At 39.1% G+C, this 273311-nt stretch overlaps 9 protein-coding genes across 16 annotated transcripts; 5 read left to right on the forward strand and 4 right to left on the reverse strand.

Moving 5' to 3' along the window:
- Positions 1-4332: 4332 nt before the first annotated feature.
- Positions 4333-8490, reverse strand: LOC113112116 (uncharacterized). Of its 2 annotated transcripts, none has more exons than XM_026277561.1 (5): positions 8332-8490; positions 5218-5268; positions 4915-5129; positions 4736-4775; positions 4333-4533 (listed from the first exon to the last, which is right to left on the reverse strand). In XM_026277561.1, exons 1-5 carry the CDS (start codon positions 8354-8356, stop codon positions 4373-4375), a joined length of 492 nt encoding a protein of 163 aa, XP_026133346.1. In that variant the 5' UTR covers positions 8357-8490; the 3' UTR covers positions 4333-4372. The 2 variants fall into 2 exon arrangements, with proteins under 2 accessions (XP_026133346.1, XP_026133345.1); XM_026277560.1 differs by having other exon boundaries at positions 4616-4775.
- Positions 8491-57884: 49394 nt separating this feature from the next.
- Positions 57885-68479, forward strand: atp2a1l (ATPase sarcoplasmic/endoplasmic reticulum Ca2+ transporting 1, like). Of its 2 annotated transcripts, XM_026277563.1 has the most exons (24): positions 57885-58172; positions 58990-59007; positions 59139-59221; positions 60518-60622; positions 60743-60881; positions 61108-61188; positions 61410-61495; positions 61782-62079; positions 62277-62443; positions 62893-62981; positions 63085-63187; positions 63281-63412; positions 63508-63624; positions 63851-64069; positions 64548-64659; positions 64755-64978; positions 65078-65298; positions 65394-65596; positions 65687-65772; positions 65883-66016; positions 66715-66832; positions 66919-67036; positions 67360-67403; positions 68268-68479. In XM_026277563.1, the coding sequence occupies exons 1-23, from the start codon at positions 58055-58057 to the stop codon at positions 67362-67364; spliced, it is 2976 nt and encodes a 991-aa protein (XP_026133348.1). In that variant the 5' UTR covers positions 57885-58054; the 3' UTR covers positions 67365-67403; positions 68268-68479. The 2 variants fall into 2 exon arrangements, with proteins under 2 accessions (XP_026133348.1, XP_026133347.1); XM_026277562.1 differs by lacking the exon at positions 67360-67403.
- Positions 68480-75336: 6857 nt separating this feature from the next.
- On the forward strand, positions 75337-81447 carry irf9 (interferon regulatory factor 9). Its single transcript, XM_026277564.1, has 10 exons — positions 75337-75400; positions 76152-76208; positions 76570-76692; positions 77185-77365; positions 78086-78231; positions 78460-78544; positions 78666-78716; positions 78808-79212; positions 80379-80491; positions 80865-81447. The coding sequence occupies exons 2-10, from the start codon at positions 76152-76154 to the stop codon at positions 81000-81002; spliced, it is 1299 nt and encodes a 432-aa protein (XP_026133349.1). The 5' UTR covers positions 75337-75400; the 3' UTR covers positions 81003-81447.
- Positions 81448-82856: 1409 nt separating this feature from the next.
- Positions 82857-87503, reverse strand: emc9 (ER membrane protein complex subunit 9). The gene is made up of 6 exons (XM_026277565.1): positions 87291-87503; positions 84966-85160; positions 84149-84225; positions 83984-84053; positions 83785-83879; positions 82857-83712 (listed from the first exon to the last, which is right to left on the reverse strand). The coding sequence occupies exons 2-6, from the start codon at positions 85158-85160 to the stop codon at positions 83532-83534; spliced, it is 618 nt and encodes a 205-aa protein (XP_026133350.1). The 5' UTR covers positions 87291-87503; the 3' UTR covers positions 82857-83531.
- A 3895-nt stretch (positions 87504-91398) lies between these two features.
- LOC113112121 (proteasome activator complex subunit 2-like) lies at positions 91399-96019 on the forward strand. The gene is made up of 11 exons (XM_026277566.1): positions 91399-91653; positions 91983-92015; positions 92110-92172; positions 92752-92838; positions 93013-93058; positions 93747-93844; positions 93936-94004; positions 94124-94191; positions 94315-94369; positions 95410-95496; positions 95653-96019. Exons 1-11 carry the CDS (start codon positions 91606-91608, stop codon positions 95731-95733), a joined length of 735 nt encoding a protein of 244 aa, XP_026133351.1. The 5' UTR covers positions 91399-91605; the 3' UTR covers positions 95734-96019.
- Positions 96020-96091: 72 nt separating this feature from the next.
- Positions 96092-101118, reverse strand: LOC113112122 (U6 snRNA-associated Sm-like protein LSm5). The gene is made up of 5 exons (XM_026277567.1): positions 100993-101118; positions 99383-99478; positions 99153-99180; positions 97033-97105; positions 96092-96331 (listed from the first exon to the last, which is right to left on the reverse strand). The coding sequence occupies exons 1-5, from the start codon at positions 101036-101038 to the stop codon at positions 96299-96301; spliced, it is 276 nt and encodes a 91-aa protein (XP_026133352.1). The 5' UTR covers positions 101039-101118; the 3' UTR covers positions 96092-96298.
- A 1347-nt stretch (positions 101119-102465) lies between these two features.
- LOC113112123 (ribonuclease 3-like) lies at positions 102466-130134 on the forward strand. Of its 2 annotated transcripts, XM_026277570.1 has the most exons (32): positions 102466-102596; positions 103282-104018; positions 105260-105566; positions 105753-105894; positions 109538-109698; positions 110635-110715; positions 111874-111960; positions 112079-112165; positions 112859-112930; positions 113241-113322; positions 113406-113477; positions 113637-113806; positions 114028-114152; positions 114450-114549; positions 114798-114905; positions 115391-115498; positions 116173-116311; positions 116398-116458; positions 116651-116710; positions 116839-116938; positions 117195-117297; positions 120362-120432; positions 121058-121102; positions 122042-122199; positions 122493-122598; positions 123280-123421; positions 123722-123804; positions 124540-124643; positions 125594-125686; positions 126319-126365; positions 126555-126711; positions 128728-130134. In XM_026277570.1, exons 2-31 carry the CDS (start codon positions 103282-103284, stop codon positions 126668-126670), a joined length of 3867 nt encoding a protein of 1288 aa, XP_026133355.1. In that variant the 5' UTR covers positions 102466-102596; the 3' UTR covers positions 126671-126711; positions 128728-130134. The 2 variants fall into 2 exon arrangements, with proteins under 2 accessions (XP_026133355.1, XP_026133354.1); XM_026277569.1 differs by lacking the exon at positions 128728-130134 and having other exon boundaries at positions 126555-126874.
- Positions 130135-138714: 8580 nt separating this feature from the next.
- LOC113112124 (potassium voltage-gated channel subfamily H member 4-like) lies at positions 138715-182949 on the forward strand. 2 transcript variants are annotated; one of them, XM_026277571.1, is made up of 16 exons: positions 138715-139260; positions 142023-142256; positions 145728-145859; positions 146308-146438; positions 149728-149968; positions 150134-150291; positions 150619-150826; positions 159053-159247; positions 163303-163502; positions 173374-173623; positions 174465-174679; positions 174782-175191; positions 178129-178235; positions 178322-178398; positions 178939-179200; positions 179296-182949. In XM_026277571.1, the coding sequence occupies exons 1-16, from the start codon at positions 139185-139187 to the stop codon at positions 179979-179981; spliced, it is 3582 nt and encodes a 1193-aa protein (XP_026133356.1). In that variant the 5' UTR covers positions 138715-139184; the 3' UTR covers positions 179982-182949. The 2 variants fall into 2 exon arrangements, with proteins under 2 accessions (XP_026133356.1, XP_026133357.1); XM_026277572.1 differs by having other exon boundaries at positions 138716-139260; positions 174785-175191.
- Positions 182950-211691: 28742 nt separating this feature from the next.
- On the reverse strand, positions 211692-249104 carry LOC113112125 (signal transducer and activator of transcription 5B-like). Of its 4 annotated transcripts, none has more exons than XM_026277573.1 (19): positions 248644-249104; positions 237561-237696; positions 237299-237455; positions 234567-234656; positions 234302-234476; positions 232910-233040; positions 232601-232752; positions 231239-231394; positions 230966-231145; positions 227480-227570; positions 227034-227156; positions 226829-226921; positions 226245-226451; positions 225689-225783; positions 225476-225618; positions 224164-224319; positions 223580-223637; positions 216297-216401; positions 211692-213297 (listed from the first exon to the last, which is right to left on the reverse strand). In XM_026277573.1, exons 1-19 carry the CDS (start codon positions 248693-248695, stop codon positions 213174-213176), a joined length of 2424 nt encoding a protein of 807 aa, XP_026133358.1. In that variant the 5' UTR covers positions 248696-249104; the 3' UTR covers positions 211692-213173. The 4 variants fall into 4 exon arrangements, with proteins under 4 accessions (XP_026133358.1, XP_026133359.1, XP_026133360.1 ...); XM_026277574.1 differs by having other exon boundaries at positions 227480-227567; positions 248644-249100; XM_026277575.1 differs by lacking the exon at positions 248644-249104 and adding an exon at positions 246532-246668.
- Positions 249105-273311: the final 24207 nt, after the last annotated feature.

A 273311-nucleotide genomic window follows, 5' to 3' on the forward strand; every position in this document is an offset into this window, starting at 1 on the left:
CGGACCGTCAGTAAGGTGGTCACTATGAAAATAGGACCAACCAAAAACATAACAGGTCCAGGATAGGAGACTGTTATGTGAGAAACTTTCCACCTAACCACGATTAGGTGGAGCGCTGGTGGCTACAGGGGAATTAGGCAGGGGAGAAATGAAACAGAATTTAAAAACATCCAAAGAGGAAGTGACGAACTCCTAGGTATCGCTCTGATCCGGACGAGAACACTGCCCCGTCTGAATCACATCCCTCAGACCCTGTTTACCTCTTCGTGACCCGCGATTCCTCTTGCCCCTGCCCTCAGGCGGGGGAGGAGCGCGAGCCGCGACACTAGCCTTCTGCGCCCGTCTTCGATCCTCAGATCGAGATGGGCCAGGACCCCTTTGTTTTTCGGGCTCTGCTGCTGCGTATGATTTACCATCTAAGCGGGATGTATCCTGGAAGGGCTTAGATGGCAAATAGGGAGATTTTAGAGAGGATGTTCCCCCCTGAGAGATAGCAAGCCAGCATCTCTTCTACAGGGGGCATCCTCTCATATCCATCCTCGTGCATGCCATCGATATCAGCATAACTCGTATGCTGAAACCGATGGATGCGAGAGAAAAACGGCGTCTTCCATTCCTTTTCGACTTCTGCATGTAAGTCAGGCAAGAATGGGAGGCTCACCTGGGCTGGCAGCTATGGTCAGAAAAATAACACTCACCTTTCAGTTACCTTTCTGGCACACGTCCATGGCAAGTTTATTTATTTTAATTTTATTTAATTTATTTATTTTTATTTTGCCGCGGCGTGATCCATAACCTCTAACAGCTCCCCATACGCAGAGCAGGAGAAATGAGCGGCTCAGCCTCAGCTTCTTCACCACTCTCAAATATCTCCTGCTCTTTCTGGGTAGAACCCAGCAGAGCACTAACTTCAGTGTCAGAAAGGGTTAATGACAACGCATCTTCCTCTCGAATTTCGCTCTCGTTTGCCGCCGGAGAGTGTGAGAGGAAAAGTCCCTCTCTAAACTCCTCAGCGAGATCCACCTGTGATCCCCACGAGCTCATTCTCCTCCGTGCCTCGGCAACGGCGGGTCCTGAGCCGCGAGATCCAGATGACAAACGAGAGCGGAGCTTTTCCACAGAAAAACGCTCGCAGTGCGCGCAGATTGCCCCCTCAAGGACATCGCGCGCGTGCTCTTCGCCCAAACAAGAGACGCAAAGACTGTGTGTGTCATCAGGTGTCAAATAACGCTGACATGGATGCACACACTGTTTAAACGCCTTGCTAGTGGATGCCATGATAACGATAATAGATCGCTCTTACCATTCTGGTCGTTTCTCAGATGCACGCTTCAAACAAAACAGTCAATGAAGACGAAGAAGACAAGTGACGGGTCCTACGGGCGCGTATTTATAGTCGCGCCGCTAGCGACGTCAGAGGCTGTCGCCGGCCAACACATTGGCGTTTTTCAAAGTATGCTTCAGACACGGGTCACGACGAGGTGTTCCCCATAGTGTCCCTTCAGAGGACGCAGTTCGAAGTTCCCTTGACAGGGAACTGTGTGTTTTGCGTCTGCACTAGCTTGTGGGTGTCTCTGTTTATTGTCATCAGCAACAACTGTCACTCATTACTCATCCATTATATATTGGCTTGTCTCACGTCTTGTGTTTGTGAGATCATTGTTTAATGTTGTTACCCTGTTCATCAGCTTTAGTGTTGTCTGCGTTGGATGTCTGTGTTTTCCCCAGAACCTCATCCACTCTCCGCACATCCACTCAGCCACGGACACTTACCTTCGGCTTGACTCCCCGCAGTTCCTGCGCCATCCTCTTCTGCTGCCTACTCACCGTCATCATCCGGATTCCTCACCTCCTCACCACCACCACGGAGTTTCGTCTTCTCAGCCTCATTGTTTATTTGTGTCTCTATATTCATATCATCTCATTAAAACTGTAAACTCTCATCTGCTTCCTGACTTTCCTTTTATCCACCGTCACATGTACCCTCCACAAATGTTTTTTTAAACCTCCAATTGTCTTGAAAATGCAAAACATTCTAGGTGTAAACATGGAAAGGAAGTTGCATTAACTGACCAATGGCAAGTTCTGTAGTGCTTGAAAATTAGGTCTTGGTGAGGTGATGAAAACTTGCAGAAGCGGCACTGCATGGACTTCTTCTAAACCTGCAAAATAAATAAATGACAAAGCTGAAAGATGATACTTTTGCATAAAAAAGGCTTTCTAAAGATAGAGCTAAATGGGGAAAAGTTGTCAGGCAGTCTGTACAGCAACTAATGGAAAATATAGCAAACTGTGGACTGTGTGACCAGCATGCTGGTGATATTTAAGTCCACACTGCTGAAAGGGCAAAAGACCCAGAGTAATATTGATCGATTACTGTTAGATCTTAAAAAAAATAATAATTAGATGTAAAATTATATAAAATAAAATTTGTTCAAGTTTGTAGAGATTTTCTGAGGGAGGGGTTTGGCAAAACTGGTTCCCAGACTAATGCCCAGATCACACATACTCCATTTGCAGTGCATATGTTAACCGGTTAGAGCTTTCACACTGCAAGTGGATGCGGTCCGGCAGTGTGTTCCAGGTGTTGTGTTCCACATTGTTCGCATTAAAATAAACGTGTATTGACGTGAAAATCTAGTAATTTCACCACAGATGCACATAATTTAAAGTCTACTCTGTTGCAAAGTCAACACATGACTGTTTTCCTTGGATAAAGCAAGGAAAACGACACTATACTTGGCATTTTGGTTAAAAAAAAAAAAAGTGACATAATGATTAGCACTCATCCTTTCTTGGAGGTGGAAAAATGAATTTCTTTATGACCTGCAGGATTTCTTGTAAAAAAAGATTTTAAAACAAAAGAAAAGATGAGAATCGGCTGTTTTTGTCAAGCCTGTTGTAAGTTTAAATTTAAAATATATCTCATTTCTAATAAATCTAGTAATTTCACCACATATGCATTTAATTTGAATACCATGTATAACTCTCCTCTGTTCCAAAGTCATGTACACAATATGGCATATCTCAATGGGATGCAAGCGGCGCAAGTGATCTTTCGTGCGTATCTCTATGCCATATCGTGTAATTTGACCTCACTTACCAGAAGTGATGGTGTCGGGACCGTTGATTTGAGGTAAAATGTGATATAAATACTGTCACTGACACATTGATGTCTGACACGAAATGATCGGTTTGTGTGAGAAACCCAACAGTATTTAATTATTAATTAACAGATTGCTATTAATAAACAGTGATTTAATTAACATTACTAATTCTGAGCTTTATAGCTTGCCATACATGTACTGCAACACGCACATAAGCACTGCAGACGGAGTATGTGTCAAACGGGTGTAACACAAAATGGCCAACCACTTTGTAAATTATGTAGCCTGAATTACAGTGTCACAAATTTTAGAAGCGTCTCATGGCAGCTCTCAATAAAGCAATTTAACACAATTTAAATATCACAAGAGCTAAGGGTATTTGACACGAATATGGTATGAACAAATATGCAATAAAAACTTTAAAATACTCACTGTGAAAGTCGTAACGTTAGTCGTTCCGTTGAGTCAGACCTAGGATATTTGGCTACATTGAGAGAAAAAAAAAAAAGTTATAGCAGAAACATATAACTAATAGCTAGTGTCTCATACATTTATCATAATCACAATATAGTTTGATAAAATTATTTAGTTCAATAATTAGTAAATGAGATATTAGTATTGGGCTAAATTAGTTTATAAAAGGCTATCATGAAACCAAGGCGTGAATTCAATGTTATTTTGCAAAATACAATGTTATGTAGGCTAAGGAAAATATTGTAGCGCACAGACTCTTCATAGTTGTGAAATTGCTGTTTGTTTTGCCCCGGCAGTGATGGGGTTAACAAAGTAAGTTCGGAGCATAGATCAGAGGGCCGGGACAGTGTTCATCTCACAGACTGTCTTCGTTCTGATTAAAAGTTCGGAAATAGAGCTTCCCTTGTCTGTCATTTTTCAGACATTACAATATACTATGTCCTCAAGTAAAACATTCGGAGAGTCGTTAATGTGTTTAACCTTACCCAATGTGAGTGTAATGGCCGTGGTAGTGTAACATTAATGCCCATGTTTTACGGTTTTATGCTGAAACATTGAGACCTGCACTCGGTTTGACGTATACAAGACTTAATAAATTCATATTTCAGTACTCACCATAACTTAAATGTGTGCTCATACTGTGGTCACTGTGTGCTCATACTGTGAGATCACCATATAACACCACTATGCAATAATTCTGTTAGTTCACTGATATCTAAAATGATTCAGTTAACTCAAACTTTTACACCCACATTCTTTATTTCCATCAATCAAAACAATCAAACAAAAAGTCAGATTTTTCCTTTATTTGGTTTCCTTTTCAGCCTGGTGTTGGCGTTGGACAAAAAAATTTCTACTTGGCGAATACATTCCGCGTCTGGTGTTGTTCTGGTGGTTACTTTTAGCTTCTTCACCTCTATTTCATTTTGTTTGTGAAAAGACCTGACACATTCTAAAAACACAAAGAGCAAGGTGTTAACATTACAATTTCTATAGCAGCATCCAGATGCACAAACCAAAACTTAAACACTTATTTTTCAAACATGTCAGGAGCACAGGTGGCAACACCTTCTTCCCATCTTTCCCCGTTCTGTTATACAGACAGAGAACATTGTCTGACGCTATGCTTTTTAAAGCCTGTCTCACCATCTCACCTATATTGGAGCTGCCGTGAGTATGGATGAGATAGTGTACCTGACAAAAACATACATAATATTGTCATGATTAAAATATACCAGGCTTCAACATTTCTTTTACATGGTATCTGCTGCAAAAAAATAAAACAGTGGCTTTGTTGTAAAAATATATGCAAAATTTATATAGTAGTACTAACATAAAGCTCTCGATAATTTTTGTCTTCTTCAAGCCTCTGACAGAAGGCTTCAAACATTTCAAAGCTGGAGCACTGTTGTTGTTTAAAAAGTTCCTCATGGGCATCTTCTTCTGCCCGCTTCATGAGAACAGACTTAACTTTGGCCAAGTCATTCATGATGACAGCTTGTCTCTGTTCCAGCATTTGAATTTGTTGGAGTATCTTAGTATTCAGATCTGAAAAATTTTAAAGTTAGATTGTTATATAGCAAAGGATGTTTTATGTCTGTATAAATAAATAATGTCTAATTGATATATCACATACCAAACAATTTCTCCATGGTGACTTTGCATTTTGTTTCCTTTGGTTCCTTCCCTGTTATCAAAATTACATACATAGGTGGTTCACTTTAATTGTGGGGACATTTGGTACAATGTAAAAAAAAAAAAAAAAACACACACGCACACACACACGCGCGCACACACACACACACACACACACACACACACACACATTATTCATAGTCTTTGGATCAAAATATCAGGATATCATGCAATAAAAAAGGCAAAAACCCTGCCTTATACTGACTTACTTGACTAACTAATCAAACTGAATGCATGAGCGGTATAAGCGCTACCGCATTGTATTCATCTTTATCAATCAATGACAAAGGTATCATGATTGCTTTATGTCTCAGTTGAGTGGTGTCAGTATGTAACATTTTAGTGTGATTCCGAAATCCTTTGAATATGCCAATTATTCTGGAGTCACATGGCTTAGTGTACAAAGGTTCCATTCTGCAAAAAACCTCACAAAAAATCTGATTTTCTTGAACTCCATGTATAAGGCAGTAGCTATCATTGGTCATTCTGTAACATTCTTTTGTCTTTGGCGTACCAGAGGTAACATTTGATTTCTTAGAACTTGATATTGCTTGCCTCTCTGCCAATCTGTTAGCTACTTGAATCAGTGGATCACTTGAACCGCGGATAAACCTCTTGATTTGACCCATATTGTTCTCAAACTTGTACGCTGAACAATAGTGTAATGATCTGTTGTAAATTGCAACATCAGTGAGATGTAGCAAGCAATGCACATTATATGAGATGAAACTCATGCTATACAGGCTGTTACCTTTTTCAACAAAATATGTTAACAGCTCATCTGCATAATCACGATGCTCCATTAGGTTTTCACTGTACAAGATGCGCATTCCAATACTAAGTGAAAGGACGTGAATATACTTCTCCTTATCGAGAACATATTTCAAAATCACTGGTCCAGTATAAAGCAAAAATGTTCGGAATTCAGTTGCTTTCCAGTGCTTCAGTTCATCTAACCCCCTGGGTTTCCTATTGAATTCAGGAGGTATGTGATGTCGGACAGCTTAATGAAAATAAGTAATGGTGCTAAGATATCCAGCTGATAATCTATGGGCCAAAGGTCCTTCTTTCCACAGCATCAACATTCGCTTAGTCACTCCTAGATCTACACAATGCATGGGATCTATTGGGAACTGCCTGATCATATCAATGTCCAGATTCAAAAGAATGCTATCTGTTTTGTGATGTTCAGGATTTGTCTTCTGTCTAAATGACTCATTGGTTCTGAGATTTTCTTTATACAAAAAAAGCATTTTGCTCTCATGAACTCCCTTTACATCACAAAAGTCACAGCCATAGCGGCCATTAAACTGAACTATTCCTTTGATGAGGGCTCGTGCTGGTGCATCACATATGATGTTTTTGAGGACAATTCTCTTCCCTTTAAAGCCTGTTTCCATCAGTTCTTGCAGCTCCTCCATAAAATCCCTCAAAAACTCCAAATCACTTGGTTTCTTTGCTCCAGAAAACAGAGCAACAACGAAAGGACTGTTTTTCACTTCATCAACGTTGATGACAGCACACTGAAGTGGCCACATTGTGAGGTTTTTGGACTTGAAAATGGGTAGGCCATCAGTATTCAAAGAAATCTCAAAGTGGTCGTATTTTGAAGTGTCTTGCTCAGACAGAGTATGTGTAAGACCTTCCTTTAATCCAAAATATGTGTTATTTGCCACCTATCAAAAACAAGATTTTACAGTTCAGTGAAATTTCTGAATAATATTGCCAAATGAGTGCATGGACATTTTCAAAGTTAAAATGTACCTGATTTTTCTGTTATTCTCAAACTGCAAGAACGAGGTGTTTTCAATAGTGTTCGTCCGTCTGCTGGAACATCAATGTCATGTTCCTTCAAAATCTTAAGCAAATGAGTGAGAGAGGTCATGGAGATGTTGAATTTTATTGCCCACTCAGACAGCTTTTTCTCCAGAGACAAAGCTAGCTCTGAGTTACTTTCACTGGTAACATCCATGGAATCATTTAGTCTATCAATTTCATACCATAGCACTTGATCTTGCATATTAATTATGGTATTCTGTTGTGATTCTGAATCATACTGTTCTTGCAAGTCTTCATTTTGATGCTGCTCCACAACATTCAGCATATTTCCTGAGTCGTCTGATGAGTAGTCTGATTCAAGTTCTCTGGAGGAGTGTTCACTATCAGAAGTGTTTTCTGAACAGCCAAAATGATCTTTTTTGATTTTCTACGAGCTTTTTGTTGCTGTCTTTTCAATGCCTTAATTTTTGTTTCCAAATCCTAACAGGCCAAAAAGAACTTCTGTATTAGTAAAACATTATATGAAACACATAAATCTTTTACAATTTTTTTTAGTTTGAGAAAACAACCTTAGCCACTTTCACTGATTACTGTATTTGATAATTGTTTAAGAAGTCTTCTTTGGACAATTGTTGTGTATCCTAAAGAAAGTGTGTATCATAAAGTACTTTAAACTACACTTTTGTAGATCTACACTTTACATTCTTAATGATGTAGTGTTGCATCTGATGTCTGGGTAAAGTTGCTTGTTATGTTAATAAGAGGATGAATGTCAGTCACTTTGAGTTTTGGTAAATGGGAAGTGACGTTGAAGCTTTTAACATAAAACAGCTACAGTTCTGCAGATAGAAGTTGTTGTTAAAAAACTAGTCATATAGCGTGGTGAAATAAGGCTTTTTATCTTTAATATGAGTGTCTAAGAGTAGGCGTACTTCATCTTTTTATCCAAAGAGCAATGATAGTTTACGCTATTCCACCAGTGCAGCATTCTTGCTTACTGTTGTTTTACAGTGCTTGTTAATTATTGAAATATAAGTATAAATAAAAAAGAATTAATATATTGAAATATAAAGTTAGTAATGTTGTAATGATCTGACATAACAGGCCTAACAATTCACAAATACTGATATGCAAACTAGCTGCAGCTAGCAATTTTGGTGTGATTACTGAAGGTAAAATGGCTGGTGCACATGTAGCATGTGTGAGTAGTACTCTGCTAAAAAAAAAAAGACCAGACCACATTGCACATCTAAAAGTATGTAAATAGGCCACTCACCATTTCTGTGGTGTAACAATACCATGCACAACTTTTTCTTCTTCTTTACATGTTTTATGGTGGTTGGAAGACCAGCTTAGATGGTGCATTTACCACCACCAACTGGACCGGAGTGTGAAGCATTCACAATGAGCTCACGCTTTACACACATGCTGAGGATCACAGTATGAGGATCAGATGAACTCGCCTTGAGCTCACGCTTTACACACATGCTGTGGATCACAGTATGAGGATCAGATGAACTCACCTTGAGCTCACGCTTTACACACATGCTGAGGATCACAGTATGAGGATCAGATGAACTCACCTTGAGCTCACGCTTTACACACATGCTGAGGATCACAGTATGAGGATCAGATTAACTCACGTTGAGCTCACGCTTTACACACATGCTGAGGATCACAGTATGAGGATCAGATGAACTCACGTTGAGCTCACTCTTTACACACATGCTGAGGATCACAGTATGAGGATCAGATGAACTCACCTTGAGCTCACGCTTTACACACATGCTGAGGATCACAGTATGAGGATCAGATGAACTCACCTTGAGCTCACGCTTTACACACATGCTGAGGATCACAGTATGAGGATCAGATGAACTCACCTTGAGCTCACGCTTTACACACATGCTGAGGATCACAGTATGAGGATCAGATGAACTCACGTTGAGCTCACGCTTTACACACATGCTGAGGATCACAGTATGAGGATCAGATGAACTCACGTTGAGCTCACGCTTTACACACATGCTGAGGATCACAGTATGAGGATCAGATGAACTCACCTTGAGCTCACGCTTTACACACATGCTGAGGATCACAGTATGACGCTTTACACACATGCTGAGGATCACAGTATGAGGATCAGATGAACTCACGTTGAGCTCACGCTTTACACAAATGCTGAGGATCACAGTATGAGGATCAGATGAACTCACCTTGAGCTCACGCTTTACACACATGCTGAGGATCACAGTATGAGGATTGTGTGATGTCACTGTTATCATCGCATGATCTCACGTGTTGACTGGGACGCAATTGATTCTGATTGTGTTTGCGCTGGAGAGCATCAAAAGTTTGTTTACAACGTGTTTTTGTAGCCCTGGAGCCCGTTCTTCGTACGTCGCTAGCTCTGTTAGCTGGATTTGATTGTTGATGATTTGATCTTGGATTGGTTGGTTCCTTCGAAGCTCCTGAAGTTGTTGTCATAGCAACCGGTCCATAAACTTAATCTGCTCGGGAGCAGCTTATTTCATGTAAACATGATTCGATCGCATCTTTGTAAGCAGAATTGATACTTAAAATCTGTCCGCTACCACTGCTACTTTATTAGAAGAGCACCCCACTGATCCAGGGACAATAATTTACAATAACAATAATTGAAAAATTATTATAAAGTTGTGTATTCATCATCTACAACACTATAGACACAGCCAGGTTTACTTGTTGAAAAATGTATTTGTGATGAAATATTTACTTTATAAATGTAAATTGTTGTATTACATGCTGTACAGTTATTCTGAGCACTGCATTCATTTGAGTGCTGAAAGATATTATGGGAGTGTCTTGATGGAGTGCAGGAGATGCAGATAACATGATCTTGACCCTTATTATGTATTAATTATGTATACAGTAACTGTGGAATCATACAGTATTTATTGGTGTCAATCCCTGTTTTTCAGTGCTGAAGCAGATTAATCTGCATGTCCAAAATCAGTCAGGACCACTCCTAGCAGTGGATGTGGAGAACAACATTGACTTACGCTGGAGGGCTCACGGTGTTCCTCTGGGCACTCGAAAAACAGCATTTGCCAATCTGCACTATATCAGTAATGAGATCAATGACCTGGCTGGAGGACCCCAAACGGTCATTATATTCAATCTGGGGCCTCATTTCACCACCTACCCTCTGGATTTCTTCACCCAGAGAGTGTTGAGGATCCGCAAAGCTGTTCTAGCACTGTTACAGCGCGCACCTGAAACTATGGTTATAATCAAGACTGTCAACACTGGCAATAAGGTAAGCTTACATGGTATCAAGTGTCCACATCTGAGGATGTCACACTGTGATGCCAAGTTTAGGGTTGATGTTGGGTTTCTCTGTCTTTCTAATAGGATATTTTCGGCAGTGACTGGTATTCTCTTCAGTTGGACAGAATTCTGCGGTGAGCATTTCAGGATGTTGGTGTTTATATTCTGGATGTGTGGCAAATGACAGCCTGTCACTACAGCAATGAAGACGGCCATCCAAGCCCTGTCATCATCAAAAATGAGATCGACATTTTACTATCTTTTATTTGCCCCGAATGAATTTAAATACAATTTTACTACATTTGAAAATCCAGGTAATGTATAGGAAAACTTGAAATACTGTGTGACAGTGTTTAAAAGTGTTGGCAAAGTTAATTATCTAAATATGCTCCATGTGTGCTGTCCTGGATGATTATCTTAACATCCTCTTCCTGATCTTTATTAATAGAACAACTTTAAACTTTAACTGCAGCTGAGTAATGACATTTATATAGAAGCCTCTTTCTGCCACATAAAAATGCTAAATTATAACAAAGTTAATCATGATCATAATCATAATCATAATCATGAAGTTAAAAGTCAAAGTAATGACATACTAGGTCGATATTAGCTATAACCTGGAATTTGGTGTGCTATTGGTGTTATTTACTTGCATGTCAATTTCTATTAAACCCAAGAAGTTGTGCAGACTTCAATAATAAAAAACATCACAACTGGCCGCTTTGAACATTTCATCTTGCAGATTCATTGCATGCTGCTCAGGCCTCAGCTGGTGCAATGCACCACCAATTTTGTGGTTACCACTTTGCTGAAGATAATAGCTTGTGCTGATTTTGTGAGTAGTTGCTGCATGCAGGAATGTTCTCTGATTGGACCAATGATCATACACAGATTCTGTAAATGATGCGTCTCTTTCTATAACTTGCAAATTTAATGAATCGGTAAGACTTGACATTAGCACACTTCTTATTCAATGAGAGAAACAGTGTTTTGTTTCCTGTAGCCACCCACATTCTACCCAATACAGATATACAGAAAAATGTGTTGCTCAGAAAAGAAATCAAGCCACCGGCCCAAAAAAGCAGAATCAAGCAGCCTGGTCTAAGGTTTAATACGTCAAGTCACCTTTATTTATATAGCTCTTTAAACAAAATACCTTGTGTCAAAGTAACTGAACAACATTCATTAGGAAAACGGTGTGTCAATAATGCAAAATGACAGTTCAAGGCAGTTCATCATTGAATTCAGTGATGTCATCTCTGTTCAGTTTAAATGGTGTGTCCAACTAAGCAAGCCAGAGGCGACAGCGGCAAAGAACCAAAACTCCTTTGATGACAGAGTGGAGAAAAAAAACCTTGGGAGAAACCAGGCTCAGATGGGGGGGGGGGGGGGGGTCAGTTATCCTCTGACCAGACAAAACAATCAGTTTAATTCTAGGCTGCAGCAAAGTCAGATTGTGCAGAAGAATCATCTGTTTCCTGTGGTCTTGTCCTGGTGGTCATCTGAGACAAGGTCTTTACAGGGGATCTGTATCTGGGGCTCTAGTTGTCCTGGTCTCTACTGTCTTTCAGGGCTGTAGAGGTCCTTTCTACGTGCTGATCCACCATCTGGTCTGGATACGTACTGGATCCGGGTGAATGCAGTGACCCTTTGATCTGGATAAAGACTGGATCTGGTGGCTTCGGTGACCTCGGAATAAAAGAGAAACAGACTAATATTAGCATAGATGCCATTCTTCTAATGATGTAGGAAGTACATCGGGTGTTATGGGAAGTGTTCCCGGTTCACCTAATTAATGCACCCTAAATATTCTTTAACGGATTTGGATATTTGAAGCATATTAGTATGTTATGTGTAAGCCAGGTTAAAGAGATGGGTCTTTAATCTATATTTAAACTGCAAGAGTGTGTCTGCCTCCCGAACAATGTTAGGTAGATTATTCCAGAGTTTAGGTGCCAAATAGGAAGAGGATAGGCCGCCCACAGTTGATTTTGATATTCTAGGTATTATCAAATTGCCTGAATTTTGAACACAGCAAAAGTGGAGGATTATAATGTAACAGTAGCTCATTCAAATGTTGGGGTGATAAACCATTCAGGACTTTATAAGTAATAAGCAATATTTTAAAATCTATAAAATGTTTGATAGGGAGCCAGTGCAGTGTTGACAGGATCGAGCTAATATGGTCATACTTACTGGTTCTAGTAAGAACTCTTGCTGCTGCATTTTGGACTAGCTTTAGTTTGTTTACTAAGCATGCAGAACAACCACCAATTAACAGGTCCTATAATTAACACCTCTGTTTTTTTTCAGAATTTAGCAGTAAGAAATTACTCGTCATCCAGTTTTTTTTTTTATATCGACTATACATTCCATTAGTTTTTTAAATTGGTGTGTTTCACCCGGCCGCAAAGAAATATAGACCTGAGTATCATCAGCATAACAGTGAAAGCTAACACCATGTTTCTTGATGATATCTCCCAAGGGTATCATATAAAGTGTGAAGAGTAGCGGTCCTAGTACTGAGCCTTGAGGTACTCCATACTGCACTGCATACTGATCGATATGATACCTCTTCATTCACTGCTATGAATTGATGGCGGTCATATAAGTACGACTTAAACCATGCTAATGCGCTTCAATGAATGCCGATAAAGTGTTCAAGTCTATTCAAAAGAATGTTGTGATCAATAGTGTCTAACACTGCACTAAGATCCAACAGAACTAATAGAGAGATACAACCATGATCAGATGATAAGAGCAGATAATTTGTAACTCTATAGAGAGCAGTCTCAGTACTATGATTCTGTCTAAATCCTGACTAGAAATCATCACAGATACCATTTATCTCTAAGAAGGAATATAATTGTGAGGATACTACTTTTTCTAGTATCTGTCAAGGGGTGCGTACTGGACAGAGGACTCAGATGCAGAGTTAGAAAAGGAGAATCTTTATTCTCGCCACAAAACACAAAATAACATAAACAATAACGAAAAGATCTGGCGCACACAGATCTCCGAGCTGGCCGGCACACTGCGGACCACTCGCGCTGCCGGATCTCCGAATTACGAATCCTTTGGCACAAGAACAGAAGGTGAGGCTGATACTGAGTAACATGGGCAAAGACAAAACAATCTACTCACGACCACAGACAGAAAAGCAGAGACATATAAAGGGAGTGGGGGAATGAGCGACAGGTGGGGAGAATCAGCTCGTGATCTGCACAACCCTGCCATGATTAGCGCTGATTGCCCAGACCACGAGCTACTGAACGGACAGGACAACACAGACCACAGGGGAAGCTGAGACGGCACCCTGCACCGTGACAGTACCCCCCACCTCAGGGACGCCTCCTGGCGTCCCCGGAGGACTCACTATGACGCTGATGAAATTGATCAATGAGAGCGCGATCCAGAATATCGCGAGCCGGAACCCAGCATCTCTCCTCCGGACCATAACCCTCCCAGTCTACCAGATACTGATGACCTCTACCCCTACGCCGAACATCAATGAGCCGCCGTACAGTATAGGCAGGCGACCCCTCGATGAGCCTAGGAGGCAGAGGGGCAGAGGTCAGGGGCTGAAGGGGGGTGCGAAAGGTGGGTTTAATATTAGAAACGTGGAAAACCGGGTGGATCCTTCTAAACTGAGTGGGTAATTTGAGCCGAACTGACACCGGACTAAGCACCTGGGCTTTGATAAATGGTCCAACAAATTTGGGTCCCAGTTTACCTGAGGGCAGTCTGAAGTTAATTTCCTTAGTAGACAACCAGACTCTCTGACCACACACGTAAAGTGGGGGCTTAGTACGGTGACGGTCCGCTGATGCCTTGTTCCTCTCGCCAGTCCGAGTGAGGGCTTCTCTGGCGATCCTCCAAGTACGGAGGCATCTCTGAATAAATGCATGCGCGGAGGGAACAACGGCATCGGATTCTTGAGAGGGGAATAGAGGTGGCTGGTAGCCTAAACAGCACTGGAAGGGAGACAAACCCGTAGATGAGACCGGGAGGGAGTTATGCGCATACTCTACCATGGTCAACCTGGAACTCCAAGATGACGGTTCAGCAGACGCCACACAGCGCAGGACTCTCTCCAAATCTTGGTTTGCACGCTCGGCCTGACCATTAATCTGCGGGTGATAACCGGAAGATAGGCTCGCAGTCGCCCCCAGCTGTCGACAGAACTCTGTCCAAAACCTAGACACAAACTGGGGACCTCTGTCAGAAACCACGTTCCATGGCCATGAATACGGAAAACGTGATCTAAGACCGTAGTTGCTGTCTCTCTCGCTGACGGCAATTTGGGGAGGGGAATAAAATGGACCGCCTTTGAGAACCTGTCCACCACAGTGAGAACCACCGTCTTGCCCCTAGATGGAGGCAAGCCAGTCACAAAGTCCATCGCTATGTGTGACCAGGGCTGCGAAGGGACCGACAACGGCTGAAGTAGCCCTGCAGGGGGTTGATTGGATCCCTTACCCGAAGCACAAATCGGACAGGCCGACACAAACCGTCGAGCATCCTGAGCCACAGACGGCCACCAAAAACGCTGCTTGATTAACCTACAAGTACGAATCGCTCCAGGGTGGCAAGCTATACTAGAAGAGTGGCCCCACTGAAGTACGCTAGTTCGGACTGACAAAGAGCAGACCCTCTGGGCATCCAGTGGAAACAGAAGCATGGCGTTGTGCCGCGCGGACCTTGGACTCCACCCCCCAGGTGACCACAGCCACAACCCGTTCGGGATGCAAAATGGCCACCGGGAGGGTGGGACTAGCCTCAGCCTCAAAAACCTGCGACAGCGCGTCAGGTTTACCATTCTTAGAGCCTGGGCGATAAGAAACGGTAAACCTGAAACGTCCGAAAAATAATGCCCAGCGAGCCTGCCTAGAATTTATTCTCCTGGTGGTGCGAATGTACTCAAGATTCTTATGATCAGTCCAAACGATAAACGGAAATCGCGCTCCCTCTAACCAGTGACGCCACTCCTCCAGGGCCAGCTTGACAGCTAGTAACTCCCTATTCCCAATGTCATAGTTCCATTCCGCGGGGGTTAAACGATGAGAAAAAAAGCCGCAGGGATGTATTCTCTCGTCTGAAGTTGATCTTTGAGACAAAACTGCCCCCACCCCCACCTCCAACGCATCCACCTCCACAATGAACTGACGAGATGGGTCAGGGGTCGTTAAAATGGGGGCTGAAACAAATCGACACTTAAGGTTCTCAAACGCAGCTTGGGCCTGCGACGACCAACAGAATTGTCTCTTTGTGGAGGTGAGATCAGTCAGAGGAAGGGCGATTTGGCTAAAATTCCGAATGAACCGCCTGTAAAAATTGGCAAACCCCAGAAAGTGCTGGACCGCTCTACGACAATCTGGGGGGGGGGCAATCAGCAACTGCCTTTACCTTGGCGAGATCCATTCGGATACCTTCAGACGAGAGAATAAAACCCAGGAATGGAACCGACTGTGCGTGAAACTCACACTTCTCCAACTTAACAAATAAACGATTCTTAAATGCAGAGCATGAATTCTGAGTATGGGTCACCATACTTGGCTGTATGTCATGTCACTTACACTTTCACTTAGAAAATCACAGGTAGGTGCCATGCAATAAATTCAGTTGATTTTAAGTAAGATTTTAGTTTTAATTTAAATGCGTCAATAGGTGAGCACATTCTTATGTCTTCTGTTAGAGTGTTCCAGTGAATAATAGCTTTCACTGAGAAAGATGATAACCCAAAGGCAGAATGTCGAAAAGGAACCTCACAATCACTAGTAGACACTGTTGGGAAATTTGATTTAATTTTGCCCCAACAATTTGGTGTCAAAACGTGGGATTCCTTGGATATGTCTTCTGGACCTATGAGCGGATGGTGACTGGCCAATCCTGAACAACAGAAGTTCACCCCTAACCCCAATTAGATTTGAGGGAGAAAGGGATCGACCGCCGAAGCCCAGAGGGGACACCACTGGAATCAGAAAAGAACCTGGGTGGCAACAGGACTCTCAGGTAAGAGACAGATCATAATCTTCTAAAATTTGGGTTTTTAGAAATTAGAATCAGAATTTAACTAGGAATAGAGGAATCATAGCAGTGGGTCCTTCTCTGTGTGAAACACAATCAAGATTCCAGGGGAATAGGATTGTGAGGATATTACGGCACAGTTAATACATTTCTAGTGGGGAATTGAAACTGGTGCAACTGGCATGATCGGAAATTGAGTTAGAAATTGAGATCGAGACGATCCAGATATTTCAAAGCAATAAGTTGAGATCACGCGCAAGTCGTTAACACATTTCTAAGAGGGGAAGTGAGACTGTGTGGGTTAGTTCGAGCGCAGGGAGCGCTCTGCCTCTCTGGCTTAGGCAGAAAAGTTTGATCTGTTAGAGATGTCTGACAGATTATAGGCGCGCCAAAAAGGTATCCACAGAGAAGGAAACAGCAAATATGGGATAAGCAAATAAGTCTTAGAGCAAGCTTGTTGAATATGATACACCGGTATATTGGAAAATAAAAGAGGTTTATGGCCAGAAATGCATGCAAGATATGGGGAAATTAATTAAACAACATGGTTTTCCAAAAGAGGGAACGTTGTGTGTTAAGATATTAAAAGCTGTAAAAAAATCAGTAGAAGAGGGAAGCGAGAGACAAAAAGGGTGTTGTGTGAAACATATGTGTGAGAAATGTGAGCAAACTGTGAATTATTTGATAGAGGAAGCAGATAACAGAGAAAGAAGAGCGATGCAAATGGAATTAGCAGGTGGAAAAGAGGAAAAGAAAACTGAAAGATGTGAAGAAAATGTAATTGCCTCACATAGACCTATTAACCACTCTGATGTTTGTGTTTCTAAACATGTACCACCGCCCTATCCTATCTGCAAGCCATGAAAATGGACCCTGACCTCGACTGCTCTCCACCAAAAAGACCAACAGCCCCATGGCCAGAACCAGAAAGGAGACAAGAAACAGAAGAAGATCCAGACATTATTCCTGAAACCCCCGACGAAGAAATTGAAGAGGATATAGTGCGCGGAGCACTCCTGACAGAGAAAAGAAAGACAAGACAAACAGCGGAAGAAGAAAATGTGAGTATAAAAGCTCAAATGATTGAAGTTTCAGGTCCTGACGGGCCTATTGTGTTCTTTAGACCGTGGAATGTGACTGATATGAAAGAAGCAATGGCTCACTTGCCGAACCCTGACGAAGCAGGTGATAAATTTTCCAACAAATTAGTCACCTTCTGCCAAGAATTCAGCCCTACCGTGCACAAACTGAGAAGGCTGCTGGCAGTGAAACTGGGGTCTATGAGCTGGCATAAAGGGAGTGGAAAGCTGCAGAAAGAAGACTGTCTGAGAGGCTGCTGGCATTAGTACAAGCCGCGTCTAAGCCCGGGGGCTATTCTGCTCAGTGAAACCAGCAACTGAAAGGGGGAAGATGGAAAAGACAAGGAGGAAGATATTCGAATGAGACTGAAAGAAATTCAGAGAGATGGGTTTGTTGGATCTGTGGGACTAACGAACATGCGACATACAAGTGCACCAGATGCAAACAAAAAGGACGGTCACTGGGCGAAAGATTGCCCAGAGAACCGGCAAAATCAAGGAGCAGACTTAAGCAAGTGAGACGGAGAGCAGAGAGAAGGGGTCCAGGGTGAGCAGCCAACAGCCACAAGTCAGGGAAGTGAAAACTTTCAAACCACACACACACATACACTGATTTACTTTCTGCTCTATGCAATGAAGAAAAAGCTTGCTTTCCTTTGTGTTTGTCTGATTCTGTTGATTGACATCCTAATAAATGTACAATAATTTATAAAAGTGAAGCCTTTATGAAAGTGCCTAAATATCCTATGCTGGTAGAGGGGATATTGATTGAGCTATACGACTATGTGTCTTATAATGCCAACCACAATTAACAGGCGAAATTAATGAGTCAATTTCTGCATCAGGGCACATAATTTGTGAAAGAGTCACAGTGCCTCTGAATTGTGAAACAGAAGGGGGTGAGGTGCTGAGAAATGCTTTTCTTTACACTTCAGCATGTCCAGTGCCTTTGATGGGGAGAGATTTATTGTGCAAACTAAATTGACACTGGTTGCAGACTGCAGGTTGGGGTGTCCGAGTGGCAGAGAAAGAGCAGGTTTGCTGTCTGCAAGCAGAACCAAAATGGGCATATGAATGGCACATCATAAATTCTGATTGGGCTGAAACCATGTGTGAACTGACAAAAAAATCGAACCAAACCATTTGAAAGAGAAATTATGTTGCCTGACAAACTGCACTGCATGTCACATATTGTAGTAGAACGAGATGACCGGTATGAAAAAGAGTGGCTTGAGGGAGAAAAAGAAGAAACTTCGCGTTTTGAGAAAATGTTTTGGACAGAAAATATGTGTGCAGTTTCAGCTTCTCTGACAGAAAAATTGGGTGGATTATGGTCAGTGTACACATCGATAGGTATGGCACTACTTCCCAAATAAACCTCGAAATGCTGAAGAGCTAGAAGCAAAGCAAGGGCCTCTTTTTCAATTGTGCTGTAGCATTGCTGGCATTTTGAGAACTTTTTGGAGAAGTAGCAGATAGGGTGGTCAATTCCATGGGAGTCCTCCTGCAGCAGAACTCCCCCAGCACCAGTACCACTGGCATCCACTTGGAGTTTGAAAGGCAGATCAAAGTTAGGGGCAGACAACACTGGGGCATAGCAAAGAAGATCTTTTGCGGCCTTAAAAGCATGAACTCAGGGTTCCACTTAAAACTCTTTGTAGTACTGAGAAGGTCTGTGAGGGGTGACAACAGTGGAGAAATTACAACAAAATCCCAGAGAGTACCCACTCATACCCAAGAATCGGTGTAACTCACGCTTGTTACGGGGTGTAGGAAACTCAAGTATGGCAGCAACCTTGGCCTCAACTGGCTTGACACAACCCTGGCCAACTTGTTTCCCCAGATAAGTTACCACAGCTTTTCCTATCTCACACTTGTCAAGAAATGAAGGTTAAGGAGGCAGCCGCCAGGCGACTGAATACTAACTTCAAAGTTTTGACGTGATCTTCCCAAGTTTTTGAATAGATGACTAAGTAATTGAAGTACGCATCACAATTTGGCACTACTGTCAAAACCACCTGCATAAGGTGCTGAAAGGTGGCAGGGGCGTTTCTCATGCCGAAAGCTAACCTGTTCAGGGGTGACAAATGCAGAGATCTCAGATGCCCTTGAAGTTAGGGGGACTTGCCAATAACCCTTTAACAGGTCTAATTTAGTGACAAACCTAGCAGAGCCTACCCTATCAACACAGTCTTCCAGTCTAGGCAGAGGGAAAGAGTCAGGTTTCGTTAACGAGTTAACCTTACGAGAGTCGGTACAGAAACGATAAGAGCCGTCGGATTTGGGCACTAACAAACAGGGCGAACTCCATGGACTTTGACTATGCACTGCTATTCTATGCTGCAGCATGTACTCCACCTCAGATCTCATTATGTCACGCTTTTTAGGGTTTACTCTATAAGGATGTTGCTTAACTGGAAGAGATTCACACACAATATCATGTTTTAACATGGTTGTTCTACCGGGAACGTCAGAAAAGATTGAAGGATAGTCCTGAACCATTCAAATAATCTGCTCACTCTGTTCTTTTGTCAGGTGTACAAGAAAGCTCTGCAGGTTACTCAATATGGCAGAGTTTTGAAGCCATTTAGCTACAACTTGCACGTCCTTCCCAACAGGTTCATCCTCTGGAATCACACCAGCAGTAGCAACAGCCACAGATGGAACAAGGGAAGAAACACAGTTCTCACCATGCACAATAAACTGCTTCAACATATTTATATGGCATACACGGGTCTTTCGCCTGCAATCAGGAGTGTGAATGACATAATTGGTGACACTGAGCTTCTCTTTGACTTCATAAGGACCCGAGAATTTAGCTTGGAACACAGAACCCGGATCAGGCAAGAGAACAAGAACACTATCACCCGGTTGAAAACTACGACTCATGCTTCTCTTATCGTAGCGGGTCTTCATTTTTGACTGAGCTGTAACCAAGTGTTCTCGAGCAAGTTCACAAGCCTTATGCAATCGCTCACGAACAGTGCTGACATAGTCAAGTACAGTCACAGGAGAGGAGGCTTTAGGTAATAATTGCTCACTTAGCAACTTCAAAGGACCACGGACAGTGTGCCCAAAAACAAGGTCAGCGGGGCTAAACCCAATACTCTCTTGCTCTGTGTAGCGGGTAGGGCGTAGGCAGCGGGAATTGCGCCTTGATTGAATCAGGTGGTGGGCGTTTGGCGTTGCACCTTTAAATGTAGCAAGCTGGCGGTTTCTCTGATTAGTGTTTTACTATAGATTCTTGGTTCCTTGGACTCTTGGTTGGTTGTACGAGTTGATCTCGACTTGGTGTTTGTGGGTTATTCAGTGCCGTGGTTACATCTAGCTCCGTCTTCACGAGCCCTCACCGGCTACGGATTGTGTCTGCGCGTTTCAATGAAAATTCACTGATTTAGAGTATGACCACTACAAGTTTGCAGAGTGCTGTTTGTTGTGCTGAGAATATTGGCCTGGGAATGTATGAGTAAAAACCAGACGGAATAAGGCGATTGCTACAGTATTACAACTAAACAAGCTCTTGGTTCGACGCTGCGGTCTGTGTCCATACAGGAGGACCGTCATATGCCATCTTGGCCACTGTTTTTCCTGTGCCCTGTTTTTAGTATTCAGTTGTGTGTGTGTGTGTGTGTGGGAGGAAGGCCCACTGTGTTGCTCATTAGTCTTCATCTGTGTGCGTTGCTGTATGTTTTATGTTTGTATCTTGGGCCATTGGGTTGGTGCAATATCCTGGGACGGGGAATAACAATTTTGTTGTGTGGTCACTGGTTTGCTGAGTGTAAATTTATTTTGTTTTCTGTGCATATGATTTGTGATGTGCCTTATTTATTCTGTATTTGCTGATTGAGTTTTGCTGATTTTTGTTATACACATTTTGATTTTGCACTTTGTTGTCCCTGTCCCTGAATTTGTTGACCAGAGGCCTAATGTTTGTTATTTTAAGTGTGTCTAACTGGAGAAAAATAAAATAAACTGTTTCTATTTTTATAATACTCCAGTCCCTCTCTCTCCTTTCATTTCCCTTTATTGGGATAGCCTGCTTGTGAATATATAAAATTTAGATTGTTGGTTGACTGGTTTGACAAGGCCCCCTAGGGGTTACATTTGGCGTAGTCGGCAGGGTGCGATTGGGACTGGTGTAATTTGTTGTTGTTGTTTTTTTTGTGTGTATGTATTGAGTGCGGGTAGAGTACAGGAAAAGCAGTGGTTGAGGACTGGGCCTGGACGGCAGTTCTGCAAGTGACCAGTGGTTTGTATATATTTAAAAAAAAAAAAAAAAAAAACTTTCTCTCTTCTTCCCTTCTGGCTTTGTTCGGTTCGAAATGTCCCAGGATTTGGAGGAACGGGTCGGGCAGCTAATGGAGCAGATTAAACAGTTGCAGGTTGACAATGAAAGGCTACGTCAGGGAAGTGTAGCATCTGCTGGGGCTGTAGAACAGGGAGAGCAGAGTCAGCAAGAGTCAAATCGCCAAGAGCCAAATACTCAGGAGCCAGGGTCTTCCGGATTAAGATATGTGTATGTTCCTAGAGAACGTAAATATCCTAGGTTCTCTGGTAGTTCAGAGTTCAGAGTGTCTGCGCATTTCAATGAAAATTCACTGATTTAGAGTATGACCACTACAAGTTTGCAGAGTGCTGTTTGTTGTGCTGAGAATATTGGCCTGGGAATGTATGAGTAAAAACCAGACGGAATAAGGCGATTGCTACAGTATTACAACTAAACAAGCTCTTGGTTCGACGCTGCGGTCTGTGTCCATACAGGAGGACCGTCATATGCCATCTTGGCTACTGTTTTTCCTGTGCCCTGTTTTTAGTATTCAGTTGTGTGTGTGTGTGTGTGTGTGTGTGGGAGGAAGGCCCACTGTGTTGCTCATTAGTCTTCATCTGTGTGCGTTGCTGTATGTTTTATGTTTGTATCTTGGGCCATTGGGTTGGTGCAATATCCTGGGACGGGGAATAACAATTTTGTTGTGTGGTCACTGGTTTGCTGAGTGTAAATTTATTTTGTTTTCTGTGCATATGATTTGTGATGTGCCTTATTTATTCTGTATTTGCTGATTGAGTTTTGCTGATTTTTGTTATACACATTTTGATTTTGCACTTTGTTGTCCCTGTCCCTGAATTTGTTGACCAGAGGCCTAATGTTTGTTATTTTAAGTTTGTCTAACTGGAGAAAAATAAAATAAACTGTTTCTATTTTTATAATACTCCAGTCCCTCTCTCTCCTTTCATTTCCCTTTATTGGGATAGCCTGCTTGTGAATATATAAAATTTAGATTGTTGGTTGACTGGTTTGACAAGGCCCCCTAGGGGTTACATTTGGCGTAGTCGGCAGGGTGCGATTGGGACTGGTGTAATTTGTTGTTGTTGTTTTTTTTGTGTGTATGTATTGAGTGCGGGTAGAGTACAGGAAAAGCAGTGGTTGAGGACTGGGCCTGGACGGCAGTTCTGCAAGTGACCAGTGGTTTGTATATATTTTAAAAAAAAAAAAAAAACTTTCTCTCTTCTTCCCTTCTGGCTTTGTTCGGTTCGAAATGTCCCAGGATTTGGAGGAACGGGTCGGGCAGCTAATGGAGCAGATTAAACAGTTGCAGGTTGACAATGAAAGGCTACGTCAGGGAAGTGTAGCATCTGCTGGGGCTGTAGAACAGGGAGAGCAGAGTCAGCAAGAGTCAAATCGCCAAGAGCCAAATACTCAGGAGCCAGGGTCTTCCGGATTAAGATATGTGTATGTTCCTAGAGAACGTAAATATCCTAGGTTCTCTGGTAGTTCAGAGTCTCCTCCGGTGGAGGAATGGATTGAAGAGTCTTATATTGACGCTCAACAAAATTTTTTCCAATGTCGTCAACGGGAGGGAGAAACGTTGCGTGAATTTTCACACTCATTAATGTCACTTATGGAAGTCTCACAACGTAAAAATACAACTGCAATTGCTAAACCTGATTGTGTTCTCCGTGATCAATTTGTAGAAAACTTTAGAGACAAAATTCTGCGTAGAGAATTAAAACAATACATCCGCCTTAATCCTGATTCCTCCTTTTTGGATTTGCGTCGTGAGGCATTTCGCTGGGCCGATGATGGTGAGGGGCCCCGTCCTGTTCGTGCAAGGGCTTTTTCGTGTGACGCTAGTTCAAGGGTGGTGGGAGCACAGCAGGCAGAAGCTCAGGTTGTTGTAGCACAACAAAGTAATGAATTGACCGAGCTGAAAGACTGTTTGCGTAGGCAGCAGGCCCAATTAGATACTATTCTTAAACATCTGTCCTCTGGCTCAGGGCCATCCAATCTACCAAATAGGCAGACCAATCATCAGAGGCGGTTTCGTTTTGATGTGGATGGCAGACCTATTTGTCTGCGTTGTGAGCAAGTAGGCCATATGGCTAGGGATTGTCCGGTTGGCTCCCGGCAGACACAGCGTGTGGGGGTTGGGCCTAGGCTGCCCATTGGGAATGGGAGGGATGACTCTTCCAGCAGGCAACAGGGAAACTAGCACCCTCTAGTGCATGGAGCCAAGCACTGGAAGGGGGTTTGATGGGCTCAGACTCGTTTATGTCTTTTTTGTCCTGTCCTTCTGCATTGGTGGGCAAGTGTCCAGTGGCAGATGTTCAGATGGGCGGTGTAACTGTTACTTGTCTTATAGATACCGGTTCTATGGTATCTACTATCACGGAGTCCTTCTTTAATGACCATTTTCGAGTTTTGGGGTGTGATCAGTTACGTTCTTGTGGTTGGTTACAGTTAAAAGCAGCCAATGGCCTGGATATCCCATATCGAGGATATTTAGAATTGGATGTAGAAGTCTTAGGAAAAGTTCTTCCTTCCATAGGCGTCTTGGTGGTTCAAGATCCACCGGACTCCAGACTTAAGACAAACAAGGACTCTGACCCAGGATTGATCGGGATGAATGTCCTCCGTTGCTGCCTGCAAGATTTTTTTTGCCAAGACGGTGCAAGTTTGTTTACTTCCGGGTTAACAGTCCCAGCCATTTGGGAACATGCCTTAGTAGCGTGTCAATGCTTCGAGGACTTTTCTACGTCTGGGGTTCTAGGCAGGGTTTTGACTGCCCCTGGGTCCTCTATCTGTGTTCCAGCTGGATCTTTAAAGTTTGTGTCAGCCACCTGTAGGCAGGGGCTTGGCCCATTGATTTCTTCTGTACTGTTAGAACCAGCAGGGACAGGGTGGCAGTTGCCACCAGACTTAATTGTTCCAATCTCCTTGCTCCCCATTGGAAATGGTACCGTACAAGTGCTAGTTGTTAACGTGGGCCAGGTAGATCGGTGGATAAAACCACGTACCCTGTTGGGGGAAATGTATTTGATCACTGCACATTCCGCTAGTAAATACATCTGCTTCCAGGAAGAAAATGGCACCCAAGGCCCTGTCGCGTTTATTCGGTCAATGGAGGCTGCTACAACTCCCTCGCTGGGGTTTGCGGACCTTTCTTGGCCTAATTTAACTGAGTCCGAGCAATGGGAAGCAAAGTCTTTACTTCAGAAGTATAGTGACACTTTTAGGCTGTACTGACTTGATTGAGCATGAGATTCCTTTGACTGACGACATTCCGGTGCGGCAGCGCTATAGACGACTTCCACCATCCCAGTATGATGTAGTGAAGACTCATATATCCAGGAGCTGTTAGATCAGGGAGTGGTAAAACCAAGCTGTAGTCCTTATTCCTCACCCATCGTGGTGGTGGAGAAAAAAGATGGATCTATTCGTCTTTGTGTTGACTATAGACAACTAAACGCAAAGACCAGGAAAGATGCCTTTCCTTTGCCGAGAATTGAGGAATCTTTGGATGCTAGGTGCGTCTCTCTTCTCCACTCTTGACCTTGCGAGTGGTTATAATCAAGTGTCAGTTGCTGAAAGGGATCGGGCTAAAATCGCTTTTTGCACGCCCTTTGGCCTGTTTGAGTTCCAGAGGATGCCATATGGGTTGTGCAACGCACCCGGGCCTTTTCAGCGGCTGATGGAAAGAATATTTGGGGACCAGTGTTTCCATTCCCTTCTCTTGTACTTAGATGATGTGGTCGTTTTTTCATCCACGTTCAAACAACATCTGGAACGTTTGGAGTCAGTATTTAGTCGTCTACGCAAGCACGGTCTTAAGCTTAAACTAAAGAAGTGTCATTTTTTTCAGCCTGAAGTAAAGTTCTTGGGCCATGTTGTTTCAGCCTCTGGGGTTTCTACAGACCCTGACAAGATCAGCGCAGTTAGGGATTGGAGCACTCCATCTACAGTCGCAGAGTTGCGATCGTTCCTTGGGTTTGCATCGTATTATCGGCGTTTTGTGCAGGGGTTTGCGAGGTATGTGGCTCCTCTACATAAATTGGTGGCAAAGCTCCAGCCACACCCTAACAGAAATAGGATGGGATGTAATGCCAATTTGCGGGACCATTGGGACTGGGGTTGTGATCAAGCGTTCAATACTTTGAGGGACAAATTGATAAGCGCACCAGTTTTGGGTTACGCCGACTTTAGTAAACCATTCGTCCTCGAGGTAGATGCTAGTGGGCTGGGGCTTGGTGCCGTTTTATCTCAAGAAAAGGACGGAGGACCTCGGCGTCCAGTCGCGTATGCAAGCAGGGGCTTGCGACCAACTGAGCTAAACATGGATAACTACTCAGCCATGAAACTTGAACTGTTGGCACTTAAGTGGGCAGTAACAGACAAGTTTCGGGATTATCTGCTCGGTACCAAATTTACTGTTCTGACCGATAATAATCTGCTCTTTTACTTACGGACAGCTAAGTTAGGAGCTGTAGAGCAACGTTGGGCTGCGCAACTAGCTCTTTTTGATTTCACCATCGAGTACCGTCCTGGCGTATGTAACAAGAATGCGGACGCATTATCCCGCTTGCCGGCACCACCAGTCTCAGTCTCTATGGATGAGATTACCTCGGGGATCTTTGTGCCGGCCGAAATTAAGAGTGTGGTCGTGTCCCCTTCTGTTGAAATACAGACCATAGATGCATGCCCTACAAGAACTAGGGCAAATCTCCAACTTTTGCAGGCTGAGGATCCTGTTTTGAAGGCCTTCCTTGTATATTGGAAGAGGGGTAGTCCTCCTACAGCCTCAGAGAGGTCTACTGAGTCCCCTGCTGTTGTGGAGCTTGTCCGTCAATGGGCAGACTTAGTAGTCTATGAGGGGGTCCTATACAGGAAGACACATGTCCCTGGCAGTACTGAAAAGGTCTTGCAGCTACTGCTGCCCCAGGCTCTTCAGACAGAAGTGCTCACAGCCTTGCATGATGATCATGGCCACCAGGGGGTAGATCGAACAGTTAGTCTTGTCCGCCAGCGATGTTATTGGCCCTTTATGCGGAAGGATGTCGACCGGTGGTGCCGTGAATGTCGGCGGTGTGTGGTGGCCAAGGCAACTCAGCCAAAACTGAGGACCTTTATGGGTAGTCTGTTGGCATCAAGTCCTCTAGAAATTGTAGCCATTGACTTTTCCATATTGGAAAAATCTAGTGATGGGAAAGAGAATCTTTTGGTGGTTACTGATGTGTTCTCTAAATTTGCACAGGCATATCCTACAGCAGACCAGAAGTCGTCAACGGTAGCTCGAGTCTTGACAGAGCAGTGGTTTTACACTTATGGTGTTCCACTACGTATCCATACTGATCAAGGGCGAAATTTTGAAGGTGAGCTGTTCCAACAATTGTGCAGAGTGTATGGAATTCGTAAATCTCGCACTAGCCCATATCATCCAGAAGGCAATGGACAATGTGAGCGATTTAATCGCACATTGCATGACTTGCTTCGTACACTACCTCCTGAAAAGAAGAGACGGTGGCCGTACCATCTACCACAGGTTTTGTTTGCTTATAACACCACAGTCCATCAGTCTACGGGGTTTTCTCCGTATGAACTGATGTTTGGGCATAAGCCCACTCTTCCACTTGATTCCTTGTTGGGCACAATTGATATTCCATCAGACTCTACTACTGCCGAGTGGGTTCAAGAACACCAGAAGCATCTCTCAGCAATCTATAGCCAGGCCCGGGCTCATTTGGAGGCAGCCGCTCAACAACGAGCAAAGAATCATTTGGCTCCTTTGCCACTCCTGCCCCCTGGTACACTGGTGTATCGTCGCAGTCACCCCCATGGACGGCACAAGATTAGTGATCATTGGGAAAATGTGGTGTATGAGATTGTGAGGTGCCTTGATGAGGTTGGTACACTTTATAAAATTAGGCCAAGAGATCAGTTAGGTCCCGAGAAGAATATCAATCGGAAAGAACTGCGCCCCCTCCCAACTGACCCAGGTTTACCACATCTTGTATATGGGGGTGAGATGCTTAATGTAAGCATGCCAAATTTCATAGGGGATGATGTTGATGGCAGTATGGATGAAGGTGATGATTTTGGAGTATTGGTGGCAATTGATGCACCTCCTGTAAGAGGATCAATACCTTCCATGGAGTTAGGAGTGTCGCAGCCTCTAGCTCTTGAACAGCAGGGGCTGAGCACACCTCAACATTTAATACGTGACTCCTTGGGTGTTGAAGGGGAAGTATCAACATCTGGTAAAAACCTTGTTTCAAGGAGAACTGTTAGAACAAATGCAGGCCACCATCCCAATCCTCACAACCTCCCATGCACGACTGTCAGAAGACCACCTGTGGCCTTGGCAGAAAGCGCTTTGACTATCTCCTCCCATAGCACTGGTTTTAGGCCTTGGGTTTGACCCTTGCCCTAGCCACCGGGACGGTGACATTTAAGGGTGGGTGAATGTAGCGGGTAGGGCGTAGGCAGCGGGAATTGCGCCTTGATTGAATCAGGTGGTGGGCGTTTGGCGTTGCACCTTTAAATGTAGCAAGCTGGCGGTTTCTCTGATTAGTGTTTTACTATAGATTCTCGGTTCCTTGGACTCTTGGTTGGTTGTACGAGTTGATCTCGACTTGGTGTTTGTGGGTTATTCAGTGCCGTGGTTACATCTAGCTCCGTCTTCACGAGCCCTCACCGGCTACGGATTGTGTCTGCGTGTTTCAATGAAAATTTGCTGATTTAGAGTATGACCACTACAAGTTTGCCGAGTGCTGTTTGTTGTGCTGAGAATATTGGCCTGGGAATGTATGAGTAAAAACCAGACGGAATAAGGCGATTGCTACAGTATTACAACTAAACAAGCTCTTGGTTCGACGCTGCGGTCTGTGTCCATACAGGAGGACCGTCATATGCCATCTTGGCCACTGTTTTTCCTGTGCCCTGTTTTTAGTATTCAGTTGTGTGTGTGTGTGTGTGTGTGTGTGTGTGTGTGTGTGTGTGTGTGTGTGTGTGTGTGTGTGTGTGGGAGGAAGGCCCACTGTGTTGCTCATTAGTCTTCATCTGTGTGCGTTGCTGTATGTTTTATGTTTGTATCTTGGGCCATTGGGTTGGTGCAATATCCTGGGACAGGGAATAACAATTTTGTTGTGTGGTCACTGGTTTGCTGAGTGTAAATTTATTTTGTTTTCTGTGCATATGATTTGTGATGTGCCTTATTTATTCTGTATTTGCTGATTGAGTTTTGCTGATTTTTGTTATACACATTTTGATTTTGCACTTTGTTGTCCCTGTCCCTGAATTTGTTGACCAGAGGCCTAATGTTTGTTATTTTAAGTGTGTCTAACTGGAGAAAAATAAAATAAACTGTTTCTATTTTTATAATACTCCAGTCCCTCTCTCTCCTTTTATTTCCCTTTATTGGGATAGCCTGCTTGTGAATATATAAAATTTAGATTGTTGGTTGACTGGTTTGACAAGGCCCCCTAGGGGTTACACTTCACGGTAGAGGTCTTCACAGTGCACCCGAGACCCGTCGACCCCGGATGCGACCCGGGACCCGTATGGGTTCGGGTCTATATTTTAAATCATCAGCCGGGTCCGGGTCGGGTCCGAATCTATTACCTCGGGTCCCGGGTCTGTTTAACATTGTGTGTAATACCCGTGCGATCGCCAATCGGAGTCATCTGACTCGAAGAACATCCGGCCGTGATCAAAGACTGCTTGTGTTTTTTGTAACTTGCAACTTGTAAAATTAGGAAAAGAAAAGAGTGAGCCAAAAAAAAGTAATCTCTCTCTCTCTCTCTTGCTCGCACACTCAGAGTTAATATACAAGTGCACGCACGGTATTAATGCTTGCAGACTTGACACACTCATATTTAATATATTTCAAATCAGCAACACAATCTGAGGTGAACTGTCACATGAATGTTTTCTATTACGCTCAAATTGCGTTAAAGCATTTTAGGTTGATACAGCTAGCACGCATGTGCAGTCTCAAGCGCATTTCATGTTTCTATGGCAACCAGTGAGGGACACTTCGACTGCCAAACCGCGTTTTACATTTTCTCCCATTTTTATAATATTATAAATGAACCGTTTAATCTTAAAGTTTTAGTGGTTCAGATTCAGACTCGATGCTGAGCAGAGAGCACAGACAGAGATCAGATGATAGTAAATAAATAATGTCAGCGGCCATGGCATTGCACGAGCGATTGTTATTATAGTTATATAAAAGGCAAACAGTGTAAGTTATTATGCGAATTAACTCGAGTCAGAATGTACATGTGCACAGTAGCATTTGTCATCCGTCACCGTGACATCAAGTGGACTTTTGAAGCTGAAATGAGTGGATTCAGCTTGGACTTGGAATAACGAGAGGAATAACATGAATAACTTTCTTGTCGGAGGATTGTAATGCATCACAGGCAGTCGGGTACAAGGAAGAGAGACTACGGCTCTTTAAATTAGGTAAGACAAAAAGCTATATTCTTCGCAACAGGTTTATTGACTTGTAATAGCAATTTAAGGTGGAATATGTGAACGTCGGGTCCAGTCGGGTCTGTGTCTTCCCGGCGGGTTCGGGTCCAGATTTCAAATAATATACGGGTCCGGGTCGGGTCCGGGTAGACATTTCTCGGATCTACACGGGTCCGGGTCCAGCTTTTGAAATATTAGACGGGTCCGGGTCGGTTCGGTGTAGTACATTACGGGTCTCTGTCGGGTTCGGGCACGAATTTTTGGACCCGTGAAGACCTCTACTTCACGGACAGCAAACAGAAGGTATGGAAGACCCTCAGCCCAATCCTTCCCACTGGCTAAGAGCGCAACATGGATTTAAGGGTTTGATGAAATCTTTCAAGTGCGCCCTGTGACTCAGGGTGGTACGCACTTGAGAGCTGATGTTTAATCCCTAATTCAGTAAGGGTCTAAGTGAATGCCTTTGATGTAAAGTTAGACCCTTGCTCAGTTTGCACAACACGAGGCAAACCAAAGGTAGTGCAGAACTTCACCTCTTTAATTACCACTTGGGCTCTAATCGAACGTAAAGGTATCGCTTCTGGGAAACGTGTTGCAGTACACAGGATTGTCAAAATGTATTCGTGTTCTGACTTGGATTTTGGTACAGGACCACAATCGACAAGGAGTCGCTCAAAAGGTTCTCTCATAACCGGTATCGGCTGCAAAGGGGCAACTGGTATATTTGTATTGGGCTTCCCAGCCAATTGGCATACAGGACACGATCTACAAAAGTTAGACGTATCTGATTTTAATCCAGGCCAATAAAAGTACCGGGAAACTCGACAAAAGGTTTTTGTGACACCCAAATGCCCTGATAGCACATGTTCATGACCCAGTTTTAAAACCTGCTCTCGGTAATCAGCTGGCAATACAGTTTGGTTTGATTCTTGTGAATCCTCGTGAGCTTCATGCCTCCACTTACGCATGAGCACTTTATCTTCAAAGAAATAAGCTACCTTAGCATTAGACACTTGGCTCAGGGGGACAGCAGCTTCAATGCATTTCACCAATGAAAGGTCTAACTTCTGTGCAACAGCCAATTGTTCCCTACCAACTTTTAAAGGAACTATAACTGCGTTCTCTGTAATAGGGCAAACTTCTGCCTCTACTACCTTCTTATCCTCCACAAGTTCATCATGCGCCACCAAAAACGATTCAGAGAGATCCACCACATCTCTGAATTTAGCAGACTGGGCACGTGTCACAACGCATGCAGGGAAAGCTGCAGGAAATTGATGGGCTAGGTCAGGTTGATCACACAATTTAGGAGTATGGACCACAATTGGTCGGGGAAAAACTTAGCCCCCAGCAAGGTCATTTCCGAGAATCACACCCACTCCCTCGACAGGTAACTGAGAACGTACACCAAGTTTTACAGTACCCGTTACAAGGTCTGATTTCAAGTAGACATTGTGAATTTATACACTGCATTCCAATTCCACGTATAAGCACGTCTGTTCCAGAATATGTCTCGGTAGACCGGGGCAATAATTGTTCTAAGATTAACGACTGAACTGACCCAGTGTCTCGCAAAATGGTGACAGGTTTACACTCCGCGGCATCGAAAAGGTTTGGAAATTTCTGCTCATTCTGAGGATAATGGGCAGCAAATCAACGACAGGTGATCCCAATCACCAGCATGAGCATGGTGGCAGTAGACATGAGGAGAAACAAAAAAAAAAAAAAACACACCACAAAGCACATTAAATGATCACAAATAAAATACGTCTTAGGACGCAACACATTATGGTTAATAAATGCTCTAGTAGTTGATTGTTTCCAACAGCGCCGACTAGTGATTGAAGTAATTGATCAATCGACTACTTGACTAGTCTATTCAAGCCCTAGCGAGCACAAGGATCTGGTGCTCAGACACCTAGCCCGTCTGGGTCTTCGGGTCAACTGGCAAAAGAGCAAACTCTCCCCTGTGCAGAGGATCACTTTTCTTGGTATGGAAATAGACTCGGCCACCATGTTTGCACAGCTTGGCCTTTTCTGCACAGCAGGACCTGGTTCCCCATACTTGTACTCCCTGGCCAATTCCTCTGAGGAAAGACCATCTTTCTCAGAGACAGGGCACCTGCATCCTGATCTTTGGAACCTACATGTGTGGGTTCTGGATGGGTCACGGAAAGTGTAGGTACCTTGCCACCTCAGGTGATAGTGTCCACCAGACACGCCTATGCTTTAAATTGGAACCTCTTCACCACTTTGTGTTCTTCACGTTGTGAGGACCCCTGCAGATGCCCAAACGGGTCAGTGCTTTCCTTTCTTCAGGAAGGGTTGAAACGAAGGATATCTCCTTCCACCCTGAAGGTCTATGTGGCCGCCATCTCGGCTCCCCATGACCCTATTGATGTTAAGTCTCTTGGGAAGCATGAGCTGATCATCGGGTTCTTGAGAGGGGCCAGGAGGCTCAATCCACCTCAACCTCAGCAAGTTCCCTTTTGGGACCTCGCAGTGGTTTTATCGGCACTGCAGAAGGACCTGCTTCGAACACTTGCTCTCAGTAGAGCTAAAGTTTCTATTATTGAAAACTGCGCTCCTGATGGCTTTGGCTTCGGTGAAGAGGGTTGGGGACCTGCAGGCATTTTCAGTTGACGAAGCATGCCTGGAATTCGGGTTGGCCAACTCTCACGTTATCTTGAGACTCCGGCCTGGGTATGTGCCTAAAGTTCCCACCACTTCTTTTAGAGATCAGGGTGTGAACTTGCGAGTGTTGTGCCTGGAGGAGGCAGGCCCAGCCATGGTGCTGCGCTGTCCAGTACAAGCGCTCAGCACTTACGTGCACAGAACTCGGTGCCTTAGGACCTCAGAACAGCTCTTTGTTTGTTACAGAGGCCAGCAGAAGGGAAAGCCTGTCTCCAAGCAGATGTTATCCCACTGGATAGTGGATGCTATTGTCCTGGCTTATCAGGCTCAAGACTTGCCATGCCATGCTCATTGTCAATCTGCTTGCTGCGCCATTCCACTCCACAGACTGGATGCGTGGGCTATTCCCCTCAGAACCCTGAGTTCCTCCAAAACTGTTGATGTCCAGCATTTGCATGCATGCCCTTCGATCATTGCTGTGTGGGACTAGGTGCCTCCATGTGTTGTGATTCCCCAATGCCGCACTGTCAAGGTGCACGGACATCTCTCAGACAAAGGGTTAACCTGAGGATGTTTCCGTTTCATGTCTATTTATAACCTGCAGGTGCACGTAATCAATTACATTTTCACCAAGGTTATTTAAGCCAATTCTTGGCGTGTTTGACATGCATGCTACGCAAACAGTCGAACAAAGAATGTTCTCATTAGCGCTATTGAGAGCAGCATCTCGTTCCCACTTTTTCAGGGAACAGGGTTACAGTCAAGTAACCCTGATGATTTTCAGGTCCTTTTAGGGTGATGAAAAAGTTGAGTGAAACAAACTATTTGATTTGCATGCCTGAACGACGGTGGAAGTCACGGATGGTTCATGTTAACATGTTGAAGCAAGACGAGTCTGCCCTTGTTGTCAAGCCGAGTGCCGCTGTTGTGTCGGTGGGAGCAAATGAGGTTGAACAGGATTTTTCTGTACCTTGTGGTTATCTGTCGGATTCTGTGATTTTGAATGAGTTGGGATCTCACTTAAGTTATTTAGCTCCAAATCAAAGGAAGGATGTCGTCGAGCTGATTTAAAGTCATCACTCACTCTTTTGTGACATTTCATCTCATACTACAGTGCTTCAGCATGACATTGATGTCGGGAATGTGCTGCTCATAAAACAGCACCCCTTTCGGCTTAATCCAAGAAAGCGTGAGTTAATGAAAGGTGAGGTTGAGTATTTATGTCAGAATAACTTTCCGAGTCCCAGTCAGAGTGCGTGGAGTTTGCCTTGTTTGTTGGTTCCCAAGGCTGATTTATCGGTTTGGTTCTGCACTGACTATCGCAAAGTCAATGCAGCAACTAAACCTGACTCTTTCCCGCTTCCACGTATGGAAGACTGTATAGATCGAGTTGGTCCTGCAAAGTTTGTCACAAAATTAGGTCTTCTTAAGGGGTTCTGGCAAGTTCCTCTTACTCCTCAGGCCTCGGAGATTTCAGCGTTTGTAACCCCTGATGACTTTATGCAGTACTCTGTTATGGCATTCGGAATGTGTAACGTGCCTTCAACATTTCAACGATAAATGTGTATTGTACTAGGTAGAGTTCAGAAGTGTGAGGCTTATCTGGACTATGTGGTAATATATTCTTCAAGTTGGGAAGAACATTTAAGTTCTTTATGTGAAGTACTTCCATGTTTTTATGACGCATCCTTAACTTTGAACCTAGCCAAATGTGAGTTTGCCAAGGCAACAGTGGTTTACTTGGGGAAAAGAGTGGGTCAAGGTCAGGTATGTTCGATTGATGCAAAGATTGCATCTATCATGGAGTTTCCAATACCTGTGAATAAAAGGGAACTGCGTCGATTTTTGGGAATGGTAGGAAACTACAGGGGGTTCTGTCATAATTTTGCCAGTGTTGTATCCCCATTAACCGATCTTCTCAAGTCAGCTCGAGTTTTCGTATAGTCTCCTGTTTGTGCTCAGGCTTTTCGAGCAGCTAAGGATTTGCTGTGTCATGCTCCTGTTTTGGGAGCCCCAGAGTTTGCACGTTCTTTCAAGTTGGAAGTGGATGCTTCTGGTACTGGAGCTGGTGCGGTGTTACTTCAAGAGAGTGAGTTTGAGATTGATCACCCAGTTTGTTACCTTGCAGTCAAGGCAGATATAGTACCATCGAAAAAGAGGCTCTTGCGTTGCTATTAGCGTTGCAATATTTCAAGGTGTATTTAGGTGGAAGTTCATTTCCAATTGTGGTGTATACCGACCACAACCCACTTTTGTTGGCTCGGATGTCTAATTCGAATCAACGTTTAATGCACTGGGCATTAATAATTCAAGATTTTAGAGTTTTGGATATCCGAAATAAAAAAGGCTCGCAGAATATTGTCGCGGATGCGCTGTCTCGAGTTGATGGTGCTGAAGTGTAAAATAATTGCAGTAGAGCAGTGTAGTAGATACAAAATTCCTGTTAGCATCTTTTTGGTGGGGAGGTGTTACATGGGAATGTGGTATTTTGTGTGGTTCATGGGGAAGAACTCCAGGGAGTCTGTTGATTGACTCCCTGTTTATTGTTATGAATGGGTTTTCTTTGAAATACTCTTTGAATAGAGATTTGACCTTCATTCGTAACAATATACAGTACAGACCAAAAGTTTGGACACACCTTCTCATTCAAACAGTTTTCTTTATTTTCATTACTATGAAAATTGTAGATTCACACTGAAGGCATCAAAACTAAGAATTAACACGTGTGGAATTATATACATAACAAAAAAGTGTGAAACAACTGAAAATATTTCATATTCTAGGTTCTTCAAAGTAGCCACCTTTTGCTTTGATTACAGCTTTGCACACTCTTGGCATTCTCTTGATGAGCTTCAAGAGGTAGTCACCTGAAATGGTCTTCCAATAGTCTTGAAGGAGTTCCCTGAGAGATGCTTAGCACTTGTTGGCCCTTTGGCCTTCTGTCTGCGGTCCAGCTTACCCCTAATCCATCTCGATTGGGTTCAGGTCCGGTGACTGTGGAGGCCAGGTCATCTGGCACAGCACCCCATTACTCTCCTTCTTGGTCAAATAGCCCTTGATGCCTTCAGTGTGACTCTACAATTTTCATAGTCATGAAAATAAAGAAAACTCTTTGATTGAGAAGGTGTGTCCAAACTTTTGGTTTTTATATATATATATATATATATATATATATATATATATATATATATATACATTGCAACATTTTAAACAAAAAACTCACAAAAAAAAACTTTTTGACACTGTCATAACTATGTCAAGTCACTTTTATTTATATATATTATATATATTATAAACAAAAAGGATTGCATCAAAGCAACTGAACAACATTAATTAGGAAAACAGTGTGTCAATAATGCAAAATGACAGTTAAAGGCAGTTCATCATTGAGTTCAGTGATGTCATCATCTCAGTTCAGTTTAAAAAGTACCTGTTCCATCATTTGGAATCAAGTCAACGATATCGCTGTAAATGAAGTATCTCCATCTAAGCAAGCCAGAGGCGACAACGGCAAGGAACCAAAACTCCATCTGTGACAGAATGGAGAAAAAACCTTGGGAGAAACCAGGCTCAGTTGGGAGTCAGTTCTCCTCTGACCAGAAAAAACCAGCAATTCAATTCCAGACTGCAGCAAAGTCAGATTGTGCAGAAGAATCATCTGTTTCCTGTGGTCTTTTCCTGGTGGTTGTCTGAGACCAGGTCTTTACAGGGGATCTGTATCTGGGGCTCTAGTTGTCCTGGTATCCGCTGTCTTTCAGGGATGTAGAGGTCCTTTCTAGGTGCTGATCCACCATCAGGTCTGGATATGTACTGGATCCGGGTGACTGCAGTGACCCTCTGATCTGGATACAGACTGAATCTGGTGGCTACGGTGACCTCGGAATAAGAGAGAAACAGACTAATATTAACGTAGATGCCATTCTTCTAATGATGTAGCAAGTACATCGGGTGTTATGGGAAGTGTTCCCAGTTCCGGTTTACCTAATTAATGCTGCCTGAAAATTCTTTAACAGATTTGGATATTAAAAGCATATTAGTATGTTATGTGTAAGCCAGGTTAAAGAGATGGGTCTTTAATCTAGATTTAAACTGCAAGAGTGTGAAAAATATGACTTATTACTTATAAAGCCCTAAATGGTTTAGCACCTCAGTATTTCAATGAGCTCCTTTTACATTATAATCCTCTACGTCCGCTACATTCTCAAAACTCAGGCAATTTGATAATACCTAAAAATATAAAAATCAACTGCGGGCGGCAAATCTGCATCCCAAACAATGTTAGGTGGGTTATTCCAGAGTTTAGGCGCCAAATAAGAAAAGTATTTGTTTGTTTTGAGAATGTAGCGGACGTAGAGGATTATAATGTAAAAGGAGCTCATTGAAATACTGAGGTGCTAAACCATTTAAGGCTTTATAAGTAATAAGTCATATTTTAAGATCTATACAATGTTTGATAGGGAGCCAGTGCAGCATTGACAGGACCGGGCTAATATGGTCATACTTCCTGGTTCTAGTTAGAACTCTTGCTGCTGCATTTTGGACTAGCTGTAGTTTGTTTACTAAGCATGCGGAACAACCACCCAATAAAGCATTACAATAATCTAACCTTGAGGTCATAAATACATGGATTAACATTTCTGCATTTGACATTGTGAGCATAGGCCGTAATTTAGATATATTTTTGAGATGGAAAAATGCAGTTTTACAAGTGCTGGAAATGCTAGGAAATATTCTGATATTGCAAATAGCACACCTAGGTTCCTAACTGATGACGAAGAATTGACAGAGTAGCCATCAAGTCTTAGACAGTGTTCTAGGTTATTACATGCAGAGTTTTTAGGTCCTATAATTAACACCTCTGTCTTTTCATAATTTAGCAGTAAGAAATTACTCGTCATCCAGTTTTTTATATCGATTATGCATGCCATTAGTTTTTCATTAGTTTTTTGTTTCTCCGGGCTGCGAAGAAATATAAAGCTAAGTATCATCAGCATAACAGTGAAAGCTAGCACCATGTTTCCTGGTGATCTCTCCCAAGGGTAACATATAAAGCTTGAAGAGTAGCGGTCCTAGTACTGAGCCTTGAGGTACTCCATACTGCACTTGTGATCGATATGATACCTCTTCATTCACTGCTACGAATTGATGGCGGTCATATAAGTACAATTTAAACCATGCTAATGCACTTCCATTAATGCCAACAAAGTGTTCAAGTCTATGCAAAGGAATGTTGTGGTCAATTGTGTCAAAAGCAGCACTAAGATAGATTTAATTGAGAGATACAACCACGATCAGATGATAAGAGCAGGTCATTTGTAACTCTAAGGAGAGCAGTCTCAGTACTATGATACGGTCTAAATCCTGACTGGAAATCCTCACATATACCATTTTTCTCTAAGAAGGAATATAATTATGAGGAAACCACCTTTTCTAGTATCTTTTCTAGAAAGGGAAATTCGAGATGGTTTATAATTAACTAGGTTTATGGTTTATAATTAACTATTAACTTATTTGGGTCAAGTTGTGGTTTTTGGATGAGAGGCTTAATAATAGCCAGTTTGAAGGTTTTGGGGACATATCCTAATGACAATGAGGAATTAATAATAGTCATAAGAGGATCTATGACTTCTGGAAGCACCTCTTTTAGGAGCTTAGATGGTATAGGGTCTAACATACAGTACATGTTGTTTGTTTAGATGATTTAACAAGTTTATACAGTATTGTTCAAAATAATAGCAGTACAATGTGACTAACCAGAATAATCAAGGTTTTTAGTATATTTGTTATTGCTACGTGGCAAACAAGTTACCAGTAGGTTCAGTAGATTGTCAGAAAACAAACAAGACCCAGCATTCATGATATGCATGCTCTTAAGGCTGTGCAATTGGGCAATTAGTTGAAAGGGGTGTGTTCAAAAAAATAGCAGTGTCTACCTTTGACTGTACAAACTCAAAACTATTTTGTACAAACATTTTTTTTTTTCTGGGATTTAGCAATCCTGTGAATCACTAAACTAATATTTAGTTGTATGACCACAGTTTTTTAAAACTGCTTGACATCTGTGTGGCATGGAGTCAACCAACTTGTGGCACCTCTCAGCTGTTATTCCACTCCATGATTATTTAACAACATTCCACAATTCATTCACATTTCTTGGTTTTGCTTCAGAAACAGCATTTTTTGATATCACCCCACAAGTTCTCAATTGGATTAAGGTCTGGAGATTGGGCTGGCCACTCCATAACATTAATTTTGACTTTGCCCGTTTACTAGTGTGTTTTGGGTCATTGTCTTGTTGAAACAACCATTTCAAGGGCATGTCCTCTTCAGCATAGGGCAACATGACCTCTTCAAGTATTTTAACATATGCAAACTGATCCATGATCCCTGGTATGCGATAAATAGGCCCAACACCATAGTAGGAGAAACATGCCCATATCATGATGCTTGCACCTCCATGCTTCACTGTCTTCACTGTGTACTGTGGCTTGAATTCAGAGTTTGGGGGTCGTCTCACAAACTGCCTGTGGCCCTTGGACCCAAAAAGAACAATTTTACTCTCATCAGTCCACAAAATGTTCCTCCATTTCTCTTTAGGCCAGTTGATGTGTTCTTTGGCAAATTGTAACCTCTTCTGCACATGCCTTTTTTTTAACAGAGGGACTTTGCGGGGGATTCTTGAAAATAGATTAGCTTCACACAGACGTCTTCTAACTGTCACAGTACTTACAGGTAACTCCAGACTGTCTTTGATCATCCTGGAGGTGATCATTGGCTGAGCCTTTGCCATTCTGGTTATTCTTCTATCCATTTTGATGGTTGTCTTCCGTTTTCTTCCACGTCTCTCTGGTTTTGCTCTCCATTTTAAGGCATTGGAGATCATTTTAGCTGAACAGCCTATCATTTTTTGCACCTCTTTATAGGTTTTCCCCTCTCTAATCAACTTTTTAATCAAAGTACGCTGTTCTTCTGAACAATGTCTTTAACGACCCATTTTCCTCAGCTTTCAAATGCATGTTCAACAAGTGTTGGCTTCATCCTTAAATAGGGGCCACCTGATTCACACCTGTTTCTTCACAAAATTGATGACCTCAGTGATTGAATGCCACACTGCTATTTTTTTGAACACACCCCTTTCAACTAATTCAACTAATTGCCCAATTGCACAGCCTTAAGAGCGTGCATATCATGAATGCTGGGTCTCATTTGTTTTCTGAGAATCTACTGAACCTACTGGTAACTTGTTTGCCACGTGGCAATAAAAAAATATACGAAAAACCTTGATTATTCTGGTTAGTCACATTGTACTGCTATTATTTTGAACAATACTGTACAATTCTTCCTCTCCTATGGTAGAGAATGAGTGGAACCGTTCCTCAGGGGGTCTATAGTGCACTGTCTGGTGAGATACTGTAGCCGACGGCTGAATGATTACAATTTTATCTTTAATAGTATGGATTTTAGAAGTAAAGTAGTTCATAAAGTCATTACTGCTGTGATGTTGGGAAATGTCAACACTTGTTGAGGGTTTATTTTTCGTTAATTTACCAACTGTATTGAGTAAATACCTGGGGTTATGTTTGTTTTCTTCTAAAAGAGAAGAAAAGTAATCGGATCTAGCAGTTTTTAATGCTTTTCTGTAGGATAGGTTACTTTCCAGCCAAGCAATACGAAATACATCTAGTTTTGTTTTCCTCCAACTGCTCTCCATTTTTCGGGCTGCTCTCTTTAGGGTGCGAGTGTGCTCATTATACCATGGTGTCATACTGGTTTCCTTAACATTCCTTAAGCGTAAAGGAGCAACTGTATTTAAAATGCTAGAAAAGAGAGTGTCCATAGTTTCTGTTACATCCTGTTCTGTAAGTTTTTCTGAGGTTTTGGATATGCTAAGGAATTTAGATACATCAGGAAGATAACTTAAAAAGCAGTCTTTTGTGGTAGAAGTGATGGTTCTTCCATACATGTAACAAGAAGTAGAATTTACAATTGTGGCTATATGAAGTTTGCACAAAACTAAATAATGATCTGAGATATCATCACTTGGCTGCATAATTTCAACACTATCAACATCAATTCCATGTGACAGTATTAAATCTAGAGTATGATTTCGACAATGAGTAGGTCCTGAAATGTTTTGTCTAACCCCAATAGAGTTCAGAATGTCTATAAATGCTGATCCCAATGCATCATTTCCATTATCAACATGGATATTAAAATCATCAACAATTAAAACTTTATTTGCAGTCAGAGCTAACTCGGATGTAAAATCACCAAACTCTTTAATAAAGTCTGTATGGTGCCCTGGTGGCCTGTATACAGTAGCCAGTAAAAAACATAACAGGGGATTTATCATTAACATTTGTTTCTCTGGATAATGTTATAAACGAGTTATACTTGAAGCCTGCCCTTTGAGAAATCCTGAAAACATTGTTATAAATTGCAGCAACACCTTCCCCTTTTAGCCAGGTTTCTGTCAAAGAGAGAACATCTAGATTATGATCAGTGATCATATTAACCACCTACAACTCCTGCCAGCACCGAGACTCAAATCGGCGACCTTCTGGTAACTAGTCCGGCTCTCTAACCATTAGGCCACAGCTGCCCCCAAAAAACAGATGGATTCAAATGGTATTTTAAGTTAGGTACTGCACTATATATATATATATATATATATATATATATATATATATATATATATATATATATATATATATATATATATATATATATATATAGTTCAGTACCTAACTTAAAATCCCAGTTGCAAGTTTCGTACAGTACTCTCAAAGTACTCAGGGAGGCAGCACCTTCATAGTATCACTTTACTATGAAATGGCATTTCATTTTATTCAACAAAAATAATATGATTGGCTTTTCTTCTGAGAATGCTTCAAGTGCATTGTTAATATCTTGTTCTCTCTGACTAATTTGGCCATGGTTCAACAGTTCCAAAATTACATGTTTGAAAAATAATGCATACCATTTTAGGTGTCATGGGTCATGCTTTTCAGATAATAAAACTATTTGAACTCCAAGGTAAATGGCAGCAGCATCAGTCCCGTGTCAGCTCCTCACTAATGAGGCTGTCATGCTGCCGAAATTGGTTCATATCCATTCAGGGAGAGTTTTGCTGTAGGACCATGATGTACTGGTTGGGATGCTCTATTATGTGGTAAGAGCTGGGGCTTTAATTGCCCATGACAGAGACACCTCAAGAGGACCTGGCCTGCGATGGTCATGCAAGAAAAAATACCATTTTTTTAAGATGTTTAGATGGAAGTGATTTCTCAATGGAAGATTTAGCTTAGTCTGTATGTCTATTGAAATATTTGTACTCTGTCATACTACTCTGGCCTATATATGGCATGCTGGCATATGGAAAACCCCCGCAGCCCTTGCGGGGCGTGGGGACCCCTCCTTTTTGGTGGGCCAGAATGCAGAACATTCCTAAAGGCATTCACAAATCAAACAGAACCTGTTTTTGCTTTGAAAAATGCAAGATGCGGTGGTGGACAATGGAATCTGGGATTTGTTCATTCTCTTTAATTATGTTTTATTAACAAAGTTCGGGATGAGCACATTCAGAGAATTAACCTAATTAACACGAAAGGAGCACAATCAGTAATCAACCCAATTAACAAGATGAGAGGTGTGTATGTATGTAGACACAGTAGACTTGCCTTACTTCTTAACACTTTTCCCAGCATCCCTCCGCCACCCCTTCTCCACACTTGCAACTATTTCTGTCCTAAACTGAATATGGGTGGGGGGGGGGTATTCTGGGTTCAGGCCAAAATTTTGAGCTAGGAGCCCTCCCCTTGGACAGCAGGCCAAATGCAGATACCCTTACCCTGTTTATTATATTTAAGTGTGAACTCGTGAACTTTTTTTTAATTGAAAAAAGTAAAAAGAAAAAATTTCCAAAGTTTTCACTGACTAACATAAATGTATTTTGTAAATATTAACAAAAAGTGAAAATGTTATAGAATATCAACGTTAAACTGTTTTGAAACCGTTCACTGTAAACCTGCCAATTGGTAATAGGTCAAGATATCATGTTTGGGTTTAAAAAGGAGCATCTCGGTCTTTGCAAGCAAAGCTGGATCATGGCTCATCACTTTGTGCCAAATTTCACGACAGAAGGGTCAAACAAATCAAAAATCGCATTTCACAATAATATTGTGAAACATAATATTGTCAAACATAATATTGTGAAAAGATTCAGGGAATCCATGTAAATCACACTACATGTAGGGCTAGACAGTAAACCTGAGCTTGACCTTTGAGGCCTCAGATGGTTTTGTTTAAGAAACCCTCATGCTGCGGTGTTAAATAAAGCCACATAGGCTCAGGAGTACTCTAGAAAACCACTGTCATTTACCACAGTCTGCTGCTGCATCAAGAAATTCAACTTGAATATCTGTTTCTCTAGGAAAGAGCTATACCAGACATCCCAAGTCTCCCGGATGTTCCGGGAGTCTCCCGCATATTAAAAGCAGCTCCCTGAGACCCGCAAATTAGTTAAAATCTCCCGGAATCTAGACCGAGCGAGCGAAAGTGCGCATGCGAAACAGATACTGTGTTTCAAACCGTGTAGCGCGCGCACGGCAGAGAGGGAGAAGGAGCGAGAGACCGTGTGTGTGTGTGTGTGTGTGCTAACGTGCGTGTGTGCGAAGTGCATGTCAGACAGAGAGCATCCTGATTGGTCTGTTTCTGCAAATCAACCAATCAATTGTCAGTGTTGGCGGGCTTTTATCTCTGCTCCCGAACAAAATTCATCAGTTATGTCTCTCTAGAAACAGGAGCACCATGGCAGAGGGAAAGTGCCAAAAAAAAAAAAAAGTATAGGACATTTTACGGCAGACTACATGAAGTGTACCCCTGTTTTATAGATGTAAAACATAATGACAGTCTTGCTCAAGCATTGCCCATGGCAGGTTAAATGATTGCAAAAGGCATGTTGAGGTGAGCTGAGAAGTTTCATTTCATCTGCATATTATTCAGGCTAGTTGCCAAGGCTACATGAAAACAACAAACTCTTTAGACCTGTTTAAAGTTGCAATGGAAAATAAATAAAAGCAGTTTACATAAATTGTATAAGCAGATTATATAAATAGTAAAAGTAATCTACATATTTAAACATAATTAACGAATAATTACATAGGCCTATAGCTTATAGAAATAATATTTTATGCTATATCTTTTAGGGACCACAACATGTTAGGGAGGCTAAGCGCAGGGAAGTGTTCCCATTCAGATAGGCATAGTCTCACTGAGAAGGTGACTACAGCTGAGATGTATTTCCTTCCTTTTTTTGGGGGGGGTCTTCGGGGTACCTCCCTGAAATGACTTTTTGCAGGTTGGGATGTCTGCTATACATTAATTATATGCAGTGATGCTGCTGGGTTCTCTGGGCCAGAGCTTATCTCAGAGAGTCAAAAAGATATGTGCTGTACTCAGATAAGGGACCATCCAGACTTTCATTAGCAACAGAAGCCAAGGCTAACGTCTGTCATGGGATTGGTGCAGCAGAGCAAACAACATGGGTAACTGGAATATGTGTGAAGGTACCATAGACATGGATGCATATACTGGGATTGTAAAGAGACATACTGCCATCAAAATTATGTATTTCATGGGAAGTCCATGGTTATTTCAAGATAATGCCAAGTCTCATTCTGCATGTGCTACAACAGTGTTGTTTCATTGACAGTGAATGCTAGACTGGCCAGCATTTCTGACTCCTATCTAAAATGTATGGCTCATGAAAAGGAGAATCAGACAACGACATCTGAGCAATCACAGATTGCTGAGCATCTGAAGTCTTGTATCACACGAGATTAGATAAAAAATGTGCTTGCAAGACAATTAGTATCCTCAATTCCTAAAAAAATTAACATTGTAATTAAAAGGACCATTGATATGACAGTATTAAACATGCCTCTGTCCCTACATTTTTGGATTGTGTTGCAGCAATCAAAATAAAAAAGAAATTAATATTTTCAAAATACATTTACGTTTTTCAGTGAAAACTTGTGAAATATTTTTATTATTGTATTTTTGTCAATTAAATAAAAGTTAAAGAGAATATGCAAATTTAATTGCATTTTACAAAATGTCCCAACTTCTCTGGAACTGGGGTTGTACATGGTTTTTGTCAAAACAGCCACTCGGACATATATTTATCTGTCTTTGCTTAATAAGAAAGAGAACTCATCTGATATACGCTTGATGTATGAGCTGCATCTTTCTGTATACGCATCTTTCTGCTTTAAACTGAAAAGACGTAAAATCACATGAACTTTCTTGCCAGATTTTTCTAGCTGATTATAGTTTTAGGGGCTGAGATGACAGAAAAGTGGGACGAAGCCCACCTAAAAATAGTGTAGGACCACCCCCGAAGAAAAATATCAAATGCATCAATGCAATGGAAATTCACCACATTGATTTCTGTTAATTCTGTTATGTAAATGGGGAAGACGGACTGGCAGCAGGTGCACAATACATTTTCATACATGACATCACTGCTGGTAGGAGGGGCCCCATCTCGTTCTTTGTAAGGGGCCTCAGGGATGTGAGGTTCGTCACTGCACGTTGAACATCTTTGCGGTGAATATCACAGCCACCTAAAGGCTTTCCTCACATTGGATGCCTTCCAACCAGCAGCATCCTCCTGCCATCTTTTTGCTGAAAGAATATTTCCGGCAGCAAATACGGTCCACTAAAGCATAATTAGAACTGGTTTATGAATTTAATTGTGTACACTGATTGACTCTATTTCACAAACTCTCCAGCACTCTGTTCTAATCTGTGCCATAATCAACACGACAAATCACTTTCAGCAACTGTAAACACTGCTAATAACACTATTCTCCCTACTAGGTACAAAGTGAGCACAAATTATATCGTTTGTCAAGAAAGATGCAGCAAGAATGCTGCTTGTCAGCGACTCTGTACTACATGTAAAGACGATTAATTTGTATCAATTTATTGTTATGTGGAGGGGTTGGGATGAACTCAGATGCAGACAGGATGTACCAAACACAGGATTTGTTAAATACAAAAGGGGAAAGCAACAACTAGGGCTGAGACTAAATGATTTAACAAGACTTGGTCAACACGATAAACAAAGACTCTTAACACAAAAACACTAACTTCAGATACACAAACACAGGACTCACAACGTCTTCTTGGATACAGAAACATATAGAGACACTCACGATATGGTAAACAATCACAGTGTGGAACAATGAACCGACCAAAGACAGAGCACACTAGGGGATCTAAATAGGAGAACTAATTAAGACACAACAGGTGGCACAGATACGGCAATCGCGACAAGACTAGGATTACAAGAGGGCGGGGCAAGGGAACGAGACAACACAAGCACATGGCCCAAAGACAAGGCCATGTGCTTGTACACAAAACACGGGTCTGTCATGATCCTGCCTCAAGACTAGAGAAAAGTCAGGACATGAAGGCAGAATCATGACATTTATATCCAAATCAGTGATTAAATAATAATAATAATAATAATAAGAGCCTAATAATAAAATAAATATAGTATAAAATATGGGCACACTTGGGTAAATTGGGACGTATTTTGCAGCTAAGATATCTTTGAAAATATCACAACCTGAACTAACCCCATATTTCTTTGCAGAAATGCACGTGTCACATTTAAGGATTTTTGCTTTTGTTAGAAACACTTGAAAGCCAGAGCTACATTTTGTGTCTCAGTTTCAATACAAGTTGTACAAATTCTAAACAAAATGCAAACATCATCACACTGCTTATACTGCTGTACACAGGAAGCAACTTTGTTCATTTAAATCAACTTTGCTTCTGTCATTACTGTTTAAAACATTCACAATAGTTTATATTTAATGTTACTACTTTCTTTACTCTTCATGTTTTGTGGATCATAAGACGTCCAAAGTGCTTGTACCCTACTGTATCATTATAAGTTGTATTAGTATTAATAGTAGTATTATGCCTTAAAACTGTTTGGGCATCCAGAGAACATACATACAGAGACCCCAAACAATAGGATGGTCCCAAATACCCTTCTCCCTTCACAGCCATACACTCACTATTTTACACTAGGTGGTGCTATTATAACACTTGGTCTTGCCCAACCTCTTTATCCAGATTTTTTTGCCCTTAACTCTCTTTCAAGCCTTAAAATATGCATGTGACCCTGGACCACAAAACCAGTCATAAGTAGCATTTTTGTGTCTTGGTTTGGGTATGGATCAAAATTATAAATTTTTCTTCTGTGACAAAAATCATTAGGATATTAAGTAAAGATCATGTTCCATGAAGATATTTTGTAAATTTCCTGCTATGTATAAATCAAAAACTAAATGTAATATGCATTGCAAGAACTTTATTTGGACAACTTTAAAGATGATATTCTCTTTTATTTATTATTAATATATATATATATATATATATATATATATATATATATATATATATATATATATATATATATATATATATATATATTTCTTTTTGTACCCTCAGATTGCACATTTTCAAACAGTTGCACATATTGTCGTGTCCTAACAAACCGTACATCGATGGAAATGTATTTATTCAGCTTTCAGATGATGTATAAATCTTAGTTTAAACTGTTGCAGTGGGTTGATTTTCTTTCATATGTTTGAAATATTGCATAAATTACATTTGACTGAAATGCTTATTGAAACATTACCATAAAACTGTGGTAGGCTAGATGATACGTTTTGTGAAGGATTGAAGCATTTTAGCTGTTTATGATCAATCTGCAAAATGGCTACTGTAAAATATGTACTCATGGTATGGAAATGACATTTTGAGTTTTGATATGGAATGTGGCGCTACTTTGGGATGCTCCTTTAACCCCCCTCAAACTCAACACCCTATACCCCTCACGCCCCGTCTGCGTCCTTCCCCCACTGTCCTCTTTTTTGAAAACTAAAATATGGTCACCCTTCTCTCACTGAAGATGTCAGTCACTTCAGTTGAATGTCACCTCACTGAGTTGATGCAATGATACAACATGAGTAAATTGTTACTTTTCATGAATATGTACTTGTGACATCTACTATTGTAATCATGGTTAGTTTCCTGGTGAACTGAGGTATTCCTGTTAAGAACAAAATACACCAAACTGAAATACATTTATCCTATGCAGACTGTATGTGCAATCTGTGCATTTATCCAAAACTCATGAATGTGATTCTGGCAACTTTTTATGATGTTATACATATTGTGGCAGTTAATAAATTAAATGTCCACTTAGTGGTGCTACAAAATTCACTGCATTTGAAAATAACATACTACCTACATTAAAACAAAACAAATGCAGAAATGAGATAAAACGCATTTGCTGAAGCAGCCTTGCTATTTTAACTTGCCTGTACAAGTCTTTGACCTCTTTTATCTTGACTCATGTTTCACTGGACTCGTACAAAAAGCAATCCACATCTCATGTGCAATGCTATACCATTTGAGTAACCATGCAAGTTTGCTATGTCAGAAAAGCAATACATGTGATGATGTGATGTTACGTACCCATCAAATTTTTTTAGTTCAAATAGACTAATATCAGTGCTTTGAGGCCATAATATAGTATTGCGCAAATATCCATGCATTTATTAATTGATAATCTGCCCCTCCTGTAATCATAATTAAATAAAAGTTGTTGGGGTTTTACTGACACAAAAGTTTTATTTTGGTTGGAATCTGCAGTGAACGTATTTGGAGTTTTGCAAAAATGTAATTAAAAAACTTTTTTAAACAATGAGTTTTGATTGCATTTTTCAGACAAGGTCACTTATTTTTTGTTAGTGATGACTAGAAACACAATTTTGTAATGTTTGTGCATCATTTAAGCTTATAGATTCATATTCCATTCCCATTAACGTTACTGTGTGACATTAATTTTTTTTTTTTTTTTTTTTTTTTTTTGTTCAGAAACTCAATGAATTCTTCAAATGCAGCATGTACAAAGCAGAAAATATTAAATGAGGCAAACTTATTTGCTTTTTTTTTTTTTTTTTTTTTGCTTAATAAAAGAGGTGTTTGTTTAATTCCAACAGTGCTTTGGTGCTGTAATGTGGGATTAACCCTACAAAATCAGGGTCATAACCCTGGGATAAAAGCATTGGTAAGACCCTTTCATAATGATATGTGTGAAACATAGTTTTACCTATAGTTAAAACAAATTTTAAAAGCCCCTAACCCAGGGTTAAGTGCAGTGTGAAAAGTCCTTTAGAGTCTTATATGTGTCTGCTTTCTATGATGTAAGAGAGACACGCTCTCGATGATTATAGCAAAGCTGGCGGGTGTGTAGTTTTCCTACGAGAACCCAGTGACATTTAACTCAATATCTCACAGGACAGACTATCCTCTTCCATGTCCAGCATTCATAGCACTGGGGATTAGCTGTAACCTATCCTTCAATCTTACGCTACTCTTTAACACTTACATGAACAGAGTACATCTTATTCTTTATGTATTCTAATATATATATATATATTTTTTTTTTTTTGACTAGTTAAAACACACACATAGTAAAATATAACCTACTCATCTTAAAAAGTATTATGAACTTTTATTTAAAGAATCAAACATTGACACTTTGTTTCTGTCTACCTGAGATGATCTTGTTATTTTACCAATTGCAAAATATAATCTCTCTCTCTCTCTCCCTTCTTTCTACCTTATTTGGTTTGGGGTGTAACATGACCTGGACATGTTCTGGAAAGGCTTCTAAATAATTCATTGAATTCTTATTGCATGAGGACACCTCTTGTCTTGTTTCACCTTCTACAACTTGACACAGACACATTTAGAGTTGCTTAAGCTGGTGTTCCCCGTTTCTGCTGACTTAGAACAGCTGAACTACACATGTATGTTCTGTCAGGACACAGAGCTATGCTCTCGTATTTATCAAACATGACCAGTTTTACATTTGTAGACATTGTTGTAACTTGTATCTGACATATCCACAGGATTATTATATAATTAGTGGTACTGTAAAGGCTGTGGATCAAGGGAACTCCTAGAATAGTAAAATTAATGGCTATTTGTGTGTTTACAATGTAGAATCTGTTCACTTTTACTTGTTTTATTTTTAGCTATGTTCAGAAATAAAATAAAAATTACAACAATAACCATTTCAAACATTTTAATTCATTAAGTGCCGGATATCATCACAGAAAATACATAAGATTATTTACTACTTTCAGTTTAATTTCAGAACTGAATGCAGTCATTTGTCACACTGAAAATGAGAGGTGAAGTTGAGTGCACTGCATTGTGGGATGCGGTATTAAGTATGCGGTATTAAGTTTTGTTGGATAGCTGGATAGGAAGTTGTATACCTCGATAGAGAATGGTCCATGCAAGGAAGCAGTTTTCTGTTTATTTAACTAATATAGGTTTCTTTTGTGATTTGGTGAACACTTTACCATGGATCTTATGTCATAGGAGACTGTTGCATTCCAGCTTTCTGTAGATTATTTATTTATTTAAAGTGTGCACCAGTTGGTGCAGTTGTTCATGCGTGCCTCCCACTAAAGGCCATATTACAAGTTTCATGTTTATGCATGTGAGAGGAACTCGAGGCTCTTGTCTGGTTGGGTGAAAGTAATCTGTTAAACCATGCTTAGTATAGCCTTTCCTTGCTTTCACATCAAAGTACAGAAGACTTCAAATATATCAAATAACTTGCAGGTCATGGCATTTGTATTCATGTTCTTGATTTTGTTGCTTGCTTAAATATGAATTAGCCATGGTATGGTGTCCGGATATGATTGTCCTTCACATTCTCAAAATTCTGAAAAATTATGTTGAAACGTTTTTTATCGAAATCCTAAATATATATTTGTCTTTGCCAAACTTAGCTCTAGACCACCAAAGAGTAATATGCATATTTTTAATGCATTAAATTGCTTTAAGTTTATAGTTGACCTAATTAAACTGTTCATTTAAGTACTTTCTCTCCTAGACGACATCTGAAAGTGTTCTTAATATGTAAAAATGTTTGTGTGCACAAGATTTGGCCTAAAAAACATTGGCCAAATCTTTCAAATATATTGGACTGTATCTATTGAATGAACAAAAAGCTCCCTGAAGAGCAGAACTCAGTCCAGGACTTGCACAGATGATCTGAAGCTGGAGTAGAGACAGGAAATAACACTCTGGCAAGCGTAACAGCCAAAATTAACTGGCACAAGATCATCACAGACAGGCTGAACAGAAGTAGAAATCAAGAGTCAGATGAAGCAGACATGTAAAGTAACTAGACAGATAACAGGTCAAAAAGGGAGTGGGGTTCAGATGCATTGGGGAACAAAATGTTACATAAAAACCACAAGCACAAACCAACACAGATAAGAGAGAAGTGCACATGGCAAAGAAAAACAAATAAGCCATATGCTTAAACTGAAAAAAGGTGACAAACAAGTTAACAGAAAGGAACCAATGCACTCACAACAAGGAGCATGAGTGCCGGATCCAGCAACAGGTCCTCAACTATAACAGAAGTGCTAAGATCCAGATCCCATGTTCCGAACACGACTGAAAAAAAGCAATTCCAAAGAAACTGAGCCAGATGCTATGTTCTCCCACAGAGAGAGAAAGAAACAAAACAAGATTCCCAACAGAACCAAGAGGAGAACACATGGCAAGGCAAAAAAAAGTCCTTCGTCCTTCCTTTGAGGTTTGTTGTAAAGCTAGACGAAGGGCCAGTTTCTTCTGTCACACGCAGCCAAGAAGAGTGAGGAGGATCCAGAGTTAAATTACCATATCAAAAGGGTAATAACTAAAATATAATCACATGAGACAGAGCACACATGGATATTCAATGGAGACAGAAAGCAAGAAGCAGACAGGTGAGGTAACAAACAATCAGGTAAATATAGGATCTGGTTTCAAAAACAATAGCAGACAGATAGACCACATCACACACAGAAGCAAACCAAAGCATAGGGACTGATAAAAGAGCACATGGCACAGAAACTTAATATGACAAGAACAAGATGCTCAACATAGCCAGCAGAAGTGCAAATGTGCCGTGTGTGCATCATACATGGGAGGTCCACTAATAATGTTTCATGAATGAATTTACGTATATAATCTTCAAGCGGCTGAGGTAAGTGTGTTTGGCCTGCTTTCTGAAAGGAGGGTAGAGCAAAATTCCTAAAATGGGTACAGGCAACCCTGCTCCTGGTTCTCCTCCTGCAGACTTCAGTTTCTACCCTGTTCCAAACACCTGTTATTTATTTTCAAGTTAACCTGAACACCTTGATTAGCTAGCTGAATCAGCTCACACTTATCAGCTTATATACTACAGTAAATTGAAAGATTAAGATGACTCACTCATGAACTTATGTTTAGAATGCCTTTTAAAAAAACATCTGAGGATGCGAAATGCACATCATGAAGTTAAGTCTTAAAGAGAAATGTACAGAGCTGATGTTCTTGTTCTTGATGTTCTATGTTCTTGTCTCCCGAGACTTCCTCTTACCTTCTCATTCCTGTTTCATCCGGTTCCCTCTTTTGTTTGGTTTGTCATCCTGGACTGTTTATTTTGTATTTACCCTTTTTGTTAATTAAAGACTACCTGCAATTGGATCTACCCTCTCCTTGTGTTTTTCCTAAACCCAACCATCACAAAAATCATGTATGGTGAAATTTCTACAAAATTATATTATGTGGCTTCTAGCACGTTTCGCAACATTTTCAAGGTGAAATGTCCAGTAAGTGGCGCTTTCAGTTTTATCCAAAACAGATGAATGTGAATCTGCCAATGTTTTAGAGCTAAAATCATATTTGCATATAATGTAGCATCTATGCTAAACTAATCTAAACCTAACTGAAAGATTTCTGAGATATGCTTATACAATGTTAACTTGCTTCTACAAGTAATTTAGCTATTTTATTATGACTTGTGTCTCAACACATCGGAAAGTAGCAGTCAGACTGTAAATTAATTGACAATTGAATCAGCTGTTTCCAAAAAACAGTGTACTTGGACAAGCAGCTTTTATTACATGTTTATAGGAAAGGTATGCTCCTCCTTTGGAAAGGCTACAGAAAAGTGGTGCGTTTCCCAATAGCTTTAGCCAACTATGGTCACAAATTCCATTGAACTTTGTTAGTAACAACAGAACTTGTGACCATAGTTTAGTTGTTTTTGAGAAATGCACCCCAGATAGTCATCAAGTCGGTACGAACATATAAAGAGGGCAACTCCGAGCTATATAGAACTAAATGTTGGAGCTGGATTGGAACTAATGTCTGCAGGATGTAAGCTCTCTAGGAGCAGGGTGGAGATCAATGATGTAGTTTTAAAGAGACATACTTACGTTATGTGGTATAGCAGTTTGATCAACTGAGATGCATTCATTGAAATTCCCCCACACTTCTCCTTTTTGCTATGTGAAAAAGCATCCCCCTTTTTTAGCTGGAATCTGTATTTTTTTCCATCCTTTTCTCACTCCAAGGCTATATTCCAGTATGTCTGTCATAAACATATATCAAATATTATGCAAGCTCACTCCCGATCATAACCAACAAAAGAGCAATAATATGCAAGTAAAATGACAAGTCTCAGTTAGCCTAATGCAGTACACAAAGCAAATACAGTGCCCTCCACTAATACTGGCACCCTTGGTAAATATGAGTAAAGGTGGATGTGAAAATAAATCTGCATTGTTATCCTTTTGCTCTTACATTCAAAAAACCTCAAAAAATTCTAATTTTTCAGTAAAATAAAACAATTGAAAGAGGGGAGAAAATCTCACAATGAAATAACTGGGTATGTAATTTCAAATGCGAAATGGGAATATATGTATATATGGGTAGTTGACAAACGGGCAATAAAAAATGTTTCTTGCAAGACCTTTTGGAAAAAGAGTGAAGTATGATCTTTCAGGAAATATAAAGGGTCACTATCTTAATCAATTCTTTCACTGCTTTTTAAAACATCTTTACTGAACTGTACCATAAATTTGTCCTATGGTGTATGTCGTGATCAGGTTACTGAACTTCTGTTAATTCACCACCAGAGGTCATCATCCACAACACAGGCTCTCACACTACACAGTACACCCTGGACTACATTTCCCATGCTCCATTGCACTTATCTCATTCACCTGATAACAATCACACCATGCAACTGAGACCAATCACAGACACACATCGCACAATCATCAGACACGCTTTATAAGCATTGGACTTCCCCTCACACACTGCTGAGTACTGTTCTGCACATATCCCTCTCCTAGTAATAGCTGCAATACCAAGCCATTCCATGTTTGTTTCCATAACCTTGTTTTAGTTTATACTTTTCATAGTCTTGTTTCAGTTTCTAGTTTTAATAGTCCTGTTTCAGTTTCTAGTTTTCATAGTCTTACCTTAGTTTATAATTTTCATGGTCTAGTATTTTTTTTCTGCCTTGCCCTGTTTCTCATGTTTTGACCCTTTGCTCTGAATTCTGGATTACTCCTCTTGGTTAGCCCTCTGGATATTGTTCGTTCATCGAAAAACCCACACTTGCCCTAGGAATATTCTTTGTCTTTCCCTCTATATACCTGTTTGCCAGTTCAGTTCAGTCCGGCGCTGTTCGCCCATGGGCATGCTGGTCTAAAAAAGAGGTGTGTTCAAGCACACTGCTGGCGCAATGCTATTTTAAGAAGCTGAAAATGGACTGCGCCATAGACCAACTCAAACCTTGTCTAAAGTCTGGCGCAATGTTTTTTTTCTTTGTTATTTAAAGAGCGTGTTAGTATAGGTGGGTCCCCAACGTGCGTACACGCTGCATATTAAACACAGGGATGCACAGCAGCACACAAACATGCCAAATATATATATAAATGCCTACATGTCATAATGGATAGTTATCTCATGTATCAGCAGCTCCGTTTCATTTCAGAGACGTGTTCTGTCTTTGCGCTTGCCAAATTCCACCATGTAAATAGCAAGTCCATCAAGGCACGAGTGCAACTGGCTCTTAAAGGAAAAGTAAGATGAGATTCTGATTGGTTTATTGCACATTATGCACAAAAAACACCCATTACTCATCAAGAGAATAGAGCATCACAGTCCCTCCCACAGCCGGTGCCGGAAGTAAAAATTCAATACAATTTCTGCATTGACAGTTGGGGTATAAGCCATAAAAACGTAACCACACATGGTAGACTTAAAACCAGCTACGGCTGTACTAAGCGATAGTATATGCTCATATAAACACCAAACGTTCATGGGGCACTAACCTTGTTTTGAGATAAATGCATTTTATTCGCGATGTCTTGGATAAGTACTTCATTACCCACAATCCCAAAATCCCACAGTGATGCATCTGATTGGTGGAACTCGTGTAACCGTCTGGTTAAACCCTGATAAGGTCTGTGAAGACTGAAGATCATTAATAAAAAAATAAAATAAAATAAAAACCTGTGTTGCGTTTTTGCATGGTAGACTTATCACTGCCATGATGGCTTTTTTCAAGGAGGAAAACAAAAGTGTTCAAAGGGGTAAAAAACCACTTCAGATCGGGTCATGTAGTTGAGTGTAGCATGTCCGAGGGTCAGCTTGTGGGTTTTGTAACGGCCAGCATGAGGGACAAGACCTACAAAGTTTTGGTGAGTTTTGCAGGTGGGTTGGTATTGTTAGTTAGCATTATCGTCCACTTTAGCTAGGCTACTGTAGCCTTTATATGATATGAGTCATATCAAGCATTTTATGATGGCACTGTCAAAACAATATTTAGCCTAGGCATACCTTTTTGTGCATTTACTGAACATTTGTGTAATAATTCATGGCAACAACACGTGTTGATGACTGAGCGATGATTGCAGTCAGGTACAAAGCACTGCACCATGTTGCTGACGTTATCGTTAACCGCTTTAACACACGCACACAATATAAAATACACTATAATAAATATAAAATTCAATACACATCACCTATATAAAACTATTTATTTACACGATTAATACTGAAAGAACTGCTATTAACTGCACATTCCAATAAAATTAACTAGAGGAAAAAGTTTATCAGATTTGGAAGTCTCTCAAAAGGCTCGTTCGCAGTTGTGGCTTCAGTCGAATCAGTGAGGCGCGGTGGTTTATGGGATGAGTAGTTCCTTTGCTCGAAATGAAAATATGTACACAGTCTTGTACCTTTGACTTTTTTGGGATTTTCTCTTCATTTGTTGATATGTTGTATGCTTATGAGTTCAGCCGTAGCTGGTTATCCTCAGACATGCTCTAAAACTCTTTAGATACGGATATTTCCAAAAGTCAATGGGAGAAATGAATGGGAAATTTACTTCCGGCACTAAAGCTCTCTCGGACTGTGATGCTCTATAGGGACAACCCATTTAGACCATGCACCCGGGCGCGCCAACCATTTTCCCATTATTAAAATAGCAAAAGTGGATTTGGACACACCCTGAGTGCACCTGCGCTGAGCGCTTTACACTTTGTGTTTAGTTGTCAAAATAGGGCCAGAAATGTATCACGTTCCTAAGCTTTCAGAAATATATAGATGAAAAAGAATTTATTGCCATTTACTAACATTGACACTTATAAAATTATGCCGGAGGTGTTTATTAACATTTTTATGCTTTTCTTTTTTTTTATATATATAAGTTTTAATTTATTGATCCATGCTTGAGACAGTCACACCACAGGACAATTTTGAGATTTGACAAAAAAAGAGAAAAAAGAACAATAAATAACACTGCAGCTTTTATAACATCAGGTACTTGTAGGACAAATAAATGTTTAACAATTTACCTCATACTAAATAACGACAATATTAATTATATACAATTTTATCTTGTGATACTGTGAAAATGCCATGTCATATCAACAACCCATACACACACACACACACTCACACATATATATATATATATATATATATATATATATATATATATATATAATAGAAAGAAGACTAGATAGAATGGAGAAAGCCAGATTAAGACTCCTTTTTTATAAAAAAGAAAATACAAGCATTTAGAAAACGCATAGAAAGTCCAAGTGTTTTTTTAAAGAAAGAAAAAAAATAGATAAAAAAGAATTAGAATAAAGAGTGCTAAAGTTAGACAGTCAAAAGATTCCTTCACTTTCATGTAAAGCGCTTTGAGTACCCAGATGGTTGAGCCATTTCTTGAAGATTACTTGGGACTCAGCTGCTTGAATTGAGTTGGGCAGGTCATTCGACCAGGAGGGAACAGTTACTGTAAAAGTCTGTGAAAGTGATTTTGTGCCTCTTTGAGATGGTATCCCAATCTCATGAGAAACATAATTATTTTATGATGTGGCAATAACTCTCAGTGGTGCATAACCAGATTGCAAGAAAACAAATGAGACTATTTATGAATTTATATAAATTATATGAATTCGTCAAACGTGGTTGCAAGTTGATACAAGAGTTTGTTCGACATGAAATACTGTAAATATGTTCTCAGTAGTTAGCCATGGATACTTGGCTTAAATACCTAATGATGCGCTTTACCATTAGTTTTCTAATCAGATCTTAATGCTAAGACAGATCTTATAAGAATCATAGGAAATCATTGTGTTCTTATTCAAGCTAAACCAATGTGTGGATGTCAGTGTGACACTTTAAGCCTCCCATGTAACCACACTCCTCTAATGCTTGTTCAAAATTAACCTTCCAGCACTCCTCTAACTACCCCCTCCCATCAGAGGCCACTTGGCCCATCACTCACTCTAGCTCTCTCACCTTCTCCACTCTCCCATATTCCACTGACCATGCATGTTCCAAAAACAGATCAACTTTTCATTTCAGTGCTTCCCCCTACGTACACTACTGCCTCATGCTCCTTGCCCACCAAGTTACCCCCCACATCCTCAAATCTGAGAGGCCGAATATGTTCAACCCCTAGACTATAACTCGACCCTGCAGAGCCATATGCAACTGATTGGAATTTTGGGGTGTGGTGATGGGCAACTTTGACCAATAGGGCCGCTGGCAGCAGTATAAAGCACTGCACATGTGTGAATTTATTCGCTCTTTCTGTCAGTCCATCAGGAGGGGGTCCAAGTAAAGGGGGGCAGATTCTGTAGAACAGAGAGCAACAAGAGCAATAGCTACAATCATTAGAAGGCACGGAAAGACCGGTTTAACTAAGCTTTTGCCACACCTGAAGATCCTTCACCCCTGACAGGATGGAGGACGCCCACACCAAGGCCCCGGCTGAATGCCTGGCCTACTTCTCAGTTAATGAAACCACAGGTCTTACCCCGGATCAGGTCAAGAAAAACCTGGCTAAATACGGCTACAATGGTGAGATTCACAAGATGTCTTGAAGACGCATGCAGGGTTTAATAGAAAGACAACCAAACACTCTAACTGGTGGTCATATCTCTTTTTAGGAAGGCACAGAGATAGGATTACAATAGTGCTTTTGGTTCAGCTTTTAAATTGTGAAAACAGTAGATGCAATTGAATAGATTTGAATTTAATTTTCAGTGGCATTTTAAGTGCAGCTGGGATTGAAAATATACTTTGGTGGAGGGGGAGAAGGGAAGAAAGACAGGTGATGGCACAGCAGCTTTGCTTGGTTATTTGAGAGGTCTTATTAGATTAGTAGAATTTCAGGCAGATGGGGGAATGAGATTCTTAGGTTCAGGCTGAAGTTGGCCTGGGTGATTAGATAAATTACTGGCATTACCAAGTAATGATGTACAAAACCGGCCCTGTTGCACACAGAGAACTTATCATGCACAAGTCTTTAAAAATCTATTGTAATGATTCCAAGTGTTGGAAAACTTTCCTGAATATTGAAGCTAGGACTGTACATGTCTGTGATGATTGACAACAGTTCATATTTTATAAATGTTCATTCAAAATTGATAGATACAGTGCAAAACATCTGTAAAGATGTTTCTGTGTGAGACTGAACATGTTCTTTTTCACTAATACACTCTGTAAGTCATCTGCATGTGTCATATAAAAATCAGCTTTAAATGTTATAGCCTAATAACACAAAGAAAGATTGGCCAGTGTATTGTTGTCATGCTGTCTTGAGTTCTGGTCAGTTGTTCATTTTCTTTCTTTCTTTTTGTTTTTCTCTTGTCTCTGTCTATACTTTGTTTCTCAGAGCTGCCAGCTGAGGAGGGTAAGTACACACATAAAGCAAAAAAAAGTGACATCATGAGAAATAAATCAAGTCCATATTTGTCAGCCCATAGTACATCAATGGAATCTTAAAATCTAGTAAGGATTGAACTAAATTCCCATTCCTTTTAGGAAAATCCATCTGGGAGCTGATCATTGAGCAGTTTGAAGATCTGTTGGTCAGAATTTTGCTGCTTGCTGCCTGCATCTCTTTCGTAAGTTACTGACAAGTGGACAGTTCCCAGAAAAGCAGCAAATATACAAGCAACCACAGAGAAAATCAATACCCATGTTTTTTTTTTTTACTGAGCATGAAGTGAATATTCTAAAACGATTGGACGTAAATCATATACAGAATCATATATTCTTTTTAGAACAAACGAGTTCTCTAAATCAAGACCTTATGTATGTACAAAACATATCAAACTCTTTGCTTCATGTGATTTAATCAGATCTGTCAGCATATAGATACAACATGTATTTTAAACACACCCTTTAAACTTTAGTGGTGTGTTTTGTGTACAGCTGTTGTGACAGTATCCTGCACTTCATGCTGTTACATACAACATGACCATCTATGGTGTCATGCTGCAAGGTACACATGCTAATTGGCCATTTATTTAAGCATTAAGGTTATGTGCAAAAGTCTAAATGGTACTGAGAGCTGTACAGCATCAGTATTATTATATGCTGGCAGTATTACCTAGTGCAATGTAGAATCAAATAGTAGAGATGAAGATTAATGTATTGGGCCAGGGAGCCAAATGGTGTCATTTATCTCACAGCTTTCTAAGCAGGAAAGACTCCGTAAGGTGGATACTTGGGGGGTTCGGCGGGTATTAGGAGTTTAGAAGTGTACATGGGGGGTATTCATGTCTGCCCTCCTCCACACTCTGCGTCAACCAGCTGTTCCAATATCCTTAGAAGGAAAATATTAAGGGGCTCAGAAGACGTGTGGGGGAGAAGGGGTTATTTTAAGAAGGACTCAAGTTGAAGAAAGAAACACAATCCTTTTGAAATGTCAGGAGACATACATGAGAGAAAGCACAGTGAGAGTAGCTACAACAACAGGTCTGTTGTGCAACAATATTGTGAAATAATGTTTTGACTGTTTCTTATGTATGCATGCACTACACAAGAGAAGAAATTTAGCAACCAGACCAATAGTATCATGCGTTTTCAGAATTAATATTTACTGGTGGGTCCAGTAAGCCACTGATCAATAAATAATAATAAAATCTAAAGTACTTGGAAAATATCTTTAACTTCTCTAAAAGCTTTATATTAATGGTGTAATATCCTATAGATATCACTACATTTTGTAAGATTTAACTTCAGATTACTTTGTGTTTCCTCTCATAAAACACTTTTGTGTATGATAAAATTATTTAGCAAAACCGTATACTGAAATCTGTCTTGACTTTTTAATATCTTTCATGAATGATATAAGTCTTATCTGGTCAGCATGTACCTTGTGCTGGTTTTTAATGTCTCTCTCTGTGTGTTTTTAGGTCCTGGCCTGGTTTGAGGAGGGTGAAGAGACCGTTACTGCCTTTGTTGAGCCTTTTGTCATTTTGCTCATTCTCATTGCCAATGCCGTCGTCGGTGTGTGGCAGGTAATACACCAAATACACAGATAAATGTAGACTTTTCTGATTTCATAATGGAAATTAAGTTTATGCATAACTCACTTGCGTCTATTATCTAAGCCAAGCAAATGTCTTTGTGTCATTCAGGAGCGTAATGCTGAGAGCGCCATTGAGGCTCTGAAGGAGTATGAGCCTGAGATGGGTAAGGTCTACCGCTCTGACAGAAAGAGCGTCCAGATGATCAAGGCTAGAGAGATTGTCCCCGGTGACATTGTGGAGGTGTCTGGTACGTCTTTTACACAAGCACTTGTTTCACAGTCTCTTAGAAATATTTATTATTTAATTAGTAAATGTTGTATTCAGTGCACAGTTTGCAGATATTTCTATATATATATAATTTTTTTCAGATGTCCTATAGGTCTGTTTTTTGTTCATGTTCTTTTTGTTGTAGCACTGGTCATGAATCACTATTTTTTTGCTACACTATTAACTAATTCTTTCCTCTTCAATAGTTGGTGATAAAGTTCCTGCTGACATCAGGATTACTGCTATTCGTTCTACCACCCTTCGTGTTGACCAGTCCATCCTGACTGGTTAGTGCTTTTAACAGTGTCAACCTCTACTCTGTACTCTAACAATGATCATTAAAATAAGTCCATTGGTATCAAATTAGTTAGAACATTAAAACTATACAAATACTGCAAACACAACAAGTGGTTTCTTTTGAATTAATCATTTGTAAAGCAGCATCACTCTCTTCTCCTTTGTATATTTTATTGTAATTGTATATAAATATGGTTAACTCTTTGTACAGGTGAGTCCGTCAGTGTGATCAAGCACACAGAGCCTGTCCCCGACCCTAGAGCTGTCAATCAGGACAAAAAGAACATGCTTTTCTCTGTGAGTTTTTATCCACACACACACATCTCCAAATACTAATCAATTGGTTTCTATTCATACCTCAATACACTCAAGTTTCTGGAAAAAAAATTCTTATGAGATAAGGATAGCTCTAGCCTTAACTCAACTCCTAACATGGTAACTGCGATTCTTCCTTGTAAAATGGGTTTTTGGTACTAGAACAACAAACATAATCCCCAACTCGAGCCTGATCATTAAGTCTTCATGGTAGAAAAAAAGAATTGTTCCAAGAACAAGTAGTTTAAGTTTCTTTTCCCACCTATAGGGCACAAACATTGCTGCAGGCAAGGCTATTGGAGTTGCTGTCGCTACTGGTGTAGCCACTGAGATTGGTAAGATCCGTGACCAGATGGCTGCCACAGAGCAGGAGAAGACCCCTCTGCAGCAGAAACTGGACGAGTTTGGTGAGCAGCTCTCTAAGGTTATCTCTCTGATCTGCGTCGCTGTCTGGATGATCAACATCGGCCACTTTAATGACCCCGTCCATGGTGGATCCTGGATCCGTGGCGCTGTCTACTACTTCAAGATCGCTGTTGCTCTGGCTGTAGCTGCCATCCCTGAGGGTGAGCATGATAACATGTGCAACACATCTCCCAACATTAATTATATACACACAACATTATGTCCAGGACAGGGTTAAAACTTTGACCTTTAGTCTAGACTTGACATACAGCATTGTTAATGTACTGTATCTAAACCTTTTGAGATTATCAATATTATTAAAAGATATTAATCCAACCATAAACTGTACTCTCTTCAGGTCTGCCTGCTGTCATCACTACCTGTCTGGCTCTTGGTACCAGACGTATGGCCAAGAAAAATGCCATTGTCCGTTCACTGCCCTCTGTGGAGACCCTGGGCTGTACTTCTGTCATCTGCTCTGACAAGACTGGTACCCTGACCACCAATCAGATGTGTGTGACCAAAGTAGGTGTTCAGCTATCTTTATATACAAATCAACTATAAAATAATGAAGCTATTGCTAATACTGATATACTATAATCCTGAAGGTGAAGTGTGTAATTATTTCACTGTTGAAACAACTGTAAGCTGACTTTCAAATTACACTTTCAAAACAATGCTAAGATCATATCCTTTAAGCTTTTTCAAGGCTGAAATGGCAACCTCTGGATCAACAAAGTTTTGGATTTGGGGGAAAGACCATTTATTTATTTATTTATTTTTTCTGACAAAAATGTCAGATTGGAAATGGAAGTAGGTGTGTTTGGGGATTAATTATTTGGGTGCTGCAAGTGGTACTGAAATTACACACTTTACCTTTGAACATGAGTTCAAAGTCTTGTGCATGTATACATTTATATTAATAATGGGATATTTTTACTTGCACACTTAGATGAAATTGTGTATTATTACAGATGTTCGTCATTGATAGAGTCGATGGTGATCACGTTGAACTTGACTGCTTTGACATCTCTGGCTCCAAGTACACACCTGAGGGTGAGGTGTAAGTACACAATTAAACACTTCCCTTTAACTGCTCCTTTTTATCACCAGGCTATCAGCATGTCAAAGTCACAAATGTAATCTGAGTGTCATATTTCTCGTAGCACAAAGGCGGGTGCTCGTGTCGACTGTGGTCAGTATGATGGTTTAGTTGAGTTGGCCACCATCTGCGCCCTCTGCAATGATTCCTCCCTTGACTATAATGAGGTGAGAGCTACGTGTTCTTTTATTCTTCATTCTACTGTTCCCTTTTCTATATCTGTCTGAAGACAAAGCCTGTCATCTACCTCTGTGTTACAGTCCAAGAAGATCTATGAGAAGGTCGGTGAGGCCACTGAAACCGCTTTGTGCTGCTTGGTTGAGAAGATGAATGTTTTTAAGACCAATGTCCACAGCCTGTCCAAGATTGAGAGAGCAAATGCCTGCTGTAGCGTAAGTAAAGATGTAAACCTTTTTGAAACATCAGTAATGTAGCTTGGCGCTGATAGCTCTGTAACTCAATTTGTTTCCATTTTTATCCTGTGTAGGTCGTGAAGCAGCTGATGAAGAAGAACTTCACTCTGGAGTTCTCCCGTGACAGGAAATCCATGTCTGTGTTCTGTACCCCTACCAAGGGTGATGCAGGCAGCAAAATGTTTGTGAAGGTATGTGTCCCACTCAAAAACATTGCCATGGTTTCTTGGAACTTCCTTGCAAATAACATGGTATATAAAAGTATATGTTATCTAGTGCATCACTGTACTATAGTGCAATCATAATATTATTTGTAAGGATTTAAGAAGTAAATGATCACAAAAAAATGTTTTAATTGATGGGAATGTTTAACAAAATAATAGATGCATTTCATGACTCCTCATTTTGTTAATATAGGGCGCTCCAGAGGGTGTGATTGACAGGTGTTCCTATGTACGTGTCGGTTCTACTCGGGTACCCCTGACTAACGTTGTGAAAGATAAGATCATGTCCGTCATCAAAGAATGGGGTACTGGACGTGACACTCTCCGTTGCCTGGCACTTGCCACCCGAGACAATCCCCTGAAGGTTGAAGAAATGAACCTTGAGGACTCTACTAAATTTGCTGACTATGAGGTGATTATGAAAAACGCAACACCATAATGAATTTAATCTATTAATTCTCCCATGTCTGGCTGGTAAGGCTTATTGCCCACATGTATTACCACTTAAACCAGCATCCAAAGCGTGGATGTGGCAAGGATGTGGCTGGTCAGCTTTTCCTCTTGTTGAATATATTTGTTGAATATAATTGTAGCCTACTATTCACAGGCTGTTTAAGACAATGTTAAGACTAGATGGCAAATGCTGGGTTAAATGCTACACTCCAACCTACAGTGGTTCACCTGCACTATTCCCTTGTGTCTAGAGTAAAGAAAATGCTGTACTCGCTAAAAGCATAGACTGTATCCAAACATTCACAATCATAATATCAGTATGGATAATATTATTAGCAATCTTCAGCAACGATATCCTCCTCTTATGGTGGTATAGCATGGATAATAAATGTAAGCTACATAAAATCGTTGTCTTATTACTTTTCTGTCTTGTTCAGACTGACTTGACCTTCGTTGGCTGTGTCGGTATGTTGGATCCCCCCCGTAAAGAGGTTACTGGCTCCATTGAACTGTGCAGGGCAGCTGGCATTCGTGTTATCATGATCACAGGTATGCTTTTTATCCATCCTTTCATCAGTCATCTTCCTCAACCTTTTAATCTTTTACTGTTGCAAGACCTGACACCTGTCCACCAAAACCCTCAGGTGACAACAAGGGCACTGCTGTGGCCATCTGCCGTCGTATTGGCATCTTTTCTGAGGATGAGGATGTAACTGGCAAGGCTTACACCGGCCGAGAGTTTGATGACCTGCCCCGTAGTGAACAGAGCGAAGCTGTCTGCAAGGCATGCTGCTTTGCCCGTGTCGAGCCCTCCCACAAGTCTAAGATTGTTGAGTTCCTGCAGGGCTACGATGAGATTACTGCTATGGTGAGATATAAGTACACTTTACAAGCCAGCTTCCACAACACCATATCACATGAAACCCTTCCTGAAGATGATATAGTAATGCTGTTATATTTCCGTCAGACTGGTGATGGTGTCAATGATGCCCCTGCCTTGAAGAAGGCGGAAATTGGCATTGCCATGGGCTCTGGCACTGCCGTTGCCAAGTCAGCCTCTGAGATGGTCCTGGCCGATGACAACTTCTCTTCTATTGTGGCTGCCGTTGAGGAAGGCAGAGCCATTTACAACAACATGAAGCAGTTTATCCGTTACCTGATTTCTTCCAATGTTGGGGAGGTCGTCTGGTGAGAATCCATGGCCTTGTTTAATGCATGTTTAATGTACTCATATACAGTATGCCCACGCTTGATAATTCTTCTCGTCTCTTCCTTTCTCATAGTATTTTCCTGACTGCTGCTCTCGGTCTGCCTGAGGCTCTGATCCCAGTCCAGCTGCTCTGGGTGAACTTGGTGACTGATGGTCTCCCCGCCACTGCCCTGGGCTTCAACCCCCCTGATCTTGATATCATGGGCAAGCCTCCCCGCTCTGCCAAAGAGCCCCTGATCTCTGGCTGGCTGTTCTTCAGATACATGGCCATTGGTGGTGGGTATTCTTGTTACTTCTGTAGGATGTCAGCTACTCAAGTTCTCTATGTGAGTTTTCTTGTTGGCCTAATGAACTGACTGCCTTCAGGTTATGTGGGTGCTGCTACTGTTGGTGCCGCTGCTTACTGGTTCCTGTATGATGAGGAGGGTCCTCAGATCACCTACCACCAGCTGGTGAGTGATTTCTCCATCATATTATCACTTATTATTGTATTTATCACACATGGAAAGAAAGTTCCTTTGACACATCTGTTCACACCTGCTAAATTCTCTTCCTTCTGTAGTCTCACTTCATGCAGTGCCATGAGGAGAATGAGGACTTCACTGGCATTGAGTGTGAAGTGTTTGAGGCTGCTACACCCATGACCATGGCCCTGTCTGTCCTGGTCACAATTGAGATGTTCAACGCTCTCAACAGGTTACATCTTAGATCTGCAGTTTTATTACATCAAACATGTTTATTTTTTTTCTTGAAGTTGCAGCTCTTCTAACTCAACAGCTTTATTCCAAAATTTAGTGAACCCCCTTGCTAATCTAAAGTCTAAGGCAGTATGTTAACCAAAATCTTATTTATAGTAACTGTAACTGAGTTGTAAAGTTCTTCACTGACAGCGACTTTCTTAACAGTAACCTATATGAATCACTAAAAGAGTAACTTTTGGAGTTGAATCTTTTTTTATATATATATATATATTTCCGTGAAAGATACAATGCATCACAGCATTAGAATTTGCCAGAAAAAAATAATGCGTCTTAAAACAGTGTCCTAAACAACGCCCATTTTTAAAGCCACCACAACACAGCATCTACAAAATGGCAATTTAATTTCTTAACATGTATCTATGTTGTACATTTGGCTCTAAGTGTATTTAATGTGTGTATTTACTGGATAAACTAAAATAATTTTCTCAAAAAAAAATCAATTAAATTTTTAAAATACTTTAAAATTTAAATATGATTCCAAGTGACCAGAGGGGACTCGTGATTGACAGGTATAATTGAGGCCAGTGATGCCATACAATACTGTCAGGTTATGCAACTGAGCTAATTTGACCCTGTGACTGATAATAAGGACTATAATGGTTTTTCTCTGTGTTTCTATCTATTTCTCAATAGCTTGTCTGAGAATCAGTCTCTGTTGCGCATGCCTCCATGGAGCAATTGCTGGCTAGTGGCTGCCATGACCCTCTCCATGTCCCTCCACTTCATGATCATCTATGTGGACCCCTTGCCCGTACGTCTCTGATCTTTATTTGATCCTGTTCTTTATATTTTACTATATCTCTTACACTGGCCACAACTTTCCTTTCCCTATTACAGATGGTTTTCAAGCTAACTCACTTGAACGTGGAACAGTGGATAGTGGTACTGAAGCTTTCTTTCCCTGTTATCCTCATTGATGAGGTGCTGAAGTTTGTTGCCCGCAACTACCTGGAGCGTAAGTTCTCAAACATATGTAAATATGCATGTATTCACATAATTATAAAATAACATGCATTTAAATAATAAAAATATTTTACATGTCAAACTACATTCAGACTTGTACTCTATTAAAAACTTACTGATTTGTTTCTATTACAGAAACTTAATATAATAAACTTACAATTTTTTATTTATTATATATTAATTGCATTTAATATTTTCCTCATATAACTTGTTTGCACTAAAAAGTTATTTTTAATTCCACACTCTTTCTTCCTTTCTCTTATCTCTCACACTCATTTCATTTATTTCACACTAACCTACTATATTCATTTCTAGCCTAAACAGTCCTCACCTCCCAGTTTTCAAGTAACAGAAGCAAGGTATTCAATAATAGCCGTGCTGTACCTGTCTTTATGGATGTCTCTATCCTTTTGCATGTTTACTGGTTTGGCTGGTGTTGCTTTGAGGGAACATGTGGTCTTAAACTTGTCTGTGATTCAACCATGCATGCATGGAATTCCAGTGAAATTTATGCTGAACTTTCCACTTGTCTTCCCTTGTATTGTCAGTCTAGAAAAAAAACCTGGCTTATGTCTACTAATGGGGAGATTTTAATTTATATGATATAAACTAACTTTTTGCTAAAGTGCATGGAAAATATTTATTACACAATGTGCAACCCTTAGCATAACCCTAAAATCTGATTAACTGAGAGGAATGTTGTTCCAGAACCATTGAGGATGATCCAGTAATGTCCTGTTTCGGTAAATCATGTTCCAAGAACATGTTCTGCTTGTGTAAATCAAGTTAAATGCAAATATATTATTTTCTTGAAGTTTCAAGATACAGTGTTGTGAATTAATACTTTAGTTTATATAACAATACTATGTACTTTAATTTTAAAAATGTAGATGTTAAGATCCAATAAATATGAAATGGTTACTTAACAAACAGATGCAATTGTGGCCATAACATTTTTTAAAGACAACTTTTACTTTTAAAAAAAGCACTTGCTTTTTTTTATATATTATTGTTTACAATGCAAAAATAATATGATGCTTTGCTAAATTTTGAAATATTGTATAGTGATCTGTGTATTTAGATACGTATCCTGTTGTGAGGTAGTAGACGATACCCAGCCCTGCTGATACCCTAAACAGGGTTTCAAAAAATCATGTTTAGTGTTGCTTAGCATTTGCTCAGAGTTCTTATGTTTATCAAATTTCATTTTTTGTGATTTCCAGCTAAAGCTTGAAATGCAGAGACAACAACGTGGGAGTAAAGAAAACAGGAGATAAAGAAGAAGAGAACAGCAAGAATAAATAAGGAAGAAAAGGGGAAGAGAGTATTTACATCCACTGAGAAAGAAGCTCTCATGAGCCCATCTGCAGAATGGAGAGCACAAATCTTTGGGAAAAAAGCACATAAAAATAAAAAAAAAATAAATACAAAGTTTGACAGAGATGAATATATAAGTCAGCCCTTCCTAATTAGTGTTGGAATGCTAAATTGTTTTGTTCTTAAATGGACTAATAAGTGTATTAAACATTTTTTGTTAAAACTATACCATTTTACAGTCTCCATTTTATTTGTCTTTATTCAAATTCTACATATACAGTACATACATGCACAGTTTTGTTTTTAATTCCATCCCTTAATAACCTCCTAGAAGCATTTCCAAATTAACTCAATTAAAGTAATTGAATTTAATTTAATATTTGGCATGAATTATCTTCATGGAAGACACAGTTGTTTACACACAAATGGATTTACATGCCTTTGCTTCATTGGTGAATTGAAGGCATTGCATTTAAAAAAACTAATCACTTTACACATTAACCTGGTAACTTGCATCCTACTTTTGGACGCAAGAAGTGGGATAATAAAATTAAAATGGACGTAGTTTATGAAACCATTGCATTAGCATAAAACACACTACGTATTTTGCATATTGCATATTTTCCATTGTATTATAGTACAAGACACAAAATGACAAATCACTACTTTTCACTTTTCACACAGTTTAAACTATAAAATGTTAATTCAAAATGTTCATCTCCCTTTTATACTGTGATTAACTATCATCAATTTTTCACACATGCACATTGTCAAAGCACCTTTATTAATATAGCGCTTTTACGGATTGTGTCAAATCCACCAGAAGTCATCAGTGCAGTTAAGACACCAGACAGTGTGAAATCACTGAGATTTTGGCTATATGAATATGAAGCATTTCTTTATGTGCGCTGGTTACATGGGTACCTGTTTTCACTCGCACACCCTGGGGCTATTGGGGGGCTGTATAATTGGGATTGGAACTGAGGGTCTTAGAATTAAACCCTTAGGGTAGAGGTCTCAAATTAAGTTTCTTGAGGGCCACATACTGTACCTCTGCAGAGTTTCACTCCAACCAGCTCCAACTCACACCTTCTAGTAAACTTCTAGTGATCCTGAAGAACTTTATTAGCTGGATTAGGTGTTTTAGAGCTAAACTGTGCAGAGCTGTGGCCCTCCACGAACTGAGTTTGAGACCAATGTCTTGGGGACTGGACTGGAGGGTGCCTTATTGCAATCAACAATTTTTAAGTTACTCCAAACAACATGTATACAAAGATAAACTTTTCTAAGGCCTAGGCCTAAATCTAAAATATAAGAAATAGAAATAGAAAGTGAATTCATGTTCTCATTAATAGGCTTCTCCAACTTTTTACCATCTCTTTGACTTTTCCAGCATTTTGTGATTATATATCACATACCTTTAAAAGAACGGTCTCAGGTTACGTATGTAACCATAGTTCCCTGGGTAGGGAACGAGACACTGCACTTTGGGGAACACCTCGTCGTGACCCGTGTCTGAAGCATACAATGAAAAAACACCAACTTGTTGGCCGGCGACTGCCTCCGAAGTCACTACCAGCGTGACTAAAAATCAACAATGGGAGAGCACGTCATTATCTTCTTCGTCTGAAGCTTGCGTCCGAAGCATGGCAGAGAGCTAGAGGACGCAGTGTCTCGTTCCCTACTCAGGGAACTATGGTTACATACGTAACCTGAGACCGTTCCCTTTCGAGGGAACCTCGAACTGCGTCCTCTAGGGGGCGCTTTGGGGAACAGTATACCCACGCCGCCATGCTGAGGGGAATGCAGGCCAGAATCATGGCGAGCACTAAGTACCAACTCTACCATTTCCATGGGAGTTGCCCCTGGGCTGTCTGTGACAGTACCCCTTACAGCCAAAAGGCCTAAGCTACATACCCAACTTAATTGTTAGGGCCTCGGCCCAGGGTAGAGCTGAAGGCTTGGAATCAGGAAAGATTCCTTTAAAGGGATACGGCTAAGAACGTAGCATTTGTACCAAGTCTTGCCTGTCACACAGGGGCTACCACTAGCTTACGCATAAGCTTGCTGAAAGAGCTGTCTCAACAGTTGTCTAGTGGCAACACCCTGTTTAGATAGGTATCCAAGGATACATACTGTAGGTGGAGTGGCGCCCAAGATGAACGGGGCTTTTACCAACTCAAGAAAGGACACTAAGCAACCGCGCGAAGCCCTCACCATATAGGATTTTAGAAAGAATGCAGAATACTAGCGTGCAAACTTACCACAGTGTGGATTTCAAAAAGTGTGCAAAGACTACACGTGCACACTTACCATAGCATGGATTTCCAAATACTGTTCTAAGGAGGGGCTCTCGTGGCACTTCGATAGAGCAGCTCATAGATGGAATGTTACATCTCAAAACAGTAAGATTGAGAGTCATCAACTGGATCTATGGAAACAATACTGGAGCACTCTGGGGAAAAAACAGAGAACTCCGTCTCATACGAGAGGAGAACTCCGAGCTCAGAGTAGCGCAATCATAGGCGACCCTATTTTGGAAAAAGGGGAGCGCTGCTAAATTACCACGAGAATCACCCAAATAGCCCCTCATGTTGAGGGAAGCGATGCTTGAGGTGTATAAACAAATACACACTGGCTGAATGGAGCCCAAGGAACCAAGGTCTAATCATCTCAAGAAAGGGAACGAAGCAGAGCGCGTAACCCTTATCCTACAAGATTTCAGAAAGTTTGCAGAGTCTTGCGTGCAAACTTACCACTTTTAGGATTTTTAGAAAGTGCGCAAAGTGTTCACATACACACTGACCACCATGTGGTTTTGAGAAAGTACACAAAGCTGAGCGTGTGTACTTAAAGGTTCCTAAGCATCGCAGAAGTGCTGAATCTCACGGGAGAGGCAAGCTCAATTTTACAAACCTCAGGTGAGGGGAGCTCACCTGAGTCAACATATACAAGAAGACTTCTGTAACTGCCACCTCCACTTCCCAGTAGATGCAACAGCACCCTTAAGACATCCATGAAATTCCCTGCAGTGCTGTGCCAGGCCTGATGATTAAGGAGGCTCCCTCAGAAACCTGTGATCTCAGCCGCCTAATACCGGAACATGAAACCAGATGGCTGCTGCTGGCGAATGTTTAGTAAACACTGTAACTGAGCACTGCAAAGCAAACTCACAGAGCGTATTAGTAGACATGTAACCACCAGCAATTAAATAAAAATAAGTATATACAGAGAGGGTTACATGTACTCACCCACCCTCCTATGCCGAAGCCCCGCTCAAGGGGCACCTCCATTTAGTCTGGACCTTCAGTCAGGTTGGTTGCTATGGACATAGAACCATAAAAAAACATTATAGTTCCAGCATAGGAGACTGTTATGCGAGAGGTTTCTACCTAACCTCGATCAGGTGCCGAGCTGGTGGTTACAGGGGAATTAGGAAGGGGAGGATAAAAGCAGAAGTTAACCCTCTGAAGTCAATTAACGCATATACGCGTTATTAGGCTATTTTCTCCAGACTCCAGAGGGTTAAAAATCCCCAAAGGGAACGAGTAGATACCTCGGTATCACTCTGATTCGGACGAGAACGCTGCCTCGTCTAGATCATACCCCTTAGGTTCTGCTTACCTCCTCGTGACCCACGATTCCTCTAACCCTTGCCCGCAGGTGGGGGAGGAGCACGAGTTGCGACACTAGCCTTCTGTGCCCATCTTTGATCCTCAGATCGAGACAGGCCAGGACCCCTATGTTGTTTGGGCTCAGACCTGGACATTCCTACCGATGTCTGTTCGTCCACAGATGTCTCTCCGCTGCCACCATGTCCGCCATAGTCCTGCCCATGGCGGAGGTGGCCTGCTTGGTAGCACGGAGAGAGATCCGTGGTGCGGTGCATCTCAGCTACCTGATCAGAAAAGCCCCTGCCTCTATCCAGGTCTCTTAGCAGATCAGTCTGATATGCTTGAAGCACCAGCATCGTGTGTAATAAAGCGACAGCCTGACCTGCTACTGCGTATGCCTTGCCATTTAAGCTAGATGATTTTCTGAAGGGGTTTAGATGGCAAGGAGGGAGATTAAGAGAGGAGGTTTCCCCTGCAGAAAGAAAAAAATTTCACAGATACATTTTTTTAAATTATTTATAAAATTTTTAGCTCTTTCTACAGGGGGCATTCCCTCCTAGCCGCTTCCGCGGATCACCTCGATAATCTGCCAAAATCGATGGATGCGAGAAGAAAACGGCATCTTTCATTTCTTTTTAATCTCTGTATGGAGATCATGCACAAATGAAAGGCTCATCTGAGCTGGAGGGCTATGGTCAAAAGGTAATTTTCATTCAATAACCTCCAACAGCTCTACATAAGCAGGGCAGGAGAATTGAGAAGGCTCAGCCCCAGCTTCTTCACCATCCTCAAATATCTCCTGCTTTTCCTGGGTAAAACCCATCAGAGCACTAACCTCAGTATGAGAAAGTGTTAAAGATATAACATCATCCTCCCAAGGCTCTCTCTCGTCTGCTGCCCCCCCCCCCCCCCCCATCCCCTTTTTTTACGATCGCGAAAGGGAAAGTCCCTCTTTTGTGAAAGTGGGGGTGAATGGGATAAATATCTGCCTCAAGTGGAACTGGCATATAACTCCAGTATTCATTCGGGGTTCTCTCCTTTCTTTCTTGCACATGGCAGAGAACCACGGCTACCTGCAGATATCCTTCTGAACTATAGTCCTGCTGTCACTTCCTATACACCAGGCACCCCTGCAGGCTATGCTCATGATGTGACTATGCGTTTGTCTTACCCTTTCAAAGATGCTGCTGTGCGGTCCAGACTACTACCAATGCAAAGACTGAATGTCCAAATCCATCTGCTTTGTTGACTGAACCTGAAAGTGTGCCAGTGTTTTCCGGCCTCTATGGCCCCTGAGAGGGCTTGTTATAACAAAAGAAAAAAATACTAATATTACAACTTCTGAGTTGCAAATTTTAAATTTACACTCATTTAAAACTGAGAAATGCATGAGACATTAATCTAAATGTAAATGTTGAGTCCACATACACCATACAGTTATTTACAATCAAGCATAAATATAAGCACAAACACTGTTTTTGTACACTTTTGTGTTATCAGTGTACAAAAACACAAAGGTTATGTATGATACACAGAAGTTCATTACATTTTCTTAATTGTAGTTTCAGCACTACTACAACACATTTCACATTACACTTTAAACAACACTTCACACACATACACAGCTGAAAGGTTAGAAATCCATATTATATAAATGATTTCATATAGATACATAGATTCAGATACAGAAAATTCATAAATAGACCAACTGCACTTTTAATTATTTATTGTTGTCTTCTTCTGTTACCTCATGAAGCTTTAAAATTTGGTCTTTTTTTCTTCTTTTTTTTTCAGGATAAAAAAGCAAACACATGGTCTTAAAAAATATTATGAAAAACACTGAGTGCTTCAAATTGTGATTCTGGAGTTTGAGGAAAAGAGAGGAAGTAGATAGCGATGATGACTTGCAAGAGCATCTCAGTTGTTTGAGAGTGTGAGCGAGAGCTGTCTCATGTCTTGCGTCATCGAGTCTTATTTTAGAAACGCAGCCATTACATTCCAAAGTAAGAATTAAACTATAGTTTTTATGCCTCACAGTCGATACTGGCTACATTGCACTTTGCTTAGACACACATTTACAATGTTCTGTAAGCACTTCCCGTCGGGGTAATACCTGTCACCATTTTGAAGTGCGTTCCACTTCAAAGTGTATGAGGGAGATTTATTTGGAGAGACCATTGACCCCTTTATTTTGACCAAGGGAGCGATTCTACTTATAAAACTCAGGTAAGTCCAACAACATAGTTGTGATGTGACAGACATCCTAACTAGGACACAGCCTTCGAAATGAGACACAGCTACAGTGTTTTCGCCATCTTCACCAGCCTGAGAAGAGAATCTTTTGGTTCCAAAAGTGTGATGAAAACTAACAACTGTATCCCACACACAAACAGGTTTTGTTAAAAACCAAGAGAACAAAGAACACATAGCTTGGTAAACCACAATAGATGAGGGCCAAAAACTGTAAACTTTTTTTACAATTGTAAAAATGCAGAGAAGTTTCCTGTAAGGGGTAAGTTTAGGCGTAGGGCAATAGAATATACACTTTGTATAATATAAAAACCACTACTTCTATGGAATGTCCCCATTAAGATGTGTGTGTGTGTGTGTGTGTGTGTGTGCACGTGCAGTATGATGACACTATTATTGTAAAAATGTAAACAAAAAAATATCAAAACTGTATCAAGTATACAAATAGTGTTTCAGTCCAGACTTTTTTTTTTTTTTTTTTTAACTTTTATTTTAACTTATTTTTTCTACTACATACTGTGGACAATGCATCACATTTCGCAAGAGTATGAACACATTTCCACAGCCTATCAGGGGATGTTTGGCTTCTGGAGGCTTAAAGGGAGCTCCGTATATCACGTGATTTCTGGGAAGCAGCTCTTTTGATGAAATGGTTGAAACCGGCAGAAGGGAAATTGGCTGGAGGAAGGTAGCAAAGTGGGAGGGGTTTATTGTTCTGTTTATCATTACTTGTATTTACGATGGCTCAGTTAAGATGTCACATAACACATAATCATGTTGTAGTAAATAATAAACATTATCAGTTGAAAGTGGAGTAGTTAACGCGGTGGACTGTAAGAAACGTCAGGTGGTACTTAAGATTTGTGGTCCTAATATGTGTCAATTTTTTTTTTTCATAAAATTATTTTTCTGTAAATGTTGCCAATGTTTGTATAGAATTAATTGGATTTGTGCTTATATATTGACATATTTCTTAAATAATTTCATAACAAAAAATATGCTATATTTTCCAAAGAAAATTAGCGCTGTGATCCGCCGAGCGCCCCCTCCAGATGTGAAGGGTATTTATATATTGAACAGCTTCATGGTCGCTCCACTGCTTTGCTTTCAGGAGTTTATTGTGAACGGACTTGTGTTCTTCACAGCGGCTGACAGTGCACAGGATCGAAACTAAGGTAATCGAAACTACAAACAAACTACATTAGGATTTTCACAAAATGTAATCCAAATTGAATCCAGATCTATTTAAACACACATCAATTATTCTACATTGGTTTGAAGAGAAGGATTTTAGAAAAAAATCGCAGAAATTATTTAATTCCTTGTTTTTTACTGTTGGGTTTTCACTCTTACGAGTTTTTAGGACGTTAACTTAAATAACTGACGATTGTTTGAAGTGGATCATTAATTGTAAGATTTACAAAACGTACTGTGACGGTTCTTTGGTATAATGTTAGATATACGATGGTAGTAAATTATTTACAAATCACTTCCTATAATACACGGAGGGCGCAGCCAATTTAGGGCACTGCCAAGGGGCACAGGGAGGCGATTTCTTTCGTGGGTGATAACCACAATAAATGAAAATATTTAAGAATCTTCTAGAGTCAAAATAATATTTAATAATCTGTGCGTAATTACAATTGAGAATTGTTTTTGTTAAGTGCTTGCTTACATCGTACTATACTGACCCAGTTGTTCCTGTAAGGCTAAAAATCTTGGAACCACATAAAAAATAGATAACAAAATATCACAAATATCAACAAAATATCGATATTAGAGTATGTATTAATTTTAAATTAAAATACATAAAAACATGGTACTTTTTATTAGTGAATTTGTAACAATTACTCACTTCCATGAACTGTCAATGTATGATAGGCTACGACTGACTTTAATCTGCAGCTGAAAATCTATGTTTTTCAGATGGCATCTGGAAGAATTCGTTCCACACGTCGCCTGCGTTCCTGGATAGTGGAACAGGTGTGTGTGTGTGTGTGTGTGCAGTGTGTTGAGAATTTCAGAAGATCTGAATTTAGGCCCAAAGACTTTCTTAATCTGAAGGAGGTAGATAGATTATGCTCTCTCAGTGTTGGATATAGGCATCCTTTACGGATTAATGTTGTACTAGATGCACTCCCCGTCCAAAAAATCATGATTGGATGAGTGAGCTGACGCTTTTCTTGTAAAACACTCATGTTTTGAGACATTCACTTTCTCTGCTGCAGTTTGATCTCTTTCAAATATTTTATCTTATAACAATCTCTAGTGCTTCCTGTTATGCTTTTGTGTGTTGCTGATGACTTTTGGTTTGTTTCACTATTGTGTGTGCTTTGGGATGTAGGTGAACAGTGAGAAGTATCTTGGCCTAGTGTGGGACAACCCTGAGAAAACCATGTTTCGTATCCCATGGAAACATGCAGGAAAACAAGATTTCCGTACTGATGAGGATGCAGCTATATTCAAGGTCCAAATGTGTCAATATCTTCCTCTCTGTGTCCTTGTTTCTTACTTTTTTTACACAATGAACAACTACCCAAGTGTGAGTGGTACCTAATGCAGTGGTTCCCAACCCTGGTCCTGGAGGCACCCCGACACTGCACACTCTGCATGTCTGATTTCTCTGACAGGACAGTTTCAGGTCTTGGAGTCTCTACTAAGGAGATGATGACCTGAATCAGGTGTGTTTGATTAAGGAGACATGCAAAACGTGCAGTGTTGGGGTGCCTCAAGGACCAGTGTTAGGAACCACTGACCTAGTGCACAACAATTAGTGCAGTCCTCTGCAAACTCAAGCTACTGTATGATCTGTAGACTTCTATTGATGATAAATAATTTACACATTTATGATCAGAAAAAAAAAAAATAAAAATTCATCTGTAATTTACTTATTTTAAACATGCAAGCCATTTGAAAATTGTTGATTACAATTTCCAATGATTTTTTTTTTTCATTTAAGGCTTGGGCAGAGTTTAAAGGGAAGCTTGTGGAGAATGGAAATTCAGACCCTGCATCCTGGAAAACTCGCCTTCGCTGTGCCCTCAACAAAAGTCCAGAGTTTTGTGAGGTCACTGAAAGGTCACAGCTGGACATCTCAGAACCCTACAAGGTGTATCGCCTCGTACCACTAGAAGAACAAGGTAACCAAGCAGGGATGTGAAAAAAATATATGGATATTAGCAAGGTATCCAACTTTCAGAAATTGTTACACAAGCAGAGTCTTATCTTAAATCTTCTATCTTTAAGCATTTGTACTTTGCATAGAAAAAAAACCCTCATACTGGGTTTTCCCCTTCAGAGTGTGCACAAAATTTAAATGATTAAAGCAATCATTTAAAAAATACAGGCAACAGTTTATTAGATTGTTTTTTTAGCATGAACCTCATAGCTCGAAGAAAAGGTAATATAAAACAATAAGAGTAAAACTGATCTTTTTGGATTATCAGAACCCTTAAAAACTGTCCGATTCAGTCCATGTCATCAATATCTAGCCTGGCAACCCTGATATAGTCAATACAACACATGACTATTAACCACCTAACTATAAATGTGTAAAATGCCTGACTAATTGACTAGTCAAAAATAGTGAAGTTGGCTAACTAATTTGTAAGGTCTTTCTGGAATCTGTTGTTTGTTCTTTTCATTCTGTAAGTCGCTGCCTAAAGAAGTAATACTAACTATTTTATTGACTGATTGATTGAATGCAGAAATAGTATTCTAAAACATTAATTTAACAAACACACCTGATTATAAAAATTATGAAATTGTGCTTTTTATTACCAGCTAAATGTCTGTAATAACTGCAATGAATATGTAAAATAATAACTTTTTGCAATTAGTAAATTTTTCTCTCACAATAGGAATGGTGAAAGTGAAAAAAGAGAATGGAGGAAAGCAAGTGAGGAGCAGGAGAAGGAAACACAGTGAATCCGAGCCAGATGAGGAGCAGATTGCATGCCAGAAAATAATCAAAGAGGAGGTTATTGTGCCCCAGTCCATCAACATGGTAAAAAATCTAGGACATTGTAACTAATCATTGAGGAGCTATGCTGTTCATACTGTAATTAAATTGCAGTTTGCTGCATGCATGTAAATAGTGAAAGCCTGTGTTTCAAAAACCTTATGTAAACACTGAGTCACGAACATGCATTAAGAGACATTTGCATTCTACAGCTTGGTTTTGCAGTGTAAAGTACTGTATGAGTCTACAATTAACTGGGCACTATTTTGACAGAGTGCACAGGAAATCATCCCACACACAGGAAGAGAAATCCTACTCCAAGCAGAGGTGGAGACAAACCCCTTGAAGACTGACAACAGTAATGATCTAATTCTATTTCTGAATTTTTCACTGATGTGCAACTTGCATGGCTCTTTAGTGTTTAATGCTGATAATGCAGTGTGGGTGAATGATTTATTATCGTTCTTCTCTTTCTTGAGACACTGAAGATATCCAAGTAAACTTCACCATTGAAGCAGTCGACAAGAGAGGTGATTAAAAATAACATTTATTGATAAGAAGAAAAAACTCCAAACTCTTGCCAAACGGTTTCTTAAACCTCTAGTATTATTGTTCTTTCAGTGCTGCATTCTTTCCACATAACCGTGCACTACATTGGGCAGGAGGTCCTGCGGCGAGAAATAATGGGTAGCGATGTTCGGATCGCTTACCTGCCTCCTTCACCTGTCCCTCCGTCTCCACTGCCTCTAAACGGCACTGGCTTCCATCGAATCCCACTCCCAGACCCCCCATCAGACATGAGCTCCAACCCCAGCCTCGCCCCACGTTTGACCGCTCTTAACAAATTGCTGCCCTTCATGGAGAGTGGAATAGTCCTGACCTCGACAGGAGGAGGCATCTATGCCAAGCGCTTCTGTCAGGGGCGGGTGTTCTGGAAAGGACCACATAACACCACCACAGGACCCTGTAAAATGGAGAGAGCAAGCGAGCCCACCCAGCTGTTCAGCAAGGATATATTCAAACGGGGTAAGTGTTTCACAAGCATAGTTTTTCCACTGAATAAATAAAACGCTCCTTATAGTTCTTTGGCTTAAATGTTCATTTAAAAACGGATTAGTAACAAAATACCAGAAATATCTTGAAACTTGTTGAATCCATATGATTTGAGCTAATAAGACAGGATGGTATATCCTTAATGAAACATTTAGCTGTGCTATAATTGGGGGCACAAATGTAATAATAGGTCCTAAATAGTGGTTGACCAATATGTCTGCATTTTTTTAATTCTCATCATCGACTGATGCATTTTTCTGTTTGGCTATTGTGCCAGAAGAGGAACTTTTATTTTGACAACGATGAGAATGCACCCATTCTCCATCTTCATCACTTTACTATCGCTGTTTAACAGTTAATTGCCTAATAGATTATGACACAGAACTGTTAAACAAAGAACTGTATATAAAAAGTATAATGGAATTTGCTATTATACTTCTATTATTAATAATAATAGAAAGGCAAACGTTATAATATTTAATTATCTAGAGTCAACATTCAGCAAAAGTGCAGTTCTATCATTTAATCAAACCTTTGAATATCTAATAAACATTCAATTGCACAAACCTTGCAAAAGTCGGCAAATGCAGCTGTGAGATGCTCTGAAGTGAACATTTGTAGATCGTATAAAAATGTATGTACCGCGTGTGTAACGTTCAGTCCATGTAAATTGGATGCTGTCTGAGTGCACTATTGATTACAGCGATAAATTCCTTTTTATTAATATTTTTAACAATATCTTTATATGTTTAAGAGTACTATAGTACAATTACAGAGTCAAGAAGTTTTTACAAATTGTACAGGTTTAATTTTTTATTAAGTTCAAATTATTTTTAAATAATAAATGTTAATTATTTATTTTTAATTTAGTAAATCTAATGTAAAATTAGTACAAATATATTTTCAGAAACTATATATTTATATTTTTATATATATATTTGTTTTTGCTATCTACATTATAGTGTAATATCATATGTATTTGGCTTTATTTCATTTTATTTTATTTCATATCAGTCAAATCTTGAACATCGAAAACCTCTATCAATCAGCCACTAATCCTAAACGTATTGAAGAGTTTGGTTTCACAACAAAATTTATTTCAATAATTTTTATGGTGTTTATAATTCTGTTCCTTTCAGAGTTGGACGCTTTCCGCAATGGAGGAAAACAACCTCAAAGTGAGATCACGCTGTGTTTTGGAGAAGAGCTGGATGATGGAGATAACATCAATGATAAACACATCATCATTAAGGTACAGACCTGATGTCAATGCAGCAATTAATTTAGTATATGGATCAAATACTATGCTACATTTGTGCGATAAGTGGATTTGCTACTTTAGCAGTTGTGAATTGTTAATCCAACCATTTTTCATCCTTATGTCATTTCAAACACAAAAGATGTTTTGCATAATGTCAAAAATTTAAAATACAGGTGAAGTTGGAACAACAAAAGAGTTTTTGTTATCCTATTCACACTAGTACATAAGAAAACTTACCACCTTGACACTTGGATCTTGCATATTTCAGAACTTTGAGATACGACAAACAAAAAACAGTTACATTTCCACGAGAAACACATTGTTTTTGGGTGAACTTTTCTTATGATTTTTTTTTTTTCTCCAGATCTCTATCCCCTGGGTTGAGTCGCAGATAGAAGAGGTCAAGACCTTCAGAGACTCAATTGCAATTCTCAAAAGTCTGGCCAGCCAGTCTCCTACAGGCGAAGTGACGCTAAACATTGTTGAAGTATTGCAGCAGTAACAAACCTCTAAGATAACACTTACTGCATTCTTAATGTTAAGGATCAAAATAAAGAAAAACAACTATATATGGCATGACTTGAGACAACTTGTATAAGCACTTTCTTGTAGGTAGTGGAAATAAATATAGTAATTATTAGATGCTTCAAATGCTTAAAATATGTAGCCATATAGTAGTTAAATCCATATATTTATAAGTAATATAAAATGTCTTTAGTCAATATAGTTTTGTTTGTTAAATATTTTGTCATTTTTACAAGTATGCATTTATCATCTGCCGTTGTGGAGTGAGAGTAAAGATGTTCAAAATCATTAAATGCATTAATAACGATGTACATGGTTAACTGCAAGAGGATTGTTAAATCACGCTGTACGTTTTCATCCAACGCTAATGTTTCACTGAATGTTATCACTTGTTTTATAAATAAATGTATCAAAGACAATAATCACTTGCCTTGTTCTCTGTTGTTGGCCGTCTCAGTCGAAATGAGAGATACCAGGAATGTCACTTTTCTTGGATTTTATCCAAGAAAAGTGCAGGTATCCATATCAGGTATCCATATCTGGGGTGTAACATGGCAGGATGATCACAATCATATGCATCTGTGCAGGCTCACAGAAAATCATCTGTGTGACAGTAGATGGCGCTATAGAGACCGGCAATGGTGAGATATTTTGAAGGCCAAAAGCTGGAAAGGAGAATTTTAGCGGTTCCAGCTTCATAGTTCTGAAGTCAGTGGATGTTTTTGAATGTTTTTTTTTTTTTTTTTTTTTTTTTTTGGCTACATGGCTGGAATAAGATTTTTGGTTGACTCAAATTTTAATATATGGCAAAAAAATATATGAATAATAATAATAATAATAATATATATAATTCCCAGTTATTAAATAATTCTTCCATGTTTCATGCAAAAAGGCAATTGATAACAACTGGTTAAATGGGACTAGAGTTAGTTGGGACATTTAAACAGCATCATGCCAAATGGAAAAAAATATTAATCTACTCATAAATAATACAGTGTTCCTGTAGCTCAAGTGGTAGAGCATTACGTTAGCAGCACAAGGTTGTCAGTTTGATTCCCAGGGAACACATATACAATAAAAAATATTAGCCTGAATGCACTGTAAGTCGCATTGGATAAAAGCATCTGCTAAATGCATAAATTTAATTTACTCACTAGTCCACTTTTACTGCCTTATGGCACATATAAATGTGCACTTGCAAACTTTTCCATCTCAAAAGGTAAACTTCTTTTTTTTTTAAATAAAGACAGAGGTCTAATGATGGTGACACTGAATTATTATTATTTTTTATTAGGCCCTTGATCTAATCTTCACCAGATTTCCTGCATAGCTGGCAACAAGTTATCAAATATTTTTTTATTTGTCCAAGCGGTGTAAATTGACTTGAAGCTCCCGACTTCAGTGTACAAACTTGACATACATAGACCACAGGACAACACTTCAAGTTGCATCAGAAATGCACCTATAGAGCCTTATAATAATGTCATAATGTTTGTGATTTAATGCCCCCTCTGGAGCGTAACTGTGAAATTATTGATCTGAGAATTTTATTTATTTATTATTATTTACTTTTATTTATTTTTCATTTTAATTTTAAGGCAACAGGTTTCCTCAATCTTTTTAAATTAAGTCAACTTGTCACTTACTTGAATCAACCCAATCTGTATCTCAAAGAGCTAATTTTTTCTCCCTTGAGGGGAACTGTGAGAAGGGTCGCCACACAAATGTTGTTGAATTAAACTGGGGGGGGGGGGGGTGAAAGAATGTAATTTAAATATTGCCAGTTGACTTTCATTGCATGGACCAAACAATAAATAAAAAAACAAGCACATTTTTTCTAAATATTTACTTTTATGTTCCACAGAAAAAAGCTAGTCATACAGGTTAGCTAACAAATGTCAGCAGTGCTGCAGTGGGGGGAAAAAGGCATCAAAACAAATAAAAGCTCCAGACAGACCTGAAGAGCCACATCTTGCAGGACACACCTCACATGAATCATACACACACTACTCTGAGCACTGATTTGATCTGTTTGCCGGAAGGAATCATCTATATTATTAAAGACTTCTAACCTCCATATAGTTAAAGCTAAATACTAGACTACTTCACGACAACATAAAATAAAATCTATTTTCTTCACTTTTTTTTGTCCTGACAGCACCTCAGGAACCATACATAGTGTTCTTACAGATTATTAGATAGATATAGATCTTAGAAAGCAAACCAATTAATAGCTTATTATTAAATTATTAAAATGTAACAGGCGATCAAAGTTATCAAAGTAAGAAGAAGTATGCTGCTTGTATTTGAGTCGACCTCAATGTAATTTTGTTTATTTTTAGGGTCAGCACCAAATCATACCACACAAAAGAAAATGTTTCTTTTTGCATATCTGAGGACATCATTTAAATCATATAAATTTGTCAAAATAAAATAATGTGTTAAAAACACAATTAGAGGGGAAAGCTATGAAAACTATGATGTGAGAAAAATTTTGTCTATACAGTTAAACATTTCCATTGGCTGGAGAAATCAGTTCCATGATCTTGGCATTGAGTTTCTGATTGGTCCAATCTTTTGTGATGTCATCCAAATGGCTGTCAAAGTCCACCAATAGCGTCTGATCACCAGAGCTGAACAGCTGATTAACTATGGAACAGGTTTCTTCCCACTGTCGAAGCATTATTCTAAGGAATACACATGTCATTAACTGCACTTGTAGCATTATAATCCACACATTTTTTGGAGATTTGACTTACGTGTGTTTGTCTTTGAGGGTCCAGCGGGCATCTTTACGCTCATACATCACAATCGGAGGAACACGGCAGCCTGGATACATCTTTTCTCCATCAATCTGAGGCAGTGGTAAAAAAATTTTACCCATTAAAAAAAAAAAAAAAAAAAAAAAAAAAAAACTTTTCCAATAAATTTTGCAGCAAGTGACATTTTCTAAATTACCATAAGCAAAACAGCATTGTTACACTGCTCAAAGATCTTCTCTGCAATCTTCAACGCACATGGTGTAGGGCTGAAAAAAAAAAAAAAAAAAAAAAGAGTAAGAGAAAAGTAAAATGCAGAGGAAAATAAGGAATTCGGGTAAAATGAAAAAAGATGGAGGAGTACCTGCTGTCTGAGACGCAAGCATTGGCTTGATAATATCCCACAATCCTTTGCTGCGTTTGTGAACACCAAACGTCGACCTACAACAGGAAATATTGACATATACTATAAAAACATCATTTAAATTTAATCATTTTTACATGTAATCATTTAGCAGATTTTTTTTTATTTAACATCTGAATGCTTATAACCATTTTGCACGACTTACAATTACTGTGCGAGAAAAACGTTGCCAACCTTCACACAGTATGTAAACTGTCCAACCAGAGAAGAGAATAAACTTGATTTAAATGTATGCAAACAAAGAATGCATATGGTTCGATGGTTCATATGATTAAGAATAGCTGGAACCCATTCTCTTGAAGATTCAATACACTTCAAACAATTAATCAATCTCAAATGTGGTTGCTTGTCAAAATGTTGAGACATTTATTAAATGGACCAAATAAGAAAAGAATGAAATATTTTTTGTGTGTTTCCAAAATAAAAGTCATACATAGAAGATCCTAAGTGTGAGTAAATTATGACAGACATCATTTTTGGGTGACCTTCCCCTTCAAGGGATATAGTCACCAAAGCAAAATAATTTTAGTTGAAAGAAATCCAAAATGTTTCACCTATTCTCACTGAACAATTATTAATTCACAACCTTTTTAAATCTTAAAGCTAATGATGTTTTTATACACATTCATTATGTTTGTAGTTCTGCAATGAAAAATCATATCAGAGATAAAAATAACAATTGTAATAACTGGATGGAAGTTAAGTGCAGTGACATCACAATTTTCCTACTTCTCATCTTCATTAAAGGTGCACTCACCTGTGTAAGTGCGAGCTGTGTGACTGGAGCCAGAGACAAGTGGGAGTGGAGCAATGGCACACAATCTGTGATACAAACAGCTGCCCCCGCTGGACTGGAGGACAGCAGCAGGCCATTCACACTGCTGCGAGGATGCTGACTTGCATGTAGGAACATTTTGGCATAAGCCAGACAGGACAACTCCACCTCACCCATCTGAAAAAAATCCCATTGGCGGGAAAAAAAGAGGCCTTAATTTTATAAAGTCATAACTAAGCCTTGCAAGGAGGTGTCAACAATTCAGGTTAAGTAATATTTTTTTGTAAACATAGACTTTAAATGCTGTGTTAAAAACAATCCAACTTGGGATATTTGGCAACCCAGCGATGGGTAAATATTGGACAGAACACATGCTGGGTTATATTGACATAGCTGGTTGGTTTAATTGTATTTACCCAACATGCTGGGTTGTTTTAAGACAATTATTGTTTAAAATTTATTATATTGCTAGTTTAAAATGGGCAGTAAAAAAATAAAAAATAAAAAAATAAAAAAAATCAGAATAACAAGAGGCAACAGCAAAAATCAAAAGATAAACATTTATTTTCAAGCAAGAACACCCATGGACAAAATATAAGACAAATTGGATTTACTTTAGTGAATACAGCATAGTTTAAAATACTACATATATTTAAACTCATTTAACAAGCATTTTAGAAATACAAATGTAACATTTAAACTAGCATTTTAATTTCTAAGTTTATTCAACAAGTCTCTGTAATAACTAGTTCTCGTGCTGGTGTATCGCCAAAATCTGAGCCGGCGATGGACTGCTGTTCACCAGGGAACTGCGAACCTCAGACTGCCGACTCGTGTTTCATTCATAGCTGAAAGATGCCATGACTGCCTCCATAACCTGCCCATAAACAAACGGCACTGAGATTAGAGAACATATTTAAACATCAAATAAATTAAATTCAATGCTATAACGAATAAAATCAGTTTATGTTATGCAAGTCAAAAGGAGTTTCCATTATGCAAAGTGACCGATGTTGACACAGCCGGCATCTCATTCTTCTGTTGCACTGCATAAAATATTATAATTCACAGCACAGTAAACACTTTTTAATAAAATGTATACAAACCTTTGTTTCACTGAAGAAGTGCACCAAATCACTGAGAACCGCTCTCTCCTGTAGTGTGGATGAAAAAGCCCACGCTCTGACTGTAACTCAGCAGCTGGGTTGTTTTGTCAGAGACAGGCTTGACCCAGCAGTTGGGTAGAAAAAAATAACCCAGCATCTTAGTTACAGAAAAACTACCCTGGGTAAAAAAATATGAAAAATAACCCAATAATATAACCCAAGCTGAACACATCGTATTTTTAGAGTGTAGCCTTTTGCTTATAACAGTGATATAAGAATGTCTTTATGGACCTGGTACAGATGAATCCACTGATTAATATTTTTTCTCTGTTCATGTGTTTAATGATTATAAATATGGCAGATTCCAGATGAGCAGAAAATGTCACATGGCATGAAACAGATAAATTAATAGTCCACATGATTATATATTAATAATTATTTAAAATTCAGTATGTTCCTTACACAATGTTTGCATGTTATCTCTGCATTGATATTGGTTTTCTGCAGTAAATCCATCCAGTGTAACACCAAAATCCGATGACATAAAGGATAGATGAAACTGAATGTGTGTAATGTGTGTTAGCCCTGTGATGGACGGGCCATCTGTCCAGGGTGTTTCCCTGCCTTCAGCAAGAGATGCCCCAGCATCCCTGCTACCCAACACTGGACAAGCAGTGTGTTTGGAAGATGGGTGAAATGATGCAAAATGACCAAACATGCTTAGTCCAAGCTAATTAAAACAAACTGCCCACTGAATCAATCCAGGAAGGTGCCTTAAGTTTCTAGATTTTGATACTACAATCCTGAAAATCTATGCCAGCAAAGGAATTACCTGCTTATGAAAGTAGAAACCGTTTAAACACTTCTAGTATGTGAAAGGATACTATGTTTGACGTTCACTCAGGTTGGTAACGTTACTTAAAATTTCAAAAGCATTTATATCATCTGAATATAGCATTTAATTCAAACAAGCGTTGCAAATTAGCATATCTGCCACTAAAGTTTACAGGGCTTCCAGCTTGATTTCAACCAAGTATTTCCAGACTATGAAGAAACGTGAGGACGGGATTAAATTCGCTTGATGTGACTATAAACGATTGAGTGATAACTGACGTAAGCAGTTGTAATGGACACCATGAATCGTTGATCATAGGCGCTTTATTCGTCACGTCCAAAGAGATCCATAGTAGAATACACTTACCGTTGGTTGTTTTTCCTTTTCGGTAGTAAATATGAAATCCCGATAATTAAATCAAACACATTAAAACACGAATATCTGACCGTTTACTTCATAAGAACACGAAGAGAACGGACATTAGTATAACGACAGCGTCCTTTTCTTCGTGACGCCAGTGCCCTTGTATATGTCGCACGCTACTGCCGCATGGCGGTCCTTAGTGGAACACATCCTTCTTCTTCTTTGGTTTTTAACGGCGGCTGGCAACCAGCATAGTAAGGTGCACTACCGCCACCTTCTGCTCCGAAGTGTGGAACAAAGTTACATTCTACTTATTCATCCAAGGCTTTAAACTGCAACTCAATAAATTGCAACAAAAACTGGTGCAATCAGTTTAGGTATGTATATATTCTGTAGAAGGCGTATAGGACCAAGAAATGTTCATCGAACATTGAGAGTTTTGATTGACTTTACCTGCCTGTAAGCATATGTATTTACATACCTCAGCGTACCCTGTTTGTGCAGACATACAGTACAGACCAAAAGTTTGGACACACATTCAAAGAGTTTTCTTTATTTTCATGACTATGAAAATTTTCGATTCACACTGAAGGCATCAAAACTATGAATTAACACATGTGGAATTATATACATAACAAAAAAGTGTGAAACAACTGAAAATATGTCATATTCTTGGTTCTTCAAAGTAGCCACCTTTTGCTTTGATTACTGCTTTGCACACTCTTGGCACTCTCTTGATGAGCTTCAAGAGGTAGTCACCTGAAATGGTCTTCCAACAGTCTTGAAGGAGTTCCCCGAGAGATGCTAAACACTTGTTGGCCCTTTTGCCTTCTGTCTGCGGTCCAGCTTACTCCTAAACCATCTCGATTGGGTTCAGGTTCTGTGGAGGCCAGGTCATCTGACGCAGCACCCCGACACTCTCCTTCTTGGTCAAATAGCCCTTGATGCCTTCAGTGTGACTCTACAATTTTCATAGTCATGAAAATAAAGAAAACTCTTTGAATGAGAAGGTGTGTCCAAACTTTTGGTCTGTACTGTCTGTAAGTCATCAGCACGTTCACATATGCCGTGCAGAAAGAGCGAGAATGGCAAAAATCAACAAACTGACCTTCCTTCTTAGTATTATAGTACTTTTACTAACTATACTATAAAGTTTTCTCACTGTTAATAACACAAGATGTATTGTAGTAATGTTGTCTCTGGTCGTCTGGTGTGTGTGTGTGCATTCATGCGTGGGGGCGTGGCTTTGGACAGCGATTGAGGGAGGATGGGACATTCGCTTTCAGTGCTATCAGACTAAAGTTAGCATTTTCCAAGATCTCCTACTGCACCTTTAAAGTCTTATGTCTAAAAACGTTGCAAATTTGAAGCTGATTGTAAAAAAATTATGTTTCTGTAAAATTTTATTCAAGGCATTATATCACAAACAGCCACCGGGTGCCATCCAAACAAACTGAATTTTTATACATTTTCTGTCAGAAATTTCTAGATTTTTCTGCCTATATTACATCTATCACAAAATAACATTATGGAGAGTACCACAACACATGCAAATGCTTCCCTCTGCATGTAAACAAGATGCTGTGCATGTGTTCTACGTTGGCAGCACCATGCACATTCGTTGTTTAATTGCAGAGATACTCTCGATAATGGTGGAAGACATGGTTTGGAAGAGAAGAAATGTTGAACTAGATTAAAAAAATTTCGTCAAGACAAACTTTAGGTTGGCTTGAGAAAGCCTAGCTTGAAAGTTTAAAGCAGTTGTAAATACCTGAAGTTTGAAAATGTATATAGATGTTGATAGCATGTCTAGCATGATTAGCCTATTACTAAAATATTGCTGGCATGGTTAGAATGTTACTAGCAAATTGTTAGCATTTATTAGAAAGAGAATAGCATATTATTAGCATGGCTAGCATTTAACTAGCATGATTAGCAATTGACTAGCATGTTCTAGCCTGATTACCATGTTTTTAACATGTTACTAGCATGATTAGCAAGAGAATAGCATATTATTAGCATGGCTAGCATGTTGCTAGTGTGAATAGCAAGTGACTAGCATGATGCTAGCATGTTGGTAGCATGATTAGATAGTGATTACCGTATTTGCTAGCATGATTACCAAATGACTAGCATGTTGTTGACATGACTAGCAAGTGACTAACATGTCGCTAGCATGATAAGCAAGTTACTAGTATGTCTCAAGCATGATTAGCAAGTGACTATAATGTTGCTTACATGATCAGCAAGTGACTAGCATGTTGCAAGCATGATTAGCAAGTGACTAGCATGTCGGTAACATGACTAGCAAGAGACTAGCATGTCTTGCAATTAAACTTCTTGTTTAATTTGCAAACTCCCTTAATAATCATTAAAAGCTGTCACTCTTAGTTCATTGTGATCTCACAAAAAATATATATATATTATAATCAACAAAGCTCTGCACAATAAATATTTTATTTCCACTCTGTCTACACTTTGTTTGTTATAACATTAGAAACCTTTGATGTTCTTTCATCGCAAACACAAATATGCTGATCGGGTTTGTCGTACAGGTGCTCCTAAATATTTTTTCATAGTCAAACACAGTAGTTTCCAGTCGTAAATGCGACTGAAATGGTCGCACTGTAGAACCCTGTACTAGTAGGCTATGTCACTCACTAACATGAATAGCAAGTCACTACTAGTATGTCACTATGATAAGCAAGTTACTGGCATGTCACTAGCATGTTGCTAGCATGATTAGCAAGTTTCTAGCATGTCGCTAGCATGATTAGCAAGTTACTAGCATGTCACTAACATGTTGCTACCATAATAAGCGAGTTAAATGTTGCTATTATGACTAGCAAGCAACTAGCATGTCACTAGCATGATTGTTAAGTTACTTGCATGTTGCTAGCACGATTAACAAGTTACTATCATGTTGTTAGCATTTTTCTATCATGATTAGCATGTAACTAGCATGTTGTTAGCATGATTAGCATAGTACTAGCAAGTTACTGTTTCTAGCATGATTAGCATATTGCTAGGATAGATAGATAGATAGATAGATAGATAGATAGATAGATAGATAGATAGATAGATAGATAGATAGATAGATAGATAGATAGATAGATAGATAGATAGATAGATAGATAGATAGATAGATGAGTTTGAATGGATTAGAAATAGTACATAAACTTGATTGAGCCTTGCTGGATTCTGGGAGTTTAGATTTGAATTTTGACAGTTGGATCTTGAATAGTCTTGGCTCATCTGAACATCCTGTCAATGTAAGTCTATGGGACTTTATGATATTTAATCTTCAGTTTTATGAAAACTAACCAATGTAAATTGGATCAGTCTGAAAAGAGATCAGATACCAATAGATAGAGCCACCTAATAAAGCCATTATTTTTGTTTTCTTTGCACACAAAATGTATTCTTGTAGCTTCAGTTGAACCACCGATGTCACATGGACTTTATCGATGTCCTTTCTGGGCCTAGGAACATGGGTTTTGGAATGGCATGCGGGTGAGTAATTAATTGGAGGTAAACTATCCCTTTAAGAAATAGTCCGCTGAAAATGTATTCTCCATCACTCCATCTTATGTAACGTTGGAACTTGGATGAGTTTCTTTCATCATCAACGAAGAGGCATTACTTGCTCACCATCCACCAAATGCATCAGAAGGCATCAATGCAACAGTCAAACAACTAGTATTACAGTATCTGTATGTATTATTACAAAACAGATTTTCACTCCACAAGACTGAACTAGAATCATGTCGATGACTTGTGTGGACCTCTTGACGGCACCCATTCAACTGCAGAGAGTCATTTGATGAACAAGCGAGGTAACGTGCTAAAGTTCTCCAAATCTGTTTCGTGAAAGAAACAAATTCATACACAATTTGGATGTCCAATTTTGAGCAAATATTAATTTAGGGGGAAGTTGGAGAGCTATTTTCTTTAATTCCATCCAGTGCTAATATATGGCGGACTGCGCCCTCTATTGTTGCGACTTGTCTATTGCCACCGTCAGTGTTTAAATGGTATGTCCACATATTTCCATTGCAGAAAATAAAAGCTTTTCATATAATAAAAGAAGAAAGAGAAAATTGATTGTGTGAAGGAGAAATGTGTCTGAAGCGGCGAATGAATGGGTAATGTGGAAAGATCTAAAAACATTAAAGCAATCATTGGATCTTTTCGTAGATTGTGGGCGTCATCAAGAAATCGAAAGTATCGCTAAGTGAAAGCTAGCGCTCGAGGCACCTGAACGTCTGCCGCTCACAGTACTGCGATCTCTTTGTCTGAAATTAACGAGCATTTCATTATGTCCAAAACTAATTTACTGAAGATAAACTCTGATAATGCAGTGAGGGTAAGTTAATCTCTATAGAATTGATACTGTTTTCACTCTCAACAGAGTGCAGCTAAAGTAAACGCGTTTACGACTGTTGACAATATGGCTTCCCAATGAAGTTTTAAAGGGCGTGTGTTGTTTGTTTGGTACTTATGGAACATAAAACACTGCTGGCGATCTCTGCTTATATGTAAAAAATTAATAAGGAGTTAAAAAATCCCGAGTCACGCATCCTCATTCACGAATGTTGAAAGTGAAAGTAACGTAATCATGGAAGGCGCGATCATTTGCATGTACAAAGATGGTGTTTTAATTGTAATTGTAATATTTGTATTACCTTCATCCAGATAGAAAACTACCGCAAGTCACTATATAAGCAGGTATGAATTAAATTGAAATAATACACACACAGGCTAAATTTGAGATAGTTGCATTGGTTGGTGGTGGTGTTGACAATATTCATTGCGTTGACAGGCAGAACAGCTGTTCTCCGATCACATACCTCTGAAGATCTCACAGCTTGACAACCTGCTGAAGGTACCTTTGTTCATTTGGCATATCCAAAGTGACCACTACATTTGGGGATTCATGCATGTGTGTCTTTGGGAAATTTACTTGTGGCCTTGTTTCTGCTGCCCATGTTACCATTTGTGACTCATGAACATAAAGCCAGTCATGAGGGTAATTTCTTTGAAACTGAGATTTATACACTACCTGAAAGCTGATTAATAGGATTTCCATTGATGTATGGTTTGTTAGGGTAGGACAATATTTGACCGAGATATTTGAAAATCTGGAAACTGAGGGTGCACAAAAATCTAAATGGAAAATCACCTTCAAAGTTGTCCAAATGAAGTTTTTTGCAATGCACAATACTCATCAAAAATTAGGTTTCAATACATTTACGGTAGGAATGTCTAAAACATGGGACATGATCTTTACTTAATATCCTAATGAATTTTGGCATAAAAAAATAGTTGATTTTGACCCATACAATATATTGTTGTCAAATATAGTGTGCTACTTATGACTGGTTTTGTGGTCCAAGGTCAAATTTGACCAATACCTCGACTTCAGTGACAACTGAATTTAAATACTTTTCTTTTATGGTTTTAGGGGGATGACTTAAGTATCACTGACCTCTCATCTCTCCATGCACCCCTTGACATTCCCATTCCTGACCCCCCTGCTCCAGAAGATGAGGTTGACATCCAGCTTGTGATTCAAAATGATGTTTTTTTTAAATTAATTGGGGGGATAGGGGTATAATATATATATATATATATATATATATATATATATATATATATATATATATATATATATATATATATATATATATATATATTTAAGACATTTATTTAAATATTTTAACAGGAGATGGAGACAGATAAAAATGAAGATGATGAGAAAAAGAAGAAAGGTAATTTCACACACACACACACACATGCACATACACACTCTTTGGGTTTCCATGCTTTATGGGTAAATTCCATAGACATAATGATTTTCATACTGTAAAAACAGTATTTTCTATCCCCTTGCCCTACCCCTCACACAAAAACAATTCTGTATGATTTACAATATAAGCTGTTTTCCTCATGGGGATTTCCTCCTGCAATCACGATGAATGACAAAATGAAATTGTATTTATGAATGGGAAATTTGGAAAGATGATACAAATAACTGACAATTGAGAAACGCATGTTTATCGGAAGCATTGCGTAAACACTGATCTATAGCTAATATTGAATAGTGGTGGTTCTCATCTTTTTTTAACTCCAAGGTTTCCAATTGTCCACAACAATATTTGAAGGGCCTTTATCCCTATTTTTGTTTTCAATACGTTTTAATCTGTGAGTACGTCTAGTTTCTGTAAATGTAAAATGTAACTAAAATAATTATGAAATTAAAACAGGAGCTGAATGTTCTTCAGGCTAAATTGTTATGAACAGATTAAATGAAGGTGAATGTTTACTAGAGTGATATATAGACGAAATCTGGATAAAAGTGCTTTAAAGTTGCAAATTTAAACCAAACCATAACTGTGATACATTGTTGTTATATGGAATATTGCATATTTTTGTAATTTTACATTTTTCTTGTGTCAGCTCCCAAGTGTGGCTTCATCAAAGGAAATGAGAGGATTGTGAAGTTGCTGGATATTGTAAAACCAGAGATAATGGCTTTGAAGGAGACCTGCATCACTGTAAGTGAGCAAAATTAACTCATAGATTCGGTTTCAGCATTTTCTCAGATATACAGTAGTGGCAGCATTTTTATTTATTTATTTATTTCAGGTTTCTTGCTGGATTTATCATCTAATTCCAAAAATAGAGGACGGAAATGATTTTGGAGTTGCAATTCAGGTTATTAAACCTTAAAAGGCTCAGATTGTTTCTAAATGCATGCTTTATACCACATAATGTTTTTGATTCTGAATCTCAAAGATAAGCAGGAGTTAACATGACTGATATTGATATTTTAGGAAAAGATCCTTGAGAGAATTACTGCTGTGAAGACCAAGGTGGAGGGTTTTCAGACCAACATTAACAAGTATTACAAACTATTGTAGTGCATTGATTATGTTTACTGGAGATTGTAAAATTGCAATATATTTTACACTCCCCACATTTATTAATTTTGTCATGTTAGTAATGAAGGTGTGTTTATTTGCAGGTACTTCTCAGAGAGAGGTGATGCAGTGGCAAAAGCTTCCAAAGACACACACGTGGTGAGTGTGACCTGTCAAATCAACATTACTTTTTTGTACAGCTGCAGTTATTAAACAGGGGTTTCAATACCATGTTCTTGGTTTTTGCCATTCAACCCTTTGATTCATGAGTTTAGAGGTCATTTGAGTACTCTGAGCAAACACAAAAGTTGTGTATTCTGTTTCTGTAGCCCTCAACAATGAAACTGAGTATTTCAGAAATTACAATTTTGTGAGAATATGTGATCTTCAGGTGTAATAAACATCCCCACCTTTTTAAGAATACGAACAGGCAAGTTCAAAGCAATTAAATCCATTTAATGATTAATTTCATATTATTCATTTTTATTTTATTTGCATTTTTCACTACAAATACTAGAAAACTGTTACATAATTTGCATATGTAAGTGTTTGGAGGTAAATCACCAGATTTACACAATGACCCTGTCACTTCAGAAAGATTACAGTATAGTTTCAATGAAAGCAGTAAGCTGCTTCGCATTCTGTCTAAAAATGCCCACTAGAGGTTATAAATTCACTGTAAACCACGGCTTCATAGAGCTTATTGCTTTTATAAAATGGTTATTATGTAGCAAGGTTTCACAAAATAAAACAAAGCAAATAAAATGTAATGATATTAATAAAAACATTATTATTCCACCAAACAATGTATTTCCTCAGAAAGGGTTGTGGTTTCAACCATAGATATGTATAGAGGCTCCATTCGACGGCTCCAGACACATAGATGCAGCCGCAATCTTGGAATGTTCGATTTGACAACATTCACTATACTTTAGTTACTCACAGAGCCGTTGAGCCTTTCTGTGTAGGACTGTGTTTTCTTTAGAATATTCAGTGATCACTATGGTGAATGACGGCAGATTTACCATTACAATATGGTGGACGGCTTACATATATATATATATATATATATATATATATATATATATATATATATATATATATATATATATATATATATACACACACACACATATATGTTGTATAAATACATATAAATACACTTTCTGTGTTACAATAAACATTTGTTCTTTTGGCAGATGGATTATCGCTCTCTGGTGCACGAGAAGGATGAAGCGGCATATTCTGAGATTAGAGTGATTATGCTTGATATACGTGGTTTTTATGTGAGTTTCTTACATTATTCATTCAGCAAACAGCTTCTAAATAAAAAATGCTACCACATAAGCGAGTCATCCTGGGGAAATGGCCTTTACAAACGAATTATGATAATTGTGGACACAACTGTATGGCTGTAGATTCAGATGTCTGTTGTTTCTCAGGCTGAACTCTATGATGTCATCAGCAAGAACCTGGAGAAAGTGACGAATCCTAAAGGAGAAGAGAAGCCCTCCATGTACTGAGACAGATGCTTACTGGGACCAGTGCAGTTCTACAGCTAGACCTGTTTTCAGAATTTCTAATTTCTTCAGATGATTTCTGACACTCTACAGATACATCTTTTAAATAGTTTGTTAGTAAGCTTGTTAAATCAGTCATAAACCTACAGTGTGTTGTGGTACAAATTATGAGTTCATGTAAATCTACATGGACATTTATTTCAACATATACAAAATAAATCAGGAAAATTCACAAATGTGACGCATTCTTAATGCAAAAAACCACATTAAAACCATAAATAATGACTTCACAAATTGTCCTCATTTTCTTCATTCACACTTCAGGAATTATAACATACAACTGAATTCCAACTCAGCCCAATTCATTTGATCTGTTTTATTGTAACAAGCAATATTTTTTTACAAAAACGTTTTGGATCACTTAAAGAACAGAAATAACTAATGTGGAAAAACTCCCCTTATAAAATGAAAATGAATGTTTGAAAACAATAAGTGATCAATTTTCAGGTTTCTTTCATGAAACGGGAACATAAATCTATATATTTTTTTGGAAGGTGCTACATATTTCTCAAACTTCTGGTCCTTCTCCTCCTGGAATCAACTGGAAAACAACAGAAACACATGATTTCAATACATTTGATAAAGTAATACGTAATTTTAATTAGTATTCATCAATTAAAGCAATTACAGTTTGGTGTTTTGGTAATGTTTGAAAATGAAATTACAGTTTGGTGTTTTGGTAATGTTTGAAATTGATTAATATAGGCTGGCATGTTAGGGCTGTTTAGGCACGTTTTTAGATCTGTGGGCTTCCTGCTAGTTTCCTGGTTTTACATTTTAAGAGTCTCTGCATTACAGAAGAACAGAAAAACTTTTTTTTTTTTCAAGTTTTAGTAAAATCCTGAAAATAAAACAGATACAGCTTTCTGTACAGTGTTCCTCACTGTAGCTCAATTGGTAGAGCACTGCGCTATGAAGTGCAATGTGTTGGGTTTGAATCCCCGGGAACACATGATATGTAAAAATTGATAGTCTGAATGCACTGTAAGTCGCTTTGGATAAAAGCGTCTGCTAAATGCATAAATTTAATTTACATTTTTCTATAAGACCCACTTTACTGAATCCTAACAGTTAAGTTGGTAGATGTAGTGCATTGTGGCTTTCACTAAACACTGGCTACAAAACACAAACGTACATAAACTTACATTACTCATATTCATACACTAAACAAATCTAAAAGTAAATGTTTCATTAAGTGTGATTTATAGTTGATTGTTAAGTGATGAACTCAATTGATCATACCATTGTGATGTTATTGCCATTGAGTAGAATTTGATCCAGTTTTGTGATTCTTCTTCCTTCTGGAGTGATTTCACTGTGACACAAAATTAACTCTTGTTATGGCTCAGTGATATCTGAGATGAAGCATCATCGAGTAAATGAAATGTACTCTCACATTCATATTGAAATCTAATTGTAACATGTTTTTCCAAAAATATTTTAACATATTCCAATTTGAAAAAAGATATAAAACATTTTCCTTACACCATACACGTTAAACATTATTATATTATCAATTCATACAAAATTTAAACTCTAATAATTAAAGTCCCCATGGGGTTACTCAATTTGACCTGGAATAAAAATCTGTGTGTTGGTTTCCCCAGAAGTGGTGCTTTTGCTTTTTTGAGCACATCAAATGGAAAGGCTGCTTATTCACCATTTTTTTTTTTATACTTATGCAATATAAATGAACACCTGGAAACTTGACAGGACACATGGATGCCATTTCATGGGCCACATTAAGCTGCATTTGCTTTTTATTTCAAATGTTCAATTATTTTCTGCTTTTAGAACACTACATGTTTTAAGTAAATAAAAAATAGACATTGTAAATATAGCTAGAACACCATGGTGTCTGGATCCCAGTAAAAAAAAAACACACACAAAGCCTATAAGAGTATTGATACATATTCACATATCCCATATACAACCCCTGTCAAAAAGTATGGAATCACCCCTCTCAGAAGATGTTCATTCAAATGTTTAATTGTGTAGAGAAAAAACCAAGCACATATATGCCACAAAACAATTTTCACTCAACAAAACAATATTCTGGCTGTATAAAACACTTAAAAAAACAACAAAGAAAGATAACTATAGTCAATTACAAGTGTTTTTACAGATTAAACAGAGGAAAAAAATATGGAATCACACAAATCTGAGGAAAATTATATGGAATCACCATGCACTTTGCATTTCTAAAACAAACACCTGTATCTGATTACAACTGCTAATTAGTCTGCAGTTAAAAAAAAGAGTGCTTGCACACATTAGTGATGTGTTGAACCAAGATGATTGACATAACTCATGGCTCCAACATGAGAGATGTCAGTTGAAACAAAGGAGAGGATTATCAAACTTCTCAAAGAAGGTAAATCTTGCAAAAGATGTTGGTTGTTCCCAGTCAGCTGTGTCTAAAATCTGGACCAAGTACAAATCAAATTGAAAGGTTGTAAAAGGGAAGCGTACTGGTAGACCAAGAAAGACATCAAAGCGCCAAGACAGAAAACTTAAAGCAATATGCCTTGAAAACAGAAAATGCACAACAAAACAAATGAGGAACAAATGGGCAGAAAGTGGAGTTCATGTCTGTGACCGGACTTTAAGAAATTGCCTACAAGAAATGGGATTTACATACAGAAAAGCCAAACGAAAACCATAATTAACATCTAAACAGAAAAAAAAAAACAAGGTTTCAGTGGGCTAAAGAAAGACAATCTTGGACTGTGGATGACTGGATGAGAGTTATATTCAGTGATGAATCACGAATCTGACTGGGCAGGGTGATGATCTGTGGTGTAAATGAAAGAAAATGGTCCATGACAAGGCTCCAACCTGCAAAGCTGATCTGGCAACTGCAATAAGACAAAGCTGGAGACAGATTGATGAAGTATACTGTTTGTCATTAGTTAAATCCATGCCTCAGAGAATTCAAGCTGTTATAAAAGCCAGAGGTGGTGCAACAAAGTACTAGTAGTGTTTTTCTTTGGTGATTCCATATAATTTTCCTCAGATTTGTGTGATTCCATATTTTTTTCCTCTGTTTGATCTGTAAAAACACTTGTAATTGACTATAGTTATCTTTCTTTGTTGTTTTTTTAAGTGTTTTATACAGCCAGAATATTGTTTTGTTGAGTGAAAATTGTTTTGTGGCATATATGTGCTTGGTTTTTTCTCTACACAATTAAACATTTGAATGAACATCTTCTGAGAGGGGGGATTCCATACTTTTTGCCAGGGGTTGTATATTTAATCACAGGTTTGAGGAGCAAGTAAAGTCAAAGCAGATAGATACATACATCAGGTAAAGATAATAAAGAAATGAAGAAGAACATTTATAGGTAGAAACATATACTTACAACTCTGTCACATCCTCAAGAACCATGTCTGATTAAAAGTCAAGAAAATGTAATGTAATGCACATTCTCTTTCTTTACATCATGTGAAATAAAACTTTATCTAGAGGAGTGAATGTATAACTGTGTCATCGTCTCTGTACTTGTATTTTGTAAAATGACACTGAATCTGTTCCTAAAGCATTAACCATCACAAATCTCTTCCAGTGTTTTTCCAGCACATAAAAGGATACTGACAAAGTCATCAAATCCAAGCAGAGTTCCCACAATCTCTTTATCATTCTTCATGACGATGTGAATTCGTGAACCGATGCATTTATCCACCAGCTCTGAAAGACATAACACATAAAAAAAAACTGAAGCTGTTCATCTCTGCAGTATACATGGTGTGAAGACATTGTTAAATCTACTAACCTAAATGTTTCAAAGCAGATTACAGAATACATAAAAAGACATGCAGTATTTATTTTTATTTTTTTTACATATTTCAAGGTAGATCATGTTGTTACAACTTAAACTTGCCAGATAGCTAAATGTCAAATGAATATTAAGATTTAGATATACTTTAAACTCTCAAAGTCAAAGAACAAACATGTGAGACAATTTAAAACTAAATCTGGTCAAAAGTTCTATTGGAGCATGTTTCAGTCGTTTGAAAAAGGAACATTCCAGGAAACTGTTTCACCACTTAAGTCTGTAACTGGTCCATGATGATGATTATGTGGCAGCTGGGTGTGATTTGAGGATATACCTTCTTTGAAGTAAAATAACTTCAATTTAATTTTTTTATAATTATTCCGTGAAGGTCAAAACATGAAAACGTGAATACACTGGACAGTTGCATTCAATAAAGTTGTATTTATAATTGATGTTCTGATTTCTTTATTCAGAATTCCTGAATGCCATTCATCAGGTATAGTGAAGTTATTATTTATTTATTTTTTTTACCCCTGACTGAAGAACAAAACAGAACTTGCATGAGTATGTCAAGTTTTATCTTTGTTGTAGTAATCACGCTCAACGTACTCTAGTGTACATGTAAAAACTTAAGTATACTTTAGATTTTTAGGGCTCCAGTTGGGAAAGATCCTGTGTCAGACATTTGACCCCTGCACTTAAGTATGAAACATAAAACGTAAGTAGGCTAAACAAACCAAAATAAGTAACACTTAATACAAAATTTTTAAAAAATGTTTAATTTCATTGACTTAGGTAACTTAAGTAGCTATATTTGAAGGTTAAGGGATTCACTTTATCTATAAGCTGTTTCCATCTTTACAATGATTGAAATACAGCATGTAAAATTAAATTAACTTGCAAAATAATTACCATACAGAATTTAATTCGACACCCCGCTTGCAACATCCAAACTCAACAATTTTATCATCTAGAATTCTGGGGTTTCCACTTTTAAAAAAACTTGGTCATTCGTGTGTTTGTAACTCATAATTACGACATTTCTGACTATAACTGAGGATGAAATAAATTAGTAAACTAATGAAGCTATGGGAATGAAAACAGAATTGAATAGGGGTGAATTCAATACATATGCTCACTTTGTAACAGAATTCACACATACTGACTACAGTGAGGGATTTCCACTTATATCTTGAATCACTTATTTAAAACCCATTTAATACACTATTAAAACATATGTAAGATGTAAGTTATATTAATATATTTAATTTACACGTGTTTCCAATAAACTATATACAAATAAATAAAACATACTGAGATTTGAATGCGACTCAGTGGGAACTGGGAACTCTATGCCCTCATTACAACAACTACAAATGTTTAATTGGTAAAATAAATAACCCATTAAAACCATAGTCACACATACCGAGAGGTAAAAGCTGCGAAGGATTCGTTGCCGCGGTTGCCGCCATTTTGATAACAGACCTTAGTAATCGGCCACTGAGAATAAAAAAAATACAGACATAAGAAATCGATATTTGCAGCCATCGATGTCTTTGTAAACACAAGGGGGTGCAGCTGCTCTTCCGTTCGTTCAGTAGTAGAGTAGACAGACATGAGCAAACTTTTTCTTGTAAATCCTGACCAAGTTATGAATATTATCTGTGATAAAATTACTTGTATCCATTAAGCTACCTTCAGTTCTTTAACAATAATACATTGAATTTGTACTAAAAAATAATTTCCCACTGAGGAACTTTTTAAGTGATTTTAAAACATTTACAGATTTGCATTTTGTTACAATACAACCTGTCTGATTCTAATTATTATTTGCATGCATTGTTACCCTTTTTGTAAGTATTTGTCATAGTGTTACTTTGTCTTGTGTTTTCACCTGTATAAACTTTCATGGTTCAGCTACCAAACTTGTATTCTCACATTTTTGCTTTTTGATTGATAAGGCTACTACTCCACAAATTAGACATTGTGGACGAACATATATACTAAATGAAAACATGCAGGTCTAATGTAATCTGTGACTTTTTCATGAACTATAATGTGCAAGGTGTATTCAAGATTACTGAGTGCCTAGGTTTTTACTCCAATCAAATGCCCTTTTGTCTCCCACCAAGAGCAAGAGAATGTCTCATATCTTGACTGGAGATGCTGTTCATTTTTGTAAAGATGGTCAATATCAAAATATATGTTCTTTATTGTAATACGGAAATGCTAATGCCATATGATTTCACACAGCAGGAACCTTCTAATGATATGATATTGAAAATACTTTAGACACTAAAAATATTGGAAATTTTGAAGATGTTTGTTATAAATACAACTACATCTTTAGACCTTTTTATTTAAATCTGGATAGATTTAAGTTTATTAAGCTTTTACAATCAAAACAAGTTGGATTGTGCATTTGGATTGTGCACTATTTATAGGTTACTAATCAAATGTGAGTAAATGATTATGTCTGTCTTGCAGATTGCTCATAGTCTGTTGATTCTCTTTCAAACATCTTAAATCCTGAGAACTTGTTCACCATGTTTTATGTCAGATCTAGGGCTATTATCGATAAACGAATAAAAAATAGAGAAAACATAGGCTATGGATAGAGGAGTAATATTTAAGCCAGATACAATGGTTTGAAGTTAAAAAATATCTTAATTATTCATTTAATTACAAACAAGTTTGATGTAAACATAGAACATTTTTAAACATTTACTAGAAGACGAAGTAGCTGAACTTTTGCATGGCCTCTCTCTCTCCACACTCCACCTCAGTTGGTGGCAGTGATGCACCTACAGAACAAGAAGTCTATTTCTGCAAGTATAATTTCTCGCGTTCTCATTGGGTACATGTCACGCAGCTTCATTCTGATTGGCTGCAGCACACACTGTGTCGTGAACGAGCTGAACCTCTGCAACATGAACTGAGCATTTTTATCGCAGTAAACATAAAACATAATAAACAGCGTAACTGTTTTTTTTCTCTTTAGCCCCCAAGAGTTAGCAAAGCCTTCTACAGGTAAGTTGTATTCTTCAGGAATAAAATGTTTGACTTTATAATTAAGTCTTGTTTTGTCTAATGCTGAAACTGTGTATTGAATATCAATGAATATCAACGAAGCAGCCTTGCAAGTCCAGTTGTTTACATTTTTGTATGCCATGTCAAAATTTTTACTGACTGACTTACACCACAAAGGCTCCTGTGTTTATGTCCAGTTATGTAATTTAAATGACAATGAAAGAACCTATTCATTAAAATTAAAGTGAAATTGCTTAACCTATATATGGGAGCCTGAGAAAAAATGTTCATTTTTGAGAAGAAAATGTAAAATGGCACTTAGAGGCTATAATATATATATATATATATATATATATATATATATATATATATATATATATATATATATATATATATATATATATATATATATTACAGCAAAACATGGCTATACTCTAAGTTAACCAATGAGTGTGATGGAACTAGTAGTAACTAATAGTAAGATGACTGCAAATTTATTGAAAGGAAGTAAACAGACAGCAATAAAATAAATATTAGAATTAAGATGTGTTTCTTTAGTTCTGACTGAGTGTTGTAAGTGTTTCAGTCACATTGGTGTCTTTATATGATCCAAGTTGTACAAAATCTTTATAAGAAAATCTCTGACTATATCCACATCTTTCTCACATCTATGTCTTCTTTACAGATGTCTTTCCACGCTGGCCGTGGATGCCCGAGGGGAAGAGCAGCCGCTCCGGGTCCAATGTATCGGCCTGCTCCTCCACAGTATCACTACGACCCTCCGGCTGCTCCAGGTCCTATCTATAACCCTCAAGGCAGCAGTAGCTACATGCCACCTCATCCTGACTTCATGCCATTCCATTTCCCTGCACCCTCACAGGGCTCTAATGCTCTGCCCCAATGCCCCGTACGCCCACCGGTCTTCACAGAGCCGCCCCCTTTTCCTCCACCTGCTCTTCAACACTCGGACAGCTCCGCCCCAGTGCCTGTTCAGAGCTCTTACCCTTACATGATGCCCACCGTCACCCCACCACCTCTTCCACCTGTGCCACCCTCAGTTCCACCTTCCATGCCCTATCCACCATCATATCCCATGAGCTACCCTCCACAGCCACACCTCCCTCCTCCACCGAGCTTCAATCCAGCTTACGTGCAGCCCGGAGGATCCTTCAAACCTGATCGCTCCCGCCCGCCTCTGCAATACAAGTCGGACACCTGTTCCCGCTCCCCAGAAAGACCCCGTCACCATGATGAGCATCGGCACAGAGGGCACAGCTATGGAGGATATGGAGGTCGGCATAACCGAGAGTTTGGAGGAGACAAACGGGACAGAGGGTGCAGTTCAGAGCGCAGGCGCTCAGACAGCCCACGGTATAAAGCAGACTATGACAGAGGGCACGTACCATCAAGACACCGCAGCAGGTAACACACTTTACTGCTTTTTCTGTTATCAAAAAAATTATTAGACCTCTGTGGGGACCGGGTTATTATAAGTCATCTTAACATTATCGAAGTGGCTTCTGACACCACATTTATACCCCAAAAACATGTTTAATGCTGCAGCGAAGTGTCACAAAATATTTTTTTTCTTTCCTAAAAACTAAAAATAATTTTAGCATTTGTACACAATGCTGCACTTGAGCAGCACTCTAAATGTAAATCATCTGAGTACAAACTAATATTAATGAAACAAAATGCTACTTATAATGATTTAATTCACTTTTTTTCATTGTGCGAGTGGTGACATTAAATGTGTTGCTCTGGGACAGTTGTGTCACTCAAAGATCCAGTTTTCAAGAAAAGCTTTACCATGCAACACAACTAATTTATCTGTCTTGATGAAACTATAAATTATAGTTTCATCTGTCCTGATGAAACTGTAAAGTTGCTTTGCAATGATTTGTATCATAAAAAGCGCTTTACAAATAAACTTTAATTGAATTGAATTATAACACACAGCACCGTTGAATAATAATACAGGAACAAGAATATAGCATTTAAATGCTGTGCAATTAAGTAGAATTTGCACAAAAAAAAAATAGATTGTAATAAAGTAGTAATGTGTTTCATTAGTAAAAAAAACAATTAAACAGCATGCATTTAAAATAGCAAGATTTAATGCACAGATCTCTTCTGGCAACAGTTGATCGTAGCAATCATAATTTTAATTATAATGATTGACTTATATTCAATCCCACATTTAAATGTGATTGACTCTTTCAAAATTTGTGTTCATTTTGCAGAAAGAAAAATAACATTTTATTCACAGTATGAATAGGTTGTATACAGACAGCTTAGCAAAGAGTTTATCCTTTTATAATTAATCACTGAATCTGATATGACTTCAAAGGATAGTTAACCCCAAAATTAAGTATTTTATCATTTACTCACCCTCATATTGTTCCAAACCTGAGCTTCTTTCTTTTCTTGAGTTCAAAAGAAGATATTTTGAAGAATGTTGGTAACCAAACCACTGATGTCCATAGAAATTACCCTCAAGACTGACTATTACCAAGCAACAAAATTTTACTTCATTTATGTGTGATTTCAGTGAAGTTGTTTAAACCTCTCCAAACACATGGCATTTATAGACTTTTATAGAGTTCAGTAAGCTTTTTTCTGGGTTGCCTGTTACAGCGTATAATATTGCCTCCATCCCCCAGAGAACGCTATCGGCATAGAGATGAGCCAGGTTCACCCACCTCAGACAGACACAGGAAACACATCCGCAGTCGTTCAGGCAGTCGAGAGAGAAAGCGCCGACGTGTGGAGGAGGAGAAAGAGAGGAGAACAGACAGCACCTCAAGCAGTCGAGAGAGATCGGTGAACTACAGCAGGATTAGAGATGTAGAGGAGACATCCACTGACCGACATGAGGAGGAGAAAGGAGAGGAGGAGTTACTCAAACCTGCCTGGATCCGCTGTACGCATGCTGAGAACTACTACTCCAATGATCCAATGGACCAAGTGGTAACTACAGCAGTCAACACAAACTGCAGACAAGCAGATAGTCCTGGAATTTTTACCAATTTACCACAAAATTATACTCCCATTTAAAATGTAGTTTTGTACTAAATATTTTGAAGGTGTCATGTCCAATCATATCATATACTCGGGAGCAGTTTCTCACCTTCCATGTGTTTTATTCATCTTTAGGGTGATTCTACAGTCGTGGGAACCAGTAAGTTGAGAGATTTGTATGAGCGCTTTGAGGAAGAGCTTGGTCAGAGGCAGGAGCGAGCCAAATCCAGTAGACCTAATTGGGAACCACCCAAGACCAAACTGGACCAGGATGAAGGTATTGTGTATTTTACCATTTCAAATATGAACAGTGTATTTTATAATATTCCATAAAAGTTGCAACATTATGAACATGTTACAACATTCAGTGATTTCATTAAACTCTGTATGTGTCTTATCTCTTTGCAATGACAAAACTGCTTGTGTTTTTCGAAAGTACAAAATATGGCTCAAAAGTCAATTTTTAAATGTAACTATTTAATGCCAAATATTTGTTACCTGTCTGTGGGCAAGACAGGGTTAAAGGACGAGAGCACACCTGCTCATGTTAGTTCTGTGTAGAAATTAAAATGAAATAAATAAATCATTCTTTGTTTACACGGAGAAATAAATAAAAATCAGTAAATGTTTAAGGCAGTCCGCAGTGTCTTACAATTACAAGGGAGTTGCAATATTCTAGATGCATGTATGCAGTTTCTCTAATGATATTTTATTGTTGGGTTGAAATCTGCAGTATTGTAGAAGTTAAGGGGTAAAGACATGACCAGGGGCCCGTTTCAATAAGGAGGTTAAACAAACTCTGCGTTGAAACTTAAACTCTGATTTGACTTACCCTGAGATGTGAAGTTTTCGGTTTCAGAACAGCTAAATTGTGTTAATTCAATCCACTCTAAGTAGGTTAACATTTGAGTTTAGTGCGTGCACTGCGACTATGAGAAGTCATGATCAATGGAGCTCTGAAGTTATGATTCACCATGGCAACAGCACCCAAAGAGTCAATGTGTCATTTTAATTCTTAATCACTGTTATAATATCAGAGGTGAATACTGTAAATCAATTAACTAATATTCATTTTTATGGTATCCCATGGCAATAAATAAATAAATAAATAAAACTAAATAAGGGGGGGGAAGAAGAGTAGCATCTAAAAATGAATTATAAAAAAATTATCAATCAAGGTAAAGCTTTAAGCATGAAAGTTTAATGGGTGTAGGATACATGACTTTACAAACATTTGACATTAAATGTCATTCAGTGTCTATTTCAAATGTGCAGCAGCTTTTTCTAACCTACAGGTGCTGGTCATATAATTAGAATACCATCAAAAAGCTGATATTTCACTAATTCCATTCAAAAAGTGAAACTTGTATATTATATTCATTTATTACACACAGACTGATATATTTAAAATGTTTATTTCTTTAAATTTTGATTATGATAACTGACAACTAGGGAAAATCCCAAATTCAGTATCTTAGAAAAATAGAATAATGTGAAAAGGTTCAATATTGAAGACACATGGTGCCACACTCTAATCAAATTAACAACTGACTTGTACTCAGCTCGCAAAATGGGGGGAGAACATGCACCAGCACCACTGAGAGATGAAGAGGAGATGGTCAAGTAGAAGAATTTTAAAATTCAAAAGGAAAAATATTAACTGTTACTTTTTTTATATTTGTAGAAAACCAAAATGACCAAATAAATTGGGAATAATTTTTGTTCATCTAACAGCTGTGGTGGTGGCTATGGCATGGATCTTGTACTACCTCTCCATCTGGCAATTTTCGATTCCTTAGGGTAATCTGTTTCATTTTCGGAAAGTGCGAAGGTGGAATATGCGTGTCATCAATGCATCCAACCACACTGTAAATTATTGGGTTACTTCCCAATACGTCGCAGCAAGATGTTATCAAGGGAACATAATTTATCAGATTAGACACGTTTAAAGGGGGGGTGAAATGCTATTTCATGCATACTGAGTTTTTTTACACTGTTAAAGAGTTGGATTCCCATGCTAAACATGGACAAAGTTTCAAAAATTAAGTTGTACGTTTGAAGGAGTATTTTTGTTACCAAAATACTCCTTCCGGTTTGTCACAAGTTTCGGAAAGTTTTTTTCGAGTATGGCTCTGTGTGACGTTAGATGGAGCGGAATTTCCTTATATGGGGACTTCTGCCGGAAGAGCGCGCGCTCCAGTATAGCGAGGCTGAGCAGCACAGACATTTCACTGATCAGAGCGATTCACTGATCAGAGCGCGAGCGTCGCGAAAAGTCACAAAAGAAGTGTGTTTTTGGTTGCCAGGGCAAGACAACCCTGCACAGATTACAAAAAAAAAAACAGCATTAAGGGACCAGTGGATGGAGTTTATTTTTACAGAGCATCAACGGAGTTGTGCAAGTGTTTTTGTTTGTTCCCTGCATTTCGAAGATGCTTGTTCACAATGCCCAGTTTGACGACGGATTTGCGTATAGTTTATTTCTTAAGGATGATGCAATCCCAAGGAAAAAGGGTCACGATAGTGTGTTGGAACCGCAGGCGGTGAGTAAAACTGCTTCAAATATCTCTGCCTCCTTGTTAGTGAGTCCCCTCCCATGCCAGAGACCCGGGTTCAAGCCCCGCTCGGAGCGAGTCGTTGCTGCTGCTGCTTTCGTTCAGTTTCAGCCTCTGGATCTGATTCTGGATCATAAATAAACGGCTGAATCTGACTGTAAGCCATGGTTTGTTTTGGATGATGGGTTTTCCCTCACGGTAATGTCAGAGCCTTTAATATGTTTTTCAACGGCTCTGGGTAATGTCACAGCTTCCACATGCTCTCAACGCAAAAGCCTACTCGCGCTCGTGATTCTTTAGCTCCGCCCACACGCCACGCCTCCAGACGGTCGTGTTTTTCCGGGAAAAATCGGTACAGACTATCTTTCTCTTATGAATATAATAAAACTAAAGACTTTTTGGATTTATGAAGGATGCAGTACTACTCTAAATGTACTCAAGATTAACAGGATATTGAGTGAAAACGAGCATTTCACCCCCCCTTTAAATCGATTTCTACAACACTGACCTACAGTCCAGTGAAACTCATCTTTGACGATTTTTACCAATGAAAAAATTCTCAGGAAGCCTTACTAATGTGCTCTGCATCTCAGATGTTTTAAATAAAACTACCATTTAAAATGCTACCACTCAAATAGATAGCCTATGCATGTGAATATGGCAGAAAAAAAAAAAAATGGCAACGAATATATGCAGCCTCCTCGTCTACAGGATCCTGTATAAAATGAGATGGCATTTTTGTTACTTAGAATTTTTGTCTTGTTTCCAGCCAAAATATCAAAATATTATTAAACCGAGATGCATTTTCTACAGGAAACAAGACTAAATACCTTAAATAATTCTTCATCTTTAGAAATTGCATCTTGACGTAAGAATTTTTAGAGGAAATAAGACAAAAATATTCAGCAAGAAAAGTGATTTTGCAGTGTGAATGAATGAATGAGGGATTTAAACACTGAGTTCGAAAATCACTTTAAATAGAGGGAAGGAGACTATAAGGAACTCTGGGTTTACTAACCTGCCCCTGACCAAGTTAGGTTGGTAACTGACTCTGAGTATCTTTTTCAGAAACGGCTTGACTTAACCTACATTCTCGGGTTTGACAAACCTCCCATTCTGAAACGGAAGGAGTTTCTGTCTTTTCAGGTTTAACATACTCAGAAATTTCACTTAACCTCCTTTCTGAAATGGGCCCCAGGGGCCTGACAGCAGTTTTAAGTTTACGTTAAAAGTGTGGAAAGTTGATGTTCCTTTGATTATTTTTTTTTTATTTCAGAGCACAGGAATAAGTAAATACACAATTAGTGTTAGCTATGTCACTCAGCCATAACTCTAAAAGAAAGATAAATTTGTTGTGTTGTGCAGATGAGAGCTCGAGCGAATCAGAATGTGATTCAGATGGAGGCGGTAGCAGTTGCTCAAGCAGTTCTGACTCTGAGGTGTTTGATGTCATTGCTGAGATCAAGAGAAAGAAAGCTCACCCTGACCGCCTCCATGAGGAGCTGTGGTACAATGACCCTGGACAGGTGCACTTCACCATTTTGCCAATGGGGACAATAATGTTAAAGCTGCAGTAGGTAACTTTTGTAAAAATATATTTTTTACATATTTGTTAAACCTGTCATTATGTCCTGACAGTAGAATATGAGACAGATAATCTGTGAAAAAAATCAAGCTCCTCTGGCTCCTCCCAGTGGTCCTATTGCCATTTGCAGTTACTGCTCCCGGTAAGAAAACAACCAATCAGAGCTGCGGTCCATAACTTTGTTTGTGTTCAAAATGTAAAACAATGTATATAATAAGCGTTTACACCATGAATCCATTTTCCTAACCGTGTTTTTAGCTTGTCCTGAACTGATCACTAGGGTACATCTTTAATAAGTGTTTATATTCGGACTATTTTAGATTGCTTCGGGGTACCGCGGCTGAGTAACCCAGTACCTTTGTGATTCTTCATAGACATAAACAGAGAGAAGTAGTTCCGGCTACGATGTTCTTCCCCAAGACGCAAGCAGTTCTGTTTATTAACCGCTAGAGCGTCAAAAGTTACCAACTGCAGCTTTAAAAGGTCTGTGGTAATAAAGGGATAGATCACCCAAAAATGATCTCATGACTCATAAGACTAATTTGATTAGTCTTCAGAACTCAGATTTAGAGATTTTTCTTTAGGTTTCTGTCCCTTGAGTGAAAGTTCAAGTAACCAAAACTTAAATATCCAAGTGGGTTATAAAGGCATTGTAAAACAAATCCAAATGAACTGAGTGGTTTAATTAAGCTTGTGACAAGACATACAATTACCGGTACTTTTACTTGCATATGGTTATCGTATAACATAATTTTTATCTCTTTATAAGACTTGGATTTAAGTTTTATGTTTGGAATGTGAAGGTAAGTAAGTGATGACAGATTTGTCTTTTTTTTTTTTTTTGTGGCTCACAGTTATTCTTGTGTTTAAAACTCAGATGAATGATGGACCGTTATGCAAGTGCAGTGCCAAAGCCAGGCGAACTGGAATCCGACACAGTATTTATCCAGGTGAACAGGTATAAGTGCATTCATTCAATCACTTAATCTGTTTTAGAACCATATTTAGGGCACAGACCACTAAGGCTGTTCTTTTTGGCATGTTTTTTCATTATTATTATTATTATTATTTGTTTGTGTGTTTGGCCCATTTTTGAGGGCCAAAACGTATGATACTTTGCAGAGATACAAGACCTTATTGTAAAGTCTTATAAAGTTTTATATATTGTTCTCTTTAGGTGTGTGTGTGTGTGTGTGTGTGAGAGAGAGAGGGAGAGGGAGAGAGAAATAGTCTATTTTAAAATAAATGCATTAACTGTCAAGCATTACAGTATTTATTAATGGTTGTTGATGTTAATCAAAATGTTAATGTATATTCACATTGCATTACACAATTAAGTATAAACCTCTCATAGCAGCCCATTAAAAGGTTAGTTAATCCAAAATTAAAATGAGTCCATACATTACTCACCCTCAAGGCACCCTAGGTGTATATGACTTTCTTCTTTCAGACGAATCCAGTCAGAGTTATATAAAAAAAAATATATTTGATCTTTCTAGCTGTTTAATGGCACTCTGTGGGTGTTGCATTGCTTCAGTCCAAAATAAGTGAAATAAAAAGTGCCCATCCTTAATAAAAAGTCTCTAACATAGCTCCAGGGGTGAACAAAGTCTTCCTGCAGTGAATTGATGTGTTTTTGTTATAAAAATAACCATATTTAAAATGTAGAGTTAGGGCTGAGTGACATAACAAACACTATTTGTGTATTTGCTTATTCTTATGCTCTGAAAGAAAACAAATCAAAGGAACATCCACATTTCACAGTTTGAAGGTAAACACAAAACTGATGATTAAATAAACCATGTTGGGTCTGCTTAAAACAAGTTTACCAAATAAGGCAGGCTTATTTCAGTTAGTCTGACTTATTTTGAACCAAATCAACTGACAATACTGAAAACTCTTGAGTTATTACCATGGTCAAGGTCCAGAAACGTAGCAAGGACAGAGAATTCCTAGTTTTATTCTGAGAGTAAAATGTTGTGTTTGATTTTGTTGTTTAGTGTTATTTTAAACCCAGCATTTCCATTACAGTGATTTTGATTGTTATAAATGTCAGTCATCTGTCTGGGTTGTCAGTCTGTTTGGATTGGTCAGCAACTTTTTCTTTCTCTTATAGTCAGTGAAATCTTGCCGGCCGATGTGTAACAATGCTGGCAAACTGTTCCACTACAGAATAACTGTGTCCCCACCGACCAACTTCCTAGTAGGTTTCTATGCCGTTTTAATCATCTAGTATCCATACATTTTATTTTTCTGTTCTTATATTGTTTCTACCTTTGAACATAATTGGTTCTCTCTGTCTCTCTCTCTCTCTCTCTCAGACAGATAGACCCACGGTTATTGAGTATGACGACCATGAGTACCTGTTTGAGGGCTTTTCCTGCTTTTCTCACACACCACTTACAAATGTAAGAATGTGATTTCTGCATGGTTGCAGTCAAACCTACTAACTAGATTATAACATGGTCCTTTTTGTGAATAAACAACAATAATAAAAAAAACAGTATCTAAATATGCTTTTGTAGGAGTTTGTTTCAACATTTATGGGAGGAAAGTATTCAAATGAAACATGGTGCGTCATTTACTAAGTTTTGCATTAGTCAATTTACTAATATTTGCCCCATTATTTAACTCCCGATGCAGCATGTCTTTGCACATTTTGCCCTTGATATTGCTACTAAAGTTGCTGATTTGGGCTGAGATGGTCATTATGAAAATGAGTTGTCTGTGTTCTTTAATTTATGCATTTCCATTAGATCATTTGAAAAAAACATTCCATTCCCATTGATGATTGTGGTCTTAATATAATTTAGTTCAGGTTTTCTTAATGTTAAATTAGTTCTGCTTAATGTTACATTTGTCATTCACAAACTTCTATTGTTTCAGACCTGTATGACTTGTTTTCCTCTGTGCAGATAATCAGTGGTTAACCGTAATTTTATGAAGCTAAAAAATTACTTTTTGTTGTAGCATCAAAAAATTAAGGTTGAACCACTGATGTCACTAATGTCCTTTAACGAGGACATTCAAGTGATGTTTTGAGCATGAAGTTCTCACATATCACACATATCTCCCAGACTAACTGTTCCCACCCCCTTTAGATCCCTTTGTGTCGGGTTATTCGCTTCAACATCGATTACACCATCCACTTTATAGAAGAGATGGCACCTGAGGTATGTGTCACCCCACATTTATCAGATTTCACACTGTCCACATTTTCTTCAGTTCACTGTAATCATCTACTGTAAATGTTAGTTACTGTGAATAACATTTTTATGCACATACTTAATTGCGTACGATTAATATATACAATTAAATTTCTCATAATGAGACCAACATCTTGACGATTTGACTTAATCATTAATAAAACTGATTTTAATTTGATTAACATTTTTAATTCAAATTCAGGCATTTTGGTTGTTTCTAACACATGTGACGTGACCCACAAATGCTCAGCTATTGTAATCTGTTGTGTCTGACCAGAACTACTGCGTTAAAGGCCTGGAACTGTTTTCCTCGTACCTCTTTAAAGACATCTTGGAGTTATATGATTGGAATCTCACAGGTAACATGCACACGCACATTTAACTCTACACAAGCACACCATGAGCTTATAAGCCATAGTAATAGAGTTTTGCTGTCACACAGGCCCTGATGAAAATGGCCAGTCAGGTTGTCAGAGGTTTCATTTTATGCCACGGTTCGTTCGGTTCCTCCCAGGTACATTTTAAATACCCTTCTGCCCATTTCACTCATGAACAAAAAAATGTTTGAGCAGTATTTTATACCTAAATTTGACTGATCACTCACCAATTTATTGGTGAATAGTTCATACAAGTAGAGAGAATGCTTCATCACTATGATTGATTGTGGTGTCAGATGGAGGAAAGGAGGTGCTGTCCATGCACCAGGTGCTGCTGTATCTGCTGCGCAGCAGCACAGCTCTAGTTCCTGAAGAGGAAATCGCCAACATGCTTCAGTGGGAAGAGCTGGAGTGGCAGAAATATGCTGAGGAGTGCAAGGGCATGATTGTCACCTACCCTGGCATGGTAAAACACCATTTTTTAATGATAGGAAATACTGTGCAATAAATAAATAATAAGAGCTGCTACATTTAGAATGTTTATAGAGTCTTTCTGCACAGACATCAGTAGCCAAAAACTTTTGCATGATTGTGCATCCACGCTAATAAGTTCAAGTCCACGGTCATGTCATGAAAACACATCTGCACTTTAAATGTGTGCTTCTGTTTGTACCTGTATTCACACAGAAACCCAGCTCTGTGAGGATTGACCAGTTAGATCGTGAGCAGTTCAATTCCAGTGTCATCACTTTCCCCATCATTGTGCATTTTGGGATCCGACCTGCACAGCTTAGCTACGCCGGAGACCCACAGTAAGTCTTATTTAACGCTCACCACTTCTCTTTTTTCATTTTAGCTTGACTTCTAATGGCAAGGGTTTTCTGAAGTGCTTTTTATCATTTGATTTAAACCAATAATATGCTGAGGTTCCTAACAAATGTTTAATTCAAGGTTGTTTGCACTAATGTTAAAGAAATAATAATTTCTTCATTTTCAAGCATCATACCATTAAGCTTTTATTTTTACACAGTAGTTATTACTAATAATTTTTTTATTAATCGTATAATGCTGAAAAAGTGAAACACTGCAGTTTACTGCTTTCATTGCAGGTATCAAAAGTTGTGGAAGAGTTATGTGAAATTGCGGCATTTGCTGGCCAACAGCCCGAAGGTTAAACAAATTGACAAACAGAAGTTAACGCAAAGAGAGGTAAGTGTCTGCACAAGTTATATATGTACATAGAAATAGCTAATGTGACAGCTTAAAATAATAAATATGATCATTATGGAAGGGTATCTTTTAAGGTATTTTTCATTAAAAAAAAATAAAAAAGTGCATTAACCGAATGAGCAGTCTGAAGAGTGGCAAGAAGTTTTAGTGCAGTACATTGTGGTTTGAGGAAATGTAGGTTAATTGTCATAATGGTGTAAATACTGTGTCCAAAAACTGATTAACAGGAAGCTCTGCAGAAGATCAGGCAGAAGAATACGATGAGAAGGGAGGTCACAGTGGAGCTCAGCAGTCAGGGTTTCTGGAAGACTGGTATCCGCTCTGATGTCTGCCAGGTACACCTATACATACACAAACACACATTTACTTCAGAACTTGGGTTTGGTGAAGTGGGTTAGGGATGTTGAAATCAAACAAGATAAATTAAACATATATACAAATATGTTATATGTACAGTATCATAAATGCCTTAGAACATGAAGTTTACATTTATAAAGCACAACAAATAATGATCTGCTGGATTACTTTTATGGATGTGCAGTTTCTGTGTTAGCAAATGTTTGTCTGTTTTATTAAAGACTTTTTTTTCTCTGTTTTGACTGTAAACAAATAAGCAGAGAATGCTGTTAATTTCGTGTAAAACCTATAATGTAACCTATAAGCCTGTTTATAAATTGATTTAAGATTAATCTAATAATTATTTTAATTATAATAATCATTTTGCTGTTTTTTGTCTGATGGACCTAAAACCTGAAAAATCATTGAATCTTGGATCTAAGTTTTGGGGAAAATATTTGAGTCAGATGCCTTATTTTTGCAGCACGCCATGATGCTGCCGGTTCTCACCCACCACATCCGTTACCACCAGTGTCTGATGCATTTAGACAAGCTGATCGGTTACATGTTCAAGGAACGATGCCTGCTGCAGGTAAGAGAAAGAGTAAAGACTTTTCAGTGCAGGGTTGTTTTTCATTCTGGAAAATTGCAGCACAGGTTACCAGGGCTGCAAAAGAAGACTTTAACAGTTTAGGCTTTTCCTTGCTCTGCCAGTATTTTCTCTGGTTCCACCAGATTTTATTTTCATTTATGTGTGCCAGAATTTATTTATTTTTTATAACGCTGAATATAAATCTTTTTTTTTTTTTTTTTTTTTTTTTTTTAGAAAAAAATGACCTAAATTTGAACTTAACAGCTGGAAACTAAAAACTGAATAGTTATTATGTAACCATAGTGTATAACTCCACAACAGTGTTACATTTGTTAACTCAGATTATGTGTAGAGAAGCACTCCACTGATCTGAAATTTATAGGAGAGAGGCCAGATGGAAGCCTTTCCTCTGTTAAGATGCATTAAATTCCACTTGGGATTTGCAAAGAAGCAAGTAAAGGACTATCAAAGCAAGATTTTTGGAATTGAAGCCATAAGTTTAATTTGTGATAACAGCTGGATATTAACCCACTATAATGTAACTCCAGTTCCAGAAATGAAAAATTATTGCATAATTATGCAAAATAGTATTGGTTGAATCTACTGGTTTCCCCGATATACATTATAACATTACTTTGCTTTATTTATTTTTTTTGCTTTTCTTTCTTTCCCAGTTGGCAATGACTCACCCCAGTCATCATCTTAATTTTGGGATGAATCCTGACCATGCTCGCAACTCTCTGTCAAATTGTGGCATACGCCAGCCCAAATATGGAGACCGGAAAGTGCATCATATGTACATGAGGAAAAAGGGTCAGCAAATATCTCTGTAAATGTGTTTGAGAGCTGTTTTGAAGAAGTAGCCCTACTCTACTAATGGTTTTGGTCTTTTTCACTAGGAATAAACACCTTGATTAATATTATGTCAAGATTGGGCCAGGATGACCCATCACCCTCCAGGTCTGTGTGTGTGTGTGTTTTATTGTATTATTTTATTTTAGTCAAGTTTTATTTTATTTGTTTCTTGTGTTGGTCATTTATGATTTTTTTTTTTTTTTGTTCGTTTGTTTGTTTTTATAATTTGTACAATTTTAAAAAGGCAGTTGAAATATAACAACTAAATGGTGTAATCCCTGTCCTTTATTCTAACAGAATCAATCATAATGAGCGTTTGGAGTTTCTTGGTGATGCAGTTGTTGAGTTTCTGACCAGGTGAGACCTCTTACATTTCGACAATGCTGTTAATCTGTCATTACATAGAGCATGTCTCACTGAGTTTAGCTTTTGAAGCTTTTGTTATTCTAACCTGTTATAGTCATATGTTTGTCTTTGTTTTCCAGTGTACATCTCTATTACCTGTTCCCAAACCTGGAGGAGGGAGGACTCGCCACATATCGCACCGCAATTGTTCAGAATCAGCATCTTGCAATGCTTGCTAAGGTAAATGTTTACTAGATATTAGAAATAATCAAAAAAAAATCAGCACACTGTGAATTAAAAAGAAATTATATCTTTTTTATTATTATTTGTCATTTAATTTATATTTATATTTTTGTCCTGCAACTTACCCAGCAAAACCAAAATGAAAAAAAAAAAAATATATATATTTTTTATAATTATCGTTATCATTGTTCGTAGCATGTTTTTTGTTGTTGTTTATTTTTTGTTCATCTTTATCATTGTTTTGCATCCTCAGAAATTGGAGTTGGATCGGTTCATGTTATATGCCCACGGCCCTGACCTGTGCAGGGAGTCAGACCTCCGACATGCCATGGCGAACTGTTTTGAGGCCCTGATAGGTTAGTGCTTTATCATCTATGCTGTCTGTCTGTATTTAATATACTGTATTTCCACTCACTGATGTTGATTTTGATTTTTATGTTGCAAACATAGTTACAGAAACTTAGTTTGTGTTTTGTAAGAACACATTTACAGAATGTTGTAAAAACTGCCCTAGTTGCATATCCACTTCTGATTAAGGTGACCATATGTGCCATTCATACAGGACACATCCCAGCCAGGATTTTAATATTGCCTAAAATATCCAGGTTTTGTCTTTCGAATCGCTTTCACGTGTTTGTTCGTTCACTTGACTTGAAGCATTGTGGTGCACTTAGTTTTTTTTTTGGATTTGTGCACAGCAGCGCTTCAAGCCAAACGAACGAACAAACACGTGCGCATATTTGCATCGCTTTAATCGTTCCCCCTAGATCTCACCTTCTCACATGCAGCCCCACGATTGGTCAATTTTGTACAATACCTGCATGTTATTGGTCAAACTGCTCATGATGTTTAAGGCATTATTTAAATCCTGGCTGGGACGTGTCCAGTAATGAACGGCGCATATGGTCACCCTACTTTAGATAGATCTCAAACTGCATCTTGATTGCTCAAACTAAACGTGTGAAATAAACACATGGGACCCCCAGAACCAGGAACTGTATAGACTCCATTGCTTCCATCCATATCACACGACATGTCGCCATGATTTGATTTCTGTTTTTGTGTCATGCAGACACAGTATGGGAAAATTTGAGATTATATAGAGTATTATTTTGCACAATAAGCCTTAAAAAAGTATTGTAGTTAGTTACTAATGATGGGCCAAATTTCGACAACCAAGATTTTTGGTTTAACCTGTTAACCAGATCCCCCATTATGGGACTCACAGTTGAAAGTGCCCTACCTAACTTCAAATTGTAACAGTACCTTACTTCAGTGTTCAGTTTTTCAGTTTTTACACACATAATTTTGGTGTCTTTGGAAAGAAGAAGAAGAATTGATAATGTTGATAATGCTCAAAAATATTATCAGTGATGACGCACGTTATCGCGCGACTCTTTTACCAGGTGTTTTGAAGGAAGAGCAACGTTCGCGATGAAAAAATATGTGCAAACTGTAATGAACAGAGATCAGTTAGTTCCTCACTTTCCGCACTGAAGCTGAGATCATTCACTAGCTTCAATGAAAGTATAATGTGCCTAGCGTTTTCGACTTGTACATTAAAAGTCACGCGGGTTGTGTGTGAAAGCACACACATATTCCGGGTAATCACTGGCAGTGTGAAAATGCAAAATGTAGCGACCCGGGAACAATTACCAGGACGCATTACCCGTGTATTTGCTGAAATTGAAGTGTGAAAGGGGCTTAGCAAAATAATGGGTTGAAAGTCACATGTTTCATGAGTTTCTATTTCAAATCTGAAGAAGATACCATGAAAAATTTGATTCCTGCAACCATTTTTCTGATACTATGTCTAGTCACTAGTCACTTTATTGAAGGGTTCTACAAACTATTTTAGTCATTAAACAAACTGCATTTTTTTTTCAATTATAAAACAATAGAGTCATATATATAACATCATATAAGTGATTTATTTGAGCACTTGAAAAATACAATAAGAATAATTGGAATAATAAAAATAAAAAAAGATTTAACTACATATGTCAATTACAGTACATCCTGAGATTGCTAGAAATGCAGCATTTACAACAATTTCTTCTCATACATTCAGTTATCATGTGTTGACGTGCTGATGGCCAGTTGTAGAGATTGTAATGGTAATCATACAAATGCGCTATAAAGTCAATAATCTATCGCTCTATTCCTATAGATGGCGTTCACATTGATAGCTGTGATAATCATGATAATCATGCAGATACTACCACATTCAACATAAAACACACTCACACATATATGAAGAGTGTAAAAAAAAAAGTTCATCAGAATTCAAATAAACAATCTTCTGCCTATCTTTCACTTTTTTTCTTTTTTTTTTTGTGGATTGTCTCTCGATTCTGTTTGTGACACTGTACGCTACAAAACCATGCTGTTTTTTAGTACCAAGATGCAGTTTTCTGAGCGTGAGTTATTCCATAATGGACACAAACAATACTGTCCCCGAATAATTGAAACCTGAACAACATGAGATTTCGTTCAGTGGACCCTTAAGTAACCTTTTCTAATTAAATCGGGATTTACAGCTGTGGATTTGTCCACTGTATGACTTATTAATACGAATCTGGTATGAACTGCGTTTTGATTCATGTTTTGATGTGTAATGCTTACATAAATTTACCAAATACATCCTTTAAGTGTTCCATTTTGTAAACAGTGATCTGTCGTCGATGCTTGAGGCTTAGATCTTTATAATGGTATATAGATTGTCAAGATTAATTTTGTCCAGATTCATTTAATCTATTCGTAAACATTAACACGTGCAAACAAAGGGAGTTCAGTGTGCCCATGTCCAGGTGCAGGTTAACAGGTTCTGAAAATTTTTGGTTACCAAAATGTCAGTGCATCATAAGTGGCTCATGGCCTTTTTCAAGGCTTTTTGTATTTAATGAAGCACATTTAGGTCATTTTAAGTGCAAACTTTTTTTATTTTTTTATGTTTTTGAAAGAAGATTATTTTATGTTCACCTAGACTGCATGTATTTGATTAGAAGGTCAAAAACCGTAGTCTTGTAATATATTATTACAACAACACATTGTCCTTGCTTAATAAATGCATAATTTCTCATTTATGAAGAAACCCGATAAGGGGAAGTCGTGGCCTAGAGAGTTTGACTCCTAACCTTAAGATTGAGGGTTCGAGTCTTGGCAGTACAACGACTGAGGTGCCCTTGAGCAAGGCACCGAACCCAACTGCTCCCCGGGCATTGCTGCATAAATGGCTCCCCACTGCTCTGGGTGTGTTTTCACGGTGTGTGTTTGTTCACTGTTGTGTGTGTGCACTTTGTATGGGTTAAATGCAGAGCATGAATTCTGAGTATGGGTCACCATACTTGGCTGTATGTCTCGTCATTTTATTCTCAGTTTTTGAATAGCAGCAGAATTTTTTTTTTGTTTGTTTTGTAGGGGCCGTTTACCTGGAAGGTGGTTTAGAGGAAGCCAAGCAACTCTTTGGAAGACTGCTGTTCAACAGTGAGGTGAGTTTTATTGTGTATGTTTGTAGGACTAAACCTATTTTAATTTGAAGTGAGCCTTTTAGACTATAATGTACGATGAAGAGATATTGTGGTAAGATACTGTGTGCCAATATAGATATTTTACATTTAAAACTAACAGGGTGTTTAAATATAAATTATAATAACTTTATCCTCAAAATTAATTTCTCTATTTTGAGTTGGTCTTCCACCCATACTTTCCCCAATATCATGTATATAGTGTTAAAATACTTTCATAAGAAGTAAAAGTAATCCCATTCAATCATTATGTTGTCTGATACTGCTGTCATTTAAAATACATTTTAGAGAACCATCAGGTTTTTTCAGCTTTCAGTTTGGTTGTTATGGAAACAGAGAAACAGTGACAGCGTAAATATAATTTAATATGATCTGAGAGTGAATCTGATGCTGTCATTATTAAATAAGTTAATGCACCTAAAGCTTAAAACTGAAAAAAATATCCTTGCAATCACACAACATAACAAAAACTACCCCCCACCCACGAAAAAAAAAAAACATTGAATCTGAATTGTCATATTCTCTTTTTTTTCTCAAATGGACTATGTCATGTTGTATTCAGTTTGTTTCCTCTCTTTTTGTCTTGCAGGATCTGAGGGATGTTTGGCTCAACTATCCACCTCATCCTTTACAGGTGTGAGCAGAATTGATTTTTTTAATGGTCAAATGTCATAAACAAGTGTAAGACAGAAACATGCATACACTTTCTGCAGCCACCTGTCTGAATAACTAGAAGAGAGTTCAGTAAACTGTAAAACTGTTACAAACTGATTTATGATTGTGATTATGATCATGATTTGCAATGTCAAACAGCATAATGGAGTCTTTTTTTATTCAGCTAATATAACTGGAAGTGGCTAAAACAGGAAACCTTGCACATTCAAGGTCTAAATGGCCATGCCCACTCTTATTTAAATATAATTTTCCTAAAATATGCATTCATTGAATTGTGCAGGGGAATTTAGAGAGACCATTTACCCAAAAATTTTAATTCCTTCATCATTTACTTACCTTCATATCTTCAACCCATAAAACTTTTGTTCTTCTTCGGAACACAAATAAAGATATTTTTAATCTTCTCTTATCATATTTATTCATTATTGAAAGTCATCATAACCAGCATTTTCTAGACTCATAAAAGAACATAACACCATAAAATGAAAAATGTAAGAACTGGACACACAAGAACCAATGAGGTGTGCTCTCCAGGGCATCAAGCATGTTTACCATAAAAAATGTGTACAGTATGTGCTTAAATCAATGTTTTTATGTGAATAAAACCTAAACTACATCTATTCATAGTAAAAATGACTTTTTAAGCCAAATTTTTTTTGGAGATTTTCAATGGATGGGCAAAAATAGTGAGAGAATATTACAATATTTGTATTTGTGTAAGGAAGATGAATAAAAGTCTGGGTTTTTGAAACCACTCGAGGTCGAGTAAATGATCACAATCAAAGTTTATTTTTTTATTTTTTTATTGAAGCCGACTGTAAACTTCAATGTAGTAATATAATAGTTGAGTTTATTTCATGCATAAAAGCACACACTCAATGTTCTGCTGTATGTTTAGGTGCAAGAGCCTCTGACAGACAGGCAGTTGATCGAGTCGTCTCCAGTTCTGCAGAAACTCACTAATTTTGAGGATGCCATTGGAGTGCTGTTCACTCACGTACGTCTCCTTGCACGGGCCTTCACGCTGCGAACAGTGGGCTTCAACCACCTCACCCTGTAAGTGCTCTAGTGTCTCTGTGACTGTCAAATCTTATTTATTTTATTAATTTTTTAATATATATATATACCAATGGAACAGTTTATTGAACATTAGACAATAAAAAAAATGCAAACATTTGCATATGTTTTTATTGGTTATAATATTTGATACATCAGGTTGTAATACAACAGTGTCTGTGCTCCAGCACATGGTGAATTCACAGAGACAGAGGCTGTTTTTCCACAACAGTAATTTTATCATTAGTTAACTGTAGGCTAGTGCTTCATGCAGCTGCTGTATCTGTCTGCAGAGGCCACAACCAGAGGATGGAGTTCCTGGGAGATTCTATCATGCAGCTGGTGGCCACTGAATATCTGTTCATCCACTTCCCAGACCATCATGAAGGACATTTGACAGTGAGTATATCCCTCATCTTTTCTTCATTTCATCCCAAGATTGGTTTAATTTTATTTCTGTCTTTATTTTCTAACTCCCTATGACTCATCGTGTCCACTACAGTAATCTTTAATAGCCATTTTTACCTATTCAGTGTGTGATGGTATATTCAAATCACCATGAATGATGACTTTTGACCCTTTCTCATAATTCTGTTTGAATGCCATTAATAAGACAGCATGAAATCAGCACGAGTAAAGAAATATCCTCTAGAATGTCTTCATTTGTCTCATTTTCCAGAAGATCAGGCATACTCATGTATTTAATGTAATGTTTTTGCTGTAATTTACCTTCCATAACTGTGTTTGTGAACTGTAGTGCATACATTAGTTTACTATCCACTGAACAATTCGACAAGAATGTCTGTACATGTCTATTGTGAAATATTTTTGACTCTTATAGTTTTTCTTAAGTCTGCTTCAATCTCACAATTAAAATGAGTTGAAATTGTCTGCTTTGCTCCGCTCAGTCCATTTCAGTGCAAATATACCTTTAGTATTAATTTGGTTTCCTGTGCCAACAAATTCCTTGGTTAGCCCTACTCTATAGTACAAAAATCCAGTTACTGTGCCCCCTCTTTTCTGGTTGGTCAGTCTGTGTAAACCCCAGAAGTATAAAGTGTGTTTGTGTGTGATCTGTAGCTCCTGCGAAGCTCCTTGGTGAATAACCGGACTCAAGCGAAGGTTGCAGAGGAATTGGGCATGCAGGAATATGCCATCACCAACGACAAGACCAAACGACCTGTTGCCTTGCGGACCAAGACTTTAGCCGATCTACTGGAGTGTAAGTGTGACATGGCACTGCAGATTAAAGCAAGAGACGTTTGATTTTATTGAACTATAACGAAACTGTGAAATAATTTAATATAAAAGGACACTTTTTTTCTCATTATAACCAGCTAAATAAAAACAACATATATTCAGTGAGAGCTCTGGGATTTGTAATTTATTTTATAAATGATTATTTATCTTTTTTTTTCTGGAGGATTATGAATCCTAATATTCCCAGTCATTTTATATATATTTATTATTTCATAATGCTTATTGTCGTTGTTACCATTAATTAAATTTTTTTCCTCCCCAGCATTCATTGCAGCTCTTTACATCGATAAAGACCTGGAGTTTGTGCACACATTTATGAATGTTTGCTTTTTCCCACGACTCAAGGTATGACAGGGTTTTTTTTTTTACACTTATATACACACGTTATCAATCATTATAAGTAATGATTTTGAATTTACCCATTTTCTATGTCAGATGCACATAATGAAATAAAATTATTAATTGAAAAGAATAAGGTGACATTTACATAGTATTTAGTCTTGTATACTGACAAGGCTGTTTTTAATCATCTTTGTGTACATCCAATAGACATCGTGTTTTTTTAGCATCTTGTGCAGTGAGCACATTTTTTTTTAAAGGGACAGTGTGAGCTTAATAGACAATTAAATGCCCCTTATTTAAAAGAATATGGTTATACAGCAGACAGCTCCTGTCAATAAGGAAGTATTTTTTTTCTCCCTCTGTGAATGTTGTGAGAAGTGACTGAATTAGACAGCCTCAACATAAATAAAGACTTACTGTAAGTACATAAATTATATAAAATCACTCCTGATACAGCACTGCAGGCTGACAAAAAAAAAAAAGATACTTGAACAGGATTCCCAGTGAATCTGTCTTTGTAAGCACTGAAAAGTTTGTAGACATTGGGAATGATCTAATGAAAATCATCATGTAAAAGGATTTTAGGATACATACCAGGTCTTAGTCTATACATCCACTGGCATGAAATAAATCTCCTCAAAGTGCTCAACTGATGTGTGCAGGTTTTTTGTGCTTGTGTATATATATATATATATCTTTTTTTAACTTTTATTGTACTGCTGTTTGAATATGTTTCAGGAGTTTATCTTGAACCAGGACTGGAATGATCCAAAATCGCAGCTGCAGCAATGTTGTCTAACCCTGCGGACCGAGGGAAAAGAGCCAGACATTCCTCTATACAAGTAAAACGTTTCTGACCGTTAACATCCTTTGATTTACCTCTTCAACTTCATCCTTCTTCAATTTTCTGTTTAAAGGGTATTTGCCTTGCAAAGGTATTCAAACTCATATGTGTTTATGTAATGTTTTATATATACTGTATATATCCCACATTACACTAATCTACACTCCATAAGGACAGATTTACCATAGCACTACAAATTTAATAGAGAGAAAGGAGAAAACTAATCATCATATTATTTAAATTTCATTTCTACAATTTAGCCCTGGTTGCATCCCATGTCTCTGGGTCATCTTTGAGATCTACAGTTTGATTGGAGTCCAGGTGCTGCGAATTCAATTGATTAGGGATATTTGCCAAGCCATAAGGTCAAAGGAACATCCTCTGTCTGCACAGCTCAGAGACAGGATTGTTTCGATGCAGAGGTCTAGGGAAGACTACACATTTTTTTCTGCTGTATTGAAAGTTCCCAAGATCCCAGTTGCCTCCATTTCTTCGTTACTCTTTTCTTAGTCATTGCTTGTAGTTCCTAGATTGTCCATTGCTAACATGGAATTCTCAGATTGTTTGGAATGCTGATGTATCTTATATCTAGTAAGATATGACATTTATGCATATAACAATAAAGTTCACATTAAACTATACAGGAAAAATCAGCTGGACTAAATCAAACTAAATTGTAGAGAGATATTAGGGAGAAACGTGTTCAGCGCTGATCGTTCACGGTCAGCTGGATTTGGTGCAAAGTGGCATGGTGATAGTTAGTTGAATACTTTTGATGTAACTTTAATTTATGTTGTCTTGCCTATGTTTGCTTTTACTGATTCAAACCCACTGGTCGGTTTGAAGTCTTATAATAGTGAAATATGATTACAGATCCACTTTTCCAGATCCAGTTTTCAGTTTGTTTGTTTTTATTTTAACTATGATACTCTTCATCTTCTTTTAAAGGACACTTCAGACAGTTGGACCCTCTCATGCAAGGACCTACACAGTGGCAGTGTATTTTAAAGGTGAACGGATTGGCTGTGGAAAAGGACCAAGGTACTAATAAACCCAGTTATTTCTCCTAATTGCCAAATCGCTACATATCTGCTCTTAGAAATGTCTGACCCTGTCAAAAACAGCTTCCGTATGTCACTCTCAGAATTTTCCATGTCCAATGCTACCTTTGTGCCACCTAAAAGCTCTCATGAACATTAATCTACATTTCTGTCCTGTGACCTTTTTATCATCTGCTGGTTTCCTATTTTTGTTGTGTTGCTCTATGCATCAGACAGCACTTTCTATTCAGTGAGCCTGCATCTTACATCTTGAGTTCTGATATGTTTACAATTGTTCTCAGTAGCTCACTAAACCCAAATGTATTCGTGGGACATTTACCTGTTATTTTAGTTATTCAGTTATTTTAATATTACTTAGCAAAACATTTAATATTGTTTTGTTTTCACGTTAACATTTTAAGATTATGTATTTAAGTATGTTAATTAATTGAAAAATGTTTGCCACCCTTGAATTTTTATTTTACCATTGCCGTTGAGAGAATGTAGATGAAGAGCCCCAGTGCAGGTTCAGTGGGTCATACATACTGGATTAAATCCTTTCAGTAGACTGGTAAAGATCCCATTTTTTTGAGTTGTTGAACATTTGTAACTTTTTTTATTTTATCCCAACAGTATTCAGCAAGCTGAGATGGGTGCAGCCATGGATGCCTTGGAGAAATGTGAGTGATTTGGGGCATTCTTTTAAAAACTGGCAATGGTTTTATGAGAAACATGTTCACGTTAGGGCAATAAGGTATTTGTTACAGTGCGGGTTTTTTTTGGTTTGATGAAGCAGCTAATATAATGCTAAAGGTTATGAAAGTCTTGGTTTTCTGTTTTACATGTTCTTTCTCTCTGGTCTTCTTCAGATAACTTCCCTCAAATGGCTCATCAGAAACGCTTCATCGAAAGAAAATACCGACAAGAACTGAAGGAGATGCGAAGAGAGCGAGAGCGACAGGAGAGAGATAGTGATGAAGGGTAGAAAAGCAGAAAGATAAAGGAAAAAGCAGGATGTTACATGAAGTGAGTCACACAACACCAGGCTTAGGAAAGCAAGAATCTGTTAGCCTGTTCTTTTGTATATAAATCTGTGTAAAACTCTTGTGTTTGTTAATCCCATTCATACAACTGGTATGTTTTAAGAAGAGGAAAGTTTTGCATGAAATAAATCAAACCATCAAAATTTCTTTCTTGTGTGCATAATTTGGTCAAACCACAAAGCACATCATAATATGAAACGGTGATCATAATCTAACCAGATTTGATTTGAAAAATGGCTGTTACATACTAGGGATGTGTGACACAACCAGTGTTGTGGGTAGAGTGAGTTGCATAACTTTTTTAAAGTAACTAGTAAAGTAACGCGTTACTTTTTAATCTGTAAGGAAATCTCTGGAGTTACTTGTTCAAATAAGTAACACCAGGTACTTTATTTCCCCATGTACTCGCTGACAGCTCTCCTGTCCACATGTTGAGGGAAATTGGGAGTAAGTGCAGAGGCAATGTGTGCTGTGCTGTGTGAACATGATGTTACTGTGGTTATAGAGTTGTTCCGATTCCGATACTATTATCGGAAATATCACCGATACCACAACAAATTCTGGCATCGGTGAATACATGAACCCATATACCGATCCGATACCATTTTCTTAAACAAGACCTAGTTATGTCTGCTGGCTTTGCCTAACCACTGCACAGTTCTTCTTCGCTGCTCAGAATGCATTGCAAACACAGGAAGTTGTGCTGTGTTGCCACAAGCAACCCCTGTTTAGGGCAGCGAAGAAGAAATTAAAACGCATTAGCAGCACTGATCTATATATGACTGGATCGCTCATCGCTTTCTAAACTGCCAACAGACATTGAAGCTGCTTCTATATTATAGATCAGTGGTTAGCAGTATGTCCGCTGTTTAGCAGTATTTCATACTGGACCAACCAGACAGTAAAACGGCGACTAGGGATGCCACAAGTACTGGCACTTCACTACCAAGTCAGTGCTGAAAATTAAAATATGTGATGATACCAGCGTCTCTGTGGTACTAATAGTAAGTTACCGACTCCCGAGTATATCCGGTACCTGCAGCTGCGTTCAGTCGCTTCCGTGTTAGTCTAAGCGCAGGGCTCCAGACTGTAGCCGAATATATATCAGTGTCTTTGAATATTAAACTACAAAATACAATTTAAATATTACTCCTGCAAATTCTACAGCTTTGTGGGTGACGGGCGCAGATGCACGGGAGCTCACTGTTTTGTAGTCTCTGCCGTGTGTCACTATATGAGGACACGAACGCATAAACCATCACTTCATGAGAATTTACAGTTTCATTTGAGAAAACTGCCATATCATAAACACAGACACTCAAAGATCTTCATGGCAACCCATCAAAATAAATGTTCGGTTTAAAGTGAGTAAATTGACAATATATTAAGCTACTGTTGTAGCCTACAGTAGATTTAGCAATGTCTCTATGTAGTAATAATAATAAGTCTCTATTAATAATAATAATTTATTTTTTTACATTCCTATACTTATTTGTTGAGTCTGAAGCACACCATAAAATAATTCTAGCAATTTACACAGGGCTAGTAGTATATACAGCTGTATATACAGATACACACCCAGGTATCGGATCAGTACTCGGTATCGGCCGATACCATGAGCCCAGGTATCGGAATCGGTATCGGGAAGAGAAAAAGGGTATCGGAACATCTCTAGTTCTAAACTAATTGTCAGTATGCATTTACTCATTTTACCTGCATAAAAAAAAGATTCAGTGTTCTTCAAAATTAATAAAAACAGTGAAATGGAAACACAGAATATTACACAAATCTGCAATAAATAAATATGTTAAATAAGACAACTATTTATTTAATCCCATTTCATTAACCAATGTCTTTGCTACTGACCTTCGATGATCCAATGTAGCCTTACTAATAAGCAAAAATGGCACTTTTGTGTTTCATTTTTGTTATTGATGAATAGTATTGAACTTTCTTTTCCTGCATCATATTATTCATGCAGTTTTATTTACACAAGCAGATGTAAGATGAATGGCTGAGAGGATACCGGGAAGAGATACTGTCCATGGATATGAGCTGAATGGTGATCCAAAAGGCGATGGTGGAGATGGTGATGAAGACAAGGGAGACACACACACTCACGGTAGAGACAGGAGGGAACTTAGAGACGTTGGAGACATGGAAGTACGATACTAGGAGTCCTTGAAGTCAGCAGGTAGGAGATTCCTATTTGCAAACGAGACTGGACAGGGGTGAAGCGTGAGTGAGTGCCTTTTGAGTGTTGGCTGATGGGCGTGTAGATGAGTGGCAGGTGCGCGTGATCAGTATTCCGGTGAGGCTGTGCGCTGTGATTGGGTGGTGTTGAAGCCTGGCATGTCTGGGTGGTGTTGGGTGGTGTTGAAGCCCACCTACAGAGGGCCAAGGACCCCGACGTCAGGATGATCTACCTCTTTCTCGAGGGGCAGGTCTGTTGGGATGAGTGCCGTGGATGGTTTCTAGTAGGTTAGGGTCGAGTATGTCATTGCATGGGACCCATGAACGCTACTCAGGGCCATAACCTTCCCAATCCACCAGGTATTCAAGTTGCCCTCCACGACACAGGGAATCCAGGGTTTCGCGAACCACGTAAGCAGCGCCGTCGTCCAGGATGAGTGGAAGGGGGGTCTCGGCTGTGGCTACGCCAGGCTCTGTGGAGAGAGTAACAGAAGGATGGAGAGGTTTCAGGAGGGATACGTGGAATGTGGGGTGAATGCGCTACTCAGGTGGGAGTTGAAATTTATATGTGACTGGGTTGATCTGCTCCGTGATGTTGAACGGGCCAATGAACCTGGGACTTGGTAGATGCAGGCGAATGTCCCTAGTTGACAGCCAGACTTTCTGTTCTGGTTGATAGGTTGGGGCTTCTGAACGGTGGAGGTCTGCTGTCATCCTGCGTCTACATAGGGCTCATTGTAGCTGGTGGTGGGCGGAGTCCCAGACCCTCTCACTCTCTCAGAACCAGTAGTCGATGGCTGGTACGTCTGAGGGTTCCCCTGACCAGAGGAATAGCGGTGGTTGGTAGCCGAGTACGCACTGGAAAGGTGTGAGTCCGGTGGATGGCTGGCGCAGGGAGTTTTGAGCGTACTTGGCCCATCCCAGGTACTGGTTCCAAGAGTCCTGGTGGCCGTGACAGAAGGTACGGAGGATGCGACCGATCTCTTGGATCTTCCCCTCCATCTGCCCGTTAGACTGCGGATGGCATCCCGAAGATAGGCTGGCGGCCGCACCTAGGAGCGAGAAGGCCTTCCAGACTCTTGAGATGAACTGCGGTCCTCTGTCCAACACAATGTCTTCATGGAAGCCAAAGTACCGGAATATGTGGTTGAACATGAGCTCTGCAGTTTCCATGGCAGTAGGTAGTCCCTTTAAAGGAATCAGACGACAGGATTTAGAGAATCTATCAACTACCACAAGAATACAAGTACAACCCTTCGAGGAAGGAAGGTCTGTGATGTGTGGCGCGGGCTCTTCGAGATGGCGCATTCCTTACATCCTTGCACGTACATCCTGATGTCAGATGCCATGTTGGGCCACAACAAGCATTCTTTTAGCTGCAAGAGGGTGTCATTGACCCCCGGGTGGCCAGCACCTAGTGAGGTGTGAGCAGAGTGGATGAGTGGAGTGCGCCGAGTCCTGTTGATGTATTGTAAGTTTGGAGGGAAACCCGGTGGAGCATTAGCGGGAGTCTCGGAGGAGGAAACGGTTTCTGGGAACCAGGAGATCGGGCTGACAATGAGCTTTTCGGGAAGTATTGAGTCGGGTTCTTCAGGACTTTCTTTGGGTGCGTAGCAACAGGACAGGGCGTTTGCCTTGATGTTACTGGGTCCAGGACGATATGAGATCGTGAAGTTGAAACGGGTAAAGAACAGTGCCACCGGGCTTGTCGATGGTTGAGTCTCTTGGCCATCCGAAGATACTCCAAGTTTTTGTGGTCGGTAAGTACCAGAAACGGATGTCTTGCTCCCTCCAACCAATGCCTCCATTCCGCGAGCGCTAGCTTGATGGCCAGAAGTTGGATGTTCCTGATGTCATAGTTGGCCTCCGCCGGGTTGAGCTTGCGGGAGAAGAAGGCACATGGGTGGAGTCTGCTGGGATTCCCCTGCTGCTGGGAGAGTACCGCTCCAACTCCGGTGGTGGATGCATCGACTTCCACGGTGAAGGGCTTGTCGGGGTCAGGATGAAGCAGGAGCAGAGCGGTAATAAAAGCTTCTTTCAAGTTGTTGAAGGCTTGAGTGGCTGCAGGAGCCCAGGACAGAGACTTGGGCTTATTCCGGAGGAGACTGGTAAGAGGACAGACAATGGAACTGTAATTTTGGATGAAACGGTGAAAGAAGTTGAAGAAACCGAGGAAACGTTGGAGTTCTTTGATGGTTGAGGGAGTTGGCCAGTTTCTGACAGCATCCACCTTCCCCTCATGCATCTGGATGCCACTGTTGTCAATGATGTATCAAAGGAACTGCATTGAGGGCTGATGGAAGGAGCATTTTTCCGCTTTCAGGTAGAGTTGGTATTCCCTCAGGCATTTTAGGACCTCCGCAACGTGGCGACGATGTTCGGTCAAGCTCCGGGAGTAGATTAGGATGTCGTCAATGTATACCAGGACAAACTTGTGGAGGAACTCCCGGAGCACCTCATGGATGAAATCCTGGAATACGGAGGGGGCGTTGACTAGGCCATACGGCATCACCAGATATTCATAGTGCCCTGTAGGTGTGATGAAAGCTGTCTTCCACTCATCCCCCTCATGTATCTGGATGAGGTTGTACGCGCTGCGTACAAACACAGATTCTGGGTCAGCCACCTCTGCCGTTCAGTCATTTACAGTCGAGCTGTGTCCAATTGCATGGGTTCGGAGGCTGGTTCTGGAGTACTGATGGATTCTGGTCAGCAGAGGGCGAAATTGTGTGGAAGCTGGTTCTGGTGCTCTTCGAGACACGACTGCATACGAGTGGCGAAGCGGATGGAGAGTTGGATTGAAGTGTTTAAGCCGGTATCCTTGTATGCAGCGAGATTGAACTGCACTTGTGGATCCAAACCCTGTCAGTAGGTGGTGATGAGGGCTTGTTCGTTCCACCCACATATGGCAGCAAGAGTCCTGAACTTCAGAGCATAATCATTAACAGACATCTTACCTTGTTTTAAATTATATAGTTTCTCACCAATCGACGAATCCCACACGGGTTTTCCATAGACTTCTCTGAAGTGGTCTACAAAACTGGGGTAAGACTGAATGACAGGGTTATTTTGAGTCCACATAGAATCCACCCATTGAAGAGCTTTACCTTGCAGTTGGGAGATGAGAAACGCCACTTTGGATCTTTCGGTGGGGTATAAGTGCGGCTGCATCTCCAGGACCAGCGAACATTGGAGAAGGAATCCACTGCATTCCTCTGCCAAGCCAGAGAAGGGCGCTGGTTTGGCCAAGGGACTGGCATGTACCGCCGGTGAAGAAGTGGTGAAGTTGTTACCGGAAGTGTCCGCTGGCAGTAGAGGTGATGAAGTGGTGGTGAGAGTTCACCGTAAGGCGTCGAGGAGGTCCTGGAAAGGGTCTGGTTGACTCGTTCTTGTGTAAGACGGTCCTGGTCTGGTCTTCTTTTACAGGACAGAAGGGTCGGAGACGAGAGATGGCAGGTAATGGTTTTATTTACACAAGCAGATGTAAGGAGGGAACTTGGAAACATTGGAGACAGGTAAGTACGATACTAGGAGTCATTGAAGTCAGCAGGTAGGAGAGCCCTATGTGCAAAGGAGACCGGACAGTGGTGAAGCTTGAGTGAGTGCCTTTTGAGTGTTGGCTGATGGGCACGTAGATGAGCGGCAGGTGTGTGTGATCAGTATTCCGGTGAGGGAGTGCGCTGTGATTGGGTGGTGTTGGAGCCTGGCGTGTCTGTGACATCTAGGAGGTATGAAAAAATAATAGTTACTGATTATCTAATAGTTAACTATATAATTATAGCATTCAACTAAGTGCTAGTTAATAATTTGTTAATTAGATTTTATTGTTATGTAATAAAAGTCAATAGAATATACATTTTGTTGATTTTCTAGTTATTTATTAATGATGGAAAACAGTTTAAATTGTTCTAAAGTGTTACCCTGAATATAATTAGTTATATACTTAGTTATATACTTTCAGTAGGGCAGACAAATATGTTACATGTTTGAAAGAAACTTGCATTTCACTGTAAGACTCAATCGCTGCACTGAGGCCGTGATGCAAAAAAGGTCCTATCTGCTGTATCAATCTCAAAATTTTGTTAATGATGAAGTGCCAGACAGTACAAATATTTGGAGTGCCACAGGGCTCAGTATAAGGTCCTTTAATTCTGTTTTGCACTTTACTGTATATGCTTTATCTTGGAGAAATTACCAGGAACCATGACATTATTTTTCATTTTTATCCAGGTGGTACTTTATATTTCCCCCAGACTAGACTTGCCAAGTTAGTAGAGTGTATTTGTGATCAAAGATTGGATGGATCAAAATTAACTTTTTTATATTCTGAGAAAAACAAAGGCATTAGTTATTGGATCAAAAACCTGAGATGATATAATCTGTCTTTGGATGGAATTACTGTCATGCTGTCTTCAACATTTAAGCAGCTGGGTGTTATGTTTGATAGCAATCTGTGCTTTCCCAGTTGTATTTCTAGTGTTTGCAGAATAGCCTTTTACTACCTTGCTACTAAGACACTCTTCTGGTGCTGAAAAACATATTAATGTGGTCATCCTCAAGACTGGATTACTATAACGTGCTCCTGGGAGTCCTGCTGGTTTAAAATGCAGCAGAAAGTGCTGAAGAAATGCGATGATATCAGTCAATTTTATCATCTACTTCATTGGCTGTTAGTCAGCCTGTCTGGACTGAGAAGTTGTAATGTTCAAGTGGTACGTAAACCCATTCAAACTTCACAAGAGGGCGCAAAATCCATTCCAAATTATGTTCTTCAATTTCATATGAAATCATACAGAAACATAGTTTTTTTAATATATATATATATATATATATATATATATATATATATATATATATATATATATATATATATATATATAGAAGGGGGGGGGGGAATCCATGCCCAGCAAATCATATGAAAATGTAGCAATGACATCTTTTTTCTTTTGCATTGAAATGTATTAAAACTGTTCAGACCTGTCTTGGTGTTTACCCCAATTCAATAAGATTTTAAAGATGATTTATAATGAGTTGTCTGATTTTTACACTAGTACACTAACAAAGAAGATGTACAGTATAGTGCTGGAAAATAATGCACTGAAATTCTTCATCACTAAAGAAATTGCCATTAACAAGATGTGAAAACAGAAAAATTGTTAATTCATAATACTGCACAGTGGTACATGGTGGTACAGAGCTGCACCAAAGCCCAAACAAAACAACGTTCCTCTCCAAGTAACCTGCCGTTATAGTGTACTGTACCTTCAAATTTCACAAAGTACTTTTTTTCTCTAGTTTTGTGGAGATTTTCTGTTGTGGTGGAGCAGAAAATGCTATTTTGTAGGAACAGACTTTTGCTGCATAGAAACCTTGATGAGTGTGCAGTAGGTTTGTGCCCTTGTTCTTCTGCTGGCTGAGGTCTGTCCTCTGTTCTTCACTGTATGTGGGTTAATATTTTTAGCAGTGCCCTATTTCTGATGGTTGCATTATTCTAGTTGCTTGATTAGACAAAACCCTGATAAAAATGGCCCTGGCTAAATTTATCACCACACAAACCAGCGAGAAACTTTTATTTTACCAGTGGATGGAATAAGTGCAATTCTTGGCACTTACTGACTGAAATATTCATCTTGGAATTTAAACTTATTTTTTAACTTGACAACTTTGGCATTTTATAATCATTTTCACAAATTTTAGACTATAATATGGACCACAAAACCAGTCTTTAATGTACATCTTTTGAAATCTGAAAGTGGAATTAGAGCTTTCCATTGATGTATGGTTTGTTTGGATAGCACAATTTTTGGCCGAGATACAACTATTTGAAATTGTCCAGATGAATTCTTATAAATGTATATTACAAATCAAAAATTAAATTTTGATATATTTACAGTAGGAAATTTGAAATGTCAGCTTATAAATCATACAGAATGAGGTTTTTTGAGAAAGTAAAAATGTAAAAAAAATAACTAAAATATATTGTTTTTGATGTTTAATGGTAGGTGATTTTTGTGGATGTCTTCAGGTATTTGGTCTTTTTATTTATTAGGGTTCCAACGGTGTTAAGGTGCTTTCCATTCGACTGTAAGTTCCCACTGATGTGCATTCACAGTTATCTGCAGTTATCTAAAAGTCAATGGAAACATATTTTCAATCTCTCTGCTCCACCATAGTCCTCCATACTGTGTTATATAAATTAATTATACACTGGCATTGGTCATGACTTTAAGTTTCATTTACAATTAACATTCTCATTCTGCATATGATTCATCTGTTGTATAAATGAAGTGAGTTTGAGTATCCTGAGCACACAGTTTGGGTATCCTTTAGTGACCCAGGAGGATTTACAAGAGTGCATCTGTCAATGGATACTGTGCAAAGTGCTTCCAGGGATTTCAGAATCAATCTGTGTTGCACATTTCTTACTGTGAGTGAGGGATACTGGGAAATTCCTCAGAGAAATTATCTTTGGCTCATCTGAACAGATGGAGGATTTTTCCTCCAAAAGATTGACTTTATTGCCATACAGATCTGTTTCTAAGTGAAATAAAGTTTTCCTTTTTTCTCTAAAACATTCTGGTACTTATATAGCACTTCATGTTACTGCTTCCTCAGAGTCAAACTAATTATATTCCTCATTTGTTTAGTAAGTCACTTTTGTTTGCCAAATAAATGCATTCAAATAGCCGATCAGCCCAAATTTTATGGTAGTAATAGTATTGAATTGCTTGTCATTGGTGCTTTAACACTGCCTCATTAAATATGAAATATGGTCATGACATATGATGCAATTCTTCATTAATTTCACCATTCATTTTTATTACGTAGACACAGGAGGTTAAGTGAATTGTATTAGAATTTCGATTAGTTAATTTTTGCAACTGACAAAAGGATTTTGGATAAGAAATGCATGTTTTGTACAGTATACTGGGTAGTATAATAGTAATTATAAAGGTTCTTTAAGCTCAGTAATCATTGCAATTTCCATGAATCAAATACATTCTCATATCCATACTTTTTTAGTCAATAAATGGAAAGCAAGCTTATGTAAGTCATATTTGTCAGCTTTGGTACGCTAATGATTTTTAAGCGGTTTCCGGAGGCTGTTGATGAATAAATAAAGCCATCACATTTGTTGATCATCTCTCAGAAGCTCTGACTGTGAACTGTTTTCTGGTCTAGCGTCTCTTATTTCAAAATGGAATTTGAAGGCAAAAGAATGCCCACACATAATCATAATTACATCTCAGCTACTAAAATCTATTGTGGAACTCAAACTTCCATCTTTCCGTGAAGAGTGATGGATACCTGTACCCACACATTTCCCATTGCTTTGGTTTTTAGGGTTAATAGGGAATATGAATCACATTCCTGTCACTAAATCATCCATAGAGGATGAGACTAACATACCTTGCTCATGCATTCGATTACCTGGACAAAAGCATCTGCTTAATGCTTAAATGTAAATATTTACACTGTGTGTGTGTGTGTGTGTTTGAAGTCAATAGGGTTTCAAAATACATGTGAAAATCTATTATTAAGAGCCATTCTGGGCTTTTCAAACCATTCAACAAATTGTAACGAAAGAGAAAAAAGTTATGTTTGTTAGTGTATTTCTAATCATGATTTTCACAATATGTCTGGTAACATTTTCTATTTTTCTATCTTCTTTTTCTATTCTCCAAAACTGCCTTTTCTATGTGGGGTTGTCAGGATGCTGGTGCTAGGGGAAGTAATGTCAAATGTAATAGGTCTACCATTTTATTTAACTTTTTTTTTTTAATGTATTTTTACATATATTTTTTGTATGTATGTCTAATTGAAACATTAATTTTTTTCTTATCTTATGAATAAATTGGGTAATGCATGAACTATCATGTCTGTAGATTTATTCACAATGTCCCTGAAAATCTCTATACTCTTGTCTGAAAAAACTAAAAGTTTTTGTTTTTGTTTGTTGTTTTTTTTTTTTTTTTGTTGTTTTTTTTTGTATACACCCATGGGAACTATTATCCATTATAAGTCATTAAATAATCTGAATCAATGACATGTATATTAGACCCTATACCTACCAAGCTTTTAAAAGAGATGTTTCTGAAAGTCATATAACCTTCTTCTTCTTAATATTATTAATTCATCATTATTACCCCCAAAACATTTTAAGATGGCTGTATTTAAGCCTCTTAGGGAATATGAATCACATTCCTGTCACTAAATCATCCATAGAGGATGAGACTAACATACCTTGTTCATGCATTCGATTACCTGGACAAAAGCATCTGCTTAATGCTTAAATGTAAATATTTACACTGTGTGTGTGTGTGTGTGTGTGTGTGTGTGTGTGTGTGTGTGTGTGTGTGTGTGTGTGTTTGAAGTCAATAGGGTTTCAAAATACATGTGAAAATCTATTATTAAGAGACATTCTGGGCTTTTCAAACCATTCAACAAATTGTAACGAAAGAGAAAAAAGTTATGTTTGTTAGTGTATTTTTAATCATGATTTTCACAATATGTCTGGTAACATTTTCTATTTTTCTATCTTCTTTTTCTATTCTCCAAAACTGCCTTTTCTATGTAGGGCTGTCAGGATGCTGGTGCAAGGGAAAGTAATGTCAAATGTAATAGGTCTACCATTTTATTTAACTTTTTTTTTTTTTTTTATGTATTTTTACAAATATTTTTTGTATGTATGTCTAATTGAAACATTAAATTTTTTCTTATCTTATGAATAAATCGTTGGGTCATGCATGAACATCATGTCTGTAGATTTATTCACAATGTCCCTGAAAATCTCTATACTCTTGTCTGAAAAAACTAAAAGTGTTTGTTTTTGTTTGTTTTTTGTTTTTTGTTTTTTTTATTGGTATACACCCATGGGAACTATTATCCATTATAAGTCATTAAATAATCTGAATCAATGACATGTATATTAGACCCTATACCTACCAAGCTTTTAAAAGAGATGTTTCTGAAAGTCATATAACCTTCTTCTTCTTAATATTATTAATTCATCATTATTACCCCCAAAACATTTTAAGATGGCTGTTTTTAAGCCTCTTATTAAAAACCACAACTCAATTCTATTAGTGTTACGAGACCTCAGTGCTGCCTTTGATACTACTGACCACAATGTTCTCTTTGATAGATTTGAAAATTATGCTGCAATTATTGCATTGGCATCATTCAAATCATAATTTTGTGACTGTTGTCATTTTGTAGCAGTAAATGAAGAGGTGTCATATCAATCACAAGTGCTGTAAGGAGTACCACAAGGCTCAGTATAGGATTGTTGCTTTTACCATGTACATGCTACACTTGGGAGATACCATTAAAACATGGAGTTAGTTTTCATGGTTACATAGATAAGGCTTAGCTCTCGAGGGGGGACAAAACATCCAATTTCATAAAACTAATGGAATCCATGTAAAAAAATAAAAATAAATTATTTTAATTAGTGGCTCTCCACACATAATAAACTAAAACACTGCTTAACATTTGATGTTATCAGTATTCTGTCATCAGTCAAGAACCTGGATGTGTTATTTGTCATTTGACAAATTTGTCAGTTTATCCTTTGAAAGCCATGATTTTATCATGCTTAAAACTGTTTTTCCTTCTGAAAAAATACCTAATGTCTAATAAATCATGATATATGCTCTCAGTGTCAAATACAGAAATGGTAATATCTGACCAGTGATAGTTTTTGTGTGTACAGTTTATGTGAACATGCTTATGTTTAATAGATTTCTTTTGAGAATGTGTGTGTGCTCTCATTGGATGATAAAAACTGGAGGAAATGAATAGTGGGTGTGGATAAAAAGAGAAGGAGCCAAGGAAGGAGGGGTGAAGACAAATGTAACTGTCTCTGTCGCTCTGCCACAGTGTGTTACAGAAAAACAAATCCATGCCGTTCTGAAGATGCACATCTTGTGGATTCTCCTCTTTCATGCAGGTGTACACAGCTGAGACAGACTTACCAGAAAAGACAAAAGAGAAGAAACTAAGTGGAAATTGGTTTGAATGTATGCACTGACATGGAATGAGGTTTGTTTCTTGGTCATACATCCACTGGACTCCAAAAGCTACCTGAGGAAGTATACAGCGAGGAGTCATTTTTCAAGGAAGTGTTTACTCTTTTAGGATGTGCTGTCTCTGCTGTACTTCACATTTTCCCTGGCCCCCCTTTCATTGGGATGTAATGAGGATTGATGGTTCATTCAAGCTTTTCCCTTAAACCTCTGCTGACTCTGGAAACCTGGCATCATGCCAGTGATGAAGGGGCTGCTGGCACCCCAGAACACCTTCCTGGACACCATTGCCACTCGTTTCGATGGCACTCGTAAGTACTGGCACAAAAGCACACACACCAAACCAACATTTTGCATCTGCATTTACAGTATTTACTTGTATATGTCTGGCCTTTCATAAATAATTTCCAGTCTTAAATAATTATCTGCGTTCCTATGGCTCAAACAACATGATGCTAGCAATGCCAAGGTCATGGATTCTGTCCCAGGGTTTTTTTTCCATGAATGGACCAAACTGAATGTACTTTTTTCCCCACCATATTTGCTATGGTAACTTTAACTTTTTTTTTTTTTTTAAGCATTTTCTGTTAAAATGACAAACTTTGTTAAACAGATATAGGTTAATTTTTTTTTTAATTTTGAATCAAATAGTGAGTTTACTGTTTATTTAACAGCAAAATTAAGGCAAACAATAAGCTTCAAAGTGAAAATCATTATCTAATAATAAAGTGTCATAAATGATTCAACAATGGTCCAACACAAATATCTATGTATTGTATTGCTGTACTACTATTTTACATTATACTGATTATTGTTAAATGTATACAGTATATATACTGTATCTGTCTTGCAGGTTAATACATGTAGACACCAGATACACTTGTGTGTTTGTTCCTGTTTTATCATGGGAGATAAATCTCTTGTTTTGTATAGCTCATGGCATAATATCTTTGAGATAAGTGTGTGTGTGTGTCATGGGAAAAGTGATTGTCAAGAGACAAAGCTGTTTGTGTTCATGCAATCCTTTTAACTTGACTTTACAAGAACTTTCTCAGGCTCCTAGTTAAAAGACTGGTTAACAGGTTATAATTCTCATTCATAATAATAAAACCAATAACTAGATTTTACTATCATCCATTGAACTATCTATGTCTAATGAGATTAGCATCAAATCATAAAATGCTAAAATATAAACAATTCACATGACAGGAAATGTGATAACAATGTGATAACAATATACTTTGTTTACAGTATTTATACTAAAACAACCAAATAAAGGCAGCTGTAGAACACATATCTAAAGATAAAAAATAGAATATAATCCTCCCATCTGTGCTGTCTTAATAGTAAAGAAGAAAATCCTTCACACAGCTTTCAAACTTAATCTCTTGTGTTACATAACATCTCTCTTGCACATACATTTCATGAACACTCACAGCTTCCTATTTAATAATATGCTATCTTACAAGATATTGTTGTAATCTATGACCTGAAGACATAATTATAAAATTAAACACAATTATGAGCATTAAAAAAATATTACATATTTGAAATTGTGCTATTATGAAATTGCTCATCTTCAGGGCATGATGCTAACCAAGTTTTGTGCGTGTGATGACATTAAAGTGCTAGTAAAAATGAACTGTTCTTATGAGTGTGCCAAATTTCTAACTTTTTTACCACACAAATCCATGGGCAGCCTTTCACTCTCAGCCAAAGGAAGAAGGCATTGTATTTGCTTGTGTTTTTTTTTTTTTTCTTCCTTTTTCTTCATTTTACTTATTGCCATTTTTTTAAAACTGAAGCTTGAATTGAAATAATTTAACATTATGAGGAAAGTAATGTTAATGATGTCTTAATGGGTCTTGATTGCATCTTAAACTATGATGAACACTAGAGACAGGTGATGTGTCAGTAATGTTAACTTATCCTCTTGAGACAAAGGATCTTTCCTCGTGATGCTGGACGCTTCTGGGTAACAAGGCACCAGTGTACTCATGGCCCAAAAATAGCTGCCCTCTTGTTGCCGTAGAGACCAGCTTTCCTGTGCAGTAGTCTAAGTGATGATAGTGTGTGAAACTGAGCTTTCGGTACTAACCAAAGACTTACTGAAAGAACTTTGGAATACTATTATATACACACACATAACAAACCTTTAATCTGATTGATTACTGATAAATGCTGATCATTTTACTTTTATTGTTTATAACCCTCAATTTTATAAAACAGTAACATGTAGATCAGGGCTAGTTGTCACACAATTTTACTCCACTGAATATTCTTCAGTGTATTTTATCATTCTATTTCTGGTGTGAAAATGTCCCCCCTGGTGTGTAAAACTCTTGGATGTATTTTTAAGATTCTATGCTGCAAATTCTAAATATTCAACACACTTGTACCTTTGAAAGTCCAGCATTTAGTTGATCCTGATAACTGTAACGTCTTTAAACACAATGGCTTTCTTCTACCATGAGGGGGTTTGGCATCATGACATTTGTGTTTCCAGATTTTAAAGAATTTGGCACATACAAATCTCCCCGGAATCCTGTATAAATCAACCAATCTGATGATGACTTTTTGTTTAGCCAATGGTCAACCAACGTGGATGTGACATCTGAAGATGGGACTAGGGATATAGCTGCTATGCTGCTGTTGATGTGGCACAGCAAGTACCGAGACTGCTTTGAGCATGCAAGAAATACTGTGTAAAATAAATGAAATACACCCCCCCCCCCCTCTATATAACATACATGAAATTACTCTATAACAGATCTATACAGGTGGAGCTGGTGAAGGTGTGGTTTTTTGAAGCATGCTGCAACTGCTACAGCAAGCACTAGCCTTGTATTTGACAAACTGAGCCATGTGAATGATGATGCAATTATATCAGAGATAGACAGACAGACAGACAGACAGACACACAGACAGATAGATAGATAGATAGAGAGATAGAGAGAAAGAAAAGAAAGATAGAAAGATACAGGCATAATACTGTACAAAACACAATACTCATAACTAGCTTTAGAATGTCCTTCTCAATATGAATAATCCTGATTTCTCTTCTGTCCCACAGACAGCAACTTCCTCCTCGGGAATGCTCAGGGTCACCGTGGCTATCCCATTGTGTACTGTTCCGATGGATTCTGTGAGTTGACGGGGTTCGGAAGAACAGAGGTGATGCAGAAGAACTGCAGCTGTCATTTCTTGTATGGCTCGGACACTAGTGAGCAGATTACTCAGGGTGTGGAGAAAGCATTGGAGAGCAAGGAAGAGTACCAAGCTGAGGTGCAGTTCTACAAGAAGAATGGTAATAATACTGTGCTGTACATTACTTGTACTGCAAGCAGCAGCCAATTTAATACAGGGCCCCCCAAAAAATTATTGTGTAGATTGTGAATGATTTCCAAGAACTGAGTTCCCTCACAGTGGTAGCCCTCAGTTCTCAAAATTTCCCAATTGCACATTTTTATTTGACACAAATAAGCTGATGATCTAAATCAGGTGTGTTAGATGAGAGGGACATAGAAAATGTTAGTGCCTGGGGGTGGGTGGGGGGTGGACTAGAACTGGGAACCACTGCCCTACTTCATCTACATTATATCACGGCTGTGACTTTGAGCAAAGCACTGTAATGAAATTTGCTGTAGTGTCTGTGCTATTAAGATTTAGAATTACTTTTAGGCCTTTTCCATTTTAGTAATGTCAAGTAAGGTTTATTTGTATAGCATTTTTCACAATACACATTGTTTCAAAGCAGCTTTACAGACTGGATAACTATATTGTGTACAGTATCAATATGATAGAAAATTACCCATCATTCACTTTGACTTTGTCACATTCACTTTTTCACTCCTGGTCTCCATCTCCCTGTACAAGATTTTGGTCATATCATTTAGGTAAAGTGGGACACTTCTTGTTAAACTTGTAACTTACATATTTTCATTATGCATTTTTATTTTAATAAATTAAGTTCTTATGTTATTTGGAAGTCTGTCTTGAATTTACATTTCTATTGCAAATTTGCCAGCAAATAGCAATTTATTTAATGAATGTGAGTAGAATTAGTGAAGGTTCATGGTGGGCCACTTTACCTGAAACCCACTGGTCCATGTTATCTAGTACATAAGAGCAGTATTTAAACACCTATTAGAAAAAAATAGGTATGTATTGTTTACATTTAGTGATCATTTCATGATGATGGATTCCTCTTTTGAGGTGTAGCCACGTTCACTAGGGTCCATTTTAGAGTCAAACTATTTCAAACTTAGTTTAGTGACAATGTACAGTAGAAGTAGGTAGCCAGTGTAGAGAAATTAAAATGGGGCTGATGTTATCATATATCTTGGCTCTTGCAAGCACTTTACCTGCTGCAAGCTGGAACTTATTTATAGAGCCTGCAGGTCATCCACTCAATAAAGCATTAGAAAAGTCTAGTGTTGAGGTCATAAATGCATGAATCATTTTCAGGATTAAAAACAGCATATGGTCACAGCTGGGTTATGTAATCACTTTTAAGGTGAAATTTAAAGTGATCCACCATTCATCATCAAAAGATTGCTATTAAACATAAACCCCCTTAACCTGTAGTAGACGATTTAACAAAACCGTGATTGGGCAACAAATTGTATTCTAATATTTGCACACTCACATGAGATCAAAACTGTACTCATTTTTTTCTTTTATGCATTTTAGTAACCTCCCTCAGTGTATTTTGCCATGTTGACATGGCATGACCGTTGGTGTTTCACTAATCATTGGAGGGAATACTCACATTCATTGGTAGCAACCTCTGTAGAAACAGTATAGTACCGTAGTGTTGTTTAGTGATGTGTGTGGTGCAAAAATTAGAGAATGGAGCACTTTTAATAACATGACTTATCAGCAGAGACAACAGGACAGTCATGTACAGCCAAAGTACACTAGATAGTTATCAGTATCTAAATCAGAGAATTTAAATTTCCAGAGTACCTGAGCACAGTCACAGAGCCAAGCCGAGACAGACAGATCTGCCAATCAAAATAAAACAGGCTGTAAAAAAGACTTTAATCTGATGTGAAACAAGATCAAACTCCCATACTTTGTAGCAGAAAATTGGCAAGCTCAATCCTGATCAGACCCCAGAGTGGACAATAACATTATTGTAAACATGTTTAAAAAGCTCAATGTTTTTGGTAGTTTAAAGGCTGCTGGATACCAGAGCAATCGTGTAGTGATTCTTTTATAAGCTCCAATGTAGAACCTGGACATATAAGGGGTCATGTGGCGTCGCTAAAAAGAACATTATACTGTGATGCCGTATCCTGGCGTGACAAGACAAAAACAATATAACCCATTACAAACGAGGCATTGGTTGCATCCAGTGGGGAGATAATTACTGATTATAATGTCTTTTTTTACGTGTTGCGTCGTACAGCATAAACATAAAACCATGTCTACATTTGTAATCAGAGAAACGACAAACAACAAGCGCTACTCTACAGTGCTCAAAACACGCATTTGAATCGTCAGTAGCAAATTATTTAAATATGAAAACATACTTACAGGCTGTGAGCGCCAGACTGACCTTGTAAAGTTGGAATTGCCCCACTTTTTTATAGAAACAACCGTCATGCACAGCCTTCCCAGGTCCAGGAAACAGTCATCTTTAAAATGTGCTGCACACATCTGAATATTTGGTTTGAACTGTTCTGGAACAGTGTTTTAAATACAACTTAACCACTGATTTTTACTTGTGTCCTCTTTTGGAAGACCAAACAAAGTAGTTTCTCTTTCACAGCGAAACACACAGCATATTCACATGGCGGTGGCAGCAACAATACTACTGCAAGAATCAAAGTTTCGCCTTTTTTCTTTGCGTGAACATTTTGGGCGTTGTTATGCAAATATTCCCACACTGTTAGGTAGATGTGGGGGCGTGTTTAAATGAAGTGTTTTAGGATTGGCATGGAAGAGTCTTTTATAATTAATATCTCTTTGGGTTTGATACTTTAGTCTTTGAAACCTTAGGGATCTCATCTATGCATGAACATCTTACACTCCAAAGAGAAAGGAAAACTTGAAATTGGATAATATGAGCCCTTTAAGGTAATCACATAAAGTAGCCTACTACTGCTTGTAACAAAGCTTAAACACAATTGTACACAATTTTGAATCGGAACTCTCAAACATTTCCAGAAAATAGATTACCTTCTCATTGTAAAATAAGGTAGATGATAACTGTGTAAAATTACAGCCCAAGATGAATTGATTAAAATTATAACAATAATCAATTACACTTGCAACAATTATAGAAGAAACACATTATTGGTGCCAATAAATTAGCCAAAATAATAAACCTAATTAGGGTAGAAGAAAATTCCTTTACAACAGCACAATGCTTTAAATAAGTTTAAAATGTTGTAATTAGTCTACATTAAACTATAATTATTTAATGGTTTACTTAATATAATATTGATATGGAACATATACAGTCTATGTACTATGTTTTTATGTAGTAGTCTATGTATGGAACGCACAACGAATAAAAAATTATAGATAACATCAACTGAGATTTTATTGATAGTTAAAACCATAGGAAAATGTCCCAAGTTTCCATTTCAGAAATCTGGTCAACTTATTTAATAGTGAAGTTGTAACTTTGAATGACTTCAAAATCACCAGCCCACTGCTAATGTAGCTTATGCAAAACTGTTTTATTGGATCGATAAGTTGATATGTTTATGTAGTAACTTTTTTATGTCTGTGTAATTCTGCAACTCTATTTGGTGTGTTATCACAGGAAGTTCGTTCTGGTGTCTGTTGGACATTGTGCCCATTAAGAATGAGAAAGGGGAGATGGTGCTTTTTCTTTTTTCATTCAAGGACATCTCAGAAACAAAAGACAAGAGCCATCACAGCAGCAGAACTGATGGTACTGTCAACACTACAAACTTTAGTCTTACTAATCTTTTTAAATATGGCAAATAGATAGCCTTTAAAAAATACTTAACATTTGAAATAGCATGTTTGGAGCCTAGAGGACACATGCAATACAGAATGAAAATTCTGTAAAATCAAAATATAGCCCTTAAGGAAACTTTTTAAGTGACTGAGCAGGCAGATGAGCTTCAAGAACAAAAGATGAAATCTTTTAGATAGAAGTTAAACCATTTTAGTGTGAGAGCCAACATCACATGCCGAAAGGATGCAATAAACAGTCTTTGCCGGCTTTAGGAGTAGCATCTACAAAACATCTGCTAAAACACATGCATCTTACATAGACAAATAAACGCATTCTTACATAGACAAACCTAGACCATTTAAAATTTTTATAATTTGTAAACTGTCAAGGCTGTTAATATTATTTTCATTTTGTACAGATAATAAGCCATACAAAAGGACCACTGGGAACTCTCATTTCAGTAAAGCCAGAAGGAGGGGTCACACCATGATTTATCAGATAACCAGCCAATTTACCCGTGACAGCAAAAATGATGTCAACTTAAGCCGGGTGAGTAAATGTATGAACGGCGTACTGAAATGATGAAAGTCCATTAAAACTCATTTTGTAGTAATCATTTCTTATAAAAGGGCCATTGGAAATACTAGTGGTGTAAACTGGATTTTTACAGTCACAATTTGATTAAATTAAGGGGCCTGTGATGAATATATTAATTTATGAATATATATTTTTGCACAACCAGTTATGCTTTAATTGTCTTACTAATGCAGCTAAAATATATCATTTAAAAATCAATTCAAAAATCAAGTTGCGCGAGATCATCTTTGATGACAGCTCACGACTGGCTTGTGTAGTGAGAGGAACAATGGCAACAGTCAAGAAAGTCTCATATTCCCAATTTCCCTTTTAAGACATAAACATCAAACTTAGGTACAGGTTTTTTTTTTTTATGCAAATATACAAACAGACATTTTAAAGTTCTTAAAACATATAAAATATTTGACAGCTTAGTGAGTCAAACAAATCATCTTGTAATGTAATGGATATATGAATATATATGTAGATCTTTATCGATTTATCAGTACATCACATCAGTAGTCATTTGATTGATGCATGAATTTATACTTTGGTTATGATGGTTTTTACAAGAATTGTTCTCTAGTGTTAATTTACTTGCATGATATCCAGACAACCTCAGTTCTAATCATATTGTTATACTTGTCCATTCTGTTCTTTGTTCTCCCTCATATGATCTGTGCACTAAGATGGCCATTTAACGTTTCTTTAACATTTCTTTTTTTAAAACATGGGGTTGAGTTTCAGCAACTGTATAGAGCATGATCTATGCAGGATTCCATTTTCCGCTGACCTTTTGACTCAGGAAATGTTCAAACAGTGTGAAAGGTGCAGGCCAGAAGTATAAAGGATGTGTAATCCTCCATGTCACATGGCCACTGCAGAACAGGAGGCCAGATTGGCAGGTCACATTTCCGATCGCTCCTGTGAACAGATGGCAATGTTTTCAGCACAACTTCACTCTCAGTAGAGCCACCTGCCTTCACTGCATCACACTCCAAAAGATTGAGAGAAAAATAAGCTAACAAGAGCATCACAAGCCAGGCTTAACAATAAGGATTTTTTTTTTTTTTTTGTGAATGTGAATGTGACCTACACATTTTTTTTTACTTGGTCCATTACAAAAAGAGATACATTATTTAGCTTAGCACCATGTTTGTGCCAGAATTGGATTGCCTCATGAGAATGCCCCCCTTGAGAATGAGGGTCAGCTCCTGTGGTCATGGTTCTCAGCCAGGAAAAGTGTGGATTGCCTGCTTAAGGAAGGGGGTGAGATGCTACCACAAGCAGAAGAGTTCATGTTTCCTCTGCACAGTGTCTAGTCTAACCCTAAAACGCAGGGTGCAAAGCTCGGATATCTGGGAGAGGCTCGTAGTAGATCCACTGCTCCTCCACACTGAAAGGAGCCAGTTGAGGTGGAGGTGTTCCAGCCCAGGCACATCCAACTGGAAAGAGACCCAGGGCATGCTGGAGGGATTATATCTCCAGGCTGGCTTGGGAACGCCTTGGCATCCCACAGGATAACTTGGAGGAAGTGGCCAGGGGAAAGGACATATGGGTGTCCTTACTTGGCCTTCTGCCAATGATTGGATTGATGTTCTCATGGGGATCCAGGTTCCAGTCCCATCTCATTTACCTTTTCCACACCTACCTCCTGGTCTACTGTCCATCCATTGAACCTGAGGGTCGGCTTGAACCCCAAGTTCAAGCCCCCAAATTGCAGTACTTCCCAGAGAGAGAATAACACAAATAGAAGAGGAGGTGGGGAGGTAGAGGGATGCTGCTTATAACTTCTGCTTATAGGCTTATAACGCTTAGTGACAGACCTGAATGATTAGGCTCCTCCCAAACCCATGTTTGGAACTTCATTTTGAATGCGTCTCCTCTGACAACTAGTGTTCAGATTTCGTCACAACCTAAATCAGTTTTGAGGGATCGCTAAGTACGATGCACAAATTCTACTGAATGAACCAAACCGGGTAACACATCTTAGGAGCGAGCAACTGAAGAAGAGAGGAGAGCTGTGATTTTTGGTGCTAATATTATTTAAATTGAAATTAGCTGACTAGTACTGTATCTGTTATGGAGCTACTCTATTTATGTCCTACTTGATGTGGCTTATCTTAGATTATATTATATAAAAAAATAAAAACAATTAAAAGTAATATATCAAAAAACTAGTTTATTTTTTCATATTTTTGTCTCACTAGAGTGTGCAGCACTTTTTCCCCACTTCATGCAGTGTCCTAAACAACATTTTACTATATTAAATGAATATTGTCATAATCCCAGAATAAAATATATTCATAGAGACTATTTAAAGGCATGAGGTTCGGATGTTTTGTTCAGTGACATCACGGGTCAATTCTTTAATCTTAATGAAGAGTGTGGCAGATGAGTGCATGGAGGATTAGAAACCACATGATTTTCTGCCTCAAACTAATCATGACCAAAGACCATGAGCTTGACCCTTTCCCTGACCTCTGTGATGTAAAAGTTAAATTAAAGAAACACCAAGATTTATCATCTGTCATGCAGTCTCCTTGCAGATAAAGATTACATTTAAAGATTGATTTTTCTGTTATTTTCTGAATAATAACAGATTATTTTGCCACTATTCCTTTCAGTGTTCCAAGACACTTACTGTTATTAAAACAGTGTGTCAGTAAATATTTTTTGTGTCTTTTGAATAGGATATATAGGGCAGACTTTAATTTGATTTATTAGGAATTTATTGGGCTGTCAAACTGTCTTCATCTGACTTATGGTAGTGGTTGCAAAATATGAAAAGAGAGTCGGTACAAGGTTTAGAATGAGATTTGGGTCAATTCTAAGGGTTCTGGTGATGTTTTTTTGTTGTTGTTTTTTTATCATTTTAAAAACAGTTATGCCTTGCCATCACAGGAATAAATTTAATTTGAACATATAATTACATAGAACACACGATTAAATAGAAAACCAAATTGCATAAAATTTCACATTATTTCAGTTTTATCATATTTTTAATCAAATGAATGCAGCTGGTAGTCACTGTTAGTGTAGTGTAAAGTAACAATGAATGTGGTATGAACAAACTTAATGAGTCATAATGAGTCAAAGTGGAAATGTTTGTGAGGTTGCTGTAGTATTTTTCTCATGAGAAACATGAGAATCATATAAATCTTCTTTCTACCTTGAAGAAGTTGAGATATATTAGGCTAAAAGAGAACTCATCTCTCAATTTCTTTGCTCTCATTCCTTAATCTGTGCCTCTCTCCCTCAGGACATGTTTGAAAAACCATCCTTGCCTGAATATAAAGTGGCAGCAGTCCAGAAGTCTCGATTCATCCTGCTGCATTACAGTGTGTCCAAGGCATTGTGGGATTGGATGATTCTACTGGCTACATTCTATGTTGCTGTGACTGTGCCGTACAATGTGTGTTTCACAGCGTACAGCGATGTGGAGACTGCAGGCAGGAGCACGATAGTTAGCGATATCGCAGTTGAAATGCTTTTTATTCTGGGTGAGTCTACTCACTGAAAGTGACTTTGTACCATCAGATGGTTTACACATAAATACATAAAACATCAGTTACCACCTGTGAGATATATATAAGTGTATATACAGTATGCTTCAAAAGAGACTGAGGCTTTCCAAGAAAATGTCATCAATCTACCTTCTCTTTCAGATATCATCCTTAACTTTCGCACCACTTACGTGAGTCAATCAGGGCAGGTGGTGTATGAGCCTCGTTCCATCTGTCTACATTATGCTACCACCTGGTTCTTCGTGGATCTGGTGGCCGCGCTGCCCTTCGACCTGCTCTATGCATTTAACATTACTGTTGTAAGTCCACATGTGTGAATATAGAAACCATTTTTCCAATAATATGGCTTATTTAAAAATAACATAATTGGGAGGGTATGATGGTTAAAAAAAAAATCTCCAGAGGTCATTTTCAAAAAAAGTTCTGTGATAGTACCATTATCTACACACAGTATATGAGCCATAGTACAGAAGGATTGTCATGTTTGTTTACCATGGCATTTTAAGTTTAGTTTTAGTTGTTGTTGTTTTTGTTTAGTTTTTTGGAGATTTAAAGTAAATTATGTGATTACAAGGTATTATTATTTACATAGGCTATTGACACACACACATTTGTGCTTGTTCAAGACATCTCTAGTGCACCTGCTGAAAACTGTGCGATTGTTGCGTCTGTTAAGACTGCTGCAGAAGTTGGACAGATACTCGCAGTACAGCGCCATGGTACTAACGCTGCTTATGTCGATGTTTGCTCTGCTGGCTCACTGGATGGCCTGCATCTGGTACATCATCGGGCGCAAAGAGATGGAGACCAATGCCAGTGGAGCCTGGGACATTGGTGAGATATTTATACACCATGATGAGTCAAATAAATCTTTAAAAGATCTGCTTGGTGTTCTTATCCTGTTATATGGGATGTTCCCTCGAAAAGTCTCACAGAACCAGATTTGGACTATCGGCATAAAGCCACATTAATTATTATTCTGGCCAAGAACGCCCACTTAGGAGTAGGAATAGAAGAGACCATCTGACCAATACATAAAGTGACCAGGTTCTGTCTCTTCATCCTGTTTAGGGGCAGCTTTAACTAGCTTCACAAACCACAAAAATAAACAAGTGAAAAGTAATAACTGCTCAAACATCTGTACAAAAAGCATAAGCAGAAAATAAGTTTGTGATCACAATGTTTATCTGTCTAGAAGCTTCCATTGTTTAACAGACATAACTAAAAGTTAAATACAGTTCCCTTTCGAAAGGGAACTCCATGCTGCATCCTGCAGAGGGCGCTATGGGAATGCTGTCAGTGTGGCCGGTGTCTGAAGCATGAATGAAAAAATGACAATGAACTTGACATTGGCAGACGAAAGCCTATGAAGTAAGCAAATGAGTGATTGCGGATATAAAAGGGCACCTATAAAACACGTCATACTCTTTTTTTCTTCTTTGTTCTGAAGTGTGAGAAGTGAGTAGAGAAAATGTCTAATGTTAGGTGTTAGGAAGTGTGCAGATCAGTGTCTGCGCTATTTGACACCTGATGACGCACATGACTCTTGTGTTTTGTGTTATGTATTGAGGCGAGGAGCCCTTGCGCTCTGCTCTCAAAGGGAACAGAATGCATTTGTTGTGAGCGTTTTTCGTTGAAAGGGAATGAGGACAATCATCTGCAGGTCAGGTGGGTGCTGCCTTGCATAGAATGTCTGTACTGCAGGCATACCAGGCTGATATACTGAAGGACCTAAACCAGGGTCAGGGCCTCTCCCCTGAGGCAGTAGTGGAGCTGGCTCTTAGGGCCACCAAGCAGACAGCTGCCACAATTGGTAGGACAATGGCGGCAATGGTGGCCATGGAGAGGCACCTGTGGGTGAACATGGTGGACTTCAAGGAGAAAGAAAAACGGTTTCTTCTTGCTACACCGGTTTCGCCCTCTGAATTGTTCTGCAAATCCATTAAGATGATGGGCAGTAAATTCAGGGAGGTGTAGGTGCACTCGGCAGCTTATAAATCTTTTATACGCCCCGGTCTACGTCTGTGCCCAAGCACGAGGAGGGACCTGGCCCATCCTGGTCTGCGGGTCGGAGACTAGTGTGGCTAGTGTGGCTACTTGCAGTCCTCCTCCTCTGAGGAGTCGGTCACAGAGTAGATGTGAGTGCAGAAATAGAAGGAAGGAGCTAAAGGGACAGTTCCGGCCTAGACAAGGCCTGGGGCATAAGGGGCCTAGTACCTAGTTAGTACCTAGTTAGGCTCCTTCTGTCCGCATGGTGACCCGCCCCCCACCCTCCTTAAACCTCCTAGTTGCACTTAGGAAATGGACCCTGAGGGCCTGACCAATGATGAGAATCCAGTCTGAAGATCGGGAACCAGGTTTCATTATAAGTTTATTTTGTTGGGTGAGAGTTGTTTGTGGCTTCCTCTCATTACGAGTGTAATTATTCTGAAGCCTCTGCTCTCCAGGGCTCCACTTAGACAATTTGGTACGCAGGCTCTTTTTTATGAGCTTCCCTAACTATCTTTAGCGCTGAGTGTAGTCAGGTCTTCTCTCATTCTAGAGAGTCGTCATACTGAAGCCTCCACTTTTAAGAGCTCAAATTAGGATTGAGTTTTTTAGGTTTCCTCTCATTTAAGAGAGTCATTCTGCTGAAGCCTCCTCTCCCCAGAGCTCAGCTTAGACAGTAATTTGAGTAGTAGGCTCTTTCTATTGACCCTCACTACCTGTCTCTGGCATTGAGTGTAGCTAGGTCTCCTCTCTGTGTAGAGAGTTTTTATGCTGAGACCTCCAATCTTAGAGCTCCAGACTCTGGCGGGTGAGTTAGTCTATGATGATCCTCAGCATGGCGGCATTGGTATACCGTTCCTATAGCGCCCTCTAAAGGATGCAGCATGGAGTTTCCTTTCGAAAGGGAACATCTCAGGTTAAGCATGTAACCATGGTTCCCTGAGAATAGGGAACGAGATGCTGTGTCCCTGTGCCATGCTTCACTATCATGCCTGTGTCTTCTTACACAAAAAGAGGATGACGTGTTCTACAGGTGCCTTTTTATATCTGCAGTCGCTGATTTGCTTACGTCATAGGCTTCCATCTGCCAGTGTCAAGTTCATTGTTGTTATTTCATTCATGCTTCAGACACCGGCCACGCTGACAGCGTTCCCATAGCACCCTCTAAAAGACGCAGTCTTTCGTTGCCTATTCTCAGGGTTACGTGCATAACCTGAGACGTTCCCTTTCGATACTTCACTCATACTGCGTATGGAGAAAAGCTCCTTTTTTCCTCGATACTGAAGCCTTTTTTCAATAAGCTAGACCACAACAGATCCGTGCTCCTGAGCCACTTAGAGTACCTAGGACTCAGGGTCAATTTTGCCAAGAGCTCACTGCTCCTATTACGTTCCTGGGAGCAGTTTTCGACTCAGTCAAGATGAGGGCGGTCATATCACCAGAGCGCGCTCTGGTACTTCAGCAGCTCACGGCCTCTGTCAGGAACAAAGCCTGTTTCCCTCTGAAGTTCTTTCAGAGGATGCTAGGGCTGATGGCTTCCACCTCCCCAGTTTTACAGCTCGGCCTCCTACAAATGCGGCCCCTGCAATACTGGCTGAAAGTATTACAGGAGGTTTCCAGAAGGATTGTGCTCTCAACAGATGCGTCCAACCTGGGTTGGGGTGCTCTGTGCGAGGGCAGACCAGCCTTCGGCTCATGGTCGCACGAGGAAAGCCATCTCCATATCAACTGCCTCGAGATGCTGGCAGTGGAACGAGCCCTTCAATCCTTTCAGGCGATCCTGTAAGGGCGCCACATCCTAGTCCAGTCGGACAGCATGACAGTGGTGTCCTACATAAATCACCAAGGCGGCCTTTCGTCCAGCCGCCTCTGCGCACTGGCAAAGTGCCTCTTGGAATAGGCATTACCCAGGTTGCGATCGCTCAAGGCGACACACATACCTGGCAAGACGAATCTGGGAGCAGACATGCTTTCACGTAGCAATGTCCCCTCGGACGAGTGGGACAGACAGTTCTCAAAATCTGGGAGATTTTCTGGAAGGCAGAGGTCGACATCTTTGCCTCAGAAAGCAACTCTCATTGCCCAACTTATTTTTCAAAGGAAACAGATCCACTGGCCCACAACTGGCCCAGCCTCCTTCTTTATGCTTTTCCCCCGATCGCTCTGATCCCTCGGAGGAGCGATCCCTCTGGAGGAGCCAAGTTTGGTCCTCTGAGCTTTTCAGGCTTTCCATGAAAGCCCCATGGCCGATCCCCCTGAGGCGGGACCTCTTCTCTCAGGCGAACAGGACAATCTGGCATCCACAGCCAGAACTCTGGGCTCTGCATGTATGGTCCCTCGATGGGAGCCTCTGAGCCTCCCCGGGGACGTGCTATACACCATTGCTCAGGCAAGAGCCCCGTCTACAAGACGCCTCTACGCCCAGAAATGGTCAGTCTTTGTTGACTGGTGCTTAGCACAAAACAAAGACCCTGTTGAGTGAGACGTATCTCCGATACTGTCATTTCCCCAAGAGAGTCTAGAAAAGGGTCTCACCCCTTCCACGCTCAAAGTTTACATAGCAGCCATAGCAGCATTTCATGCTCCTATTGCTGGGCCAATCAGTGGGTCGAAATAGCCTCATTGTGCGTTTCTTGAGAGGTGCTAGGCGGTTGAAGCCCCCACGTCCTCTCACCGTTCCCACTTGGGACCTTCACACGGTCCTTGGAGCATTCAAAGGAACTCCCTTTGAACCACTGCGGTCAGCTGACCTTCGGCCCCTAACGCTCAAAACCGCTCTGCTACTTGCTCTAGCATCGGTCAAGCGTGTTGGCGATTTGCAGGCCCTCTCGGTGAGCCCTGCATGCCTTGAGTTTGGGCCCAATGACTCTAAGGTCATTTTAAAACCCAAGCATGGCTATGTACCTAAAGTGCTCTCGATGCCATTCAGAGCACAGGTAATTTCCCTCTCAGCTCTGCCTCCGTTGTCAGGTGAGCGGGAGCTGGATTTACTCTGCCCAGTGAGGGCTTTGAGGATATACATTGAGCAGTCACAGCCGTTCAGGTAATCTGACTAGCTTTTTGTCTGCTTTGGTGGCCGCACCAAGGGGTCTTTGGTCATAAAGCAACGCCTCTCGTGTTGGAAAGTTGAAGCTATCGCTCTATGTTACTCCTCTATGGGCCTTGAGTGCCCCATAGGAGTAAGAGCCCACTCTACTAGAGGGATGGCCTCTTCATGGGCCTGGTCTAGTGGTGTCTCTATCAAGGACATCTGTGAGGCGGCTGGCTGGTCCTCGCCGTCCACTTTTGTCAGATTCTATAACTTGGATATCCTGACCTTGCATGTTCGGGGTCTTTCGGTTTGATACGACGGCCTCTAGCAGACTCCGTCATCATACCACCTCCAGGGAGCTAAGTCTTGTCGTTCCCTACCGTGGCACGGCGCGGTTGAATTCGTTCCCCATACGCAGTATGAGTGAAGTATCGAAAGGGAACGTACTCGGTTACGAATGTAACCTCGGTTCCCTGAGATATGGAACGAGTACTGCGTTATATGCCTTGCCACGAGGCTGCGGGTTCAGTGTCGCCGCTTCAGTTGTATGACCTGATTTCCTCTGGCGATTGCCTGCTTATATATCCATTCGACCCCGCCCATTCTGGCGGGCTTTGGCGCGCTGCATCGCCACAGGCTCGCCCAGCTACGCAGCGTTCTAATTGGTTTAAAAAAGTTTACAGATTAAGCCAATGGCAGTGCAGTTGCACTGCGTTGTTGAAAAAAGGCTTCAGTATCGAGGAAAAAAGGAGCTTTTCCCCATACGCAGTACTCATTCCGTATCTCAGGGAACCAAGGTTACGTTCGTAACCAAGTACGTTCATTATACTATGGGGCCGTCGAATGCTTGAGTCTGATGTTATTTTCAGGGAAACCCACGGTGAACATAATTCAAGGCAGCTCTCTTGACCGCATTACAGTTCCATATCACTTTGCATAGTTAACTGTAATAACGGTCATGCAGTTTGCACAAAAAGGTATTGTCAGCGCTTCCCTGACGATTTTATCAGTTAGCCTATAAAGTGTAGCAAATCATGACATTTCTCACTAGCAAGGAAATAACAGCGCTGTTTAGAGATGCACAGAGGTAGGCTAATTCACACAAGCTCTCTCTCTCTCTCTCTCTTTCTCTGTGTGTCTCTGTCTCGCTCTCTTTCTAATAACTTGATTAATAACTGCATTAGAATGCTATCAAGGGCTCAAGCCTCCATTACCAGCTTTAAAATTAAGTTTTGGAACTAGTAAAAGATGCGTCATTTGACTGTAATGAATGTGTGTGGAGCCAAAAATAACCCAAAATGGAGAACATTATATGAATAACCTTTTCCTTAATATTTTCCAAATATTAACCTTAAGAATGGTGTGTGCTAAAGGATGATCTTACATTAAAGTACACTTGTTTTGTGCTTTAGCAAACTTTAGCAAAATTATTAATAAGTTGTCTTCTTTTGTATAGCAGGAAAAGAAATTAAAAGACTAAAACCTGTGCAGGTGTTTAGCTAATCTAATTGTTTTGACAGTATTTCATTTTTTTAGATCTAGTTTCTTATTTTATTATGGTATTGCTGTACAAATGTGTCTTGTTCAGTTTTCTATGACCTGTAGGTATTTAGAGTTTTGGTGTTGGTTGTTTGAGTAAGAAAATTTTTATTTTGTGCCAAAACAAAGGAAAATGATCCACAAGTTTTCCCACATAGACAAGTTTTTAAAAAGTATTGAGAAATAGGTCCTAGAGAGTCCAACTCGACTTGGTGACTGTGTGTGCATTTCACAGTTAAGAGCGTGCAAGCTATTCATCAGTTTTTGGCAATAAGCTGGGGAAGAGTGCCTTGGAGTTGATGGTGGTTGTGTCTGCCATCATGCTGTTGGGGACTTTTGCACGAGACAAGATGTCTTCAGTGCTGGCTGAAACACTGTGTGCCTCAACACAACTAATTTCACAATAAATGTTGCCCCATATATTCTCCATCTCTGCACTTGCTCTTGTTGTCATTTCCTTGTCATTTGGAAATGCAACATGTGTCAGTCCTGTAAACAGACTTTTTGTACCACATTTGTAATAAGGAGCATGTATATACTTGTTGTAAACTGAACAGAAAATAGAATTTTGGTGGTTCAATGTTGAAAGCATTTTTTATATATATACAGTATTGTTCAAAATAATAGCAGTACAATGTGACTAACCAGAATAATCAAGGTTTTTAGTATATTTTTTATTGCTACGTGGCAAACAAGTTACCAGTAGGTTCAGTAGATTGTCAGAAAACAAACAAGACCCAGCATTGATGATATGCACGCTCTTAAGGCTGTGCAATTGGGCAATTAGTTGAAAGGGGTGTGTCCAAAAAAATAGCAGTGTCTACCTTTGACTGTACAAACTCAAAACTATTTTGTACAAACATTTTTTTTTTCTGGGATTTAGCAATCCTGTGAATCACTAAACCAATATTTAGTTGTATGACCACAGTTTTTTAAAACTGCTTGACATCTGTGTGGCATGGAGTCAACCAACTTGTGGCACCTCTCAGCTGTTATTCCACTCCATGATTCTTTAACTACATTCCACAATTCATTCACATTTCTTGGTTTTGCTTCAGAAACAGCATTTTTGATATCACCCCACAAGTTCTCAATTGGATTAAGGTAATATTAATTTTGTTGGTTTGGAACCAAGACTTTGCCCGTTTACTAGTGTGTTTTGGGTCATTGTCTTGTTGAAATAACCATTTCAAGGGCATGTCCTCTTCAGCATAGGGCAACATGACCTCTTCAAGTATTTTAACATATGCAAACTGATCCATGATCCCTGGTATGCGATAAATAGGCCCAACACCATAGTAGGAGAAACATGCCCATATCATGATGCTTGCACCTCCATGCTTCACTGTCTTCACTGTGTACTGTGGCTTGAATTCAGAGTTTGGGGGTCGTCTCACAAACTGCCTGTGGCCCTTGGACCCAAAAAGAACAATTTTACTCTCATCAGTCCACAAAATGTTCCTCCATTTCTCTTTAGGCCAGTTGATGTGTTCTTTGGCAAATTGTAACCTCTTCTGCACATGCCTTTTTTTTAACAGAGGGACTTTGCGGGGGATTCTTGAAAATAGATTAGCTTCACACAGACGTCTTCTAACTGTCACAGTACTTACAGGTAACTCCAGACTGTCTTTGATCATCCTGGAGGTGATCATTGGCTGAGCCTTTGCCATTCTGGTTATTCTTCTATCCATTTTGATGGTTGTCTTCCGTTTTCTTCCACGTCTCTCTGGTTTTGCTCTCCATTTTAAGGCATTGGAGATCATTTTAGCTGAACAGCCTATCATTTTTTGCACCTCTTTATAGGTTTTCCCCTCTCTAATCAACTTTTTAATCAAAGTACGCTGTTCTTCTGAACAATGTCTTGAACGACCCATTTTCCTCAGCTTTCAAATGCATGTTCAACAAGTGTTGGCTTCATCCTTAAATAGGGGCCACCTGATTCACACCTGTTTCTTCACAAAATTGATGACCTCAGTGATTGAATGCCACACTGCTATTTTTTTGAACACACCCCTTTCAACTAATTCAACTAATTGCCCAATTGCACAGCCTTAAGAGCGTGCATATCATGAATGCTGGGTCTCATTTGTTTTCTGAGAATCTACTGAACCTACTGGTAACTTGTTTGCCACGTAGCAATAAAAAAATATATGAAAAACCTTGATTATTCTGGTTAGTCACATTGTACTGCTATTATTTTGAACAATACTGTATATATTAATACATATTTGTAAATACAAATATTAGTATTGTAATTTTACTGTTGTACTGTGCAAATGGTTATAATTGTTATAAAATGTTATTATAATCATAATCATAATCATCACAAATAACTACACTATAAAAATAATTGAAAGGTGAATACCCTTAAAAGCAATTATTTCTGTTGTAAGCAGAATGTGTGTCTATGCAACATTATGAGATATTCAAATAACAATAACACTATATGAAAAAATAATTATCTTATGGGTTTTTGACATTAGTTTCTTTCTTTCTGTCAGGATGGCTACATGAGTTGGGCAGGCGTTTGGACAAGCCCTATTTGAACAGTACAGTTGGTGGTCCTTCACTTCGCAGTGCCTACATCGCCTCTCTGTACTTCACCTTAAGCAGTTTGACCAGTGTGGGCTTCGGCAATGTTTGTGCCAACACTGATGCTGAGAAGATTTTCTCTGTTTGTACAATGCTCATTGGGGGTAAGCAGTAACTTCCACATTATTCTAGACCATTTATTTCATTGAATTAGCTTTCTGGAATACCTGATTCTCATTTTGTTCGTTCATTCTCAGCATTTGTCACAGTTTTAAAATATTTAATAAGTGCTTACACATGATTTCTATTAATATGTACTAAATAATATGTCATATAACTCTACAGACAAATCCTCAAAACAAACACAAAATGCAAGATGTCACACATTGCTTGCAACACTTGTTTACACTAATTGCTTACATGTGTTTGCTGAAGTTTTGGTCACTGTCTCAATATTCCAAACACAAGGCACCAAAGACCAAACCAAAATTCAAAAAGCAAACACTGCAGTCAAAATATAGAACAGTTAGATATAGTTTTTTACAATCACTAGGACACATTTCTCAATACTTTTCAAAACTTTTCACACAATGAGCACAATAGCAGCCTGTATGGGCTAAACTGTGTGTTATCAATAATTGTTTTGGCACAAAATGCTTCTTTCCAATTACATGAATTTTCTTCCTCTCTTGGACACAAAAAATGCCAAAACTCTATTTACCTACAAGCCAGTGTGCACATTTACTTACTCTTTACAAAACAGTTACAACTTAAGCTCATAACTTAGCATAATAAAAAAATGAATACAATATTGAAATATATTATGAATAAAAATAAATTAATAAAAACATTTTTTTGACATAGTTGAGCCCCTACACAAGTGATAGTAATCTATACAAGAGCAAATGCGTTTTTACGAAAGCAAACATATAATGCAACCTAAAGTCATGTTTTATGAGTGAAGAATGAGATAATTTGAGACCCGTATGAAGTGTTTTGGTAGTTTTAGTGAATTTTGAATGTATAGTGGTGGCCAAAATTATTAGAACACTAATATTTTAACCAGTTAAAAAATGGTTTTAATTTACTTTTAACTTTTGCTGTAGTGTGTAAGTTGGAAATATCAGTTTACATTTACAAACATTAGTTTTGCCATTAATTGTAATAATCCAGTGAGATTTTCTGCCAACAGCCAATGCTCCACATAGAGATCTGATCTCATCATCATCCAGTCTGTCTGGAATGACTTGAAGAAACAGATCTAACTCCTAAGTGCCTAAAACAGTACTGTAGTTTGCAGGTTTCCTGAAGCATACTGGAGACGTACTGTGAACTGAACTGTTTGAGGAATTTAGAAAAAAAGTTTTGAGTAACATGTCCTAGCAATTGTAAAAACTGTTTCCATAAATCTCTCATTGACAAAAAGAATTTTTTTTTTTTTTATATATAATGCAGAGTAATAGATTACTATTTTACAGAGACACAAGATATATGAATTAACCTTTGTTTTTATTGACCAAATCTCGCATACAGTGCCCTCCACTATTATTGGCACCCTTGGTAAATATTAGCTGTGAAAAAAGATCTGCATTGTTTATCCTTTTGATCTTTAATTAAAAAAAAATCACAACACTCTAAACTTTCATTGAAGTAAAACAATTGAAAGTATTTGTGTGTGTTGGGGGGTGGGGGGGATCACATTGTAAAATAAATGTTTTCTCTAGTTCATGTTGGCATCAATTATTGGCACCCAATTATTGAAACATCTTTCCCCAAGATAACAGCTCTGAGTTTTCTCCTATAATGACTGAAGAGTTTGGAGAACACCTGATAATAGATCAGAGACCATTCCTTCATACAGAATTTCTCCAGTTCCTTCAGATTCAAAGCTCCATGATGGTGCTTCTACTCTTCAGTTCACCCCACTCATTTTCTATAGGGTTTAGGTCAGGGGACTGGTACGGCCATGGCAGAAGCATCATCATTTTGTGCTCAGTGACCCATTTTTGTGTTGATTTTATTTTATTTTATTTTAATTAGTTTGTTTTGTTTGTTTTGTTTTGTATTATTGTCCTGATAGAAGATCCAACCACAGCCTATTATAAGATTTCTAACAGTCAGGTTTAGATTTTTTTTTATTTTTTGGTACCTGATTGAATTTATTATGCCAACATGATATCCAGGAACCTCCGGCAGTAAAACAGGACCACAACATTAAAGATCCAGCAGTATATGTAACCGTGGCCATGGGCTACTTTTTATCCCTGTTTGTACTAAACCCATCTGGTGACTTTGCTGCTCAAAATTTGCTTTTTTTTTTTTCTCGTCTGACCATAAAAGCCAGTGGCATTTCAAGTTCCAGTCGTGTCTGACAACTGAGTTTATTTCTGGATGAGCAAGGATAATTTTTCTTGAAACTCTTCCGAACAACATCTCATAATGTTGTCTCAACTAATCTCTGCAGTTCTCCAGCTGTGATCCTTGGGGAATCTTTGGCCACTCAAACTCTCTTCCTCACTGTGCATTTGGAGGATATAGACCCAGGTCCTCTTCCGGGCAGATTTGTAACATCTTTAATTGATTGGAACCCCTTAATAATTGCCCTGATGGTGGAAATGGGGATTTTCGATGTCTTTACATTGGCTGAGATAGCTCAACGCACTGCAATTTAAGAAAACACATGCAAATTGAAAAAACACCAGAAAAAAAAAAAAAAAAACGTCTTCATCAGTTTGACAACACAAGTGCTGCAAATCCTCACAACACATGCAGATAATGAAACAAATGCAAAAAGTGTTGGACCCGGCTTGGATTTGTTTATCATGCAGTGGCTACTGGTCAGTGGAGTTGTTGGTGAACTGAAAGTTGAGGGTTTTTTTTCATGGTGTTTCACCATGATTCCTTTATCTTTGGGATATTATTAGCCTGAATAAGCTGAATAATTACATTATTAAATATAAAACTTTACTTAAGATGGCTAACTTTAATATCCTCAGCTAAATATAATTTCAAGGTTAATGAAAATAAATTTGCAATGCTTCATTAATTGATTCTTAATTTGCATGTGTTGTGAAGTATTTGCAACGCGTTTTGCTATATGCATGAATTGTCATGATTTGCAGCGCGTTTCGCTATATGCATGTGTTGTGATGATTTGCAGTGCGTTTCAATATATGTTGTGATGGTTTGTTGTCAAACTGATGAAGATGATTTCTTCATTGGCTGATGTTTGCATGTGTTTTCTTAAGTTGCAGTGTGTTGAGCTTTCTCGGCCACCGTATGTCTTTTCTTACAGCTACTTTCTATTTTGTGAAGCTCAACAATCTTGTTCTGCACATCAGAACTATATCCTTTGGTTTTACTCCCTGTGGGTGTATGTGGCCTATGTTCCTCATATTTATAATCCTGTGGTACAGGAACACATAGCTGGGCAATTTCATGCTCCTAGTCACCCTGATGTGCTAAAAAATACCCAATAATATTTAAATGTCATTGATGATATACTTCAAAAATATTTTACTCAATATAAATTCTAGGGGTGCCAATAATTGTGGCCAAGATGCATTGGAGAAAAACAATTATTTCATCATGAGATTTCCTCCCCACTTTCAATAATTTTACTTTAATGCTGCTGAATGAAAGATCAAAAGGATAAACAATGCAGATTTATTTTGCCAGTAGCCTTTGTTCATATTTACCAAGGGTGCCAATATTAGTGGAGGGCACTGTATGTTGATATTTTGATGAAATGACAAAATTAAGAAAAGCATAGCCATTCAGTAAATGTACTGAAAGCAAAAACGAAGGTGTAAAAATATTCCTCATATTACCTTTAGTAACTCAAATATACTGAAAATTAATCAGAATTTGTATGATTTCTATAAATATTTATAAAATGTTATATTTATAAAATGTACATATATTAACATTGTCTTCTATGATGTGAAACACAAACATCTCAGTTTATGTCTCAGAAAAAAAGTAAGTTAGAGTTTCCTCAAAACCTGAACACATTAAACAACAAAAAGTTCTCACCATACAGTATATACAAATCACTCGCCCCTTAGTCAGAACCTCAGAATTTTTAATAACAGCCACAAACTGGTTCACATACTTTTTTCCTAGAACTGTACCTGTTTACATGTTTCACATTTCACATTTAATATTAGACTGTTTATTACCTTTATTACTATTTTGTTGGATTGTTTCTCTGACACAGCTCTCATGCACGCTGTGGTGTTTGGGAATGTAACAGCCATCATCCAGCGCATGTACTCACGTCGCTCACTATATCACACGCGTATGAAAGATCTGAAGGACTTCATTCGTGTTCACCGGCTGCCACAGCAACTGAAACAACGCATGCTGGAATATTTCCAGACCACGTGGTCTGTGAATAATGGCATTGATGTCAATGAGGTGAGAAAGTGCTTGGCATTAACAAAACATTTTTTCATTTACATTTTATGTCAAATAATTTGAGTCTGTGTAGGGATATCGGTAACACTTTATAATAATAGGTATACACTAATATACTTAACAAATAATTTATGCAATCATCAGTTAATTCATCGTTTATAAACTGTAGTTAATACATTAACAGAATATATACAAATAGTGTGTTTTTCATTCATTGTCACTGTAAAGAACACAATTATTCTTGTTTAATTAGCTCATATATAAAGAGTTAGATAATGCTTTGTTGACTTATTAACCATAAATAGTTCTTACAACATATGATTGCAATTATAGGGTTAGTTCAACGGAAAATGAAAATGATGTCTTTAATGACTCACCCTCATCTCGTTCCAAACCCGTAAGACCTCCGTTCATTTTCAGAACACAGTTTAAGATGTTTTAGATTTAGCCCGAGAGCTTTCTGTCCCTCCATTGAAAATTTATGTATGGTATACTGTCCATGTCCAGAAAGGCAAGAAAAACATCATCAAAGTAGTCCATGTGACATCAGAGGGTCAGTTAGAATTTGTTGAAGCATCGAAAATACATTTACATCCAAAAATAATAAAAACTACAACTTTATTCAGCATTGTCTTCTCTTCCGGGTCTGCTGTGAGCGCATTCACAACACTGCAGTGTAGTGATGTCCGGTTCGTGAACGAATCATTCGATTTAATCGGTTTTTCTTGAACCAATTCATTAAAATATAACTGAATGGTTTGAAACGGTTCGCGTTTCCAATAAGCATTAATCCACAAATTCATAAGCTGATAACTTTTTTAACGTGGCTGACACTCCCTCTGAGTTAAAATAAACCAATATCCCGGAGTTATTCATTTATTCAAGCAGTACACTGACTGAAATGCTGTGAAGAGAGAATTGAAGATGAACACTGAGCCAAGCCAGATAACGAACGAAAGATTACATGAAAGATACACACGTTTAGTGAAGCTCAGTCCACTTAGGCTAGTGACAAATGGTCAAAAAGTGCTTTAGTTTTTGAGATACCCCTACCGGAGGTAGAACTAAACCCAACAATGTTTTTCCTCATCTCTAAGGTCTCCCATATATGAAATGGATTCTTGGCTAAAAATATTTTACTGCTAAGATTGTTAAATTAACTGATATTGTTATACACCCCCAAACCAATAAAGGATTAAAATATAGCCTGTCCGTATGGGAGTTAAGGCATATAAACTAATGCAGATCAATCACACAAGCTCTGAGAGCTTTGAAACTTGACATGTTTCTAGTCAGGAAGTTGCTTTAACTACTAGAAAAGACTGGATGTGAATATATTTATGTATGGAATAAATAGAGACATGTAAACACATACCTAAAATAAGCGGACATGCACAAATTTAATATCTATGCAGAATGTTTTCATTTACTGTGTGCTTGCTTTGCCTGGGATTATCATAGAAACATATATGATGGCTTGTTGGAAAGGTGGGGTTGTGCTGAATCCAGCAATACCAAATATGTAAATATAGCATGACAAATAGGAGTGTTCTGTCACTCAATGTATGAGGTGTCCAAAATGAATGAAAATGGAACACTGGCATAATTTAGTCTAAAGCCCATTATCAGTGGTGAGAAGAATGTTGACAAATTCATTGTTTCTGCAAAGTAACTTACATTAGGTAAGTGCTGATCTATATTTATGATACATTTAATAATGATACATTTCATAAGGCACAGTATACTATACAATTCATATGAAACACAGATCCAATTGAAGGTTAACATTGGAATGGAACAAATTTTGTCAATTTCATATTTTTTCACAAATCAATGCTATTGGTGAGTCCCCACGTGGTTCTATTATTTTTTAAAAATTATTAAACAATCTAAAGTGTTGAAAATAGATTGAGAGCAAATCTCTTAACTCCATCGGACACTTCAACTGTCTGAGAATCCTCGTAACTCCACCTCTTCTTCACTATTTTGTGTCCTCAGGATTAAAGTCGCAACGATTGAGAAATCCTCGTCGAGCAACACCTAAAGCAAGCTTTAATTCAAGTTTATTTGTATAGCACTTTTTACAATATGAATCGTTACAAATCTACTTTACAGAAAACGTTAACTGATTTTCTGTGTTAAACTATGATATCAGTTATTGATGTATTTTAAAATGTCTACTTATTAATAGGCTTATTATTACTAGGCTTATTATACGTGTGCATTGAAGTTTTAAAATGTATCTAATTTCTAATTCTACTTGTATTGAATTCAATGTTTTGGATACTGGCATTAAATTATTGTTTTTATTATTATTTTACTGACTCGAAGTTGGCACTGTGCATGTAAAATACCCCAAGTAGGCTAACAGGTTTTATTTATGGGAGAAAAAAGGTCTGTCTACTGGCGCCATGTAAGCCTATCTTTGCATAACTCTGTTTTTTTTTTTTTTCGCAATAACGAATGAAAATAGTTAGGTTAGATACATTTGAGTAGGCTTGTTTTGTTAAAAATCGATAGCTGTAATGCTTCGGTGCAGAAGGAAGCCTGTGAACCACGAAGGTAAGTTTGCGTGCAGATTAGGCTAATTCCCGCCTATTACAGCCTAGTCACCTCATCATTTTTTGGTTAACTATTGAAGCCTTATCTCTTGTCAAAAGGTTCAACGCGGCCGCCGACTTTGTTTGCGGCAGATTAATTTCCACCTTAATTTTTTAATTTTTCCTATTGAATGTTTACAGTGGTACGTGACATAAGCAGTTTCCAGCTCACCACGCCCTTGATACAAGCTACCACGCCCTTGGCAGTATAAAACCATCTTGTTCCATCAAAATCACTGTAGTGAGTCAGGAGTTAGAATTGCGAGTATTGAAAACGATTGTATCAGTTAGGATAGCTTCAAGTTAGCATAGATTTATTTACAGTGTTCAGTATGGTACGTGCTGGTTGCAACAGCACGGACTGTATACTTTTCCAGCAGACTTGAAAATTAGGCGCCAATGGTTGCATGCACTTGGCCTGAAAGACTGCGTGTTCCAACCTAGAGCTGGAGTGTGCAAATTACATTTTACGCGGGATTGCTTCTCCAACGCAATGGAGGTGGAAATGGGCTTCTCCACACAGCTCACACTGAAAATCGATGCAGTGCCTTACTCGGAGACTGGCCCCATTCTCTCTTGCGCGCAATGCGGGAGTTAAGACCGAAGTTTGAGTCAGCGGCTTGAATTGATATGGCTCAGGCCCTGGCCCTGTGTCCACAGACACCTCGACATCCTCCACTTCAGGTGAAGGTGGGGGAGAAAAGTCCTCTACTTCAAATGAATGCTCTGTTGCAAAGCTACTTGCGTCACTAGAGTCACTCTCCATTTTAGCGACTTTGACAGCAGCTGTCAATTAATCCGTCACTGCGGGTCTCAGGTTCATGCCGCACTCGCTCAGCCCCGCTCTCGGTTTCGTCCCCTCTATCTCCGCTGTGCTCTGCCCACTTTTCAGCATTTTCCAAATATAGCCAGTCGGTGGAGTCAGGCTCTGACCAGGGGTTTAGTTACCCTTTAAATCCTTATCTCTTGTCAAAAGGCTTGACGCGACCGCAGACTTGATGAACACTGCTGGCAGCAGCGACGTCTGTGTCCGTATCACTCTTATCAATGAGAGCGTAACCTCGTATCTCCCCGCTTCCAAGTCATAAATCCCGTATGTCTGATTAAACATGATTTTGGGAAAATGTTGTGTTAATGTTGGTATACAACAGTATATGATAGCAATATAAGGTATAATACCAACTTTTACGATACAATGTTTAATACAGAAGGTAATGGAAACTGTGGAGCAGAGGCAGAATCCCTTTGATCTTGATATCAAGTTGAAAGTGGTCAGGTTGCATCTGAGAAAGTTGCAAAAGAGCTCTCAAGCTTCCTCCAAGATGGTGCGAAGCACAATGCCATCTTTATGGAACAACGTCTGGCAAAATCAAAAAAGAACAAAGAGCTTCTGGGAGCCATAGAAAATAAACCAGTGTACAACCTTCAAGGACATGAAAACATCAGTTGGAGTCAGCATATCTAGAAAAGTCCACATGGACTCAGATATGCTCTTTCGAAGATTACTGGATGTCTCCAAAAAAAGAGAGGTGTCCATGGAGACTGTGATGTCTCACGAAGTCGCAGCTGTCCCACCCTCTTAGTTTTTTGATGATGGAAGCATGAAGAAGACAACAAAAGCTGACCTAGCCAAGAAACTCGATGCTGTTGTTGAAGGGACACATTTAGCTGCCAAATGTTAAAGAACCATCAGCATATATCATTGATGCCATGGATCTTCTTCAAAGTCTCAATGATTCAGCTTTTCAAACATTCAATGACCTGGGTGAGTGTGTCTTGAAAAAGATTGCAACTTTAATGGGAAAGGAAGGTAACAGCTGTGTCGTTATAGTGTTTGATAGATATGACCACCAACACTCAATCAAAGATCTTGAAAGCAAAGAAGAGGCACCAAGATGGGCATCTTTGCACCAACCTGGATGAGCTGAGGTACACACTAGTATCTACCACAGATTTGTCAGCAGCAAATCTACCCCCAACAGAAGATGGCTTTCCAGCAACATGTGCTGAATGACATGTACTAAATAGCAGTGTGGCGTCACAGCCACCTGGCCAAACCTCTTCTCTGGAACCCAGTTGGTAGAGGATGGAGGCTCAGAGAAGATGGGTGCATTAAATCTGTGATGTTCCAGAAGGCACCAGCACCTAAAGGAGTTAGAGACCTCACCCACCTCTACTGTAAAGACGAAAAATGCACCAATGCCACCAAATGTCAGTGTCTTTCAGTGGGCTTGACCTGCACAGAGTTTTGCTCTTGAACTTTCCCAGACTGTCCAGATATGACCCACTTTGCCAATGATGACAATGTGGATGAGTGACAGTGGTGTGTTGCAGTTGTAACATCAGGGGGGGTTGACCCCAGAATGGTCCAAGAGGGTCTGGCTGCAGGCTTGCACTTGAACTCTCAGACTTGCACACTCAGACACTTGCACTCTCAGACTTGCACACTCAGACACTTGCACTTCCGCTAGTGATATCACTTGCATTTTTTTTTAAATTACTTTTTGTTTGAATTTCCCAACATTTTATAACAGTAGCCAAGATGGCGAAGACAAGAAAAAAGAAATTAAATTACAATGTCACTTGCAATCGCTACTTGCACTCTCTGCTACCTGTGACGTCACTTGCAATCGACACAAATCGTGCATGTTTCCAATGGAGACAAGAAGCTGTGGTGGTGATTAAATGATTAAAACTAATTTAGTACTATAACGTACAGGGTCCTGCAAGAAAAAGACAAGACTGGCAAATTCGTGGCCAGAACGGCAGAAACTGAACATTTGCGCAAAGTCTCTCGCTAAGTGTAGAAAAAAACACTTAACATGGCTTAATATATTAAGATGTTATTAAATTATCAAATTAAATATACAGTTCATTAATATAATGAATATGTATATAGTATTTTCCTCACATACCTCAAAAAGTGGCATAACGGACTAAGATGATAAAGACCAAACTCAATATGCTTCTCTACATTATTAAAATACATAACTAATAGGTACATGCAAGAATGTGAGCCCAGAATAAACGCAACATGCAAAGTTTCACGTTAAGCATTTTTCCATAAAAAAATAAACTGTCTACAACTCGTTTATATCACTGTACTCGTCTGCTTACCTGTAAGGAGTTGATCCTTTTAAAATCACTTAATGCATTTCATAATGCACGTACATATTTTCTGGTCTGTATACATTAAGTCAACAACAAAAGACATATAGGCTAGGCCTACTGAATTGTCTTTATCATCTTAGTCTGTTATTAGGCCACATTAAAGGGATAGTTTACCCAAAAATCATAATTATGTTATTAATAACTCATCCTCATGTCGTTCCAAACCAGTAAGACCTCCATTTATCTTCGGAACACAGTTTAAGATATTTTAGATTTAGTCCCTCCATTGAAGCTGTGTGTACGGTCTACTGTCCATGTCCAGAAAGGTAAGAAAAACATCATCAAAGTAGTCCATGTGACATCAGATGGTCAGTTAGAATATTTTGAAGCATCGAAAATACATTTTGATCCAAAAATAGCAAAAACTACGACTTTATTCAGCATTGTCTTCTCTTCCGTGTCTGTTGTGAGAGAGTTCAAATCAAAGCAGTTTGTGATATCTGGTTCATGAACGAATCATTCGATGTAACCAGATCTTTTTGAACCAGTTCACCAAATCGAACTGAATCGTTTTAATCCACAAATGACTTGAGCGGTTAACTTTTTTTAATGTGGCTGACACTCCCTCTGAGCTCAAACAAACCAATATCCCGGAGTAATTCATGTACTCAAACAGTACACTGACTGAAGTGATGTGAAAAGAGAGATGAACACCGAGCCAAGCCAGATAATGACTCGTTCACGAGTCAAGAACCGGTTGCATCGGTTTTTGGATCACCAGTAGTTCTTTCGGACAGTTCGAATAAACCAGTTGAAGAAAACGGTTCACCGGGTCTTTTGCGCTCGACATAATGACGTCATTGGCGATGATTGCAAAGCCTTCGGTTTACCCGGGCTCATAACATTAGCACAGAATCAGTTCAGAATCAATCACCAAAAGAATCATTTCGGTTCAGACGCCCTGTGTGTCAGTCTGCTTCACACTGAATCACACATGCGCAGTATCATCAGCTCCTCGGTTCACGAATCAGACACGTCTGACAGAAACAATTCTTGACTCGAGAACGAGTCATTATCTGGCTTGGCTCGGTGTTCATCTTCACATCAGTTCAGTCAGTGTACTGTTTGAGTAAATGAATTACTCCGGGATATTGGTTTGTTTGAACTCAGAGGGAGTATCTGCCACATTAAAAAAGTTAACAGCTCAAGTCATTTGTGGATTAATGCGTATTGGAGACGCGAACCATTTTAAACAATTCAGTTCAATTTGGTGAACTGGTTCAAAAAGATCCTCTTACATCGAATGATATGACAAACTCCTTTGTTTTGAACTTTCTCACAACAGACACGGAAGAGAAGACAATGATGAATAAAGTCATAATTTTTGCTACTTTTGGACCAAAATGTATTTTCGATGCTTGACCTGACTTGACTTGACTTGAACTGACCCTTCTTATGTCACATGGACTACTTTGATGATGTTTTTCTTACCTTTCTGGACATGGACAGTATACCGTACACACAGCTTCAATGGAGGGACTGAGAGCTCTTGGACTAAATCTAAAATATCTTAAACTGTGTTCTGAAGATAAACGGAGGTCTTACTGATTCGGAACAACATAAGGGTGAGTTGTTAATAACATAATTATGATTTTTGGGTGAACTATCCCTTTTTTTGATTTGTTGTATGCGAGGACAAAGTTTGCGCATTGTGTTCATAGCCATCTGCTTACCTTGCAGTACTTTAAATAATAACTATATGTCATAATTGGTCTTTTAATTGAACTTAATGTACCTTAATACATTATGCCATATTAAGTATTTTTTTTTTCTACAGGAGGAAAACGCTTAATGAAAGACTTTGTGCATTGCGTTCCTATTCTGCTGTTCTGTGGCCACGGTCCGGGCTTGTCTTTTTCTTGCAGGACCATGTACATTATAGTAGTAGGCCTACTAATTTAGTTTTAATCATTTAATCACCACCACAGCGTCTTGTTTCCATTGGCAACATGCACGATTTGTGTCGATTGCAAGTGTAAGTGACATTATAATTTAGTTTATTTTTTCTTGTCTTCGCCACCTGGCTACTGTTGTAAAATGTTGAGAGATTCAAACAAAATGTAATAAAAAAAAAAATCAACAAAATAAAAAATAAAGACTGCAAGTGGTCACTAGTGGAAGTGCAAGTGTCTGGGAGTGCAAGTCTGAGAGTGCAAGTGCAAATCTGCAGCCAGACCCTCCTCGAATGGTGACCAAAAGCAGTTCATGTTCCAAATGGTTGCTGCTAGAAAACAAACTAAACAGCCTGAGAAGACAGGGCTCATTTCCCCAAAGAGTGTTTGTTTGTTTAGTTAGATTGCCATTTGTTTTATTTAAGAGTAATTTAATTTGTATTGTGTGAAGTTAAGTTATAGTTTTGTTAAAAAGTGCCATATGAAATATTTCATTATTAGATATATCTTATATTTGAATTTGTCAACATTCTTCTCACCACTGATAATGGGCTTTAGACTAAATTATGTCAGTGTTCCATTTTCATTCATTTTGGACACCTCATACATTGAGTGACAGAACACTCCTATTTGTCATGCTATATTTACATACATTTACAACCCCACCTTTCCAACAAGCCATCATATGTGTTTCTATGATAATCCCAGGCAAAGCAAGCACAAAGTAAATGAAAACATTCTGCATAGATATTAAATTTGTGCATGTCCACTTATTTTAGGTATGTGTTTACATGTCTCTATTTATTCCATACATAAATATATTCACATCCAGTCTTTTCTAGTAGTTAAAACAACTTCCTGACTAGAAACATGTCAAGTTTCAAAGCTCTCAGAGCTTGTGTGATTGATCTGCATTAGTTTATATGCCTTAACTCCCATACGGACAGGCTATATTTTAGTCCTTTATTGGTTTGGGGGTGTATAACAATATCAGTTAATTTAACAATCTTAGCAGTAAAATATTTTTAGCCAAGAATCCATTTCATATATGGGAGACCTTAGAGATGAGGAAAAACATTGTTGGGTTTAGTTCTACCTCCGGTAGGGGTATCTCAAAAATTCAGGGGCATTGTCACTAGCCTAACTGTCGAGCAGATGTTGCAGGCAGAACCCAGGTCAGGTCTGTAGCAGGAGAAGAGGTTAGATTCCTTGAGAATTCTTTAAATTAGATTATGCCAGCACACAGAATAGCCAGCTATAACAGCATGGTGTGCTGATATGGCAGCTACACAGTTTAGGCATTGATGGGTTCAAACCAGCATCCATCCACTGTTGAAATGTAAAAACTGTATTTCAGAGCATAGTGCCATCTAGATAAACCACCTCCTTGCCAACTAAGATAAGCCATGTGATCCTGGGAAGCTCTGCTAAGTGACAAAATGTAGGCTCCATATCTCTGACTGAGGATGTCAAGGTTCCTCTTCAGCAGTTATTCTTTAGATTCACAGACACAAACCAGTCCTCAGGATGAGCATGTGATAGGATTTGTTTATGGGAGTAGATCTTGAATGCAAACTGTAGAGAGTGCAGATTCAATTGTCTTGAGTACAGTAGAGATTCCCTATCTAGTCAGATGTGGGAAACTGCAACATGTTCATGAGATAAGGTTGAGTGAAACTCACCAGTGAAGAGGAAGAGCCCTTTATTAAAAGGAACTGTTCATGTCAAATTAAGTGTTTTGATGTGGTCTGAAGTGGCCTCCTCCGCGGAGTTGGAATGCCAGGTGAAGGGATTTTGGCAGAGAGCTAACTCAACATGGAGCGGGAAGCCCACAGGATTGTGACGCTGCCTCTACTTTGGCGGTGAAATTTTAATTGACTGTCATTGAGATGTGCTGAAATACCTGAAAAAGTATTCCACAGTGATGCTATGCATTCTACTTATGCTATTTAAACAGCATTGTAGATAGGGTCAGGCCAAGATGTTGATGTAGGAACAAGTACTAATAAACAGCCAATACATTAGTAATATGCATTCTAATAAGACTAGTTAATAGCGAGAAAAAGTGTTATCCATTTTTAATTGTCTAATTGTCTGGACCTTCAAATATTTCAAATAATTTCAAACAAAGCTTTTTTTAAAAAAAAAATACTATTTATTTTATAAATTGTAAAGAAGGTTTGTTGTTGTTGTTGTTTTTCTCTGCAGCTTTTACACGATTTTCCTGATGAGTTGCGTGCCGATATAGCCATGCACTTAAACAAAGACATCCTGCAGCTGCCTGTGTTTGATGGTGCTAGTAGGGGTTGCCTGCGCTCTCTATCCCTCCATATCAAAACCACTTTCTGTACGCCAGGAGAATATCTCATCAGACAGGGGGATGCATTGCAGGCCAACTACTTTGTCTGTTCTGGGTCACTGGAGGTTCTAAAGGACAGCATGGTCTTGGCTATTCTGGGTTAGTAACATTTATTTGTTGCATTTTAATTTTGACTTGTTTTTTGGACATTATATATTGATTCTCTGAATTCTATCTTGGTGCACTATATGTTGAGTGAATGTTTTACGTAGGATTTATAGCTGTTTATTACCACAGCAACTACTTTTTACTTTTCTCTAGTTAAACTAAAGTTACATTTTTAATAACACACTTAAGAGCAATTGTGACAGACACGTTAAAAGCACAAACATTAAGTTTATATGATTTTTTTTCCCCTTGTGGTCTGTGGGGATCCCAATGCCCCAGTATAGTGACGGAGACACTATACTGTCAAAAAGCACCTTCTTTCAGATGAGACGTTAAACCAAGTTCCTGATGCTCTGTGGCCATTAAAAATCCCATGGCACTTCTCATAAAGACAAGGAGTGTAACCAAATTGCCGCCACTGGCCCTTGTCAATCATGGCCTCCTTAAATCCCCATCCACTTGATTGGCTCAGTCTCTCTGTCCTCTCCACCTGTAGCTGGTGTGTGGTGAGTGCACTGGCGCCATTGTACAGTGGCTGCCATCGCATCATCCAGGTGGCTGCTGCACACTGGTGGTGGTTGAGAAGAGACCCCCCCCCCCATGAGTAAAAAGCTCTTTTGGTGTACCGCAATACACAAAAAGTAGTGTCAATCATTTATTCAAACTGTTCAGTTGTCTTAAATATACATCTAGTAGTGGCATTACTGGTCTCTGTGGTCTACAGTACAACTACAGTATTATACACTGGTAAACAGATTTAAATATTAGATCAATATAAATATGGATTGTAATAGATGAAATTTTATTTTATTCAGTTTTGATGTCATTACAGGAAAAGGAGATCTGATCGGCTCAGACCTACCAGGCCAGAATCATGTGATCAAGACGAATGCAGATGTGAAGGCACTGACATATTGTGACCTGCAGTACATCAGTATGAAAGGTTTAAGTGATGTTCTTGAACTATATCCTGAGTATGCCAGCATCTTTACGACTGACATCCACCGAAACCTCACATACAATCTGAGAGAGGGCAGTGAGACTGAGGTAAGGCTACACTCAATCAATCTCAACACACAGTGGTCTGTCTTTGCTATATACTGCACAATCTCTGACCCATCCCCTGGTGTCATTTCTTTCTCCTTGCAACAGAACTACCCAGACTCCAGGGCATCAACTGCGAATAAGCATCCATCCATTGTGGAAAATGCTGATGATCCAGACAAGTATTTCCATGTCCCACCAGTTTCCAATGCATGCCGAAACCTTCTTCTACCCAATCTAAGCAGCCCAGTACGACGTACATCACTAGGGAATCTTTTAGGAGAGGAGTTAATGCAATTTAACACCCTGCGACATTGTCGTTCACCTGTAAGGGGTTGGAGTCCAAACCCCTCCCCCAAACATCAGACCAAAGTACAGAAACAAACCCTCCCACCCACATCTACACCCAAACCCACGCATAAGACACAGACAGATTCTGGAGGTACAGGACGCAAACCCACCAAACTGCTCATCCCCTCTCTCAACTGCTTTGGACCACCAGATCTTAGTCCAAGGTAACAGACATTTTCAAGAAACTAAATAAATATATTATTAATACATCATCTTAAATAGTTTGATTTAACACATCTTTCTTTCCTGTTTTAAAGTATTTTCTATTTAAAAGGATGCAACATTTCGACGTTCATACCACAGATTAAAAAAATAAATAAATTGCATTGTCTGCATCTGGACCAAAATGAATGCAGTCTTGAATACACTGCAAAGAATGCGCATTCCTCACCTGAGTTAGAGAAAATAACTGTTTATAGCTGGTGACAGTGGTCTATATTTGTCATTCAAAACTAGTATTACAGATATACAAACTCTAAACAAACCAGCACTTGCTTACTATTTTAAATATGAATCATGTTGATCAGTTGCAGTGCTTGGGGATGGAGTCTGGGGGAGCTTATTTTCCACAATGGTTTCAAAAATTGTCCAAAAGGGTTTTTATTTCATGAAAAATTAACTATTATTTTTAAGCTTTATTATCCTGATTGGGCCTGAAATGGAGGAATTTGGTTCAATACTGGTAATTAAACAATATTTTGCTGAATGTGTTTTTGTGCTGGGACCTTGGCTGGTTTAGGACTGTCGTCGATAAAGTCCTGGTTGGTTTAATTCCTACCTCTTATGTAGATCCTTCAGGGTGTCTTGGAAGGGTGAGGTTTCCAAGTCACAACTTCTTGCTACTGGGGTTCCTCAAGGCTCAGTGCTTGGACCACTTCTCTTCTCCATCTACATGATGTCATTAGGATCTGTCAATCAGAAGCATGGCTTTTCCTATCACTGCTATATGTTGATGACAGTCAACTCTACTTCTCATTCCAACCAGATGATCTGACAATAGATACTGTATTGCAGCTGAGACCTGCAGAGAGGCATTTCTAGTTGGATGAAGGACCATCACTTTCAGCTCAATCTTACGAAGACAGAACTGCTTGTGGTTCCAGCTAACCCATCGTTTCATCACAACTACTCTATACAGCTGGGTTCATCAACCATAACTCCTTCCAGGACACCCAGAAACCTAGGAATTGTGATATATCATCAGTTAAGCTTCACAGACCATATTGCAATAATGACCCGGTCCTGCAGATTTGCCTTATACAACATTAGGAAGATTAGACCCTTCCTGTCAGAACAAGCCACACAACTTCTTGTCCAAGCTCTTGTTCTCTCCAATCTGGACTATTGTAATGTTTTCCTGGCGGGCATTCCTGCATGTTCTATCAATCCTCTCCAACTTATTCAGAAAGCAGCAGCAACAGTTGTCTTCAATAAGCCAAAAAAGCTCATGTTACTCCTCTCCTCATCAGGTTACACTGGCTACCAGAAGCTGCTTGCATCAAATTTGAGGTATTGATGCTTGCCTGCAAGACAACCACTGGGACGGCACCAATATACCTAAACTCACTAGTTCAAACTTATGCACCCTCCAGAAGTTTGCATTCTGCAAGTGAATGGCACTTTGTGGTGCCATCCCAAAGAGGTTCAAAATCACTCTCACGTACCTTTTCCTGGGCTGTGCCCAGTTGGTGGAATGACCTTTACTAAAGACCTAATAAGTCTTTACTCATTTTCAAAAAACATTTAAAGACACATATTTTTCGCCAGCACTTGATCATCTAATTCTACCACTTACTTTTCATTTTCTTTTCTATTCCATTCTATTCTTAAAAAAAAAAAAAAAAAAAAAAAAAAACCTTGCTACATTCTGTGCTAGACTAACTGAGACTTGTCATGGCACTATACTTTTGTTGTTCTCTGGTTGGTCTGATTGCTTCTATTGTTCTCCTTTGTATGTCTCTGTGTCTGCTAAATGATTAAATGTAAATGTAAAATATATAAATAAAGATGACAATAAAACCGCCAGTAGATGGCAGCAAATCCCTGTTTTAATAAATGATTAGTTGAATCATTGAAAAATCAAACGATTCGTTCAAAACGTCTGAAATTAGTGAATGGACCTTGAATCGCTGGTTCATGTGATTTGTTCAAAAACAGATTCATTCAAAGAATGAAAAACCACATTGCTATACACCGTTGTATAAAAGTATTAACATATGTGCTGATATTTAGAAGTATGTTGCTTGTACAATGAATATAAAAACATAAAAACTCATACATGGTTATTTTTTCATTCATTTCCTTGAATTATAAGGGCATTCTGACTGCATTCCAATGGGTTTAATCACGCAATGAATGCTTCTGAACTCTCAAGATGTGTTTTTGTTTGTTTACTTGTCATACTTTTTTTGCTGACATACTGGTCAGCTCCCCTATTGTCTCTCAGTCCCTCAAAGTCACACTTTCATCACAATGACATGTCAGGGGAATGTCTTTAAATTCTAATCAAGGAAAAATCAGACCATTTGTTGTTTCAAGAACTTAAAAAGTTGTGCTTGAACCATTTTGTACGAAAAATTAAGGAAACTTGCTTCTGCTTATAGCAGCTTGTTACAGTACTGAGTTCTGATTGGTCAATTGTCATTGCTTAGTTAATGAATTATCATAAGGAGAGAATTGTAACATTTAATTAGCATAATAAATTTTACATAATACACAAAGGGATGTTTGGGGGTATGGTGTTAAAAAGAAAACATGGGGATGGTGTCACTGAAGGGGGGGGGGGGGGGATTATGCATGTGCTTTTTGTCCATTTTTTACAATGGGAAACCACAACCCCCCTAGTGCAATATCTGAGCTGACAGATGCTCACTGACTGTTTGACAGTTGACCATCAGCTTGGTGTTTTACAGCTTTAGACCTACTGTCTGCCGCTGTATAAAGTAATAGACAATATGAATTAATATTGAGTACTTTAAAGGAGAATTAGAGTTTTTTGTGTGATTAATATTTATTTATTAATATATTATTAATATTAATATTTAAATATTTAAATATTAATATTTATAACAGACTTTATCTAACTTTATGACTTTTTATAGAGTTGTAGATGGAATTGAGGACAACGGACATGCGTTTCATTTTAATGTGGAGGACACAACTGCCAAAACTAGTACAGTGACATCACTGGGTAGTAAGACACTGAATGGTAATTATATTTTATTCTTAGTATCTAAGTAACATATTGTAAACTTTATGGATCAGTTGGGTTATTGCATCTGTGTTTTAATGCAGGGTCTGGTCAAGTGAATGCATTACTGCTTCAGGAGACAAAAGAAGTGAGAGAGACCATTGACCAACTTAACAAGAAGGTACAGTGACAGTATCATTCCTAAAAACACATTAAATTAGACATTTAATCCTTCTAAAATGTTCCTTCTTACTGTACAAGCTCAGAAATCGTAATGAAATGAGGTGCACTCAAGTGAACAACAAAGGACACAAATTAAATTGATGGTTTATTTGTATTTCACGAGTTCACCCTTACATCTAATCTGAAGGCGAATAGTAGGCATATTTTGGTGTGCTGTCCTGGGGGAGGGGTCCGGGCCCGGAGCACAGCCCGAACCCAAATAACTCCCCCTATCCCCAATTTGGGATAAATAGATTAGAAGTGAGGAGTTGGGGTGGAGGAGGGATGCCGAAAAAACTGTCGTGAGACAGGAGGTAGGAAGACTGGATATATATACGCTTGTGTGCTATTTAAGATGATTAGCTAAACGAGATGCACCTGTGCCAAATTGAATGATTATCTGAACGTGCTTCTCCCGAACTTTGTTAATAAAACCACATTTTATGATTCTAATGTTTATATATACTTAAATGCAATATTTTAATACAACTCATTCCAGATGGGAACCCTGAAACAGGAAGTGTCAATACTGACTAAGGATCTGCATCACATAATGCACCTCCTGCAAGCACAAATGGCCGTTCATCATTACACAGCACCTTTGTCCTCCTGTCCTTATGGAGTCCACATGATGTCCAGTTCTTCTGTCAGTATGTCTCCAGCCTATGTCTTGGGTTCCAGCATCCACATGCAGCACAAAGACCATGTTGTCCCTGAAGGTCTCCTGGGGTCCACATCTTGGAGTCACAGCAGACCTGGTGGTATGACTGCAAACTCACTGTAGCTTTTGTTTTTTCATTGATGAAATCATCTGTATTTCTGTATTTCTATCTCTACATTTCTCTGGTATGTGCAGGTGTATCTGGTTTCCCTCAGCACACTGAGAAACAGGGACAGTTTCACCAGCATGAACCTAATCAACAGATTCCTGTCACAGCAAATGAGCCCTATTCCCATGATTGGAGTTCCACCTACACTTCAGTTCCCTCTAATATCAGCCACCATCATCACTTCTCTACTGGCTCCTCTCTCCTTGGAATCAGCCCAGGAACCCAGGGGCCAACACCTGGAGAGAGCCCCCGAGCAGAGGGCTTATCACTGGGCATTGGTGCTGGAGATGGAACCCATGCCAGTATTAGCCAGTCATACCCTGTTTTTCAAACTTTGTATCATCAAAATTTGGACAGTTCATCTTTTTCTTGCAAGGTCACGCCAAGCTCTTATTCACACCTACACCTTTCCTCCACTCCAACTGTGGATGAAGAGCACAGGATTCCAGAGGTGGCCCTCACTCAGAGTGTGGTACCTTCCACTTTTCTACAAGAGAATTATCCAACCTCTCCAAAGGAATCAGGCGTAGTTTACTCCTCTCTTGAGGAGTCACCTGAAGTAGAGCACACCAGTCGAGAGTGCCTACTGGGTAATCAAAGGCTGGGCCAATATAGTGAAACATCAGAGAGCAGGTCTAGTGGGTCCAGTGTAGGACTTTGTAGCCAATCCGAGAGCTCAGAGACCACATGGTGCCTGGATCTGATGGACTGACAATGAGGAAAGACTATAATCAAGACATCTACAACCAACATTTTCATTAGAATTTTAACACCATTTTCCTTTCATTATGGATTTCATAAGTTCATGAGTATGAAGACAAAAAGCTGCTCAGCAGCTAATCATCTTGACCATCACCGAACCCATTTTCCACCATCAGGGTGTCTTTGTTGGTGGCAGAGCCAGTGCCTGAACTGGGACCTTTTCCTGTTCCACCACAGTAAATGGCAGTAATGGTGTGGAAGAACTGGCACCACACCAACTTCTAAAACTTGCTAGTCTTAAACAATAAATCACAAAATGTTAGAGGCTGAGGCCTGGATGTGCTTACCAAGTAAGTTTTTTTTAAACTAGAATATCTCTCAAACATACACAAACACAGACGCACACAACACTAAATAGTTCCCACTATTATCAGTAAAGCTATTATTACTTCGTATATATTTATTGTACTTTTATGGCACATACACCATATTTGCTCTACACACAACCAACTGCTTTCCTTTTTTTTTAGTTAATTCACTCAAACATGAATTTTTTTTTTCTGAACCAATAGGACTTTTGTTCATCTGCATAACAAAGGTGAAGATGTTTGTAATATTCTCTCATAATTTTTGTCAATTCATTAGAAGTTAAAGCAGTAACAATTTTCACGCTTCAAAAAAGTAAAGTTCAAAAGAGTTTTGAGTGAAGAAAAGAAGAGTTAAATTCTGGCTTTATGAGATACAGTGAGCATCAAGTTGAATCCATCCTTAAAATTTCAAAGACAGTGGTTCATAAGAACAAGGTCAATCTGCTGACACTGGGGAAAACAAATCTACATACTGGCAGAGGGTGTGATCAAGAGGAAGATGGTCACAAGCCATCAACAAATTCCATCTATCCATTCATCTTCTTCCACTTATCCAGGGCTGGGTCGCGGGGGCAGCAGTCTAAGCAGAGACGCCCAAATAATCCCTCTCCCTAGACACTTCCTCCAGCTCTTCCGGGGGGATACCGAGGCGTTCCCAGGCCAGTCGAGAGATATAGTCTCTCCAATGTGTCCTCGGTTTTCCCGTGGCCTCCTCCCGGTGGGACGTGTCCGGAACACCTCCCCAGGAAGGTGAATTTTTGCACCGGAGTGGCATTAAGTCACCCAAATGACTGGTGAAGAGCATGCCAAGATGCCTGAATGGGGTGACTGAAAATCAGGGTTATTCCAGTAAATTTTGATTTCTTGAATTCCTAAGTTATAAACATTAGTATTGTGTTGCTTCCAAATGAATATGAACTTGTTTTCTTCTCATTATTGAGGTCTGAAATCACTGAATATTTTTTTGTTATTTTGTCCATTTGTCATCTTCTGCAAATAAATGCTCTAATTGACAACATTTATTTGGAATTTGGAAGGGAATTACAATGGAAGCCACAAATGTCCACACTGGCTCTTTTGTTAAAAAATAAATTGGATAAAGAAATGGTTCTTTCAAAATTGTCTGCTGGAAGTTAGCACTGTTAAATGTTTTTCAATAAGAAGTTCTAATTTCAGTTATATGGACCAGCATCTTATGTTGCAATGCTACAGTATAATACTGTATATAAAATCTCATTATCCATTAGATCATCAACTGGCAAAAATGTTAACTAATTTTGAAACTGCTTTCCATCTTTTTAGAAACATGGTTCCTGGTATTCCATCTAATTCTCAAACACTGTAAAACTATGCAAAGCTCCATATAAATTATGTCATCAAATGGAGAGCATCTTCACTAAAAAGGAGAGAAAAAAATCTGACATTTGACAGTTCATTAGACATGTTAATTGTCTATTGTCGACATAAGTTGTAGAATTCACAGATTCTATTTCAATAATTTTTTCTCTACATAAAATGTACTCTGAAATGTTGAATGAATATTTTAAACTACTGCAGATATCTAGGACACTGCATGTGCGTACAGTACTTTTTCATTTCACTTTACCTATCAGAGCTTGACTGTTTACTCAAATGGGACATATCAAAGAAAAGGAGGCAAATGCACGTATGAAATAACAATTTTACTGTGCCGTTAAGATTATATTGAAAAATGTATTGTATTATATCCAATACAGGACAGTTTTTGCATCAGACTGTTCTGACATACCTCTATAAACTATGCCCATGATAGACTGCCCTAATTTTTTATATTTCATATTTAAATTGGGTTCAATTAGATGTCCTCATTATAATGCATTATTTGATGACCATGTAGTACTGGAAAATTGTTACTATAAAATTAAAAGCCCAGAATGTATGCATAAAAGGATGATTCTGTGTTACTTTCAGAACAGATAAAATTACACTTTAATACATATAGGCACAGCTGACAGAATACTGCAGAATACTGCATATTAAAACAGTTATGCATTTCAAATATACCAAGTATTGCTGCCATTGCATAATCTGTAATGTTGCATGTTGCATTAAAAGTTGCTGCCAGAAATCCAGTAGTACTCTATTACAATAAGCAACAGAATTTAATACTTGGATTAATGGTACTCAGGGTTTATTTTCATTAGCACAATATGTGACCACCTAAATGATAAGGAGCTATTTAATTTAATTCTACATTATATGCAACATGGGCCTGCATGCACACATATTAATTAATATAGACTTTCATGTGGACACTTGTATGTAGTGTATATAATGAATAAAGTTATATAAAAAAAAACATGACACTGAATACAGAATATTGTAATTGTTTTGTAGAGGGCAGTTTATGCTTCTATTGATTATCAATCAAAATTCTTTGCCAGACTTTTTAATTGCTCTCAGTTACTGTATATTAATTAATCTTGAATCTTATATAAAATGATTATATGAAATGATTTCCCCCTAATTTTACCACTTTTTGCATGGTAATTATTATTCCAATTGTAAATTGTTTATATGCATGCAATTATATTTAATCATGATGGTTTCAATAAAACACTTTTCCCCTTAGTGTGCTCTTAGTATCTTTGTCTAAACTTCATTTCTTGGGTCACAATTATTTTTATAATCACCTTATTCGTGAAATTGGTGCCAACGTGATTGGCTGATGTTGGCACACTCAAGTGTGGAATGATTGATTGATTTATTTCATTTCATAGTTTACAATTAACAGTTTGAACAGTGTTTTTAAGGTTTTAACAATGTATTATTGACTTTAAACAACCTCCAGATTAACCTACTCTAAGCACTGTGCTGAATGCATCGAATCCAAACTTGATTCTGAAATGTTAAACGGTCACTCATGCATTCATGTACACCCCAATACTTATGGGTAAATATGTATATTGTCACAAACTGCACTCATAAAGCCTTTACAGATCTTTGAATATATAGTGTAAATATGCTAAGATATCCTGTTTGTGGCTTGGGACTGCGAAGGAATTTTTTTCTTCTGTTCACATTTCATGGTCATCATGCATGTTTAATGTTGTCTACAAAATACTTTTACATTTGAAGCAAGACTTTTCCACAGCACTGTGTCAAAAAGTTGCTATGTTCTCTGTTTACTGCCCACAATATGATGTTCAGTCATTTCTTGGACAATCAGCATTTTATCACCAATTCATGTCTCTTTTTTTTCGGGAATGGGCCAATTCATTAAATGCTTTCAAGAAGAAGGACATTTGTTGGGGATGGAAAGAGGAATGGCAGCAATGCAGCATGTTTTTGAGAAATTAAAGGTCTCATGCCACCAGATTTTAGTAAACTCTTCAAAATTCAAATGGATGCAAGCAAAATCAATTTGTGACTGTGTTAACATGAATGTCAGACAAATGACAACACATGATTGCTTGTGCTTCCCCGTTACTTCAAAGTACTAAAACATCAAACTCAGTGGCTGAAAAGGAATGACTGAAGAACCTGTACCTCCATCCCAACTGACGAGATGGGTTATCCTTCTCTGTGTTTCCAGTGTAAAGCAAAGGGCAATCCAATGGTGTTCTTTACTCACTCTCACATTGAATAAATAAAGAAGCTCAAGCTCAGAATGCTATCTACCAAGTGCAAGGTGATAATAGAAATTTACCAGTCAGGACTAAATCAGAAAAACATATATGGCAAGTGCATCTATTAAAAACCTTATGTTAATGTTTTAGGTTGACCAAAGATACATGATGTTTGGAAATGCTGTAAATTGTGCCTAATCTGTCAAAAAAAACAAAAAGTTTTTTTTGAACAAGTCAGTTCTACAACAAGTCAGTTCTACACACTCTATGTTAGTACCTTCATTTCTGTTTTATATAATAGTTGCATGCTGGCTTACCTGCTTAAAAATTTGTCTTGTTTGATAGGATGTCACATTATTTTGAATACGACTAAAGTGTTTACAGGTGGAAGCTCATCACCATCCTCATTCACTGTAGTTTACAGGTTTTGTCTGTGCTGAGACCAGCACATTCGAGTCCAAGCCCAGGCTGAGACAAAAAGAACTGCAACTAGACCAGATTAACTGGTCAAATTTCTTCAGTTTTAGACTTCAGTTTTGGTTTGTTTGTCACACAATTTATATGGCACTAGAAGAATTGTAATCCAACTTGAACTATTTAAATTAAACTTTTTGTATTCCACAGATATCTTTAATACTGCAATTTTAATTTAAAAGTAACAAAGTAATGTAATATTTCCATACATATGTAATATAATCAATTTGGTGAAATCCACATTTTGTGATAGCCTACTAAGGTAGTAATAATAATAATTATTACAATGCAGTAATTGTTCTATTGGATTCTCAAGCATTAGCCCTCGGTTCCATTACAAACTGATGTACTGTCCCATTTGTTCAGAACGAACTATTAGCATGTACATAGTCTGAAAGTTACTCAGGGTTTTGGAAGTGAAAATGGAGGTTAGCGGCTTTTACTATGAATACATTTCTACCTACTTTTTTTTTTATATCCCAATGATAAAAACCTGGTGTGCTAAATAAGGGACATGTGCAAAATATGCAGAATTACTTTCCTCTAAGAGGATGTCCACAACCAGACCCATGCTCTTAAAACTGTTTTCATCACTTACCTGCAAGCAAGACAAGCTGCTGGAATTATCAATGTCTCAAACCCAGGCTCCAATCAGCCAGCCAATGTTGTCCAGAGTTTTCCTCCTTGCGAGTTTTCTGGAAGGCACTTGTCTCTCATCTTGCTCCGGACCTTCTCAATAGCATGTCCAATATAAGAGGGAGATCACTTTTTATTTTATTTTTTTCTGAAGTACAATCAAACCTGTTCATCATTTTTGATTTATGAAAATTTAAAAAAAAAAAAAAAGTTTGTACAAATTTAGTTATTGAAATTGTAATTTTACTTTATTACTTGGACATTAACCAGCCATTTATGTGGTAGACACTACAAATGTTTTCTAGTCAAAGTAGTTCAATTTCATAAAAACTAAAAATATAAAATAATAATGTCATATAAAAAAGCTACTGTTCAATAATAACTAAACAAGTTGAAATGGCTCTCAAGATGGTCCTTGTTATCTCCGCAAGGGAAAAAATGTGGGAGCATTGTAAGTTGTACAGTTTACACTTGATGCCTCAATTGGGGATTGTATGTATACAATATGTATGTTGTTTGTATGACTGTATGTATGATTGTATGCATGTATGTATATATGTATATACGATGCTTTTGGGAAACGCATGCCAGGGTTCTGTTCTTCGTACCTCGCTGAATACATCTGAGATTATTTGTAAGATGCCAGATCTTCTAAGCGTGATAACTGATCTCTAGCTAATTTGGTTCTTCAAATGAAATTGCACATTTGATTAAAATGGATTAAGTTGTCTAAAATGACTGCGCATTCCCGTGTTCCCCAAAAAAGGGAGATGTATCGATACATGTCACAAAACCACGATCAGCAAGACAGCAACTTAATGACATAATATATTTAAAAATATATTTTTGTTTTATTTATTTTTTGTATGATTTCCAATTATTTATATTCACGATTTCTACTATTTGTAGAGGCTTTACGTTTTACTTCAATGTTGTTATTAGCAATTCAATTAATTTTATCTTTGAAACAGATTTGTTACATGACAGCATTAATTGGGTCAAGATCAAGTTATCTGCAGCTCATGCATGTCACCACTAAGACTCCCAATAAAATTCTAAAGTAAATCCCCAGGACCAGATCAAGAACTATCTCTCTAGCAGCACAAAGCATATCTATAAACAAGTTTTCCAAACAATCCATGTGACTTTCATTGGTTGGACAAACAAATTGTCCCACCCTAAACTCATGGCATTGGTTGAGACAATGTTCCTGTGTTTGGCTGGTCTGAATGCTCAAACAGAAAAATGCTTTGAAAATGAGACAGAGCCACATTGTAACACTTTTCAAAGGAACCATCTTCTATCTCTGCACATAAAACTAGGATAGCAGACAGTATTTTGGCATTGCCAAAAATGACGCTCCATTCATCTCTATTTAAAATGCTCATGAAAAAGCACACGCTGCATTTAGAAGTTGTCGGACAAAGTACTGGAGAAGGCCATCAAGCGATCTTTCAGTTCTTGGAAAGTGCCATCACGAAAGAGCTGAACATTCATTGGTCAGATGCTGCCTTTCATCCTGAAGGATTGGTAGATATCAGAGTCCTCCTGTAGGCTGTGATCTAACTGTTGGATTTAAAAGGCAATCTGAAATATAATGAGCAGTCAAAATTCTTAAATGAACATTACAGACCTTGTATCTTTCTTCCTCTGAGAGGTTCCTCACACCCTCACACAAACAACAAATGAAATGCAACAATCAATGCATTTATTTGCCTTTCAGTATTACATAAAAGACCAACCTTAGAAAAGTTCAATTCAAGTTCCAGATTCAATACATCTTACATTATACTGAAATTTACACAGACAGACTGTCGTTATTCTAACACACAAGCCACACACAATGACAGCTGAAAAATTTGCAAACTGCTATACAGAGTTTAAAATATATTCCTATAAAATACAAAGGACTTAATAAAAGACAAACATTACCTAAAACACACGTCAAACAAACCATTACAAAAAAATGATGATGCTTCTCAAAATCTCAGGCAAGGTTCCATCATCTGTCAACTTTTCCAGAATTATGCAAAAATAAATAAGTATGTATAAATTTGTAAGAAAGAGTAATGACTGTAGAAGCATTCATAATATATACTGGTGCAAGGGCAAACAGAATAATACTGCTCCAGTGATTAGTCAGAATATAACACCAGCAAACATCAACAAGTTCATGCATTCCCTGGGTAATCAAACCCCTGATCTTAGCATTGCTAATGCCACACTAATTGGGCAACAAGAATGAAGCTATTGCAGAAAACTTCATATCCCTATTCACACTGCCAAATTACTTTATATCTGACACATGAAGATATGTAAAAAATGTAACAAGAAATTGTATTTAAAACATTACCTATACTGAAACTCCACTTTTGGACACTGGTTATGAAAGCCAACTACTTTCACAACATTTCCAATGCGATACCTGAAAAACACAAAAGACAGATTTTAGAGAATGTCCACTACATCAGTATACCAATTTGCTCAATATTTTACTTTCTCTAATTTTTTCTTTTCATTTCTTAAATATCCACTACACTAATTCATGGCATCATTTGTGTCCTTAAAGTACAGTTCTCAAAAACAGCACAGCCAGTTCATTGGCAAAGAAATTTAAAAGGTTAGTTCACCTAAAAATAAAAATTTGTCCATGTTTTACTCATCCTCAAAGCATCCCACTGTAGGTGTTATGTGTCTTTCTTCTTTCAGATGAATCCAATCAGAGTTTATAATACACATTTTCTTTGTTCTTCCAAGCCTTTCAATGGGGGTATGTTTGTTGTCAAACAAACAACAAAAAAATGTTTGTGTTTGTTATCAACAGTTCAGAAAGACGTGAAATAAAGTGCGTGCATCTGTAATAAAACATCCCCTTACACAGCTCTACACCTTGACTTTCATTTTCCTCTTCAATCTATTTATTTTGCCCTGATATCTTTGTCAATATCTCTACAAAAATAACCTATGATTTTACTATAGTAAAAGTACAGTAACCATGTTTTTTGGCAAATGGATTGCCATATGTATTTGGTTTAACTACAAATACCATTGTTAAACTTTGGTTAGTGTAGCAAAATCATGATTCATTTGCGGTTACTATGGTTTAACAATAGTAACTATTGTCTTTTATGGTAGGTTGCATTTCCCAAAAACATTTTTAGTTAACTATAGTAGTAAGTTCCATTGACATTTGTGGTTAATGAAAGAACTTGTAACTATAGTTGCTTTTGGAAAAAATACCCCATGATAGTGCTTATTTTGAAAACATTTGAAAAAATGTGATTATGTCAAACTTTTGACCAGTAGTACACCTCAAGGGATCCAAGGGAGTACACTGCAAACAACATTGTGAAGCATTCTGTGTTCTGAAGCTTAACTTTTCCAACCCTTCTCATGGAAAAAATACCATAACACAAATATCTATCATGGCTAATTTTTAAAATATCACTGTTCAGAAATGTATGCACATGCATCCACATACAAACACACCTTCAGTGGCAGCATAGAAAGGGGAGTAGAACAGACACCTTTACAGTAGTGCTGTCATAACATCTCCCCATAAATCTGGTTGGAGCCCAAGTCCAATGTCATATCCAGGGGTAACTGGGGCAATATTCTGAGTGTGATCCCCTCAAAGCCTTGCTCAAACTGGGCTGTGAGCTCAGCAGCATCTCTCTTTGGATCCGGCTTCATCAGTTTCTTTAGGGCACAGAGCACATCACCCTTCAGGTTCAGTCTGGAGTTGATCATGGCCACTTTAACATCCACCACAAGATCTTTCTAATGTTCCTTAAAGCAGACAGACAGATTGCTACTTGAGACATTTCTGCTCTATTCAGTGTCAGTTATAAAACATCTGTTTAGACAAATCTGGAAGTGGGACAATCATCTCAATTTAAATGCAGCTTCTTTCAAAATCTGTTGCTCTACATACATCTGTATTTATAAATTTTTTGAACATGTACAGATTGGGGCCCAACAATCTGAGACTACACTGAAAAATGTCTCAGATTACAAATGTAACCATGGTTCCCTGAGTAGGGAACGAGACACTGCGTCCTCTAGGGGCCACTATGGGGAACACCTCGTTGTGACCTCGTTGTGTGTCTGAATCATATATTGAAAAACACCAACTTGTTGGCCTGCTATATCCTCTGATGTCACTACCGTCTCGATTATAAACAGGCACTGGGAGAACACGTCATTCACTTCTTCGTCTGAAGCTTGCGTTTGAAGCATGGCGGGGAGCTAGAGGAAGCAGTGTCTCGTTCCCTACTCAGGGAACCATGGTTATATTCGGAACTTGAGACGTTGCCTTTCAAGGAACTTCAAACTGCGTCCTCTAGGGGCCGCTATGGGGAACAGTATACCCACGCAGCATGCTGAGGGGAGTGCAGGCCAGAATCATGGTGAGCACTAAGTACCAACTTTTTACCATTTCCATGGGAGTTGCACCTGGGAAGTTTATACGGCTGTCTGTGACAGTACCCCTTATGGCCAAAGGCCTAAGCTACATACCCAACTTAATTGTTAGTGCCTCAGACCGGGGTAGAGCTGAAGGCTTGGAATCAGGAAAGATTCCTTTAAAGGGATACGGCTAAGAACCTAGCATTTTCTACCAAGTCTTGCCTGTCACACAGGGGCTACCGCTTACGCATAAACTTGCTGAAAGAGCTGTCTCAACAGCTTTCTAGTAGCAACACCCTGTTTAGAAAGGTATCCGAGGATACATAGGTGGAGTGGTGCCCAAGATGAACGGGGCTTTTACCAACTCAAGAAAGGGCACGAAGCAACAGCGCAAAGCCCTCACCATATAGGATTTTAGAAAGAACGTAGAATACTAGTGTGCAAACTTACCACAGTGTGGATTTCAGAAAGTGTGCAAAGACTTCACGTACACTCTGATAGAGCAGCTCATAGATGGAATGTTGGATCTCAAAACAGTATGATTGAGAGTCATCAACTCGATCTATGGAGACAATCCTGGAGCGCTCTGGGGAAAAAACAGAGATCTCAGTCTCATATGAGAGGAGAACCCCGAGCTCAGAGTAGCGTGCTCATAGGCAACCCTTTTTGTAAAATGGAGAGTGCTGCTAAACTTCTATGAGAATAGCCCCTCATGTTGAGGGAAGTGATGCTTGAAGTGTATAAATAAATACTCACTAGCTGAATGAAGCCCAAGGAACCAAGGTCTCATCTTCTCAAGAAAGGGAACAAGGCTGAGCGAGTAACCCTTACCGTACAGGATTTCAGAAAGTGCGCAGAGACCTGCATGCAAACTTACCACTTACGTGGATTTTTGAAATTGTGCAAAGTGTTCATGCGCACACTGACCACCATGTGGTTTTGAGAAAGTACACAAAGATTGTGGTAAAAGTTCCTAAGCATCGCAGAGGCGCTGAATCGCACGGGAGAGGCAAGCTCAACTTTACAAACCTCGGGCGAGGGAAGCATCTCCTGAGGCAGCATGTACAAAAAGACTTCTGTAACTGCCAACTCCACTTCCCGCTAGATGCAACAGCATGCGACCTGGCCCGACATCCAGACACCTATGCCAGGACTGATGATCAAGGAGGCTCCCACAGAAGCCTGTGATCTCAGCTACCTAATACCGGAACATGAAGCCGGATGGCTGGTGCTGGCGAGTGTTTGGTAAACACTGTAATTGAGCACTGCAAAGGAATTTTGATTAGTAGACACATAACCACCAGCAATTTAATACACATAAGTATATACAGAGAGGGTTACAATCTCACCCACCCTCCTGCACTGGAGCCCTGCTTAAGGGGTGCCTATTTTTAGCCCGGACCATCAGTAAGGTGGTTGGTATGAACATAGAACCAGCCACAAACATTATAGGTCCAATATAGGAGACTGTTATGCGTTAGGTTTCCACCTAACCTCGATCAGGAGGAGAGCTGGTGGTTACAGGGGAATTAGGAAGAGGAGGATAAAAGCAGAATTTAAAAAAAGTAGATTCCTCGGTATCACTCTGATTCGGACGAGAACACTGCCTCGTCTGGATCACATCCCTTAGGTTCTGCTTACCTCCACGTGACCCACGATTCCTCTTACCCCTGCCCACAGGTGGGGGAGGAGCACGAATTGTGACACTAGCCTTCTGTGGCCGTCTTTGATCCTCAGATCAAGACAGTCCAGGACCCATATGTTGTTCGGGCTCGGACCTGGACCTTCGTGGAACAAAGAATCTCAAAGCAGCAGAGCGTGCCTTCATCTCCCTGAACTTCTCGTTGAAGTCAGACCAGGAACCTTCAGGTAAAGTTTAAGCTATAAGCAAAACTAAACATGCTGGCTATACTCTTAGAAAATATGTGCTTTTATGATTTATAAGATCATCAGTAGTAGGACTGTGATCACGAGGATACACAATTGATGGCTGCATAATTAATATAGATTATTGAAAGTGCTTATTTCATATTGCAGAGAAACTTGATGTGCAGAGTGAGAGAGAGAGGGATTCAGGGAAAGATGATAGAGACAGTAAATGCTTTGATAGTCCAATTGATTATTTTCCCTGTCCACAGTCTGAGTTTGATTTTTTTTTTAAGTATCACCCAATTCAAACAATTGAAAGAGCCAAAGAATTTAGCAGTCTGGTGGACACATGAATTGGGTGGTGGGGACTGCAGAAACAGAGGTGGCCTGGGGTGGAGTCAAATTCCCAGGCTTGATTTACTGTCCCAGTCCGCCACTGCTCTTACCAGTTCTTTCAGATGCATGCTTCAAACAGAACAGTCAGTGAAGACGAAGAAGAGAATGACATGTTCTCTCTGTTCCTGTTTATAGTCATGCCAGTAGTGACGTCAGAGGCTATAGCCAGCCAACAAGTTTGTGTTTTTTCAATGTATGCTTCAGACACGGGTCACGACGAAGTGTTCCCCAAAGCGGCCCCTAAAGGACGCAGTTTGATGTTCCCTTGAAAGGGAACTAAATTGCCTTGCCAACAGGTTACAGATAAAAAGGAAATAAAAGGTCTGAAAATAACATTATATCTGTCACAAGTGGCTCATCAATCAGCCACTCATGGCGCACTCCCTCCTCACCAGAATACTAATCACCAGCACTGTTCACTATCAACCCATCAGCACACTTCCACATAAAGGCACACACCTCAGTTTCCCAAGAGGTCCGATCTCGTAGCTGAATAGTGGAATCACTCTTGTTGTTTAGCTACCTGCATTGACTCACTACAAACCTTAAGGTGTGTGCAAAATGTCTGTCTTCCTGGTCACCCCACCGACGGCTCTGGAAATTCCCATATACCCCATCCTGTCAGTCAAGCCGGAATCAGCGATATCATCGAACAATCTCCTCTGCATATCTCCTGTGCTCAACTCAATATCACATCCAATAAACTTGTTTACATCCCTTTGCCAGCCTCCCCGGTCCGGTCTCAACCAGCACAACACATTACTTCCGGGTCCCCACCTCGAGTGGTGTTTTCGAGCCACGTCACCAGACCAGCGCCCTTCGCTGGTGCGACAGAGGATTGCAACGGTTTCCTCCTCAAATGCTCTCTCGCCATTCACACCCAGCCTCAACTATATCCCTCTGAAAACTCTAAAATCGCATTTGTAATCTCATCTCTCACAGGTCCCACACTCCGTCTTTACATTCTTTTATTGACAGATTGCACAGGTTCGAGTAGCAATGAGCTTCTTCACACTGCCTCCACATGTGCAATTGTGCTTTTGAAGCCTACTGACCATGCACACCTGTCCACGCGGTCATAAAAAATTGGAGGCACGCGTTCGTCCTCTCAGAGCATCCGCACACACTCTCCCATGATGTTCTCCCCGCAGACACGGAAAGTTTAATGAAGGCTTTAAGATGCAGTCTGTAAGACGTGCACGGGAGCATGACTTGACACGCGACATTGCAGAAAATGTCCTTTCACAAATGTAGCCTATGTTGATCCAAATATGGAAAGCCCTTTCGAATTTAATAATATTAGAGATGTTTTGCCACATTTCTTCAATTAAGGATGATTGCTACGTAATATATGGTGTTTCTATTTGGCTGAACTTCTTCAAGTAAGTTGCAGGGCAAACCGAAAATCCAACACTCCCCTTCACTACTGATACTATGACTATTATTTTTCTATGTGTACATTCCCTGGCATTTTCCACATTTTGTTTTTTCTCCCTTAAAAAGAAATGTGTCCATTCTGATGCTCAATTTTACAGAACTAATGGCTGTTGATGACTATTTGAATTGAATTCCGCCAAAGTGGACGCTTGTATGTGTTCGTTAAATGCATAATATTATGTGAGTTGGTCTGCTCATGTCTGGAAATAATATATGAAACACAAAATAATTTAACGTAAAAAACATTAGGCTATAGCTTATATTTCTTATGTACATTTTTAAATTAATGTAAAAAAAAATTGTGAAACTGAAAAAAAAAAAAAAATTAATTGTGTTCAGCATGGTTGGCCGCATTTGAATTTGTGACGGGCCGTGGGTTGAGATAGCTCCATGGTCATTTAATAGGCCTAGCCTATTGCTGCAATGTTTCTTTTATGCGGCTGCAATGTTTCTTTTTACGTGCTTTCTGTTACTGAGCCTGTGTGTGTCACTCGTCCTCTTTAAAGTGGAAGCTTGTGAGTAGCTTTGTTGCATTACATTGAAACTTTGTTGATGTTTTTATTGTCATGCGTGTTCTGGTTATTTGCGCATGATTAAACATGATTCTTTATATGGCGATAAAAGAAAGCTTTGTTGCATTTTTTTTAAGTGGGGATTGGGGGTGCACCAACCCGGGTTGGGACATAGAAGGGGGTGCGCAGGAAAAAAAGTTTGGGAACCGCTTCCCTACAGTTAAGAACGCCTTCCGTCAAGGTCTAGAACCCAGACTTCGCCTCCAACTGGTGACGTTCGATGATTCCCAAGGCCTTGAAAGTTTTATTCAGCATGCCACCAGATGTGCGAATCACATACAATTTTGTCTCCAGGAGTGCTCACCAGCCAGCCCAACAACCCGTTACCACCGTTCCGATACCCAGACCCCTCATGAAACTGATCCAGAACCCATGCAGACTGACTCCAACCGCTTAACGCCCAAAGAACGTCAAAGATGGATGACCCAAAGCTTATGCCTCTACTGTGGCATGAGTGGCCATCATATCCTCAACTGTCCCCTTCGCCCTCCTTGACCTGTGGTGAGTTTCTTAAAACCAACACCTATTAAGATGAAACGACTCACCACTACTGCCCAACTTACTGCTGCTCATGTCACTATTCCAGTTACCACCATCCTCCACTATGGCCCAGCTGCAAACTTCATCTTGGAACCTCTGCCGTCAGCTCCACCTAACGACCACCAATACAGAAACCACCTACCAAATAGTCTCGATTGCAGGCAAACCATTGAGCCAGAGGCTATCCCCTATCCTTACCAGAACAGAAGGCCATGGAGGAGTATGTGGAGCAAACCCTCAAGCAAGGCTACATCATACCATCTAACTCCCCTGCTGCTTCCAGCTTTTTCTTTGTGGCTAAGAAGGACTGAGGCTTGCGGCCCTGCATAGATTATCGCACACTAAACCAGATCACCATCAAGTTCCAGTATCATCTTCCACTCATCCCAGCCACTCTGGAACACCTCAGAGGAGCCACCATATTCACCAAGCTAGACCTACGCAGTGCATATAATCTCATCCACATTCACAAGGGAGATGAGTGGAAGACGGCATTCATGACCCTTACTGGCCATTATGAATACCAGGTCATGCCGTATGTCCTCGTCAATGCCCCTTCCATCTTTCAAGATTTTATGCACACAGTGCTACAGGAGTATCTCAACCACTTCATGATCGTATATGTTGATGACATTCTCATTTACTCCTGGAGCCTCGCCGAACATCAAGTGCATGTAAGATCCGTTCTCTCCAAACTCCGAGAATTCCCCCTCTTCCTTAAGGCTGAAAAATGCACATTTCATCAATCTTCTGTTCACTTCTTGGTTAACATAATCAATGAAACCAGTATCAGGTGTTTGATATCCTGAAACCAGGTGTTTGATATCCTATTTCTTTTTATTGTAAATATACAGTGAGGAAAATTGCAGTAGCCTAGGCGAGCTGACTGAAGTTATCAAGTACGCTGCTGTTTGCAGATTTACCGGATTTGCATCGTCGCGGACATCACACTGCCACGTCAAACGCACAAAGTCTGAACTACCGAGCATGCACGTCCAAAATCAGCGTACTTTGTATTGAAATGCGCGCAGACCTACGTCACCAGTCTATTTGCCTAATCTTCCCGTTACTTTACACCGCAGTGGAAACGCAGATAGCAACAGGTCTGGGGGGTGGGGGGGTTTAGTTCCTGGGAAAAAAGTTCCTGGTACAAATGTTCCCTGTAATTTCGGTGGAAACGAGGCAAAAGTTACGGGCAGGTGTGTTTGATTAGAGACAGACATTATGGTGGCCTCTAATGGCTGTGGAGGACTATGTTTAAAAGGTACTGTCATTTGTAAGTTGGAAATAAAATGTATGAAAACACCATTTAATAAAACCTTGTTTGATTCCAAATATAAGAAGAGCATTTAAACAGCACTGTTTTCAACTAAAAACTGAAAATGTTTCATGGGCTTTGGCCGTTCATTTACACAACAACAGCATTCTGAGGGTTTACAGTATATGGCACATTTGTTTTAATGTGATTTAACACTTTCTAGAGGAGCTGAGCTGAGTGTTTCCCTTTAACATTTGCTATTGCTAATATTATCATTAAATATGTTAAATTCATATTCATCTCCCACCTGTTACAAACACGCCAGGTTCCACCTCCACACAATCACAGCGCACACCCTCACCTGAGTATTAGATCACCTCCACCTGTTCCTCATCACCCACTCATCAACGCTGCACTACAAAAGCCACACACACACATCCAGTCTTTGTCCAGTCATGTTCGCGACAAGATCATTCCTGTATGCTTACTATAAGGACTAACTCCTCTTCTACTCTCTCCAGAGATTCTCTCCGAAGGACCCAGTTCCCCGAAGTGTGCGTGTGTGTGGTTCACCATCCCTCCAAGAAGTCACAACCTTACCTGCACGGATCCAAACTCCTTATCACTCCTCACTACCTGCTCCTCTGCTTGTGTCTTTAAAAATAAATATCTTCATCTGTTACTCCTCAGCTTCCCGAGTGATCCGTAACAGATGATCGGACCAGCACCGACAGGCACAAGCATGAGCCTCACGGACCCCTTTCAAGACCTGGTTGATGCATTCCATCATCACTTCCTCACCTGCCGTGCATGCCAGTCCCATGGCCAGGCCGACGCCCTACTTTGGCTCGGCGAAGGAATGCAGCGGATTCCTTCTTCAGTGTTCACTGGTCCTGGAGATGCAAACGCTCTTCTATCCAACGGACCACTCAGAGGTAGCCTTTATCATTTCCCAATTGCAAGGCAAAGCACTACTGTGGGCAGATTCACTCTGGACACAAAATAACCCAGTTATCCAGTCTTATTCTAGCTTCATCGACCATTTCCGTGAAGTTTTCGGCAGACCTGCTTGGGATTCTTCGATTGGTGAGAAGCTATACAAATGTCTGTCAATGAATATGCCTTGCAGTTCAGGACTCTGGCGGCCTCCAGTGGATGGACCGACAGGCTTTGCTAACGACCTATCGTCAAGGACTAGAACCCCGAGTGCGGTTGCATCTCGCTGCATATGAGGATACCATCGGCCTCAAGCGATTCATCCAGCTATCCATCCGCTTCGCCACTCGTATGCAGTCGTGCTTAGAAGAGCACTAGGGCCAGGCGCATTCCTCCACTCCTCTCTGCCGCCCATAGAATGTCAGCTCCCCAGAACCAGCCAGCGAGCCGATGATGGTCGACTCCGACCGCCTCACTATGGCGGAGCGTCAAAGACGGCTGGCCCAGAATCTGTGCCTTTTCTGTGCAGCTCCGGGGCATACCATAGCAGTGTGCCCTATCCGTCCTCCTCGTCCCATGGTGAGTGCCATTCTCCCTTCAAGATACCAAATGAAACCACTCACCACTGTTGTGACACTTACTGCTGCTGATATATCTCTTCCAGTTTCCGCCCTCCTCGATTTTGGGTCAGCCGGCAACTTCATCACCGACGCCCTCTGCCGTCAGCTTAAACTCCCTACTACGGCTATGCCGATCCACACAATCACCAGTAGGCCGTTAAGCAAGAAATACATACTTCATTGTGTGGGTCCCATCTCCCTCCAAACTGGACTTGTGCACCATGAGAAGATCCATCTGCTGGTTCTGGAGGAATCCACCGCTGATGTTATTCAAGGGCGTCCATGGCTGGAGCAGCACAACCCCATGATTTCCTGGAAAACGGGTGAGATCCTGAAGTGGGGCGAAGCCTGTTTTCAATCATGCATCTCCGGTTGTCCTATTCCAGTTGAACACCCCCCTGAACCACTACCAGTCTACTCCACCACTATCGAGAGCCCTGTCGAGAACCAATCCATCACCATTCCTCAGTGATATGCCCCCTTCAGCGACGTATTCTGCCCTAAGCGGGCCTCCAAGCTGCCTCCACACCGGCCGTGGGACTGTGCTATCAATCTGCTGCCGGGTGAACCAGTGCCAAAGGGAAGGATATACCCCCATCTGTTCCCGAGGAGAAGGCCATGGAGGACTACATCAAGGAGGCGCTGGCCCAAGGGTATATTCGTCCATCTACCACCCCTGCTGCTTCCAGCTTCTTCTTCGTGGCTAAAAAGGATGGAGGTTAGAGACCATGCATTGATTACAGAGCACTAAATTAGATCACTCTTAAATTCCGGTACCCACTTCCCCTCATCCCTGCGGCCCTGGAACATCTCCATGGTGCCACGGTGTTCACCAAGTTGGACCTCCACAGCGCGTATAACCTCATCTGGATACGTGAGGGGGACAAGTGGAAGACCGCCTTCATCACCGCTAGTGGCCACTATGAGTACTGTGTCATGCTATATGGGCTTGTTAACGCCCCCTCAGTATTCCAGGACTTCATTCATGAGGTGCTCTGGGATTTCCTTCACAAGTCCGTCCTAGTATACATTGACGATATCCTGATCTACTCCCGGAGCTTGACAGAACATCAGCGCCACGTTGCGGAGGTCCTGCAATGCCTGAGGGACTACCAGCTCTATCTCAAAGCGAAAGTGTTCCTTCCATTAGCCCTCAGTGCAGTTCCTTGGATACACCATCGACCACAGTGGCATCCGGATGGATGAGGGGAAGGTGAGCGCAGTCAGGGATTGGCCCATTCACACCACTATCAAGGACCGGCAACGATTCCTTGGCTTTGCCAATTTCTATAGACGGTTCATACACAATTTCAGTACTATCACCAGCCCTCTTACCAACCTTCTCCGCCAAAAGCCCAATTCTCTCTCCTGGACTCCAACCACCACTGAAGCCTTGCAAGCCCTCAAACAAGCCTTTACGACTGCCCCACTCCTGGTACATCCAGACCCCGATCGACCGTTCATGGTGGAAGTGGACGCCTCAACCACCGGAGTGGGAGTGGTCCTTTCCCAGCAGCAGGGGAATCCCAGCCACCTCCATCCATGTGCCGCCTTCTCCCGGAAACTCAACCCGGCGGAGGTAAACTATGACATCGGGAATCAGGAATTGCTAGCCATAAAACTTGCCCTGGAGGAATGGAGACATTGGCTAGAGGGAGCCAAACACCCATTTCAAGTTCTCACTGACCACAAGAACCTTGAATACCTTCGAGCAGCCAAGAGACTCAACCCCAGACAGGCGCTCTGGGTAATATTCTTCACCCGCTTCCAGTTTACCATCTCTTACTGCCCAGGGGTAAAGAACGTGAAGGCCGATGCTCTGTCCAGATGTTACGCTCCCAAAGAGAGATCTGAAAATCCAGAACCCATCCTCCCGGATGATATCATCGTCACTCCAATCACCTGGTCAGCTGACACTCTTCCTCCAGCCGAACCTCCTAATAACATCCCGCCGGGTTACCCACCGGGACACCTTTACATCCCCAGGACACAGCGCACTCCACTCATCCACTCCACGCTTAAATCTCCTGGCACTGGTCACCCGGGGGTCAATGAAACCCTCTCTTGCTAAGGGAACGCTTCTGGTGGCCCAACATGGCCTCGGATGTCAGAAGGTACGTGAGTGGACATACCAGCTGCGCAATGTCCAAGAGTCCTCGCCACCTACCATCTGGCAAACTCCTTCCTCTGCCCCTTCCTAATCACCCGTGGTCACACCTAAGGGGTGAATTTCTAAATCCTGTTGTCTTCTTCCTCTAAAGGGCCTACCTACAGCCATGGAAACGGCTGAATTGATGTTCAACCATGTCTTCAGGTACTTCGGCATCCCAGAAGATATCGTGTCGGATCGAGGCCCCCAGTTCATCTCCCGGGTGTGGAGAGCATTCCATTCCCTCCTAGGTGTGGCCATCAGCCTGTCCTCCGGCTATCACCCTCAGTCAAACGGGCAGACGGAGAGGAAGATCCAGGAGATCAGACGCTTCCTCCGTACCTTCTGCCACAGCCACCAGAAATCCTGGAACCAATTCCTGGGGTTGGGTCAGAGTATGCACAAAACTCCCTCTGTCAACCCACCACCGGACTCACCCCTTTCTAGTGCGTACTCGAATACCAACCACCTCTGTTCCCCTGGTTAGGAGAGCCCTCGGATGTCCCCGCCGTCGACTACTGGTTCCGGGACAGCGAGAGGGTCTGGGACGCGGCTCATCACCAACTACAGTGGGCACTTCGCAGACGCAGGACGACAGCCGACCTTCGCCGGTCCGAGGCCCCCCACTACCAACCCGGTCAGAAGGTCTGGCTGTCCACCCGGGACACCCGCCTGCGTCTACCCTGCCGCAAGCTCAGTCCCAGATTCATTGGCCTGTTCACCATCACCTAGCAGATAAATCCGATCACGTATAAACTCCAGCTCCCTCCTGAGTACTGGATTCACCCCATATTCCATGTGTTACTCCTTAACCTCACCAACCTTCTGTTTCTCCCTCCACAGAACCTGGCGAAATGGAAGCCCCCCTCTCCTCCTAGATGATGGCGCAGCCTATACAGTAAAGGACATCATGGACTCCGGCCGGCGTGGTGGGCAGCTGGAATATCTAGTGGACTGGGAAGGATATGGTCCAGAGGAATGTTCCTGGGTCCCACGCAACGACATCTTGGATCCCACTGGATACCTTCCATTCCATTTATCCCAATCGACCAGCTCCCAGGGGGAGAGGACGCCCACCACATCGTCAGGGTGGTGTGTACTGTTACAAACACGCTAGGTTCCACCTCCACACAATCACAGCGCACACCCTCACCTGAGTATTAGATCACCTCCACCTGTTCCTCATCACCCACTCATCAACGCTGCACTACAAAAGCCACACACACGCACCCAGTCTTTGTCCGGTCACGTTCGCGACAAGATCATTCCTGTATACTTACTATAAGGACTAACTCTTCTACTCTCTCCAGAGATTCTCTCCGAAGGACCCAGTTCCCCGAAGTGTGCGTGTGTGTGGTTCACCGTCCCTCCAAGAAGTCATAACCTTACCTGCACAGATCCAAACTCCTTATCACTCCTCACTACCTGCTTCTCTGCTTGTGTCTTTAAAAATAAACATCTTCATCTGTTACTCCTCAGCTTCCCGAGTGATCCGTAACACCACCTACCTGATAGATAGATGCTGGCGTGGTGTAAAGATGCAGCAGGTGTTTAGACGAGACAGGAGTTGAGGAGTTAGGGTCAATAGGAATACCTGCCTCACTCTGACAAAAAAATTTAATTAAATTAGTGCTGTCAATCGATTAAAAAAAATTAACTAATTAATCGCACAATTTTTTCAAATTAATCGCGATTAATCGCAATTAAAAGAGAAACTTTTTGGATATGTAAATGTAAAAAGTAAATAATTAATGTAAACTCAAGACAAAGAAACTATTTAAATTCAAAATATGATTGTTTATTGGAATTTTTGTTTAACTTGTAACACAGATTTTCTCATGTAAACAACATACCTGCAATAAACCATCAATATCCTCCAAATTAACTGTTGGCTTGAAAGCCATATTTATTACAGAAATAAAAACACAGGCATGTAAGTGCCATTTGAATTTCAAAACAATCAATGCCAATAAAAAACAAAAATGATTTTCATGTTGAATTCTAAGTGGACTGCAAAAAAATTCCAAAGTATAGTCATTGCCAGTGCTTTAAGTGGGCCGGTACGCACCGGTACTCAGTACCGCCACTTCCAAATATAGCTCTTGAGCGTACCGCCACCTCTCCGTGCGCCCAGAACGTGCTTTTAGCGTACCGGTACGCTCATTTGGACATCTGTTTTAATAGAGGTTTTAATCTTTTACCTGCACTGCCGATTTTCAGAGCGCCCTTCACAATGCAAGCTTCCTAATTCATCCCACCCAGAGCAGAAACTACATTACCCATTCACCCTTAAATTATACAAGTGAATAGCGCATGTGTCGCTTTTCCCACTGTTAAGTGTCAACAACTCAACGTGGCCGGAGAAGGTGTGTGAAACTCGTTGTGAGTGTACACCACACTCGGTTCGGTTAAAAATCAAATACTGTTAACAACAACACTTAATATGTTTTCTTGGCTTCAGACTCTGAATACTACAAGAACAAGACCAGAATCAGATGATTGGCTGACTGACACCTCACCAAATTTGAATCCAATCACTGCAGGTCAGACGCAAACTAATGAAGTAATTCATCTCTTTCAGGAAGGGTGACCAGACGTCCCGAAAAATTCGGGACAGTCCCGAAATCTAAACTGTTGTCCCGACTCCCGAATCTGGCCCTAATTGTCCCGAAAATTCTACTAAAGCAAAATCTTGAGTATTTATTGTCTGATAAACATTAAAAACTGTCTGCGGAGGTTGAGTCGTCCTGCAGCCCCCGCTGGCTGCTCATTGGCTGCAGCATCTTTTTTCTAAGTTCTAAAAAAATACCGTAGACGGCAAGGCACAAATTTAGATATTCATTTATCTAATTAATCTATAGCCTATGCACAAAGACAATATGATCTTTTTGTCCCCTTTTTGTTTTAAAGCTTGATGAAGAGAGAGAGCGCAAGTTGCTGCAGCTGCGAGGAGGACAGTGATGCACGCGTACAGGGGTGATTGACAGTTTGCGGCACTGTGTACAAAAAATACTCCGCTACACAATTATTTCGTTATTTTCGTTCAAGCTTATTAACGTTAGCATTACAGAAAGGTCTGATTTACGCACTGTTACAACAGTCTTTTTTTTTTTTTTTTTTTTTTTTTTTAAACAATGACATTTGAGTTCATGATTTTAATGTTGCTGTTTCTTGTGGCAGACTGAATGAAGAGTAATGTTTCTTGTGGCAGACTGAAGAGTAATCCGGCAGAGTTTTATACTGAAACTTTCCGTCTAAAATTCCTTCCTTGGTCTTATCCATATTTCTTTGCACGTTGAACACACATGGGCCACAACCGGAAATAAAAAAAAACTGCAACCGTGTTAATTGCGTTATTTTTTTTTTTTACGCGTTAAATATTTCGAATTAATCGAATGCGTTAACGCGCTAATTTTGACAGCACTAAATTAAATTACATTTATGCATTTAGTTGACGCTTTTATCCAAAACGACTTAATTGCATTCAGGCTAACAATTTTTGTTAACGTGCTCCCTGGGATTTGAACCCCCAACCTTGCGCTTGCTAGCACAATGCTCTACCACTTGAGCTACAGGAACAATAAAAATGAAAAATGGGAGAGTAAAAGAGCTTCAAGGTTTTCTGGAGACAAAATCGTGATAGGCTGTTGGAGTACATATTCTGTGCTGCCTGCTAGATTATATAGATTACTTTCATTGATCACAAAATGTAGTAAATTAGCTCACTTCTTGCTAGTTGGTTTGTACTGGCCTATTACTTGTAAACATGCATTATGGAATCTGACTTTGTACTTTCTCCATATCTTTTCCCCAGCCTTCTGTGGAATAAATCATATCGAATAATGCATTTGGCCAGCAGAAAGACAGGGGCAGTGCTTGAGAAATTTGTTTGAAAAGTGCCATTACTTGTGCCATTTAGTGTTTGGTGCCACTAGTAATGCAGACATAACTTTGTATTTGTAACAATGTGTGTGTTGTGACCTGTAGGAAGAATTTTGTGTTGGTGTCTCTGGTGCTCAAAAGCATATGGATGGATCCAGATGTTCCTGATGTCACAGCCAGAATAAGTTAATTTATAAAATAATAATTTTCCGATATTAAAACATTATGCTCTCCTATAGCCACACGCTCAACAAACTTTTCATAATGGTTATAATCCGTGAACGGGTGGGTCTGTTGAAATGTTTCTGTGTCTGAAATGATACAGTAAAACAACAGCTGTCATATATTTCATGACAAGATGGTGGCACATCATCTCACTGGTTAATACCATTTCATAAAAGCAAATAAGTAAATGTAGATGCACCTTACACAACACTGTAAATTTTCTGTTTCCTACTGTCAAACATATGATTCTATTATATGTTAATTAAAAAAATTACCTACATCTGACATATTGGTGGCATGCTGTGAGACCCTTCAAACTCTTCAGAGAAAGGGTGAAAAAAAAACTGGAATGGTCAAAAGATTAAAAAGTTATTATATTTTATTTTGCACTTTCATCAAAATGCTTATTCATTAATTAAATGCATTAATTAGCTTATTAAAATAAATAATAAATGAATTAATAAATGTCAATGTAATGTTTGCAAAGTTATCACAAATCAAATTTTTGCCTTGTCATTATGTGGTATGGAGCTTAGACTGATATATTAAAATAAATAAATACATAATTAATGCATAATGAATAACAAATGACACCCCTCTGGAGTCTAAGGGTATTCCTGGGGCCTGGAGAAGTTTTGTCATGCCCTGACATTTGTGCTTTTTTCAGTTTCTTATACACATCTAAATGGCTAAAGTCTAATCTCACTGTAATCAGCACAAACTGGGCTATAATAATATGTGAGCAGCATGTATGTACATGAATGTGTTTTTGAGATAAAAAATGTTATGTGTGGTTATTGAAAAAATACAAATGTTAAATCACTTGAATAAGGCAATAAAACACATACAGAACATTGGTTCACTGGACTTTTGAGAAATGGAGCATGTAGCCTAGAATCTTCTTTCTAGATTATGTGAAAATCATCTTGTTTACTCACTTACAGAAAACAATATATTGATTTAAATTTTCTAAGACACTTTTTGTAAAGATTTTGTATCATCATCCTCTTCTTCATCGTTACATGTTTCTCTCCCACAACACACTGTGAAATAAGACCGGACCATGACAAAGGCTGAGGGTGAGCAGCGATCTATGAACAGTACTTTGGATATAATTAGTATGCAAACATGTCCCCTCTTCTCCTGCCTTCATCTCTCTGTCAGCCCTGAACGGTCTATATGTCTGGAACTAGATTTCTGTCTGGTTTTCCCACCCTCCCTCTCCTGCCTTCTCCTGTCATCTCTGGTCCTCCATCGTCACCGTTGTCACCTGTCAGCCATCAGCCCTTTTGCACAACCCAAGCCAACCAACTGGATTCAATGTGGGTTTGCCACTCTCCATTGGCGTTGTGGCTGGAGGAGCTTCTAGCTCCCTCCTCTCCACTGTGGCCCATCGGTCCACCAGTTCTGCAGGGCTCCCCCGTCCCTGCAGCTCCGCCTTGGTATGTCATCGACCATCCACCGCCTCGGGACTCCACTCCCCCAGCTTCACCTCATCCCTCTGACTTTAGCACTGCAACCTTCCGGATCCCCAGCTCCGTGTCGGTTCCCTGATGCCATCTGTTCCATCTGGGCCCTCTGGATCCTCTGTGTTCCCTTGGCTCATCGGCTCTCTGCCTTGTGCTCCTCCTCCACCAGCTCCATGGCCATCGGTTGGCCCGCTGGAGGCGTTGGCCATTCCTCCACCATGACTCCTCTCTCTGTCGGCTCCACCATGGGTTGCTATCATGGCTGTGGCCAGGGTCCCGCGTAATAAAATAATAATAAAATAATAAAATATGGTCAAATGATCCACAAATAATGCTGATGTGTCTGCATCATTGTGATAAACTTGTAAAACAACTGAAAACAACGTCGTCCTCTTCTTTTGTGCAATCGTAGGCGCAATGGCGCCACCTATGTTTCGTGTTCTGTTGATATACCTTGCTCCACACTGCACACTTGCCTAATTTTCTTCACCATAATTCCTTAATTTACTCACTCCAGCCCATAGAATCAAGACTTTTCTCACTGGAATTATTACGGCTTAATCATGAACTAAAATAGGCCTGGTAACAGAAGCCTCATACCAGATCCCATGAAGCTAAACATCTGTTAAAAGTGGACAAAACCAAACCCATCTGGCTTTATACATTCATCCGAATTATGTGTTGCTGAACACCTACAGTAGTGGACATTACATGTTAATTAGAGAAGAGTATGTGCTGCTGAAATGAAATTATAGACAACAGAAATAAAAATATTAAATGCAAGGATCAAGATTGAATTATTTGTGTAGCCATGTAGAAAACTGTTAATTTGCCTATACAGGATTTGAGATGCCCCAAAATAGTCAGCATGGGGATGAAAGCACTGTTGCTACCTGGAAGTGGTACGTTTGATGGACGTGATGGGGGTAGGCCATCTGTAACTCCACCTGTCCTCATTTCCTCATTCTCCCAGGATGCAGAAACGGTTTCACCTCTCTTTGGTGACTCGTCACACAAGAGAAGTGTTATCCATAAGGTCAACCCAAACAGATTAAGTATGGAGGCCAGTGACATCCTATTTGAGGTCCTCAGAGAGGGACGAAAGGCTGGAGACAGATGATGGAGAGGGAGGACAGAAGACAGACAAACAAACAAACAGAGAGAAAGAAAGAGAGAGAGAAAGAGAGAGAGAAGACAAGACATGCAGAGACAGGGAGATGGCTGCATAGAATCACTTTCTCCTGTGATTAGTAAATAAGACAAAACAGTAGATAAAAAAATAAATAAATGAAAGGAATGCTAGAACGATTGGCAGAGAGGTGAAATGGTTACCATTTTTAATAAAGGGGACCAGAGGGTGTGATGGACATATACAACCTTGTATGGTTGTGACCCTCAGTGCTCACTTTGGCAGTTTTGGAAATTTAAAGCAGAGGGATGAGGGGTTATCACCCCAAAGTCTGAGGCCATGGTTCACTGCCAGAAAACGTGGATTATTCTCTTTGGTTAGAGGATGAGTTGCTTCTCCAAATGTAGGAGTTTAAGTATCTTGGGAGTTTGTTTACAAGTGAGAGCAGGTTGAAGCATGTGGCCATAGTACTGGAAATTCATAGTGAAAAGGAGGCCAAGCCTTAGGAGGGATTACATATCTCAGCTGGCCTGGAAAAACCTTGGAGTCCCGAATAAGTGGCAAGAAAATGAATCGATGGAACTGCTTTGCAATTTAAATTGTAATAATTAAAATTACTGAGAATTTGTGCAACACTGATCCCTGTTTATTACTGTAAAGCTGTTTTTATCCTTCTAAGAAGTGAATTATATTGTTGTACCACTAGTACCACAAGCCCCTGAGTTTCTAGAGAGATTCTGACTTTTGACTACTGTACATGGTCAGCTAATAGTGGGATGTGTTCCTGAAAACATTTTCAATAGCCTGTCATTTTTGAGGTTGTAATTAAGGGTGATCTAATCACTAAAGCTGCATGAAAATTATGTAATTGTCTTTTGTGTGTTCACCTGACCTGTGTCATGGCTTACACAAAACGCTAAGGGTTAAATTTTCATCATCATTAACTGAAAATTGCTTTTACATCAGAAAATCTGGTGTTGTGCATAGACAGTAAAAGAAATGGACACAGCGACCCCATTGGAACTCAATTGAGTGAAGCCCATTTTTAGCTAATTTTAGCACTTCCGTTTCTGACGCACAGACTCAAACTAAGCTTGATGACGTCAGCAACCTGTCTGACAGATGTAAATCTTCTAGTAGCTGTGCGTGCAAACTGCCATTGTTAATCTTGCAGAGACGGCGAGCTGGAGCGGGGAGTTCTTTGGCGTGAGTGAGCAGGAGTAAGTATTCTGATTAATTATTTTGTATAGTATTTTAAAATGTAACGCCAGTATGCCATATTAAGTTAATTGCCTGCGAGCTTCTCCTCCTGTCTGTACGGTAATTTATCTACTGTGCGACAGAGAGTCGAGTGGTTATGACACAATCGTTAGCCTATTTTTAAAAAACTGTTTCTACGAGGCCATAATGTAACATAAAAGGTAATGGAGACCTTTATACATTGTCGTGTATCTGTTAATCTTGAGTACCTATAGAGTAGTACTGCATCCTTCATATCTCCAAAAAAGTCTTTAGTTTTATTTATAAGAGAAAAATAGTCTGTGCCGATTTTCTTTGAGAGTCTGGAGGCGTGACGTGTGGGCGGAGCTAAAGAATCACGAGCGCGACTAGGCTTTTGCGTTGAGAGCGTCCAAAACAAACCATGGCTAACAGTCAGATTCAGCCGTTTATTTATGATCCAGAATCAGATCCCGAGGCTGAAACTGAACGAGAGCAGCAGCAGCAATGACTACAGCAGGACGTCTCTATGTGGTATGTATTGAAACTGTATATATTTGATTAGCGGTTTTGGAAAATGACTAAGTTCCACTTTGTGTCGTCTTTTTTTTTTCTTTAAAGGTGTACAAGGTTTACTTGATGTGCTTACGCGCCAATAGCTAAGTTAACAACACAGAGATATTTGAAGCAGTTTTACTCACCGCCTGCAGTTCCAACACACGATCGTGACCCTTTTTCGTTGGGATTGCATCATCCTTAAGAAATAAACGATACGCAAATCCGGCGTCAAACTGGGCCTTGTTTGTAAAACAAGCATCTTCGAAATGCAGAGAACAAACAAAAACACAGAGGCGCGGGTAAGCTAACACGTTTTAGGAGGGATTTATTAAACATGGATGCAGAAGAAGGTTCGTAACTGTCCGAATATGTACAGTCCCTGACTCTGCGGGACCGTGACTGTTTTTTTTTTGTTTTTTTTAGCAACTCTCGTGGAGGGAAGCAGGCTACCTGACCCATAGGCCGAATTACTTTTGGGTGGTTTGGGGAATTTTGTCAAGGCTTATTTTCTAATGTAACCTATCGCTGGGCTAACTATGATTAGCAATGTGTATTATTTTAAGAGACCATTCAAAGGATGGCACACACATCTATCACTGTATGTTTGTTTAACATTTAAACTAGCTAGTGCGCTGAAGGTTGGCAACTTTTCACCTATAAATCAGAAACTTGCTGATTTACTAGATAAAACCAACACACCAAACACGAGCATTATTTATGATCATCTCCGGCCAGCCTGTATGCCGTATTGCAGTCAACCACAATTGTCTTCTTGATTTCTGTGAAGGAATGTATGCCAGGATCCGGTAAAACTTTAGTTTTGAAACAAAAGTGCTGTTCCTTCTATTCTGGTAGCCAAAAACCCAACAAGTCAAAACATCAAACTTTTAGTGCACCTGCTATGAGTTCTGCCTTATATTTTGCCTCCAGCTAATGAAGTTCAAAATCACTCTCACGGACCTTTTCCTGGACTGTGCCCAGCTGGTGGAATGACCTCCCAATCTCAATTTGTACAGCTGAGTCTTTACTCATTTTCAAAATACATCTAAAGACTCATCTTTTTCACCTGCACTTAACCAGCTAACACTAGCACTTTTCCTTTTCTTGTCTTTTCATCTTGTATATATATATATATATATATATATATATATATATATATATATATATATATATATATATATATATATATATAAAATAAAACCTGGCTATGCGTTCTATACTAGACTAACTGAGACTTGTCATGGCACTTGTATACTGTTGTTGTTCTCTTGTTGACCTGACTGTTTCTATTGTTCTCATTTGTAAGTCGCTTTGAATGAAAGCTTCTGCTAAATGATTAAATGTAAATGTCCCGCCCACGGCGCTATCTGATTGGTTACACCTCACAAGTAATAGCCTATCAACACTTGCTCGATGGTTGAAGCCAGTCCGGTGGGCAGTGGAGTTGCTAACTTGGCGTCTTTGTCGCTAGATTTAGCGACTTTTTTTTTTTAAGCGACTAGCGACAAATCTAGCGATTTTTTGGGCAATCATTATTTAGTCTCTGAGACTCAGGTGCTGCTGCACGAGCACAAGCTCTCTCTCTTTCCCAGCTCTCTCTCTGCATCTGCTGTGTTCAGCGAGCGCAGAGAGGAGCAGCAGTTTCAGTTAAAAAAATAAGAAGAGAAAATATTCTGTTGTTTCTAACTCTATTTAACAAGCAAGTATAGACAACATCAGTCACAGCACAACCACTGACTTTATCGTATGTGTATTTGATTTCATTAGTGCAGATTAATGTTTGAGAGCTGGTTTGTCTGACAACAGAAACATTATAGTAATAAAAATAGTTTTATTGAGAATTTTATTAAATGGCTAATTAAATTGCAGTATGTGAGCATAGGGAGGCAATACAATATGACACACTTACGTCATAAGTTTTCTAATTAGTGCATGACGTCATGTTCTCATGGTTTATTTTTATGAATTAAAATGTTTCAAAACACCCCCCCCCCCCCTCTCTGTTTTTTTCACAAATCGCACCCCAGTTATAACCTACAATAAAATATTTTTAGGCACTTGATGCAGTATACTGCTCTGTGCTACCCAAGTCCAATGTCTAGTACAGCAAATCTTAACTCAAAACACCAGCAGACCTGCCAGAAGAACCAGTTTAAGTTAGATTATCTCACAGCTCTGAAGAATGCTTGAACATAGCTGGTCATGCAGAGGATTATTGTGGTGAAATATTTCTGAATACTGAAACTTCGTTACATTGTAAGTTGTTGGGAAGTTGTGGCCTAATGGTTAGAGAATTGGTAGAATTGGGTAGAAATCGTAACCCAAAGGTTGTGGGTTCGTGTCTCGTACTGGCAGGAATTGTAGGTGGGGGGAGTGAATGTACAGCGTTCTCTCCAACCTTCAATACCACAACTGAGGTGCCCTTGAGCAAGTCCCCGAAACCCCAACAGCTCCCTGGGGCACCGCAGAAAAAAAAAATGGCCCACTGCTTTAGGTGTGTGCGTGTGCGCGCTTTGGATGGGATAAATGCAGGGCACTAATTCCGAATATGGGTCACCATACTTGACCTCATGTCACATCACGTCATAATCAAAACAACTGATGTGTGACACCGGTTTACTGTCTTTCCACCCTCTCTTCAAGATACAATAATTCAACTCATAACCATGCATTTATATTTTTATTTGTTAGGTAGCCATGTAATAAAATCGTTACATTCCACAAAAATAAAAAAATAAAAAACCAGGACAACCCCTTGCACTTTGTGCTGGGGTAGGGATCACCCCCATCCATGTTAAGTTATGATGATGACAGGATTTATCCCTTACATATAGATTGGACATTATCCCTTACATATAGAACATAATGTAATGTTTGTAATGTTATTTCTAACAATAGGAAAAAGTACAAATGTAAAAACAAAAACAAAAAGATTTTACAGAAAAAAATAAGACCGACACTAAAGCCAAGCCACCACAGTAGGAACATATTAAAACCAGCGTTACTAGTTACAGTTGCTCTAAAAGACAATTCACGCAAAATTCATTGACATTGCAATGGTATATTTATTTTTAGATAGCACTGTGGTAACTATAACTATTTGTCAATATATATATATATAGTTTATATATATATATATATATATATATATATATATATATATATATATATATATATATATATATAGATAAAATTATGTGTCTGCATAGGTAATATTAAACATCTATTTGATGTGTATTTTCCTGAGCTCTATTCTTGGGGGGAGGACTTTATCTTGACTGACATTTACATAACTTTGCTCTTTGGTCATTTGCTTTGATATCTATAAAATCCATTTCGGTATACAGGCAAGGCTTAAAATGTTTAATAGAAGCATTTGCCAATAGGTTAAGAAAAATAAACTTCACAAACAACTGGTATCTTGTACAATTTTGGCTCTCAAGTTCATTGATAACCATTAATAGATATTTACCCGGAGCAAAAGACTGAAGTTTTAAACTAATTTCAGATAAATATATATGAAATCTGAGAGTATTTAAAAATTAGCTTAAATTAGAAAGCTAACAACTGTAAAAAGTGTAAAAAGTGTAACAACTGGACAAACCTCAGCTGATCAAGGCTCAGGGAAAATGAGGTATCTGGGGTGGGAAGGAGTCAGATATAAAAAAATGGCCAAGATGCTTAACAGATCAGAATGTTTTCAAGTTAAAACACATACAGACCCCAACCCCCATAACATGATTGCTTGTTTACCAGAGATGCTATTTACCCAAACTCAAGCCACTGGCTGAGCAAATGTTGCTATATGATGTTGTTGACAGAGTGACATTTACAAAGCTCTGCAGAATCACAGTGTTCACACCTACTAATAGCTGACTGTGTCTCTGCCCATCAAGAAAGGGTAAGAGATTATTTGAACAAAAAAAACAACAACCCGTCAACCCTCAAACAAGAAGCTAGTTTAAAACATAAAATAAAAAAAAGGGTTATTGAAATATTTTTGATTCTTCAGTTTGCTCTAATGATATCAAATTTAACTAAACTTGGTACACATAAACAACCTTAAGAATTCACAACAAATTGTGTCAAAATCCACCCATAGGGGGCAACACAACATAAAGATCATAACTCGGCAACCGTTTGATAGAGGAAGTGCTTCCCAATAAGATCTAAGATTCCCAATCCCAAATCCTAAAAATTATCAATTAAATTTCATAAGCTAATATCTAGAAAGTGTGAATGGTTTGGAATGCATGGATATTTACGTGCTAAATTTAATACATCTCCAATGCTAGGGGATGCTGTAACTAATGTTGGGGAGAAATAACTCCACACTAATGTCAACCAGGATAGCCAGGAGTGCCTGTTTGGTAGACAATTAAAGGCGTTAGAAAACTAATTAAACATACAGCACCAGTTATACAATAGGCATTTTTCTGTGTAGTGCCACAAGGTGCATAAATGACAAAATGCAGTCAGGGCTACCAAGTCCTAGCCTGACTACGTCAGACTTCGTAATTCTGCTTAATTTCAGTTAACTTCTGTACTCAGTCTGAGATAGCAAACCATCTCCCAGATGCAAAGGTAAGCGTAAGCGCAGAATTTAAGATTGTAGTTTAGGTTAGGGAATATCGAAAATGACAGTGGACATGGAGACACGGGATGCTATTCACTCTGTTATGGACAATATTCCCGGGATTTGTACTGTACTGGAACTGTAGCCCAAACAAGAAGAGTATTTGTTTCACATTTTGAATGGAGGTGTTGTGGCCCTACTCCCGACAGGTTTTGGGAGTTTAATTTATCAACTGTTACCGATCGTCAGCGAGAAACTGGCCAAAGTCCGGCAAGGTGATAATTGTGATTGTGTCCCCCTTGGGTGCTCTCATGCAGGATCATGTTAGAGAGGCAGCGAAACTCGCTCGTTGGTTGTGTTTTCAGCAGGTGAAAACCGTGGGAAAAATGTGACTGGGCTAGTTTTGAATAGCAACTGGGCTGGTTTTGTTTCGTGGCCTGGCAACCCTGAATGCAACTGTAAAGCATTCTAATTGTAGGTGGACAAATTGAGAAGACTGAATACTGAAAGATCAATGTCTTCAATTAGCCAATTGTGTGACTGGACTTAAAGATTTGATGAAGAAGATTTTTATAACACGACTATAACAATCAAGATAAAGGGCAATGAAAGTGTCAAACCCACACTGGGCTAGTAAAATAAAGCCGCTCATATCCAGTCAAATAGAAGTGTATTATTGCAACTGATAGTCTATTGTTCTTCGGGGGTTAATGATGGGAAATTAAACATCAAACTATATATAAAATGCAAAGGCAGTTAAGCATCCATTGATCAGCTTTGACAAACATAGCATTTCACATTTGTAAAGATAAAAATATGGAATGTAACCACTGAGTTTTTGTGTAGCTCTCATAAGAGATCACAAGGTTAAAAGATCATGACTGTTGTCCGCTCCACTGGGTTTCCATGGGCTGACGAAGGAACTCCTCCACCTGTCGGGCCATGTCCATGGTCTCTTCCAGATCAAATTCACCTTCCGCGTCTAACATGGAGTCATTCCTTCAGATGCACACACATATATACATTATTGCAGAGATAAACAGTAGGGCTGTCAGAATGGCTGAAAAACGAAATATTAGATATTATCAAAATTCGAATTATATACATGCGCCCCGCGCATGGGGACATCACGGAAGTTACGTTGCTACTTAGACCTTTGTACCGTAACCTTATCAATATAGGCTATGGGTAAATTGCACTATGATGGTTCATTCGTGAACAAATCTTTTAGGTGAACGAATTGTTCTCGTTTACGTAATCCGCTGACCATAGACAGTAAAAGGCTAATTTCTCGTTCACTGAAGTTCCTCCCTCCACAGCAGTAAGCGCAGTTCGTGAACAGCTCTGTGAACTGTTTCATCCTGTCAAAAAGAGTTACTCAAGTTCGTGAATGAAATGAATGAGAGTATACAGGGTCAGTCGGTCAAGCATGTAAATCTCGATCAGCAATCAGCAAATACAAAACGTAGTTATTGGTGCACATAGGGCTGTGACGGTGGTTGATTTATATATGTGTGTGTGTGTGTGTGTGTGTGTTAATGTATAAATTAATATATTAGTGTTAATGTATAAATATATTAGTGTCAAAATTTGCACGTTAACGAAGGCGATATTTTTTTTTCTGTTTAACGTAGCCTATTGAAAATATTTAACGTATAGGGGCGGGGATGGCCACCCACTCACAACTGCTGCTTCTGTCACTTTTTCTCATGACAAGAAGTTAATTTATTCAGTCGCAGAATGACTGAACAGGAGACGTTTCAGTGCTTCCTTTTTGTGCGTATCCTTTCATATCAAACTGCGAAATAAACTATGTGCAAGCAGTTTCGTGGTCAGTTAATTCATGGAATTACCAAAAAAGGTGATTAAAGCTGACTTAAACTGTGCATGCATGTAATATTTTTATATATATTATATACAGGATATGTATGCACATGTCTATAAAATCAGCCCAGCACTGTCTCACTAATCTAACACATCCTATTTAACTCGTCAGTTCATGTTTATTTGAGCACTTCTGTCAGTGAACGGCGCCTGCAAAACACTAAAATAAATATCAAAGAAATAATGCAGTTAAACAAGAAAGTAGCCTAAATAAGAAAGTTAAATACACCCTGTCTAACGGACAAAATGCTCATTATAATCAGTGATGCTACACTGGATGCAGCACAACACGACATGATAAATCCCCGTCCGGTCTGTGAGGTACTGACACAGAGTTCAAATGTCCTGTATAGACTACTAGACAGACTAAACCTGTAGCAACGCGGTGTACTTTTCTGCCACCAAGCAAGCTCAGTAACTCCTCATCTGCATGCGCTCTGTTTGAAATAGGAATCGTTGCCATATTTCTAGAATATATTCATGTTACCATCTTTTATTTACCGCTGTCTCGTTTGTATTTGGCCAGTTTGGAGAAAGCCTCACCAAACCTGACCAGCCAGCATTTGCGATCACGAGAACTTGTGCAAACGCTGATGGATGACATGAATGCAGATGACTCCAGATCGGTGATGTGGTGCTTTCCCAACAAGATCCAACGCCCAACTTTAATTAATTTGCTGAATGCATAAACTGTATTTTCCTGCGCTCAGATCTGTAAATCTAAAGGAAACACTGTGTTTGAGGTCATTGATAATTACCATAGACTTAGAATTTGCAACTATTACAGTTATTGCACTTAAATACAAAACTTGTATTTAACTTGTATAAAACTTGTAACTTGAATATTATGCTTGCTTGTTTGTTACGTCACATGCACTACCTTCGGTGGCAGTAGACCGCAACCGTCACAGCCCTAGGTGTACATACGCTTGTTTTCATATTTGCAATACAGAACATATCTCCACGTTTCATCCCTGATAAAACCTCGTGCTTTGTTAATTTGAACAATTTAATGCGATCATGCACACACTTTAATAAAGCCAAATCAATACGTTCGTTTATTTAAGACATAGCACATAAGACATTCTTTTTTGCCAACTGCTGGCGTATTTGTGTAATATGAAATGGTCACCGAACGAATCAGTGAATGAATCATTATGGTGAACGAACCTGAAAATCAACGAATCTCTTGAAAGAATCAAAATTTCCAGCTCTAAATTCCATGCAACATTAATGGATTTTTAAAAATCTTCTTTTTATTGACCCGTCCCAACCCGCCCCGCAATAAAGTGCCAATTTCTTAACCCAATAAAGTGCCAATTTTTTTAAGGTGCACCTTCAATGAATGACCTATTTTAGAACTGTTTTCATATATAGGGCGCACCGGATTATAAGGCACATAGAATAGAAGATACTGCAGTCAAACAATTGACTGGGTTTGCGTTATGTATCTACTAGATTGAGCAGTGCTAAAGGGAATGTCAACAATTTGACAGAGCGCCTTAATCCATATATAAGGAGCTTCGAATTTTATAAGGCGTACCGTCGTTTTTTGAGAAAATTAAAGGATTTTAAGTGCGCCTTATAGTGTGGAAAATACAGTACTTTTTTTCCAAACATCGCAGCAGCTCTGCATCTAGTGGCTTCAAATGGGTAGGCTAACAAAAAAATTATAATGCAATTACTTTTACATTGTCATCGCATATCGTGCGCCACTGATAAATGCCAAAATATACTTCGGCTGTCCACGTCCACGCACCGTCTGCATTATGAAATTTTCGTTATCAAAAGGGCTCATGGATAGCCATGCACCCCGCCCGTGTGCGGGCCATTTTTGAGAGCACGCAGACAGTGCGCGTACAACAGCGCATGCACGAGGTGCATGAGGAGACAGAAGTGGTACTGCGTGTCGAGTTAGTCCGCCTTTTGAAAGCTGTGCGGACACTGGCGGGCGCAAGACGGAACGGAATGCAGAATGTGAAGTATACCTGGGCTGGGCATTAAAGTAGCCTCCTTTTAACGCACACCTTTTTTTTTTTTTTTTTACAGCCCTAATAAACAGTAATAGCATGGGCAGGGGGGTTATCACATACAAGATGTTCCTCAGAACTTACATTGATGGATAGATTGTGAAGTTATGGTGTTGATTGACAGTGGGTGATGCTGCATGCTCCATGAAGGAATTCCCTGGAGATGGTTCAGGATTGGGCGAAGAAAACCTGAGAGAGAAAAATACATATATCAGGGAACTACACTGCGACCAAAATGGTTGCAAATGCGACCTTTTGAAATAACATTGCGACCCTTTTTTTTATGAGGTCGCAAATGTATCACTGATTATTTTTGTACCTAGTACCTTATGTTTTAGGCAATATGCTATGACTTACTATGAGCATTTATTAAAACAGAAATGTGCTTTAAAAAAATAAAAACATTTTATAAAATGCTCTGAGCATTCAACACATTAAAGTTGGCATCAGCCCCGCGATGCGGGAAAGCTGAACTGAGTAGCTGGTTACTCGCATGCTCTGTTCGGTGCGCACAAGAGAGCCGCGTCTCACGGACAGCAACACTGAACCGAGCTCTCCCTTAGGACGTTCGCGTCCTCCTGCACCTGAACGAACAAATACAAATTGCAGTTTAAACAAACAGAAAAGGATGAGAAAGAGCTCAATTCAGCACCACGGTTTTCTGGTGTTCTGGTGTTCAGGGCGCACGCAGAGACGTGTCTCAATGTGTTCTTGCTTTTGTACCGACAAATACATACTAAATATGTCAAAATGCCTGTCTTGGAAAGTGTGTTCAAAAAGTTATGTCTTAAGTGAAAGTAAAGCGTTGGAAAGAAATCAGACGTGTATCAGTATAAGGGTTGCACGAATCTCTTAAAGTGACCGCACCTAATTTACTAGCTCTGCTGTCAGTGTCTTTAATGTATGAAAATGAAAGTAAATCACTCACTGCTCTTGATTGAATTTCTTTGTAGTTTTAACAAGAATTTATCCACAGTCAAACTAAAATGTAATTTATTATATTGTTTAACTGGTGGGTCCAGGACACTAGTTCATTTATGTAAGTGAGCATAGCAAAATACAGTGAACTGTGAAATATTACACCCAAAAATTCTTCATGCTGTAGACTACCAGTGAAACTGATAAAAAAAAATATATATACATATATATATATATATATATATATATATATATATATATATATATATATATATATATATATATTTTAAATTAGTGACCTAACCATGTTTTGCTTAAGTGTTTATTTCTTCAATTGCTAATGCAGCCTTTACTAAACAAAATTAAGCATTGCTTGGTAACTGTTCAACTATTCAAGTATTGATAGTTGTGTAAATATTGTCATACTGACAGTTGTCTGAAGTTTTGGTTGATTCCATTACATATTTTTATGTGATTCATTAGTTCTGAAGACTAGGTAAACACGCTGAAGACTTCAAAAAGTGTAGTGAGGAGGGTGGCGGAAGGCAACCCTCAGGTCCTCCAGATCTATAAACTAATGTGATAATGTGAGAAATGTTGAAGGTGTCTGAATACATTTTGGTTTGACTGTATTTTATTTTACAGTGAAGACTATGCAGTGCTTAAACAAAACACTGGTACAACCTGCACCAGGGCCCCCTGGGTTAAGGTAGCAATACGGAGCAATACACTGTGTGTGCTGTAAGAAATAAAACAAGACGACATGTGGTTTAAAAGATGGCAAGTAAAATAAAAAGCATATCTGTATGCAATACAGTTTCATTATTATCCAGAGCAGCTTACTATAAAAAAATCTGTGCAACCAAATTATGTTTTGCGCCAGTAACTGAAAAAGTTAGTCGTGCAAGTACCACCAGTGAAAAAGGTTAGTGTAGTTCCTTGTATATGTATAAAGGTCATCTGTGTTAACATCTGATATGAATTTGTAATGCTTCTGGTATATTGCATTCTAAAACAGATACATTTTCTGAAATCTAATTTAGTTTTTTTACCTAATTTTCATTAATAAATTAAACTACTGACATTATTTTGGCTATTTTCCACCCTTAAATACTAGGACTCACAGTGAGGAAATAAAAACAGTGTATGTGTATGGGTCCACAATAGTTACTTTGTTATGGCACATATGATAATCACGATTGCATTAGTCTATGTTGAGATGGCAGTTATTTAGCACAATTGGGGTAGGCCATATGATTAAAATCTTTATTTCGTTACATGTAATTTTAAGGATGTAATGATACTACAATGTTTGAAAACAGAAATATTTAACAATTCTTGATACATTTTCGAGACAAGCATTAACAATTATTTAAAGGGGCCAACGGATGTGACATGCACTTTTACAACTTATGTTGTAATATGTTAGCGGCATGTATGGACATGATTGTGTTTTTGAGAAAAAAAAAAATGTTCTGCATGGTAAGTGAAAAACTAAAAATGTTAAAACACTTGAATAAGGCCATAAAACATACAGAACATTGGTTCTTGGGATTTTTGAGAACTGGAGCTTGTAGCCTAGAATTTTTCTTTCTAAATTATGTGAAAATCATCTTGTTTACTCACTTACAGAAAACAATATATTGATTAACATTTTTGTGAAGTTTTCTAAATCACTTTTTGTTGATAAAAGTCATATGCGAGTAGGCATCAACTATCATGAATATCATTGTGATTTACACCTGAGAAGACACAGACCCGCATAATGAGCTGCATAATGAGCCTTTCAGTCAAGTGTGTCACTGAGAGGGAGGAGTTAAAAGAAAAAATGTGAGGACAAAATAAATGTATATAATTTTATGTTTGTAGTTTATTTAGAATATATTTAATTATCCCACAACATGATTTAATATCCACTTGCGAGTGCAGTTAAACAGTTTATTAGGGACAATCAAAGCTAACTTTCAAACTGAATTTTTTGCATCATTACTCCAGTCACACAATCCTTCAGAAATCATTTATCATTTAATCATCTTATTTTCTACAAAAAAAAAAAAAAAAAAAAAAAAAAATTGTTATTATAATCATTATTATTAATGTTGAAAAGAGCTGAGAATATTTTTTTTCAGGTTTTTCAGGGGGGATGAATTGAAAGAACAGCATTGTTCGTTACATTTGATACAGTTAAATTTATTTGTTACATTTATATTATTTACATCAAGCTTTTGAATGGTATAGTATTGTATATTGTTATATAAACTTCATAATATTTCACTTGATTATACATTCAGTCAAGAATTCTAGTTTGTAAAAAGTCTTTGGAAAAAGTCTAACTAGTCAAATGTTTACACGTTATGTGAAAACTAGTACAAGTATATAAATAAATAAAAAGAGACTTGATCAACGGAGTTTAATGCCACAGTTATGCAAGAAGGCATCTCATTCTTGTTTCTGTGGCGGTACGTCTGGATCATCATGCGGCGCGTGGTCCGGAGCACTGTATGACTGAGTTATCAGTTCAATTCAACTTTACTCCAATATTTGAACTTAACTGTTTTGAATACTTTATATTTAATGTGTTCATTTATGTCCAATATTAGTGTTAAACTGTTGGACTTTAAATTAAATCTACTATTGATTTTCACCATTGACTGATTTTGCTGAAAATTTAGACTAATAGCTTCCATGTGCACATGCAGCAAATTTGTCACAGGACGAGCAATATGACAGTTGCGTCCAACTATATATGAACTAGCTGTTTTAAATATAGTATTTATATATTTAATGTTAGTTTATCAGTATGTTTGAAAGTATATTTTTTTCGATTATTGGTGATTCCATATGCCCAACACTAGTTGGCAGTGTGTGCAAACAACCACCTTATAATAATAAAGATCTACCCAGTGTTGTTTTTTATCTTGTTTAATAATTTCCCATTTCTCATTTCAACCCATTCTCAGAAGCGTGTCTGTGTGATGTTACATAAAAAACCCAGTCCCCACCCACAATTGTTGACTGACACTAGCATTTTACCCTAGACCCACCCGGAGTAAGCTGTCATCAGTCCGCCATTGTTTCGACACTGGCGCGGTTGTAGACAAGAATGACTCCTAAGTGACTGAGGTGTTTTGTTGTTTGATCTAATAATGAACATAGCACTTGTCATTTACTCGCGACATCTGACCCGCTGAAGACACAGTGGATTACGTTTGTTTTGACGGGAATGCGCCCCCAATCTAGATAGATATGTTTATGTTCACACAAATCATTTGTGATTCAGCCTTGCCTAAAGAAGAAGCGAGTATACAGTTCTTTTATGAATCTTTGCAAATAACCTTTGCTAATAATGTTCTAGTTAGCAGGTTCCACGGCTAAAGTAAACAGTCTCATGAGAATGGCTCATCACCCCATGGAAGAGAGTGGAGGGGTGAGCAGAGCTCATTAGCATTTAAAAGAGCATGCACTAAAACTAAATTCTGACAGTGCAAAAAATGGTAACACTTTATTTTAAGGTGTCCTTGTTACACGTTACGTGTACTTACTATTATAATAACAATAACTTATGCATAATTACATGCAATTAACACTAAACCAAACTCTAATCCTAACCCTAATCATATAGTAAGTACATGTAGTTGATTAATATTACTATATTATAGTATATACTAATATAGTGTAACCAAAAAGGGTGTTGTTTTACACTACCACGGATAATTTTTTTTTCAGAATAAACTGAATATTAAAAGCTAACAGAAGCAGTAGCATGTACAAACAACAGCGTATCTAAAAGTATGAGACAACCACAATCAAACATACCAATAAGAGCCATGCTTGCATAGGTTCTGTGCAATCCTATTCATTAATATTTTCCGCATCTCAATAGGCCTCAAATTGATAAGCAATATAGAGGACGTCTTTGTTTACAATACAATCGGAGAACATTCTAAGCTTGAGGGGCGGGATGTTCAGATATGCTGTAGAGGCGGTTTAGGGAATCACAATACACGGAGCCTGCTGACCAATCTCAGCCCATCGTGTATTTCTGAGGGAGGGGCTTCATAATAACAAGAAATAATTGAGGCGTTTGACAGAGAACGGACAGATCGGCATGCAATAAAGGTAAATTATGTGAAAAACTAAAACTATTTTTTAAACGAAGCATGAACACGTTGGACTGCACTCCATAAACACAATCAAGCCTAAAAAACACCAGTCAACCATCCCTTTAAGATCCCAAAGAATCATATCAACTTGTGGAAAATGGGTATACAGTGACCCCTTTAAGATAAGTAAACAGTCAGTAATACAATAAAAGAAGAAGTAATAACAGGTAATGCTATAAATAATGTTCAGTTTCTTGTACAGACCGATTCTTCATAAGATAATGGTATCTGTGAGGATTTCCAGTCAGGATTTAGACTGTATCATAGTACTGAGACTGTTCTCCTTAGAGTTACAAAAGACCTGCTCTTATCATCTGATCGTGGTTGTATCTCTCTATTACTGTTATTGGATCTTAGTGCTGTGTTTGACACTATTGATCACAACATTCTCTTGAAAAGACTAGAATTTTTTTCTCCCATTAATGGAAGTGCATTATCATGCTTCAAATAGTACTAATCTGACTGCCATCAATTCAATGCAGTGAATGAAGACGTATCATATCAATCACAAGTGCAGTGTGGAGTACCTCAAGGCTCAGTACTAGGGCCATTACTTTTCACACTTTACATGTTACCCTTGGGAGGTATCATTAGGAATGTTAGCTTTCACTGTTATGCTGATCACACTTAATTTGAAAAATTAATGTAATGTATAGTCGATATAAAAACCTGGATATGGAGTAATTTCTTACTGCTAAATTCTTAAAAAACAAAGCTGTTAATTATAGGACCTAAAAACTCTGCATGTCATAACCTAGAACACTGTCTAAGACGTGATGGCTGCTCTGTTGATTCTTCTTCATCAGTTAGGAACCTAGGTGTACTATTTGATTACAATCTTTCCTTTGAAAGCCACATTTCTAGCATTTGTAAAACTGCATTTTTTCCATCTAAAAAACTAGATTATTGTAATGCCTTTTCAGGTGGTTGTTCTGCACGCTTAATAAACAAACTCCAGATAGTCTAAAATTCAGCAGTAGCTAGAGTTCTTACTAAATCCAGGAACTATGACCATATTAGCCCGGTTCTGTCAACACTGCACTGGTTCCCTATCAAACATTGTATAGATTGTATAAGATCATGCTTATTACTTAGAAAGCCCTGAATGGTTTAGCACATCAGTATTTGAATGAGCTCTTATTGCATTATAGTCCTCGATGTCCGCTGCGTTCACAAAACTCTGGAAATTTGATAATACTTAAAATATCAAAATCAACTGCAGGCAGCAGATCCTTTTCCTATTTAGTGCCTAAACTCTGAAATAACCACCTTACATTTTTCGGGAGGCAGACATACTGTGTCAGTTTAAATCTAAATGAAAAGACCCATCTTTTTAACCTGATTTACAGATAACACAGTAACACAATTCTAATATTCAAATCCGTTAAAGGATTTTTACGCTGCATTAATTAGGAAAAACGGAACTGGGAACACTTCCCATAACACACAATGTATTTGCTACATTGTTAGTAGAATGGCATCTATGCTAATATTAGTCTGTTTCTCTCTTATTCCAAGGTCACCGTAGCCACCAGATCCAGTATGTATCCAGATCAGATGGTCACTGCAGTCACCCGGATCCAGTATGTATCCATCCCAGATGGAGGACCAGCAACTAGAGATGACCTCGACAGCCCTGAATGTCAGTGGAGACCAGGACAACAAGATGAGCCCCAGAGACAGGTCCACAGCCAAGACCTTGTCTCCTAGACGACCACCAGGACAAGACCACAGGCCTCTGGCTTGCTTAGTTGGGGACACTTCATTTCCAGCGATTTCGTCGACTTGATTGCACAATTACTATTTAAACTGAACTGAGCTGGATGATAACATCTCTTAATTCAATGATGAACTGCCTTTTTGCATTATTGACAAACTATTTTCCTATTTAATGCTGTTCAGTTGCTTTGTCACAATCTTTATTGTTAAAAGCGCTATATAAATAAATGTGACTTGACCTGAATATATCATTGTATAATCCTTGATATACATTTTTTTTTTTAATTCTCAAAAACCAGTAGCCACTGACTTGCATTTTATAAATCACCAAGAACTACAGTTTCCGCTAAAAATCATCTATAATGTTTTACTAAAGAAAAAAAAAGTCACCTTCATCTTTGGATGGCCTGATGTGAGCAAATTAACAACAAATTTTCCTTTTTGGATGAACTATTCCTTTGTATGTATTGGAATATGTAAAATCACATTTCTCTAATATTCAGGAATTATTAATAATAATCATTTGACTTCATGTATAATAACATGAGAGAAGAGAACAATACTCACTCAACCTTCACCACCTGCTTGATCTCTGGTTTGACGTATCCATCCCCCACTGCTTTTGCTGAAAAAAACCAAATCACATTCATTAAAGATTGTTAATAGAAACTCTTAATTCACAAGACCCCCAGTAAGCATATATATATTGAACACAGTCATTTAACTTGTGCTGAACAAAAACGTGTTTTGAGTTTCTGACTCTCTTTATTACCTTTTTATAAACATTGAAGCTGTCAATCACTAAAGTTTACTCATTATATTCTGCACTCTCATAAAAATGAAATTATAGGAAAAAGGAGCACGCAGAACCCAGTTGTGAGCTTAAACTAAACAAAATCATGTTTTGAGTGGTAGCAAGTTGAATTTCTGACTAAATTAAATACCTCTGATTGGCCTTTGCTTTCATCAGCTCAACTGACATCTGTCATAGTAATTAAACAAATGACCCATACTGAATTCTAAAAACATTTTCAATGAAAGGTGGTGCGTAAAGTTGTCCTGAAAGTTTGAAATAATGCTAAGTAACTGCAACTGTGCTAACAATCAAGCATACAATAATTTGATGACATTTTCTGAGAAAACATGCATACAGTTTGGAGGTGTGCAGTAACGGGAGAAGACTTCCTCTTTCGGCTGGTTGGGATAGAGGAAGAGCAGATGGTTCAGATCACTGATCCGATCAGCCAGAGAGCGGATGGAGAAATCTTTAGTAGTGAAGGGCATCAGGTTCCACACCATCCTTTCTCCTGCACAATGAAACACTAAAACTTAGAATATGATGGCTGCTGTTAAATTTGTGCATTTCTGTACAGCTTAGACCAGCCTTTCTTAAACTTTTTTCAGTCAAGGCACCTTTCAAAAGTGCATAAAATCTCAAGGCACCCCAGTGTAAAATATAATTCAAAAACATTGCATTACCCAAATGTAAATGCAAATGTCCTGTTTATTTAGACAGGACAGTAATGAAAAGAGCATAATACGAACTGTAAATAACAATAACAATAAGCAGCAACAACAGAGCTGAATGAATGATGATCTGCTTTTATGTAATTTTTCCTTTTTTATTCAGAATAATCACAAATGTGTTAGATATGGCATGACATATCTGATATTTCGATTGTCAAATATATGCAAGTGGAAGTGTTCTGTCGTTTAAACACCTTTATAACAATCGCGTTAGCTGAGCTGTATGTACAATGGGCGCCACCATCGGCGCTGCAGACGCAGTTCAGAGAATCGATCTGTTGGATTTACAAGACGTGAATTCATCCACCTCTCCCAAAATACATAAATTAAGTGGCAGGTGATCTGGGAGAAGAATAGAGTAAGCTTAAAGTTACTTACACAATGTGTATCTGATATGAATAAAACAAATTATACTGGAAAGGATTATTATTGCCTCTTCCTTTGACATCAGTGTGTATTTTACAAACTCTAAATGTATTGTTTTTTTAGTACTTATATGTCTGAAACCTAAAATAAACATTATGTGGCTGAAAACACTGAAAAGTTGTGATATATGACAGCTCTGAGCGCGCCTGTCTCTGGCTCAGTGCCAGCCAACGCGAAAGCACATTTGAATTTACATTTGAATGAACGTGATGCACTGACCGTCCTAATCACATGTGTGAATGTGTGATCGTAGGTGCGAAAGGGTTAAAAAGAAGAAGAATGTATTTATGTAAATTCAAATATATTTTATATTTGAAATGTCAGATTTTTTTAATTATTATTTTTTTTTAGCCTTTGTAATTTTTTGGCGGCACCCCTGACACAGTCACGGGGCACCCCACTGTGCCGCGGCACCCACTTTGAGAAAGGCTGGCTTAGACACACCTTTGGCTAAATGCATCTCAGTTCTCATTAGTATCGTCTTCACTAACCATTTACTGTTTTCCTTACCTGCTTTGTTTGGGTTTTCTGCAACCCATGCTATGGTGATCCCTCCGATCTCAGAGTCGCTGAAGCGCAGAAGGAATGTACCATTTGGTTTGGACATCAACATGTCCTGAGCTTGCTGCTTGTTCAGGAAACCAAGAATTGCTCTGCAGATAAACATACATTTTACTAAATGCACTCTTATTAGTGCGTGAAGTATGCTGTATTAGTCTTTACCCATCATTCCAGTGAGACTTCAGGTGTTTCTTCATGAGCTCAATGACGCCATCCAACCACTGCCAGAATGTGAAGTTCCTGCCTGGCAAACTCTCCTGTCAACACAAGAACACCCAAGACTTGATCCTGAGACTGGATATATGGCATATAATCGGAATAAATAAGCTTTCCATTGATGTATGGTTTGTTAGGATAGGACAATATGATCTTTACTTAATATCTTAATGATTTATGACATAACAGAAAAATGAATAATTTTGACCCAAACAATGTATTGTTGGCTATTGCTTCAGATATACCATATTATATTACCTGTTGTATGTCTCAAATTTAATGCATGTCTCTAAAATACAATTCTTTTAAATTAAACGCTCCTATCCGCTCATATGTGTGTAACTCGCAACATCCTCTTTTAGGTTCTCACAATGCTGGAATGATGCATCAGTCAATTTAACCGATTCAGTCTAATTTGCTGAAAACTAGTTCAGTCTGATTTGCCAACCACTGAAAAGAACAAACTCAAAGAAGAACATCTCTAGGTAATGCTGATGGTTACCCTATTGAACTGAGACCAGGTGATAGTCATGTTGCAGAAGTCCTCAGGGTTGTTGCTGGAACTGCTGAAGGCTTTCTGAGCGAGGAACACCAGAGTGTCTTCTGACAGACCTCTCTCGCTCTGAACTTCCGATTTATATTTCATGTTCAAAGCCTCACACAGCTGTGGCCACAGCACCTTATCTGGCACCACGAATGGCACTCGACCCTAAGCAGAATTCATGCAGAACCTAATTAGCACAAGTGTGTACTTCTGTGAATACTGAAGTAGAATAAAAGCACAGAACATTTACAGGACAATTATGGACTTTGTTGCATTTTGGTTGCTCAAAACAATTGAACCATTTGGACCCTGTTAAGAGATTGGCATGTGTTCCAATCCCAGTAAACCAACAACAGTTTACAGTAAATGAAGACAACATGTTCATAAGTGTAAATGGACTATATCTGACAATTAGAAAACATAAACAGATTATTTGTGTTAAGTCACCTTAAAACAAGACTATAAATGTATTTTTCTATCAGCCGAGAACACTACATTTTGCTAAAATTTGCAAAGAATATATAACTGATGTGTCCACTAACCGGCTCAGAGAAAGCATTATCCCACAGTACTGTCGCTGTAGCATTATTGTCTTGACTCCCATGAACGATGACCACAACAGGCAGGGATAATGTCTGCACAAGAGAGAGAAGCAAAAAGAAACAAATTTACAAATGATGCAAAGTAACATAATAAAACTAATAGGAATGATTTTGACAAGATTTGTGTTTCAGTGTAATGTTTCACCTTCACATGAAACACAAGTTCATTGCCTCCCACACTGAACTGAGACTCAAAAAGAACCGTAAACTTCTCTTCAGTCACTGACTCTGCCCCACGGCGGTCTGATCTCTTTATACGCTTCAGAGACTGCAAACAAGAGGAAAAATAAGTCATCTTCTTAAGTCATTAATCTTAAAACAAGTTTTGATTAATCAAATTCCAAAACCTCCATTGAATCAAATAACAGCAGGCAAAACATGTTATCTTTATAACACTCATTAGGCCGTATTAACAAATCTCCGCAGGATGACTTTAAATTCTTTTAAACAAACTTTTAAATGTACTTGCTTTATTTCATGAAGAGTTCGTTTTGAAATATTACTAACAGTATAAAAGTCATTAACAACATTTTGTGGTGAATTTGTGGTACACACTTCATGTGTAATGTGAAGCCTTTAAGTGCAATTTACCATGGTCCTGAAGTGTGCACTCAGGGTGCCAGTGGTTTGGTGGTACTCCATCACACAGTTGTTGTTCAGAATCTCTCCACTACTGTCACTTCAGCATAAAAACAGGACCAACAGTAATGTCACTTTTTACAGCCAGTCAAAATGCATGAACATGTATGTACACATGCAGCAGCAATACAGCATAGTATACATCATACACAACCATGTCAATGGTTATATAGAGCTGCAATTGTTTTAGGTGCCCACCTATGAAGTACTCTTTACACTTCCACAAAATGTAATTAAATAATAAAAAATAAATACATAAATAAATTATATTTCATGATTGTTATTATTGTTTAAATTCAAGATGAATGGCGTGCTCAATCCCTTTTAAGTTTGATTTGGGTGCTCTTCGGCCCAAGGTAGAACATCTTAAGAGGCAGTGTAGAGAAAAAAGATCTCTGATAGCCGAGGCACTCCGTAATTAAAATGTCTTTATTGCAAAAATGACATGTCCTAAATGGACAACTTTAAAATGCCCACGCATAGCGGCATGGGGCCTTCTTCAGGGCATAGTGAAGCAGATTAAAAAAAAAAAAAACTGATCTTATAATGACAAAGACACACAGGTAGAAGCAAACACACAGGTGCTGACAATCAGTATTGAATGTCTACAGGTAATTACTAGGACACACCTCTCACACCGTTCTCAGCACTAAGACTAAAATTAAAACAAATCAGATGACTAAAACTTGACTAAAACTAAAAAGAATTATAGTCAAAAGACTAAGACTAAAACTAAATTAAAATTTTGTGTCAAAATTAACACTGCTTTCAGCTGATGGAGGCGGAACTAAAGCGATCGTCTTTTTCTTTGTTTCTTTTATTTATCAACAGTTTTTATATATGTGAGAGTGTGTTTTATGTTGAATGTGAATTTATCTGCATGATTACCATCTGTATGAGTGCAAATCAGCCCAAATCAGCTCGCTATTACTGTATGATCATGGCTATCAAAGTGAACGCGTCTATATGAATAGAGAGAGTGGATTATTTACTATATGGCACATTTGTGTTATAACCATTTGTATAAGTGGCCATCAGCACATCAGCAATTATTTGCATCGTAATTCATTGTAAATGCTGCATTTCTAGCAATCTCAGGATTTACTGTAATTGGCAAACAAAGTTAAATCTTTTTTTATTTTTCTTACTCAAATTATTCTTATTTTATTTTTCTAGTGCTTAAATAAATCACTTATATGATGTCTAAGTTTCTGTCTAGTGTTTTATAATTGAAAAAAACTATGCAGTGGTATGTTTACTGACTAAATAGTTTGTAGAAGCCTTCAATACTATTGGGAAATATATTTTTGTATATTTGGGGGGTGGGGGGTCTAGACATAGTCTCATAAAAATATTTGCAGGAGTCTCATTTTTCATGACATCTTATTCAGATTTGAAATAGAAACTCATGAGACATGTGGCTTTCATCCCATTACTTCTCTAGATTGCTCCAGGACTCAATTCATGTATTTTTATAAAAATAAAAAAAAATAAAAAAAAAATCTAAGTGTGGTAAAAAAAAAAAATCAATGCACTTCAGTGTCTATAACTTTTAATATTTTTGAGCATTAACAAATCTGGTTGATAAAAAGTATAGCCCAAAGGGTCTTCTTTCCAAAGACACCAAAATTATGTTTTTAACACACTGAAGTAGGAAATTGTTACAATTATAAGTTATGTAGAGCACTTTCAGCTGTGAGTCCCTTAATGGGGGGGGGGGGGGGGATGGCTGTGCTGGCTAACAGGTTAAACTCACTAGTCAACCTCACTAGCTTTATTTTAGCAAACAATTTAAACTACTATTTCAAAAATACATGAAATTAGATTTTTTTTTAAAAATAAATTTGGACCAATAAATTTGGACACGCAACTATTTGTTATATTTATCAAATAATATCTAACGCCTCCTCATCTAACCAAAGGGACTATGGACTCTTCCCCCAAAATGCAACTATCACCTAAAAATTGACAGAACAGGCCTCTGGTTCCATAGCAACCAAAGGCACACTATCTGATTACACTAAGATTATGGCGCCCAGGAATGTGGCTAAGCAACTTTTAATGCAAGTCTCTCAAAAACAGACACATAATGCACATAAAAGGGACTCTTCTGTAATTAATTCATAGAAAAACCTTTCTTAGAATTAATTCACATATACTTTAGGGCATTTTGTATGTTGTTACTGTTCTTGTATATTGTGTTTTGTGAATTGTAGATGTTTTATACATGCTTATGATGGATCACTTGTTAATATAACCACACCTATATGATGTTTGGTATCTATGAGTTTGTATTTTCATGATCTAAATAAGAGTGTGTATTATATGTTGATGCCTATGCAACACATTAGTTTTATAAGAATCTTAAAGATTCTTCTCATGAACCCCCCAATCTAATTTCATTTGCAAGACACCATACTAGAAACCAAGAGTTGTAAAACTTCTCTCTAAAAGGTTCCATTCCTCATTAGCTCACTCACATTCTGAGGGTGTGACATTGTCACCCTATATAGAGAGGTTCTTTTAGATTCAGGAATCGTGGCCTGTAGCACGAAAGCGAGCTGAACAAACTTAGAGTTTCAGGGTAAAACAAGAAAAAAACAACCTGGTATAGATCATGATCAGCAGTCTCACAAACTCGATATAATATGTTTTCTGACAACTCAGAGTTTGAACCAGAGTTTGTGATTAACTCTATTAAACATGTGCACTTGAAAGCGTGTCACATGCAGCAAACAGCCAATCACATGGAATGTGGAGATTGTCAGCAAAACGTCAGTTTGGTTTACTTTTCATGAGAGTCAGTAATTCACTTGTCTGCTTGGATTAAGCCATGTCATCATTAAAAATGTAATAAATTTAAAAGCATCCACAATGCAGGAATAAACTGAATGGTAACTAAAAGTTTCCTTTCCCTTCTGATGCCTGTTCACATGAAACCAAGAAAATGACTAAAAACAATGTATTATCCCAGAGTATGTCACCCTGTAAAGAAACACTGTGCATCCACGCACATATATCGACATTATATGTATGTTCAAGTTTTTGTAGTTCATACAGAGACCCGTTTTCACAAGTTTGCATTTTCAGGTCCCCCAAAACTCAGTTTGTCATGTAAATGAGCGGCCAAAATGCATAACAAGTTTTCCATTTTTAGTCAAAAACGGTGTCATGTAAATTTCCCCTTAACTTAGTTGCCAAATTGCCTGGTGAGTGAAAACGTTGGTTATAATATTTGCCTTCTGTTCTTGGCACATGTAGCACAGGTCATATAATAAAATGAAAAATGCTAAATCTCTTCCATGTTAAGTTTAAGTCAAAGCCAGATGAAGTCATCATGTCTGTTGCTTGGTTTTTATTTCTGTAGTTTATCAATCTTATTTGAGTGAGGCAGTGTAAAGGTCTGTCTGAATGCAGTTAAGTGTTTTTTAACCTTACTTGCGGGTGTTTTCATTCTTTAGTAAGGCCTTGGCCTGCTGTTCACTGATGATGGTGGCTTTAACCTGAGGAGGATTCATGTGGACATTGAGTTTCCCTCCGACCAGCAAGCGAACCGTTGCCGAAAATTTGGTTTGAGTCTTCAGCACTTGAGGAGGCTGTTTCTCAATTATAAATGTACTGCGGAGAGACAGGAAGCAAAGACACTGCTAAAAACATTGCTTCTCTGAGTGAGACAATAGTGACCAATGATGGCAGTGACTGAGTACACACCTGGTGACGAGTGCTGATATGATGTCTGTGACAGTAGCGTTGAGTTCAGTGAGCAGTTCTTCCGTGGGTCCAGGAATGGGCAGCTGCTGTGTCAGGTGTTCAACTCGGCGAATCTGCTGTCTGTTTTGCCAGATCATATCGGCCAACTTTTCACACCTGCATTCACAAATCAAAAACATGGAGTACTGTACAACCAGCATGTTCAATGAAAGCAGTACAACTTGCATATAACATTATGGCTATATGTTACATTTTTGTCACAGACAAGAAATGGCAGGTAGTACGATGTGTGGCAACCATGTGCTTTAAGTACTAAAGTGCATCCACAGAGACAGAACCAGATTTGCCCCACTTTTCCACCAAGGCATTTGAAAGTCTTAACTTCCTAACTTTAATTAAAAGGTAGTGACTTAAGGACTGTTCCACAGGTGCATATTGTGACGGTTGGGTTTAGGAAAAACACAAGGAGAGGGTAGGATCCATTTGCAAGGGATGTCTTTAATAAACAGAAGGGTAAATACAAAATAAACAGTCTTGTGAGACAAACAAAACAAAACAAAAGAGGGAACCGGATGAAACGGGAACTCGGAGGAACGAGAAGGTAAGGGGAAGTCTCGGGAGACAAGAGCATTAGACACATAGGGTAAAGACTCCATCCAGATGACAAAGAAAGACAGCTATACATAGGGAGACTAATGACAAAGGATTGTCAGCACCTGTGTGATTTAATTGGAGTGCAATTACTGTGAAGACAGAACCAGACTAGAGGAAATAAAGTGCCTATGGTGAAGTGCCTAAGGAGAAGTGAGCTCACTAGGGAACACCCAGGAAAACAGAGACTGACAGCGTGACACATATGCAATAATTGTTTATGGTCCATTAAACAAACATGAAAAACATTATTTAAACACTTTCCAATAAAGATCTGTAAAGCTTATTTGGATTTTACAGAATTATCTTAAAATATATATATTGATTTTTTGCTTTTAACTAGTATTTATACATATAGGTTGGAATGTTAAATTTCATTTTATTAACTAGTATTTTACATTATTTCTGAATGCAATAATAAAATGCAATATATATGTTCTTCACTCTCATCAGTTTAACTGTGACGCAGTGTGACTTATATTCAGGTGCAACTTTTTTATCAGAAAAATATGACAATTTATACTGATTTACACTGATAACTAACGTCTCGATATTTCAATAGTTGATGGAAACCATGTAAGCTGCCTTTTTGTATGGTTTGGAACAGGCCTTAGGATTCCTGCCAAGGTAAGTCATATTAATTAGCTTATAAAAAGAAAAGTCTAAGGTAAGCCCTCAGGCCCTGTATGTATACTGTGTATACATCAGTACCAGGCTTGCAGTATGTCCAGTCCTCCCTCTGATGGTCCTCCATTGCCGGCGAGCTGCTGTCGTCTCTTCCACTGAATCAGTTCATCATCTATGATTACAGTTTGCTGCTTCCTCAACAGAGCTAGAGTGCTCTGATGCTTCTCTGCCAATTCCTATGCACAAACATACATTATGTTATTCAACCATTGCAGAATATGAAGGAAATTTTTGATTCTGGTTTACACCAAATGTTTGTTACTAAATTCATATTGTCATAAGGAATAAAAAACAGACAGACAGACAGATGTGTATCATGTGGATTAAGTTCACCTGTCTGTATTTCTGTAAGGTATTGGCCTCTCGTGTGAGCCAGCCCTCTAGCGTTGACTTCCTGCTCTGCAGACCCGATTCTCTCTGAACACGCTCAGCTGGAGGAAGGCTGGCCAAACTACTCAATTGTGCTATATGACAAAGAGAAAACTTTAATTAATCAATTAAAAATCACAAGCTTATTTTTTGCCCCCACATTGGAAATCACTATGGACATCAGACCAGGCAATATTGTCCCAAGATTTGTAAATAAAAAAAACATAAATTTAGAAGCAATAATCTATTTTCTGCCCTGTTTTGACCCCCCTCATCGAAACACTCTGTTTGAATAGGCGTGGTGGATTGTAAACTTGGAAGTAATTAATTTTAAATGAATTTTTTTTTATAAAAAAATGTAAAAAAAGCCTTTTCACATTGAATACGTAAATTGGCGCAAATGTTCAGGTGCAATAACGCTTTTTAATCTAAACAATAGATCTCTAATGGAGCTATTCACACTAAGATCGATCATCCGAGGCACAAAAAAGCAAGGTTGTTTTTGTTGTCCTGTGTGTCTATTTTTTTTCCCCGTCACTCTGCAATGAAATGGGCCGTCCAGTGAGATTTGAGCTCACGTGCCCGGAGCAGCAGCTGTTGCACAAAAAAGGATGTGAATGGTGGCACTGTTTCGAAACCCACTGTTAACCATCACCGAAGAAGAGTATCCGCATGAGGGAAGAGAGTGGAAGCTGAGTTCTTTGGTAATTGAGAATAGATTTATCATATGTTCTTTATACAGAATTTAATTTCTATTAATTCTCAACTGAATCACATGATCTGAAGAGCAATATCCATTTTATTCCACGTGTGCGAGTAGGAGAGCATTCACTCATCACTCATGATCTTGATTAATAATCAGCAGTGGTTCTTGCTCCACCACCTTTGTGTCATATCATTGACGACAGTCCCATATTACTGAACCAATGCTGTTCCAACAACAGGTGCAAACATGTCAGCACAGTTTTAGGAAACAGCTTTCTAGGAAATATGCGTCATACTATGATTATTTGGCCGGTGTTGTGCCGTTGTTGCACTCCAGTGCAACTACTAAATCAACATGTGACTCCCCTATTGAACTAAAAGGTTCATGTTAATGCATCATTACTTTAATTTAGCCATTAGGCTGCTTTTACTTGCTGAGTCACCAAAAAAGCAAAAACATATTCTTTCCTTATTTGTAGACATCAAATGTCTGTCATATTTTCATTTCATATTGCAAGGTTTTGCTGATTTGCTTGCCAGCCAATCGGAATCATGCATTCAGGGCGGTTGTAGTACAACATGGAATAAACTCACTGTGTATGATACATAAATGATACTGGATGTGCAGACTGAGACAGCGTATGTTCATACCCTGTATCCTTAAGCTTTCCTGGTACTGAATGATGAAGTATTCTTGACTGTGCTGCAGCTTGCGAAGGTCGTTTTCTGTGTCCTGTGTCATTACACGTAGCTCCTCAAATGTCTGGTTGATCTGCTGATATTTCTGAGAGGTCCCATCTACCGGACCTGACCCCGAGCTGCTGGCCTGATAACCATCGAGATATCACTTGCTCAAATCCAATTATGACATTTTCCGTGTAAATAAACAACCAATGAAGCTGCATGTGTGACTTACGTTGGATGCTTCCTGTACAAGTCTTTGCTCAGTGTACAGGATGTGTTTAACACACCGCACAAGCTCCAGAGGGCAAGGGTCATACGAACTCTAAAAAACACAGGATCATCATGGGTATAAACTGAATTCAACAGATGTACAAATCTTTTGGAACGAAATATGAAGCATACATTTCACTTCAGTCTTTGTGTTTTTTACCAAACAAAAGTTTTTTTGTTTTTAAAACAGATTTGAAGCAGAATTAGCGATATAGCGATATATTGTTGTCCTTCATGTGATACGAGAATAAATATCAGGCACCAGATATCAATATTTTATTACTACAATAAGGCGCTCTAAATAGATTTTCCTACTCCCAATGTCTAAAAATGTGTGGAAATTGTGAAAAAAAGTGATTTTTGCATTCTATGGCACATTTAAATAAATTCAATGGACATAGGCTGAAGTAGTTTAAGTCTTTGGTTCTTTTAATTGTGATGATTTTGGCTCACATTTAACAAAAACCCACCAATCTCCCACCATCTCAACAAATTAGAATATGGTGACATGCCAAGCAGCTAATCAACTCAAAACACCTGCAAAGGTTTACTGAGCCTTCAAAATGCTCTCTAAGTTTGGTTCACTGGGCTACACAATCATGGGGAAGACTGCTGACCTGAGAGTTGTCCAGAAGACAATCATTGACACACTACACAAGGAGCTACTAACATTCATTGCCAAAGATGCTGGCTGTTCACAGAGTGCTGTATTCAAGCATGTTATAAGAAAGTTGAGTGGAAGGAAAAAGTGTGGAAGAGAAAGATGCACAACCACCCGAGAGAACCGCAGCCTTATGAGTATTGTCAAGCAAAATAGATTTAAGAATTTGAACTTCACAAGGAATGGACTGGGACTGGGGTCAAGGCACACAAATGTGTCAAGGAATTTGGCTATAATTGTCATATTCCTCTTGTTAAGCCACTCCTGAACCAGAGACAATCAGAGGCATCTTACTCGGGCTAAGGAGAAGAAGAACTGGACTGTTGCCCAATGATCTAAAGTCCTTTTCAGATGGGAGCAAGTTTTGTAAACCAAGGTCCTAGAGTCTGGAGAAAGGGTGGAGAAGCTCAAAGCCCAAGTTGCTTTAAGTCGAGTGTTAAGTTTCCACAGTCTGTGATGATTTGGGGTGCAACGTCATCTGCTGGTGTTGGTCCATTGTGGTTTTAAAAAAACCAAAGTCACTGCACCCGTTTACCAAGAAATTTTGGAGCACTTCATGCTTCCTTCTGCTGACCAGCTTTCTGAAGACGCTGATTTCATTTTCCAGCAGGATTTGGCACCTGCCCACACTGCCAAAAGCAGCAAAAGTTGGTTAAATGACCACGGTGTTGGTGTGCTTGGCCAGCAAACTCACCAGATCCGAACCCCATAGAGAATCTATTGGGTGTTATCAAGAGGAAAATGAAAAACAAGAGACCTAAAAATGCAGATGAGCTGAAGGCCACTGTCAAAGAAACCTGGGCTTCCATACCGCCTCAGCAGTGCCACAAACTTATCTGCATGCTGAATTTGAGGCAGTAATTAAAGCAAATATTGAGTACATGTACAATAAATTAACATACTTTCCGGAAGGCCAGCAATTCACTAAAAATGTTTTTTTTTTATTGATCCCATGAAGTATTCTAATTTATTTAGATTGGTGGGTTTTTGTTAAATATGAGCCAAAATCATCACAATTAAAAGAACCAAAGACTTAAACTACATCAGTCTGTGTGCACTGAATTTATTTAATACACAAGTTTCACTATTTTAGTTGAATTACTGAAACAAATGAACTTTTCCATTAAATTCTAATTTATTGAGATGCACCTGTATATAGGTTATTTATAAAGTTGATGAGCAGTTAAATGTGTTGGTTTACACACAAAGACAAGAGTAACCTTTTAATAATTCTAGGAATCAAATGATTAATTTTCATGTTAAATTAGATTTACAGAACTTTTGTGCTGTTTTCTAACAGTTTGATTTGAATAAAGAGAGAAAACTAGCAATTAACCTTTTCACAGCCATTTTGATTTCATAGACCGATATCATGATGTATCATTATAGAATTGTCTAGTAATATACTGATTATCACAGAATAACTGTATCTTGATATTATTGTTATCGTGAGCCATGTGTTGTAAATCATATCGTTTCGTCAGGTACCCCTTCGATTCCCACCCCTAATTAGCACACACAAACATTACCATCAACACAAATTTGTTTTAGTGTGTTAAGAGCGTTTCAGGTTATCCTTTATTCTGATGGTCCACTTTAGATATTTTACCAACTACAAGTAACTTTGCAAGTAACTCTCATCAGAGTATAAGTTGACTGCAGTAGAAGACCTCTGCTCCAAATTCATAAGATTCTCACAATGCAGGCCAGACTTTGGACATCCCTGCTCTATACAATGGAATACATACATAGACTGGAAAAAACTAATAGTTAGGCTAATAGTTTGGCTTGTAATATTCATATCCTATTTGGCTCAACTGATGAAACATTTTGATGAAATTATTTTGGAGTGAACTTTTCTGACATCACTGCTTTGACCTCAGTATATTTATCCTTGATGAAATTGTGACTACGGTATTTAGGATTTTTTTTTTTATAAAAAAATTGCTGCTGTCCAAATGAAAACTTCCACTGGGAAGGAAATACAGAGACCCGACCTCTCGTAAAACAAACTGTAATTGATTTTCGTTTACCTTCAGCTGTGTGGCATAATGTCCCAGTTTGATTTTCAACAAGAAACCATCTTCACCCATCTGATGCTCTGCCTTCCTCTGGAGTTCCTGGATCAGTCCATCCAGCAGACCTTTTGCTTTAAACTCGTCCTGCTGGTTCTCCAGGTCGATGGCATCCCTGCATACAACAAACACTCTTCAGTCCATTTTATGCCTTGCTACAATATTAAATACATTCTTTATTACACAGATCTGAGATGCTAGTGGAGCAAAAAAAGCTCACCATGGCTGAGCCTCCAGCCACTGTGCCAGGTAGTGGCGCACCTCAATGGGGAAATGCTGGCCATAGAGAGACTGCATCTGAAGCAGGGCATCCCCCTGCAGCTGCTGAGCCTGAATCCACAGCGCCATACCTGGCTCTGAACAGACAGATGGAGATGTGCACTTGTAACTTTAAGAATGGTATGAAAACTGTGTCCCACAATGAAATGTGCTCAACATGACCTTCTGTTTACAGCCTTTGATGAAAGCAAAACTGGATTAAAAATGCTAATTTATTTATTTGACAAGATGGTGGCTAACCGCTCACTGATCCACTCAAGACCAGAAAAGTCCATAAAACCATCTTTTTTATTTTATAAATTGCATCATGCAAAAAATGTGAAATGCATGTGAATTAAAAACAGGTAAACACGGGCAAACAAGCAAACGTTTCAGCACATTGCTCCCTTTAGTGCTCACTTAACAAACAAGATTCACCCTTTATAAGGAGGTCAGCCATTTAAGACAATCATCTGAATTCAATTATCTCAGGTAAACCACAATTATCACAAGAATTATTCCAAGAAGAATGTAACATTCACATATATACAGCAGAATATTACAAGTATACAACTTAAAAAAATGACCAAACAGTTATTTTTTTTTTTTTAAACAGAGAGTTCTAGTTCTTCATTCACTTCATTCTTCATGTTCATGTGATTATTCAATTTCATGCAAATTTGTGCAAGCTTCTTGGTTCTTAGTAAATGGTTTTATTTTACAAAAAAAAAAAACTGTATGCAGAAGACAGGTAAAGAAAATAATGAAAGCATTGTGGTACACAAATAAAATGTAAATAAAAAAATATTAAAGCATGTATTACACACACTTAAGCACACAGTTGGATACAGACACTTACAATACAAGGAGCAGGCACATCATAGATGAAACTGTGGCATTTCTGTTTAAGTGATTACATTTTTAGTTTTTGTCTGTCTGTTGGAGTTTTTTTAAATTATTACATTTGTACTTCTGTTGGAGAGATTTAATACATCTTTAAATATATGCTTATATTGAAGTGTTTTAATTCAATAAATGTTAGCTGGTTATGAGTTCACAGTAGTGTTGTCAAAAGACCTGGTACTTCGGTACCAAGTCGGTACTAAACAAAATGAAAATGTGACGGTACCAGGTTTCTTTAAGTACCCGTGGTACCAAGTACCCGCTCAACCCGGTTCTCGACGCATACAGCGCTATGATTTCCGCGAAGCAGAAAACGCAGATGGAATCTCAAAATCCAGTCATGATAATGAAACATACATTTTAATATGGACAATCACGGAAAGTGTCAAAGTTAGCATCAATTAATCAAATCAAATCTCCATATGGAACATTATCTTTAAATGTTAAGCCGCAAAATTTGGTTGAAATCTGAATCCTGCATGTTCTGCATGACTCTGTGTGACGCTTGCAGTAATTTCAGAATCTGCCGTCTCAATGAGGACATTAATACATAATTAATACCATTTCATCTGAGTAAAACCAGTGTCAAAATATAAGGAAAGCCCGTCAAAATAAAAGTTCATTTTTACACAAAGGCATTGTGCTAGATATTACTATTATTTAGTAGAATGTATGTGATACTGCTACTACTGTGGAAAAAATTAATAAAACTTTATTTTTTAAAGAAATAAATCACAAAAATTTTTCCATGTTTAAAATGTAAATGTTTACATTTCATTAATTAAAAGACAAATTAAATTTGGGTGAAACTTGGTACCGTTACAACACTAGTTCACAGTTTATTTGACTGATTACAGATCAATGATCTCAGGTTATTTGTTAGATGTCCTTCTGGAGGAAATCGTATTTTGTAAGCACATACTAGATAAAAATGTGCGCTCCACTTTACCAGACGCAGTGTCCCAATATACCTGAATAAGCCAAAAAAAAAAAAAAAAAGGTGCTTAACATTTTCGAAACACTGTATTTTTAAACCAACAACCAATATTCTATCAAAAACATACAGAGAAATACAAGAGACTTTGTTTAAAACAGTGGTTTAAAGCACCTTTTCGGCATGATGTGCCATTTTTTATTTTTCTGGTTAACCACTGTGCTAACCCCCCTCCCCTCGTATTCAAACGGTACATAATTTTTTTTTTTTTAAATGATACAATAAAAAATGCGTTTTTAAACTAGTTTATGCAATTGGTTTCTGAATATTTTTTAATAATTTTTTTTTTTTTTACTTTTTGCATTAAAACAGTTGTAAAACAGCTGCTTTAATTGATGCATGTGCTGCCACGCGAATTTTATTAATCAATACTGAATCGCTACATTATATTTCTCAACAACAAGGTGTCAAAATCGCTTCATTGTTTGTAGAGAGAGACAGATGCAGACAATTTACACATCTCTCTCCCTCTCACTCTTTCTCTCAAAATGGCCATATTTGAGAACATTTTTCATCACTGGATATAGCTGTCGGTCATTTAACATTTATATCGTAAAACGTATTATTAAAAGTTGACTAATATTAAATGATTTGCAGCTTCATCTTACCTCGCTTTCTTTAACGTTAAACTGATGCTTTGCGCTTTGCTTCTGTGAACAGTAAACCCCACCTACTTTGATTTGATTGGCCATCTCAGTCATTTTGACATTGACAAGCACTGTTAGACCGCTGAGGCTTTGATCTGGAGCACCTAGTATGTGCAGCTTTCACGCACACATCTGTAGACTAGCGTTAATTACTAAAGTTAGTTATCACACTTTAATAGTATTTATAGCTCCTAACAGGTAGGGCTGTGCAAAAAATCGAATGCGATTTTCATGCACATCTCATAAGTAAAGACGCTCCTGTAATTAGAAGTATATCTCCAGCATGTGTGTTCAGATCATAGTTGCCAGGTTTTCACAACAAATCCTTCCCCATTTCTTCTCAAAACTAGTCCAAAACTAGCCAAAATCGCGTTTCCAGGAGCTTCCACGATAAAAAAGAAATGCTTTGCGGGGTTAAATTTTACGTTTAATGGCATGGTTGCCTTGGTAAAATTCGCATTTTAGGGGCTAAATATCACGTTATTGGTATTGTCGCTTCGACCCGCGGACATGAACAACCACAGACTTGGCAACATTGGTTGGCATTTACTACACAGAGCCGTAATTAACTTACAATCTACACAAAATCGATTTTAAAATCGGTGGGGATTCTTTGTCGATTTTGAAAGCGATTTTGTGTTAGTTGTCGGTAGACTACGGCTCTGTGTAGTAAGTGCCGCTACACCTGAACCAGTGTTGCCAAGTTTGCGGTTGTTTTCCATGTCCGCGGTTCGAAGTAGCCCCAATACCAATAACGTGATATTTAGCCCCTAAAATGCTAATTTTACCAAGACAACCATGCCAAAAAACAAAACGTATATTTTAACCCCGGGAAGCAATTTTTTTTTTATCTGGGAACCTCCTGGAATCGCGATTAGTTTTGGACTAGTTTTGAGAAGCAAAAGGGCATGATTTGTTGTGAAAACATGGCAACGCTGATCTGAACACACGTGGTGGAGATAATACTTCTAATTAAAGGAGCGTCTTTACTGATGAGTTGTGCATGAAAATTGCATTTGATTTTTTGCACAGCCCTACTAACAGGCTGTGTGACTATGAGAAGTTGTTACCTCAAAATGTACATAAGTATGCAGTTTTCCCTATTGCTCGCATGCCAGCGATTATCCCTCTGTGTGCCACTGTTGGCATGCGTGCCGTAGGTTGCCAACCCCTGGTTTAAAGTAGAGGTCGGCCGATATATCATTTTTTTAATATATCGGCATCGGCCGATATCCGTGTTTAGTAGCACCGATTTAAAGTCAGGCACGTCGGCGGGCAGCCCCGTGTTATTGGTGCGGTGGAAAGTGCTGCTGCTGCCACTGCATGTGAAGCACCCCAAGCCAAAACTTTTGGAAGATTCAACAACAGACCTGGGAGATAAAGGTAGTAGTCTAGATGGAAACTAGAGGTCCACGCGCACCCCCCGGCTTTTTTTATGCCATCTGATTTTTTAAAATCCTTAAAGTGTCTATTTTCATAATCTGCCAGGTGCCAAGCTGAAATAATGTCCCAAAGGGTTCTTTTTTAACCCTTTGCTGCACCCGACCGGAACCCGAAAAATCTAAAAGTGATATAGAAAGTGGCATAACATTATAAGTAAACAACATACAGAGACAAATGAACACATTTTCCCATACAATTCTGACCCCAGGAATTTAATGGAATTGTTATTTTTGACATTTGACAACATATTGATCTCATTTCTGGACAAAAATATAAAAAAATGGCCAAAGATGTGTAGAGGATCAACTATTTTTTCGTTTTCTCAAGCGCATAGGGTGATTTTTTTTCCACAACATATTATTTCTTTATCATTCAAGTGTCTATTTTAAGATTCAATTGGGTACCAAGCTGAAATAATCTCCAAAATGCTTGATTTTTAACCCTTTGCACCTAGATTGTCAATGCTGAACTCTTTTTGATACAGGCATTTGATTTTGATATTTACTAAAGCAATTTTCTGTCTTTCTAGCTCACAACCATCCTTTCACATCTAGGACACTCAAAAACATATGACTTCAGTATGAAACTTGAGACAGCAATGACAGAAAAGACAGAAAGACAGATTTTTTTTTTTTTGCTTCGATAGAGGAGTCGAAGTGTAGCACAAAGGAGGATGTGCTTTGGGAGTTTGCACTTGCTGTTAGTTGCTGCTCGACACACATCTTTTGTAATCGAATAGACTAGCCTCTGTGTCTTCTCGCACTTTTCGCCATCAAGTGTCCCAGTCACCAATGAGCTCGGAAATTGTACAAGATGCTCTGGAAGAAGCAAGTCCATCTTCACAGCATCTAGCTCCTGTGCTGTCGGGGGCCATGGTAGCTCTTTGACTCTTTGAATGCCTTTATAATGTGAAAATGGAGGGTGAGTGCTGCTTCTTGAAGTTTGTCAGCTGTTCCAAGTTTGTATGCACATCCAACTACTTCATCTACAGAAAACACTGATTGGGAAACAAGAAGGAACATCATCTTGGAGCTCATAGATTGAACTGACAGTGATTTGACATGGCGCAGAGAGTCCCTTTTCAATGATAATGATTCACCAGATGTAGAAGCCTTTGACACTTGTAAACGATTTACTTTCCCTGTAAAGCTTTTATAGCAATATTGGTGTAAGCCAAGTGTATCCAAAGACAAGTCCTCTAATTTCAATGGAATCTGTTCACAAATATCCCTCATGTGGTATGGTGAACTGATGTCTTCACAGAGTTTCATATCTCATATCCGCCACCCAACTAAGTTACCAACACTGCTAGTCAAGAATACAGATTCGATTTCCGAAAGCCTGTGACTATGGTAAAAACTGTTAAAAAATCACTTTAAGTTATGACTACAAAGGTATATTTTAATTATAGTTTCAAATACTTACTGAAATTTTTCCAAAAGAGAGAGTAGTGGGAGATGGTGATCTGCAGGTATGAACCAACGACCATCAACTGCCAACTGCAAAGCCCCAAAAATCTAAAACTTGCAGTTTATGCTCAGTCAACTTTTTGTACCATTTTGGATTTTTTTTCTGTAGTTTTTTATTTATTTATTTAAGCTAATTTGCTTTGTTTTGTTAACTTCAAAAGTAAAACTATTTTAATTATCTTCAGGTTCAGGATAGGTGAAGTAAAAGGTTCAAATAAACCCTATTTCAGCCTGCTAAGTATAATAAAAATGCTGTCAAATGAACTTTTTTTGCTCTTTTTGACCACAGATGGTCAAGATGTTATAAAACATGACAAATAACAATTTCTGGGGTCAGAATTGTATTGAAAAATGTGTCCATTTGTCTCTGTGAGTTGTTTACATCAAAAGTTATGCCACTTTAAATCATATTTAGATTTTTCGGGTTTGGTGCAAAGGGTTAAAAAATCAAGCATTTTGGAGATTATTTCAGCTTGGTACCCAATTGAATCTTAAAATAGACACTTGAATGATAAAGAAGTAATAAAGTAAAAAAAAAAATCACCCTATGCGCTTGAGAAAACGAAAAAATAGTTGATCCTCTACACATCTTCGGCCATTTTTTTCTATTTTTGTCCAGAAGTAAGGTCAATATGTTGTCAAATGTCAAAAATAACCATTCCATTAAAGTCCTGGGGTCAGAATTGTATGGGAAAATGTGTTCATTTGTCTCTGTATGTTGTTTACTTCTAATGCCACTTTCCATATCACATATTAGATTTTTCGGGTTCCGGTCGGGTGCAGCAAAGGGTTAAAAAAGAACCCTTTGGGACATTATTTCAGCTTGGCACCTGGCAGATTATGAAAATAGACACTTTAAGGATTAAAAAAAATCAGGTGGCATAAAAAAAGCCGGGGGGTGCGCGTGGACCCCTATTTTCATCTAGACTACAGTCAGAGAATTTCACTCTGTAAATGGGGTGGAGAAGTTGGCAGCTGTAACAAACACTGCAGCGTCACTGAGTGCTCCGTTACTCCGCCCCGCTCACAGACAGCACCGTGCTCGGAGAGACAGCTGTGCTGGAGCTGCCCAGAACAGTGAATGACATTGGTTCGGGAGCATGGTTTGATGCAGACAATAACCAGTTTTTCATCCAACTTATTTGTATTTAGGGATGTCAGTATTTGATAATTTCCATGATCGATCGTCGTTTAAATTAACGATCAAGTAATAACGTTAATGCTGCACTTTCTAAAATTTTATTTATTTAAATGTATATTTAAGTTTACATTTATGTTCCAACACACTTGAAAAATTCTACTTGATAAATGTAAATGCTCTTAAACTTTTATGTAAATGATTGACTGATGATTGACTGAATTTATATTTAATACTTGGTCAGTTTATTGATTTGTTTGGTTAACTTTGGATAATTTTTTTATTTTAATACCGTGCAGTGCACTAAATTAAGATTCAAGAGATGATTCAAGTCAGTGCTCAATAAATGATGATAAGTTTAGAAAAAATTAGTTGTGGATCCACTTATTATTAGTGTGACATTTTAGCATGCAAATCAAACTCCAAGATATCGGCCCTAAAAATCGGCAGCTCATATCAGCCATCGGCTGACCCTGACCTCTAAACATCGGCATCGGCTATAGAAAAACCCATATCGGTCGATCTCTAGTTTAAAGCATAAATAGTGTTGGTAGAACAGATTTATCTGTGTTTAATACACAGTTTATCAAAAAGTGTCCCAATTTTGCTGATTTTACCCTATGTGATACTCTCCAAAATGACGCTATAGGGTGATGTGGAGGGGACAAATTATTAAATAAAGTCAATCATTTTGTTTTCTTTGCACACAAAAAAGTATTCTCGTAGCTTCATTAAATTACTGTTGAACCACTGATGTCACATGGAGTATTTTAACAATGTCCTTGCTGTGCTTCTGAGCCTTGATCGTGTTAGGATCCTTGCTGTCTATGGGAGGGTCAGAGAGCTCTCAGAATTCATCAAACATATCTTAATTTGTGATTCAAAGTTTCCTTACAGGTTTGGAACAACATGAGAGTGAGAAATAATTAATGACCGAATTTTAATTTTAGAGTGAACTATCCCTTTAAATTCTTACTGTAGTCACAACATGGAGGACAAGATCATAGCAACCTCCATTTTATGCTGACTTTAAAACTAGATGGAATAATTGCTCAATAGATGTCTCAACAGTAGCATGCTACACTGTCATCGTATTACTTCTTGACGTCGCTTGTTTAATTCAGTGACTATCCTGAAAATAGACAGTTATTATTTGTGCACTTTTGTGTAAAAACAGCTGAACTTCCGGCAGTCCCATCAATCGGTCAAAAATAAAAAATAAATAAAAAAAAAACATCATACAAAATGGCTTCAGCTTCATTCATCACACTAGAAATGGGATGTCAAGTCAAGCACACTGCATTATGGGATGAAATACTTTTGGCACAGATCATTCAGATATTCTATGCATACTTGAACTGTGCATACAGTATTTGTTCTATGAATCTGTAGACACAATACAAGTAGTATGTTGTTCAAAAAGCATTCAAGTTAAAGTTACTGCAAAAAAAAAAAAAAAAAAAAAGACCGTCGTGTTTCAACTAATTTTATGTTTTTGACAGGCTAACGATGTCCAAATATGCTGCATCTACCCACACACACTAGAGAGTATCATGCTATTTTCGATGAAGCGTGTAAGGCAGTAAGTTACTGTAATGCCACCATGATAACATCACTGTACCATAGTAAATCACGTTAACAGTTACTCTTTGTATGGTTATAACGCCAAAAACTGATATTTAGGTAGTTAGCTCAAAAGCTTTTTAGATACACAAATTAATTAAGCTAATATATATATATATATATATATATATATATATATATATATATATATATATATATATATATATATATATATATATATATATATAATGTGTTTGTATTCCTGTTGTTATACCAGACTAATACAGCATCAGCATATTCAAACATTAGCATCAACACAACTTGTTGCTTTGAAGTCAAGAAGTGAGTAACGTTAAACGCTAAGACTACAAGTAAACTAAAATGAAACATTACCGAAATCATTTTTACGGTATGAAACCTCTACACATTACACATTTATTTCCAGACGATTAATTTGACGGCTCGTGAAATGTTTAGTTAGCTTTAGCACTTAGCACTGGCAGCTAGCATTAACGTTAGCTCGACTCTATAGATAAAACATACAAATACAAGTGTTTAAAAATGTACCGTTTAACGTTAACTCCGACAGTTTACCTGTGCCATAAACCGTGTAAGACTGAATGTGTGGCTAACATTAGATATCTCACACATTATCACTCACTGGAGCAGATTAACGTCTGCTAAGCTAACTAGTGAAAGTACTTTATAATGCACAGTCAGCAAAAACAAATCCCATTAAAAACAGCTCAGTAATACATGTGATAAAACGTGCTCACAGCATTAACGGAGACCTGCAGGAGAAGGATTTGATGATGATTTGTAGACGTTAAATGTTTGACAGGGTTTATCCATCCATGAGCTCAACTGTACAAAAACCAACAGTAACTCTGAGCAGAACACACCTACACTGACATCTGCTGACCACCACAATATCTTATTTTTCTTATGTTGTTTCTTATTTATTCGTTTAATTATATTTGTTGTTGTTTTTGTTGTTGTTAAATTATTTATTTAAATTGTTAATCTACTTTTTTATATACTAGAGTTTAGATTGTTTTGTTTATGTATCTACTGAATGAGTTGATTGGGTTAAAATGTGTTATAACAATTAATAAACGTACTATAACAAAAATAAATAATATTTTATTTTCACAAAGCGGATTATTTATAAAGTTAAATAGTTATAATGAATAAGATATGTAGTATGTGTAAGAGTAATGCGGCAAATGCATACATGAAAATAATTATTGTGAGAAATATGAGACAGTATGCAGATTTCTTACAGTTTGTGAGAAGTTTGGAAGGTGAATAAGCAGAATGTCAGTTATTATTAAAACAATTGGGTCTTGAAAAAATCAACACTAAATACATAAATCACCCACACACATTGTCTAAAACCTGTATGACTTTTTTTGTGGAACACATAAGAGATTATTTTAAAGAAAATTTGTTAAAAAAAAGGTTTGTGCTCATTGAATATACATTTAAAAAGTAATACAAGAGATTTCTATTATTTTTATGTATGCCTTATGGGGTGAAGTCATCATATTCAATGATTTAAGACCAATATAACGTTTGCCAACTTTGTTGGCCTGGCTTAAGTAGTTTTATTTTTGAAATTGGTTGATTCAATCACACAATTGAGGTTTTAAGGATCCAACAATTAATTTATAATCCTGTAAATCCTGATATTCAATATAATAGTATTTTTTTTATTTATTTTTTTTATGTATCAGTTTACTGAACTTTTACATGTTACAGATAAAAAAATAATAATAATAATTTCAAGGAAAGTTTGGTGTTTTATGTTGCCTATAATACATAATACATATATAAGTGTTTTATGGCTAATATAATATACTATAGTCAGAATATGGAGGTCATAGTGCTGGAGAGGTCTTTATTCAGAACCCCTAAAATATTCTATTTGCTGGAATTTATATGGTCAAAATTAAGAAGATCCTTTTAACATAGTAGACTACTTACATAAAATGCATATAAATATCAGCTTTACATTTCTCTTTACATTTCACAATAATATGTCAGAGATGTTAAATAATGCTTAACTTTATGATCAAAACTGAAGTTTTACAGTGAGAAGCAAAACATTATACAAAGCAATACAATGGTGATGTATCACATTTTAAAATATTTTTCTCTAAATAGAAAAAATTTCTGTATGATAAATAAATAAAAAGAAAAGAAAAGTTTTGCTTCAGTCTTGTAAATGTTTATTTTGAAATGTAACTAACAATATTAAAGTTACGTTAGTGGACATTTTATGATATTAAAAGGTCTTTTACTTGCTAAAAAAGTTTTAACATAATCAGATGACATGATCAATCAGACAATAGAAAGCATGTAGTAGATCATGTGCAACAGGTTTTTCAGCAAAGTTCTGATCATGTTGATAATTTAGAGGCCTTAAAAATTCACAATTGATACAGGCTTTATAGGGTAAATTTCATCATATTACTGCAATATCCCCAAATACTTAAGCTTAATGTTGTACTAAACAAATTTTGTAATGGCAACTGTGCATATATGTTGTATGTCTGTTAGGGAAACCTATAAATGTTTTATTAATTTATGATAAAAATAAATAAATGAAATAAATACAAATATAAACTGAGTGATGCTATAATTGTTCTTTGTAGTACGGAGCCCCTTTAAAGACAAAAATACGAGATGGGAGGAAGAATGATATTTTAATATTTTTGTGAAAAAACATGCCAAGAATGATTCAGGCTGCTTTCCATGTTCATTCAGATGTTGCAGTTTGTTTGTTTGTTTTTTCACTACAAAACACACACACAGACACACACACACACAAAACATAGTTAATTATGAGTTCTATTAACAATTTAAAAATAGGTACTTTTTCTTACCTGAAATAAAAAAATCATCCCAAGCAAGATTCAGGCTCTTTTGCACCTTCATTCAGATGTTGTAGATTCTTTGTTTGTTTTCAATACAAAACACACAAACACACATAGACACACTCACACACACATACACACACAACATGGTTAATTATGAGTTCTTTTAACAATTTAAAAATAGGTAATTTTTCTTACCTGAAATCAAAAAATTTTTAGGACACTTTCCAAGTTCTTCAAATGCTGGAGTTTGTTTTCTTTGATACAGAATACTCTCTCACACACAACAATATAGTTAATTTTGAGTTCCATTAACAACTTAAAAAAATAGGTAGACCTACTCTTACCTGAAAAAAATAAATAAAATAAAAAATAAAAACAAGAAAGCTTCTGGCTACTTTCCATGTTCATTCAGATGTTGCAACTTGTTGTTTCAATGAAAAAAGAGAAAGTGGATAGAAGACAATCTCCTATCTCAAGTTCTACAGACAGAAGACTACAGTGCTCTATGACACCACAGCACTAACAGACTGCAGCAGCAAGTTCCAAGTTGTTGTCATGGCAACAAGACTCTTTGCAGCTGATTGGCTGAAAGACAATCTACCATGACAGTGGAATTGAAATCAATTGGCATCGACATCGACTCTTAGCTAATCATTTAGCACGATTGCTGAACAATAACTTTAGCTATTTTTTTTTTTGGGGGGGGGGGGGGGGTACAATGCTGTTTCCTGCCTTCAGAGTTGATTACACTTTTAAAGAGTTGGGCTCTCATGCTAAGCATGGACACAGTTTCAAAAAACTATTCTGATGTTTGAAGGAGTATTTCTGTGCCAAAAATCTTTCTTTAGGGTTAGTACAAGTTTCGATCGTGGCTCTTCATGACGTAGAGGAGGTGGAACTCCTTACATAGGTATTTCTCCTGGAAAAAACGCCCGCGCATGCATTGACTAGATCGATAGCAGATCGCGTCCATTAACGAGCGTCATCCAGCGGCAGCGCTCCATGCCACAGGACTTGCTCAGGTCAGGAAGAATGTCGCCAAAGAAGTGTGTTTTTGGTTGTAATGGAAAGATAACTTTGTTCCGCTTCCTAAATAACCCAGCTTTATGTAAACAGTGGATAGGCCTACAGTTTATATTTCCACAACAGCAACGGAGTTTCACAAGTGTGTTTGCTGACGAATGTTTTATAAACGTATTTCAGATGTCAGTTTCTCCTAGATGTATGTGTGCTATCAGGGATGTACTCAAGATTAACATGAAACTGTGTGTGTTATGCCTCCTTTAATATACCTGTTATTTGTATCATTTCTATTTTGATGACTTACTGTACAGCCTCCCCCTACTGGATGCATCAGAAACAACAGGGGCGTAAAACTGCCTGGGCCGTACACTACATCTCAATTCCTCTTGGATCTGCCTGCTCGGCTGCTCCATGTCTGTAGCATCCCATGCTGAGACACGCGGAGAAGAACGTATATGGAAACTCCTCCCTTCTCCACTTTCACTGAAATCTTAGCGGCAAATGCCAGCTGGGGGCTGCTGGCAAATTGATGCGATGCATGCAAATACTGACAGGTTCGCCGGAAGAATAAATTGCATGGGTGTGAAAATTACATCAGAATCACGACTGAATGCTAGCTCAGCTGATCAAACGGCAACCACAGCGGCTAACGTAATGTCTTGTTCCCGCCTCTCAGGAACCGAGGTTATGATAATAACCGGAGACATTCCCTTAACTCAACATTACGTCAGCTAAGACGTATATGGGAACTGTATAAAATCCCGCCATGAGAGCAGTGAAGTTAAGCCCTGAACAGAGTCACTCTGTTACGTATGACAGAGACAGGATGTAATCGCAAGGCGTATTTATTGACAAACAGCACAAGAGTCAGATATTGACGAAGAATCACAGGAAACACAGGCGGACGGACACAAGGCTGATGGAATGGTGACGCAGGGACTTCGGTGGACAACAGATGGTGGTGCTCGGTCCAGTGATGATCCTTTGAATACCGGTGCGTGAATAATCCTCGTGAAGGTGCTCGGTAATCCAATGCTGAGTGAAGATCCAGGTACAAACGACGAACACAGGAAGACTCAGGCAGGAACTAAGGACACGGGAACAGGTACGGGAGCACAACGGGGAGAAACAAAGATCTGACAACATGAAACACAAGTTACTGAACTTATATAGCGAACAAACAATTGAAACCAGCTGGCGCTGCTGATCATCGCTGATCAGTGACCACGCCCACAGACACACAGACAACAGCACGCTAGACGAGAGAGAGAGAGAGAGAGAGAGAGAGAGTGATTTCATGAACCGTTACAGTACCCTCTCCCCTAAGAATGCCTCCTGCCGTTCCCTGGCGGACTTACCTGACGATTGTAATCATAGATCAGAGAGTGATCCAGAATGTCTCTAGCAGGAACCCAACTTCTCTCCTCCGGACCGCAACCCTCCCAGTCCACCAGGTACTGAAATCCACGTCCCCTCCTTCTCGAGTCCAGAATACGACTAACCAAATAAGTAGGTTCCCCATCTACGAGATGCGGCGGGGGAGGAACCGGAACAGGCGGATTAATAGGTGCCCAAAACACGGGTTTGATCTTTGATACATGGAAGGCGGGGTGAATTCTCCTGTACGTAGGAGGAAGTTTGAGGCGGACTGCCACCGGACTAATGATCTTGGTGACAGGAAATGGGCCAATAAATTTGGGAGCAAGCTTATCAAGCTTAGAGACGGAGCGGAGAGGAATGTTTTTGGTAGAAAGCCACACTTTTTGACCAACGGCGTATACGGGAGGGTTTGACCGGTGGCGATCAGCCTTGGCCTTGGTGCGCGCCCCCACTTGGAGAAGAGTCTCACGGGCTCTAGTCCAAGTGTGGTGACACCTCTGGACGAAGGCGTGAGCGGAGGGGACCTCAGATTCCGTACTGGCAAAAACTGGTGGCTTGTAACCTAAATTACACTCAAACGGAGTAAAGCCTGTAGTTGACACTGGTAACGAGTTGATTGACCATTGCTTTGGGGATGAAACCCAGAAGAGAGACTAACCGTCGCCCCCAATAATCTACAAATTTCTTGCCAAAATTTGGACACAAATTGGGGACCCCTGTCGGAAACCACGTCCATTGGGAGGCCATGTAAACGAATGACGTGATCTACGACAGCAACCGCTGTCTCCTTGGCTGAAGGTAATTTGGGCAAGGCGATAAAATGAGCCACCTTCGAGAACCGGTCCACGACCGTCAAAACGACAGTCTTGCCCTGGGAGGACGGGAGGGCGGTAACAAAATCCAACGCGATGTGGGACCAGGGTCTCGAAGGGACTGACAGCGGTTGTAGTAACCTAACGTACCCGAAGTAGTACCTAACGTACCTGTAGTAACGTCTTACCAGTGGCACAAACAGAGCAAGCCAAAACAAAACTACGGATATATATAAAAAACTGGTATGATTAACTCCTGGATGACAAGCTATACTGGAGCAATGACCCCACTGATTGACTTCAGACCGATACTCCTCAGGCACAAATAACCGGTGGGCAATCGGTGGGCAATCGGGTGGAGACGTTACCCCTTCTAAGGCCTTCATGTCCTTCGATTCAACCTCCCATCTGAGAGTGGAGACCACTAATGTCTCGGGTAAAATACACTCGGGAGTGGACGGGCGTTCGGAATGGTCAAAAATACGAGATAAAGAATCGGGTTTGATGTTTTTGGAACCCGGGCGGTATGAAAGAGAAAAGTCAAAACGACCAAAAAAAGTGCCCACCGAGCCTGCCTAGAGTTGAGTCTTTTAGCAGTTCTAATGTATTCTAGGTTCCTGTGATTGGTCCAAATGATAAAAGGTACCTCTGACCCTTCTAACCAGTGCCGCCATTCCTCCAGTGCTAACTTGACTGCCAACTCTCTGTTACCAATGTCATAATTACGTTCGGCAGATCAATATGTCATCTAGGTAAACATATATGAAATGATCATATCCATATCTCTCAGCACGTCATTGACGAGTGCTTGGAAGACAGCGGACAAGTTGGATAGCCCGAAGGGCATAACCAAGTATTCAAAGTGCCCTCTGGGGGTATTAAATGCGGTCTTCCATTCATCTCCCCTCCTCATGCGAAATAAATGATAAGCGTTACGTAAATCCAATTTTGTGAAGATGGATGCTCCCTGCAATCGTTCAAAAGCTGAAGACATCAATGGCAAAGGATAAGTATTCTTTACCGTGATGTTGTTCAACCCTCGATAATCAATCAGAGACCCATCCTTCTTCCCCACAAAAAAGAACCCCGTCCTCGCTGGAGATGACGAAGGTCTAATGAATTTGGATGCTAGAGAATCAGAAATATATTTCTCCATAGCCTCCCTCTCTGTAACAGAAAGTGAATATAACTTGCCCTTAGGCGGAGACTCACCTGGTACTAAGTCTATGGCACAGTCATAGGGACGATGTGGAGGAAGAGAAGCAGCACAAGACTTACTGAACACTTCTCTCAGGTCCTGGTACTCTTCGGGTACGTTAGATAAATTCACTGCCTCCTCCTGGAAAACAGACACAGGTACAGACGAACACGCAGATACTAGACATGACTCATGACACATATTACTCCACACAGATATTGAATTGTGCCCCCAATCGACTCTGGGATTATGTTGTGTGAACCAAGGATGACCAGGTACAATGGGTGCCAGAGGTGAGTTCATGAGGAGGAATGTTATTGTCTCAGTGTGGTTGCCAGACGAGATGAGAGTGATGGGTTCAGTAGCATGAGTAATGTTGGGAAGCTGTTGTCCATTAAGAGCATTGACAGAAATCTTGTACGTGATGGGGGTGATAGGAATGTGAAGACAGTGAGCCAATTCAAAATCCATAAAATTACCCTCTGCCCCTGAATCCAGTAAGGCCTTGGTGTCATGTGTGTTGGTTGCCCACCTTAGTCTTACCGGAAGGAGAGTAGATGATGATGGTGATGATGAGGTCTTTTCGGCGGAGATCCCACCCGAAAGTAGCCTCCAAGTTACTACCGGGCTAGATCCTTTTAATGGGCATGAGTGGATGAAGTGGCCTGCCCTCCCGTAGTATAGGCACAGTCCCACAGTCCCCTTCTCTCTCCTCCCGGGAAAGCCGAGCTCTACCCACCTGCATGGGCTCCGGATCATTTGGGGAACTGACCATATCCAGGTACTCTGAACGTCTGGTCTCCATGCCACGAACTGGATGATCTTTTGGAAACGCCCCATCCTGCTCAGTCCATTGAGACTAGTGGGAAGGTCCAGCATATAAATTTCCCTCTGAATACGGTCAGCCAACCCATGCAGGAATCTGTCCCACTGCTCCTCTTAGTTCCATCGTTACTCTGCAGCCAGGGTGCGGAACTGGATGGAATACTCCGACACCGAACCATGACCTTGGCGGTGATCGGCGAGTAGTCTGGCCGCCTCCCTACCCGCCACCGCCCAATCGAAAACCCTCCACATCTCTTCGCAGAATGCCTGGAATGAGGCGCAGCATGGGTCTTGATTCTCCCACACCGCCGTTCCCCAGAGAGCCGCCCTGCCAGAAAGTAGCGTCAGCACAAACGCCACCTTGGATCGCTCTTGGTTGAACGTCTGAGACTGTAAGGCAAAGTGCATAGAACATCGGGTCAGAAAAGCTCTGCAAAACTCTGGTTCACCTGAATAACCTTATGGTATCGGCAGTCTCGGTTCTCGCCGCGGCTGCGGCTCTGGAAGAGGGGGTAGAGTTGGCGGTGTGGGTGGCGCAGTGGAGACTCATAGCTGTTGTATCTGCTGGGTGAGCTTGGACACCTGCGTCACAAGCGCTTGGACCGCCCTCCCTGTGAGCGAGATGTTCTCCTCCTAGGTGTCCATTCTAGTGACGTTTCGAGCTGCAAACTCGTCCCACGTGGAAGCGCCTGCTACATCCATAGTGGTCAGATCGTTCTGTTACGTATGATAAAGACAGGATGTAATCGCAAGGCGTATTTATTGACAAACAGCACAAGAGTCAGATATTGACGAAGACAAGACATGACACACAAGTAACTGAACTTATGTAGGGAACAAACAATTGAAACCAGCTGGCGCTGCTGATCATCGCTGATCAGTGACCAAGCCCACAGACACACACACAACAGCACGCTAGACGAGAGAGAGAGAGAGTGAATTCATGAACCATGACACAATCACCCCCATACATAAGCAAGACAGTTCTAGCCAATTGCCGTGTAGCTAAGAGTGCTTCGCATCCAATAGGCGGAACTAGACCATTGAGACATCTGCTCCGACCCTAAATAAATTTGCATATATTCATGCAATAAATGTGAAGGCTGCAATAAACAGGGCAGACACAACACAAAAAGCACTCAAGCATGAGAGTTAAACACAGAGTCGACAGCTTTGCGGTGACAACTGCATAAACCGTATAAATCATAACACAGAGTTAGCAGCCATGGTAACGTACTCGGTTACTAACGTAACCTCAGTTCCCTGAAATACGGTAACGAGTACTGCGTCGAAGACGCATATGGGAAAAACTCCTTTTTTCTCCTGAACTGAAGCCTTATTTTATCAAGCAGTAAAACTGCACAGCCATTGGATCGTGCAGTGTTATTAAAATAAACCAATGGCTTGGCAGCGGTGCTGCACGAACCGATGGCAGCGAAGCCCGCCAAAATGGGCGAAGAATCTGGCTATATATTGCCCGCTTCGCCACAGGAATTCAGGTTACTTCGACTGAAATGACGACTGAGTTGTGCAGCTTTTTTAGCATGGCAAGGAATGCAATACTCGTTCCCATATTTCAGGGAACCGAGGTTACGTTAGTAACCGAGTAGGTTCCCTTTCAATACTTCACTCGTACTGCGTCGAAGACGCATATGGGAACCCAGTTCAATCATGCCATGCTAAGAAGGGAGGACGACCAACGCAATCATACTTGATCTGCGAAACCAAGATATGAGAATAGCAACTAGGAGCAGAATAAGCTCAATGAGGTTACGTCTGGCCTGGCCTGATCATCCCGTGGACTTTAGCGGTTCAAATGGGGCCTCCTTTAGGGCTCTCAGTACCGTGGACAGGTCTATGAAGGGATGGTGGGAGGGCAAGGCGGATGAAGCCTTCTGGCACCTCTCATAAATCGGACGACTGCGTATAGTTGCTACGTAGACCTTGAGCATGGAGGGGGATCGTCCCTTCTCCAAGAGCTCTTGCAAAAATGACAGTATCGCTGATACGTCACAGGAGGTCTGGTTTTCACCATGGTCTGAGCACCATTTGGAGAACACAGACCATTTGGAGGCATAGAGGCGTCGTGTAGACAGAGCTCTAGCCTGTGAAATTGTGTCTAGCATACGCTCAGGGAGTCCCGCGGGCTGCCGTCGAGCGACCAAAGGTGCAGAGACCACCTCTCTGGGTGTGGATGCCAAATCATCCCTTCCCCCTGAGAAAGGAGGACCCGTCTCAGGGGAACGGGCCATGGGGCCGCCGTCAGCGTCTGTGACAGGTCGGCTATCCAGTACTGATTTTCCCAGAGTGGGGCTACAAGTAGAAACCTGCATCTCTGGTCCCTGACCCGCCTGATTACTTGGGGAATCAGAGGAACCGGACGGAGGAAAAGCGTAAAGAAGACGGTTGGGCCAGTTCTGGGACAACGAGTCCTCGATCTTGGAAAAATATGATCTGACCAGCACATGGTGGCTCTTTAGGTCTGACAGGAAGCTCTGGCAGGCTCGTTGAACTGCAATCATCTCGAGGCAGTTGATGTGAAGCCTGCTCTCCTCTTTCGACCATTGGCCGAAAGCGGGTTTCCCTTCGCACAGCACGCCCCAAACCTTGTTGGACTCGTCTGTGGAGATCACTTTCCTTCTGCAAACCATACCAAGTGGAGCACCCCGTTCCATCCATTGCATGCTCCTCCAGGGGGTCAGGGCCGAAATACAGTCCTGACTCACCTTGATATTCAGGTGTCCGTGACACCACGCATGAGGTGGAACACGCGGTTTCAGCCAATATTGGAGGGGGTGCATACATAGCAGCCCGAGCTCCAGCACAGGCGATGCTGCTGCCATAAGACCCAACAACTTCTGGAATGTCTTTAGGGGTGGAGAAGCACCTATTTTAGCCCCTTCCTCTTTCTTTCCTGTAGGATGATGGCGGCGGCGCAGGGTCCAGCACTATCTTGGGCCGGGGTCCCATACGTTTCGGGAAATGATACCGTTGGGAGATCAGTGCATCCAGGAACTGGGCTCTGTCAGCATCCTTGATCTCCGTGAGGTTAAGCCACAAGTGGTGCTCCAGGATGACCAGGTTAGCCATCGAGCGCCCAATGGCCTGGGCAGTGCTCTTGGTAGCACGTAGTGCTAAGTCTGTTGCACTTCTCAGCTCCCTGAGCGTGGCAACATCAGGGCCAGACTCATCAGTGGCAGCGAGAAGTTTGGCCTTGAAGACTTGCAGCACTGCCATGGAGTGGATGAGTAGGCACGCCCAGCGAGCGCCGACGTCGTACGGCAGGGTTTGGACGGATGGTTGGCATTGGCTTTCCATCCAATAGCTGCTGGCGGGCAGACATGCATGGCCACAGACTCCTCCAGCGGCGGCAGTTGCTCATATCCTCTTTCTTCAGCGCTGTCAATTGAGATGAAGGCGGATGAAGATGAAGTAGGCAAGCGCGCTGAGTAGGGGGCGCAACGCGATTTTGTAAGCTCGTCATGGACCTCCGGGAAGAACGGGGCGGTTTGCTGACGAGGGGCTTGTTGGCGCCCCGGCAGAAACCATTCATCCAGATGGCTACGGGCTGGTTCCTCTGGAGGGAACCAATCCAGACCCAGCTCATCCACTGCCCTGGAGAGAACGCGGATAAGCTCGGCGTCCATCCCGAGTTTCGATCGGCTGGGTTCAGCTAACATAGAGGGGGCGGGGTCCGGCGAACCCGACAGCCCCTCAGCATCTGAAGCAGCTAGAGACATGCTGTCCTCTAGCAGTTCCTCCTCAGTCCCTCCAAACAAAACCAGATCACTCGTGGCAGCAGAGGGACACTGGTCTGGCTGTACAAAGAGGACTGGGGAATCCCCTCTGGGCGGAGAGAACGAGGCACGCGGGGGCTGAGTCGGTGTGAGCTCGTTCTCATCCTGCTGCTTAAATCCTCTGCCCCGCCTTTTTATCCTCGCCGGCTCGCGGGAGGAAGAAAACGGGAGGGTGCGAGGAGCCAGATCGCTAAAAAAGAATGAATAAAACTTAACTCACTGAAAGTACATGTGACTCTACCGAGGGGTACATCCAGCTTGTAAAATCTGGCGAATGTTTGTGGGAAGACCAGCCAGCAGCAAGACATAAATCCTGGATAGACATACCTCTAGCCCAGGCTCAGGAGGAAGCAAATGCCCTCACAGAATGAGCTTTGATGTTGAGGGGAGAATCCTTCTCCTGGCATTCGTAAGCCATTGCGATAGCGTCCAAAATGCAGTGAGAAATTCTCTTTTTTGAAACAACAGGTCCCTTATTACATCCACCAAAGCACTCAAACAGCTGGTCTGACTGACAAAAGGTGGCCGAGCGATCCGCATACATCCGCAAAGCCCTAACAGGGCAGCGGAGCTCTGAGCATCAGCTTCACGCGAGGCTGACGGCTCAGCAGATAAGGTGGTCAGTGAAGCAACCTGTGCTCTAAATGGTGTATTGAGTGACTTCGGAACATAACCTGGACTCATACCTGCAAACTAGTCCATTTTCGGCGAAAATCACCGTTTTGAATGGGAAAATGTCATCCACGTGAATCGTGTAGATCCGAAGAGGTTTTTTTTGACGGGGGAGGGGGGTCTTCTGTGGTCTTCCCTACTGCGGTCTAGACTTGTGACGTTCGCGAACGAATCGATTCTTTTGAACGGCTCATAAACATGAACGATGGGAGCTGAGTCGCGGCTGGAGGGGAGCCGTTCTTTCTGTCGTTCTTTTTTCCTATGCGTGTTTCACACAGATGCACACAAAAGAGCTCCTCTGCCTCCTCCACATACACCTTCAGCGTGGACAGCAAACTCCCGCAGTTCATTCTGTGCTGTAGAAAGCTTGAAAATATCCGACACGGAACAGGTCCCCTGGTCAATATGAATTTCCTCGCACCTTTTTGTGAAAACTCCCAACTTCAGAGAATAGAAGTGTCTGGTTGAGGGTGCGCGAGCCTCCGTAAGCATGCTAAGCACTCGTGAGTGTAGAGCGTCCTGCTCGTTTATGGTCCCCGCAGTGGCCAAACATGAAGGTTCCACAGCTTGGGGCCGGGGGAGCCATATCGTGTCGTTCGCTAGAGACAGCAGGTTCTTCCTGAGGGGGATTTGCTATGGGGGAGCCATCACTAACTCTCTCAGGTCCGCAAACCAGGGCTGATCGGCCAGTTCGGGGCCACGAGTATAACTGACACTCTCTCCTAGCGAGATAGCGAGAAGAACGTCTGACAGTGCGTGTTCTCGCTTGTGGCGAACAAATCCACTTCCACCCTCCCAATTCGATCCCAAATCATTTGACTGGATCCTGGGTGAAGCCTTCACTCTCCTTGAGGTATCCTGTTCCTCGAAAGCTAGTCCGCTCCGCAGTTCAGGATAACGGGAATGTGTGCCGCTCTTATGGAGAGAAAGTGTCGGACCGCCCACAACAGGAGACCCCAACTAAGCAAGCCAGAGGCGACAGTAGCAAGGAACCGAAACTCCATCTGTGACAGAATGGAGAAAAAAACCTTGGGAGAAACCAGGCTCAGTTGGGGGGCCAGTTCTCCTCTGACCAGACGAAACCAGTAGTTCAATTCCAGGCTGCAGCAAAGTCAGATTGTGCAGAAGAACCAACTGTTTCCTGTGGTCTTGTCCTGGTGGTCATCTGAGACAAGGTCTTTACAGGGGATCTGTATTTGGGGCTCTAATAATAAACACCATTGTATGGTGTTGGCACTCTCGAGGGGCCATTATAATCATGGTTTGTGGCTCTGCGCTGCTCTGAGACAGGGCGAGTGACACAGTGTTGGGTGCACAAGGAAGAGAAAGCTCTTTTTGTGAAAAGATACGTTTTATTTTGGAACTCACACAAACAGCATTTAAACACACATTGCAATTATCGCCCAAAGGAACATGGGGGACATGAAGCTCTTGAACATTCAGCGTGCTCTCTCTTCCTCTTTAGCAGCCCGTCAAGGAAGACAGCTTGGTAGCCGAGGATGACACACTGGCTCTCTCGCGGTGCGGGCTCCTCTTCTGACTCTGATGTTTATTTCCAGGCCTTGACCACTGCTTGTTCCGGCCTAAACGGTCTGTCCAGCCAGTCCTTGGGCCTGTCGAGGTGCCGATGAAGATCGGGAGTGAGCGATGAGGCATCATGTGGCTCATCGCTTTGGCGCGCTTCTGTGTCTCGGAGAAACGCTCCGTGACCGACTCCACGGCGTCACCAAAGAGGCCGGAGGGAGTGACTGGAGCGTTTAAAAGCGTACTGCGGTCCGCGTCCTTCAGGTCAGCTAGGGTATGCCATAGGTGCCTGTTAAGGACGACCATGAACCCCATGGAACGGCTTGGTAGCCATCAGCGCGAGATCAGTTGACGCGCGGAGATCCCCGATGACATCAGCATCAACTGTGCTGCCATCGATATAGTGCATGCTTGCATGTATGTAATGCATATAAAGATGGAAACTTTGCAACATGTTGTCGGTGATCTTTAGCCTAGTTAAGGTTTAAGGGATTGTGCTTCCCTTGAAGCTTTTGGTATACATGTGCACCTGTTTATAACAGGTGAGTACCTGCAGACAGCACACTGCATTTATTTATTATCATTTAGCATAGAGTCGTTCCACGTCTACAGCATAACTATTAAGTAATTATTTGCAAAAGCAAGTTACTGGAAATGATCGTTCCAAACCTCTATAATTTTGTTTCTTCTTCAATTTTGTTTCGAGATGGAAGAATCTTTCTCACTTACTTTGTTCTCACACCAAATATCTGTGTTCAAACTTCAGCATCCTTATTTCTTATGTTTTTTTCAAATGTGTAACATTTCTGTAATTAGTTTGATGAATAACATTTATTTTTCACTGTGATGTTTCTGTTGTATTCTCGTTATCAAAACGAAGCCAGGTGCAACAAGTGAACGGGTTACATCTTTCCTTTTTATTGCTCAGTATTTTAACACACACAACTTGGGCTCATCTCTCTTCTTCTTTTTACTCCTCCCAGTATGTCCCTCTTAAATGCTACTTCCCCCTAGTGGTCTCAGTTAGAATTACAGTGAATAACAAGACACCTCATCTCCCCTATTACATAAACAATTTCATGTAGTACCAAGTAACTCAAAACAGGTCTACATTTTTTTGATATGAACAAATAAGTGTAAGCTTTTGCCTTATGACAACTAAATTCCTTTACAGTAGTTAAACAACTTTACTTACATCTGTTAAATTCTCAATTTCAAGTCTTCCTCATAATTCAAACAGAATTACAGAATCCTAACATGACTATATTAAATCTCCAACTGGCTTTACCTACATACAGTCATTAATACAACCACTTTACACTCTTGTGTAGTTTCATAGTCCTTCAACCACAAAGGTGGTTTGCACTGGCGACCTGAACGTCTTTCTGTGCTTTGTTCTGTGTTCGGAACCTTTCCAACTGAAACATCAACAGCAGACTGATCTGAGGTCGACTTCAAGACCTCTGGAACCAAAGACAAGTGAGAAGAGTGCCACAGTCTTCCATCTGCCAATCTGTACGTGCTTGGGCCCACTTGCTTCTCTATTTCCACTGGCCGTGTGAACTTTGAATATCCTTTGGGAACATGTGTCGGTTTGCGTATACGCACTTTATTTCCCACCTGAAATGTAGACACCTGAACCCCTCGTTTCGCATCAGAGTATTGCTTCATTTTGTGTTGACGAATTGACACTCGTTGTCTGACTTCCTGGTCCCGTATGTGACTGGAGTGAGATGTGAACACAGTAAGTTTGATTCTCATTTTCCTACCGTACAACAGTTAAAATGGTGAAACACCAGTCATTGCATGTGGAGTGGAATGATACGTTTGCAAAAAGTCCAAGACTGCTTGTTTCCATGGTTTCTTTTGCAAAATGGCCATTTGCACACAGTCATTAAGAACCTTATTGAATCTTTCCACAGCCCCGTTGGCTGCAGGATGGTATACAGATGTTTTGGTGTGTGCAATGTTTCGTTCATCCAAAAAGGCAATAAAGCCTGAAGAAATAAGTTGTGGTCCATTATCTATTACCAGACATTCAGGGTTTCCATGCCTACTGAAAACAGAATTCAGGAATCTAATGACTACAGGTGTTGTAATGGAAGGCGTAAACGCCACTTCAGGCCATTTTGAGTAATAGTTGATCAGCGTAATAGCATATCTACAGTCATAAGCAGCTGTCTCAAAAGGTCCTACTATGTCCAAACCTAACTTCAACCATGGACTGTCAGGAAGAAGTACCGGCTTTAATGGAGAAGCAGTAATCTTAGCCGTTCTATCTGACTCCTGGCACAATGAACATGTTGCAATCTGATTTTGAACCATAGCATCTATTCCTGGAAACCAATACAGCTCGCGAAACCGCTGCTTGGTCCTCACTATGCCCTGATGATTCTCATGTGCCAAAGTGACCATTGTTCTGCGCAATGCCACTGGAACAACCAACCATGAACCCCTGAACACTAGATTGTTTGTCACGCAAAGTTCATGTCTCATTTTGAAGTACGCTTACAGCGAGGAATCCAGAGCTTTCGCTGATGCTGGCCAACCCTTTTCAATCTGAGCACGCAGGGCAGAAAGCTCAGAACATGCGATAGAAGCACACTCAAACTCCTTTGGAGTCACTGATGTAATAGACATTGACAGCAATGCAACTAACTCAGGCTCTGCATCCGAGTCCATGTCTTTGGTAGATGGCAAGGGTAGTCTTGAAAGACAATCAGCTGTACAGTTTAACAAACCTGCACAATAGACCACGTCATAATTAAAGCATAACAGGCGTTTAGCCCATCTAGCTATGCGCATTCCCGCCCTGTCTGCTCCTTTTGTACAGAGAAATGTAGTTAGTGCCTGATGGTCAGTTCATAGTGTAAACTTTGCCCCCAAAGATAGGTCCTCCACTTTTCCACCGCCCACACACATGCCAATGCTTCTTTCTACACTATTGCATACTTCCTCTCAGTCTGAGTTAAGGATCTGGAGGCAAAAGCGACTGTCCGCTCTGTGTTGTCTGGGTGAATCTGGGTAAACACTGCACCAAGACCATAATCTGATGCATCTGTAGAGATAATGGATGGTAAATTAGGGTCGTACAATGCTAATGCTGGACTGGCAACCAACAATTTCTTCAAAGTGACAAAGCAGTTCTCCGTTTCCTCACTACACTGAAATGGTCCCTCTTGGCGGAGACATCCACGTAAGGGTTCAACTACGGTAGCATAATTGGGTATAAATTTATTATACCATGAGAGCATACCCAGGAATGAACGTAAACTTGACACATCCTTAGGAGCTGGAGCTTGTACAATGGCCTGTAAGTGCTCAGTATCTGGCTGAACTCCTTGTGCTGTAACCAAGTGTCCCAATAAACGCAGGCTCTTTTGCCTAATCTGACATTTTTGTTCGTTCAACCGTAAATCAGCTTCCTTTAGTCGGCTCAGTACTGTGTTCAGCGCAATGTCATTTTCCGCTGCTGTGCGTCCAAAGCAAATGACGTCATCGAGGTAGTTCTGCACATTTGGTACACCTTTAAGTATGCACGCCATCATCTTTTGGAATACCGACGGTGCTGATGCCAAACCGTACGGCACCCTGCAAAATTGGAACAGTCCTTTAATGCTAAAAAAACACTGTTAAATCACAACTCTCTGGATGTAAAGGCACTTGATGATATGCACTCTCAAGATCGATTGTGGAGAACATTGTGGATCCAGCTAAAGCAGTCAATAATTCCTCCATGTGAGGCAGGGGATAGCTGTCTATTATTACAGTCTTATTATTATCAGTCTTTATTAGAAATCTGCAACACTGGTTCCGAAGAGTGAAATGTGGAGGTTGTAGCATGATCTGGCCGGATTGTATCTCCTTTAAGGCACAGGTTAAGAGCTGTTGGGGGTTCAATGCCTTGCTCAAGGGCACCTAAGTCATGGTATTGAAGGTGGAGAGAGAGCTGTTCATGCACTCCCCCGACCCACAATTCCATCCGGCCCGAGACTAGAACTCACAACCCTTCGATTGGGAGTCCAACCCTCTAACCATTAGGCGATGACTTCCCCTAACTTCCGCACTTGTTGTGCAATTATAACAGCATCCGCTAATGTTAACTTATCATGCAGCAAAAGTCTCTCTCGGATATGCGGATTAGTGACGCTTTCCACCAGCTGGTCGCAAATCATATCGTCTGCTTTTGTAAACTCACACGTAGATGAAAGTTCTCTCAGTGCAGCAACATACTGGATTATAGACTCACCAGCTTGTTGAGTTCTTTTCCAGACTGTGTGTCTCTCCATAACCACGTTCAACTTGGGTGTGAAGTGAGCGTGTAAAGCAGTAATAGCAGAGGCCATTGTATCGCCAGTTTCTGGTTCAGTTTATGCCCCTCCGTGCCCAGGCAATGTAACAGAAGGGCTCTTTTCCTGGCTTCCGACCATTCCTGTCCTTCAACGTCGATCACTAGCAGATAATGCTAGAACATCCACTCCCATGTCTTGAAAGGAATCGCGGGATCGCCCGGAGCAGGTAAGAATAAGTTAGGAAATGGTGCAGACAATGCCATCTTTGCAGCAATAGTGGGTCGCCTCGTCGCCAATTTGTTGTATTCTAGTTATCAAAACGAAGCCAGGTGCAACAAGTGAACGGGTTACATGTTTCCTTTTTATTACTCACTATTTTAACACACACAACTTGGGCTCATCTCTCTTCTTCTTTTTACTCCTCCCAGTACATGGGAATTAGTTAATTAAGACATCATTTCATCCTACAATTCAAAAGTTTGGGTTATGTAAAATCAATAATACTTTTATTTAGCAAGGACTTATTCAATTGCTAAGAAGTGACAATAAAGAGAATATTTAGAATGTTTTATGTTTTGGATAACTGCTGTTCTTTTAATGTATCATGATTTCCACAAAATAGCCTTATATGAGCTTTATTTTTTTATTTTATTTTTTTATTGCGTAAGCTCATTGCATTCTGTTTCCCAGCATGGCTGAAACTAAAGGGAAGTTTGATTTTGCGATTGATCAGGGAGTAACCTTGACAGAAGTGTTTGCCCGTTTGCCCGATGGTAGAGAGAGAGTCCTTAAACTGCTGTGACATGACCCACAGAACTACAGAGACGCCCCTACTGAGGGTATCCGCTGAGTGCTGGAGCAGGTGAGTAGGAAGACATGAATATATTCGGAATTGTAATGTAATGAACAGAATTCTGCCCAAGTATTGCATGAAAGTCTATTTGTTTGTTGGGTTTATAAATTAAACAGGAGACGAGACAGATCTTTCCACGAGATCAGCCCTTGGACACTTCTCAGATCGGCTGGATACGGATGGGCACCACAGTGGCAACTAATGCCTTACTGGAGCGACAGGGCAAGAGAACAGCACTCCTGGTGACATGTGGATTTCGGGACATGCTACATATTGGCACACAAGCACGACCTAACCTGTTTAATCTGGTGAGGGGTGCTTATGGTGTAGATTCATCCCAATAACTTGAATGTTTTGAATTTGTTCACTAAAAAGATTCATTCTGAACCATTTCAAAATGGCATACTATTCTAATAATTTATGTCAAAAATGAATGAAACCCCGAGAACAGACTTGGTCATTAGAGTTTACAGATAAGCTGTCCTTTAAACTGTTGCTCTGCCAAGACAGTAGTTGACCTGGCAGAAAACTGACTGTAGACTGTAAACTGAGACTTAAAAAAAGTATACCATCAATTACCTATTTGCTTTGTTAGCTTTGGAAGACCATAAAATGAGAGTCCAGGGCTAACTGTGCAGTGGGCAAGTTGTCCCAGGGGCTATATCTTAAAAAGTTGCTTTCTCTAGTAGTAGAGGTTTTGTGTGTTGGTTTCAAATACCTGGTTTAACACTGGAATCATGTTTGAATTCTGCAGTGCAAAGTTGTTAAAATCTTGTACCAGTTTTTGTGAAAGCTCTTGGTTAAAAAGAAGACAATGAAAGGCCACATAGCAATTCGAAGTTGGATTTTAACAGAAAGGTTGAACTGTGTTCTTAGGACAGGGGTATTTTCATCAAAGACTGGTCCCGGCAAGTTGTCTCTATTTCTTTTGGCGAAAACAATGGCTTGATATTTATGTTACGTTGTTCTTTTTGTCATTTTCTGAATTGTTTTACTCCGAAATGTTAAAAGTTAATTGTTTGATTCTCTGATAGTGTGGTATTGTGCTAAGCTATCTGGGAACATAAAAATCCACATGAAATAAAATGTAGATTTATGTTGATAATGTCAAAATAATTTTTTTTTTTTTTTTTTTTGAGTTGGCAGTTTTATCAATGGTTTAATTATATTTGACTCAAGATGGCAATTATGTAGTAAGAATGGGTTTTTTTGTGCATGACCTCTGCATTACTTGAGGATGTGCTAATCGCCTTCCTGATATTGATAATCTTCTCAGAAAAGAAGGAATCCACAATCCACAATCCACAATAAATAAATATTCATACTCATAGTTGTGTGGGTAGTTGACCTATCATCTACCGGTATATATTCATATAAAATCTTTCTTAGATCAATTCAGATACATTTTTATTTGACAACAATTATAATTCATTTCCACTTCTAGTTTAGTCACAGTTTAAGTTTAAACTAATAAATATTCCATATATCTTCACACAATTGGAATATGCATGATAGGTTTGATTTTTAAAGGTGTCCTTGTTACAGTGTTCTTACAATAAATGTACTGAGTAATATTAATCTTAACAACATGTGCTTACTCTAGGGTCAGGGTTATGGTTTGATTAGGGTTTACTGGTATTGCTGAAGTAAGTAAATATAACATATAACAAGGACACTAAAATAAAATGTTATTACACTGTTATTACACTTTTATGAAGATAATTTGTAATTAGCAGCAAAGACTTTGTGTGTGAGGAAGTGTTTTGTGTTTTCAGGGGCTGTCTGGCCCCTGTGAAATTCCCCCCTGCTCGATCCTGCGGCCATCTCAGAATGCTGCAGTAGTGGGCGGTAATGTGCTGACCTCACAGAGAGTGGTGGACTTCATCTTCAAAGCTTTCCAATATCATTAACTCGTCGTTATCTTTAGGTCACGTCCCAAAACCATTCAAGCTGGCGGTTATCAAGCCTCTTATTAAGAAACCAAAACTAGATCCTAGTGTACTGGCAAATTATAGGCCTATTTCAAATCTTCCATTTATGTCTAAAATTTTAGAAAAAGTTGTGTCTGCTCAATTGAGCTCCTTCCTGCATAAAAATAATCTGTATGAAGAATTTCAGTCAGGTTTTAGGCCCCACCATAGCACAGAAACTGCACTTGTTAAAATTACAAATGACCTGCTCCTTGCGTCAGATCAAGGCTGCATCTCATTTCTAGTCTTACTTGATCTTAGTGCTGCGTTCGACACCATAGATCATGACATACTCATAGATCAATTATAAAACTATACAGGTATTCAAGGGCAGGCTCTAAGATGGTTTAGATCCTACCTGTCCGATCGCTACCATTTTGTTTACTTAAATGGGGAGTCATCTCATTTATCATCAGTAAAATATGGAGTGCCACAAGGATCTGTCCTAGGTCCCCTTCTATTTTCAATATACATGTTGCCCCTTGGTAATATTATTAGAAAATACGGAATTAGCTTCCACTCTTATGCTGATGATACTCAGCTATATATCTCAACGAGACCAGATGAAACTTCCCAATTATCTAAGCTAACAGGGTGTGTTAAAAATGTAAAAGATTGGATGACAAATAATTTTCTCCAATTAAATTCGGATAAGACAGAAATACTAATTATTGGACCAAAAAACACTACACAGAATCTTGTAGATTACAATCTGCAACTAGACGGATATACTGTTACTTCCTCTACAGTCAGAAATCTGGGTGTTATATTAGACAGCAATTTGTCTTTTGAAAATCATATTTCCAATGTTACAAAAACATGAGTATGTCATTCTTCCATCTTAGAAACATTGGCAAGCTACGAAACATGTTATCTGTTTCTGATGCAGAACAGCTAGTTCATGCATTCATGACCTCTAGACTGGACTATTGTAATGCACTTCTAGGTGGTTGTCCTGCTTCGTCAATAAACAAGCTACAGGTAGTCCAAAATGCAGCAGCTAGGGTCAAGAAAATATGATCATATTACCCCAATTTTACAGTCTCTGCACTGGCTACTGTCACAATCATTACATGGAGTGCCCATGAACTTTTCTAGAGGGCACTCCAATCAGGACTATTCCACACTCACCACCAGATGTCACTCGGACTCTAGCACCTCTTATCTGTTGCACCACACCCTAACTACATTTCCCATTAGTCTCTGCATCACAATCACCCTGCCACACCTGCACTTCATTCCTCAATCAATCTCCTTGCCACACCTGCACCTCATTTACACACACATATAAGCAGCACACTCACTCTCACTCACTGCGAAAGTCTTGTTTAGCCAGTCTGACATTTCCGAGCGTTTTTCTTGTGTTTCCCTTCTGTACCTGACCTTTGGATTGTTTATACCGACTCTGATTCTCTGCTGCCTGCCCCCGACCTCTGCTTGTTCCTGTTATCGATTCTGATTATCCCCACATACCTGACGCCGTTACTGATCATTGCCTGTCTGACCATTCTCATTAAAAGTTCTGCACATGGATCCGAATCTCTCTGTCTCATCATTACAGCTACCTATTAAGTTCCGTATCAGTTACAAATTATCATTACTTACTTATAAGGCCCTAAATGGTTTAGCTCCTGCGTACCTAACTAGCCTTCTGCCACGTTACAACCCATCACGCACCCTAAGGTCACAAAACGCTGGACTTTTGGTAGTTCCTAGGATAGCAAAGTCCACTAAAGGAGGTAGAGCTTTCTCACATTTGGTTCCCAAACTCTGGAATAGCCTTCCTGATAATGTTCGGGGTTCAGACACACTCTCTCTGTTTAAATCTAGATTAAAAACACATCTCTTTCGCCAAGCATTCGAATAATGTATCTTTTAAATTGTGAGTGTAGTTACATCCGATCAAAGGTGCATTTTTATTCATTAGCTTGGGTTAAACTAATTTTACTTTTCTGTTGGATCAGCAGCTATGCTAATGATGTCTGTATTTTGTTTCTATGTTTCGCCACAGGATTTACATCCCGTGGTAACTAGGATTTACACAAGCTCCAGTCTGGATCCAGAACACCTGAGAAGAGATGATGCTGACCCTCAGAGGACCTCAGATGATGCTAACCCTGAATCAACAAACAGAACTAACAATTATTGCTAAATGTGTGACTGAATCATATAATAACTTAATTAATAATGTTGATAGTTCATCGTCTAGCTGACTACTTCTTGTATTATTATTATTATTATTTTTATTTTTTCTAAAATCCTGTCAAATGTGCACAAACTACTAGCTACTATTAAATATTGTAGAAACATAATTTTCTGTAAAATTGCTTTGTAATGATTTGTTTTGTAAAAAGCGCTATACAAATAAACTTGAATTGAAAAGGTGTGTAATAGTCAGAACGATCTCCATCTCCATCTCCTTGTGCTGCAAAACTCTAGCTCTGGTTTTCAGAGCACATGGTTTTGGTTGAGACAGGTCATATTGATTTTTTTTTTACCATGTTTCCCACATTGTTTCAATACAGCTTTGCAGAAAAACTTAATTTTACTGTTTATATTATCTTGATGTCTGAATGCAACTACTCTTGTATAGTGTTATTTAGCAGATTAGAATTGAGCGATAATATGATTTACATTTTACAACAATACAAGCAGTCAAGCAGCTGAGCTATGCTATATAGTATGTATCATAATTCACAAGTGTACTTAATGTATGTGGTTAAAGTTTCAAATGTATATATTAATATATAGCTGCGTGATAATATAGTTTGCATTTTCTTAACAATTTCAGCCAGTTGAGATTATGAATTTGAATGACAAAATCTGTTATGTGATGATACTGAGAATTATAAAATCTGACATTTTGTGCAATTTATAAGTGCAATTTATAATAGTGTGATTATAAGCCTATGATTATAGCCTTATTACTGTTTCTATATAATAAAAAAATTTTTTTACATATAAATGATGCAGTTAAATATTCCAGTCAAATTGGCAACGCTTAAGCAGTTTAACTGAGCAGTTAATTGAAAGTATTCATTTCATGAAACCTGTAAATTTAGACACTGTTTATGATCATACTTTTTGCATTCTCTAAAAATATATATTTTTTAAGGGTTTGCTTGAACAACATTTCATTTGGCAGTGAGAACAGTGGTTACTATGAGACAGTTGCCGTGGGTGCGGGGGCAGGGCGAACCTGGAAGGGGCGCAGTGGAGTTCAGTCACTCGCATCACTGACCCAGAGATTCTGGAGAGCAGGTCTGATTATATAACGGAATTATAGAAATGTTCCATTCATTCATAATGTGGAGGATATTGTTGAATTTGAGTTGCTGTCTCAGGTATCCAGTGATTCTTGAGCAGTTCTCCCTGCGGCCCGGTTCTGGAGGGGCAGGTCTGTACCGCGGCGGTGATGGTGTGATACGGAAACTTTGATTTTGAGTTCTGTCGGTATTAACGGAGAGGCATTCTACACAGCCCTATGGCCTTCGCGGTACCTTCATCACTGTATATTTATATACTTTTATATACTGTATGTGCTTATGTATACATACACACACACACACACACACACACACACACACACACACACACACACACACATATATATATATATATATATATATATATATATATATATATATATATATATATATATATATATATATATATATATATATATATATACATATATATATATATCAGCACCTGGGCTACATAAAATGAATGGCAGAGTTTTAAATTTAGGGGCCAATAATACCATCAGCCTGGATCCCGGGGTAAGATGATCAAATCAAATAAATTATACCTTTTTTAAAATGAGATGTAAACAGTCATATCTACTAAAAGGAATATGAAAAAATTAAAACGTCTCACAATTCTGACATTTTTCTCAGAATTGCCACATTAAATGTCAGAATTGTGAGACAATAAGCAGCCATTATCTTTTTTTATTTCTTTATTCCATCATGGAAATGGTCTTGAATATCAATGTTGAGGAAAAAGCAATTTTATTCTACATAAGGATGTTTCACCCTTAATGATCACAACTACATATCTCTCTTCAAATGTCTTTGTTGTTTTCAAATGATATTGTGTTAGGGGATGTAACAATAAAAACTCCATAATTATGGGAAGAAGGAGGCTGGAACCGGCGTACAATCAAATGAAAGCTTTAATAATAAAAAACACAAAACAGGGGGGCAGCCCCTCACGGATGACTTCCGCACACAAACAAAATCAAAACACCAAATAAAATCCAGGCCTGGTCCTCTCTTGTCCTTCACTGTCGTCGCTCCTGTTTTATATCCTTCCACCTTCTCCGTGGGACTCGAGACCGGTGGGTCGAGCAGGTGTCGCTCATTTCCAATCACTCCACCGGCCTCGCACCATTCCCACGGCTCTCGGCCTCGCCCGACTCGTCACATAACCCCATCGCCCATCGCAGGCCGGGGGGACCGCTCACGGTGACCTGCAGGAACCTGGTGGTAGGAAAGACGAGGCGAGAGAAAAGGAGATGGAAGGAGGAGCGACGGAGACGAGAGAGGGGAGAGAGGAGAAAAAAAATAGCTGGGTGATCTCCTCAGCGGTGCCTGGCGGTGGCACTGGACGGCCCTCAGTGGACGGCACGACACTCCTCCACCGCCTGGTGGACGGCTGCGCCTCCTCCGATTTTGGGCAGCCGGCAGGAGTCCCCTGTTTACTGCTCCTCTGGATTCCTTCACGAAGGCAGCAGGCTGGACTGATGTGTGGCATACATAACAGGACATATTCAGTCTTTCCACCCCTGGGGAAGGTGGATTTGGAAGTGTGGATGAACAGGATGGAGACTATCAGCTTCCTTCTAAACGCTGTTGCCTGTAGGAGCCACAGAAAACAGTTTAAGAAGAGAAAAATATGAACGAAGCACTGGACATGTTTCTGAAGACATGTTTTTTTTTTACCTGTTCTGCTATAGAAAGTCAAATGACATGCAGCCAAGTATGGTGATACTTGGGATCCATGCTCTGCATTTAACCCATTCAAAGTGCACACACACACACACACAAAGCATTGGGCAGCTATTTATGCTGCGGCGCCCGTGGAGCAGTTGGGGGTTCGGTGCCTTGCTCAAGGCAGAACTCAGTCGTGGTATTGAGGGTGGAGAGAGCACTTGTCCCCCTGCCTACAATTCCTGCCAGCTGGAGACTTGAACTCACAACCTTTGGATTGCAAGTCAGTATCTCTAACCATTAGGCCACAACTTCCAAAGGTTTTAAAGGTTTTTTTATAGACTTCATGTAAACTTCATGTGACAGAATTAGTGATCCATGTATTAATTCAATACATTAAAATGTAATGCTGGGATGGGTATCATTGATAATGAGATAGTAATAGGTGTTTTGGGTGTTTACCTGCCTAAAGCCCAATGGGCTACAGCATAACTGCTACATAAAACAATGCAGAATGGAGATTTGCATATTTCCCACCTGAAGCAGAATTTAAAGGCTAAAATGGATGCATGTTTTTTTCTCCATAGAATATTTGGAAATTCAGTTTAGCCTATTGCATGTAGCCTTAATGATGATGATTGTTAACATTTTATATATCTAAATATGCTTATATTTCTGTAATGCCCTTTGTATTTATGTCAGTTTCTTGTGAATTGTAGATTATTCCTAAATTCCTCTTCAAGCATGATTTGTAAAATAATAGTAGGCTAATGACCTCATGAATTAATAGTAAGCATAATGCTATTCATTAACAAACCTAACTAATCAGTCATATCTTGTTTAGAAAATACTTACATAAAAAAAATTAGTAGAAATCGCCACAAAGGCCTTTTTAGGACAGAAAAAAAATGGGGTTATTAACTATTTGGATAGGCTATGTTGATTCTGACTGATTCAACATTGATTCTAGAACAAATTCTAGGCTATTTATAAATGTAAGAGCAGTGTTACTATTTTCACATTATATATGTGTGTTTTGATATCAATTGCTTCACATGAAATAAATGCTTTAATTTTGATTGGCATGTCATGCGGACAGAGCTAGACAAATGAACTGATGATGAAGCTAGACAATTACGTATACATTTTTGCATTTTCAGCTTCTAATCTGATCATGATCCTTTTAACCTGTCCTTATACCTTACCTTGTGAAAGTCTCTGGCTGAGTATCTATCAGGACTCTCACTTTGTCAGGTTTATTTATTTTTTTACTTTAATAATTTCTGCGGCAGTTTGTGTTTCTGAGACTGTTTTTTTGGTCACATAATTTGTCTCTAAAGTTTTCTTTTTTTAGAAACCCCATTTTATCTCCATAATGAAAACAAATGAAGTGG

Source organism: Carassius auratus, chromosome 12, assembly GCF_003368295.1.
Source record: "Carassius auratus strain Wakin chromosome 12, ASM336829v1, whole genome shotgun sequence".
Lineage (NCBI taxonomy): Eukaryota > Metazoa > Chordata > Actinopteri > Cypriniformes > Cyprinidae > Carassius > Carassius auratus.

What these genes read in the sequence shown, in the direction of transcription:
- irf9 (XM_026277564.1), top strand. Translation starts at nt 76,152, where the DNA reads ATGGCATCTGGAAGAATTCGTTCCACACGTCGCCTGCGTTCCTGGATA. An exon ending in AGGATGCAGCTATATTCAAG is followed by an intron (nt 76,693 to 77,184) that starts GTCCAAATGTGT and finishes TTTTCATTTAAG; the next exon opens with GCTTGGGCAGAGTTTAAAGG. An exon ending in CCCCTTGAAGACTGACAACA is followed by an intron (nt 78,545 to 78,665) that starts GTAATGATCTAA and finishes CTCTTTCTTGAG; the next exon opens with ACACTGAAGATATCCAAGTA.
- LOC113112116 (XM_026277560.1), bottom strand. Translation starts at nt 8,356, where the DNA reads ATGGTATTGTTACACCACAGAAATG. An exon ending in ATTGTTACACCACAGAAATG is followed by an intron (nt 5,269 to 8,331) that starts GTGAGTGGCCTA and finishes TTTTGATAACAG; the next exon opens with GGAAGGAACCAAAGGAAACA. An exon ending in CACCATGGAGAAATTGTTTG is followed by an intron (nt 5,130 to 5,217) that starts GTATGTGATATA and finishes AAAATTTTTCAG; the next exon opens with ATCTGAATACTAAGATACTC.
- LOC113112121 (XM_026277566.1), top strand. Translation starts at nt 91,606, where the DNA reads ATGTCCAAAACTAATTTACTGAAGATAAACTCTGATAATGCAGTGAGG. An exon ending in ATTTTGGAGTTGCAATTCAG is followed by an intron (nt 94,005 to 94,123) that starts GTTATTAAACCT and finishes TTGATATTTTAG; the next exon opens with GAAAAGATCCTTGAGAGAAT. An exon ending in TTGATATACGTGGTTTTTAT is followed by an intron (nt 95,497 to 95,652) that starts GTGAGTTTCTTA and finishes GTTGTTTCTCAG; the next exon opens with GCTGAACTCTATGATGTCAT.
- LOC113112122 (XM_026277567.1), bottom strand. Translation starts at nt 101,038, where the DNA reads ATGGCGGCAACCGCGGCAACGAATCCTTCGCAGCTTTTACCTCTCG. An exon ending in TTCGCAGCTTTTACCTCTCG is followed by an intron (nt 99,479 to 100,992) that starts GTATGTGTGACT and finishes TATGTCTTTCAG; the next exon opens with AGCTGGTGGATAAATGCATC. An exon ending in ATGGCAATAACATCACAATG is followed by an intron (nt 96,332 to 97,032) that starts GTATGATCAATT and finishes GTTGTTTTCCAG; the next exon opens with TTGATTCCAGGAGGAGAAGG.
- LOC113112123 (XM_026277570.1), top strand. Translation starts at nt 103,282, where the DNA reads ATGTCTTTCCACGCTGGCCGTGGATGCCCGAGGGGAAGAGCAGCCGCT. An exon ending in TTGTCACCTACCCTGGCATG is followed by an intron (nt 113,807 to 114,027) that starts GTAAAACACCAT and finishes GTATTCACACAG; the next exon opens with AAACCCAGCTCTGTGAGGAT. An exon ending in GCTTTTTCCCACGACTCAAG is followed by an intron (nt 123,805 to 124,539) that starts GTATGACAGGGT and finishes AATATGTTTCAG; the next exon opens with GAGTTTATCTTGAACCAGGA.
- emc9 (XM_026277565.1), bottom strand. Translation starts at nt 85,160, where the DNA reads ATGGGTGAGGTGGAGTTGTCCTGTCTGGCTTATGCCAAAATGTTCCTA. An exon ending in GCTTGCGTCTCAGACAGCAG is followed by an intron (nt 84,054 to 84,148) that starts GTACTCCTCCAT and finishes TTTTTTTTTCAG; the next exon opens with CCCTACACCATGTGCGTTGA. An exon ending in ACAATGCTGTTTTGCTTATG is followed by an intron (nt 83,880 to 83,983) that starts GTAATTTAGAAA and finishes CCACTGCCTCAG; the next exon opens with ATTGATGGAGAAAAGATGTA.
- LOC113112124 (XM_026277571.1), top strand. Translation starts at nt 139,185, where the DNA reads ATGCCAGTGATGAAGGGGCTGCTGGCACCCCAGAACACCTTCCTGGAC. An exon ending in GCAGTTCTACAAGAAGAATG is followed by an intron (nt 142,257 to 145,727) that starts GTAATAATACTG and finishes GTGTTATCACAG; the next exon opens with GAAGTTCGTTCTGGTGTCTG. An exon ending in TTGACCAACTTAACAAGAAG is followed by an intron (nt 178,399 to 178,938) that starts GTACAGTGACAG and finishes AACTCATTCCAG; the next exon opens with ATGGGAACCCTGAAACAGGA.
- atp2a1l (XM_026277562.1), top strand. Translation starts at nt 58,055, where the DNA reads ATGGAGGACGCCCACACCAAGGCCCCGGCTGAATGCCTGGCCTACTTC. An exon ending in GCAGCAAAATGTTTGTGAAG is followed by an intron (nt 63,625 to 63,850) that starts GTATGTGTCCCA and finishes TTGTTAATATAG; the next exon opens with GGCGCTCCAGAGGGTGTGAT. An exon ending in TCGTGTTATCATGATCACAG is followed by an intron (nt 64,660 to 64,754) that starts GTATGCTTTTTA and finishes CAAAACCCTCAG; the next exon opens with GTGACAACAAGGGCACTGCT.
- LOC113112125 (XM_026277573.1), bottom strand. Translation starts at nt 248,695, where the DNA reads ATGAAGGTGCAAAAGAGCCTGAATCTTGCTTGGGATGATTTTTTTATT. An exon ending in GGAAAGCTTAAGGATACAGG is followed by an intron (nt 233,041 to 234,301) that starts GTATGAACATAC and finishes TTTGTCATATAG; the next exon opens with CACAATTGAGTAGTTTGGCC. An exon ending in AAGCAGGTGGTGAAGGTTGA is followed by an intron (nt 216,402 to 223,579) that starts GTGAGTATTGTT and finishes TTTCTCTCTCAG; the next exon opens with GTTTTCTTCGCCCAATCCTG.